Source organism: Phacochoerus africanus, chromosome 1 (genome assembly GCF_016906955.1).
Source record: "Phacochoerus africanus isolate WHEZ1 chromosome 1, ROS_Pafr_v1, whole genome shotgun sequence".
In the NCBI taxonomy this organism is placed as follows: Eukaryota; Metazoa; Chordata; class Mammalia; order Artiodactyla; family Suidae; genus Phacochoerus; species Phacochoerus africanus.
This window is the reverse complement of record NC_062544.1, coordinates 221,287,485-221,560,797: the sequence shown is the minus strand read 5'-3', so window position 1 is coordinate 221,560,797 and position 273,313 is coordinate 221,287,485. Positions and strand designations below refer to the sequence as shown.

General features: G+C 42.4%; 5 protein-coding genes and 2 pseudogenes across 17 annotated transcripts; 3 read left to right on the top strand and 4 right to left on the bottom strand.

The window, feature by feature from the left end:
- Nucleotides 1-21,086: 21,086 nt before the first annotated feature.
- On the top strand, nucleotides 21,087-129,659 carry ARHGAP31 (Rho GTPase activating protein 31). The gene is made up of 12 exons (XM_047791654.1): nucleotides 21,087-21,364; nucleotides 85,351-85,453; nucleotides 88,143-88,287; nucleotides 97,761-97,843; nucleotides 99,041-99,148; nucleotides 100,093-100,235; nucleotides 105,109-105,307; nucleotides 107,713-107,837; nucleotides 114,774-114,836; nucleotides 116,915-117,490; nucleotides 121,460-121,740; nucleotides 124,888-129,659. Exons 1-12 carry the CDS (start codon nucleotides 21,265-21,267, stop codon nucleotides 127,321-127,323), a joined length of 4,362 nt encoding a protein of 1,453 aa, XP_047647610.1. The 5' UTR covers nucleotides 21,087-21,264; the 3' UTR covers nucleotides 127,324-129,659.
- An 8,576-nt stretch (nucleotides 129,660-138,235) lies between these two features.
- TMEM39A (transmembrane protein 39A) lies at nucleotides 138,236-169,442 on the bottom strand. Of its 6 annotated transcripts, none has more exons than XM_047791607.1 (9): nucleotides 169,122-169,437; nucleotides 167,776-167,962; nucleotides 160,790-161,012; nucleotides 155,000-155,083; nucleotides 150,576-150,730; nucleotides 144,781-145,129; nucleotides 143,802-143,989; nucleotides 141,715-141,835; nucleotides 138,236-138,717 (listed from the first exon to the last, which is right to left on the bottom strand). In XM_047791607.1, the coding sequence occupies exons 2-9, from the start codon at nucleotides 167,886-167,888 to the stop codon at nucleotides 138,484-138,486; spliced, it is 1,467 nt and encodes a 488-aa protein (XP_047647563.1). In that variant the 5' UTR covers nucleotides 167,889-167,962; nucleotides 169,122-169,437; the 3' UTR covers nucleotides 138,236-138,483. The 6 variants fall into 6 exon arrangements, 5 of the variants coding, with proteins under 5 accessions (XP_047647563.1, XP_047647571.1, XP_047647600.1 ...); XM_047791615.1 differs by having other exon boundaries at nucleotides 144,781-144,919; XR_007136448.1 differs by lacking the exon at nucleotides 138,236-138,717 and adding an exon at nucleotides 142,684-142,901 and having other exon boundaries at nucleotides 141,726-141,835; nucleotides 169,122-169,442.
- A 3,816-nt stretch (nucleotides 169,443-173,258) lies between these two features.
- On the top strand, nucleotides 173,259-202,447 carry POGLUT1 (protein O-glucosyltransferase 1). Of its 3 annotated transcripts, XR_007136442.1 has the most exons (12): nucleotides 173,264-173,443; nucleotides 174,147-174,237; nucleotides 176,347-176,490; nucleotides 182,415-182,550; nucleotides 185,552-185,673; nucleotides 195,065-195,124; nucleotides 197,060-197,159; nucleotides 198,798-198,856; nucleotides 200,285-200,452; nucleotides 201,150-201,206; nucleotides 201,641-201,852; nucleotides 202,068-202,447. XR_007136442.1 is itself a non-coding variant. In XM_047791585.1 (11 exons), exons 1-11 carry the CDS (start codon nucleotides 173,359-173,361, stop codon nucleotides 201,795-201,797), a joined length of 1,179 nt encoding a protein of 392 aa, XP_047647541.1. In that variant the 5' UTR covers nucleotides 173,264-173,358; the 3' UTR covers nucleotides 201,798-202,447. The 3 variants fall into 3 exon arrangements, 2 of the variants coding, with proteins under 2 accessions (XP_047647554.1, XP_047647541.1); XM_047791585.1 differs by having other exon boundaries at nucleotides 201,641-202,447; XM_047791598.1 differs by lacking the exon at nucleotides 200,285-200,452 and having other exon boundaries at nucleotides 173,259-173,443; nucleotides 201,641-202,447.
- A 6,089-nt stretch (nucleotides 202,448-208,536) lies between these two features.
- On the top strand, nucleotides 208,537-236,048 carry TIMMDC1 (translocase of inner mitochondrial membrane domain containing 1). Of its 2 annotated transcripts, none has more exons than XM_047791551.1 (7): nucleotides 208,537-208,968; nucleotides 211,636-211,801; nucleotides 216,890-216,978; nucleotides 217,404-217,471; nucleotides 226,540-226,618; nucleotides 229,713-229,823; nucleotides 235,707-236,048. In XM_047791551.1, the coding sequence occupies exons 1-7, from the start codon at nucleotides 208,775-208,777 to the stop codon at nucleotides 235,849-235,851; spliced, it is 852 nt and encodes a 283-aa protein (XP_047647507.1). In that variant the 5' UTR covers nucleotides 208,537-208,774; the 3' UTR covers nucleotides 235,852-236,048. The 2 variants fall into 2 exon arrangements, with proteins under 2 accessions (XP_047647507.1, XP_047647516.1); XM_047791560.1 differs by lacking the exon at nucleotides 235,707-236,048 and adding an exon at nucleotides 230,907-231,011.
- On the bottom strand, nucleotides 221,903-222,430 carry LOC125137886 (60S ribosomal protein L37a-like; annotated as a pseudogene).
- On the bottom strand, nucleotides 233,917-234,796 carry LOC125133443 (deubiquitinase DESI2-like; annotated as a pseudogene).
- Nucleotides 236,049-239,126: 3,078 nt separating the features above from the next.
- On the bottom strand, nucleotides 239,127-272,653 carry CD80 (CD80 molecule). 5 transcript variants are annotated; one of them, XM_047791523.1, is made up of 7 exons: nucleotides 272,398-272,649; nucleotides 271,037-271,343; nucleotides 262,160-262,477; nucleotides 257,280-257,561; nucleotides 251,288-251,389; nucleotides 249,225-249,330; nucleotides 239,127-239,505 (listed from the first exon to the last, which is right to left on the bottom strand). In XM_047791523.1, exons 2-6 carry the CDS (start codon nucleotides 271,119-271,121, stop codon nucleotides 249,227-249,229), a joined length of 891 nt encoding a protein of 296 aa, XP_047647479.1. In that variant the 5' UTR covers nucleotides 271,122-271,343; nucleotides 272,398-272,649; the 3' UTR covers nucleotides 239,127-239,505; nucleotides 249,225-249,226. The 5 variants fall into 5 exon arrangements, with proteins under 5 accessions (XP_047647479.1, XP_047647469.1, XP_047647488.1 ...); XM_047791513.1 differs by having other exon boundaries at nucleotides 239,128-239,505; nucleotides 251,288-251,392; nucleotides 272,398-272,636; XM_047791532.1 differs by lacking the exon at nucleotides 239,127-239,505 and adding an exon at nucleotides 247,826-248,888 and having other exon boundaries at nucleotides 272,398-272,653.
- Nucleotides 272,654-273,313: the final 660 nt, after the last annotated feature.

Genomic DNA, 273,313 nt, shown 5'->3' with positions numbered 1-273,313 from the left:
AGCTCCAGGGGCCACACATAATCACAGTGGGCAGGGACTTCTTTTTGTGGCTCAGTGAAAACAAATCTGACTAGTAACCACGAGGATGCAGGTTGGGTCCCTGGCCTCCCTCGCTGGGTTAAGGATCCAGCATTGCCAAAGCTGTGGTGTAGATCATAGGCCAGCTGCTACAGTCTGATTTGGCCCCTAGCCTTTGAACTTCCATATGCCAGCAGATGCAGCCCTAAAAAGACAAAAAAAAGAAAAAGAAAGACAGTGGGCAGAATTAAGACCAAGAGATTTATACTCCCAAAGACATCAGACACTGGAATTGTCTGCTGCAGAATACAGGAGAGCTCTTTTTGAAAATTATTAAGGGGAAAAAAAAAAAAAAAGATTTCCCTAGGGGTTATTTACCAGTTACAAAGAGGATATATTATCCATTGGAGAAATCTGGCAGATACCACCTTAACCAAGTACTCAAAGTTAATTTCACCAAACTGATATCACTGTTACTGCATTCCTGCCAAAATGCATAATTGGAATTTAACCATGAGGAAACAGACAAGCCCAAATTAAGGGATATTCTACAAAACAACTGGTCTGTACACTTCAAAAATGTCAATGTCATGAAAGACAAGGAAAGATGAGGAATGTTTCAGATTAAAGGAGACTGAAGAGATTTGACATTTAAATTCCTGGAATGGGAAAAAAAAAATTGCCACAAAGTATATTCTTGAGACAATTGGGAATGGGTAGGTACAATGTGTTAAAAATAGCTTCAAAATATTTGACAGTCCTCTCACGGAGAAATAAGAATATTTTCCCCTCCCTTTAGTTCTGGGCTGGCCTGTGACCGCTTTGACACATGAAGGGGAGTGGAAATGAAGCTAGGCCAGTTCTAAGCCCAGCCTTTTAAAGGCAGTTTCTACTTCCTCTCCCACTTTTTTCCGTGTGTCAGAGCAGTCACAGGCCAGCCCAAATTTAAAGGCGGTGGGGGGGGGGGGGGGGTAATATAGTCCCATTTCTTAGTGAGAGGACTGTCAAAAAAGTCAGGGCTATTTTTAATCTCCCATGCTGTACATATTCATTTCCAATTGTCTCAATAATATAGCAACTTTTTTTCCAATCTAAAGCCACACAGAATTTCAGTGTCTGCTATGGGCTGAATTGAACTCCACACCCTCTAAATTCATATGTTAAAGCCCTAACTCCTAGTGCCTCAGAATGTGACTATATTTGGAAATTAGGCCTTTAAAGAGGCCCATAAATTAAAATAGGGTTGTTATGGTAGGCCCTAATCCAGTATGACCTATGTCTTAATAAAGAAGAGGAGATTAGGAGAGACAGGGAGACCACCATGCAAGGACACAGCTAGAAGGTGGCCACCTGCAAGCCAAGGAGAGAGACCTCAGAAGAAACCAAACCTGTGGACATCTTCATCTTGGACTTCTGGCCTCCAGAACTGGGAGGAAATAAATTTCTGTTGTTTAAGCCATCCAGTCTGGTATTTTGTTTTGGCAGCCTTAGGAAATTAATTCAGTCGCCTTTAATCCGAAATAGTTTCTCATCTGTCCTTGTCTTGCAAGACACTGACATTTTTGAAGTGTACAGTCCAGTTGTTTGTAGGATATTCCTTAATTTGGGCTTATCTGATTATTTCCTCATGGTTAAATTCCAATTATGTATTTTTGGCAGAAATATGATAAAGATGAGCTTATGTCCTTTGTGTATCCCCTCTGAGATGTGATGCCAATTTGTATTACTGGTGATCTCTAGAATAACTTTTTGTTGGAACCCTGAACTATGATGTAAGTAGCCCAGCTACCCTGAGGCCACCATACTATGAGAAAGTCCATGCGAAGCCATATGGAGAAACCAAGTGGAAAAAGAAAAAGAGGTGCCCAACATCCTCCCAAATGTTCCAACCACTAATCACTCAGGGATGCCCCCAGCTGAGGCATAATTATCATAAAGCAGAGATGAGCCCTCCCCACTGTGCCGTATCTGATTCCTGACCCACAGAATTGTGAGATATGATAGTACTACATTGTTGTTTTCAGCCTCTTAAGTTTTGGAGTCATTTGTTACAGAACAATAGATAATCAGAGCAAACCATATATTATATGATAATATTTTGTCAGTCTTAGGAGTTCCTGTTGTAGCTCAGCAGTAACAAACACAGAAAGGAACTCTGTGGTTGGATTCCAAATTTCTGTGGCTGTGATGTAGGCCAGAAGCTGTAGCTCTGATTCAACCCCTAGCCTGGGAACCTCCATATGCCGAGGGTGTGGCCCTAAAAAGCCAAAAATTTTAAAAAAAATTGTCAATCTTAAATTTCTTACATTTGATCCTTGTATTGTGATTATATAGGAGAACAAGTATATTCTTAAGAATTACTTCACAATGAAGTATTGTGACATCTGCAATTTCTTTCTAGCGGTTCAATTAAAATTTGTGTCTGTGATAGAGTGAGAGAGAGAGCCCACAAATGCGGCAAAATGTTAACAAGTGATCAATCTATACAGATGTTAACAAGTGATCAAAGTGTATAGAGATGTTCCTGATAATTATTACAACTTTTCTAAGCCTTGAAATGTTCTTAAAAGTTTAAATAAAATAGAAAGATTTAAATCTTAAATCTCAAAGTGGAAAAAACTATGACTAGGCTTTCCCCTTTGGCCAAGAAGAAGTAACAGAGACCAGACTTACCATTCCACCTGAAGCATCCATTTAAAAAAAGAAGAAGAAGAAAAGAAAAAATATATAAAACAACAATTTTCAAAATACTCTATATCAGGCAGCAAAGGACAATAATCCCTGAGAGACAGGAAACAAACAAGATGAGCCCTACAATTGCCCCAGCTTACTACTTTGAGAGAATTTTCAAGCAGGGCAGAGGGAAAGGAAAGAGCCTAGAAGATTCCCTGAGTTGATGAGATAGATCCTAGAGTCCAGGAAGACCAAAGCAGCCAGATTTCACAGGCCAGAATCGCAGAGAGACAGAATATTGGAGATCTGCAAAGAGTCTCAAGTATTTATGGTCAATGCAAGAACATGTGGGAACTGTCCTAAGCCAGAGAAAGAACCATCTATAAGGATTAGAGGGACTAGTTCCAGTCACTCACACTGTGCTGGAAATAGTGCCTATTTCCATCAGCCAGGCTGGAAAAAGCCACAATTCACAGGACACTGGGGAAGGTACTCGGGAAGGTCTTGCTCCATAATGGAGAAGAAGTAGCCCGACAATGAACACTGCTCCAGACCTTTCTACTATATAGTAAAAACAACACTAAAGGGACCAAACTATATTCAGATAACTTATATCCCCGAGAACAAAGTTCAAGATTTATAGATCTTTAAAAATATCTAGCACTGAATAAGATAAAATTACAGTGCATGAAATCCAAAAAAGATGACCAGGTATACAGAGACAAGAAAACACAACTGATAGGGGGCAGTCAAAAGCAGCTCAGAACTGACACAGGTGTTACGTTACAATTCACACAGAATATTAAGACAGTTATTTCAACTGCATTCCATATAATCAAAAGTTAGAGACATGGATGATATAAAGAAAAGCCCAAACTGAACTTGTAGAGATGAAAAGTAAAATGCATAACAACAATATCACATAAGCCAGAAGGTCTGGTGGAGCAGTGCTCACTGTAGGGCTACTATAAGAAATTGAAAAGTATTTTTTTTTTTGGCATTTTTTTTTTTTTTTTAGGGCCACACCCGGGGCATATGGAGCTTCCCAGGCGAGGGGTTGAATTGGAGCTGTAGCCACTGGCCTACCCCAGAGTCACAGCAACGCCAGATCCAAGCCACATCTGCGATCTACACCACAGCTCACAGCAACACCGGATTCTTAACCCACTGAGTGAGGTCAGGGTTCGAACCTGCAACCTCATGGTTCCTAGTCGGATTCATTTCTGCTGCTCCAGGATGGGAACTCCCAAAAAGTATTTTAAACTGAATGAAAATAAAAATACAGAGTTTGTAGGTGCCATTACTGCAGTGCTTAAGTGAAAACTCAGCGTGCTACTAAATGTCTGTATTAGAAAAGAAGAGGAGTTCCCATCGTGGCTCAGTGGTTAATGAATTATTAACGACCTGAAATGAGGTTTCAGGTTCGATCCCTGACCTCACTCAGTGGGTTAAGGATTGGTTGTTCCGTGAGCTGTGGTGTAGGTCGCTGACACAGCTCAGACCTGGCGTTGCTGTGGGTGTGGTGTAGGCCAATGGCTACAGTTCTAATTGGACCCCTAGCCTGGGAACTTCCATATGCCACGGGTGAGGCCCTAGAAAAGACAAAAAAAAAAAAGAGGAAGAAGAAATGTCTTAAATCAATGGTCTCGGCTTCTACCTAACGAAACTAGAAAACGAAGAGCAAATTAAGCAGAAAGTAAGCAGAGGAAAAAAATAATAAAAATCAAGGCAGAAATCAATGAAATAGAAAAGAAGAAAACAACTGAGAGAATCTAAGCAAAGGCTGGTTCTTTGAGAAGATCAATAAAATGGATTAAGCTCTGGCTAAACTAATCAGTAAAAGAAAAAAAAACACAAATTATCAACACCAGGAATCCAAGAGGTGACATCACCATATATTCTACAGGATAAAAAGAGATTATTATGAATAACTTTATGCCAATAAATTTCACAACTTAAAGTGGACAAATGCCTTGAAAGACATAAATTACTACAGCTCCAGGAGTAGAAATAGCTAGCCTAAACAGATCTGTACCTGTTAAAGCAACTGAAATTGTCCTTAAAAGCCTTCCTACACAGAAAACTCAAAGCCCGAATAGCTAGTGAATTATAGAAATTGCTAGCTAAGAGAAATAATACTGATTCTACACAGGATAAGAAACGATGCATTAATTCTACACAAATTAGTATTTATACAAATTCCAATTCTACACAAGGAAGGAATAATACAAATTTTACACAAGCTTTTTCAAAAATTTGGCATACTTCCCAACTTATTCTATGAGGCCACCATTACCCTATATACATGGAAGCAAAAATTCTTAACAAAATTTTAGCAAACTGAATCCAACAGTAAAAAAGGATAATAAAACATGACCAAGTGGGGTAGGTTTATCCTGAGAATGCAGGATTGCCTTAGGTTCAAAAATAGAATAGTAATTCACCATATTATCAAACCAAAGCAGAAAAACCATATAATCATCTCAATAGACGCAAAACCACACTTGACAAAATCCAATATCTACTACTGATAAAAAAAAATTCTTAGCAAAGTAGGAATATGAAGGAACATCCTCAACCAGATAAAAGACATTTACAAAAATCTGTAGCTAGCAACATGTTCAGTGATGAAAGATAATGCTTTCCCACTAAAATCATGAACAATACAGGGATGTCTTCTGTCACCACCTATATTCAACACTGTATGTAGATACAAAAACTCTAAACATAATTTTAACAGTCAAATTCAACAAAATATAAAAAGGATACTACAGGAGTTCCCACTGTGGCGTAATGTGATCCGAGACGTCTCTGCCACACCAGGACACAGGTTGAATCCTTAGCCTGGCACAGTGGGTTAAAGGATCTGGCCTTGCCACAGCTGCACTGTTGGTTGCAACTGTGGCTGGGATCTTATGCCTGGCCCAGGAACTCCATATGCTGAGGGGCAGCCAAAAAAAAAAAAAAAAGGATACTACATTGTAACGAAGTGGAATTCATCCCAGGAATGAAAAATCCATCACTGTAATTTAAGAATCAGTGTAATTCAGGAGTTCCCTGGTGACTCAGTGGGTTAAGGATCCTGCAGTTGTCAATCGCTGTCATCAGAACTTCTGCACTCCTTGGGCATGGCCAAAAAAGATCAATGTGATTCATCATATTAGCAAACTAAAAGGAAAAATCAGATAAAGCAATATTTCTAAAAAAGTAATAAACTAAATCCAGATTGTAAAGAGAGAAGAAAAACTTTTTCATAGATGATATGATTGTTTCTGTAAAAAAAGAGTTACTACAAAAATTAATGGAAAAAACTTCAAAGGTTAAGCATGGTATTTAAATTTACAATCATTGGAGTTCCCTTTGTGGCGCAGTGGTTAACGAATCCGACTAGGAACCATGAGGTTGCGGGTTCGGTCCCTGCCCTTGCTCAGTAGGTTAACCATCCAGTGTTGCCGTGAGCTGTGGTGTAGGTCACAGACACGACTTGGATCCCGCGTTGCTGTGGCTCTGGCGTAGGCCAGCAGCTACAGCTCCGATTCGACCCCTAGCCTGGGAACCTCCACATGCTGTGGGAGCGGCCCAAAGAAATAGCAAAAAGACAAAAAAAAATAAAATAAAATAAATAAATAAATAAATAAATAAATAAATAAATTTACAATCATAACCAAAAGATGAATGGGAAATATCATTAACAAAGCACATGAAGGTGAAAAGAATTGGAGAGATAGTTTCAATGAACTACATTTATTATCATTCACAGTTTGGGGTTAACAGAACTTGAATAAAGTATATAAATCAAGAAACAGTGACATAGAGTATATAATTATAGTGCTACCCATCAAAAGAATTAAAAACAGGAAGTTCCCATTGTGGCACACTGGGGACAAATCTGACTATCGTCTGGGAGGACTCGGGTTCCATCCCTGGCATCGCTCAGTGGGTTAAGGATCTGGTGTTGCTGTGAGTTGTGGTGTAGGTCACGGACACAGCTTGGATCCCTCATTGCTATGGCTGTGGCATAGGCAGGCAGCTGCAGCTCCAATTCAACCCCTAGCCTGGGAACCTCCATATGCTGCAGGTGTGGCCCTAAAAAGCAAAAAAAAAAAAAAAAAAGACAAATTGTTGAAAGCGGTTACCTTTGGATAGAGAGACATGGGGGTGAGGGAGAGATTTAAGGAATGAAGCAGAATACTTTTTTCTTTTTCCATGGAATACCATTCTGTAACTTTTGAATTTTTTAACAAAGTGTGTAGTTATTTTTATAAAAAATATTGCTTACCCAATTTTATCATTTTAGTTTTGTTTAATTTTAGGTGTAAGGCACATGAGGAAATTATAATGTATCTATTTTCAAAATTTTATGGTCTGAACTTTATGTTTTCCAGATAAATCTAAACCACTTCACAGCCTGTCTCCTCATGGTCTGATTTTCCAAAAAAAAAACACTAACCCATATCCAAAAATAACAGAAAGACAATTTAAATCTTTACTACAGTGTCATGAAAACATCAAAGGGGGATTCCACTTACAATACAGAATAAAACCTCTTAAAATCTTCTTTCCCTGACCCTCTCTCAACGTTTCACTTTGTGTAATAGCTACTCCCAAATCTTTCTCCTTTTCAAACTTCAGCAAAACACATCCCATGCTGACTATACTCTGCTTTGCTCCCCACTTCCCTCCCTTTTCTTTCTGGGCTTATTCTAAGTCTTTACTCCTTCAAATATAAATCAACCTTCCCCTAATGTCCATTTCATCTTTTACCAAAAGTGTCTTTCTTCTTAATCAGAGGAAACTGGCATTATGGTAATGTTATTTAAAATACTTCCTAGGAGTTCCCACTGTGGCTCAGCAGTGACAAACCTGACTGGTATCCATGAGGATGTGGGTTTGATCCCTGGTTTCGATCAGTGTGTTGCCGTAAGCTGTGGTGAAGGTTGCAGACATGGCTCAGATCTGGCAATTGCTTTGGCTATGGTATGGGCTGGCAGCTGCAGCTGCGATTCGACCCCTAGCCTGGGAACTTCCACATACCACACGAGCAGCCCTAAAAAGAAAAAAAAAAAAATTTGATGTACATTTTTTTCTAAAAGAAAACCAAATTCTCAGTTCCCAAAAATCTAACAAATGTTTGAGACATAGGCTGCTGGAATTTAGTTACAAAGCTATGTTTCCCTATTGTGAGCATCTTAAAAATAGAGGTGGGGCTTTAGTCATCTTTGTATTTGGGGAGCCAATGACAGGCTTCACACATAGTGATGCTTCACACCAAATGCACATTTTACTGTTGAATTGTAATTTGGAATAGCTTTTATGGGAGAGTATAGCGGAGAAGAATGGAAAGAAAGCTAGTATTTACTGAGTATCTATTATGGGACAGTCATTATGCCTACATTTCTGCCTTCTTCTTTTTCCTTTTTTTGTTTGCTTTTTGTTTGGGCCACACTAGAGGCACGTGTAAGTTCCCGGACCAAGGAGAAAACTTACACCTCAGCAGTAACTAGAGCCATAGCAGTGACAACACCAGATCCTTAACTCATTGAGCCTTAACTCATTCCGCCTTCTGTTAGATCAGTTATTCTCAAATAGGGCAAGAAAAGCAGATGTGAAGGAGTAAATGTAGCTTTAAAAAAAAAAAAGTTTTTTGTTGGGTTTTTTTTAACTTGAAGTATAGTTGATTTACAAGTTTGTGTTAGTTTCAGGTGGACAGTAGAGTGACTTGGTTATCCAAATATGTATGTGTCTATCTATATTAGTACATGTAGTTTGAAATAATTCTCCATTCGAGGCTATTATTCCCCACTGTGTGTGCAAGCACACACATCAGGAAACATTCTCATACTCCTGACACATGTAAATTAAAACACTTTTAAAAATAGTGATGTATCCAAAATAACTTTCAGCCTTTAAGTGTTGAGGGTGAGGGAGAAGGATTAAGAACCATCGATGGAATCTGTGTGTGTATGTGTGTTGTACGTGCACTGTAATGCATACACACTCAAAGATGCCCACTAGATGGCAAACCCACATCTCAAATGTTAATGATTAGTGAGCTGCCCCTTCTGGGCATTTTAATAATTCAAGCCAAATTGCTGTAAGGCCATGATATTATACATAGTTTAAAGAGTATGCAAATTAACTTGTGAGTATGTTTTCACAATTTCCAGGGATAGAGTCTATATTTATGTAGCTCCACAGAGTCTATGCTCTACTGTGACTTATTTTCCATGCAAAATAGAGTATTAATGCAGATAAATTAAATTCCCTTACTAGGTCATCTGATTTCCTTTTCAATCTTCAGAATGAACTAACTGGGAATTAAAGCAAGTGACACAGCCAGAATTTGACCCCAAGTAGCTTAACTCCAGAAACTAGGCATTAACCTGGTTGCAGCTCCACTCTTACAAAGGTGAGAGTGACGAGGAGCGATGCTGATGCCCTTCCCCTGAGTCTGACACTTGCCTCTGTCCCTCTCTTGACCCCCACATCTCTGCCAGACTTAGCTGACACAGCCTTGCTCCAAGTCCTTTAGCGACTTCTCACTGCAGGATCAACTCCGGACTAGCACAAGCAGCTAACACAAACTAGCCATGCCTCTCCCACCACCCAACCACGCAAACTTTCTTTCCACTCCCTGAATGAGTCCTGGTCTCACACATGTCTGTGTCTCTAGAAAAGCTATCCTTGTTATCCTGAAAATCCTCTCCCCTATTATCTATAGGAGCAATAGTCAGTCCTCAGGCATCCACCAAAGTCACCTCCTCTGAGATGTCCTGACTTAGCCAGGCAATCCACCCTCTGACTTCGAGGCTCCCATTATGACGTCTGTCTCCTGATACAGCAATTGCCAGTGTGCCTGGCCCTCTTGCCACAGAGTGAGCATTCCAGGAGGGCATGGAGGGAGTCTTTTCAGCTTTGTGTCCTCAGCACCAAATCCAGTATCTGGCATGTCAAGAATGCTCATTAAGGAGTTCCCAGAGTTCCCATCGTGGCTCAGTGGTTAACGAATCTGATTAGGAACCATGAGGTTTCAGGTTTGATCCCTGGCCTTGCTCAGTGGGTTAAGGATCCAGCGTTGCCGTGAGCTGTGATGTAGGTCACAGATGAATCTCGGATCTGGTGTTGCTATGGCTCTGGCGAAGGCCGGCAGCTACAGCTCTGATCAGACCCCTAGCCTGGGAATCTCCTCCATATGCTGCAGGTGCGGCCCTAGAAAATACCCGACCCCCCTGCAAAAAAAAGTTTCCCATCATGGTGAAGCGGAAATTAATCTGACTAGGAACCATGAAGTTTTGGGTTCGATCCCTGGCCTCACTCAGTGGATTAAGGATCCAGCATTGCTGTGAGCTGTGGTGTAGGTGACAGATGTGGCTTGAATCCTGAGTTGCTGTGGCTGTGGTGTAGGCCAGCAGCTGTAGCTCTGATTCGACCCCTAGCCTGGGAACCTCCAAGTGCCAAGGGTGTGGCCCCCAGCCCCGCCCCCCCAAAAAAACAAAAAACCAGAACACTCATTCAATTTGAATGGCTTGGAGTTCCCATCGTCGCTCAGCGGTAATAAACCCAACTAGTAACCATGAGGATGCAGGTTTGATCCCTAGTGGGTTAAGGATCTAGCATTGCCAAGAGCTGCAATGTAGTTTGTAGACACAGCTTGGATCTGGCATGGCTGTGGATGTGGCAGCTGTAACTCCCTTTCAACCTCTAGCCCTCGGAACTGCCATTTGCCTTCAGGTGCGCCCCTTTAAAAAAAAAAAATTGAATGGCTGCATAAATGAGTAAAGGCCGAGTGTAAACAGACTTTGAAGACTCTTAAAAATTCCAGCCTTTAGGAAGGTAATTCCTTCACGGACCCCTTGCAGAGGTGTGGGAAGGGATGGAAGAGCAAGGGGCTGGAGCAGCCCACTCAGTGAGGCCACAGGGCCATTACTGTGGCTCCATGGAAGTTCATTTTTCTGGTTCCCCAACAACAGCTTCAAAACATTATATCAGAAGGAGTCCCCTCAACCTCCCATATCCCACCCATCCTCTACAACCATGTGAGTCCCTTTCTACTTTTGTAGCTATTCTCCTTGACCTCCATTGGAGCACCTTACTGAAATGAGAATTCATTGTATAAAATAATGTTAGTCCCAGCTAGAGATACAGATATTTCCACCAAGAGACTTCTGAGTTAACCTAGACTCTTACCAATCTGATATTAGAGTAACAGATTCCAACAGCACTGAGGCTAGCATTGCTTCTTTACTATGTCGGCTGTGTTAGTTTCCTAAGGTGGCTGTAACAGAGTACCACAGACTGGGTGACTTCATTGTCTCACAGTCCTGGAGGCTAGAAGTCAAGATCTAAGTGATGGCAGGCCTGGTTTCGTCTAAGGGCTGTGAGGAAGAATCAGTTCTATGCCTCTCCCCTAGCTTCTGGTGGTTTCCTGCTGATCCTTGGCATGTGGATGCATCAGTCCAGTCTCTGCCTTTGTCTTCACATGTGCCTGTCTGTGTCCAAATGTCCCTCTGTTGTGAGGACACCTTTCATACTGCATGAGGGACTCATTTTTCTCCAGTTTGCTGGCATTCTAATTCATTATATCACAACCACCCTCCTTCCAAAGGAAGATCACATTCTGAGGTTCTGGAACCTAGAATTTCAACATGAATTTGGGGGGTGGGGAGATGAAGGGGATGTAATTCAAAGAAAACATTGACCATATTTTCTAAAGCAAAAAACAAGTACATATCCTTTGGCCTTCGTAGCACCCAGAGCATGTGGAAGTTCCCAGCCAGGGATGGAACCCACTCTGCAGTCACTGTGCCACAAGGGAAATTCCTAGGGAGGATATTTTGAGAGTAAATCCAGGCATGTTAATGTTAATCTGAAAGGTTTTTAAACACCATGATGTAGCTATCCATTTGAAAAAGTTCTTCTAAATACATAGGATTAGAGCAGGAACCTGTGGCTGCTTTAAATAATCAGGTCCCAGGACTTCCCACTGTGGCTCAGCAGAAACAAACTGGACTAGCATCCAAGAGGATGCAGGTTCGACCCCTGGCCCTGCTCAGTGGGTTAAGGATCCAGTGTTGCCAGGAGCCATGGTGTAGGTCACAGATGCAATGATCCCACATTGCTGTGGCTGTAGCATAGGCCTACAGCTGCAGCGCCGATTCAACCCCTATCCTGGGAACTTCCATTTGCTGCAGGTGAGGCCCTAAAAAGCAAAATAAATAAATAAATAATCATTCAATCAATCAATCAGATCCCATGAAATCTGAGAAGACTTCCCATGAAATCAAATTAATGTTAGATAAATAGATGATGGAGATACACACAAAGACACACACACACTTTATCTTGGAAAAAATACACAAGTAAATGAGATTTGTGTACATTTGACTAGGTCTTTTCAGGATCAGCGTGGAGAATGAAATAGTTGTGTACTAAGCATTGAAAAAAAGCAGAATGTTCAGTATAAGTTTTCTCAAGTATAATTTTTGTTACCAACTGGTACCATTTCCCCTCCAATGCCAACGCTCACAGCCTTGGAAACATATATACAAAAGGTACAATGAAAAACAATAAGAATATAATGTCCAACTTACAAAATGTTTACAATCTGGGGGATATAATTATATATTGAGAGTAACTTATATCTGAAACCTATTATCATCTCTGTCCTCAAATTTCCTTCTGCATACTGTGCTCTCAAGAGAGGAGGAAAAACAGGTCTGGGGACACCAGAGAGGTAAGAAAGTGCTGCTTCCCAAATGGCTCACAAAAGGCAATATATCTTCCGTGTTAGAAAACTATTTAACAAGAGGCAGTCTTACCCTTTCTGAAAATATTTCCAGGCTCTAAACACTTCAAGGTAAAATAAATCATCACAAACCATGTTGGAACTGGGAGAGATATATAAATAAATAGATGAAAAATAAACTTGAAGTCTTAAAAATGTGTTTTATATGGGACAAGGGACCAGGATGGGGAAATGGGGGGAAAATCCCAAGCAACTGTATAATGATGGAGGAAAAAGCAGTATTGCTCAGTGAGGAGATAAAAAAAATCGGCTTAGTTACAGGCCAAATGCTAGGCTACTTACTTATTAAATCCTCACAACAACCCTACAAGGTAGTTATTATCATCTTGATTCAACAGGTAGGGAAACTGAGGCTCAAAGAGATTAGTTTGTCCAACCAAGGCCATGGAGCCAGTAAGTGGCAGAAGCAGGCATGGAACCCAGGTCAGCCTTGGCCCACAGCCCAGGCACCCAGAGCTGGTGAGGGGCTTGTGGGGGGCTGGAAGCTTCTATCCAGTGCCTCTAGAACAGCCCCATCCAGAGAGGATGGGTAGGAACAGCAGGCATGTTGAGGAAGGCTGGAATAGACAGGAGGACCGTGCAGAGGTAGATTGCAGGGCATCAAGGCCTAACAACAACTGTGTATTGGGAAAACAATTTTGTTCAAGAGGGCTATTTATAGGGATGTTTTTCCTCAGTACTCCCTCCTCCCCCCATCTCCTCCCTTTTGTGTTAAAAGGCTCCTGGCAGATTGGTAAAGGGTTACAGGCAATGCACAGGAAACTCTGGAACACAATGAACGGGGCGGAGACAGATCCCCACCCACCTAAGAAAATCTCTTTCTCCAGTACTCAGAGACCCTGGGGGAGACAGATGGAGCTTGGAGCCACGTCTCTGCTCTTTTCATTGGCTTTATCAGAGCCAGAAAGAAGGCAGCTTTCCCAAGGGGTGTGGAATAGAGTAAAATGGGAAGCAGAAGCAGAATAAGAGGAAGCAAAATAAAACAAACAAGACACCAAGAAAAATGACATCAGATAGCCAAGTTATCCCCTATCCTGAGGACTCCCGCATTCTATGAGGAATCCAGCTTTTTTCTTCCCAAAGTCTCTGTGCAGTTTAGGGACTCCCAAGATACAAAATGGGAGTGACAGAGATGATCTGAAACTCACTGGCTGAGAGGGACCCCAAAGCCTATTGCTAGACCCTCAGGACAGACTCAGGTAGGCCTCAGGGGAGGGTAGGTGCTGCTGCTTCTGGCACCTCTGGTCATGGAACAGACGCCTCCATCGAAATGGATCCAAATTCAGACTTAGAAACTAAGGCCAGACCCTGCACGGATACCGATGTTGGTATAATAGCCATTCAATAGCACTTGACTCTCCCTCTGGCCTTGTGAAGTCTCTTCTCTTCCTTCTAGGAAGGAAGTTTCCCGCTGCTGTTTGGCAACGTCCAGTGCCAATGTGGAATGGGACAAGAGGGTCTTGTGCTGCCTGGTTTGCTCATCATTTCTGAAACACTGAAGATTCATTGAGTGCTACGCTGTGTATTATGGATCAAATGCGGCTGTGGTTTTTAAAGCACTCTGCAGGACCCAAAAGATCTCCAAACCTCCTGTTTTTGAACAACATTCAATGCAAAGAAATTATAACATAGCGAGAATATTAAAGGAGGAAACTTATTTCTCAAATAATTTCAAACACTGTGTGCAGAGGTCTCATCCAATCTCTAGTCCTAACCTCTCAACGTCTACCGAGTCCTGCATTTTACGCTAGCAAAGGGCTTTTCCTCCCTAAAGCACTGAAATGGCCCTTGACAGGTGTGTTTTATTTACCCTTCTCCAAAAAATAGCATTTACCCTCACCAGCCCTCAGTCTGATAAACTTGGGGTCATCTTGGACTTCACTCCCTCCCACATCTAATCTTTTCAATAAGAGTCTGAAGTTCTGAATTAGCAGGGCACCAATCAATGATATCTTATCAAAAGTTAGTAAGGCATCCTTTTTTGTAACCAAGTCTTTTTCTTTCTCATTATTTCCTCACCTGCCACCCTTTCTACTCCAAAATGCCATGAGTTAATGGGGAAACAACAGAATCGCACGTGCAGCTGGGAAAGTAAGGCTGTAAAGCTGTGTTTCCCAATGCTTTTTCATTTATATATGTATTTTTTACCCTGAGTGATACAGTTTTGCAACTCTAGGAACCGAATGGGAAATAAAATACACAGTGCTTCAGAGACCAAGAGAGAGAGAATAGCATTTGTAATGATAATGATGTCTGTCTTTCAACTTTTAAGCTGGGAGTAGGACCATTTAAAGCCTTCTGTTATCATCACCACACCTGCTTGCTCTTAGAAGCCTATTTAGAAACAAAAGTGACTTTCCTGGTTGCAGAGGTGATGGAGCAGTAGGAGGTCACATGCTACATTTCAGAATGTACCAACAGCAGGCTAGAGGTGACCCCTGCTTCTAGGATGGGGAGACTGATCCTGATTCTTGTACCTTCCCTCCCATGGAGTTGATCTCACCTCCACTCTGTTCTGTTTGATTACGGATTGGTAACGTGAACTTCCCTTAATTCTACTAAGGATGCTTATCCAGTCTCACTGGGACACTTAAAAGCAACAATTTGCATTATAACATACATCTGGGAACCGACAGCCTAGGGAACTACAATAGTGGAGTTTGGGATACATAAAGTTCTAGAAGCCTTTTTGCTCTAGCCATCCTCATCCTCTGCTGGCCTCAGACCCTCAGGGCACCAGTGGCTGGGCTCAGATGGGGCACAAGACCTCTCTCATGGAAGAGCCTCACCCAGTATATCAGCCTTCTAGGGATGCCATAACAAAATAACATAGAGCAGGTGACTTAAACAGCTGACCTTTATTTTCTCACAGTTCTGAAGGCTGAACATCTAAGATCAAAGCTTCTCCTGAGGGAGTTTCAGCTGTGGTGCAGCAGAAACGAATCTGACTAGTATCCATGAGGATTCGGGTTCAAGCCCTGGCCTTGCTCAATGGGTTAAGGATCCAGCGTTGCCATGAGCTGTGGTGTAGGTCGCAGACGCAGCTCTGATCCTGCGTTGCTGTGGCTCTGGCATAGGACAGCAGCTGTCATTTCAATTAGACCCCTAGCCTGGGAATTTCCATATGCTGTGGGAGCGGCCCTAAAAACAAAGCAAAAAAAAAAGAAAAGTTTCTCCTGAGGCCTCTCTCCTTACCTTGCAGATGGCGGCACCTTCTCACTGTGTCCTCACATGGTGTTTTCTCTGTGGTACACATCCCTGTTGTCACTCTGTGTCCTAAATGCTTCTCACAAGGACACCAGTCAGATTGGATTAGGGCCAAATCTAATAGCTTCATATTAACTTAACCCTGTCTTTAAAAGTCTTATTTCCAAATACAGTCAAATTCTGAGGGATTGGGGATTGGGGCTTCAACATATGAACGTGGAGTCAGGGTGAGGGTGCGGGCACAATTTGGCCCATCACACCCAACGATCAGTGACAACAGTGGTGTCTTAAAATTGGAAAAGAAGAAAAGAAGAGGGAGAGGAAATGAACCTAGCAGGAGGAGGAGCTAATCCTCATACCCCAGAATGAAGAATTCAGAACATCTTAACCACAGTCCATGGACAAGGAATCATGTGTGAGAATTTAACTGGGCATGAGCAGAGGAGGGAGAACTCTAAAGTTGTTGATTTGGGAGTTCCCTTCGTGGCTCAGTGGTTAATGAACACAACTAGGATCCGTGAGGATGTGGGTTTGATCCCTGGCCTCGCTCAGTGGGTTAAGGATCTGGCATTGCCATGAGCTGTGGTGTAGGTTGCAGATGTGGCTCAGATTTGGCATCGCTGTTCCTGTGGTGTAGGCAGGCAGCTGCAGCTCCAACTCACCCCTTAGCCTGGGGAGTTCCATATGCCCCGGGTGCAGCCCTAAAAAGCAAAATAAAAAATAAATGCTGATTTCTAATCTCTAGTCTTAGGGGCAAACTGGGTGGAAGAAAAGGCTAAATCATAGGTGACATCAAAATCTCCCAAGTCTGTTTATTTATAGCAGAGTAGATTGCTACCAGCCTTCATGACTAAAGGAAGCAGATGGCCCACGTTGACAAGCATCAGTCTTCACCAACTGAAGATAAATCACAGGCAAGGACAGAACCCTTCTGTAGGAGCTCCATGGGAGTGAAGTTCTTTTTGTACCATCATAATCTGCTAAAGACATAATTTATGTTATCACCAAATAGCTTAATTAGTCCTTCTGTTGACATTCCTACACCATCTCCACGTAACCTGCTTCCTGGGCAATCCTCAGCCCAACGGAAAAACCTATTGGAACCCAAACCTGACTTCCTGCCAGAGACCCAGGAAAAGGTATACATTTTAGACTAAGCAATGAGAAAAAGAAAAATGGGAAGAGAAAGAAAAATAGAAAGAGCATATATATGAGTTCTTTTGTGGCACAGCAGGTTAAGGATCCGGTGGTGTCACTGCTCCAGTTGCTGGTGTGGCGTGGGTTCAATCCTCGGAACGTCCACATGCTGCAGGTGGGGCCAAAAAAAACAGAAACAAACCAAAAAATCAAAAAACCAAGAGGGTGTCTAGAATAAGATTTTTTTTTGTCTTTTGTCTTTTTTGTTGTTGCTATTTCTTGGGCTGCTCCCGCGGCATATGGAGGTTCCCAGGCTAGGGGTTGAATTGGAGCTGTAGCCACTGGCCTACGCCGGAGCCACAGCAACGCGGGATCCGAGCCACGTCTGCAACCTACACCACAGCTCACGGCAACGCCGGATCGTTAACCCACTGAGCAAGGGCAGGGACCGAACCCGCAACCTCATGGTTCCTAGTCGGATTCGTTAACCACTGCGCCACGACGGGAACTCCTAGAATAAGATTTAAATTCAGCACCTATCACAGGGTTTACTCAGCAATGCGAGGGGGCAGGGAGCATTTGGGGAGAGACTCACTTTCTAGCTCCCTGGGTCAGGCTATTCCCATAGGGCTTCGTTATCTAGCTTGATAAACTGTGAGTTCTTCCCACCATGAGGAGATAATTGAGAACTATCAAGCAGAGACAAAAGAACCACAACATACACATTTCAAATAAGTTGTGTTCAGTCAGCCCAGGCATAATGGTCACCTTGTCCATTGTTCAGTATTACCTTGCCCCTGAACCCTAAACAACTTGAATCCAGCTTATCATGAAGCAGGAGTGGAAAGGCCTCGGGCTGTTCCAGAATAAAAATTCTATGATTGTGGAGTCCCTTTGGGGAATTCTTGGTAAAGCATAGAAGAATCTTCAGGCTGAATCACTCACTAGCTTTATAGTTCATCTGGGCAGTCCTGTTTTGTGACAGCCTACACTTGCTGGGTTTGATGGTGATTAAGGGGATCTGGTTCATAGCTAAGGTTATAATGTGAAGTGTGTTGAGAAATAGTTGTGAGTTACTGTTTTTTAGCTGGTCAACTTGTGAGACATACCATATTTAATAAAATGTTATATAATTAAAAAATAGTATTTGAATAAAGTCTGATGATTAGTTAGTATTATTATATTAATATAAATGTCCTACTTTCAATAATTGTACTCTGGTTATATAAGACATTAATACTTGGGAAAGCTGGTTGAAGGGTATATGGGAATTCTGATTATTTTCCTGCAAATTTTTTTTTCTTCTTTTAAATTTTTTTATTTTTCTGGTAAAATTTTTATAAGCTGAAATTATTTCAACATAAATAGTTAAAAGAATGTTTTTTAAACCTTTAGAAAGGTAATTCACAGTGCTTGACAACTTATCCATAATTTGTGCCTGGGGACCTTGACCCAGGAAAAGAGCAACCCTTCAGCCTCTCTCCTTTGCTGCCAAAATGATGAAATCCATTGTAGGTCAGATGAAATAATGAATACGAAAGTCTTTGTTACAGTAAACTCCTAAGCAAGAGTTAATAGTAATAATTATAGTCTCATATGGAGATGCTTCTCTATAAATAAAGGACGGAACAAGCCATTATATTAAATACCCTACCAAATGGTCCCCAAGTAGCTTTTAAGATGCTTAGAAACTGCTGTCCTGGCAGTAGGAAACAGGGAGTCATTGACAGGATTTTGAGCAAAGCAGGCATATAACAACAGCAATATTTTAGGAAGATTCAACAGGCCGTTAGGGCATAGGATGAAGTGGGAAAAGACTGGACTTACCAAATCCCACTAGGAGTTATTCTAATAATTCAGGAGTGAATGGTCCTCACTGAATGGGCCTGGAAGGAAGAAGCCCAGAGGAGAGGCATTTTGAAGGACTCATCCGTCTGGCCAGGCAGAACTAGGCTGGGGGTGGGGGCGGAAAGAGAGAAATGAGTCAGTGGTTACTTGAAGATGTCTCGCCAAGATGACTAGGGCAATGCTGGTGTCACTAAGAGACAGATGGCAAATAGAAGGAAGGAGAGACCATATACAGAGCTTGGGCCAAAAACTCCAGTGGCTCCAAAGGCCAGGCAGGGAAGGAGGGAAGGAGGGAAAACAGGAAGTAGAGCTGCAAAACTGGAGGACTCATCTCTCTAAAGAGGGTGGTACCACCATGGAGCTTCTACAACTCAGCATCAGAGGCCCTTGACACGTGGAAATGCACTTTCAGTGTCACCACATCTTCTATTTTTGTAAGAAAAGCTAGAAATCCAGATCTTTTAAGTTAAAAATGTTAACTCTTTAATGTTGGCAGTTAATATTTAAAATTTTAAATATTTAATACTTAAATATTTAAGGAGTTCCCATCGTGGCTCAGTGGAAACAAATCTGACTAGGATCCACGAGGACATGAGGATACAAGTTTGATCCCTGGCCTCACTCTGTGGGTAGGGGATCCAGCATTGCCATGAGTGAGCTGTGATGTAGGTCACAGACACAGCTTGGATCTGGCATTGCTGTGGCTGTAGCATAGGCCAGAGACTACAGCTCTGATTTGACACCTAGACCCATAGCCTGGGAACCTCCATATGCCATGGGTGCGGCCCTAAAAAGGCAAAAATTTTTTTTTTTAATATTTAAAATGGCAAACAAACCAAACACATCTGTGAGCCAGATTCAGCAGGCAAGCTATCAATTGTGAGTACTCACAAAGAGAGAAGGTCAAGGGTCAAAGTTCATACACTGTCTTGGTGATACATAGGGAGATAAGAGACTGTGTTGGGATTCAGTAACTAAAATACTATACTTAAAGCTTTTTCCAGCATTCTGAGCTCTATGACTGTCTCTACCCTTTAAGCCTATATATGGATTTGAATTTATACAGGAAGTTTAATCTAATCCTCAAATGGTGAAATCACCAGAATTTGAGTGCTTACTGTGTGCTGAGTACACAGAAGTCAAAGAATTTCAAATCTCACTGGAGAAAAAACATGCCCTCCTGAAAACTTGAGACAAATTATGAAATAACCTGAGAGACTGCTTTCTTCAGATTATGTTAGAATATCAGAGTCACCTTAAGTCCTGGTCCCCTCACTCCCACCCCCCGCATCACTTCCATTTAGCAAACTTTGTAGTAATGCCTGTGTGTGTGTGTGTGTGTGTGTGTGTGTGTGTGTGTGTGTGTGTGTGTGTGTAACTTGAATCTCTAATCAGAAATCTGATTTCCAGGGCAGTGGTTACAAAGTGGCAGCCTCCATCCCTCCCTCAGCTTTGGAGGGGACTTAGCTGGGTTGGGGGTACTGGGGCGCGGGAGAGTATAATGGGAGTGGCTGGCGAAAACTGCTCCCCGTTAGGTTTCTCCGCTGGAATCCCTGTCTTTGTTTCTGTCATTACTCTTAAAGTGTTTGTGTAGGAGCAGACAGGCACCGAAATAGAAAGTGTCAAAGAGATGATGACAATGAAGATAAAATACAAGGCAGGACTTTTTTTTTCAGTCCCACCTAGCCCCCTCCATCCAGAGTGCCAGCGCGCCTCCTCCCGCCGTCTTCAAAGAGCCGTCGATGGGGCAGGAAGCTGGTGGCTCGGGCTGTGGGTGCTCCTAGGAGAGCGGCGATTTCCTCCCGGGCGGGCCAGTTATCTCTAGAGTCACCGAGCAGCTCTGCGAAGAGCGCGTTCTCTCCCCAACCCCGTACTCCTCAACCCACCCACCTACTTCCTCCGGCTCCATACACACATGAGCACAGAGCTGCCAAAAATTTCCACCCTCCGCCCCCCTCCCTAGCTAACTTCCTTCCAGCATTTCCTGAGCTGGATGATCCTAGGATTTGTAAGACAGGAAAAAAAGGAAGGCGTGAGGGCGGGCGAGAGAGACAGGATGCTTGTTTTTCGTTCTACCAAAGCCGTCTGAAGGCAAGACAGCGCGCGCCGGGCAGAGGACCCACGCAGTCCCTGGGCCGTCTCCCCGCCCGCCGCCGGCTTCCCCGCGCCCTCGGCCACTCCCGGGCTTCGAGAAGACGGACCGGAGAGCTCGCCCTCCCTCCAAAGAGGAGGAAGACAACCGAAGACACCGCGGGAACCTGTGAAAGTCCCTGGGACTCCAAGTGAGGAAGTGACACTCCCAGCGAGCCGGCCCGCCGCTGCCAGCTCCGCACGGCCTGCGGCACCGCGGCCCTGGAGGAGCGCGCGGTGGATTTCAGGCTCCGCGCCCGCGCCGGGCTCAGCGCCCCGCGGGCTCCATGCGCTCTGCCCCGGGCCCAAACTCTTCCCGACGCCCATGCGGCCCCACAGCGCCGCGCCGCAGCCACTGATCTAACCCCCACCCCGGAGACCACCGTCGGCGCGGTGCCAAGCAGAGGGGAGGGGGAGACGGAGGGCAACCTCTTTGGGACTAACTCATGAAGAACAAGGGTGCCAAGCAGAAGCTGAAACGAAAGGGAGCCGCCAGCGCCTTTGGCTGTGACCTCACGGAGTATCTGGAAAGCTCAGGACAGGATGGTAAAGTGCCTTCGCCTACCCCCCTCCCCCCTTCTTTTTGTTTGAGAGAAAGAGGGACTCTCCGAGGGTGTGTTACATTCAATTCACAAGTTAATGTATTCCAGGCCTGTGCGCTCCTTCTACTTTTTTTTTTCTTTTTGAAGAACATACACAATTCTTGAGGTGCATAGCGCTGCCACCCCGAGGTGTAGAGGCTGTGTCAGTCCTTCCGTTTGTGTCACACAAGCCGTTAATGGGCGGTGCTGCTGCAAGTTTAAGCGGCTACCCCTGGGGACCTGGGGTGGGGGCTGGAGAGATCCCGATCCCCAACTTTGGATGTGGGAGAGGAGGGATGAGGACTGGACCTGTGGGATGGTATTCACTGGGCTTCTCTGGGTACATAATTATGACCGCCTTAGGTGTCCCTCCCGGCTTCTCCAGTTTCATCAGCTCACATCTTTTTTTATTAATGTGCTGGAAGGCAGGGGGTGCGGTGGATCCTGGCTGGGGGAGTGGTTGCACAAACATTTTCTGAATTTCTGAACTGATGCCAAATATATAGTACCTCCCTCCCTCCCCTTCCCAACCCCTCAGACCCTTTACCTCCTCTTGGCTTTCAGATTAGCGTTTGGTGTGTCAGACAAGAAGAGTGTTGTAAAAAGGTCAGAGGGCCTTGACTTGAAAATAGTTTAGGAGAGCGTTTCTTAAGGAGAGAATCTCTGCTTTCAAGGTCAGATTGGAAAAAAAAGCCGATCCTCCAGAGTAGAGACAATTTAAACATTTGTTAGGGGGAGGGCGAAAGAAAACAATCCAGAACACAATAACAGCATTTGAGGTTAGAAGTTTTTAATCATAGGAACGTTGGAGAAATTGAGCATTAAATGACTCCTTTTGTAAGGTTGACTGGCCCTGTACTTATCTGTGACAAAAAGGCCTTGTCTTCAGAAACTTCAGTGAGAGAGAAAAAAGTCTACTATATGGGCCTTGTGTTTATACATACATAGATACAAGAAAGGGGGGAAACTGAAGGGCTAACTATGCAGAATAATTCTGCCTCCAGGAAAATAATCTCAAAAACTATTTGATTAGCTCATATCAAATGTGCATCTCAAAAACAGAGCAATGCTTTTGTTTCTATTTCATTTTTTTCAAAGACTCAGCACCACCTAGTAATTTGCAGTGGTGTGATATTCCTGCGGAATTCTTGAGTTCAGAGTCTGCTGTGTCATTAGGACAAATAGCTTGGTATTTTACAGCTTGGGGGACCACACATTTCAAAACTGCCTCTTTTGCAACTGGGACACAGCAGAGTCAATTCATTTAATCCTCTCCAACAATCTGGAGAGGTAGATTTGAAATAACATCGCACGGGTTGAGTTTTTTTGAGTGTGAGAGAACGCCAAGTATGCAGCTTAACCATTACCCTCAGAAGTTCGCAATGAAATGTTTTCCTCCACCTGTTTTTGCAAAGGGGGGCCTTCAGGTTCACATCCAGGTTCACTTAATGAATGCTTGTGGATACCACCTCCTACCATGCAGGTGTTCTTCTGGGCCCTCACCCCAAAGTTTAGAGTTGCGTGGAGGTGCTTATCAATCCTGCCCCTTCTTACAATGTCACAGGTCATAGGATGAGCCAGCAATCCCAGGGTTCTGTAAAGACACTTCAAAGGCAGCCTTAGACAATCCCTCTTTCACCTGCTTTGTATTTTGGGTTTTCATATATGTTTCATTTGGAAAAAAAGAAAAAGAAAAGGGACTACTGCTGAAAGGGGAAAAAAATGGAAACCAGTACCCAGTGCTACCTACCCTGGGAAGGGAGGAGGCAGTGCAAAGAGGTAAACTGACTTGCCTTATATCGTCAGTCATGAAGGAGGCAGAGGGCTCTGGCCCACTAGGCTCCTTTCCCTTCCCTGGCTTCCTTGTCTAGGCCAACATTCTCCTCTAATGCTTTTTTTTTCTCCCCCTAAATTGAAAGCAGACAGTCCTGCCCCAGAATCAGCGAACTTTCAAGACTGACATACCTGAAGAAAGTTCAGCTTTGAAACAGAAGGAAATTGACCCACTTAATGATCCAGACACCGTTATTGTGCCACGTGGGAATTGGCGTGCACAATACCTAGCTTATATAAATGAGGGTAATTAGGATTTCTCTTTTTCCCACATTTAGAACTAGTCAGGCATTTTTCTCTTATTTTTGTTATAGTGTAGCATCAATAAGTAGTCAGTGCTAATGGTTTTCTCTAAAACACTGTGTCCTCATGAGCTTTCATGTGTCCTCCTCATGAGCTTTCTGGAACGTGTTGGTTAATAGGCAAGGCCTGGACTCTGTCCCCAGGGAGAAAAAGCTGACCTGGGCAGTGCCCCTTTGCCTGCCACCTGAAAGTTCAGCCCAGAATCCTGAGGGTGACAAGTCATCGTGGTAATAGGTTGTGGAATTCTGGGGAGGGCCTTATAAGACTGGTATTGTGGTTACTCAGCTTTGGAGGTCGGAGATAAGGTGACGGACTTGAGGAGAGACAGAGAAAAATGGATCCAGGTCTGGGAGCAGGAAGGGCAGAAGGAAAGGACAGAGATGTGGGGAAGCCAAAAGAACTGCTGAGTTTGGAGAGGGAGGGAAAGCCCTGAGCTGGGGTACAGAACAAAGCTGGTGACAGTTATCTGTGCTCAGCCCACCTGATTATGGGGAAGCAATACTCACTCCCCATGTGAGGACCGAGCACGGAGGACGAGTGTCATTCGCTTCTGCAATTTGCTGCAGCCAAGCCCTGCTACCTTCAGTTGGATAAGGCTGCTGAGGCAGGGTGTGTAGGTGACAAATAGATATTCAGCTTAAAGGAGACGTTGCTTGAGGCCAGTGTCATCCTTAATCTTTAGGAAGCTGATGAAAACCAGAAACCTTTCCCTTAGAAACACACACCAACACACACGCACAAATCATGTATACAGTTTCTGTGGGCATCCACACAGATGCCAAGTTCAGACCCTGCTGTTGATCATCCCCAGCTGCACATAGGGCTGATGTGAAGGGCCAATTTTCCTCTTTTTGCTTCTTTGACCGCTCTTCTCCAGCTGGTGAGATCACCCAAGAATGGCATGAAATTGCTCCTGGCCAACTTGGCCAGCCTTTCTTTCACTTCCCCTCTAGCACAGTGGCTGCTGCCCCAACCCCCAGCTCTCCCCTGGGAACCAGATAACTTTCTCTTCCTGTCTGGAATAGCGGGAGAAGATCATCCCTTCCTAGCTGCTGATGCTGAAAATAGTACCGTTTTCTTTGTCTTCTTTTTGACCACTGAGTATGAAGACCCTTGCTTGCAGAGCTATGTAATGAAAACCACATCATTGTGTCGCCTGCGGTTGGAAGACTGTGGGTGAAGCCCTGTGAGGCCAGAGTGCATCCATGAGCATTTCCTACCTCTCCCCTCTGAGCCGAGTGCTCTGGATCTTCCCACAGTGCTTGGAAATGCTGGGGCCAGGAGTCAAGAGACCAGAAAGAGAGCATTACAGGAAAGCTGTCTCTGCCTCCATGCTGGTCCCACTCTAAGGGCTGAGGACTTCCTCACCCTTCCCAACAATCTCAGCCTTTTGACTCACTCCCTGGTAAAAAGTGATCATTATTGGCATGGTAGTTTGCTTGATGGTGGCACATTAGGATCACCTGAGGAGCTTTAAAAAAGGCTGATCCTCAGGTCCCTTTTCAAACAATTAAGTCAGAATCAAGGAAGTTCCTTTCGTGGCTCAGCAGAAATGAATCCGACTCGTATCCATGAGGATGTGGGTTCGATCCCTGACCTCAGTGGGCTAAGGATCCAGTGTTGTTGCTGTGAGCTGTGGTGTAGGTCGCAGATGTGGCTCAGATCTGGCTTTGCTGTGACTGTGGTGTAGGCCAGCAGCTACAGCACTGATTCCATCCCTAGCCTGGGAACCTCCGTATGCCTCAGGTTCAGCCCTAAAAAGCCAAAAAAAAAAAAAAAAAGTCAGGATGTCTTGATGACCAGGCATGGGTATGTTTTAAAATCTTCCGAGATGATTCTGATATGTAGGCAGAGTTGAGAACCTCTGCTTATCATGATTATTCATAGATTATTTTCTCCCTAGATAAGCAGACTTGACTATTCAGAATGTACTGTCTGAATGTTTGATAAGGATATTATTCCTGAGGTTTTTTCTGTTTCTTAAAAGGTTGAAAAGAAATATGTGTGTGTGCATATTTGATTTGAGGGATTACAAAAGTTTCCTAACAAATAAATAAACACCCATTACAAAATAGAATTTTAAGCTTGAAGATAATAAGATGTCTCCAGGATTTCAAAGAACAATGATAAGGTAGTGAGAACTTTGAGATGTCACTTTTCTACATTTCTGAAGCTAACTCATTCTTTCACTTTATTTGTTCATTTCACAAATAGTCACTGGGCAAGAAGGAAGCAGGCACCCCAGACTCAAGAAATTTACAGTCTGAGGGATGTGAACTGAGTCCTGAAGTTAGCTGCCATAACCACAGGAGAAAATATGAAAGCTTTTATCTTCAATTAAATAGACAAGACACCTAAACATAAACAGGAGCTAAGTCTTAGCAAGGAAGGTGAATATTTTTCTGTTCCAGAGAAAATTTAACAATGATGGAGAACCAGGACAGAGGGATTCCCTTTGGCTTAGTTGTTTCCTCCCCAATGTCTTGCCTGGCACTTTCTCTACCTTTTTTTGTTTGTTTGTTTTGTTTTGTCTTTTTGCCTTTTCTAGGGCCGCTCTCGAGGCATATGGAAGTTCCCAGGCTAGGGGTCGAATAGGAGCTGTAGCCACCAGCCTATGCCAGCCACAGCCACAGCAACTTGGGATCCGAGCCGAGTCTGTGACCTACACCACAGCTCACGGCAATGCCAGATCCTTAACCCACTGAGCAAGGCCAGGGATCGAACCCACAACCTCATCGTTCTTAGTCGGATTTGTTAACCACCAAGCCATGACAGGAACTCCACCTAATTCTTATCCTTTGGGTCTCAGCAGCTTCTGGAAACTTTCCCTCACCCTCTTTAGTCAGCTACCTTCCCATTAGGAATTCTGGAAGCCTACTGCCTGGGATAGAATCCTGACTTTGCCTGTTCCCCGCTGAGTGACCCTGGAGCAAGTTACTTACCCCCTCTGGGTCTCAGTTTCCTCATTTGTGAAATGGGCCTAAGAGGACTGATGTGAAGAGAAATGAGTGACTGTGGGCAAAGCACTTGGCAGAGGCCATGCACAAGGTAAGGTCTAAATGTAGCTGTTGTTATCATAACACCCTGGACTTGCCCTGGCATAACCACATACTGTCCAGGACTGAATGAATGAGGGCTGCAATGAAACGACTAAATGATATGGTCGATGGGTTACTCACTCACCAAAGGGGACAGGAAGCTGACTGCTTGCCCCATTGGATGGAGGGTTCACACAGGGATTTCCCAGAGCCACTGGGAGAGCAGAATGTCAACCTGAAATTAAAAGACCTTAAAGAAAGATACCCAGCTACTCTTGGACCCACAGAGAACTGAAAGAGAAGTCGGGTCCTGGAGGTGGAGTTTGTGGAAACAGAACAGCCACCTCATAGGCTAGAGTTTAGAGTGGGAATCCCCGAATCTGGGCTCCCACAGTGAAACCAAAAGAACTAAAAAAGGACAATTAAGGCTTTAAACCTACAGCAAACTGATAGCATGAAGCCGAACTGCAACTTACTCTGTATGGTCTGGATATGGCAAACCCAAACTGAGGATGGAATCAGCCATTCCACCCACACACATCCCTCCCTCCTGCCCACTCTCTAGACCTCTGCCAAGAGCCCCTTGACCACAAGCATAACCTCGCCCTACCTCCACCCCTACCACCCCCACTGGCAGCCACCCAGATGCCTTCCTGCCTCAGGAGGCCCAGGCGTTGGGACTGCTAAGGAAGCCCTCGGCCCTGTCGCTCCAGACCCACCCTGGAGCCCAGCAGACCGTCTGCTGGGCCAGAGGGAAGCGTGGAAACTAGGAACATATCTTCCCACAGATGATGCTGTACATGGTGGATAAGCTCCCCATGCCACTAAAGCAGTTTTTTTTTTGTTTTTTTTTGTCTTTTTGTTATTTCTTTGGGCCGCTCCCATGGCATATGGAGGTTCCCAGGCTAGGGGTCTAATCGGAGCTGTAGCTGCCAGCCTACGCCAGAGCCACAGCACGCGCGGGATTCGAGCCGAGTCTGCAACCTACAGCACAGCTCACAGCAACGCCGGATCGTTAACCTACTGAGCAAGGGCAGGGACCAAACCCGCAACCTCATGGTTCCTAGTCGGATTCGTTAACCACTGTGCCACGACGGGAACTCCTAAAGCAGTTTTTGATGCACGTTCTTTTCTTTCCCCCCTTAATCCCGTAGGCCTCTGTGGGCTAGCCTGGAAACCTTTTTCTGTGGGAGTGGGAATGAGGGGAGAACACATCCTGAATTCCAGAAGCTGACTGACCAAGGCAGTTCTGAAGCACTTGCTGGGGACTGTTTGTCCCCAGGAATCAACACACTGCAGAAAGTTTCTGGGTTTTGTGGCAGAGGGTAGGAGAAGAGGACAGGGCTGAGAGGTCCAGGACTCAGTCTGGGAACGAGAAGTGCTCCCCAACTCCCCTTCCATTAGATATGGGGCTAAAAATTTCTGGAATAAAGTAGTGAAAGACCCTTCCCATTGGGACTACCCAGGGCTCATTTCCCCCAGGACAGGCTGGTCAGGGTGAGCTGCACCCCACCTCCTGCCTCTGGGCCTCAGGATGCTGAGTCCTTCTGTGTGGCTCCTTCATACCCAGGAACATGGGGCTATGTGCTCTTTTGATTTTCTATTGTGTTTTCTTTCTCTCTCATTGTTTGCCGTGTATTTAAGCCAAACTGGCATTTTCCCACTTATCATCATACTTCAAATTAATTTTCTTTTGGCTTATGGGCGCATGGCCCACCTGATTTTCTGAGCTGTTTCTATGCCCCAGCACAAATGCTACACTTCAGTTTATCTGGTTTTGGTGTTCCTTCCTCAAAGGGTTGGCCTTGCATCCTGATTGAGGTGGAGCCCCAGCTTATGGAACTTTAAAGAGTCTAGATACCACCCCCTGTCCCTCTAATCAGCAACCCCCCCCCCCCCCGCAAGGATGCAATTTTAGGTAAGGCTTAAAATAAAGAATCCCTGAGGAAACATGCTGACCTCAATTCAAAAGAGATTGCTAGATTTTCTGTAAGAGCAACTTCTGGTAGAGAAATGAGAACACTAGGCTGCAGGATGGCTAACAGGAGGAGGAGGAAGGGAAGGTCTCTCAGAAGGAGAGAAGGGACCCAGAAATGCAAGCTGAACCCCAGATCACACCTGCTTATTATTTTTATTTGTAGCGCTACAAACTGCATTGACTGCTTACTATATGCCAGTCACTCGATGCATACAAAGTAATGTTTTCAAAATCTGTAAGAATTGGGCATTTCCTCTCCTTTTCCAGATGAAAAAAAACTGAGATCTAAGAGGTTAAATCACTTGCCAAGATTATAGTGATAAGAGAGGCAGAATTTAAATCCAGATCTGTCTTACTCACAAGGCCAGTTTTAGGCACAATCTCCCAAAATAGCATATTTCATAATTTGGCATTTATGTTACAGTTTTGTTAAAAAAAAAAAAAAAAAAAGAGGGAGTTCCAGTTATGGCTCAATGGTAACAAACCACACTAGTATCCATGAGGACTCTGGTTAAATCCCTGGCCTTGCTCAGTGGGATAAGGATCTGGAGTTGCCATGAGCTGTGGCGTAGGTTGCAGACGAGGCTTGGATCCTGAGTTGTTGTGGCTGTGGTGTAGACCAGCAGCTGCAGCTCTAATTCGACCCCTAGCCTGGGAACTTTCATATGCTGCAGGTGTGGCCCTAAAAAAAACAAAAAAAAAAAAAACAAAAAAAGGAACAAACCTGCAAAAAGTGGCCTTTCTCCCTTCGAGTTATTCTCCCCCCAGCCTAGACCATGAATAGGAACAATAACAGCTAACGTTTGTATAGGGCTTCACCTTCTGCCAGGCGCTTTTCACACACACCTACTCTCACCCTACCTACCAGCTGTCAAGTCTAACCAGACCCCTACCTTTTCCTCCCAGGCCCCTCCCTGCCCACTGCAGCCACAATTCTCCTTTCTTCTTGGAACAGCCCTTGCCTTAGAGTCAGAGGCACCCAATTTGGTCTTCAGTCTACGTGGTTATTCTGTTTCTCACCGGCTTTGTGTTTGCAAGTGGACAGTGAGCTCTGCTGAAGGCTGGGTGGCCTTGGGCAGCTCACACAGATTGGATGGCTCACTGGCCTATCTGCAACCGATACACAGCAAGTGATTGATTGACCCTATTTCCTCCAGGAAGCCAGAGTTGGAGCCCTTCTAGGAAGCTCAGGACCTAGGACATTGCTGATGTGCTAGAGTATCAGAAATCCAAGATTGTTCAAGGTTCCCCAGGAGGGTGCATAGCTACTCCCAGATAGAAACTGACCCAGGCTTTGCACAGGGTGCCCCTGAAACACTGCCTTTTCCCAGTGCTTCACCAGTCACTCCTTGGTATGAACCACATTCTTGGCGGGGCCCCAGAACCAAAGTGAGTTTCTGGGATCGAGTCTCAGGCACTCTTTGTTCTAGTTCAAGCTTGGCTGATGCATACCAGGCCATGGTGCCACACCCATGGCCTGATGCTAGCCAAGAATGCTTCTGGGGGCCCCCTACCCCCAGAGGTAGAGGGATGAATGTCACCCTCCTGAAAAGCAACACATACCAGCTCTTACTGTTACAGATAGCATAAAACAGTTTGACATTTAAAATAGGAGTCTGGAAACCTATAAATAAATCTATAGCCTTTGTCAATTGAGCTAATATGTAAATATGCATGTTTCTTCTCCTGGTTCTTTTTGTGTTTATATTCAGAAACCACCTTGTATGGACTTTCAATTCAATGCAACAAATATTTAATGGGACTTTCATGTGCTAGACACTCTTGGGTTACAAAGATGCTCTGCAGTTGCTCTCAGCCTTTTAGGATGACGTAAGATGAGAACACAAAGTACTAAAAAGAATGAAATGAGGGCTCTGGGCAAGGTGCAAGCCAGGGATGTCGACATGCAAGGCAGCCGAGGGAAAGAGAACTATCAGAGTGGGTTGTTTGTAAGGGGGGGAAATTAATAAAACAATAAAGATCATCTGACTCGTGAGGAATGTCAGAGGTATGGTAAGATATGGTGGTTGGTTTCTACAGACAGGAAACCACATGGTTTTGCCTGATACTTGGAACTGGTCAAACCCTCTTGCACCCTGGGGGAGAAGACGTTTAAACTGTGGGAAAGGTAGTTGAGTGACTTGTAAATGTCCAGGCTTGTTGGGGGGTGGATCCTGGCTGGGGCGATGGAAGCTGTCTTTAGTGGCAGGAGAGTGATCCTACCCCCAGGAGAAGGCACTGGAGCTGATCATAACAAGGGTAGCAGTTGCCTTGACTCTGTCTGTGCCCTGCCCAAGAGCAAGGGGAAGGGGAGAATCTGTTAAAAGGTAAAACTTTTAAAAATGATGTTAACCAATCACCCTAATTATGTTTCTTGATTAAATCCAACAGTATGGCCTAAATGTGCAACCCCAACCTCTCCCCACTGTGTATGAAAAGTTCTGTTTTGCCCCCCGTGGTGTATATGAAGACCAACTCAGAGAGGTTAAGCAACTTGCAGAAGATCACACAGCTAGGAATTGAGAGAACCAGGACTCAAACCATGTCTGTCCAACATTAAATTCCCCCTCGGCAACCCCCACACCACAAAAGCTTTGTCTCCTCTGGACCCAGATAGCTGGAGTTATGCTGGCAGTAAATCAAGGTCTGATATCCAGCGCTCCATTTAACCATGCATTGCCAAGGTGATAAGTTCAGTAGGATTTAGCTAGACTTTAATAAAACCGCCAGCAATGGAGTACCCATCCCCAGTTTTTCAGAGTCAAACATTTAAGTTCCAAAGCAGGATTCTAAACAGAGCATGCCCTGTTACCATAAGTAGCCCCTTCTACCACTGCTTTCCCATCTGTTTCCTGCATGCTGAGTATTACTGGGAAACAATGATGTCAACTCTTCCATATAAATCTACACCTCCCTGCTGGTCCCTCCCCTACAATGCATATTTTTGTTCCTCTTTCTGGCTTTTGTCTTGCTGTTCTGTTCTTTAAGGACTCACGCTTTTTCGGCGTCAATTGTTGGCTTTCTTTTTAATAAGTTGTAGCTATTTAAGCTTCATTGTGGCTTTCAAAGTGCACATGCTTTCTTGAGTCCATATTTGGAAAATCCTTTGTTTGGCTAATTGCTAGAATATGGGCCTGGTGTTAATGGAGAGAAGCCATTTTGCTTTCTGGAAAAGCAAAGCTAGATGCAGGGCTCTGAATGCAGCTCCAAGCTGAGGACACAAACCCCACCTCAGGGGCTTCAGGGGCTGCAGTGTAGCTGTTTGTACCTTGGGCACAGAGCCTGCATCTGAAAATCAAGAAAATATACCCATCAAGGGCTGACTCGCATACAAAACTTGGTTTCTTCAGCCCCCGCCCCCCCTTCTTTTACTGCCCCTAAATACAACTTGGATTCAGAAAAGAAGGAGGGGGACTGTTCTGGGGACAGGTAGGAGGGGATCAAATGAGTTTTGAGTTTTGGGTCCAAGAATTCTGGACCTCTCTTTTTAAGCCTTTGGCAATGATACTCTACTGGGCAGAAGGATGACTAAAAACATCATGTTTACTTTAGAAATTTAATTTTATTTAAAATTTCAAAATTTACAAAATAGGGGTTAAATTTTAGTACACTATAAGGAGTATTAGAAATACTCCTTAAATTCCCTTTTGGACTCCTTGAAACAAAGTGGACAGAATTTCAGATGGGCATAGGTCCCATAGTGTCTGGATCTGTGGGGAACATGCAAGCCCACTAAATGAATTCCCCAGTTTATAGGGCTACACACTGTAAAGGGCCACTGCAAGTCAGCATTCTGAGGTCAGCCCCCAAGAGATTCTCCTCTTGTAGTTCTGTGAGGTGGGGGGGGCAGGAATCCACATCTTTATAAAGACAAGCTCCAGGTGACTGTCATATCTTCAGCCTACTGATCTCACTTTGACTAGCTTGTAAAAAGCAGCAGCTAACTGAAACCACATGATTTTTTGGTTGTTGTTATACTTTCTATATTGCCCCAAATTTGAACAGTGAACATGTAGTTTTACTATTTAAATTGAGGTGAAAAAAAATCCTTGGAAAGTATCATGGAATGGGGTGTCTTGATTCGCTGAATTTTTCATAAAGCCCTTTTGTTCCCATCCCTCTTTTTTAAAAAAAAGGAGCTTCGTAAAGTCTGTTGGTTTGCTTTCCTGCCTTAATAGATGCAGCTTAGTGAAATCAGCTATCCACTCTGAGAAGCGGTGCTTGCAGCAAGGTGGCTAGCACATGGCTTTTATGCTGCTAGTCTGCCTGGGTTTAAATCCTAGCTCTACCATATGCTAGCTTTGTGACCATGCACAAGCCACCGAACCTCTCTGTGCCTCAGCTTTCTCATCTATGAAGTGGGGATTGTGAGAATAATAGTGTCTACCACACAGGGTCCGCAGGAGGATTACATAAACTGGTGCACCGCCTGGAATTTAGTTAACCTTCCGCGAGTGTTAACTATGGCTCTTATTTCCTTGGTGATTGGAAATCTGTTTCAGCCTCATTACTCAGAATGTGGTTCCTGAGTAATGCTACAGATGGGGAAGTTGAGAACTAAGAACAGAATCCAAGGCTCCCATGTATCGCTAAGGGCTTCTTCTTTTTAAAAAAATTATCTTATGTACACATAATTATTTTCTTTGGTTGAATGTGTAAAAATGCTACTTTTAAGATTTTTATCTGCTGATAAATATTTCTGGGGTGGGAGTGTGGTAAACTTTCTAAGTTTTATATTGCTTTAGTAGTCAGCAAAAGGAAACAACCTAAAAACAAAACTGAAAAGAAAAAAAGTGAGGGTTATAGGTTATGGCAAGAGGCTATAAGCATAGCGACAGTCATCCGACCTTCTAGTTTCCATTTGTATTTCAGGAGAGTTATAAATCTGGAAAATGAGCCTGTTTTTATCATTGATGGAACAGTGGAAGGCCAGGGTTTTATCTGGCCTATGCGACATTTCACATATGCCTATTTCTTTGCTCCACAGTTGCATTTTGGCAGTTGACTGAATGAGGTGTATATCTGGCTCAATTTTAGGCTGTATGAGCAGAATCTTAGGCTGAAAGTGTATGATTGAGGGATCCACACTGCACTCTGTTCATTTCTCAGTGTTCCATTTGAAGTGCTCTGCTTATACACAGAGGTATATTTAGGAAGGTGATCAGAATGGTGAAGTCTGGACCTTCCCTACTCTCACCTCCAACAGCTGTCATGGTTTCCTAAATTGCCTCTTTCCTTGAGTAGAAAGAAAACAAGCTCCTTGAACCATTCTCTGATCATCTATGTGTTAGGTGTCTGCAAGGCTGGTTCCTCTTGGATACTTTCAGGAAGAATTCATTTCCTTGCCTTTTCCAGGTCCTAGAGGCTGTCTCCATCCTTGGGTTTATGGTCCTCATCACATGGCCTTTGCTCCCTCTGCTCCACCCTCACATGGCCTTCTGTCTGATCTCCTGCCTCTCTTCCTCTCTCTCTCTTTTTTTAAGGGCTGCACCTGCAGTATATGAAAGTTCTCAGGCTAGGGGCTGAATTGGGGCTGCAGCTGCCGGTCTACACCACAGCCACAGAAACACCAAATCTGTCTGCGACCTATACCGCAGCTTTCAGCAACGCTGGATCCTTAACCCACTGAGTGAGGCAAGGGGTTGAACCCGCATCCTCATGGACTAGTCTGGTTCGTTTCTGCTGAGCCACAATGGGAACTCCCTGCCTCTCTCTTATAAAGACCTTAGCACTATATCAAACAATCCAAAATAATCTCAAGATCCTTAGCTTGACCTCCTCCACAAAAGCCCCTGTAGCCATGTGAGGCAACATTTACAATTCCAGGAATAAGGGCACAAACTTCTTTGGAGCACCATTACTCAACCTACCACAGTCTTCCCCACACGCACATGGTTGCGTCATCAGATAATAAGGTGAACAAAGGGAACAGGATGGTGATTGTGGGAGGGGAAGAGATGATGGACATTGGCACTTACTCAGCACTCACCAGCACCAGGCCCAGGGTCAGCCAGGACACAGGGATGAACAGGCTTGCTCTGTCCCTGTAGGGGCTTCCAATGCCATGCAGGAGATGGACACATCCTCTTCTGTGTCCCACACGAATCACAAGAGGAAGTGGATGTTGTTAGTCCTGACTCAGAGGAGCTAGATCTTCTAAGATGAGTGGCACCTGAATCAGCTCTGCCTAAAGGGAAGCTAGTGCAGGCAGAGGGAACAACACAAGCCAAGGTGTCAAGGTGGAAACCGTATGGCAGGATCCATACTCTCCAGAGAGGAACAAGGAGCACAAGGTGGAAGCTGGAGCCAATTGCCTGCCTGGACGAGGCTCACAGGAGCAGATGGCTTCTTCAATGACCAGTTTCCATTGTTCAGAGAAGAAAAGAGTGATGAGGACAGATGTGCCTTTTTAAATTCCAGATTGAGAAAGGAAGAAGCCACATTTAAAGCAACTGTATTCTTTTTGCTGTTGTTGCTATTGAGAAAAAATTGGACCCCAGTCTGAGAATAAACCTCCTCCAGGTGGAGGAAAATTGAGGTGCCCGAACAGCTGTAACTCCAAGTTTCAGAGTTTATTTCAGCCATTTATTTTCCATCTTAGGAAATTTCATTTCTCTCTGTCCTGTGGATGAGAACCAGAGTGATGTTTAACCCTTCAAATCCAAGTTTATTTGAGGTGGAAAATGTAACATCCCTTCCCATCTGTCTGCCAGTCTCACTTCTACTCCATCCCATCTCTGTTTGCTCCCAAGTCATCCTTGTCATTCCCCCAATTTAGGAAACCACAGAGCAGGTGTCAGATCTGTCATTCTTGCCGGTTGTACACGCAGGTTCTCCCTTGAGCTTGTACCCCTCCCACCTTGGGATAGCTGGCCCCCACCCCAGAGCCGTGTCCTCCCCTACCCTCCTAGGCCCCCTTCTCAAAGGAGACCACAGGGTTCCTGGGAGATGGGCCTCCCTGCCCAGTGCCCGCCTCGCTCTTGCCAGATTCCAGAACTCTAAAAACTAAAAATACTTCAGCCTTTGCTTCTCCCAGGGGCAGGCACTGAAACTGGTTTTGCCCCTTGTGACCAAAAAGAGAGACCCAGAGGGGAGCGAGACTGGCTGGCAGGATGGTCAGCCGCTGCCTGAGGTGCCCCTCCCAGAACTATGTTCCCTGTAGGCAGTGGGCATCTCCATTCCTTCTTTGCCAAGTAACTCTTCTAGTGTGCACTGCCATCCCTTGGTTCCTGAGTGCTGAGTGGACTGGCAGGAGTCAGGGAGAAATGCAAATTTTTTTGGCCATACCCCTAGTACAGTCCGGGGCAGTTCCTGGGCCAGGGATAGAACCTGAGCCACCGCAGTGACAACGCCGGATCCTCAAACTGCTAAGCCACAAAAGAACTCCAGAAAAAATGCAGTTTTTTAATGAGGAATAAATATCTGCCGCAGACACAAGCCAGCCTCTTCTCTTGTAAAGTTAGAGACTAATTGTAAAAAAAAATTAAACAATACAGAGATTTATAAAGTACAAAGTCCCTTCTCACATCCTGGAAGTGCCATTCTTCAGTTCACAGTCTGGGCTGGATTCACCTAGGCCAGTTCTGTCTGGAGAACTTTCTCACGAAGGAAATGCACTCCATCTACATTGTCCCATAGGGCAGCCCCTGGCCCCATCCAGCTGCTAGAGCTTGACTGTGGCTAGTGCCACCCAGGACCTTAACTTTTAATTAATTTAAATTTACATACATGTGGCTCATGACTACTATATCAAATAGCACAGAGACCTTTCTCTGTGTACGTACAAAAAAATACACACATTGAATGATTTTGTTTTTTTTTCCACAGAGATAAAGTTACAACATACATATGTTTGGAAATACGCTGTTTTAAAAAACAGTAGATCTTGAAGAACTATCCATTTTTGTAATTATGGCTCAATCTCACTCTTCTTAGTCACTGCATGGAATTCTGCTGAGTGGATGGTTTTTAAAGCTAATTTTTGGGAATTCCCATTGTGGCTCAGCAGTAATGAACCCGACTAGTATCCATGAGGTCTCGGGTTTAATCCTTGCCCTCGCTCAGTGGGTTAAGGACCCAGCGTTGCCATGAGCTGTGGTGTAGGTCACAGACACAGCTCAAATCCTGTGTTGCTGTGGCTGTGGTGTAGGCCAGCATCTGTAGCTCCAATTCAACCCCTAGCCTGGGAACTTCCATATGCTTCAGGTGTGGCCCAAAAAAGACAAATACATAAACAAATAATAATGTTAATTTTATTTTTAAAATCAGGTATCACATTCCTGTTGTTCAAAATATAAAAGTATTTAAAGGGTATAGCAAAAAATCTCTCCTCATTCCTTTCCTCGGCCTCCCTGTTCCTCACCTGAGAAGCAACTGGTATTAATTTTCTTGGAAATCTTTCTATAAATATTCTGTGCATGTACAAGCAAATATATATATACTTTTTATAAGATACTGTAATTAACCATTTCTTCGTATAGAAACCTTTCTATTTTTACAAGTTGTTATAAGGGTTCTCTTAGTGTCTAAGTACTGATTGATTTAGTATTTATTGAATAGGTTGTATGGACCTTGCATCATTTTCACTGACAATTTCTATTATCTATAACTTTTGAATATTAATACTGCTTCCCTTTGCTTACGATGAGGGTAGAATTTCCTAGCTCACTTATTTCTCATTATACTTTGAATGTGTCTTCCAGTATTCCTGAGGGATGTTGGTGGGTCAGTCCATATTCCGTCAGTTTGGAGTCCAGGCCCCAGGTCAAGGCTGAGGCAGGGAGCAGGGAACAGTGAGATGCTGTTTGCTGACATATCTGTGGCATCTTGGTGGCTGTGCTCTGGTTATCTGAGCCAACCTGGCACAGGCCACAGAGACCCAGAAAGCATGGCAAAAGCAGATGAAACGGAGGTGACAGCCTTAATAGGAAAGTGTCCTAAAGTTGATCAGCTATATTTTTGCAGGAACTAAAGCCAGAGTATATCTTAAAATAGGATTGAAATTAGTTATGACCACAGATTCTTACAATGGGAGAAAGGAGACTGTTTTGATGAGAACTTATCACCATCATCCCTCACTAAACCCTCCTTCAATGGCTTCCTATTGCCCTCAAGACAAATGTCAACTCCATAGAAAAGAACAAGGTTACCAGCCATCACACTCAGACACCTGCATCTTCTGCAGCCTCAATGGACACCACCTCCCACCTGAGCAGATCCCCTGGCCACATTGTACTTCTTGTGGCTCCTCAAAACTGCTGTGCTGTTCCTTTTTTTGGCGGGGGGGGGGGGGGGGAGGCTGTACCTGCGGCATGTGTTGCTTCTCAGGCTAGGGGTCAAATCGGAGCTGCAGCTGTCGGCCTGCATCATAACCACAGCAACTCAGGATCCGAGCCACATCTGTGACCTACACCACAGCCCACAGAAACACTAGATCCTTAACCCACTGAGGGAAACCAGGGATGGAACCTGCAACCTCATGGTTCCTAGTCGGATTCGTTTTTGCTGCGCCATAATGGGAACTCCCTGCTGTGCTGTTTTTGTTCCAGGTGTTTGAACGTGCTCCACCCTCTGTGTAGAACCCTCACTTTATCTCTCTTATAAGCTCTATCTCAGTCTTGCCAACTCCAACCCATCTATTGGGTCTCAGCTTGGATGTCTCATCCTTTCCTGATCCCTCTGAGGAAGGGTCAGGGGTCCCTCCTATGTGCTCCCTTGCACCCTGTATGCCCCAGCACTGCTCTTACCACACTGCATGTACCACTCTCACCCCCACCTTCTCCCTGCCTCATTCTAGAGTCTAACTGACCCTGGATCAACACTGGGCGGTCAGGAACCACATCTCCTGGTTCATCATTTTATCACCAGCGCCTAGCATGATCCTTATAAATATGTATTGAAGGAATGGATGGATTCAGGGAAGGGCAGTGCTGTCTTGGGTCTGCGTGGCAGTGGAGTGGGGATGGAGGATGTGTCCTCCATGAGTATCTTGCCCACGTGTGTGCATCCATCATGTGTCTGTGTATCCATGTGGAGACTATGGAGGTGGAGGAGGAGTTGGTGAAGCTCTGGTGAAGCTTAGGGTTGAGTCTTCATTCAGCAAATTGTTGTCATCTGGTTTAGGGCAAGTCATCACACTGCCTGAATCTCAATTTCCTACTCTAAAAGACAGGAATGAGAATTAGATGAGATAATATATGCAAAGTGGCTTTTAAAATGGAAAGGAGGAGTTGCCATTGTGGTGCAGCGGAAACAAATCCGACCAGGAGCCATAAAGTTGAGGGTTTGATCCCTGGCCTTGCTCAGTGGGTTAAGGATCCATCATTGTCATGAACTGTGGTGTAGGTCGAAGACGCAGCTTGGATCCCACAGTGTTTCTCTGGCTATGGTATAGGCCAGCAGCTACAGCTCCGATTTGACCCCTAGCCTGGGAACCTCCATATGCCGTGGGTGTGGCCTTAAAAAAAAAAAAGCAAAAAATAAATACATAAATAAAATGGAAAGCAAATACCATAGTTAACTTGGAGTTTAGACACTGGTGCTGGGAAAGGGCTGAATGGCCTCAAAGGCTGTATTTCCTGATATGCTGGGAATCAGAGGCGTCCTTGCAGACACCACCCTCTGCTATATTGGAAGGAAATCAGAAGCACCGTTTCTCTTGCGTGACCCTCCCGCACACCCTCGTGCTTCCCCCAGCCCTGCCAGCTTCAACTGTCCGCTTACAGAAGAGGTTCTCCAGGACCTTTTAGTACATCATGCAGTGGGCAGCCAGGGCTCCTGTGGCACCCCATTCGCCCAGCACCAGGATCATCCTGTACTGAGGCAAACACAGAGATAAGTGAGCCAGAAGCTAATGTGTCATGTTCAAGCTGAAAGAATCTTAGGAAATCACTATCCAGACCTCTCATTTAACACACACAGAACCTGGGGCCCCAGAGAAGACAGTCGTTTGCCTGAAAAGATGCAGCTGGCTCAGTGATGTTTTTTGGCTGCTTATTGGTATTGGCCAGAAATCACAGGTTAGGATGTTTCTCAGAGCCACCCATTATCAGGGATCCCTGAAATATGGGGGAGAGCCTCAGATGATGATGACTTTAGGAGAGAAGGAGAATTGATAAGGTGATCGCAGAGCTTGAGGGTAATATCCATCCTTTATTATAGAGCTGGTTAAAAGGATGACATGTATGTACTGGCATGGAAAGATGCCCAATAGTACTTAAGTAGAGAACTTTACAAAACAGCATATAAAGTATACACAATTCCATTTTGGTAATAATATGTATTTAAAAATTCTGGAGGAATATGCATAAAACATTACTAATGGCTTTCTCTGGATGGATCCTTTTCTGTCTCTTCTGCATGCTTTGCTGTGTTGCAGTGTTGTCTGCATATTTTTTTAAATGATGAGCAGGTACAATATTTATACTTTGAAAAAACACTAAGGTGTTTTCATTTTTGTAAAAGCATACACATTCCCTAAATCACTCCAACTTTCTTTATTCTGATTTTATTTTCATCAGACATCTTTTGTCATCTGCAGCTTGCCCTCCTGTGTAAGGCCCTCATCTATACAGCGCCTAGACCCACTTGTGAATTCTTATAGGAAATGATGAAACTGCCATTTGAACTTACAAAGTCGTCCCCTCAGAACTTGGTTATAGAGAACAGATCACCCTCAGATGAACGTGCCACATTTAGGTTCTGATTCTGCCCAGAAGACAAAGCCCCCACCTGTGATGACTCCACAGAGGCCCAGCTTCTCCCATGAACAGACCCCTTGATGTTAGTCTTCCCTAAATATCAGCTGGACCCACGGTCCTTATGCTTGAGGTTCACGTAAAGCAGTCTTGGAAACTTTAGGCAGCACATCCCAGAATCTCTGTCATGGGGAGAGAGAGAGAAGGTTAGTTTGAGGTTGTGCAGAAGCATGGCTGGCTGGCCTCTCTGGCCACTGGCTGATGCTCTTGAGAGACTTGCACGATACCAGTGGAGTGTAAGATAATTTTTGTTTGTTTGCAAAAGTGAGGTCCAACCTATTAGGACAGAGAACCGGCCAAGATTGTAGTGGAGTGGGGGTTGGGAGTAACTAACCCTTAGATGGCACCTTACAAAGAGCTTACACCAAATCATCTCTTCTGTTCTTCACAGAATTATGAGTTAGAGGAAGCAGGTCATTATCATACCTACTGTACAATGAGGATACTGATGTTCCCCCAAGGACACAAAACTAGTAATGCCAAATCTGCGACCTTTACTTACCACTTACTGGGATGCAAGATTTATGTGGCAAACAGGTTTAAAGCTCTGGACTGGGAATCAGAAGACCTAGGTATTTGTTATGTGACCTTGTGGGATTCCCTTCATCTTTCTGAACTCAACTTCCTCATCTCTAAAATGGGGATAATAATACCTGTCCAGCTTGCCTCATGGAGTGGGGATCTGACAAGACAATGGGCATGAAAATAGTGTGCATTGAGAACAGTGAATTTCTAAAGCATTATGAAGTATGATTAATTTCCTGGTTGGTACTGAGGGATATGTGTTTGAGAGTAACTTTTGCCAAATGGAATTGTTATTTAAGATTGGATAAACTTAATATAGCCCACAACAATCCAATACTCCTCAGCCAGCTCCCTAGGAACCCAAACCTTCCATTTTCATACCCCCTGTCCTGCTTCGGGTAGATTCTCAGCTTTTAAGATAAGTAATCAGTTTTCCAGGAAAGAGAGGCATCCCTGACCAGCTGTCTCCTTGCCTGATTTTTTTGAGGGGTATTTAAGTACTTTAAATCTGTGCTATGCTTTTCCAGTTTTGTTTGTTTAATATTATGGCTGCGCCCATGGCATATGGAAGTTACTGGACCAAGGATCAAATCTGAGCCACAGCTGCAGCAACACTGCATCCTTTAGATCCAATGGGCTCAGCCAGGAATCAAACCCACACCTCCGCAATGACTGGGGCAGCTGCAGTCAGATTCTTCACCCACAGTAGGAACTCTTGTGCTTTGCTCTTCCTAGCAGGGGCCACTAGAGAGGCCTGGAGGGAGGGTTCTGGGGTCCCCCACCCTGCTTAAGATGTAACACTCTGCTTTCTTTAGTGCTCTTTCATGCTTCTGGGTGAAATTTATCTGAACAGAGAACTTCTGGCTTAACAACAACAAAAGTCTAAAACAAGTACTACATAAATCTGCAATTCAGCAAACTTTTTTTGTCTCATGGTCACCCACCCAGTCAACCATTTATCTCCCATGCCCTGCCTCCCCACCTCACTGAGATCTGTTACCCTTAAGTCTGCCCTGGATCCTTTCCTCCGGGCAGTCCAGGTGTTGTGTTTTGTCTTGTTTTCTCTGGGGAGAAGACATTTCACAGAGCCTGCAGAATACACATGTATAGTCAGTTCTTGGAGGGGGTGGAGGGAGTCAGCTCTGATATGTAATGTGTAGTTTTATGTTTTAGGTGATGTGAGAAGTTTCCGTTTTCAGTGGGAACAGTAAAGAAATGAGGCAGAGATGAAGGGCTGGCTTTAATGCCACTTCTCTAAATTTCTATGAATAGTTCTTGGCCTTTTTTGCCATTGAGGGTAGAAATATTTCTTATGTGAATACTGGCAACAGAGAATACTTTCTGGCACTTACAGATGCATTCCAATTAATGTTTGATCAAAGAGGAGAAAGAAGAAAAGAGAGGGAAAGAGAAAGGAAAGGGGATAGGAGGGAAGAATGGAATTGGAAGCTGGTACAGAAAAGTAATTAGAAAATTTTTTTTTTTTTTGTCTTTTTAGGGCCACACCCTCAGTATAAGGAGGTTCCCAGGTGAGGGGTCCAATCAGAGCTGTAGCCGCTGGCCTCTGCCAGAGTGACAGCAACACCAGATCTAAGCCACTTTTGCGACCTACACCACAGATCACGGCAACACTGGATCCTTAACCCACTGTGCGAGGCCGGGGATCCAACCTGCATCCTCATGGATGCTAGTTGGGTTCGTTAACCACTGAGCCATGATGAGAACTCCCAAACTTTAGAATTTTTAAAGAGACCAACCTAGGTTGAAGCCCTGCCTCTGCTACTAGTGATGTTTTGTGTGACATAAAGTAAGTACTCCGTATGTCACATGGAGTAACATATATATGTTATGTGAGGATAAAAATATTTACTTTATAGACCTCATAGGGATGTTGTGAATCAGTTGAAACCATGAGCAGGAAGGGGACTTTCAGATTTCAGTTAAGAGGCCACTGTTGTTCCCCAGCTGAAGGCTCTGTCATTTTTTTTTTTTTTTCACTGTTCTTTGAACAGATGGTTTGAAGGATTAGGGTCTTTCCCTCTTTCAATTTAATTTTGGAGCTTTGAAACTAAACCCAGCTGTTTCTACAGTTTTCAAATGCTAAGTCTCAATGGCTTTTCACCAGGTAAAATTTAGAATTGATATAAACTACGTCTATTGAAACTCTCAAATAATAGCTCTTGAGATAAGAATAATTTAAGATAAGACTGTTGACAGTGCGTTGTACTCTGATCTTTTAAAAAATATCTGATCATCTGAATTTTGCATTGAATATAATTCTTCCACTCTGTAAATGCAGGTCAGCTTGATTTTTCATGCTCACATTATTTAGAAAAATGAGATATTTCACTTGTCAACTAATTTGATCCAGTTTCACAGAGTCTAAAGAAATGACAGTTTCCTCTTTTCTTGGCTAATGTAGCAAATTTCCAAATGCTATAGACTACTTACATGTTTTATTTAGACTTCCTAAGACAGCTAGAACTTTTTTAATACTTGCATACTCCTGATTGAATACTGTAGACTTAGTCTCTCATTTATGATTTACTTTGAATTAAACATTCAAATATCTATCAAAAAATTTAAACACTAAGCTCAGCTAGTGTGGAATGTAGTAATAATTCAATGAGCAAATATTTCTGGGAAAAAAATTGAGAAGCGATGAAAACAAGCTAAACTACATTCCAGTATTCAATGGACATCCATCTCTTGGTCCAATGACATGCCCTTTTTTTTTTTTTTTTTTTTTTTTTTAACGTACAGGTCACATTGCTCCCCCCAAAATGCCTTTTCAAAATAAGCAATGCTGCTGATCTAGTCTATCTTGGGACTCTTTGTTAAAAAATCCTTCCCTTCTGCTGCCTTCTTTTGGGCAATACCAAACAAACATTAACAACTGTGGAACAGATGTTTCAACTGAAGAAGATTCCAAAGCTGGGTTCAAACATATTCCCCACAAGAACAAGACACCAACCACAGAGATTAATCTTCTGGTATGGATGTTATGAGATAAAAGCACTTTCTGGATTTCATCACATATTTTTATAAAACAATCTCTAGAGGGTTTTTTGCTTATTTGTTTGTTTTAGGACAGTGCCAGAAAGTTATCCCATTTTTGTGAACCCAAGTATCATACAAATGGTTAAATTTGGTGTTTGGATTTTAGGCGAAGTAATAGAAATGCTTTCTGCTACTATAATTTTTAAATAAGGTGATTTCTCTGCAGCTTTTTTGATGGAAGATAGTAGAAATAACTGCACACTGTAGCATAAGACTTTTTAGGATAAGTTCATTGCAGTTCATGAGTTGCAGGATATCAAGCAAACAGTTCCCATCTTCCATGTAGATACAAAGTCACATGAACCCAAACATCATGCTCCCAATTTCTTCATTTAACCAAGTATTTGTAGAAATCCTAGCATTGTCCTAGTGCTGAAATGTCCTATATCCTGGCTCTGGATAGCCTTTAATTTTAAAAGTCTGAAAAGAACCATGATTGACTCCTCCTGCCTCCCATAATATACTCCAGTGATTAGAAATAGAGTGATAAAGTTAGGGAGCCTGGAGGGTGATGATGGTGGGAAGGCTAGAGTGTTGTTAGGGGAAGGCAGTTAATCTACGAAGGTCCAGGAATTCCCATCGGGGCTCAGCAGAAACAAATCTGACTAGCATCCATGAGGACACAGGTTCGATCCCAAGCCTCGCTCAGTGGGTTAAGGATCCACCATTGCTGAGGCTGTGGTGTAGGCCAGCAGCTACAACTCCAATTTGACCCCTAGCCTGGGAACCTCCATACCTCCATATGTTGTGGGTACAGTCCTAAAGTAAAAAAGACAAAAAAAAAAATCTACAAAGGTCCAGGTTTTAGCCCTCAGATGAGTGGGTCCTCCCACCTCATGGTAGGGGGGCAGATATTAAATAGTTCACAAATGATGAGCTCGGCAAGAGAGGTGAGATCAACAGGGGATCTCCCCTGGCAGGGGAAGAATCAAGGGAGGGGAATTGGAATCACCAAGACATCATTTTGCCCAGACAGAGAGCGCTCTGTGTATGGTCTGGTAAATCCCATGTTCACCACCCAGGGAATCCTAGATTTCAAGACCAGAGCAAGAGCTTGGCCTTCTACCATAACATAGTTTCTCAACATAATTCCAGCTCCATCAGTTGTTTTCATACAGTATCTAGTGTTAGATTACTTGAAGGATACTGCTGTATTCTTCAGTCTGCCAGATCCTCAAACAAAACCAAAGGAAACCTGCTTGTATTAATTAGTGTATATTTTCACTGCTACTTAAGGATCTCAGGCTCACATAGCATGTAGATATGAAGCTTTCTTGGGTTTCTCCCATTCCCCTTTCCCGTAGAAAAGGAATGCAATAAGGGGCCGCTTCATTGTTAAGCATTTCCTGATCCAAAAATGAGCATAAATCATCTGCTGAGTTGAGATACAAAATACTGCCATCAACAGCCTTGAACCAAACTTGAACAGGCTGAGTGCATTTTGTACATGTAATCTTCATGATTAGAAAATATTCTCCTGATAAATACATTTATTGTGAAAGAAACTTTTCATGGTGCCATTACTTTACCATTTACTCCTTTATCTCCTTTCCTAAGCAATTATGTTTATGAATGTATTCTTTCCTTTGTTATTAAAAGTCCTTTTCCAATCTTGTTCCCTTCTGCCCTTGAATCAGCATGTTTTTGCTAATCAGGAATCAGCTGTGATTTCATCATTTTTTGTGTATTCGGACACTCAGGTTTGTCCTTCCTCTGGCCCACTGAAGGCATGCTCTTTCCTTTCATTAATGCCCATCTGCTTTAACTTCCACATACCTTTAAAATTATGGGAAATCTCTCAGTTAATGGAAGAATTGCTCAGGTGTCTCTTAGGTTCTTTCATCCAGACCTAGTGGTATCTTATTCAGCAGTGATTTCATTCATATATATATATATTGAATTATATATACATATATATAATACAGTTTCATAAAATATACATAATATATGTAAAGTTGTTTTTTTTTTTTTGTCTTTTCTAGGGCCACTCCCGCGGCATATGGAGGTTCCCAGGCAAGGGGTCTAATCAGAGCTGAAGCCACTGGCCTATGCCAGAGCCACAGCAACGGCGGATCTGAGCCGCATCTGCAACCTACACCACAGCTCACGGCAACGCCAGATCCTCAACCCACTGAGCAAGGCCAGGGATTGAACCAGCAACCTCATGGTTCCTAGTCGGATTCGTTAACCACTGAGCCACGACGGGAACTCCATATATATGTAAAGTTTTGAAATAAATTTTTCAGTATTTTAATTAATGATACATGCTTATCCTCATTGTATAGAAATTGGAAAACACATAGATGCATTAGAAAGAAAAAAGTGCTTGGGTTAATTCTACCCCACAAAGATATAATTTACTTCCAGGATTTTTTTTTTTCTACATATATCTTCCACATAATTGTGATTATACTGTATATATCTAATGTTGTGTCTCACTTTCTCCCTTAGCATTATAATCTACATCTTTATTCTCGTTATCAAACCCTACTTTTGACATTCCTTTAAGGCCCTGTAATATTTTATCATATAATTGTACCAGTTTATTTACCCCTCTCCATTACTGGATGTTTAGATTATGTTTTTTAATACTATAAAGAAGGCCACAGTGAATATTTTGAGGCATATGTCTCTTATGTTATAACATTTCTTTAAAAGAGATTTCCAGAAGTAAAATTACTGGATTGAAAGATGTATTATTAGTCAGGACTTTTTTTGGTTGGGAGTGAAGAAACTCAAACTACATGAGAAAAAAAGGAGCTGGTGGTTATGGATTCACATGTGCAAACCTGGGCAAAGGCAATGGGGTGGGGTTGGGGCTGCTGGCTTCAGGAAGCTAGGACCTGAGACTGGAATTGTAGCTTTCCGATTTTGGAATCAGAGATAAGGGAAAACAGAGATAAAGCAACTCAAATGCCTAACCCACACATCATCTTGCATCTTGTTTTTAGAGGCAAGATTTTGTTATGAACTTGTCTTGCTTGGTGGTTGAGCTTTTCACCCATCACTCCTCCTGTCGCCTTTTCTCCTTGCGAGCCGTCTGTGTCACTTGGCTGTCTCCCTCGTGCAGTCCAGGCAGCTCCTGAACCTCACACCCCCACCTTTGTCTCCACTTCCACGTCCCTCTCCAACCATCTCCCACCCCAGCAGCCCACCACAGTGCAGAGCAGCCAACGTGGAAAACAAAGGAATCTCTGAAGGAGAACCAGCTCATCCGGGAAAGACCCGCACAGAAGGGGAGGTGGGCGGGGTTTTCTTTCGCGCAACCCTTTCTTCACCCCGTTTCCCTCTTTGCCTGATCCTCTGTCATTTGCTTGCTGACCTGGATTCAGGCCAGACCGCACTGGGCTCCAAAGTCAGGGGTGAGACAAGCGGCCAGGTCCTGTGACCCCTTCCTCGCCCCCACCTCCCTCTGCCACTCACTGCCTCCTCCTCCTCCAATCCCCAGCCTCAACCCTGCACCCTTTCCCCCCACCCCACCGGCCAAATGGGGAGGCGCGGAATCTTGCCTAAGTTGCCCTTGGAGCAGCTCTCTGCCCCTTCTGGAAGGCATCTTTAGCTTTACTGACGTCAAGGCCACGTTCCCTCGGATCCCTCTCGGGGGAAAGAAAAAAAAAACAAAAAACAAAACAAAAAACCCACGAGGCTGGCTGGCTTCTCTGTTCCCTGTGCTTCGGCTTCCTCTCCGGCCGCTTCACCCACGGGTTTCTGATCCCCTTTTGGTGTTGGGAACCCGATCCCCTGCGGCTGCCGGGAAAGCCCTGCGCCCCCGCGCGCCTCCAGCCGCTTCCCCAAATGCCTGGGACTAGATTGAGTCACCCGTCGCCCCGCAGACCCCGAGGCACAGCCCGCACCACTCGCGCCCGCCCCTTTCCTGGGTGCGGGAATCCCCGAGCAACCAGAGGCCGTATTCACCCCCGCAGCTCGGCTCTGTACGGCCTCCGCAAAGGGTGGGGTCCTCACAGCCCAGGGCCGGGGTGCAGACCCGCACACCGGGCAGGAACGGAGGGAGGAGGGGCGCCCTGAACATCAAACATGAGTTTTTTGTTTGTTTGTTTTCTTACATCCAGGAAAAAGGGAAACCTGTCAGATAACAGGAAAGGAAGAAACAGAAAGGATACATTAGAACTTTAGAAAATTGTTTTAATTGCCTCATGGGACATACTATCATTAAGAGAGGGAAGCTGGTGGAAACACCAGTGGGGGCTAGCTCAGGGCCTGGCCATCTAGGGCGGGGCGGGGCGGGGTCCAGGCCTGGATCTCACCAGCTGGAGGGTCTTGGGCAGGTGGTCTGAGCTTCAGGGTCTCTGGCAAAATGGAGCGAATCTTTACCAGAAAATGTTTCTATCACTTTTGTGGCTCATATCCTTACCTTCAAAGACTTCGTTGTGAAAGTCTTCAGCTATAATGAGAGAATTCCTTTTCCTCTCCCCACCTTGCATTTCAGTTACATGCTAATGTAGGTTCAGACTCTTGATGCTGTTTCCATGTTTCCCCTCCTTCATCCTTGCCCTTCCCTCCAAGTGGGTCTCCCAAGAGGACAGAGCAGGTACATGCATGAGTGAAAAAGAAAAGTTGGCACCAGGGATGTTCTGCCACTGTGAGCATTCTTTCTACATGTACAATATGTGAGCTACCTGCCATCCCAGCTTTTTGACCAAGGGATGAAGTTCCCTGCAGGTCCAACATGGTAGAACTTTGATAACGCTATCTGCATTTATTCCGAGGCAAAATGACTGCTATAGAGCTTTCCTCTCTTCTTTCTTTCCACCTTTTTAGAACATGCCACCTTCTTTAGCCCCCAGCCATCTTCAGGATACTAAATATTCTCAGTTCACTTGAAATTCTCCTTGCTCAAATGCAGAGCCATAGGGAAAGTCAACATCATGTAATATATTTATCTGTATGTGTCATCGCAATTGTAAGAGTTCAGCTGTCCCTTCTTGAAAACAACAGTTGTTTATTCTGTAATTATGTTCTTTATAACTTTATTTATTTTGAATTGTCCATTCTTCTATGAAATAATAATGGTTTGCATTGTTTTTAGTTGATGTCCTCCCTCAGAAAATTTTTTAAAAATCAGTAAACCTGCGGGAGTCCTCCAAAATCTTTTAAAACTGGTTCATGAAATCCTGGGCATCATTATTCTGTTCAACATCTGGTTAACGCCAAGATGTTAGGGCTTTCTTGTTGCTCCTCCCAAGGGCATTTGATTCTATCAAAGCAACTGCCAGAAAGAACCTCAAAAAATTTCTAAGGAGAGATATGAGGAAAATATATTTGGGTAAAGAGGCCTTTCTACACTCTTGACAGCCAGCACTTGGTCTAGTGAAAGGCAGTGCAGTTGCATCTGTTCTTAACTTCCGGCATTTAGAAATTTCGTGACTTTCAATAGATCACTCCTTTTAGTAAAACAGAATGTATTTTGATTGTGCCAGGGTCTTTTGGTCTTTCGGTTTGGACAGTAGCAGAATGGCTAATGAAAATGCTATACTTTTCCTTAAAAGGTGAAAATTAGGTGAGCGATAAGCCGTACTCTTCAGTAGTGGCATGCTGTGGTCTTATGTTCTACCATCTTAAATTCCACTTCAGTGGCTAATATTTATTGAACACTCAGGGTGTTCGGTGCTAATCAAAACATTCTTAAGCTGCAGAATCACTGCCTTCTGGTAACTGATGGTACAGTGAGGTCTAACTGTTGAATTGCACCTACGCACATCCGTACAGACACTACACAGTGATATATGATCCCTTTTGGATACTAAGATAAAATTTTGCTAAAATTTTTTTTGCTTAGATTTGGGAAGTAGGGAAAAGGCGGCTTTTTAAGTTTGAAATTAACATGAGGACTACTGGCCAGCAAGCCATGCTAGCTCTCATGCACATTAGTACCCTGCTATTTAAAAAACACTTTCACACATGACCTTTGTTGATCTTCCCCAAGACCCTGTGACTCCATGAGGCAGACTGGAGAAGTATTGTTGCTCCCTCTTTACAGAGAAGGAATTTAAGCAGTTTGCCCAAGACCACATTACTGGGTAGGGAGTCTACTCATTGTTTGCCTCCTCCCACTGCCCTCCTGCCTCTTTCTGCTGTTATCTTCGCTCCTTAAGGCAAGCACAGGGCCCTTCCTTGAGCCAGAGGACAAAGGGTAGAGGAGGAGCCACTTCTCGTGCCACTTGCCTCAGAATCCTCCTCAAGAAAAAATGGCCAAGCCTGAGGGCAGGCTGTTTGACAGCCAGGGAAAAACAGTGGGGAGAGGACTTTGATGGAAACAGAGAAAAGCTACCAGTAATTCTCAAACTTTACAGCATATTAGAATCACCTGGGAAGTTTTAAAAACTCAATACCCAGCTCTCACCCCCCCATGCTGATTAAATCAGCATCTCTGAAGGTGGAACTAGACTTTGGTATTTTGAGAAGCTCCCCAGGGTTTTACTTTGTGCGGCCACATTTGAAAATATGTGACTTACAGCTGAGCCTGTAATGTGCACACCAATTGCTTGTGGATCTTGTGAAGATGTGGGTCCTGATCCAACGTGTTAGGGACATGGCTGGGATCGTCAGTGTCAAAAAATGAGACACATGAACACGGGGAGATCTCCACAAGGCTCTTTACTTCTGCAGAAGGGCGCAGGTACTCCAAAAAGCGCAAGCGCCCAACAAAGGACCCTCCCCTATTTATCCCTAATGCAGGTGGTTTACCTGCCCCCTTCCTATAGGTCAGGTCAGAGCGCACATTCTTCTTGGTTGGCTAATTTGAAACAAATTGTTACTGGGAGAAGAGGGAAAGGGGAGGGGTGGGGGGGGTCGCAGGAAGGCGAAACTGGAGCAAAATGGAGTAACTAAGATTTCCTTTGATAGAAAAGACATTATGTTACTTTCCACAGTTGGGTGGAGGGCGAGGCCTTCTGCTGTTTAGAGTCAGACAATCCAATGGTCAGGAAGAGCTCCATGGAGAAGGACAAGTTTGGGCTGAGCTTGGCAGGTTGCATAAGATCTAAAGCAGGAGTTCACATTGTGGCTCAATGGAAGCAGATCTTACTAGCATCCCCAAGGAAACAGGTTCGATCCTTGGCCTTGCTCAGTGGGTTAAGGATCCAGCGTTGCCATGAGATGTGGTGTAGGTCACAGATGAGGCTCAGGTCTTGCGTTGCTGTGGTTGTGGGGTAGGCTGCAGGCAGCTGTAGCTCCAATTCGACCTCTAGCCTGGGAACCTCCATATACCGTGCGTGTGGCTCTAAAAAAAAAAGAAAGAAAGAAAAAGGAAAAATAAAAGATCTAAATCAGAAGTGTGGAAAGAGCATTCTGGCCTGCATGGTGGACAATCAGAAGCCTGCAGGTAGAAGCATGCAAGGTATGCTTTGGGAGACAATGACTAGTCCAGTGTAACTAAAGAGAAGTTTTTCAGTGAACAAATCTACACAGTTTAGCCCTTGGCAGTTGACTGCCTATTGTTTTAGGTGCAGGTGTGTTCTTTCCTTTTCAAGATCCTGTACAGAGAACTGTATTTTACTTCTTTTTGTCGCATATGATGCTAAATACTCAGCAGGTGCCCAGAACATGACTAAAGGTTTGCATCTGGGCTTGCTGTTCCCTCTGCTTGGAATGTCCCTGCTCACTGGCTCACTTCCTCTGAGACTTTAAACTCAACTGTCACCTTCCTTAGTGGGCTCCTACTATTTAAACAATAGGTAAAAGGACTTAGCTGTTCTATTTAAATTGAAATATCCTCTTTTTTTACCCCTCCCCCAACACACACACACGTTTCTTCCTGCTCTATTTTTTACTCTAGTACAATCTAAAGAGAACCATCTAATATATATTTGGTTTATCTTGTATATATTTACTTTTTTAATCTTGCTTACTATATGTCTCCTCCACTAAAAGGCAGCTCCACAGGAGCAGAGAATTTTATCTGTGTTGTTCACTCCTGTTTCCCCAGTGCTTAGAATAATATTAGACACTCCACAAATATTTATTGAATGAATGAATGGACTGAATTGAATGCGTTTACAATGCCGTTGCCAACACAAGTAAATTCAACATCTGGGACAGAAGAAACCAAAGGAATTGATCTTGCTACTACTGTTCCATTTTAGGAGAAATGGTGACAGTATTTGGTCACTAGGTAGGGAAATTTGGAATGATGTGTTCACAAAGATAAATTGCCTTCCCTGAGAGATGAGAGATCTGCTTTAGAGGTCCTGTATTAGAAATCTAGGATTAAATGTTTGGCTGATCAAAAAGGTCAAGTATCTAAAAAAAATTTCTTAAGAATACCCCCTAAAACCATCAATTATTGATTTATTATTGAAGTATTTAAAAATAAAAATTAATTCACGTGAAAGGAAAAAGGCCAAAAAGTGTAATAGATTAAATGCAAATGAGATATTAGGAAGGAGAAATATGTAATCTGAGATATTTTTTGAGGGTGAATTTACTGGTGAATTAATTGTGGGGCTTAGGGGAGTTCCCATTGTTGCTCAGCAGTTAACAAATCAGACTAGTATCTATGAGGACACAGGTTCAATCCCTTGGCCTCACTCAGTGGGTTGAGGACCTGGTGTTGCCATGAGCTGTGGTGTAGTTCGCAGACAAGGCTTGGATCCAGAGTTGCTGAGGCTGTGGTGTAAGCTAGTGGCTACAGCTCCCAGTGGACCCCTGGGAACCTCCATGTGCCACGGGTACAGCCCTTGAAAGACAAAAAAAAAAAAAAGTGTGCTTGAGGGGTTAGAAGAGACTTTAAAGGTCATAGAGTCCTGATGCTTGCTTTTCCAGTGATGGTAAACTTCCTTCCTTCCTCACAAAGCAGACATCTCCATCTGTGAACAGTTCCACACATCAGAAACCCTTCCTTCTTTGAGCAGTTGGCAACATTCTTACGTAGTTTTACAAGTATATAGAACTAACTGCTCGCTACCACCACACTGGAGATGTTCTTCTGGACAGCATTGCAAAGTTGGAAGATATCTACTGTATCCCTTCTCCCCACCACCCCAACTCCTGCAAGTTGCTAAAATTCCAACTTTTTTCCAAGCCAAATAACCTCAGTTCCTCCATTCATCTGCACAGGACATTGTTTAGGGTCCACTTACCTTCAAGGACATCCTTTTTTGAACCTGGCCCTGCTCACTTATGCCCCTCTTTTACTGTGTTTTCCCAAGAGGTGATGTGCCAGATGTCAGTTGAGAAGTGCAGAGTGGTGTTTTCCCTCTTTCTAGACTGTATACCTCTAGTAATACAGCCTGAGAAATTGCAGTGTCCTTCGCAGCAACATTAGATTTTGAACCTCATTGCTCCCTGGGTGATATAAGCAGCAGGACAGTAAGTTGTGCCCTTGAAAATGAAAAAGCGATACTCAAGATTGAATACGCATTACATGGCAATAAAAATAATTATAGGAGTTCCTGTTGTGGCTCAGCAGAAACGAATCCTACTAGTATCCGTGAGGATGTGGGTTTGATCCCTGGCCTGGCTCAGTGGGTTGGGGATCCAGTGTTGCTGTCAGCTGCAATGTAGGTCACAGATGTAGCTGGGATCCCACATTGCTGTGGCTGTGGTGTAAGCCAGCAGCTACAGCCCTGATTTGACCCCTAGCCTGGGAACCTCCATGTGCCGAAGGTGCGTCCTTAAAAAAAAAAGCACAAATACTTGTGTGTGTGTGTTTTAATGGGTTAAAATTGAATGTGGCATTTGCTTATTACTTTCTCATCCATGATTATTATTATAAATATACAAGCTTTGGGGTCAGACAAGCTACCTCTGCCACTTCTTAGTTGTGCAGCCTTGACCTCTGAACCTCAATGTTCTCATTTAGTAAAGAGGATAATAAAACCCACATTCAAGGATGGTTGGGGAGAGGAAATGAAATCATATATGTAGTGTATGTAGATGTCTGTCATATAAAGAAGCTTGAAATGATAGCTCCTGGAAAAATAATAATCATTGTTATTATTCCAAGAAGTATCTATTGGACAATTAAATCACCCATGATGGGACTTCATGATATGATCACATAGCACCTCTGGTACCTTGGAAGGAACCTAGCAATCCAATGGCAAGAAAGTCTTGTCTGAGAACAGGAGCCCAGGGTGTGGAGTCCCCAAGGGCTACCCTGAACTAGGGATTTTAGGGGGTCCCTGCTATTTAAGTTCCTTTTAGAGCATGCTGGCAGATGGTCACCCAGCTCATCTTTCTCTACTGCTTAGTTTCTGGAGCCACATGTCAGCACAACCTGCTGGAGTCCCCTGGGGGTGGCCTAACCATGCCAGTGCGGTGCCCAAACCGCACACATGCGCCTTATGAACCCCACAGGCTCCCACACTTCCTGGGTTAAAATCCTCACAGCTAAAAGGAAACACACAAGTGGTCCTGAAGGGGAGCTGGAGACCTGAAGAGCTCATTGCGGTGCTCCTGTCCCGGCCGGGGACCTTTCTCTGTGGGCCTCCAGTAGCTCTGTTCCCTCTTTCCCATTCTTTCCCCTCCTTCTTGGCCAGGCCCAGAACCCAGCTATCCACACCCTCCTTCCAAGGAGCCTTCAGTGACAAACAAAGGCCCCTCTCAGGGCCTTGCCACCCCAACCAGCCGTAGCCAAGGTTACCATGGGGAACTTGGAAACCGGACTTGGCCGGCAAGAGAGGATGCCCTGCATGCCCGCTTGCCGGCCTGCTCATCCCACAGCGGCCAGTGAAAGGAATGACTGTTCTGAGACTGGCGTCTGCAGCGTCCCCACCGCAGTGTCCCCAACCCTCATCATGTGGGTCCCTGCTGGTGCTGAGAAACCGGTATAAACGAAGACCCCATCTGGGTAAATAGACAGAGGGAGTCACAGTGGAGAAGAGAATGAGGCTGTGTCGAAGGCGAGAGCCTTTTCCACTGTCCTCAGCAACTCCACCAGTTACTTCATAAAGCCAACTGGTGTGGTAGATATTTCCACTCTGTTGAATGATGTTTGCACTGATCTAATCGCCCCACTTAGAATCAGTCAGTATCGTAGTTCAGGCCTTCAGGAAAGGAGCAAACCAGGCTGAAAGGCAAGAGCTGCATGTTGGAGAAATGTAGGAGATGGGGTTTGTGTCTTTTCCCGCTTGCCTCTTCCTATCCAAAGTGGATGGAAACAGCAGTCACAGAGAACCCAGGGATCCCCCGTGGGTGGAACATGGCATGGCTAGTTCTACTGTCTGCAGACAGGGTGATGCCAGCAACTCAGCCTGCTGGCTTCATAGGAAAGACTCGCCGTCTTGTACTGCATGCCAGCGGCATGACTGTTCTGTGACCCGGGGGTGAGAACCCCGTGGTCTGTGTTGCAGCTGCCAAAAAAATGGGGCAGGGTGTGCCTTCCTTTGCTGGGATGAAAAGCAGGGCTCCCGGCCCCCAGTGCCTTTGCTGGGTTTTGGCATTGCTTTGCGATTTACAATGAGATTATTTTTTTTCCACCATCACATAGTAAACTGGTCTTGGAAGCAAGAAGCCTGGGCCCAGGCCTAACTTTCTGACAACCCTTAAAGCAAATTACCTCCCCTCTTGGAATCCCAGTTTCCTCATCTGTCAAAGGAGGAAGATGGAGAAGGTGCAGAGGTAGCTGGCAGATAGGACATAATGTGGTTCTTTGGGGAAAGACCTGGCCCTCTTTAAAACTCTTTATCTCTTACCCCGCAGCACTTAGGAGAAGCCATGACTAAATGAGCTTTGAAATACATTTAAATAGTCATAGATGTACATGATGCATAGAAATAGACCTAGGCCAATATATGTGTGATACATTCATAAGGTGTGTGCTTCTGAAAGCATCAGAAATCATTTCCACGGTCAAACTCTGGCCTCCCCAGGGCACTTTAGAGCTGCTCTGCTTATCAATGGTTCCTTCAGATCCGCCCCGCTGCACATTCCTCAGGAGGTGGCAGCGCTGGTGGTGGGAGTGGGGTTGTTTATAATTTTTCAGATTAAAATGTCATCGGGCGCTCCTCTGGAACTGCTGACATGTTTCAAATGTCCACTTCTGATGGTGTGCCCTTGCTCGAATGAGTTCAAGGAGTGCTTGGCTGAGACTTTAGGGTGCCCAGATCTCCTTTAGCCCCAGGGTCCCACACTAAATAATTGAACATTGTATGAGCACTGAATCACATGGCTGTAGCACTCCATGCTTGAGATGAGATTTTTAAAAATATATCATTTACATGGTTGTATTTGGAGGAAAAAGAGGATCAAAACTCACTCTTTAATCAGTTTCCTTCTATGTGTGTGTATACTATTTCTGCATAAATATGTTCTGAACTTTAGAACAATTTGAGAGAAAAGAATAAAAATGGAAGGGCTTAAGGAAAGTGATATAAACTATTTTTAGATTTTAAATTTGAAAATAATTTAACTTCTGGATAAAGCAGTAATAAACAGGGCTCTGACCCCAGGATGGATTTTGAGTGGGGAGGAGTTAGGGAAGTATGGCATCCTGGGAACTTGAGAAGATATTCTTTAATTCCTAACTGGAATGGAAATCATCAAAATATTCTGAATCTAGTAGCCAAAGGAAAACAGCTCTAACATATTCATTATTTCCTTTGGCTTTTAACATGTCTCCACAATCACCTCAATCAACCATTTTGGAAAATGTGAGATTTATAAAATATGATTTAGTAAGGACCAAAACATTGTAACAGGATTATAAGAAGCAGGGCTCTCTCTGTTAAGGACCATTTGACTCGGAAAGTCCCTCACAGGGCAGCTAACATCCACCCAGCCCAGGGCAGAAATCCTGGACCCCAGGGGTTGCCTGGGTGACGTTGCCCAGGTGAAGAGCTCTTCTTGATCCCAGTCCTTCCTGCGTTTGAGCCACACTATGCTTCTGTCATTTTGATCTCTGGATCCTAATTTGCTTTCCAGAGCCACAAAAAAATATATCTTCAGCTACTGCTGCATGAAACCCTTCACCTATTTGGAAACAGTTCTCACTTTGTCCTAAGACTTCCTTTTCCAGATTCAACCGCCGCCTCCCACCCCCCAGCTCTTTGAACCACTCTCCAAACGAGTTAGTGTTCAGGCCTCTGGACTCCTCCTCACCTTCCTCTGGTTGCCCTGTATTTTAAGATGGGCTTCCACAAGCTGCACCCAGAGTTCCAGATGTGGGATGTGGTCTAACTGGAGCAGACTACATGGCTCTCCCTTTCTCCCTTTCTCTGTCTCTGTCTCTGTCTCTCTCTCTCTGTCTCTGTCTCTCGCTCACTCTCTCTCTCTCTCTCTCTCTCACTCACTCTCTCTCTCTCTCTCTCTCACACACACACACACACACACACACACACACACACACACACACGTTCCAACCCCTATGTTTCCATTCACAAGGTCTGGAGTGAGTTAGCTTTTTTGGCAGCCTCATCTCACTGTTCACTCACACTGACTAGTAGCAGACAATTGCCATGGTCTTTGTCCCTGGCTTCCCGGTAGTTCAAGGCAGAGGTCAAGGTGCTTTCATGGTGGCAATGAGTCGCCTCTTCTGTGCCAGGCGCTATACTTGAAGTATGCTAGATGTTATTTAATTCAGCCCTCAGAGCAACTGGATTAGGTAGCTACTGCCAATTCCATTTTACAGGTGAGGGCACCCAGGGCTCGGGAGATTGAATAACTTGCCTGCAGTCATAGAGAAGCAGTCAGAACTGGCTTGGACAGGAGCCCAGGCTCGTCAGATTCCAGAGCCCACACATTTTCTATACCACTACGCTGCCTTGATCAAAAGTGCTGTTTGTTCCATCAGTTGGCAACATTGGACCAAAACAGATCAACTCATCATTCTGGTTCGAACCAGGAGTGTTTGTTGGAAAGAAAATGTTGTCCTTACTTCATCTAAAGGGGACTCCAAATTTCCATTAGTATTAATATTCTAGTATGGGCCTATCATCCCTTTATCTATCCCAACTTTGGGCAGAGACATTTATGTTTTCTGTTACATGTTTCTAGTTGTCAGTGAGGTTAGCAACTGCACTAACGTACTCAAGGAGTATTTCTTTAGTGTTTGAAGTTGCCCCACTTCTAATATCCTAGAATCTGTTCATGACATCTATCTTAGCAATATTATTTTCTAAATGTTCCTTTTCTGAGCTTCTTTCTATCGGCAATGCCAGATCCCTGACCCACTGAGAGAGGGCAGGGATCAACCCCGCATCCTCATGGGTCCTAGTTGGGTTCATTACCACTGAGCCACAACGGGAACTCCCTGAGCTGCTTTCCCTTTTTTTTTTTTTTTTGTCTTTTTCTAGAGCCACGCCCGCAGCATATGGAGGTTCCCAGGCTAGGGGTCTAATCGGAGCTGTAGCTGCCGGCCTACGCCAGAGCCACAGCTACGCCAGATCCGAGCTGTGTCTGTGACCTACACCACAGCTCATGGTAACACTGGATCCTTAACCCACTGAGCAAGGCCAGGGATCGAACCCTCAACCTTATGGTTCCTAGTCGGATTTGTTAACCACTGAGCCACAATAGGAACTCCTGAGCTTCTTTCTTAATACAAATTTTAAGTGTTTGTTTTAGAAAATACTGCCGCATTATATTGGAGCTATGTCTGGACTGTATTTGTATAGCACTCTGCAGTCTGTCATGCTTGCATCCCCATTCTCTCTGTTTACCTTCACAATTATTTCTTCATTGACAGTTGGGGAAAGTGAGACCAGGAGGTGCAGTGACTCATCTCAAGAATCAGAGTCACAAAGAAGCAGAACCAGGATAGAACCTGATTCTGATTCCCACCACATTATTCCTTTCTTTCCATTCAAGCTTGCCTCTTGATTCATAGGGCTTCCGATATTACATCTCATTTATGAGACAGCTAGTTTGTGAGAAGTCAGGACTCAGGTGAAACAGAAATAAGTTGTCAATTCTATTTATGGAAGGTGGCAAATTGACACAAACAGAGGAGGAGTTCCTATTGTGGCTCAGCGGTAATGAACCCGACCAGTATCCATGAGGATGCGGGTTCAATCCCTGGCCTCATTCAGTGGGTTAAGGATTCAGTGTGAGCTGTGGTGTAGATTGCAGATGCGGCTCAGATCCCATGTTGCTGTGGCTGTGGTGTAAGTAGGTGGCTGCAGCTCCATTCAACCCCTAGCCTGGGAACTTCCATATGCTTCAGGCGCTGCCCTAAAAAGATTAAAAAAAAAAAAAAAAGGTTTAAATGGCACTACCTACATTATATTTGGTCCTTGTTATCACCAGCAGTTTTCTCGGAGTCAGTGATCAAACCTGGCGCATGTGCGGCATCATGGCCGGTACAACCCGGATGTACCATAGACAGCTCCTCAAGCTCTTTAAAGATGAGGAAGTACGGAACCAGATGCCATGGGGCACTGATGCCCAGGCACCCCCCTCCTGTGCTCAACAAGACCCATCGCCCTTCCGGCACCTTGCTGACCTCCCTGACTGGTGTCCCTGACACTTTGTCTCCTGGCTCACCCTCACCTCCTGTTTGGCCCAATCTCCAGCCCCCACCCTGCCCTGTGACCTGGCTCCTTGGCAGGACTCCTGACTGACCAGACACTGCATGAGTGTCAGTTCCTTTGGCTGGGCTCCCTAATCCCTGCAAGCTCTCTTCCTGGCTTCAGACCCTCAACTCTGCTTCTGGAAATATCCAAACAGTAGCTCTCAGCTCCCTAGTGAGATGTTCTTGACAAAGGCCAGATTTTCCTATAATTAGGGAGCTGCAGCCTGAGGTCTGTGTGATCCCCTAAAGTCACCATTCCTGTGCCCTGCCAGCCAGCCATTTGCAGGTAAGGTGACCAAATAATTTATCATCCATATTGGAATAACTTAAGAGTGGAAGAGGGGAGTTCCTGTCGTGGCTCAGCGGTTAAGGAATCTGACTAGCATCCATGAGGATGCAGGTTCGATCCCTGGCCTTGCTTCATGGGTTAAGGATCTGGAGTTGCCGTGAGCTATGGTGTAGGTTGCAGACGGGCTCAGATCCTCCGTTGCTGTGGCTATGGCATAGGCCAGTGGCTACAGCTCTGATTTGACCCCAGACTGGGAACCTCCTTAAGCCATGTGCGTGGCCCTAAAAAGAAAAAAAGAATGGAAGGGGGCGCCATTAATAATTTCACCTGCACAACAGGTGAACAAGGGCCCCCCTGGCCAACGGGGACATATCCCAGGTTATAGTCAGGCTGACTCCCCCCTTAAAACAACATTACGCTTTTATTGCAGATGGGTTCTGTGCCAGGCCCCGCACCAGACACTTTACATGCCTGCCTATTCACTTAATTCTTATGATAATCCCTTGTGTGTGATGTTACCTTCATTTTACAGAGAGGGAAACTGAAGCTCAAAAAGGCTAAATAATTTGCTTGAGGTGATATTTAATAAGTGTGGATCCTAGCCTGACCTTAAAGACTTTCTTCTTAATTCCTCCCTTTGGGTCCTTACCAGTGTAATAATGGAATCAATAAAAATGGAACTTTGGCTGAGGGATGACAGAGTCAGCCCCCAAATTAAAAATGAGTTATGTTCCAGAGAAACATTTGTACCTTGAGTGCTTGGAATTTGCATTTTCTCATGAAAAAAAAAAAAGGTCTAAAATGATGGTCAGGCTCCAAGACCAACTAACAAAAGTCTATGTAGACTGTAATTTCATTGTGGTTTACTTCTCTATGTAATACTGAACTGGAATAGGAAGCAGAAACCATAAGTTTCTATCATAGTTACTTCACTTACTGGCTGTGTGATTTGAGACAAGTTTCTTAACCTCTGTGAGCCTCTGTTTTATCATCAAAATTGAGAAAATGTCTAGGAATTGTTCTAGGGGCTAGAAAATGTACAGCCTCCAAAACCCACAAGAATCACAGGAGACAATGTAGGTGAAAGTCCTTTAAAAATAGTACTTATAATACGATAAGGACTGACCACCACTTATGACACTGCCAGGGGGCAAGTCAGGTTTCCAAGAACCCTAACTCTGACCTTCAAAGTGGAGACAAGAATTCTTTAGAGCCAGGTTGAGTAGTGGGCAGGTCCAGGAGCCTCTGGGGAAATGTGTCTTCCTGAGGAGGAGCTGGTGGCACTGTGAGTGGAAGAAGAGGAATCCAGGAGGAAAGGGGGCTGGAGGAGAACACACAGGCTCCCACATGGTTTGGGGGCTCAGTCAGGAGAAGGGCTGTATGTGGTTGCCATGCTGCCTGGGGATCCAGATGCTGAGGAGCAGAGGCGTTGAGCCATGGCCAGGGGGTGAGAGGACCTCAGGGCCAGTCTCCAAAGCCAGGGGAACAGGGGCTCTTACTACTTTGGGGTTTGGAAATAGCAGCCAATGTTTATATCTATTGATTGTTCATGGTTCATCCGTCAAGGGTGCGTTGTGTTGGTCAACTGCACAGGGACTCTAGATCCTGGGATTGAGTTTAAAAACAGTGATTTCTGAGCAAAAAGTCTACAGAAGACTCACTTAACTATATAAAGGTTTATTTAATTTTTAACTGAATGTTTTCAAGGTCCATGCCTGTTGTAGCATGTACTAACTAGTACTTCATTCCTTTTTATTGTCAATACTATTCCTTTGTGTGGACGTGCCACCATGTATTTATCTATCCATCAGCTAATGGATGTTTGGATTGTTTCCACTTTTTTGGCTACCAGGAATAATGGTGCTGTGAACATTCATGTACAAGGTTTTGTGCAGATGTATGTTTTGATTTCTCTTGGGTATATATACTTTGGAGTAGAATTGCTGGGTCATGTGGTCATTCTACATTTGACATTTTGAGGGACTCTGAGTTTAATAATATATATGTAAAAAGTATGTAGTATGTTAATACATTGTTAATACTTATCCTTTAATAAACATTGTATTCTCCCTGGGTATTGCCTTGGAGACCTCCCACTTGTACAGCCATCCCCTTAAACATGCGGACTCAACTACAAGTGTTCATTTTAATAGTTCATATTGGTTTGAATAGTTTGAGCTTGTTTCAGGTGCAATTTGTGTCTCCCTCCCCCTGTGCATTTAAACAGTAGATGTCAAATAAACAACAATAGCACAATGATTGCAAATAGGAGGAAACAAAACTTAAGTCATTTGTATGAGCATGAGGTTTTTAATTGTGGTCAAAATTTTAAATACTGAAATAGAGTATAAACTGCAAGGTATAATGTTTTTGTTTCATAAGTGAAAATTTTAATTCATGCATGAAATATTTTATTGAATTTAAATATCTTTATATAGAAATATTATTTTCCTTTTCAAGTAAATTAGTTTAAGCTAAAGAACAAAGGAGGAGGGGGGAGTAAGTGGGATGGATAGGGAGTTTGGAATTGGTGGATGCAAACTGTTACATTTGGAATGGACGGGCAATTGGGTCCTACTGTACATCACAGGGAACTGTGTGTGATTGGGTCACTTTGCTGTACAACAGAAAGTGAAGAAACATTGTAAATCAACTATACTTTAATAAAAAAACAAAATTAAAAATTTTTAAAAATAAAACTGGAGAACAAAATAAGAAAATAGCAATAATAGCTATATTACTAATACAGGCTTATGACTGAAAATAATTTTCCATTATATAAAGGAAGATGGCATTAAAAATGATCTGTTCTTGGAGTTCTCTTCTGGCACAGTGGGTTAAGGATACAGCATTGTCACTGCAGTATCTTGGGTCACTGCTGTGGTGTGGGTTTGATCCCAGCCTGGGAATTTCCACGCAGGTGTGGCGAAAAAAAAAAAAAAAATGATCTGCTCTGGATATTCGACGTGCTGGATGTGACACACAAGATGACCAAGTTATTTAGGGACTGTTTCTTGGTGGAGTAAGCTTGAATTGGTGGAAGAAAATGGAAACAGATAAGCTTGGCAGTGTGGAAGGAATTCCTGGCTAAGTTCTAGGAATAGGGAAAGGGGCAGAGTCAAGAATTACCGGATATATCAAGAATGAATGAGATGGAAGTTTGGGGAGTTTGCAGAGAGGGTAAACCTAGGCCTGGGTCTTGAGTAGAAAGCCATTTGAGACTCTCAGACAAGAACTTTGTGAAGGAAAGCTTGAGGTCTATTACCTCAGGAGCAAGATGCAGTATGAATGGGGACAACAGAGGACCACAATCCAAAGGAGGGTTATAAGGCTGGTCAAGTAATTCAAGCATGAAGTAATGACATCCTCCTGTGGGTGGTGGTTACAGGAATGGAGAAGTAACAAATCAAAAGGTTCTTATAAAATCACCATAGGAAACATATTAATTTCTCCCTACATTGATCTATAGGATTCATGCATTTCGTTTCAAAATCCCAGCAAGGTTTTTTTTAAATAGACAAAGACAAGATTATTCTAAAATTTATATGGAATGACGTAGTCCCTAACACAGCAAGACAAATCTTGAAAAAGCAGAGGAAAATGGGAAGACAATAAGGCCTAGCACATAGCTATAGTATAAAGGGAGTGGGACATGAGCAAAGGGATAGACACAGAGACTAACAGAACAGAAGAGAGAACCCAGTAATAGCCCCACATGATTATACCCAACTGATTTTTGACAAAGGTGCAAAGGCAATGCAGAAAATGGTGCTGGAGCAATTGGATATCCACTGGCCAAAAAATGAGCCTCTATCTAAACCTTTCACAAAAGTTAGCTCAAAAAGGATCATGGACTTACACATAAAATGCAAAACTATGAAACTTTTGGGGAAAAAAAATCAACTCTTTGGGATCTGAGACTAGGCAAAGAGTTCTTAGGCGTCACACCAAAAGCAAGAGCCATGAAAGGTAAAAATCAACAAATTGGACCTCATCAAAATTTAAAACTTTTGATCTACAAAAGATCATAGTTAAGAAGTAAAAACAAGCTACAGGGGAGGAGAAAATATTTTCAAGTCATGTACCCAGCAAAGGATGAGTATATAGAATATATAAAGAACTTTCAAACTTTGGCAATTGAAAAAAAACCCCGAACAATCCAATTAGAATATATACCAGAGACATGAGCAGACATTTCATTGAAGAGGATGGACAGATGCATAAGCAGATGTGGTTCCGATCCCGAGTTGCTGTGGCTGTGGTGTAGGCCAGCAGCTGTAGCTCTGATTCGACCCCTAGCCTGGGAACCTCCATATGCACGGGGACAGCCCTAAAAAAAAAAGAAAAAGAAAAAAATTGATGAAAAAAGGGGAAAAAAAAAAGCACAGGAGAGGATCCAACCTTGTCACTGCTGTGGCTCTGGTTACTGCTGTGGTGCAGGTTCAATCCCTGGCCCAGGAACTTCCACATGCTATTGGAAGTTATTCTCATTTTATCATATAAATTCAGTACTCTAATGGTATCTCCAAATTTGGAACTCCACAAAGGTCTCCAGAGATATCTATCCCAAATGCGGCATATAATTCCAGTAGGATTTAGTGACTGCTTAACGTAGGGGTAACTCAAGTGTCTATAAAAACTGGCACCAGAGTTCCTGTCATGGCTCAGTGGAAATGAATCTGATTAAGAACCATAAGGTTTCGGGTTTGATCCCAGACCTCACTCAGGGGGTTAAGGATCCGGCACTGCCATGAGCTGTGGTGTAGGTCACAGACGAGGCTTGGATCTGGCGTGGCTGTGGCTGTGGCACAGGCTGGCAGCTGTAGCTCTGATTAGACCCCTAGCCTGGGTACCTCCATATGCTGCGAGTGCAGCCCTAAAAAAAAAAAATACAAAAGAAAAAAAAAAAACTGGTACCATTTGACCTCGTCAACAGGTGAATACCAACAGCTACGTGGACTGGACAGAGTCTGGGCCACTTACCAGCTATGTGATGTGACAAGGGACCTCTTTCTTGGATACTCAGTTTCCTCCTGTGGAAATGAGAATGATGATTCTCACCTTCAGGGTGTCATGAGGGTCAAATCAAAACCCACAGACATGAGGTATCCAGCCAAGTTCTCAGTGTAAGTGTGGGTGTTCTCACACACAAGCTAAGGCTGCAGTCTCCAGGAGAAGTTTAGGTGACTCTCTTTCTGCAGTTTAATTCTGTTGACCATATGGCCAAGAATATCTGAGACAACACCATATTTATTATTCTATCTTGCTCTTCTCTTAAGTATGCTAATGCTTTTCCAAGCACATATCTTGATTGAAAAACCCATCACTGGGAGTTCCCGTCGTGGTGCAGTGGTTAACGAATCCGACTAGGAACCATGAGGTTGCAGGTTCGGTCCCTGGCCTTGCTCAGTAGGTTAACGATCCGGCGTTGCCGTGAGCTGTGGTGTAGGTTGCAGATGCGACTCGGATCCCGCGTTGCTGTGGCTCTGGCATAGGCTGGCGGCTACAGCTCCGATTGGACCCCTAGCCTGGGAACCTCCATATGCCGCAGAAGCGGCCCAAAGAAATAGCAAAAAGACAAAAAAAAGAAAAAAGAAAAACCCATCACTGATGTTATGTAACAACCAGAAATCTGTGCACAAGACATTCCTGCTACCACTGAGGGGTCTCCCAGATGTGCTTTCATTTTCTAACATAAGACTTAGAAGTTCTAGGCACTCCTGGAATGTTGATCTAAACCATACCAGACTGCATATCACAGCTTCTACCCGACTAGGTCCCCACCACTTTTTTTTCTTATGATGATGGTTGTTTTACTTTTCTAGATGCATTGTCACATTCCTCAAAAGAAGGTCCCTCTAAGTTTCACAGCCTGATGTCCTATGACTCAGTGTGTGTGTGTGTGTGTGTGTGTAACAATGTGTGCTATGACTAAAAAGTGGTTCTATCCTAGGCCAGCAGCTTCAAGGATTTTTTTTTTTCTGTTAATAAGCCCTGTATCTTCATCCAGCTGTAACAATGCTCTGCTAAAAACAGACTGAGGTCATTCGTGTGTAAATGGAAACATACCAAGAAAAAAATTAATACCAAATGTACATCAAGATCAAAAGAAAAAATAAATTTCTCAATAGAATACTCAGAGCTATGCAGAGACCATTGGTTACTGCTGGTTCACATAAAATTGAAGGTCAGAGCATGTTTTAGTAAAGTTCTTAAAAAGGCAGTGACGAGCCAGAGGCTATGATTTGAGGATCCCACAAGGATGATTTCTCAAAAAGCCAGCCACCTCCTGAATTACACTGGGATTATGTTCCCCCCAAACACTGTAATAAATGCAAACTATAACTAGGAGCATCAAGGTCTGTGGAACTCTGGACCCACAAACAAAACATCCTCAAAACAAATACACCAAATATTGTAATGAGATTAGTAATCATGAAATACTTCATCACAAATTATACTCTGATGAATTTTCAAAATCAAAAATGTAGAGATACATCAGGACAAATCATTCTCCTGATGATCACTGTCCGGTGAGTCTACAGAGATAAGTGTGGCTCATCAGCTCTAGGTATGTTCATTTAGATATTCAGTCAAGCGTTCCTTGGGCAAATAGTGATTGAGCACTAAGTTAGTGCCAGGGTATATTCCAAAAACAACAACAACATAGCAGTAGGCCTTTTTTTTTTTGGCCTTGCCCACAGCATGCAGAAGTTCCCAGACCCGGAATCGAATCTGCACCACATCAGCGACCCAAGCTGCTGCAGTGATGATGTGGGAATTTTAACCCACTGCACCACAAGGGAACTCCAGTAGTAAGCTATTTAAGAGCAGGGTTCAGAGTCAGAGAGACTCATCTTAAATACTGGCTCCACCACCTGTACACCGAATGATGTTCAGCAAGGGAGTAAACTCTCAGCCCCTGATTTTTCATCTGTAAAGTGAGGGTAGTTGTACGTGCCTTAGAGGGTTGTATGGATTAAATTAAGTAATACCTAGGGGATACTAAGTCCTTAAAAAATATTCTAAGGAAAAAGGAGAAATGAGGGAGGCAGCCTTCCAAAAATTCATAGTTCCTAAACTCAGAAATACCTTAGTATTTTGCTCCATCCTTATCTAAGAGTGCTGCAAAAATGTCCTCACCCATCTTCACACTGGTACAATTAGAAACAGACTTGGTAGCCAGGGAGAAGGAACTTCTTGGTTCCTAAAAGGTGGGACCATGCAGAGGCAGTCTTAGAAGCCCCTGGGTGCTTCTGGACATCCAGATGCCTCTGGCCCAGAAAGGGGTCTGACGTCCTGACACATGCATACCTGGGACTGCCCCACTCCTCTCTCAGTTCCTCCTCCTGTTGGAGGGAGCTGAATCAGGTGTCTCATGGGTAGGCCTGATGTTGGTCAATAGGGTGAATAGGAGCCTGGGATGATTTGTGGGTGTGGCTTTATGAGGATGAAGCTTAAAGGGAACACTGCTGTAGGGGAAAGTACAGCAAGAGTAGGAGATGAACTCAGAAATAAGGTTGCAGAGGCGTTCCCGTCATGGCTCAGTGGAAACGAATCTGACTAGTATCCATGAGGACGCAGGTTCAATCCCTGGACTCACTCAGTGGGTTAAGGATCTGGCATTGCTGTGAGCTGTGGTGTAGGTCGAAGACACAGCTCAGATCCAGCGTTGCTGTGGCTGTGGTGTAAGCCAGCTGCTGCAGCTCTTGATTGGAGCCCTAGCCTCAGAACCTCCATATGCTACAGATGTGACCCTAAAAAGACAAAAAAAAAAAAGCTTACACAAAGGCCAAGTGTGGGTTAAAAAAAAAATTGTTTTCCTTTTCTTTCTTTTCTTTTTTTTTTTTTGCAGCGAACAATTAACTTAGTAGCTTTACATCTTGGTTTTGTGTGTGTGTGTGCTATTATTTCATTTTCTGTCTTAATAACCCAACAGAATAGAAGTCATTTCACAGTCCTGGGTTCGCAATGGAAGATACAAAATCCACTGGAATAAGCAGCTAACAATACCCTTTCCCAAGGCCCTAGAATTAAAGATTCTAAAATTTTGTTTAAAAAAAAAAAGAAGAAAGATGCCCTATTTAGCAAATAAACATACAAGACACTCTACTAAATTTGAATGTCAGGTAAATCGCAAATCATGTTTTAATATATGTCCCATGCAATACTAGGGACAAAGTTGCACTAATAAACGATTCGTTGTTTATCTGAAATTCAGATTTAACCAGATGGTCTGTATTTTCTCTGGCAACTCAGAAGGGGACTTAGGAGAATATCCTTCACTTTCCTCTGCTTCTGTCTGGGACCAGATAGATAGCAGCATCTCTGGACAGGCCACCAATCTGCTGTTGTGCAGGTGCAACCTAGTATAGGCCTTGGCCCAATCCATTTGACAGCACATGGAGTCAGAATCTTCACCTTGCAGGGCCTGGTGAGGGTTCAAGGGGTCCAGAGAGGAGTGAAACAGCCCTGGCAGGAAAGCTCCATTCACCCAGGAGGACCTGGGCCTGTGGCTCCCGGGCTGCTCCATCCTGCATGTGGAGCCGATCCTCCCAGTCAGGTGCCCCATCTCCCCAACCAGCTCAGGCTTGCTTTGCTCTGTGTCCCCAGGCCACACCTGCCACACTGCTCCGAGTGCACCCTCCAAGCCTGCTATTCCATCTCTCTTCGGGGAAGTTAAGCCATCGCAAACCCACACCCTCCCTCTTTAAACAGAAATCAGGGAGTTTTAAAAACAATAAACAAACCCCTCCTCTGAGGGGGAGGATCAGCTACTTAACTTTTGTAAGAAGAGAAAGCAAAGGTATAGAAGAGGAAAGACAGCCTCTGGCAGTCGACTCCCTTTCCTCTCTCTCCAGAAAGATATCATTAAACCCAACTGACTCTGCCTGGAGTCGTTTGGAGAATGAACAAGAAAGGGCTCTTCCTGACATTTTTGTTCTACCCACAATTTAACTGCATGTAATTGAGCTAACTGGACTGTAAGCTGAGGTCATGGGCAGCATCTTTTAAGTATAAGACACTTCTTTGAACCCCCCAAATCTGGCACTGTGTTTTACACATGCAGATGCAGTAAACATACTTAATTTGACTTGACTGCTAAGGGTATGCTGAGGCTTAAATACCCTAAATTACTCCTGACACCAAAGTGTTAGTCTGGGCCAGGGAGAGGCCTATCAGGCTCTTAAACCCTAATCCTCAAAACTGGAAAGAAAGGAAATCCTAATCACTTTTCTTTTTTTTTTTTTTTTTTGTCTTTTTGCTATTTCTTTGGGCCGCTCCCACGGCATATGGAGGTTCCCAGGCTAGAGGATGAATCAGAGCTGTAGCCACCTGCCTACGCCAGAGCCATAGCAACGCAAGATCCGAGCCGTGTCTGCAATCTACACCACAGCTCACGGCAATGCCGGATCGTTAACCCACTGAGCAAGGGCAGGGACCGAACCTGCAATCTCATGGTTCCTAGTTGGATTTGTTAACCACTGCGCCACGACGGGAACTCCCCTAATCACTTTTCAACACTCCCGTACCCTTTTCTCAGTCTCCTTCTAACTCTAAGGTTTTACCGCTATCCAGCTGAGTGACCTTGGATAAGTCCCCAAACTTCCTAGAGCCTCAGGTTCCTGGCAGGCAGGTTCAACCAGATGATCTTAAGGTCCCTTCCAGCTCTGACCTTCCAAAGTTCCAGGCTTCCCATTGACCAACCGGTGGAAAGCAGGAATGGAGTATGGAGCAGAGGGAGATGGGATGGCTGGGAAGGAGAAAATAAGTGCAGAGTTAGAAAGGAAAAAAGGGAGTTCCCGTCGTGGCGCAGTGGTTAACGAATCCGACTAGGAACCATGAGGTTGCGGGTTCGATCCCTGCGCTTGCTCAGTGGGTTAACGATCCGGCATTGCCGTGAGCTGTGGTGTAGGTTGCAGACGCGGCTCGGATCCCGCGTTGCTGTGGCTCTGGCGCAGGCCAGTGGCCACAGCTCCGATTTGACCCCTAGCCTGGGAACCTCCATATGCCGAGGGAGTGGCCCAAGAAATAGCAAAAAGACAAAAAAAAAGAAAAAAAAGAAAGGAAAAAAGCCCTGGGACCACTGTGTGCTTGACATCCAGTCTGATCCTTGCTAGGAAAATGTCATCTCGCCATGGCCTGCATAAGGTCCAGCTGATGCTCACACACCTGGCCCAGCCTTTCTCTTCATCATCTGTACAAGCGTGTGCTCTGCCTTGTTCTGTGTGCTGCTTGAGGACAGTTACTAGACTGAAAGCTGAGATCATGGGTGGCTCTTATAAGCTGGGTCAGAGACATAGCTTGTCTTGGAATTTATGGGATAGAAAAGAAGCAGATGGTTAGGGAGTTCCTTTCGTAGCTCAGCAGTAATGAACCCCACTAGCATCCATGAGGACTCGGGTTCAATCCCTGGCCACTCTCAGTGGGCTAAGGATCCAGCATTGCCATGAGCTGTGGTGTAGGTCAAAGGCGTATGTCGGATCCGGTGTGGCCGTGACTGTGGCTGTGGCCTGCAGCTGAAGCTCCAATTCAACCCCTAGCCTGGGAACTTCCATATGCCAAGGGTGAGGCCCTAAAAGAAAAAAAAAAAGAAAACAAGCAGACGTACAAAAACAAAATCTACTCAATCAGGTGTGAATTGTGTTGTACAGGTTACTCTAAGACTATGTAAAAAGAACTCATTCCTTTTGGGCATCAGGGATGGCTTCCCAGAGGAGGTGACCTGGAGGTGAGTCACCCTGTTCCTGGCTTGTCTCCTAGAAGTTTTCCCTGCCTTTAGATTCTCCTCACTGTACTGATACTCACAGATCTTTTAAAACACCAATTTCTTGCCATTATTTTCTTCGTGGAAGGTTTACAGTGGCTTCTTTGTGTGCAAGTTTGGGTAGAGGATCCATCTCCATTCTAGGCTGTAACTCCCAGCATGGGCTCTGGTGCCTAGAAAACCCTGGGGGTATCCCTGACTCCTTTCCTGACCCCTTCTGTGTACCCAAGAAAAGGGATCAGAATCCAAACCTTTACATTTAAAAGCTGCCCATTCTTAGGCTACCCTTGTATCGGATCTGACCACTGGCATTTTCTATAGCAAAAAGCAACCAACAGAAAGTTCCAGTTCTGAGGCTGTAAAGGAAAAGGTGAGGAGAACAAAAGTTAAAAGTTAAAATCGTAGAGAGCTGTTTGATACCTGACTGGTCTAACTCTAGAAATAATGGTGTCTATGTGGTAAACTAGCATTTTCTTTACTAGTTATCTATGTTCTTTTCTCTCTCTCTCTCTCTTTTTTTTTTTTTTTCCACACCCAAGGCACATGGGAGTCCCTGGGGCCCGAGACTGAATCTGACCCACAACTGTGGCATTGCGTGATCCTTTAACCCATTGCGGCAGGCCGGGAATGGAACCCGCACATCTGTAGTGATCCAAGCGTCTGCAGTCAGATTCTTAACCCACTGGGCCACAGTGGGAACGCTAGTTATCTACATTCTTTGGATGTTATTTATCATTGCCTCCTCCTCTAAGAAAGTGCCCGGAAATTTGGCAGTAAGCCTTTGTGCCATTTTCATCATTTAGCCTTAGTCCTAAACGTGTCTGGTGAGTCTCACTTCTAAAGACAGAACGAGACGCGGGTTCTAATGGTGGTGAGTAAGGAGAGGAGTGACCAGGTTCTAGGGATTACAGTATCTGGCCTCTAAATGAAGCTGGTTCTTTGTAGGAGACATTCAGAGAATATTGAGTAAATCATGGGCTGCAGAATCTCAGGATAATACCATCCCTCGTTGTTTTAACAAACTGCAGATCGCTACCAATTTTGCCTGATTTTACGTAAAGGTTAATACACTCCCGGAGTTCCCATCCTGGCGCAGCAGTAAAGAATCCGACTAGGAACCATGAGGTTGTGGGTTCGATCCCTGGCCTTGCTCAGTGGGTTAAGGTCCGGCGTTGCCATGAGCTGTGGTGTGGGTTGCAGACGTGGCTCAGATCCAGCGTGGCTATGGCTAGTAGCTGCAGCTCTGACTGGAGCCCTAGCCTGGGAACCTCTCCACATGCCACAGGTGCGGCCCTAAAAAGGAAAGAAAAGAAAATACACTTCCTGTAAAGGTAAAGGCATGGTCCCTGCAAAAGCTTGTCTTTTGCGGGGGATGTCAGACATTTAGAGAGAAAGTTGAAGAAGGGAGGAGTGTTAGTCTCCAAAATACATCCTCTCCCTCAACTATGTTCCCGGAGGCCCCAAAGCAGAAAGTCTTAGAAATCAAACTATCTTGACTTGCATCATAAAATAGTGTCCAGAATTCTAGATGATACAGCAGAGCTTTGGTGCCCTGCTCTTGTCCATTTATTCTATTTGAGGTTACAGGGAAGGCTCTACAGAAGTGTTCTGAGGGACGCTGGGGCATCTGGGTGGGGGCGCATCTCAGTCAGAGGGAGGAAAGTGCAAAGGCCTGGGGAGTGGGGTGCAGGGAACAGTGGGGGAGGTTAATGTGACTGGAGAGGGTAGTGTTGGGGGAGGGGTCACCAAGAACAGAGTGTGCCCTGCTGGCTGTGCTTCTCACTCTTCCCTCTTCGCTAGGGACAAACACAATCACATCTCTGTCTTTTTTTTTTTTTTTCTTTTTAGGGCCACACTAGCAGCATATGGAAGTTCCCAGGCTAGGGGTCTAATCGGAGCTGTAGCCACCAGCCTATGCCACAGCCACAGCAACACCACATCTGAGCCTCTTCTGCATCCTACACCACAGCTCAGGGCAACACCGGATCCTCAACCCACTGAGTGAGGCCAGGAATCGAACCTACAACCTCATGGTTCCTAGTTCGTTTCCGCTACACCACAAAGGGAACTCCTCACATCTCTATCTTTGAAAGCACATTCTGACAGCCAGCAGGGAGATGGATTGAGGAGACTCCTAGTCCTAAAAATCCCAGCAATGTCACCTCTTTGCCACCTCCCTAACCCCTTCATGTTCACTCGCTCCAAGCGCTCCTGCCAAAATCTTTAAATAAACTTTTAAGAGAGGATCTCTTTCACAGTTTCCCCAGAAGTGAGAGCTTCCCCATGCTTTGGGCACAGCCCCCAAAATAAAGAAATAAAACTTTTTCTACTTGCAGTACTTGTATAATAAGAAAAAGAAGAGCTGTTAAATAAGACAAATTTAATGAGCATCCAGTATTTGCAATCACTGAACAACTTCATGGAAGAAATGTGTTGCCCCAAAAGGGTTACATATGCAGGGAAGTGCCGTTGTTTTCAGCAGGAAAGAGAGGCCTTGTAACAACAGGAAGCTCTGGGAGGCCGAGGTACCCAGGCTTCCAAGCAAAGCGGTTCTGGAAACAATGGCTGCCTGTGGCTCAGGAATATTGGGCAGGAAATGAAAGGATGCTGGGAGGGGGCTGTGCAGGGAGGAGCCGATAAGCACTACCTGGCTGTTCTTCGCTTAGGCTAGCAGGCCAACGATGAAGTTGTTTTTTCTAAATGTTCCCTATCTTTCATTCGCAAAATACAGAAAGGAAAAGAACCCACGGTGCCATAGGTCTGGAAACCATTAGGAAGCTGAGCCTCCTGGGAAACCAGAAGGTACAATAAGCAAGAGAAGGTATTTCTCGCTCTCAGGGCATGGTCCCGTCGGTCTGGGGGACCTTCAGATGAACTCCGCACCATTTCAAGCCAAGTCCCTGGAGGACTTCAGCCTGTATAATAATAAAAATAGCGCTGAGGTTAATAGGAGTCCAGCCATACCAAAGGAGATACGTGTAAACCTCCCGAGATTGAAGTTTATATTTATTTAACACAAATTTCTGTTCATATGGGTGAGGCAAGTTAGGCAGTCATTAACAATACAAATAAGAAACAAAAACAAACAGACCCACGGACATAGAAAACAAATTGTGGTTACCAAAGGGGAGAGGTGGGGGGAGGGATGAATTAGGAGTTTGGGATTAATATATACAGACTACTGTACTTAAAAATAGATGACCAACAAGGACCTGCTGTATAGTTCAGGGAAATCTACTCAATATTCTGTAGTAACCTATATGGGAAAAGAGTCTGAGAAAGAATATGTATATATATAAAGACTATATATACAAAGAATATATATAAATATATATAATGTTATATACACAGTTATACAAATATGTAAAAGATATATATGTGTGTGTGTATAACTGAATCACTGTGTTATACACCTGAAACTAACACAACATTATAAGTCAACCGTACTTAAAAACAAAATCCATGCAGATGGGTCAGTGGGCGGGGAACAAAACCAAAACTAACAAAAAAATAACACTAATGGTTTGCCCTAGAACAAGTAGGAGTGAGGACCTGAAGGCTGTAGGTAGAAGTCAGGTCTGCCTTCCTAATTTCTAGTCTATCTGCTCCCCAGCTTCATCCAGGAAGTTCACAGGTCACAGGATATTAGACCTGGAAGGAACATAGCAATCATCTAGATCCAGAACTTGAACCCAGTGCAGATGAAAGTCTGAGGCTGGGAGTAGCTGTTTTTTGCTCAAGGACGTAGAACTGGTTCCTGTTGCTTTAACTGCTGTGTTCCCAGCACCTAAGACCTGAGAGATGCCTGGGGGGGCAATTCAAAGAGAACAGTTACTCTCCTCAAAGGTCTCCAATCTAGTACCTGGAGTCAGGACTAGAACCCAGGTTTCTTAATTCATGTCCTCCTCTCTCATCAAGTTGCTCTTAGACATGTCACCTCCACTTTCTGGTGCTTTCTGGTCTGTGCCTGGGTTCCCCTGGTGTGGAGGTTATGCCTATACAAAGTACTGGAAAGAACATGGACTTGAATTCAGACAGACTTATCATTGCACCCCAGCTTTGCCACTAGAGGTTTGGACAAGCTATCCAACCTTATCTTAGTTTTCCATCTTTAAAACAGGAATAGTAAAGTCTATATCTCAGAATTGTGAGACTTAAATGAATAATGATCATTAAGCATGAAACCTCACCTGGCATTTGGTTAGTGCATCTCATGACCACCTACTAAGGTGTGCAAAAAAAAAAAAAAAAATGTGTCCTCGACACACTCAGACAAGAAAAAAATTCACATTGTTCTCATTCTTAAGATGATTGTTGTTAGTGAAGCATACAATTCAAGGAACTGGTTGCATTTCCCTGTTTCTCTCTCATTAACCTGCGAAAAACCATCCCTTCTCCTTCTGGGACTCTCTCTGGAGGCAGATGTAGCCATCCTCTTTATCCATTGCTGCAGGAGAGCCTCCATCCATAGCACCTCAAGGAGCAGGTGGCAAGAAAGAGAGGGGCAGCTAGTCTAGGAAATAAAATCTTGATCAGTTGACCCAAGCTGACTATGGTCTTTGTGAAGTTAAATTGAGGATTTGAACAATTTTTTGGCACTGAGAAGGAAACTGAAGCTCACAGCTGGACCTGGGAGTGTTCTGGGACATGACTGAAGGATCTTTCTGGCAGCCACAAGCAGCCTTCCGAAGTGAGTGATGTCTGCCCCACAACTCCCCTGAGAATCAAATCAGACAGTAGGAAGGAGGAGCCGAAAAAGTCTACATAAATTAGGCAAAGCCTAGCAGCATCCATTTTCAGCAAGGGACAAAATGGACATTCTCTCAGCAAAGAGGAAATTTCTGCACAGCTCCTGTGCACAAGGTTAACAGGACCAGCTTCTAAGGCCAAGGCCGTGGGGGGGTGGGGGCAGGGTGCAGGGGAGCTCTCCTTAGGTTTGTTCTTGGTGTAGCCTCATCACACCCCACTGGTTTTCTCTACTGGGGCTCCACCCTTCCTCGTGGTCACAAGCATCCCCTCCCCCAAACCAAAAGCACACCCCAGAGGCCCCTGTGACAGTCCCCCCCAGGCTGTTTCCACTTGCTCATTAACTGGTGATGTTTCACTGCCCACAACCAGCCTTTCATTTCTGAATCAGAAAGGCACTTGCCTTCCTCAAAGAAATTTTAGGATGTAGCTGAAAGAGTGAGCCGTCCCACGAACCCCGTTCATCCTCCACACTGACCCTGATGGGACACTGTTTTTTTTTTTTCTTGTTGGAGTGATATGATTGTGGCAAGTCTTTTCCTTCATATTATCAACACCCCACCACCACCACCTTTCTCAATGGTCTGGTCCCTTGAAGGGAAGAATTCCAGGGTTACCCCTGCTGCCTGGTTTGAATAATGAATGTGTTGGAGTAGGGGAGCTTTATCATAGTGTTTTACAAAGATCTATCTGGCAGTGCCCCCAATTTACCTGAATTTACCTCCTCTTTCACCGGACTAGGCTAGTCAGCATTCCTGGAATTCACCACATTATTTCATGTCTTCCCACCTGGTTTATACCATTCCCTGCTCCAGCTCCATCCGAAAGTGGGTGATGTTTATTTACAAAGTGCTTATTATGCACCAGAAGCTTACCTGAGTTTTCTGCATGTATCACCATTAATGTTGCATCGTGTTGTATCATATTATACATAGCACCTCAAATCACCCCTAGGAACCAGTGTCAGAGTTCTTATTGCATAGCCTCATATGTCTTTTTTTAAGTTTTTTTGAAGGATAGTTGATTTTCATAGGTCCTTCTTTATCCACTGATCTCACCACATCGTGAGGCCCTGGGGTGAGGGTCCTGCCTCAGCCCTCTCTGAGGTCTCTTTTGTATTGTCATATTGTCAGCTCTGTAATGCACACAATTTCCTGTTCTTTTTCAACACTTGAGAGCTCTGCCTGACTTCCCCGTCATTGTGTAATCTTTTTAGAACTTCTATCAAATTTTTGTGCCTCTCGAGGACCCTTAACATATTTTGCTTGATCTTTTCATACTAGCCAAGTTACTTAATACCTATGAGCTTCAGTTTCCTCATTTATAAAACAAGGGTAAATACCTTCCTCAGAAAGTGGTTGTGAGGATTGCATTGGGGACAAATAATGCATGAAAGTGTAGACCTCTGGAGCTGGCCCATAGTTACGTGCACAGTAATTGTTCTTGGCTTCTTGAGGGCAAAGGTCTTATTCACCTTGTTGGCCCTTGGGCTGTATAGATCCTCAGTACATCTGTTTTGATAGGAGAATCATTGTCATTCAGAGGGAGTGGGTGTATTGATAGCAGAGACTTAAGGGCTCAGCTGGGATGGGTCCAGGTATGAACCAAAGGAAGACCTGGGCACTTCTCCAGGAAAGAGCAGATTTGACTTGGCATCTGAGACCCTGGAAGTGAGGAGGGGAGGACACTTCGGGATGCAGTCTGCCATCAGGAGCCTTGCCCAGCAGTGGAGCAGAGCTAGTCTATGGCCACACCAGGCCAGCAGGTTAGGCAGACAAATACTTCTACCTCACAGAGTCACTAGAAAGGACTTCAGCAAACATATAAAAATTGCCTTGGGGAAAGGTGGGGGGAGGGATAAATTAGGAGCTTGGGATTAACATATACACACTACTATATATAAATAGATAATCCACAAAGACCTACTGGATAGCACAGGGAACTCTATTCAATATTCTATAATCACCTATATGGAAAAAGAATCTGAAAAAGAATGGATGTATGTATATGTATAACTGAATCATTTTGCTGTACACCTGAAACCAACATAACGTTGTAAATTGATTACATTCCAATATAAAATAAAAATTAAATTAAAAAAAGAAATTGCATCACTCACTTTAGAAGGTCCTCTGGAAACTTGTTTGTTTATTTATTTATTTTTTTAATTTTTTGTCTGTGCAAGTGGCATGTTCAAGTTTCTGGACCAGGGAATTAATCCATGCCACAGCCGTGACACAAGCTGCTGCAGTGACAACACCGGATGCTTAACCTGCTGTGCCACAGTACTCCAAAACTTTTGGCTCCACCTGCGGCATATGGACATTCTAAGGCCAGGGATCAAATCTGAGCTGTGACCTAGTCAGAAAATTCAGAAAAGCAAAATTAAGACTATAGAAAAGCAAAAACATGCCATTAACTTTTCAGTATTTGTCTTTTTTATCATTTAGGGTATTGGGAAGGGCGGTATAAAAGGGAGACAGTCACTCTCCTCTTCATTTTTGTGTATTTTCTACTCTTTTTCCTCCAGTTTTATTGACATATAATTAACATACTTCACTGTATAAGTTTAAGGTGTATAGCATAATGGTCTGACATATATTGTGAAGTGATTTCCATAATAAGTTTAGTTAGCATCTATCAACTCATATAGATACAATAAAAAGAGAAAGAAAAAAATTTCTTTGTAATGAGAACTCAGGATTTACTCTCTTAGCAATTTTCACATCTAATGTATAACAGTAACTATAATCATCATGCTGTATATTATTGCTCTAGTACTTTATCTTGTAACCAAAAGTTTGTAACTTTTGACTGCTTTTCTCCAGTTCCTGCTCCCCACCTCTCCCATCCCCACCTCTGGTAACCAAAAATCTGATCTCTTTTTCTATGAATTTCAATTTTTTTTTAATTCAACCTGTAGTGAAGTCGTACAGTATTTGTCTTTGTCTGACTTATTTCATTTAGCATAGTGCCTTAAGTTCCATCTGTCTTGTTGAAAATGGCAGGATTTCCTTATTTTTTATGGCTGACTATTATTCATTTGTATACCAATGCCACAATTTCTTTACCAACTCATCTGTTGATGGACACGTGTTATTTCTGTGTCTTGACTGTTGTAAATAATGTTGCTATGTACATGGAGGTGCAGATATCTTTTCAAGTTAGTGGTTTTGTTTCTTTTGTATATATTCCCAGATGTGTAATTGCTGATCATAGAGCAGTTTTATTTTAAATTCTTCAAGGATCCATATTGTTTTACATAGTGGCTACACCAGATTATAATCCCACTAACAGTGTACAAGGGTTCCCTTTTTTCCACATCCTCACCCAGCATTTGTTATCTCTTAACTTTCTGATGATCTAACAGGCATGAGGTGATATCTCATTGTGGTTTTGATTTGTATTTTCCTGATGACAAGTGATGTTGAACATCTTTGTATGTACCTGTTGGTCCTTTGTTTATCTTCTTTGGAAAGAATCTATTCAGATCTTTTGCCCATTTTTAAATTGGATTATTTGTTTTTTTCCTAATGGGTTGAATGAATTCTTTATATATTTTGGATATTAACCCTCTTATCAGATACATGGTTTGCAAATATTTTTTCCCATTCCATAGGTTGTCTTTTCACTTTGTTGATTGTTTCTTTTGCTGTGCAGAAGCCTTTTTGTTGATATAGTCCTGCCTGTTTGTTTTTTATTTTGTTGTAATCATTGCCAAGACCCATGTCAAGGATTTTTTTCCTATGCCTTCATCTAGGAGTTCCATGGTCATATTTAAGTCTTTAATCCATTTCAAGTTAATAATTATGAGAGTATATGATACAGATTTGGTTTTATTCTTTTATGTGTGAATATTCAATTTTCCCAGCACCAGTTTTCCAGACTGCCTTTTCTCCATTGGGAATTCCTGGCTTCCTTATCAAATACGATTGACTACATATTCTTGGGTTTATATCTGGACTCTTGATTTTTTTTTTTCTGGCCATACTCACAGCATGCATAAGTTCCCCATCCAGGAATCAAACCTGTGCCACAGCAGGTATCAGAGTGATAGCAGTCCTTAACCCCTTGTGCCACAAGGGAACTCCTGGGCTCTTGATTTTTTTTCATTGCTCTCTTTGTCTGGATTGGTTTGTTTGTCTGTCTTTTTAGGGCCAAACCCATGGCATATGGAAGTTCCTAGGCTAGGGGTCAAATTGGAATTGTAGCTGCTGGCCTGCACCACAGCCACAGCAACTCAGGATCTGAGCTACATCTGTGACCTACATCACAGCTTAAGGCAATGCCAAATCCTTAACCCACTGATCGAGGCCAGGGATTGAACCTGCATTCTCATGGATACTAGTTAGCTTCATTTCTGCTGAGCCACGACGGGAACTCCTCTATCTGTTTTTATGCAAGTACCATACTGTTTTGTTTACTGTAGCTCTATAGTATGGCTTGAAGTCAGGAAGTGTTTTTCATTTTTCTTTTCTTAATGTATATTGCTTCTATAACTTTTTCAAAAGAAATTTAAAAATAGGTGTTTAACTACTAGGTGTTGAACCCCTAAAAGCCATCACCATCATAAAGCAGGAACTGCAGAGGTGGAATTTCAGGCATTTGGATAGTCTGGAGCAAGGCACCAAACAGCTTTCCTTAAGTAGTGCCTCCATATGTGGCCACCAATTCATGGGACCTGCCCTCCTGAACAGGAGGGTTTGAGTCAGGCAGGTGTAGGTTGGGGCTTTTTCTATTCCTCCTCAGTGTGGTACCATGAAAAAAGCATGGACTTTGGAGTCATGCAGGTTTGGATCCCAACTCTGGCATTTACTAGCTGTGTGTTGTTGAGCAACTTACCTAACCTCTCTGAGAATCAGCTTTCACATTCTCAAAATGGGGACTTTTACCTCTTTCATGGGTTGGCTATAATTATAGAATAGAGAATGCTGTTAAAAGAGGGGAAAAAAAGCACCTCATGTGTTGCCTGAGACATAGAAAGTGTTTTCTTTGAAAGACCCAGATCTCCATGGAGCACTGAAATCCCATATGGAAAGTGATGACCAATCTCCTGTTCAGCAAGACGTTTCAAGTGGTTGTGTTTTCAAGGCTATTCTAGATGAATGCGATAGTACTGTCCTCAGTGTCCCTAAAGAGCTCACGGCATAATGATGGAGATGATATAAACACCTAGCACCTAGTGCTAGATAAGAGCAGGTTTGCAATGAGTATTTGTTGAATTGGATTTTTTAATTAAAAAATTTGGGGTAAAGTTAATACATTCTTATAGTTCAAAATTCAAAAATATAAAAGAGTATATAATGAGGAGCCTGCCTTTCACTCATATCTCGGCCCAAGCTTCACCATTCCTTTTCCTGTAGGCAACTAAATTTATCACTTTCCTTTCTTTTCTTTTTTTCCCTTTCCTTTTTTCAGCTGCACCTGTGGCATATGGAAGTTTCCAGACCAGGGATAGACTCTGAGCCCAGAACTGCGACCTACACCACAGCTGCAGCAACCTTAACCCACTGTGCCTGGCTGGGGATCCAACTGGTAGCTCCACAGGGACAAGCCAGATCATTAACTCACTGCCCCACTGCAGGAACTCTTGGTTACCACCTTCTTATGCATCCTTCCATAGATGTTTAATGCATATACAAGGGAATTTATAGCTGTTCTTTTATTCTCTCTTTAAAAAAAAACAAAAAACAAATGCTAGCATATTATTACACTGGTCTGCACCTCATTCGTTTTGCTTAACAGTATATGTTGGAGACCATTGTATATCAGTTCATGAGTTCTGAACTCAGAGAGGGGGTGAAATTTGAACAGTATGAGACCTTAACAAAAATCCAGAATGGGGAGGGAGGAGTGCCATATTTCCCTAGAGCACAAATGCACTTCGTTCAGTGAAAGAAGGCAGCTGCCATGACCACATAACTGACCAAATAAAACTGTGCTCGTTCCAGTTTCCATCTCCAGATCTGATCAGATCCTGGCCACATGGGCAACTGGGGCAGCTTAGCAGACATTACTTCTGAGGGATGCAGAGAAAATTTGACTGCTGGTCTTTTCTGCCCTTAAACCCTCAAAGAAGTTAGGAATTGAGGGAAAAATGAACCCCCATGTTATTTATAAATAGAAAATGTCTTTTGGTACCAGGTTGGAGTAAATGAACCAATGAACTTTAAAATGTTTCATAATATGTAAATTGTAAATCAAAGGAGAAGTTTTCTTTTCCATTAGAGACCACATCAAGATTTATTTTTTGCTCAGATTAAAATTTAACGTTTAAGATCGCTGATCCAGGGAAAACAAAACAAAAGAGGGACTTAGAGAACCATCAGTGCAACAATCCAAAGAAGTTATAATGTTATATCATAATCAGCAACTGTGTGTACCTCTGTAGGAGGAGACTTGAAGTTCTTTGGGTCTATGATAAATCCCACAGAACTAGCTCTGTGACTCCGACCTCCAGCAGCACTACTTCCCATGCCTAAATACACAATGGAAGCTTTCTTTCCATCTATAAATACTCAGCTATTTTGTATCTAGCCTCTATCCTGTCCAGAATCCTAGAGTGTCCCCTATTTAGTTGGACCCCAGGGACAATAGCCTGAAGAATTCTGACCTTTGAGACTAAACTCTTAACATCACCAGCCAGTATTACCTTTAGAGCCTGGCTACCGTAAGTGTGGGCTGCAGACTAGCCGTATCTGTATCACCTGGGAACTTGTTAAAAATGCAAATTCTTGACCCCCACTCTCCCATTGGAACTGCATGTTGATAAGACTGCAGGGCTTTACATCCACATGAAAGTAGGAGAAGCTCTGCTCCAGACCAGTGGTTCTTGAACTTCAGCCTCAGAATCACCTGGAAGCAGCTGCTGCTACTGGAACTCATCTGGGGACCACAATTTGAGAACCACTGGTCTGGGTCCAGAGCTGGGTGATTACAGAGATCAAGTGACTCTTTTCCCATTTACTGCATATGATGGAGAATTCCCATGTCTTCCATCTTGGCCAAAGATGAGACTACAGGAAAGCTAACACTTCTCTGGGACTGGGACCATGGCCTTTTCCCTTAGGTTGTTTTAATATTACCTCCTGTTTAAACAGAGCTGTGGACGAGAGGTTCTAGGGCCTTTGTACCAAAGCCAGAGTAAATTTATGGCAGAGGCTCCATCCGGAAGTGTGTTTCCCGCACCTTTAAAGCAAATGGAGTCTGAGGTGCTACAGCTGAGAGCCACGGTCCTGGGAGGTCACTCTCTGAGGACAGGGTAGGACAGATGAGTGACCCTGCACTGCCCCGTGTGTGGAGTGTTCTTTATAAAGTCTCTTTATAAAGTCTCTTTGAGGCAGAGGCTTTTCTTTGAGTCCCTCTTGGGAATGCGCCAAGCTCTTAAGGCCACCTGTGCCCTGGGCAGCACAACAGCCATATACCCTGGTATAGATGCACATTTCAAAATGCATCAAGATCAAACATAGTTCCAGAACTGCTAACAAAATCCGTACACTGATTTGGGTCTTGCTGCCTTTGTATTATGAAGGTATGCCTCAATGCATAGAAAAGAGACCTCGGGCAAGCAAACTTACCTTCAAATAGAAACAGTGAACTAGAGAACACAAAAGCCATTCTGGAGAGTTCCTGGAGAGTGGGTTAAAGATCTGGCCTCATCACTGCAGGGGCCCACGTCGCAACCGTGGCACAGGTTTAATCCCTGGCCTGGGAACTTCCATATGCCATGGGCATGGACAAAAAAAAAAAAAAACATTCTGAATAGTGGAGGTGAGTATTGACTGCTAAAAGCTTGGTCAACTCTACCCCAATAGTCCATCAGATGGGAGGTGGCAAATTGTTTTCGCGGAGCTTGCATCTCACAGATTTTAATTTTACATCCTAGAAGAGCTTTCAATAGAAATAATAATGGTCATTGTAGAATGCTTATTATATAGCAGTGTCTGTGCTAAGTGTTTGCAGGTATTAACTTCAATCCTAGCTATGAAATTAATATCATGTTATCCTCATCTTACAGATGTGGAAACTAAGAAACAGAAGTATTGTACATTTTGCCCAAGGTTGCAAAGGCAGCTCAGTGTCCAAAGCTGTGTTCCCAACCATAGCCACATGTGGCAGGTGATAGCACAATAGCTTGGTGTGGTGGAGAAAGAGTCAACCTATTGTGCACAACAGGGATTTTTCTTTAAACAAAACAACTTTTTAAAGCATTGGAGCACTGTTTGCTTATTTATTTATTAAATTTATTTAGAGGCATGAGGGTGGGAGACAAGAATCTCACTACAAAGCATATTTTATAAATCAGATCGAAGCATAGATCTTCTGGTTGAAGCCAGGCGGGAGTTCTGGACCCATGTCCACTCTCACATCCCCCCCTCCACCACACCCTGCTCCTACCCTGAATTCATTCACAGGGAGTAGTTCCACCTCTGTGGTCTCTGGCCTCAGTATTTCCAATCCCAAGTCCACTCCCTGCCCTCTGTCCACCTCAGCTAACTAAGAATCCTCTCACGATTTGGTCATGTAATACAGAGGCAAAATAGGGATGTGTCCTAGAGGGGAACAACTCTGGGGATTCACAGCCTTTGAGAGGTGGAATATTTTAATTATGATGAATTTTATGCAGTAAAATGATAGTAGTTGAAGGAAATGATGGGGGAGTTGTTCAGAGTATTGTAGTGGAGAATCCAGGAAGAGTGTTGAGTCTGAACCCCTAGTGTCCACCCATGTAAAGGTCCAGTCCAGGTTGGAATTGTGTGCAGGTATGATCATGTGCATTGAGCATTAACGGACTGGCATTTGTCTAGTTTAAGGCATTAACAGACTGGGTATATTTTGGGGGAATGAGCATGGTGCTAACCCAAGCCCCAGTTCATGGAGTTCCTATACCACCTCTATGCCTGAAGGCTTCAGCCCCAAGGCTTTGGTAGTTCCATACCATCCACTACACTCTCACAGAAGGACCTCAGATGGATCTGTCCAAGGACCAGTGTATGAGGTGACTTGCCACTCTCTCCATGCCATCCAAAAGGCCTATGTTTGCCATTCTGGGTCGCTGAGCTGGCTGAGCTCATCAGGGTCAGCCCTGAGAAGAGAACAGCATAGCCAGACTCTTCTATCCAGGCACTGGACTTCTGGAGTGGTAGGAATTCAAGAGGCCGTGTTGGTCCCTTTTATATGGCCCATTCAATCAATGACTGGTTTGACCCATTTGGTGGTGGTGTGGTGAGGGGTGGTTCTCACATTAAAAAAAAAAAAAAAAAAAAAGCACTTTAGGAGTTCCCAGTGGCATCTCTGGAGCACTGGGTCACAGGTTCAATCCCCAGCCCGGCACATTGAGGTAAGGCTCTGGCTTCTCAGTGGGGTGCCGCTGTGGCTTGGGTCTGATCCCTGGCTCAGGAATTCCATATGCCTCGGGGTAGCCAAAAATAAAAAAATAAAAATAAAATAAACAACTTTAACCTTTAAATCACCTTTAACAATCTGGCAGATATTCTCCCAGTCATTTTTTCCTTTGCAATTTTTTTAAACATAGCTGAATTCACAATGTCGATTTGATTTTGTGCCTTGTTTTTTCTCTTATCTACCTATATCATGAGCGTTTTTCCATGTGTTAATTACTTTTCATAAGCAACAAGTACTCTTGAGTGAGGTAAGTAAATTTACCTGCCCCTAGGCACCAATTCTCTAATCTGATCATACAGCAGTCACCTGTGTTTTAAAAACACAGACTGTTGGGCCCCACCTGCATAATTTCTGATTCTTGGGTTTGGAGTGGGACCTGGGAATTTGCATTCCCAACATGTTCCCAGGAGATGCTGATGCTGCTGGTCAGGAGGCCACACTGGGAAAACCAGTGAAACCAGGAGATGGAGTTGTGAGATTTCCAAGGTCACTGCTGGTTTCAAATCTAAGTGTTTGCATATTTTTCAAATTCTTAAAAAAAAAAAAAAAAACCTAATTCTTAAAACACTTGAGTTTTCTAAACTTTAACAAAGCCCTATGTTTTTTTTTTAAATACCAAAGAACATCATCTACCACTTACAAGTAATTGTTTCCACTTGTAACTTGTATGTGTTCCATGCTCATTTCTCTTTGAAGTTACCTGAATTTTTAACAGGCTATCTTTAAAAGACAGTCAGACTTACATCAAATACTTCATTGTTTTTTCTTTTCCTTTACATAGTTCCATATGTATTGAAGAGCTGTGCAGAATTTATAGAGACTCATGGCATCGTGGATGGAATTTATCGGCTTTCGGGAGTCACCTCAAACATACAACGGCTAAGGTAAGCCAAAGAATAAGCCCCCAAAGAATTCTTCCAGGATCCTTCTCCTGTCCACACTTCTATCTGCAGATGTTGGGAGTATTAAAAACTGAAGGGATTGAGGGAAGGATGGCAGGGCAGAAGATCAAGTGCTGATGTTTTCAGATGCCTAACTGTTCTTAATCTAATCAGGAAGCTCCCCAGTCTGATGTAATTCTTTCCAACATAAGCTCCTGAGGGCTTTTAATCTGTTTGTCTTGCACCAGATTTATCCTTCTTGGGTGGATTCAATTGAACTCAAATGATTTAAATTACAAGTTGGGAAAAATGATTTATTATTATTCACTTGCCTACTCAAAGCTTGGTATCACCTGAATACCAAGCTTACATGGTATTCAGAAGTTGGAGATCAACGTGACTTTTTCTACTGGCACACAGTCAACATTTGATATTTCATATGATTGAGAAGTCAGAAGTTCTTTAACTGATGCCTATGTTTTAAAAATTATTGGAAGTTCACTTGTAGAGCAGTGAGTTAAGGATCTGGCATTGCAGCAGCTGTGGCACAGGTTGAAACTGTGTCACAGGTTCGATCCCTGGCCCAGGAACTTCTACATGCGTGGTCAAAAAAAAAAGAAATTATTCATAGAGGAACTATTTCCAATTTATGGATTTATCATAAATAGTTGTATAATGTATCCTAGAATTTTTTTGGAAGAAATTTCTATCACATTAAATTAAGAGGCCAAATCTTCATACAAAACACAGATATGTGTGTATTTTATATGTATTATATATATAGAATAAAAGGAATATATGTATTTAGTGTATATATAGAATATATACATTATGTATAAAATATATACCATTTGTGACTGAAACAATAGGTTTAGGTATTTTGAATATTGTTCTTTAATACCACAAGTACATAATTTATTGTTATTTTAATATACTTATTATACATTTAGCTATAATGTAGCCTTTTAAGACAATAAAACATTCTTGTTACAAGATTACTATACCTCTCCCCCTCAAATCCCAGTTGTCATGAAGCTATACCAAAGGAACAAAACATTATTTTCACTCCTGGAGAAGTGATAGCTGTTAAAAAGAAAAAAAAAAAAAACTGGTTTATGGCAACCTTAGATTTTAACAGATCTGTGTATGTGCTTATAAAATTTCACTAATTTACTTATGTGACATTTTTCTGAGTTTCAACAGCTAGCATTTTTAATGGTATACTCCTAGCTCTGAAATAATACTACACGGTAGCTGGTATCATGGAAGGACACTTGGACAATGGCCAATTCTTTTTCATTTAAGGATTGACCTTAGCCTTGACAAGGGAAATTTTTGGCTAACAAAATGAATAAGCTCTAGATTGTTTTTGTTCTGCTCTTGTAAAAAAAACACATGCCTATAAATTTATGAGGCCATTGCATGGCTTTCTTTTCAAGGCCTCACTCAGTTCCTTTCAGGTTCTGGCAGTATCAGGGATTTCCCTTCCCTTTATTAAAGGGGCAGAACCAGACTCCAAGAGAATGGGCAGCCAGCTGTTTCAAGATGCTGCCTCCCAGAGTCTGGTTGACTTTGTCACTACTTGTTTGGCCAAATGAAGACTCTCAAGAAACCTAATCTCTCTTTGGTATTAAAGCTCAGATGTATCATCTTTTGAATAGATTTTTAACTCATAAGTGTATATTATTTGAGGTAATATATTCATGTAAACTTATTAGGAAATATTTTTTAAATTAGAAACAAGGCCTAGGAGTTCCTGTGGCTCAGTTGTAACAAACCTGACTAGTATCCATTAGGATGCAGGTTTGATCCCTGGCCTCGCTCAATGGGCCATTACCATGAGCTGTGGTGTAGATCACAAATGTGGCTCAGATACAGCATTGCTGTGGCTGTGGTGTAGATCACAAATGTGGCTCAGATACAGCATTGCTGTGGCTGTGCTCAATGGGCATTACCATGAGCTGTGGTGTAGATCACAAATGTGGCTCAGATACAGCATTGCTGTGGCTGTGGTTAGGCCAGCAGCTGCAGCTCTGATTCGACGCCCTAGCCAGGAAACGTCCATATGCCATGGTTGTGGCCCTAAAAAGACAAAAAAAAAAAAAAAAGACAAGGCCTAGAATGTGACAATGTGCCCAAACACCCCACTATAGATTGTTGAAGAAAATATTCATAAAGCTCATCTGTCCTGGGGGAGTCACTATCAGGCAGCCTAGATGTTTCCATTCAGCATCAAAGAGAGAGTTGATTGAAGTTCTCAAACCTTGGGTTTAAGTCTCCAGATAAAACAAGTCTGCTGACATGAACATGTGGATATAAATGATAACAATCCGACTCACTCTGGTTTTGGCCTCTCCTCCAAGAAAGAGAAGTTCATTTAAAACAATATTTTGGAAAAACTGAAATCTTGACAGGGTTTTTGGAAAAAAAATTTTATTTCCCCACTGTTCATAATTGAGAATATAGACATAATGTCATGAGAAATCCATTTGTAAATGGGATTATATCTTTCTAATGACAGCAGCTTCTGAATCTGGAAGACTGAATCTTAAAGTGGAAATCTTCCTATAGATTCCTTGTGACTTGGTCAGATCAGCAGTTTAGGGTATTTTTACCCCCTAAGCAGCCAAGTAGCTGCTGACATGAAACACATGTTCCTGGGATTGTTATGTCTCCGTCTGTGTTGTTTCAGGCAAGAGTTCGGCTCAGATCAATGTCCAAATCTGACAAGGGAAGTGTACCTCCAGGACATCCACTGTGTGGGCTCCCTCTGCAAGCTCTACTTTCGGGAGCTGCCCAACCCGCTCCTGACGTATGAGCTCTATGAGAAATTCACGGTGAGTGTGTGGATTTCCATTTCCATTACTGGGCGGGACGCGTGGATGGGCCAAGGAAAGTTTTAGCAGTAAATCGCAATACTCACCAGATGGTTGCCATTATCTTGGTGATGGAAATAGGATGGTATAGTGAGGAAAGTAGGGTAGTGGGAGCGTTTGCTAAATTGTTCCTTTCTTTGATTTTCAGAATCATGTGTGTTTGAAGAACTGGGTTAGGAGTTCCCCCATGACTTAGAGGGTTATGGATTTGGCATTGTCACTGTTGTGACTCTGGTTACAGTTGTGGTACAGTTTCAATCCCTGGCCCAGGAGTTCCTGCAGCAAAAAAAAAAAAAAAAAAAAAAAAGAGCTAAGTTAGGTCAGTTCCATATTTATGTAAGCAAATGTGCAAATGTGCATTGTTACATAGAAAACTAAGAACCAGGAAATGAAATGACTGGCCCAAGGTCACTCTGTCCCCAAGCAGGACAGGAACCTGAGGCTCCAGATGCTACCCCCACAACTAATTCATTTCAGACTATTCCTTTTGTTTCTTGTTGGGGTTGGGTAAAGAGGTGGGCAGATAAAGAAGGGAGAGAGAACACGCAAGAGTAGTCAGAAATCCAGGGAAAGGGAGTTCCCGTTGTGGCGCAATGGAAATAAATCCGACTAGTATCCATGAGGATGAGGGTTCGATCCCTGGACTCTCTCAGTGAGTTAAGGATCTGGTGTTGCTGTGAGCTGTGGTGTAGGTTGAAGATGCAGCTTGGATCTGGCATTGCTGTGGCTGTAGCATAGGCCGGCAGCTACAGCTCCGATGGGACTCCTAGGGAACTTCCATATGCTGAAGGTGTGGCCCTAGAAATCAAAAAGAAAAGAAAGAAAGAAAAAAAAATCTAGAAAGAGAAAAGATTCTGGGAAAAGCATTCAAGAGGGAGTACAGGATAGGCCAGTGAGCTGGGTTGGTGAAAGAGGATGGATGAGCAAGAACAGAACACCTAAATAGCAGCTGCATGGTTACCAAAGGAAGAGGAGAAAGCAGAATAAATGAGATAGCATTAAAAATAGGGCTTGAACACTCTATACAATAGCCAAGACATGGAAACAACCTAAATGCCCATTGACAGAGGAGTGGATAAAGATGTGGTACATATACACAATGGAATATTAGCCATTAAAAGGAAAGAAATAACGGCATTTGCAGCAACATCATGCTAAGTGAAGTTAGTCAGACAATGAGACACCGTCATCAAATGCTATCACTTACATGTGAAATCTAAAACAAGGACACAATGAACTTGTTTGCAGAACAGATACTGACTCACAGACTTTGAAAAACTTATGGTTTCCAAGGAGACAGGTTGGGGGGTGGGGGGATGCACTGAGGGTCTGGGATGGAAATGCTATAAAATTTGGTTGTGATGATCATTGTACAACTATAAATGTAATAAAATTCATTGAGTAATAAAAAAAGAATGAAAATATTTTTAAAAATAGGGCTTGAAAAAAATAGAGCTTGAGCATTTGGCTGCAGGGGTGGAGGTACTGAGTAGGTGAAGAGTTGGGTTGAAGTTTAGACTCAGCTTGAAGGAGGAGGAGATGAGAAGAAGGAGAGGGAGATGAGAGTGTTTGCAAACAAGTGATTGAAATAACTGACTATAGAATTTTGTCTGAATAAGAAGAGAAATGGGGCATAAGACAGGTGAAAAAGTAGATCAATGGATTATTCCTCTCAGTGAGGTCAGTAGACTGTTGGAATAGGGAGGTCAGAGGGGGTGTTTGAAATTAAAATTATGAAGGAGTTAAGGACCAAACCTAGGCACTAACCAAAGGAGTAAATCTTTCTCATGGCTCCTGTAGTTGGCCTGTTTTGAGTATATAAATGTTCTTCAATTTGAAATTATGTAGGAACAAATGAGTGCTTCTTAAAAATTGAGTGTGGATCACCTGAAATATCACATCCGCGCATATCTGCTATTAATATTTCAGGAGACATCCTTACAGATGTATCTGTCTCTGTCTTTCCCTTTCTTTCTCCCCACTTTTGCTCCTCAATACTATGTACTGATATGTTGCAATGCTGTTAATTCAACAATGTGACCATCTTTCCATGAGAAAGACACTACTTTTGCAGAGTAGTCTCTCATATCCACGTTTTGTTTTGGTTTTTTTTTTTTTTTTGCTTTTTCAGGCTGCACCTGTGCCATAGTGAAGTTCCCAGGCCAGAGGTCAAAATGGAGCTACAGCTGCTGGCCTACACCACAGCTACAGCAATGAGGGATCCAAGCCTAGTCTAAGATCTACACCACAGCTCGCGGCAACACCTGATTCTTTTTTTTTTTTTTTTTTGTCTTTTTGCTATTTCTTTGGGCCGCTCCCACAGCATATAGAGGTTCTCAGGCTAGGGGTCGAATTGGAGCTGTAGCCACTGGCCTACGCCAGAGCCCCAGCAACGAGGGATCCAAGCCGTGTCTGCAACCTACACCACAGCTCACAGCAACGCCGGATCTTTAACCCACTGAGCAAGGGCAGGGACCGAACCCACAACCTCATGGTTCCTAGTCGGATTCGTTAACCACTGCGCCACGATGGGAACTCCAACACCGGATTCTTAACCTACTCAGAGAGGCCAAGGATTGAGCCTGCATCCTCATGAACACTAGTCAGATTTGTTTCTGATGAGCCACAACAGGAACTCCCAAGGCTTTTTGTTTCTTAACACTTTGCCTTTATAAATAGAAGTATAGTATAAACATGTTTGTACATATATCTTTATACTTTTGTTTATATCCTTAAGGGAAAAAAACCACAGAAGTAGATTTATTGAGCAAAAAGTTCTTATTTTAAAATTTTGTCAGGAGTTCCCATCATGGCTCAGAGGTACAAATCCAACTAGTATCCATGAGGCTGTGGGTTCAATCTGTGGCCCTGCTGCATGGGTTAAGGATCCAACATTGCTGTGAGCTGTGGTGTAGGTCACAGATGTGGCTCAGATCTGTGGCTGTGGCATAGGCCAGCAGCTGTAGCTCTGATTCGACCCCTAGCCTGGGAACTTCCATATGCTGCAGGTATAGCCCTAAAAAGACAAAAAAATAAAATAAAAAATAAAATAAAATAAAATAACATAAAATAACATAAAATAAAATTTTGTCACATGTTGCCAAATTGTTCTCCAGAGAGACAAGAATGCCCTTTTTCCTGCAGCCTTGCCAACACTGGTTACTTTCAGTCTGTTAAAGTGTTTGCCAATTTCAATCAACCAAAAATGTATCTTATTGTTTTAATTTGTGCCTATGATTTTATTGTTTGTTTTATATATAGTTTTAATCTTCTTATCAGTGTGGTAGTTTCATCCTTGAGTAAGACTAGAATGTCATCATGTTAAACAATTGATTGAGTCTAATTTATTTTAACTATATTTGATTCTGTGATAGTTGGGGGTTGATGGGATTTCTTGCCTAGAAACTTCAGAAACTTCTTTTTTTTTATCTTTTTTTGTTTTGTTTTGTCTTTTTAGGGCCGAACATGTGGCATATGGAGGTTCCCAGGCTAGGGGTTGAATCAGAGCTGTAGCCACTGGCCTACACCACAGCTCACAGCAATGCTGCATCCTTAAGCCACTGATGGAGGCCAGGGATCGAACCTGCAACCTCATGGTTCCTAGTCAGATCGTTTCTGCTGTGCCATGAGAGGAACTCCCAGAAATACAAAAAAAAATTAGTGTAATGATAATGATATCTACCACTTATTGGGTGCTTAGTATATGATAAATTTATTGCAAATATTATTTCATTCAATCCTCAAAATTACTCTATGAAGTAGGTTTTATATCTCTTTTAGATAGGTAAATTGAAGCTCAGAGTGACTCTTGCTGGTGTTGTAGAGCTAGTAAATGGAAGTGAAGATTTAATACTCTTACAACTACTACCCTTTTATTTCTGCCTTTTTAGGGCCACACCCACAGCATATGTTCCCAGGCTAGGGGTTGAATTGGAGCTGTGGCTGCTGGCCTACAGCACAGCCACAGCAACGCAGAATCTGAGCCACCTCTGCCACCTACACCGCAGCTCATGACAACACCGGATCCTTAAACCACTAAGCAAGGCCAGGGATTGAACCTGCATCCTCATGGATGCTAGTCATATTCGTTTCTGCTGAGCCATGATGGGAATTCCTTCACTATTTTAAAATGGACTTAATAGGAGTTCCCGTCATGGCACAGTGGAAACAATTCCAACCAGGAATGATGAGGTTGCGGGTTCAATCCCTGGTCTTGCTTGGTGGGTTAAGGATCTGGCATTGCAGTGAGCTGTGGTATAGGTTGCAGCCATGGCTCGGATCCTACATTGCTGTGCCTGTGGTGTAGGCTGGGAGCTGTAGCTCCAATTGGACCCCTAGCCTGGGAACCTCCATATGCTGCTGGTGTGGCCCCAAAAAGCAAATAAATAAATAAATAAATAAAATAGACTAACAGCTCTTAAATAGGCTCATGTATTTAATAACTTAATATGAAATAAAGAAATCATCCTAAACAAATGAACAAAAAATTCAATAAATAGTATCGGAAAATTGGCTAGCTATCAGGAAAGGGGAAAGTCAAGTTACATTTTTACCATTTAGCAGATTTCAGGCTGAAGACTGGCCTTCTAAGAATAAAAGCAAACAACTAAGAATGAAATTTAACAACTAAACTACATACAGATTATCCTTTCTATATTAAAAAATACATTAACAAAATTAAAAAGCAAATGACCAACTGTGGAAAACATTTACAATAAAGATAACAGGAAATTAACATTATTTAATTATATACAACTCCTATCTATCAATAAAAAGTAAAACACACAGGAGTTCTCATCATGGCTCAGTGGTTAACGAATTCGACTGGGAACCATGAGGTTGCAGGTTTGATCCCTGGCCTTGCTCAGTGGGTTAAGGATCCGATGTTGCTGTGAGCTGTGGTGTAGGTTGCAGACACAGCTCGGATCTGGCATGGCTATGGCTGTGGCATAGGCCAGCGGCTACAGCTCCGATTCAACTCCTAGCCTGGAAACCTCCATATGCTGCAGGTGTTGCCCTAAAAAGACAAAAAAAATAAAATAAAATAAAAAAGTAAAACACACATAGCACCCTTCTAAACAAATGAGCAAAAAACCTCAACAGACAATTTTTAGATGAAATATAATTATTTAAAATGTATGGGAAGTTCCCTTGTAGCACAGTGAGTTAAGGATCCGGCATTGCCACTGCAGCAGCTCGGGTTGCCACTGTGGCACAGGTTTGATCCCTAGCCTAAGAACTTCCACATGCCTTGGGCATGGCCAAATCAATCAATCAATAAATAACTGTGTATTAGAAAAATATTTTTACATATTAAACACTTTTTTAATGTTAGTGTTTCATGCTGATGAGCCTGTTGTGACACTGGTTCTTTCATGGCTTTCTATTGATAGTGTAAATTGGTAATTCTAAAGTCATTTGAAATTATCAAGAATCCTTAAATGCTCATTTTTTTAATATAGTAACTCTATTTCTAGGATTTCATTTTAAGATAATCAGATTGCATATGAATGATTGATTTAGAAATACTTCCCTGCTACATTACAATTACAAAATTGGGGGAGTCTTACATGTCTAACAGTAAGGGATGGGTTAAATAAATGATAATGAATCTATTGGTTTCAATCCTGTGTAGCCATGGAAAGTCATATTTCTGAAGTCTATATGCTGGCCACAATATAATGTTAAATGGAGAAAAGCAGTACATGCAACTAAATAGGAAATTGCACCAATGTTTGTATTTGGTGCTGTGAAGCCTGGGCAAATCGCTTCTTTTATGCCTCACATGGGAGTAGGTTAATAGTAGTTATGCCTGGGTGGTAGGATAGCAAATGATTTTTATTTCCTTCAGATTTCACATTTTAACGTTGAGTACATATATATTAGTTTCATGTGGCTGCTGTAACAAATTACTGCAAACTTTACTGCTTAAACAACAAAGTTATGCTCTTATAGTTCTAGAGTCTAGATGTCTGAAATCAGTTTCCCTGGGCTGAAATCAAGGTGTCAGCAGGGCCATGCTCCCTGCAGAAACTCTAGAGAAAAGGTGTTCCTTGCCTCCTCCAGCCTCAGGTGGCTGCTGGCACCCTTTGGCTTGTGGCCACATTACTCCCGTCTCTGACTCCGTGGTCACACTGCCTTCTCCTCTTTTGTTTGTATCAAATAGCCCTCTGCCTCTCTCTTTTAAGGATACCTGTGATTGGATTTAGGGCCCACCTGAATAATTCACGAGACTCTCCTCATCTCAAAAGCCTTAATCACGCCTGTAAAGACCCTTTTTCCAAATACGGTAAAATTTCCAGGTTCTAGAAATTGGGACCTGATCTCTTTGGGAATAACAATTCAGCCTACTATCCTACATTTTAATTTTTATCAGGAAAAAAAAATTTATCTCAGGAAAAATTCAATTTGGGTCAGATTGATTCAGCTAAAATTATTACACCCAAGATACAAAAAAGTGGCTTACGTAAGGGCTTTAAGGAAGGTATTGAGGTATTAAATTTTATGTTGAAATCATGTCTTTATGTTTCAGTCTCCCTCATTAAACTGTAAGCTTACTGAGGACAGAAACAGTGTTAATTTTATTCATTATTGTGCTTCCTTTCTCTGCTCTCCAGCTACAGGGGAATGTGACTGTCACCTTGTCAACATTTGCTAGTAGGTTGGCTGACCTACACACATCATTTGAAGGGTCACTGGAGATGGGTCACTGGTGTGTGGCAACAGGCAGAGCTGATGGGCTTTGGGCTCAAGGTGGCTGCCAAGGGGGCAGTGACCAGCTGTCCTGGTGTGCCAGGGACTCCCCCACTTTTAGCTCTGAAAAGCCCTGTGTCCTAGAAACTCAATCTCGGGCAAACCAGGCTCCTTGGTCACCCTACCAGGAGCGCAAAGTTGAGGGGAGCTGCCTCAGCAAAGCTGGTGTTCCTCAGGGTGGAGGTAGGGTCCTTGCATGGTACTGTCCTGGAAGTGTGGTCAAAATGGGGATGTTGGGCATTTTCAAATGCAAAGCAAAACATGGACTCATTCATTTGTTTCATTCAACCAAGGTCTATTGATCACCTACTATGTATATCAGGCAGGCACATTTCCAAGGGATAGGAATTTAATGGTAAGCAAGACAGATAAAATCCTAGCTGTCATGAAACTTATACTGTAATGAAGGAAATAGATGATAAATATAAAGTATAGCTCTATAATGCGACCTGTTGATAAGTACTGTGAAGAAAATGCAAGGCAAAGGGCAGGGAATGATGGGAACTGCTTTTTTTTTGGTAGGATAGTCAAAGATCACTCTCTGAGGTGATATTTGAACAGAGACAAGGATGAAGCGAGGGAACAAAGTGTGCAAATACCTGGTGGAAGAGGGTGCCAAGAAGAAATAGCAGGTGCAAAGGCCCTAGTCAAGGGCATGCTGAACATGCCTGAGAGAACACATAGAGGCCAGCCTGGCCCATGGGGAGCAGCCAGGAGGAAATGATAGGAGACAGGCAGTTTGCAGATGAGCCATGTCACGTAGTCATGCTTGCCACCATGGGTGTGACAGACGGGTAGCTACAACTGTCTGGAAGACAACAGTGCTTATCTCTGGAGACTGATGGCCTGCAGTTGGAGGGAAAGCTAATTTTCTTCTCGGTATTCCTTTGACTGTGTTGCATTTTAAAAGTCATGTGCATGGATTACTTTTTAATCTAATAGCTTAAAATAATTAAAAATGAAAAAGTAGATTTATAATAATTTTAAAATAATTAATACAAAATAAAGGGTAAAAACCGAGTTGTGCCTGGAGTGCAGTTGGAAAGGAGAGCCACAGGTTGTTTGTCCGTCCTCGTGATGGAGCTGCCTAGACTGCAGGACTTGAGCTACAGGGGCTGAGGCAGTGTCAGGTAAACAGAGGAAACAAGAGCCTGGACCCCAGAGTCCAGCCTTCGCCAGACTCCTCAAAGGGAAGGAAGCTGGTCTTACTGATACTAATTGGAAGAGAACAAATATTCAACCTAGGTCTTTTAAGATTTAACCATTAGCAAGATTGGCTTGGTATATGTACACTATTATATATGGAATGGATGGTCAACAGGGACCTGCTGTGTGGCACAGGAAACTCTACCCAATATTCGGTGATAATCTATATGGGAAAAGAATCTGGAAAAGAATCTGAAAAAGAATAGTTGTGTGTATACGTATAACTGAATCACTTTGTTGTGCAGCAGAAATTATCACAACATTGTAAATCAGCTATACTTCCATAAAACTTTAAAAAAATGAAACAAATAAAGGATTGGCTTAGCCAACGTTGAATGAAATTCTCTTTCAGGCCAAAAATTGGGGTAGGCAAATTTTCCACTCCCGTCCCTTAATTCCCCAGCGACGAGTTCTGCTCTTCTAATAGGGGAATATAAAGAGAGCGAAAAATAGCTTTGCAGTGAGCCGACCTCTCCGGGAGAAAAATGAAGATCTAGAGAGCTTGCAAATAGGATTGGGGTGTGATGGGGAGAGGCTGTGAATAATGAAATAAACACCAGTCCCAAGTGGAACTGCAGGCATCAGGGGTGAGCCTGCCCAGCCTCTTGGAACAAAGATGACTAACAGCTTCCTAAAATGTTAAAGGAACTTTCCATGAGGGCTATTAAATTGATCTACACCTTTATTCCCCAGACACATTTTTATAAAGTAGGGGAAGAGCAGGAGGCTTGGGGCAGGGGTGTATGTGAAGCTTTGCCACGCTCATCCTAGTTTTGCAGAGGAAGAGAAGCCTCCTCTGCTCCCCCTGTGCCAGATAGACTGTGGGAGGGTCCATGCCACTTTCCTCCACCCCTCCTTCCTCTGGAGCTCTCTTCCTTCACTCGCCTTATGAGGCTCTCCCAGCCTTGGGAGAACAAGGTCATTAGATCTCAGAGGCAAAGCTCTTATCCTGCTGAGAGGGCACGTCCTTAGGTCTTCCCTTCTTCCTAGCATCAACATCAGGCTGCGGAGGGCCGGGGGGTGGGGGGTGGTTGGGGGGGGGAGGGTGTCAAGGAATAGCCTCAGGCTGGGTAGGGAGGGGCTGTTTACACCCCAAAAGACAGCTGGCTGAGTAAAAGTGGGGCCACCCTGTCATCTCCATCTCACTCCATCTCCCTGTCTCTGTTTCTCCCCGTGGGAGTCTCTGTGACTCTGCTACACAGGACACACCCCAGATTCCACCTATTCTTTACCAGATACCTACTTACCCACCATCTGAGGTTGCACAGAGACCCCGTGTGCCATACTATTATGCGCTTCCCATCATGAACCCTCAAATTTTAGCCGTTTTTCCTAGAAGATCATGCCTGTTGGAAGGTTGACCTCTAGCCATGGTTGGGAGGCTGGAGTACCAGGAACCTGTATGAAACCCGCAGACACAGGTGGGTGGCCACCTTCTGGAGCACTCACCGGGCTGCTGCATTTCCTCTCCGCAGGAGGCGGTGTCTCATTGCCCAGAAGAAGGCCAATTGGCCCGAATCCAAAATGTTATCCAGGAGCTCCCCCCATCCCATTACAGGTAAGAATCCTTGGTGGAAACAACTCAGCCTCTCAATGTGATGTAATACCATAGACACAAGCTGGCAGCATAAGAGGGAACAAATCAGTGGACAGTGACCTTCCCGGGGCATTTTGAGGTGAGCGAACAGGTCACTTTATCAGAGTGAGTTGATGCCTGACTAGAGACATTGGCGGAAAAGGGCAGCCCATGTCCAAGTTACTTTCGGGACACCCCTCAGAGCCCCACAAGAAATCATTCTGATCACACAAGCCAGCCTCAAAGAGATATTCTAGATTCTTACTCAAGTTCACAGCATAACTGAATCTATGGAAAGCAAGATGGTTTTTAAATAGGGTTTGAGTGTTGCTCTTGGGCATTTGGTTGACCAGTCTCTACATGCTCATCAGTGTTACCCCTTACATCCTCCCATCCTTTCATTTCATACTCACAGTTTTACCCTAAATTGTACCACCTTTCCCACTGTTCTCTAAGCCTGCCCATGTTTTTGCTTCTGGGGGCCACATGCACAGCATATGGAAATTCCCAGGCCAGGGGCCGAATCAGAGCTGCAGCTGCTGGCCTATGCCACAGCCACAGCAATGTCAGATCCCCAACCCACTAAGGATCCACTGAGGATGCCAGGGATCGAACCCGAATTTTCATGGATGCTAGTTGGATTCTTTTCCGCTGAGCCACAAGGGAACTTCCTGCCCGTCTTTTACAAGGGGGCAAATTTTGATGTGGAACAAGAAAGAACTTCCCAGCGGTAATAGACATCATTCACCCATGAAGTGAACTCCCTAACGAGCACCAAGGTACCTGCAGCTAGAAGAATTACAGTGGGAGCTGAGATGAGCTTTCAGACAGCGTGGTGGAGATGCTGCCTGGTGAAGGAGGCACAGGCTCCAGTGCTGTGAGTCCCAGTTCTGTCCCTGGCTGGTGCCTCAAGGGCCTCAGCTGATTTCTATTGTGATGGTCTCTTCCCCACCCACAGCTAGCACATCCAGAGCCAAGAAAATCACTCCTCATCCATCTTGACATCTTCTTGATAGTCCTCCAAAATTCATGAGATAGAAACATTCAGAGTCTCTTAAATTCAAACTTAGATATTATCTCCAGATGTCAGGCTTCACACAGGCTCTGATGTTTCTTACTTTGTTTTTTGTTTGTTTCTTTGGATTTTGGTCGGTTGGTTTTTTAAATGAACCATTACAGGACCTTGGAATACCTGATTCGACACCTGGCCCACATCGCCTCCTTCAGCAGCAAGACCAACATGCATGCCAGGAACCTGGCCCTGGTGTGGGCGCCAAATCTCCTCAGGTAACCACCAACCCCTGACCTTCTCACCACCCCAGTCCCCAGTTCAAACAAAGACTAGATTCTTCAAAAGTGAAACACCTTGAAGACAAACCTTTGGCTTAGTGGTTATTTGGCACACATGGGAATTCAAGGTGATTTTTTTTTTTTGGTCTTTTTTTGCCATTTCTAGGGCGGTTCCTGTGCATATGGAGGTTCCCAGGCTAGGGGTCGAATCAGAGCTGTAGCCGCTGGCCTACGCCAGAGCCACAACAATGCCAGATCCAAGCCACGTCTGCCACCTACATCACAGCTCACAGCACGGGATCCTTAACCCACTGAGCAAGGCCAGGGATCAAACCCGCAACCTCATGGTTCCTAGTCAGATTCGTTAACCACTGGGCCACGACGGGAACTCCTCAAGGTGATTTTTAAATAGCCTTTAACTGCTAATCTTGGAAATTCTGGAACCCAGAGGTATTTTCTGGCTGCAACTGAGATGTGGCCAATGTTATGGGTCTATATTATAATTTCCTGAAAAGGACTTTCTTGGTCATTGGGGCTCCTTGGCTTTTGTTGGTTTTGGTGGGTTCCCAGCTGACCATAACCTGAATGAACTGCTTCATATAACTCCCTAAATAATGACCTGCCCTTAGAATAATTGGGTTGAGGTGGAAGGGGATGCTCTAAAGAAAAAAAAAAAATCAGTTCCTGTATATCACTAATAGAGTGTTTGCAGTCTGGCAGTGGATAATTCCTGGCAACCCTTTGCATTATGTCCAGTGTGTTGGGCTTCACAGCCTTTGAAAAGTCCCTTTAATGTATCTTAAATATTTAAAATACTCTACAGATTAAAAAACTGTAGTCCTTAAGGAGTTGGGGTTTATACAAAAGGCCTGCTGACTCCCCCTTAGACTTCAGGTGGTAGCACAGACTCATTCACTGAATGTGTTTCTTTCATGGTTCAGGTCCAAAGAAATTGAAGCCACTGGTTGCAATGGAGATGCAGCCTTCCTTGCAGTCCGGGTTCAGCAGGTGGTGATTGAATTCATACTGAATCATGTAGATCAAATCTTTAACAACGGCTCACCTGGGTCTCTGGATAACGATGGTATGGCTCTTCCTGGCATACACCATGCCCGCCCACCCTCCTTCCTTGCCTTAGTCACAGGGCCCCAGAGTAAGTTAGGGTGGGCTGGATTCTAGTTCCAATTGTCAGCTCTGTGTGTGTGTGTGTGTGTGTGTGTGTGTGCTGACTACACTGCATGTCAGTGTCTGGGGATTGTTCATTCTTATAAGTGTACCTATGCAGCACAAGTGTGATGTGTTTTCTTGTGGCTGTAGCATGTTTCTGACAAGTTGCAGACATGGCCTATCCCATGAATGTGGTGAACTCAATAGCATTCAGATTTGAATGAGGTGTGGTTTTTTGGTTGTGTTGTGTTTTTTTTTGGCTATGCCCGCAGCATGTGAAATTTCCCTGGTCACGGATCAAACTTGAGCCACAGCAGTGACAACGACAGATCCTTAACCACTAGGACCCCAAGGAACTCCTTAGTGAGTTCTCTTTTTTGTCTTTTTTTAGGGGTGCACCTGAAGCATTTGGAGGTTCCCAGGCTAGGGTTCGAATTGGAGCCATAGATGCTGGCCTACACCACAGCCATAGCAACATCAGATCCGAACTGAGTCTGTGACCTACACCACAGCTCACGGCATCTCCGGATCCTTAACCAACTGAGTGAGGTCAGGGATTGAACCTGCATCCTCATGGATGCGTAGTCAGATTCATTTCCACTGAGCCACAACGGGAACTCCCTTAGTGAGTTCTTAAACTCATCCTATTATTATATCTAGAGGCACTGGTGATATTCTTATCTTTAATTATTAAATTTCGTCTTTACTTTCAGTATGATATTTCAGAAGTCTTTTTTTTTTGCTTTGTAGAGCCACACTTGTGGCATATGGAAGTTCCCAGACTAGGGGTCCAATCAGAGCTGCTGCTGCCAGCCTACACCATACCCACTGCAATGCCAGATTTGAGCCGTATCCAAGACCTATGCCACAAATTGTGGCAATGCAGGATCCTTAACCCACTGAGTGAGGCCAGGGATCAAACTCCATCCTCATGGATACTAGTCGGGTTGTTAACCCCCTGAGCCACAGCAGGAACTCCCCAGAAGTCTTAAGTGAATGAGTCAAGAGGCGTTCTGCTCATACTCACATGTATATTCAGAATGCCTTCTCTTCCTAAGAATTTATTGAGTGCTTACTTTGTTCTGCCCTGCACTAGGCACTAGGCATACAACAATGAGTGTGTGGTTGTGTGCCTGTGGGCGTGTACTAGCTGGCACTGAAACCCGAAGTAGCCATAATGTGAGAAAAATACAGCTATTTCAGGCTGGAGGTAGTGAGATGAAAGATGTGATGTTTTAGTCCTTGCAATAACATAGTTAACCCTAAGGATGAATTCGTTTATGCACCTTGAACTCATATGAGCCTAATTTGTAAAAATAAAAAATTCAGCTGTCAAGGAGCCTGGTTAACTGCCATTTGTTTAAGAGTGGTTTTCCAACATTAGTGTATGTCACATAACCTGGACACAGATCACTAGACTTCATCCCCAGAGTTTCTGATTCAGCATGTCTGTGTGCTGCTGAAAATTTTCTTTTTTTTTTCTTTTTTTTTTGCCTTTTCTAGGGCCACTCCCACAGCATATGGAGGTTCCCAGGCTAGGGGTCTAATCAGAGCTGTAGCCGCTGGCCTATACCAGAGCCACAGCAACCCAGGATCCGAGCCGCGTCTGCAACCTACAGCACAGCTCACAGCAACGCCGGATCCTTAACCCACTGAGCGAGGCCAGGATCGAACCTGCAACCTCATGGTTCCTAGTTGGATTCATTAACCACTGAGCCAGGATGGGAACTCCAAAGGGGGTTTTCTTTTTGTTTTTTGTCTTTTCTAGGGCCGCACCCATGGCATATGGAGGTTCCCAGGCTAGGAGTCCAATTGGAGCTGCAGCCTCCAGCCTACATCTCAGCTCTCGGCAATGCCAGATCCTTAACCCACTGAACGAGGCCAGGGATCGAATCTGCAACCTTGTCGTTCGTAGTCAGATTCTTTAACCACTGAGCCACGATGGGAACTCCTGAAAATTTTATTTCTAACAAGTTTCCCGGTGATGCTGCTGCAGCTGGTCAGGGTCCACACTTGGAGAACCCGTAATGTGGGAGGGAGAACCAAATCTGCAAGATATTTGTGTTAGCTGATCAAAGTGTTCTTTTCCAGTTCAGCTAAAATACTTGGGAAAGTCAATTAGCCATCAGAGTATTCAACTGAAATTAATCTCAAATTTCGATTTCTTGTATAATTGTTTCCACCCCTATCCTGTCCTCTGTGTGGTTTATGATCTTTCTTTAAAAAAATTTTTTTGAGTTAGAATTCACATACCATAAAATTCACTGCTTTAATCATTTTAAAGTGTACATTTCAGTGGTTTTTAGTGTATTCACAGAATTGTGCAGCCACCACCACTATCTAATTCCAGAATATTTTCATCATTCCAAAAAAGAAACCCCACACCCATTAAACAGTCAGTCCATGTCTTTCCCTCCCCCAGACTCTGGCAACCATTAATCTGCCTTCTGTTTCTGTGTATTTGCCTCTTCTGCACATTTCATATAAGTGGAATCATATAACATGTGGTCTTTGGTGACTGACTCCTTTCACTTAGCATATGTTTTCATGTGTTAGCATTTCATTTTTTTATGGCTGGATAATATTCTATTGTATGGATATACCACATTTTATCCATTCACCAGTTGATGGACAATTGGATTGTTTCTATTTTTGGGTTGTCGTGAATAATTAATATTGCTGTGAACATTCATGTATAGGTTTTCATGTGAACGTGTTTTTAATACTCTTGGCTTTATGCCTAGGAGTGGCTGATATTTCTTTTATCTTTAACTCTCCCATTACAGATGTATTTTTTATGGTAGCTATATAAATCCTTTCTGAAAGTAAATGAGAAATAATATACATTCATTCACTCATCATTTTGAGGCAACCAACAATTTAGTGGGGACTTATTCTGTGCCCAGACCTTTGGCAGGCACTCCACATACATCATCTCATTGACTTATCACAACAACTGTCATAAAGTTGTTATCAACCTTATTTTATACATTAAGAACCAGAGAACCAGAAAAGCTTAGTAACTGCCCAGAGCCACAAGCTGGTCACTGGTAGGCAGAACATTGAACCTAAATCTTCCAGCCTGTGCTGTTTTCCTTACCTTGTGCTTCCTCTGTAAGGAAAAACGATAAATAAACCATTGTGAAGAATTAATGACTTTGGGGAAATGTTCTTCTTGACAGCAAATTCCATTCGTAACTGTTAGTGTTAAGGATGTTCCTAATTCCAACCTGGAAATGCCTGTTCCCTTTATGACCATTGCCTGAATCAGCTTGTATCCTACATATTGAAATCCAGTTTCCTCATGAGCCTTTAACTCTTGATTGCCTCCAATTTTTACCATTCAGTGCATTTAAATATTCTTGTTGTGAATTTTTATTGACTTTGGTCCCATACTTAATGTTTACACAAAAGGGAATAAGCCATACCCTCTGGAATTTGAGATTTAGAAAAAGGGTTCTATTTTAAATTGAAAAGATCTTAGAAGTTATAGAATCCAACACCTTTAATTGATAAATGAGAGCAATGAGGCCAGAGAGACTGGGATATACCCAAGGTTTATTAAGCCATAAATATGTATTGAGCACCTCCTGTGTGGTTCTGGGCACTGTTCAGATGCTGGGGATACATCAGTGCTCCAAACGGCAAAGGCCCTGCCCTGCAGAGAGCTATGGCCTGGTTGGAAAGACAAACAATAAATGAGTTTTCAAATAAATACATTATCGGAGTTCCCATTGTGGCTCAGTGTTTTAACGAACCTGACGAATAGCCATTAGGATACAGGTTCAATCCCTGGGCTCTGCTCAGTGGATTAAGGATCCAGTGTTGCCATGAGCTGTGGTGTAGGCCAGCAGCTGCAGCTCCGTTTCGAACCCTAGCCTGGGAATGTCCATATGCCTAGGGTGCAGCCCTAAAAAGATTAATTAGTTAATTAATTAATTATCACTTCAAAGACAATAAATGCTGTGAAGGAAGTACAGCAGGGTAATGCAATGGTCAGTGACTTGGGGTATAATTTTGGTACAGAGTGGACATGGTCTCTGAGGAAGTGATCTTTGACCTGAGGCCTGAACAACGAAGGGATCCAGCCATATGAGGATCTGGGGGACGAATGTTCCAAACATGGAGACCTGGTTGTGTAAGAGCTCTGAGGTGGAAAGGAGCTCACTGCCTTGTAGAAAGTCAGCCCTTGTAGCGAGAGGCAACACAGCCTCCAAAGTGGGCGCCCCACCCTAGGAGGTGCCAAAGACCAAAGCACCAATGTACGGCTGTTGGAAGAGACTGTTAGAATTTTTTTTCCATTGGTTTTATTATATACTTTGTAATTTCTCTGGTGTTGTGTGTTTTCTATTACACATAACACAAATAGAGTGGTATATAGTCTCTTGGTGTACCATAGCTGAGTGCGGCTACCTCTGTGGCTCAGCACACATTCCCACCTAACCAAAGCACTAGGCAGTTTCCAGGAGTAAATACCCACTGCTATTACTTAGGCCCACAGTACATGCTCAATATGCTTTTTGTGTGAATGAGTGGATGAATGAATGGTCCATCTCTGAAAAGCATAGGAAGTGCCCGCTACCTTTGGAAGCGCCTGTGTGCCCTCTGGCCGGTCTGGCCAGGACGGCTGTCATATTCTTGTGGGCAGCCTTTGTCCCAGACCCCACCATGCCCAAGAGAAGCCCCTGACAGGAAGTCAGGAATAGAGGGGCTATGGATGGGGGTTCTGGCTGGACCTGGAACATAGGCCTCCTTCCATGAACTCTATGGGATCTTCTCCCCCTTTACAGAAAACCGGCCCATCATGAAGAGCCTGACCTTGCCAGCCCTCTCGCTGCCCATGAAGTTGGTGAGTCTGGAGGAAGCTCAGGCCCGGAGCCTGGCCACTAACCATCCTGCTCGGAAGGAAAGAAGAGAGAATAGCCTGCCTGAGATTGTCCCTCCCATGGGCACCCTCTTCCACACTGTCCTTGAGTTACCAGACAACAAGTAAGTGGCCTACTTTCAATTTCTGGGAGATATGTGGATGGTGGGGGATAAAGGAAGAAGTGATAGGGTTTCTGGGCTGTGATGGCAGCATGGACAGGGTGTGTGGCCTGCGTTGGAGTGTAACGAAGCCTCCCAGAAGAGAAGGGAGCTGTCTCCATAACAGTCACTGATGCCTTCACTCACTGCCCCAAAGTCATCAAGACCTTCATCTCCCACTAGAGACCCCCCCACCCCCGTACCATGGTGGAGGTAGGGCTCATAGGTGTTAAGAATCATAATTAAAATCCCTTAATCCTTAGTTTAGGCAAAAATAGGCTTGGCATTTTCAAGAGGAAATTTGCTAAAAACAAAAACTTGACCCACTCCTCTGTGGGACATGACACAAGGCACAGAGATGGATAGAAGACAAGGTGACAGAGAGCGCCACTCTGAGAGCTCTGAACACGTGGCACTTGGGGACATGCATCCCTGCTTCTGTTCCTCTTCTCTTACCTGTCAGAGTCCTTCCTTCCTCCTTTCTCCTTCTCACTGCCTCTGTTGTAACCCTGGTCTGCATACACCCCTCTTCCCCTCCTCCCTCCCCATCCCAACCCACTGTGAAAAGGAGGCAGTGACTGAAGCAGGAGTCCTAAATTCTAGGCAGATAGTAGGTGGAAGGGCTGATCAGCAATCTTTTCACTGAAGAGTGTCATCCTGCTGTTTGGTCCGTGAAAGGGGGTGTGGAAACAGACCCCTTATCAGAGTCTTCCCCATGGTGGCGTGTCTGGTTCCCTCTCGGGAGGGAGAAAGGGCACTGCCACATTGCACAGCTGTAGGGGCACCTGCCACACTGCATGCTCTGGGAAAGGCACCTGGAACTCACCTGGTGAGATACCCCTCCATTTCCTGGAGTGCAGGGATGGCGCTCTCTCAATACTGAGCCCCACTGCTCCTCCCATTAAATCCCTGGAGAACAAGACTTCCAGGGATCAGGGAGAAGAGTCCCTCGGAAGGACCATCAAGTGCATTTTCTCTGAGCTTTCATCTACATCCGGGGTGCACTATCCCTCAAGGTATTCGATCTTGTAAAATCCACCCAAGGCCAAGGGCTTGAAAACATCAGACCAGATCCTAAAGAAACCACTAAATACTGCAGATCTATCTCAGAGGAATCGTGAAAACATGCTGGGCTTGAGATCTGGATGTTCTGTGAGAACCCTGCATTTGTGGTACCTACAAGTTGCAGTTTCATCCCAAACTTTATGAAGTCTGATGGCTGGGTGAGCCAGAGCCAGACAAGGCCATTGTGGTGACCTCTGGTGGCACCAGGCCCTCTGGGCCCAATCTAGCACTCAACCCTGCCTCATCAGGGAAATGAGAGACAAAGCCAGAAAAACAGTGACTGCCCTCTGCCTTTCTCTGCAATGACCGCTGACCACACCCAGCAGCCTATAACTCTCCGAGGCCAGGCTTTCTTCCATGCAGCTTTCTTACCCACCCCCTTTTCAGTCCAAAAAGGCCTTCACCAGCCCTCTCCTCCCCTATGAAGTCCCAGCAGTGTGGCAGCAGTGCAGGGAGCATAACAGGACTGAGGTCTCTGGCTTTCACTGTTTGCTCCTGTAAGGGCTAGGTGTCTTTGAAAACCAGGGACTAAAGTACTTCCCAGAATTCCTACTGGAATTCTCAGAACTGTGGTAGTCTGTGATCTCTGAGTCTCCCACTGACCCCTGCCTCTGTTAGCCCTCACCCTGCCTGTAATAGAACATCTTTGCCCCTTCCTCTGGGGAATATGGTCCTTCATGCTGATTCACCAGTGGCATCCCCAGACAGGGTGAGCATCAGGCTCAACTTGGATTTTAGAAAGGAATTTCTTTCTTTCTTTTTTTTTTTTTTTGTCTTTTGTCTTTTCAGGGCCTCACCTTCGGCATATGGAGGTTCCCAGATTAGGGGTCGAATTACAGCTTCCAGCCTACACCACAGCCACAGCAATGCCAGATCTGAGCCACATCTGCAACCTACATCACAGCTCATGGCAATGCCAGATCCTTAACCCACTGAGCAGGGCCAGGGATCCAACACGCAACCTCATGGTTCCTAGTCAGATTCCTTTCCGCTGCGCCACCACGGGAACTCCTAGAGAGAAATTTCTTTCCTTGTCAGAGCTGTTCATAACTAAGAACATGTTTGGAGTGTTCCTTCTCAATTTAAAAGTCCCATTGATGGTGTTCCCTTGTAGTGCAGAGGCCTTCACTGTTTACTGCTTGAGGTTGCTGCTGTGGCACAGGTTTGATCCCTGGCCCAGGAAACTTCCGCATGTCAAAGATACAGACCAAAAAAAAAAAAAAAAAAAGAAAAAAACAAACAAAAAACCAGTCCCATTGAGATGGCCAGTTACCAAATTAACCCCTATGGTTTGGCTCTTTTAGAAGAAAGCTCTCCAGTAAGTCAAAGAAATGGAAATCAATATTTAACCTGGGACGTTCTGGATCAGACTCCAAATCAAAGCTGAGCAGAAATGGGAGTGTATTTGTGAGAGGACAGAGGCTCTCAGGTAAGAATCAACAGCAGTTATGTTTATAAGATATATACATATGTACATTTTTTTTTTTTGGCTGCACCTGTGGCATATGGAATCAGACTCAAGTTGTAGTTGCAACCTACGCCAGGATCCTGCTATACCATAAAGGAATTTCCCTATTATTTTTTTCAGTTCTGTTTCTTAAGTCTTTGGTTTGATTACATCAAACTCACTAACCCTGAAAGAGTAATTTATAAATTTACTAAAGAGTCTTTTTGGTTTTTTAAAAGAGTTTTTTTGTTTTTTGTTTTTTTGTCTTTTTGTCTTCTTACGGCCGCACCCATGGCATATGGGGGTTCCCAGGCTAGGGGTTGAATTGGAGCTGCAGCTGCCAGCCTACGCCACAGCCATAGATAGCAACGTGGGGTCCAAGCCGCGTCTGCAACCTACACCACAGCTCATAGCAATGCTGTGAACGAGGCCAGGGTTCCTAGTCGGATTTGTTTCCGCTGCACCACAATGGGAACTCCATAAAATAATTTTAAATTTACAAAAATACACACAGAGAACCCATATACCTTCACACAGTTCCCCAAAATGTTAACATATTGATAACTGTAATACAATGATCAAAACCATAAAATGAATGTTGATATAATACTATTAAATAATTTACAGACCTTAATTATATTTGGCCAGTTGTTCTACTAATGTCCTTTGTCCGGCCTAGGATCCAATCCAGGAACCCGCATGGCATTTAGATGTCATGCCTCCTTAATCCTCCAACCTAGGACAGTTGCTCAGTCTTTCTGACCATAACACTTTGGAAGCGTTTTGTTCATTTATTTTGCAGACTCTACCTCAGTTTGGAGTTGTCTGATGTTTCCTCATGGTTAGATTCAGGTTATGTATTCTGTGCTGACTCAGTGCATCGTGGTGGGGAGTGGGCAGGGCATGTGAGGTCACTGTTTTAGCCTTGGTGTTGTTAACTTTGATCACTTGGTTAAAGTGTCATCTACAAGGTTGGTCCCTGTAAAGTTACCGTTTTTTCCTCTGCAATTACTAAGTTATCTTGTGGGAGATAGTTTCAGACTATGCAAATGCCCTTTTTTCCCCTGGTAGTTTCATCCATGAATTTGAACATCCATCAGTGGTTCTTGCCTGCAACAGTTATTTCTGTGGTGTTTGCCAAGTGATCATTTTCCATTCCATCATTCCTTCTACACTTATTCATTGAACTCTGTTGTGTGAAAGATCTGTTCCTTTCCCCCCAGGATCAAGGTCATGATTTTTAAACAGGTTGCTGCCCTGTGGGAATGATATCTGAGTAGTAAATAGGAATTGATACAGGAGGGAACCACTATATAATAGGGAATATAACCAATCCTGCTGAATGTGGTGTCAGAAACAGAAGCCAAAAAAAATGTATCATAATGACCTTGAGGTTATAGATTGAAAGCATGATTTTTTACAAATGAGGCAGGGAGTTCCCGTCGTGGCGCAGTGGTTAACGAATTCAACTAGGAACCAGGAGGTTGCGGGTTCGGTCCCTACCCTTGCTCAGTGGGTTAACGATCCGGCATTGCCGTGAGCTGTGGTGTAGGTTGCAGATGCGGCTCGGATCCCGCGTTGCTATGGCTCTGGCGTAGGCCAGTGGCTACAGCTCCGATTCGACCCCTAGCCTGGGAACCTCCATATGCCGCGGGAGCGGCCCAAGACATAGCTAAAAAGACAAAAAAAAAAAAAAAAATGAGGCAGTAGGGGAGTTCCTGTTGTGGCACAGCAGAAACGAATCTGACTAGTATCCATAAAGATGAGTGTTCAATCCCTGGCCTCGCTCAGTGGGTTGGGGATCTAGCATTGCTGTGAGCTTCGGTATAGGGCACAGATATGGCTCAGATTCTGCATTGCTGTGGCTGTGACATAGGCTGGTGGCTGTAGTTCCAATTCGACCCCTAGTCTAGGAATTTCCATATGCCATGGGTGAGGCCCTAAAAAAGAATGAGGCAGTAGTTATGAAGAGAAGTAGTAAAAGGTAAATGTACAAATGCAATGAGCAAATATTGACTGAATCCTAGTTTTTTTAAAAAAAGGACTACAGAAGATAATTTGGGGACAAATAGATTGGATTTTGGATGATATGTAGGAATAGTAAATTTTCATAATGTGCTGATGGTTCTTAGGAGACATATACTAAAGTTGAAGTATTTAAGGATGAATTGTCAAAGTACTAAAATTCACTTTCAAATGATACAGCAAAACATAGGTACATAGGTAGAAATAGATAAAGTGAACCTTTGGCAAAATGTCAATCTAGGTGGTAGGTTTAGAGGTCTTCAACTTTTCTGAATATTTGACATTCTTAATAATAAAGATTTGGGGGAAAAAAAACTAATGCCTATAGGAGAAAATGAGATAATATTTTTAAAAGCCTTACTCAACCCCTATGACAATTGTATACCAAGGATCATAAAGCAGAGATATTAGAAATCGTATTTGCCTATTGGAATAATGAGGGATGTCACAGGGTATAGCAGTTACAGAAATTTGGGCTGTAAATAATAGCAAACCAAACTCAATTAGCTTATGCAATGAGGGAATTTATTGGAACAGCCAGATGTAGGGAGGCTTCAGGGGTGGTTTAATACAGTGGCTCTGTCTCCTTTTTCCCAAGTTTTCCCAAGCTATGCCCTTTTTGGTGAATCAGCTTTATCCCCAGCCTGGCTTCCTTTGCTGCAACAAAGTGGTTATAGTAGTTCTAGGCTTTGTCTTTGACTATCACTATGTCCAGAGGGAGAAAGAACATCATTTCTGGTAGTTTGCTCTTAAGGGCAGGGACCCTTCTTTCCCAGAAAGTCCCAGAAAGCCCCATTAAGTGTCTGTCCACCTCCCCCTGCTCCAGTATCAGCCTTTGAAGAGTCACATAGATCAATCACTATGGCCAAGGGAGTGCCTTGTGCTGATGGGCTTAGGCCTGGGTTCCTGAGCCAACCCTGCTGTGAGGAACGGGATTACAGTCAGATGCCTCCAGGAAGCACAAGGGCTCTATGAGAAGGGGGAAGGGAAATGGATTCTGGGGGGGCATCTGTAATATTCATTATGTGGGGAAACATGTCTTTCACAAAATGGAAAGATAGCCCAGGTGAAGAGGGCAGGTCGCTATAGGTATGATAGATCAGATACAAATCAGAAATTAGGATCCTCCAAGGAGAATTTAAAAGGAGGAGTACCTGGCAAGAAACTCCTGTTCTAAGAATAGATTTGCTGAAGCACATCAGAGAGAACTGCAGTTACAGAATCGGTGGCACAATGAAAGAGGTTCGCCAAGAAACGAAAAGTTGAAACAATAGAACAAAACAAGTGAGTAAAAATAGAATAAATGATTTGCTTTGATCTTGACTTAGGAAGATTTCCACCCCAAGTAGTTTTCAAAAGGAAGAAGCCTGAGGTGCTGGGTCAAATGGTGGTAAACTCACAGAATGCACAGGATATCTGTGGCCAGACCTCTCAGCTCAGCGGCACCTCAGAATCACCCACAGTGTGGTTCACACCCACAGCAGCTCTGCCTCAGGAGTGCTCTGGTGAAGTCAGAGTATCAGTTTTAAAAGCTCCCCCAGGGAATTCTGATATGCAGCGGGGGTTAAAAACCACTGGTCTCATATCTCATGTACAAGCTAATCAGATCATCCAACTGGCTGAATTTTGATGGAACTCAGGGGTGATAAAGAACTATCAGTGTCAATATAAGTGGCTCTCTGTGGCCTTACTATTGCCTGAGTGGCCACTTTTCACCAGAATAGGGTTGCTGGAACCCTAGAAACTAAAGACTGAGGGGCAGAGGGAACCTTATGGCCATAATTCACCAGCATGGTCACTGTAAGTGGCACATGGGCTTGCTATTTGTTGAAACACGCATGTGAAAAAAGGAAGTCGGTGCGTTAATATATTTAAATCTTAAAAAAAAAAAACCCTCCATAATGAAGAGCATTTAAAAGCCTGGAGTTCCCATTTTGGTTCAGTGGCTTAACAACTTGACACAGTGTCTGTAGGATGCAGGTTTCAATCCCTGGCCTCACTCAGTGGGTTAAGGATCCTGCCTTGCTGCAAGCTGTGGCATAGATAGCAGATGTGGCTTGGATCCCGTGTTGCTGTGGCTGTGGCATAGGCCTGCTGATGCAGCTCCAGCTCCGATTCAGCTCCTGGCCTTCCACATGCCACGGGTATGACTGTAAACAGAAAAAAAAAATTGATTCACCATCAACAGTATTGGGGGGTTGGGGAGCAAGGGGGGAGGCAGCTGAAAGAAAAAAGGGAGAACTAAGAGTTCCAGTTGTGGCTCAGGTGAAGGGATATTTCATGTTTAGAAAATGGAACAGAAATAGGAAATACTAAAGGTAAGAAAGACTTGGGTATTGACTAAATCGAGATCCGTAAACTTTGAAGTCTCCCAGAGACTCGTGTACTGGAATTTGTATGTTATCAAACAGAAAGATTCTAGGGAACCCTCCAAAGTGAACTCCTTTGAGCAGGGAAATAAAACCACAGAGATGATCTAAAAGAGTAACCTCGGAGTTCCTGTTGTGGCACAGCGGAAAGGAATCTCACTAGGAACCACAAGGTTGCTAGTTTGATCCCTGGCCTCACTCAGTGGGTTGGGGATCTGGTGTTACCGTGAGCTGTGTGTAGGTCGCAGACGTGGCTCGGATCTGATGTTGCTGTGATTGGGGTGTAAGCCAAGAGCTGTAGCTCCGACTCGACCCCTAGCCTGGGAACTTCCATATGCCGTGGGTGAGGCCCTAAAGACCAATAAATAAATAAGTAAATAAATAAGAGGAGCCTCAAGGACTCAGAGAAAACTGGTGGATGCATTTCCATGAGGCCAAGATCTCAGACAGGAAAATGTAACCTAAATACAGTTAGCCCTCCATCTCCACAAATGCAGAATCCATGGTTAGGGAAAGCCGGCTGTAGTACATACACCATTTTATATAAGGATCTTGAGCATCTGTGGATTTTGGTATCCGTGTAGGTCCTGGAACCAATCCCCCACGAGTACAAAGGGACACCCATATAGTCACAAGCCAAGGAGCCCTGAGTGCTTACTCTCCAGAAAAGGAGCCAGGGAATTCCTGGGGGCTATTCCCAAAAGCAGCTGCTGTGGCCACCAGGGCTGCCAGGGCCACCAGGAGCTGGTGAATACTGATGACCCTGCAGGCAGAACTATGGTCCATCCTCCTCGACATTTAGGGTCACCTGTTCTCTACCCCTAAAGGCTGATACAGGAAACCCAGAGGAAGTCCAGAAATGCAGCTCCTGGAAAACAAAGGCAGAATCTCCTCTCAGAATATATGAATGAAGGGATGCTGGCCAGGCTGTTTTAGAAGTCAGTCTGTATGTTTGTGGGAATAGTAGATCTTCTAAGGATGGGAATTCTGGCTTACATATGGAAGGAGGTGGAAGGTGATCCTGTCATTGTCAGGGCTTTGGATGAATATTGCTGTGTCCTTCCATAGCCTAGTGGGCCCCAGGAGCCCCAAGACAGGGAGGCAAAGGGGCTGATTGAGAGCCTCTCAGAAGGAGCAGGGCGTGGAGAAAGAAAGAAAAAATGGGGAACTGGGAGTTCTCATTGTGGCTCAGTGGTCATGAACCTAACTGGTATCCATGAGGATCCCTGGTGTCACTCAGGGGGTTAAGGACCCAGCATTGTTGTGAGCTCTGGTGCAGGTCGCAAACGTGGCTCAGATCTGGCGTGGCTGTGGCCTAGGCTGGTGGCTGCAGCTCTGATTCAACCCCTAGCCTGGGAACCTCCATATGTCACAGGTGTGGCCCTAAAAAAGAAAAAAAGAAAAAGAAAAGAATAATGGGGGCACTTTAAAAGAGGGCCAAAACAAGTGTGAGTTAGGGCCCAATGTTAGGGTCCAATGTGAGTTAGAGCCAATTAACTCAGTGCTTCTTTTAGAACCATCTCCTAGGTTCCCCCTTGTTGCTGAACTCTAGTTTATCCTGAATAACATCAACAGCAATAAACATAGTTACTTCTTCTTGAGCATTTACTCAATCTAGGTTAACTTAATCCTCACCACAGCCTACCTTCCAACCAAGTTGGCTTCCTGAAAAGACATGATGTTTGTGAAAGTGCCTAATCCTGTGCCTGGAATAATAACATTGTATTTATTAAACCACACTCCTCTGAAAACCTGCTTAGGTGGCTTACAAAGATGCCTAGAACCTGCCAGGCACATAGCAGGTGCTCAAAAAAGGTTTGGTTGGGATCTGCTGCAGAGTGAGGTTGGTGGGTGAGAGCCTTGAGGGAGCAACCAGTGTGAAGACCTCAAGGAGCAGAGCTGCCTGTGGGAGGAAGGTGAATCCTGGGATAGAGAGAGAAAAGTCCGCCTGGGCCCTCTCACCTGTCATACCAAATTCCCCAGTGTTGAGAGATGTAGCTGCAGCCAAGAACACTGCTTTCTGGCCAGCCAAATAGGAGGGGCTGCCTGGAGCTCCATGGATTCTACCCTGTAGATGAATCTTTGAATCTTTTCTGTACAATAAAATTGAACTCAGGACTCCTCATTTGCTAATAGCCATGTGACAAAATTGCAGTTTATCTTTATCTGTAAAATGTTAATAAACCTTTGATCTATAAATGACACACACACACACACACACACACACACACACACACACATATATTTTTGGCTATGTCCACAGCATGCAGAAGCTCCTGGGCCAGGGATTGAACCCTCGCCAAGCAATGACCCGATAAATACCCTATTTTCATGAGGGCAGTCCCTTCAGGAAAGTAGGAACATCTAAAGTGGAATGGGGAATGTTTTCCAAAGGGGAAAAGTAGAAACACTTGAAAAACTTTCCTAAAGAAATTTCTCTTTTGTACTTATGGCTTGAACTATTGTTCTAAACACTTCCTCCTAACGTGCATTCACCAGGAATATTTTTTTCTTTTGTCTGTAGTGGAAAAGGCTACTATCCGACCAGCCAAAAGCATGGACTCGCTGTGCTCAGTGCCCGTGGAAGGTGAGATTTTTAGAGTTGGAGGCGGGACTGGGGATTACAACGTGGAGACCAGAGACAGGCGCTCCCACACCAGACTCACTTTCATGAACCACAGAACCTGCTCACCTCCTGTCATGGTCACGCACAATCCCCCAAGCCAAATCCCTCCCTGACCCCTCCTGAACATCAGGGGTTCACCTAGCCCTGGCAATAGCCCCTCCCTGAGGTCTCTTTCTCCAGCCTTCCGCCAACCACAGCTGGAGATGGCAGCCTCTTTACATTCAAACCCTAACGAGGTAAAATATCGCTACCTGAAAACTAAAGCAGAAGAGGCTCCCCCTGGGGCATAGAGCTGTGAATTTAAGTGTTTCCATGGGGAATTAGCTTCATTTGTGTTTGTCAGGTCATGATTTTGAGTTGGTAGATCCACTCCTCATTCATCAATAAACCTTCATGGGTGGGCACCAGCCTGGCATGAGCTGATCATTGCTTGTTGGAGTAGATGTGTGTATAGTGCTTGCCAGGTGCACCTCACCATGTCGGTTCTTACAGCTCCAGCCTTAAGGGCTGTCTTGTCTGTGGCCCTCGCTGCTGTTTTTGTTAAGCAGCCAATGAGCACTGCTACAACTTATAAGACATGGGGAGAGTTCCCCTCGTGGTGCAGTGGTTAACGAATCCGACTAGGAACCATGAGGTTGCGGGTTCGGTCCCTGCCCTTGCTCAGTGGGTTAACGATCCGGCGTTGCCGTGAGCTGTGGTGTAGGTTGCTCGGATCCCAAGTTGCTGTGGCTTTGGCGTAGGCCGGTGGCTACAGCTCCGATTCGACCCCTAGCCTGGGAACCTCCATATGCTGCGGGAGCAGCCCAAGAAATGGCAAAAAGACAAAAAAAAAAAAAAAAAAAAGACATGGGGCATCCCTAACAGCAGACTATTTAAAATCCCTCATATTTATCCCACGACTTTCTAGTTCCTTTAATACAGGATATTTTTTTCCTTGATAAATGAGGCAGCCTGAAACAATGCAGGAAAATCTTCAGGACAACTTCCAAAAAATAATTCTAAACTTGTAGAAGATTCAGTGAGGTCTTTTTAAAGCTAACTCGTTCTTCTTAACATTTTCTCACCTTTATATTCACCAATGTGCTTGGTTTTGAAACCTCACAGGGGCAGACCTTGCCCAGTTTTGCAAGATTTAATATTTCAGAAGCTAGGTCACCACTTCTGTGGGCATTGGGCAGGTTATCTAGTCTCTCAAGCTTCAGTTTCCTCATGTGTTAAGAGATAATGACACTTCTACAGAATGGGCCAAGAACTTTAAACCTAATGTTACCCAAGGCATAGACCTTCATGCCTAGTTGGGAATTATTTTCCAGATCCCCAGCAATTCAGTCATAGTCTCTTCAGCTTATTTATTTCCCATGCAGATTTTTCTCTTCTTTGCCTACACTTCTAAGTCAGTCAGGAACTCACTCCTCATAACTGGGCTTTCTAATATTTAGTTAATTTACATTTCTAGTTTCTCATCCTCTGAATCAGCAGGAGGAAGCCTGGAAAAAGGCGGAAAGGTCTAGCTGAGAACAGCATTTATTTCCTTGCTAGGAAATCAAACCCCTGTTTGGGTCCATCTGCCAGAGAAGACTTAAAACAAGAAGTTCAAAAGTTTGAAAATGAAACATGATTCTGTTATTTCAGCCCATTTGTCTTCTTCATTTTGAGCAAACATCTTCCTACCATCTCTCATTGTCTTTTAATTTTTTCTCGATCTACATTTAATATTAAGCTTGGTGGATGGCTGCCCTGTTTAGCAATTTTAGCAGGGACTTTCTTTTGGAAACTGCTCTACCCACAAAGCTTAAAACAAATATGTATGATTCAACAGCAAATGAGGGCATCATAACAGAATTCTGTGCACATAAGAAGATGCTTCCTCTTGTCAACCAGATGTTATATTTATTAGCACGGCTGTGCCCTAATTAGCATGCTGTGTGCCTTTCCAAGATTCAAGTCTTGTGAATATTGTGAATTCAGGTATTCTTACCAGAAGGCTGTGAGGTGTGTGTGCCCAGGCTGCTAACCATGTTTGTTTGCTTTTTCACCAGGGAAAGAAACCAAAGGAAATTTCAATCGAACAGTCACCACTGGTGGATTTTTCATTCCAGCAGTGAAAATGCATTCAACTAGCACTGGCAGCTCGTGTGACCTCAGCAAGCAGGAGGGCGAATGGGGCCAGGAGGGGATGCCAGCGGGGGCGGAGGGGGGCTTTGATGTGAGCAATGACCGAAGTCAGATGCAGGGCTCTCAGGCCCGGCCGCCACCGGAGCAGCTGAAGGTATTCCGGCCCATCGAGGATCCCGAGAGTGAGCAAACAGCCCCGAAGATGCTGGGTATGTTCTACACCTCAAACGACAGCCCCAGCAAATCTGTCTTTACCAGCAGCCTCTTCCAGATGGAGCCCTCTCCCCGTCACCAGCGCAAGGCCCTGAACATCTCCAAGCCCTTTGCTGTGTCCGTGCCGCTCCGTGTGTCGGCCGTTATCAGCACCAACAGCACCCCGTGCAGAACACCTCCAAAGGAGCTACAGTCCCTTTCCAGCCTAGAAGAGTTTTCTTTCCAGGGCTCAGATAGTGGAGACTGGCCTGAAGAAGAAAAGCCACTGGGAGCTGAGACTTCTACAGGTGAGGCAGGGGAGAGGGTGTCTTTCCATTGCAAGAGAGAAAAGCCAGAGTTAAACTTACTTAAGCAGAGTTTGTAAGACAATGTGGTGAAGTGGTTAAGACTGCCTGGGTACCAAGTCCAGGCTCAGCCATTGGCTGGACAGTCTTCAGCAAGTTAGTATAACCACTCCATGCCTCAGCCTCTTGATCTGTAAAATGGGAATAATGTTAATGATCACATCTTTCTCATAAGTCTCTTGGGAATATTAAATTAGTTAATTCAGGTTTAAGGCTCTCAGCACAAGGTCTAATACATAGTAAGTACTCAAAAAATGTTACTTTACACATTACTATTATTTTATTTCCTCACGTAGTGAGAAGGCAGGAGGGAAAGCTCAAAGAATGAAATGCAGAGCTGGAATTGGGGATTCAACTCTTCCAGTCTCAATCTCTCCATCCGTCCCACTTTTCTACTTAACAGCTGTAGAGAATGTGGCTAGAACCCTAGCAACGAGAAAGAACATCTTTCTCCCAGTCTTCTTATATTAAATAAAGGGAGGACTCTGATTGGGCCTGTTCGGGTCACATGCCCAGCCTTGGACCAATCACTGGTGCCAGACTAATAAGCTTGAGTCTCTGGGTGGTCCCTGGAGTGAGAACCAACAACTTGAGCCACACAAAGGGGAAGTAATGAGAACCTCTGAAGAAAGGAAGGCTGATACACAAACCAATGAATGCTCATTGTGGTTTAAGAATATTTCTGTTTCAGAGTTCTTGCTGTGGTGCAGCAGGATCTCTGCAGCCCCAGGACACAGGTTGATCCCCAATCAGAACAGTGGGTTAAAGGATCTGGTTGCTGCTGCCATATGGGTTGCAACTGTGACTGGGATCTGATCCCTGGCCCAGGAACTCCATATGCTGCAGGGTGGCCAATAAAGAAAAAAGAAAAGAAAAGAAACGAAAAAGAAAAAAGAAAGAAAAGAGAAAGAAAGGGAAAAAGAAAAAAATGAAAATTTAGGAAAAAAAGAATATTCTTATTTCCATTACTGTTAGCTAACTTTTTTGGCTCACCTATCATGGTATCAGGCACTGTCCTAAGTGTTCTCCATGTATTATCTCATTTCTCCTCATACCTACCATGGGTAGTTACTATTATCTCCATTCGCTTAGAGAGGAATCTGTTAACGTGAGGGAGGACTCCTAGTAAGGAAGTGTAAAAGCCAGGATTTGAATCCAGATTTTAAAAAATCCACGTTTTTAAGCACTCTGCCCTTCTCCCTCACATGCTTGCTATGGGCTGTGGACTTAATAGATTGTTAAGGCACGATCCCTTCCCCCAGCAAGCTCACAAACTAGGAAGGGAAACTGAAACTCTGCACCCACCCTGTGCACAGGGTCAACATGTGGAAGTAGCCTATTCAGGCTTTTTGAATGAGGGAGAGGATAGGTACCCAAAGTATCATGACAGGGGTGTGCAGAAGGGACTTCAAGGACATCAAAAAGAAGCAGCAGAGTTCCCACTGTGGCTTAGCAGGTTATGAACCCAACATAATGTCTGTGAGGATGCGTGTTCAATCCCTGGCCTCAGTGGATTCAGGATCCTGCGTTGCTGCAAGCTGTGGCGTAGGCCAGAAGCTGCAGCTCTGATTTTCTTTCTTTTGTCCAGTAGCAATAAGTAAAAGAAAAAGATCTAAAGACAATTTTCCAGGTTACTTGATTCATATTTTTAATTACTCTGCTCAAGCCCATTCTTTTGCTTTTGGCCAAACTAGGCGAAATTCCACGGTACCCCCAAAAGTAAGAGATCTCAGGGAAGTACTGCACTACAACTAAAGTGTTGACCGTTAGATTATTGTTCACGCTAAATGAAAAGAAAAAGGATCATAATAATGATTCAATCAATCATAATAAAGAAAAAAAAAATGGTAACCTGATGGCATGGTACCGCCCGGGTGTTAACAGTGGGTGCTGGGGTAAGTGGAAGGAAGGAGACTGTGGACTGGGGAGGCTCCAAAGGAGATGTTATTAGGTGTATGCCTTGAAGAATGAGTTAGATTCGAGCCTCAGAAAGGACCAGAGCAGAGGAGTGTAAGGCCTGTCAGGGGCAGTGTGTCTGCTCTGTGTCTCACAGGTGAGCAGTAGGAGAAGAGCGGATGTGTGGCTGCTCCAGCATGAGGAGGGCTTGGAACAGGACAGTGAGTGATCTGAGCAAGCTCACATTTAGTGCAGGCCCTTCCTCCACTTTCACTTTAAAAGTCCACAGTCATGGTCACAGTCAACGAATGGAAGACCTTGAGCTTTGCAAAAAAGAGATACTCCCACACAGCCAACTAGAGGAGATCTTAGTAAATTAGGGGGAAAAAAAAATAAGTTAAAAAAAATTACTGATGGAGTTCCTGTCATGGCACAGCGGAAACGAATCTGACCAGGAACCATGAGGTTGCGGGTTTGATCCCTGGCCTCGCTCAGTGGGCTAAGGATCTGGTGTTGCCATGAGCTGTGGTGTAGGTCACAGATGCAGCTGGGATCTGGTGTTGCTGCAGCTGTGGTGTAGGCCAGCAAACTGTAGCTCTGATTAGACCCCTCGCCTGAGAACCTCCATATGCCTCAGGTGCCACCCTAAAAAAAAAGGCAAAAGCAAAAAAAAAAAAAACCGACTGATGCATTACCCTTCTACCCAAAGGTTTCACTTCCAATAATTTATCCTAAATAAGTAGCTGCACAAATACAAATATGGGATTATTTGTCATAGCAAAAGACAGGAAGCAATCCAAATGTCCATCTTTAGGAGATGGATTGATGCACTAAGCTGCATCTGCACAATTGAGCCCATAGCTTTGTAGGCCCTGCACCATTTCCTCAAACTCCTGTGCCCCTGTGGGGGACGGTTTCTTTGCCCACAGAAGGCATCCTATCTCAAGTATCTGCCTTGTGTTTTTAGTTTTCTGCCTTGGAGCTTTTTCTTTTAAGATTTTTTTTCCTTATGACATTTTCTTCCTCCTGCACTGTGGAAACAACCTTATACAGTTACCTAAGACCTTTTTCACGCAAGGCAGTAGGGGTCAAATGTGGGGTCTTCCTCCCTCTCTACTGTCTTGGTAAATGTTTCAGATCAGAGCTTGATCACTTTAGATATAAAGATATATCCAAATTGGGAGTTCCCGTCATGGCTCAGTGGTTAACGAATCCGACTAGGAACCACGAAGTTGCGGGTTCAATCCCTGGCCTTGCTCAGTGGGTTAAGGTTGCCGTGAGCTGTGGTGTGGGTTGCAGACATGGCTCAGATCCCACATTGCTGTGGCTCTGGTGTAGGGTGGCGGCTGCAGCTCTGATTGGACCCCTAGCCTGGGAACCTCCATATGCCGTGGAGCAGCCCTAGAAAAGACAAAAAGACAAAAAATATATATATATATATATCCAAATTGATGTGTAGATCATCCCTGGGAAGAGTCACAAGGAAGCTGCAGTCATAATCATAATACATCTTTGCAGCTTGGTGTAAATAAAAGATTTCTTAGGCAACAAGCAAAAGACTCGATTAGATCAGGGTTTCTCAGCCTCAACAGTGTTGACAGTTTGGACTGGGTAATTCTTTGTCTTGTGCTTTGGAGTATATTTAGAAGCATTCCTGGCTTCCACTCCCTAGACGCTGGTAGCCACTCCCCCCACCCGGCTGTGACAACCAAAATTGTCTCCAGACATTGCCAAGTGTCCCCTGGAGAGGGGAGGAGAAAATAGTCCCCAGGTGGGAACCACTGGACTAGATAATTTGCCAGATCCTTCTCATCTCCGACAGTCTAAGACTCAGGGATCTGAGAACAGACCAGGAGAGAAGGGTAGGAGGGAAGGGTAAAGAATGTGAGGGAGCAGTGAGCTGGGAGAATGCCCTCCATCCTTGTGAAGAAGAACTAGTCCAGGACAATGACTACTGGGACTGACCTCTCTTGACATGGAGTCTCCGTCATCTGATAACTCTCATCCTCATTGCAGCATCTGTACCTAAGAAGACGGCTCTTGAGAACAGCAAGCCAGGACCAGATGCAGTGAGAACAGTGGAATGTAGCAAAGGCCTTCCCCTGGAGCTGGGTGCCCAACTGGAGGAGGAGAAAGCCTCAGAAGGCTCCCTAGGCTCTCACCATGCAGGTGAACTGGAGAAGCTGGATGCAGAGAAGGCAGCAGCAGAGGAGGATGAAGCGCCTGGCCAGGTGGAATCCAGTGCTCTGCAGGAGAACCCCAGGGCCAGAGCTGAAGCAGTGCTTCTCCATGAGATGGTAAGGTGGCCTCACTGCCTTGTCCAGCCAGTAGGGTCCTCTTTTTCCTAAGGGCTCTTGGCACATTTTAAAGTTTTTGGTTGCTGTTGCTTGTTTGAAGAGCCAGTTTCCATCAAAGGGACTTCAGGGCATAGCCTTCTGGTCAGATCTGGGTTTTTTGTGGTGAAGTTTTCAGGGATCCTGTGGTGATAGGAAGGAACCATGCACCTCAGATTCCCTAGGACAGACTCAACTCCAAATATTTCTGACCTGAAATCACCATAAACCAGTAACATGTCCTGGGAACGTAAGGCCATTCAATCCTTGAAGCAGCACAAAACCTGACTGTCATGCCCCGGTCCCAAACATGATGAGCATTCATGGGGGCAGCTCTCTTCTCTCAGATATCCTGAACAGACAGTTGCCTATGCTTGCTTGTGAAATCTTCTGTAAGATTTCCAGGATTGATTCCTTTCTCCTGTGGCTTCTGGAGAACTGAAAACATGATGCCAGAGCATACTAAACCTTTTCCACTTTTTAGAACTAGGATTTGCCAAGACTTCAGGGGGGCGGTATCCTTGCTTAAGATGAAGCTGTGAGGAGGTTTTCTAGGGACATCCAGGAAGGGGTCTTGCATTTGGGAAACAGCTCTTTGACCCAGAGGAGTTGCCAGAGGGGAAAAGGAAATTCTTTGCCTTTTAACTTGTTTCCAGGAACTTGGTCTCTGGGACATGCACAAAAGTCATATGGACTAGAGTTAGAGCAGTGCTGGGACACCACAGTGGCCCTGGGAGAGCTGACTAAGGGTTCCTGTAAGATGTGTTTGTATTTGTAGAAGGAGAATGATGCAAAGATTATTGTGGGCTTTGAATTCTGGGAGGGATCGAGTATGATGACATTGCTTTGAGAAGCAGATAAAGTTAATGCTAGGAGAACCAGGCTGGATTCATGGGAACAAGTAAAGGCATCCATTCATTCATTCATTCATTTATAAACATGTATGAAACACCTGCTTTGTGTCGGACCTTCTGCTGAGCACTGAGATCACTGCAGTGTACAAGATGGTCACCGTCCCTGCCTTCTTGGAGCTGACAGCTTAGGAGGTGAAAGATCATTAAACAAGTCTTTTCTAGGCTGATATGGAAGTAGGGGTTCTATGGGAGCATGTAGGAGGGGGGCCCACCCTAGTCAGAGGGAGGAGGGGGCTCAGAAGGGTCAGGGAAGTCTTCTCTGAAGAACAGATATTTAGGTGGAGAACTCAGCTAGGAGAAAGGGGCAGGGAGAAGAGTAGAAAGGGAGACACTCCCAGGCAGAAAGAGTAAGAGGGGCCATGAATCTGAGATAAGGAACAAGGCTAGAGAATGGGAACATGGACTAGAGCAAGTGAGGCTCAGAGTGAAGCAGGAGCCACGTCAGGCAGGGATGCTTGGAAGGGATTTGGAGCTTAACCTAAGGACAATGGAAACTTCTAATCTGTACAGAATATTATCTTTTAAAAAATAATTCTATTCTATGAGGAGAATAGCTTGGAGAAGGGCAAGAGAGGAGGTGGAGATGCCACTTAGAAGGCTAGTCTTTAGCAGACCAGATGAGGAAAAGATGGTGGTTTAGACTAGGGTGTGGGCACTGAGGATAGAAATGGAAGACTTTAAGAGCTATGTGAACAGCCAAGTAGGACTTGGTGAAGGACTGGATAAGGAGTAAGGAAGAATCGAGGACACCTGATCTAAACAAAACATGCACTACGGTCCACTTACTGAAATGGCAGAGTGAGTGGGGTGGAGGGAAGTTTCAATGTTGACTTATTCATCTAAATGTAGTGTTTCTTAGCAAGAGATCAATCATGTAGGTGCTGCAGAGAGTAAAGAGATGCCTCTGCCCTGAAGGAGGGCACAGTCGAGTAGGCGAAAGAGAAGTGTACACAGATAAATGCAAAAGGGGAATCAGATCTCAAAAATGCCCCTGCTCTCTAACGAAGTAATCCTATTCCTGGAGAGTTATCAGAAAGAAATAAGTCAAAAGAAAACAATGAATCCGTTTTTAATTCACAGACCCTTATTTTGAAATTATTCGCAGTATACCAGGCATCTTTTGGCCTTGAGGAATCAAAGACAGATGAACACAGTTCCTGATTAAGGAACTCACAGTCTGTTGGGAGAGGCAAGACTGGCATCCAGTTAACTGAAATATGAAATGACGTGTGATCAAAGCCAGGAGAGAAGTGATGGCAGGCTGGTAGCAGGTTAGACCTCTCAAGAAGGCCCTCCCCACCCTCACCCCCCACATCCCTCCCCCACGCCAGGAGAGAAATGCCTCCCCAAACAACTTCTCCTTGAGACAGAATAAGGCTTTCAGACGAGAAAGGAAAGGAACTGAAATTTGCTTCCCTGGCCCTGACCAGGCCTCCCTTCATCCCTTTCCTGTCTACAGCTTTGGGCTTTGTGTAGGGAAAGGGAGGAGCCAAGGACAAAGAAAAGCTGGACTTGAGGTGAGACAAGAACAGCAAACAAGATGCAGGAGGAGGCACCCATCACATTATCGGCGGTTATTGTGGGTAGTAGGAGTGTTGCATTTTGCTATTTTTCATTCTTCTTTCTTTTAATATGCATTAAATCTTTTTCCCATATGGAGTATGTATTTCTTTGGTTATAAGGGGGGAGCTATATTTATCTATTTGGAAAGCAGGTGTCAGGGCAAGAGTTAACATTTTCATTCTACTGGGAGGATCTCATTCTTGTGAGCCATCGGGTCAGCCTAAGGTTATATGAGATCAGAGATTGGTTTGCTTTATAAGATAGCAGTACACAAAGATTCCATGCTTATGTTCTGAAGTAGATTGAATTGGATTAGAATCCTGAGCTGCTACTGTGTGACTTGGGTAAATTGTTTAATCTGTTTCAACATAAATCTCATCTCTAAAACGGGAGTAATTCCAGTAGTATTTATCTTTTAGGGTTCTTGGGAAAGTTAAGAAAATACAGTTAAACATGTTATGGCACATGCTAAGCATGAATAAATATCCACAGTTATTATTAATGCTTCTTCCTTTGTATGCGAGGGGGTGTGGCTGGGCACTGTTCCAGTCCCTTCACTCTCCCTGGGAAATAGTCTACATGTCAGCACCAAGAGTCTTTGGTTCTAAGTAATCAGTTTCTTGATATTTTTTAGGATGAAGACGATCTGGCCAATGTCCTGATATGGCCTGAGATACAACAGGAGCTGAAAATTATTGAATCTGAGGAGGAACTCTCCTCGTTGCCACCACCAGCTCTTAAGATCAGCCCAACTCAGCCTATTCTCGAATCTAGTCCCGTGCCTTTGGCTTCCCCAGAGTCTCCCAGGAGCTTACCTTGTGGCTCTGCCCCAGCTCCAATCTCGGCCCCTCTGGAGGAGTGCACTAAGAATCCAACCAATCAGAGCACACAAGGAATCTCTGCAGCAGCCAATAGAGAAAGGCTAGAGACAACCAGCATCCTCCAGAGATGCGAGCTGGAGAAGGGCCTGCGCCCAGACCCTGCCAGCCTGACTCCTCTGGAAATAGTTACATTTGAGATGGCTTCTCCACAAGCAAAGATGGAGGGGGGAGGCCCAGGGAATCTGTCTCCTTTGCTCCCGCCTTCTCCTCCCCCTCCAACTCCTATGGAGGAGGCACCTCTAGTCCAGCTATTGATGGGTAGCCCTGAGAGAGAAGACTCATCTGAGAATTTGAGAACAAATCCATATACAGACCAGCAGAAGTCCAAAGGCAGCCCTGGGATCCCCAATCTCTGTCAGGAAGAGGAGGCCTCTCCAGAACAGAATGAAAAGCAAAATTCAAAGATTGCTGCTCCTGAGGGTAAAGGCTCTAGCTATCCAAGCCCAACCAGGGAGGCTGAGATTTCTGTACAAGGAGAAGGGGATGTAACCCACTCAGTACAGGAGCCCTCAGACTGTGATGAAGACGACACTGTGACAGACATTGCCCAGAATGGCCTGGAGATGGTGGAGCCCTGGGAGGAGCCCCAGTGGGTGACAAGTCCCCTGCACTCCCCTACCCTGAAAGATGTGCAGGAGGCACAGATGCAGGGCTCCCAGGGCCACCGATTGGAGAAGAGGCTTTCCCACAGGCCCAGCCTTCGCCAGAGCCATTCTCTAGACAGCAAAATCATGGTTAAGAGCCAGTGGACTCTTGAGGGTCCCTCCTCCAGCAGTTGTGATAATCTTGAAGCAGAGAGGAATTCCGAACCTCTGCAGCCCTTGGCACCCAGCAGAGATGTTACTGGATGGGATGAGAAAGCTGTGAGATCCTTTCAAGAGTTCTCTGGCCTGAAAAGGACAGAGGATCCTCCCAACCAGAAGGGACCAGGTGGTTTGCCGCCCAAACCAGCAGAAACCAGCCCTGTCAGCCTAGTAGAGGGAGAGGAACTGGGGCCACACCTGGGGCACCGCAACCCTCAGCTTGAGCAAGACAGTGTTCCTGGGTTGGAGAGCAGCAGGGAGTATTCTCCTGGTGTGCAGGACAGCATCTCACCTGGAGAGCATCCCCCAAAGTTAGTGCTGAAGAGCACTGAATGTGGGCCCCCAAAGGGGAAAAATAGGCCTTCTTCTCTCAACTTGGACTCTGCCGTTCCTATCACTGACCTATTCCGGTTTGAGAATGTGGCCTCCTTTGGTTCACCTGAAATGCAGTTCTCTGAGCCAGGAGACCCAGAGGTCACGTGGATGACCCCATCGCACTGTAAAGTAGACCCCTGGAGGGTGTACTCCCAAGAGTCTCAGGACCTGGACATTGTCACTCATGCCCTGACAGGCCGCCGTAACTCAGCTCCTGTGAGTGTGTCAGCTGTGAGAACCTCCTTCATGGTCAAAATGTGCCAGGCGAGGGCTGTCCCGGTCATCCCACCCAAAATTCAGTACACCCAGATCCCACAGCCCCTGCCCTCCCAGAGCTCAGAGGAGAGTGGAGCTCAGCCTCTTGAGAGGAGCCAAGAGGAACCCGGCTCAACTGGTGGGACCTCTCAGAAACGTGCCAAAGATGATTCTCTCTCCTCCTTGGAAAGCCCCCAGGAAGAGAAACCAAAGCAAGATACAGGACCCCTCGAGTCCTCACCTCTGGACTCCACCACACCTCACATGTGCGAGGGACCTGCTCTTTCTCCAGAACCAGATTTGCCCAACCTGCTCTCCTCCCAGGATGCAGTTGTGCAATGTCGAAAGCGCACATCAGAAACAGAGCCATCCGGAGACAACCTTCTTTCTTCAAAAATCGAGCGCCCATCAGGGAGTTCTAAGCCTTTCCACAGGTCGAGACCAGGAAGACCTCAGAGCCTAATCTTATTCAGTCCTCCTTTCCCCATCATGGACCACCCACCCACCTCATCTACAGGGACAGATTCCAAGGTCCTGCTGTCCCCTATCAGAAGTCCCACTCAGACAATTTCCCCTGGGCTTCTTTGTGGAGAGTTGGCAGAAAACACATGGGTCACACCAGAAGGGGTTACACTTAGGAATAAAATGACCATCCCTAAGAATGGCCAGAGACTAGAGACCTCAACCAGCTGTTTTTACCAGCCCCAGCGGAGATCAGTGATTCTGGATGCAAGAAGTGGGAGGCAAATAGAATGACAGCAGCTCACCTGCTGGTGTCTGAAAAAAAAAATTCATGATTCATCTGGAAGTTATTATAGGGGCAACTTGCCTTTTTCCAGGCAGAGGTTATCCAAGTTTGGTCTTATTTGGGCCTCTTCTCTTTCTTCTGCCTTTTGACCATGTATTAATTAGGCCGTTTGCCAGAAGAGAGGTCAAGTAAAGGACCAAAAGATGAAACACAAATAAGCCTATATGAGCAGGCAGGGAAAGGTCAGGTGAGGGAAAAGGATGAGATGCTGGCCTCCAGTGATACCTGGGGCTTATGAGTTGCGTCATTCCCCCAGTGCCATGATCTACTACCATTGAGAGCTGGATGTGGTAATCTATTTCGAAAGAGAGAAATCCTATGCCTGTGTTGGAAAATGTTGCTATTAAGGTTTGAAGACCTCCTATTTACTTCATGCTTTTTAATGCTCTCTAAAGTATGTGTTCTTTTAGACCAGTTTTCTGATAAGCTTTGTAAAAGCATACTATCCAGGATAGAAGCAGATTTGGAAATGCAAACTAACATACACTTAGATATCCAGTGGGTGAATTTACCCAGGCTCTTTCCCTGAACTCCCTGCTGACCCGTCCCAGATGGCACCATGTACCAGCATAGAAAATCAGAATCTCTACTCTGAGACTGGCACAACCCAAGAAGACCTTCTGGCTCTGGCTTTTATTAATTTGGGACTCTTCCATTGTCCTGCCCTTTGCTTTATAAATCCGGTAGCCAGAGAGGATAGGAGCTGAGCTAAGGGTTACCTCACTTAAATGTGCTCAATCTTCACTTAGGTATGCAGCTGTGAACTGATCTGCTCTCCTTCTAACATCAGAGTTCAAGGACAGGATGTCATCGTAGAGAAAAGCCTCATATTTAGGCAGAACTATATACTCCAGACTTGAAGTGTTTGAAATCAGTGGGGTATTAGCAGAAAACATCTCTAGCTCAGCTTCACGCTCCATTCACACTAAGCTGGGACCAGAGTACAGGAGAAGATAAGGAGGGAGCCTTACCATTAGAGGAAAGAGCCCTTGCAGGGTGGCCATCACTCCTTCTTGGTGAGAGCTGCCTTTCTTGAAAATGTATTTCGTTTTAGCCAGGGGCTGCCTTCCTTCCTCCCCCGCCCTCCATTGCTCAAGAGCAGACTTGAAGCTCGCCTCTCCCTTCCTTAATCCCCTTTCATCCACCACCCACGCCAGGCACTCAGACCTGCTCTTCTTTTATCTATATGCAAGCAGATGCAATAAACCAATTTGGTTTTATTTCAGTTATTTAGAACTTCAGATGGTTCTTTTCAGCTGGAGAGAGGAAGGAGAAGTAACACAACTTGTTGGCAGATTTTTGGTGCTCTTCCAAAAAGGGCTTCACAGAAGCCCTTCTCAAGGCAAAACCGATCCAGGTATCAACACTTTCAAACTTTCTAAGATAACTGTCTTGTTTGAGAAACAGAAAGACAGGATCTATTTTTAGCCCCTAATGTGCCTCTTCTGAGGTTCAAGGCTGGCTAAACTGTCCAAAAGCTCAGTCACTGCAGAAATTTCTTGAAGGGCTAGCAGTTAACTCTGGGCAGATCTCACAACCAGGGCTGATGCTGGGCTGGGTAAGGGCTGAACTGAAGTTACCTCCTCCAGTGAGAAATTAGAAGGTGATGCCCTACAACCGATACGTATTCCTCTCTCCCTTCTTCCCTGATAAGCCTTGTAAAGTTTTGAAATTTTGTCCTGTACCATTTAAGCCAGTGTCTATGGCAGAAACAATTGGCAGGCCAGCTGATGAGTTCTGCTTTCAGATGGCACTGAGATGAGTGAGCAAGGGAAGAGTTAATAGGCCTTTGGTCAGTGTTTTTTGCATTCTCATTTGATGAGCAAGACATTGGACCAACAGCCAATGAGATGTAAACCCATAAGAAAAGTCCTAGGGTATAGAGTTTTTCCCTCTATGGAAGCAAGGTGAAAAAATATAGTGGTGCCAGATGAGGAAGGCTGCTTTCGGGAGCTTTGAAAAGTACATTCCTGCCTTATCAGCAAATGTGGCAGATAGGCTTTAAGTCAATCTCAGTACACTGTGTTGTCTATGCTTTGATAAAGACAGTGTTCCAGTGAGAATGTGAGAGAGGAAGGGAACCGCACTTTGCTTCACCATCATAACTCTGAGCCGAGTAATGAAATATTTAAACTATTTTATGATTATTTTAAATTTTTGTTTGTAACACTTAGAGGGTATATTTTTATTTGGGGATAGACTAAGAAGCCACCATTTACATAAACAAGTGAGTTGAACTTGAGGCGCCTGTGTAGATTTATTAAATGGCTGCCATGTTCCTTGACTCTGCCATCTTTCATTCGTAGCATCATCTTCAGGAGTGTGTGTGTGTGTGTGTGTGTGTGTGTGTGTGTGGATGTCATCATGAGATGAAAACTGTCTGGAGATAATTCCTACTCTGAGTTTTCCCAGATGATCAACCCAGAAGGCCTTGGAAGCTGACTCACCTTCTTGGTCAGTGTCCTGCTGCTAAAGTGTGGACCCTATTCGTAAACTTCCTGTGAGCTGGGGCTAGCCTGGCAGTGGTGAAATTCCATTGCATGACAAGGAAAACATTACATTTTTCCTCCAAAATTGATCCCCTCAAATCTCCTGAGATTGCCTATTTGGCCATCCACTTGGGATTGAAAAATGAACTCCCTGAGAATGGCTGGATGGGAATCAGGCTGCCTGTTTCCATCGAGGGTAAGGAGAAAGGAGGTGCTGCTTTTTACAGGAGGTTCCACATGGTGCCCTAGGGCTACAGAATCATCTTCTCAAAGGCTGCCTTCAAATCAACTATCAGTCCTCAGAATGGGGGTGCCTAATTTTAAATGTTGAAGTACAATGTATGCATATTCTAATATTTCTTTCAGTGTTAACGGTTGCTTAAGAAGATAATAATCTATATTTATTGGCAAGCTTTCTTTTTTTTCCTTTTTTGCCAAAATGTACCAGGTAGAGGGAATTTGGTCTTTATTCTCTAGTTCAAATGGAATATGAAGAGGCCTGACCAAAAACCTGATCAAGACACTATTGGCCTAATCTAAGCCCTAAAATTCAAAATATTGGCCAACTCAAAATTCTGGATTATGGGGAGATTAAAAATGTAAACATCCTCCTCAATAGACAGTATTTATCAAGAACTTAGAGACACTGCACTTGGGTACCTTAGAACTCTGAAGTTTTTGAAGAGTCTAATGAAAAAGGAGAGCGGGATGGCAGCAAATGAAACAGCCTATAAGCAACCAGGAGCAAGATTTAGAACCATTAAGTTGCCAAATCACAGCAGAGAGGTAAAACAGGTAGCAACTTAGCATCTATTAATATGATTGCTGATAGTGTTCAAGTTACCCACTGACTTTAATCAAATTAAACACAATTAAAAATCCAGTAGAAGGTGCTAGAAAGACATTCAGGTTTTGAGAATTTTGGTTTGGTCACTTAAAAAATCAGAGAGTGGTAACTAAGAATAAATAGTTCTGAGGTTTCCCGTGGCCTTTTGGTTTGGTTGTGAAGTCCTGTTGGATCTCTGCAGATGAGCCAGGTAATATCAAGTTTCCATACTCCTTGAGAGGGGGTTTTAGACACCATCATCACAAAATGGGTTAACTCCTGCTGATGATGAAGTCAAGGTAAATTGTTACTTTCATGTCTACTATTTAGCACATGATAATTGCACTTGGCTAAAGTTGAGTGGGATAGTCATTTGTCTACACAAGACCTTGTCTTCTGCCTGAAGAGCTACTGGGAGACATAAGATTCGTTTGTCCGGGATTGGAATCAGAGACGTTCAGGGTGGGTCCAATTCTCTCCAGGATTGATTAGGGCCACATTCTATCACAGATTGTCCTATATGAGGACAACAGACTCTTGTTGCTAGGAGTATGATTTACGGCATTTCCAGCAGGAAGGTCAGTTTCAAAATGTGGAGTGACAAAGAAACTTTGTCAACACCTCTCCTAGCAAAGTTGAGCCTGTAGAGGGAGCAGGCACCTTTCCAGGCATGGAGAGGAATAGATGGAAGAAGGGTGACTGCATAAGATCAGGGTCAGCCTAGAAAGTGTGTAAAATTGGAGCCACCACTGATTGATTGGGATACAGTATATCATGTAGTAGCATTGAAGTTCATGAATAACACAGGAATCAATTCTATGAGGATGGAGGATGTAGTTAGGTATAAGAAATCCATGAAGTACATAGCCATGTGTTTTACTGGGTGAATCACAATGCTTTGCATTAACTTAATGCCATAGTACTTCCTGGCTTATATTACCGCAAGGTAAAGCACTTTCTCAAAGGGATCTATTAGAAAGCTACATGATTTCAGCTGTTTGTTGACCTTGACAAAATATGTTTCCAAAGATATAATCAAAATGTTTTTCTATTGATTAAAAAAGCATAAATATTAAACCTATCCATAGAGACATTTAAGTGTAAAAACAGATTGTATGCTTTAAAATGTACTCTAATAAATGATATGAAATATAATGCTCATGATGGCACTATGAACTAGAGGACACGGGGGTCATCAAAACCAATAATAGGAAAAGTGGATTATATGTATTCAGTCTCATTGTTCTAGTTTGTTCTGTTTGATGTCATTTTTTATTTCCTCCAGGTTTGCTTCAGCAAAGCTTTCTTGTTCTTGTTACATCTTAATAACTGTCAAATATTTGCAACTTCTCTCTTACTGTTGCAATCAAACATCTCACCCAAGATACCCAGTATAAATCAATGGATATTATACTGAAAAATGAGAAGGAGTTGTGGAGTTCCTGTCATGGTTCAGCGAAAACTAATCCAACTAGTACCCATGAAGACACAGGTTCAATCCCTGGCCTCGCTCAGTGGGTTAAGGATCCAGTGTTGCAGTGAGCTGTGGTGTAGGTCACAAATGTGGCTTGGATCTGCCATTGCTGTGGTTGTGGTGTAGGCCAGTGGCTATAGCTCCAGTTCAACCCCTAGCCTGGGAACTTGCATATGCCTCTGGTGCGGCCCTTTAAAAAAAAAAAAAAAAAAAAAAGCTACTGCTTCTCAAAACTCCACAGCTTAAGGCATATTACAGGTCTATCTGCAGAGATGTGAATTCAGTTTTTCTACTACTTGAATTAATCAGGGAGGACTAATTTTTTAGTGATTATGTTAATGGTGCTCTGTGGGGGGAGGAGTGGGGGGGGGCATAAGTTTGCTATCCTGGCATATATTATCACAGAAGGGGTTGGGTGGGGGGCGCCATGAGGTGCTCAATGAGTGGAAATGACAGGCCCTAGGAAAAACAATCATATGAAATAGGCTCACAACCTGGTGATATTTGCAGTGAAAAATAGTTACCAAAGGGATAAAAATACCAGCATTTTGGCAATATTCTATTTAGAACTTTACATTACTCAGGCTTGCTCCTGCTCCTTCATTACTGCCCTAAATGTTTTTTTCTCCTATATACTCCCAGATCCCAACATTGTTTCTCTCCAGAGTGAGCCCACCACCCCTACCACCCCCTAAACTGGCAACACACAGTTCCCCTCACTCATCTTTCCTGAGGACTCTAGTTCCTCCAGAGTCCTTCCCTCCTTACAACCTCTCCACTGAATATTGCCACCATTTCTTACTTCAATAAAACCTGACACTCACATAAGGACACTTCTTCCCCTGTCCATTTTTCCCACGTGACACAGACGGCAAAAAGCCCAGAAACCAGTTATCCATTTCCTCACTCCTGCTTCTCCACGTTTCTTCCTATCTCATATAAAAATCTCTTACTACTTAAATTTATGACAGCCAGCTATTTTAATTTTTCCATTACTTGTGGCCATGAAGTAGTTCGTTTCCCAGATTTCCCAGTCTTTGCTACCAGGCTCCCTGTTTCTTCCCTACCTCGTGTCCCACCATCATCCTGGATTCTCAGGACTTCAGTGTTCCTGAGGAAACTTTACCCAACACCTTTGCTTCAGTTGCTTAGAGCTTTTGCTTCTACTCAACTTCAACCATTTGCTTCCAGGGTTATACACCAGGCAGTCTCACAACCCAGAATAATGTGATCCTAAACTCCCATATCCCTTTCTTGGAACACCTGTATTCCTTCTACTTGCTCAAGATGACTGATGCCTACCACCCCAGCTCTTTCCGATGGACGGTACCCTCACCGGACTTCATTCCTCCATAGCCTTTCCAGACCCCAAGGCGCATCATCTCAGCTATTCTCAGCAGCACTACTGACTCCCTTGACTACTAGTCCTCCTGCCACACCTGCTTGGCAAACCTCCAAACCAGGACCAGGACTCCTACTACCCATCTTTTCTACCCTTTAACTGTGTCTAGACTAGAGAAAATCATACAACCAAGATGAAAGCCTTTGGAAATTTATGGTTTGCCACCTCAGTAGTGGCCTCATTCCCAAAACTCCCAAAGGTTACTCCCTTCCCCAGATAGACCACTCCTTCTAAAAAAAATTAGCTTGCTTCACAAGTTTAGGCTGCCAGATGTTTCCTCCCCCTCCCATTGTCACCTTCCCTTATTCATGTATGTGTATACCTAAACCTCTTTTGAGCTCAGAGGAAATGCTATTATTCCTCTTCTCAAGGGCTCCCAAGCACCCTTCCTTCTAAGTCACTACTCCAAGCCAGCTGCAACCTGACCTCCACTCTCATTGCTCCATTAAATTTCTCTTGCTAAAGTTACCAATGGTCTAATAACCAAAGTCAACAGTCAATTCTGTTCCTTGACTTCTTACACTATTAATCATTTCTATCTTGAAACTTTTTTTTTTCTTTTCAGGGCTGCACCCACAGCATATGGGGGTTCCCAGGCTAGGGGTCCAATAGGAGCTACAGTTGCTGGCCCACACCACAGCCCCAGCCACACAGGATCCGAGCCGCGTCTGTGACCTACACCACAGCTCACGGCAACACCAGATCCGTAACCCACTGAGCAAGGCCAGGAATCGAACCTGAAACTTCAGGTTCCTAGTTGGATTCGCTTCCGTTGCGCCACAGTGGGAACTCCCCTCTCTTGAAACTCTTAATTCACCTCATCTCTTTACCATTTCCTTAGTGTTATTCACTTGAAAGCTTCTTCTTCCTCTACCCTTAAATGTTGTTATTCATCAGAATTGTCCTTCCTTCTTTTCACTCCATACACTTTGCCTGCATTATCTTATCCATGTCTGTGGCTTATCACCCAGTGGTGGCACCCCACCCCGACTCCCATTTTCTCTTACATGGACTTTTCTTTTTTTTTTTTTTTTTCAGCCACAGCACACAGCAACTTGATATGGGACCTCAGTTCCCAGGCCAGGGATCAAACACAGACCACAGAGGTGCAAGTGCCAAATCCTAACCTCTAGACCACCAGGGGACTCCCTTACATAGACTTTTAAAATCATTGGCTAATTGGTCTCCCTGCTCTAACTTATACCCCCTTGTTCTCCAAACCTATCCTACACAAAGTGACCTACAACAGTGGTTCTCATCAAAATCACCTGGAGAGTATGTTCAAATGGACTTCTACAATCTATCCAGAGTTTCTGAATCAGTATACTGTTGGGTTAGGGATCGAAATTTTCCATTTCTAATAGGTTCCCAGTTAGGTGATGCTGATGTTGCTGGTCCAGAGATTACACTGCCAGAACCATTGACCTGAAAACTTTTGGGGTCCTAAGTCCTCAGTTTAAAATCTTTCACTAGATGTTTTCTATCTACAAAAGTTCCCAGCCTTCTGTCCACTTAATTACCTGAAGTGCTTGTGAAACATGCATATTACTGGCTTCATCCTGAAGATTCTAACTTAGTAGATCTGAGGCAGTACCCAAGGATCACTCCTTTGACAATCTGTGACCTACCTGATATTAAAAATCCAAACCACTTAATGTCAAATTCAAGTCTCTCTGTAACCTATTTAGCTCTTTAGCATTATTGAGCTATTAGTTAAAAATCAGTGCAAATCCATGTGAATTTTTGTAATATTCTGTTCACACCACATGAGCCCACCCTCCCTCCCTCATCTCAGTGGTAAACCAGTCTTCTTTTAAAATGCATCATGTGTGTTACTGATGCAGTGAAGCCTTCCTTGACACTGCAGCTTCCAAACAACCTTGATCACTCTTTTCTGTATCAACTCTGCCTCCTGAGTATTCCTTGACTGAACACCTTTGTGTTATGACTATTAATTTACTTGCCTGCCTTCTAGTTAATGTACTCTGAACATCAGTATCTCTGGCATTCAGTGTATCTGGCACATAGTAATTGCTCAGTAGATGTAAACAACGGAGGTGGTGTGGAGGTAACTGATAGGGAGGGAAGGGAAAGAAGTTTAAAGAATATAACATGAAACTGGAGTAAACAGGATATTGAGGAACACTTCCATTATGCTAATGCTTGTGAGCTACCTTACACTACTCTGACACGCTTATTCACCTTAGGCCACCCAGACTGGTCAAGCATCCTCTTTCCTTCTCCAGTATCCCAAGTTCACCTAACCTATCTTTTGCTATACCATTTTACACACACCATTTCCCAATATTTAACAGTTACAAAAAAGGCCACTACTTAATTAGTATGCACTTCTTCCCATCACTCAACAAAGATAGTGTCCTTTCTTTCACACGATTCCTACTTAATAGCATGAACATTCTCTCCTGTGTTGCATCTGAATGTAGCACCTACCAAGGTCAACGGACCTGGGTAGGAGCATGATAAACTGAAAGGTTTATCTCCCCGATGCTGTCATATCTGGAAGGAGAAAGGGGGCACTTTGCACTTCCGTTAGCCAAAGTTAATTTATGTTTATTATATTCACTCATTTGTGTGGCCAGGCTGTCATCTGGTCTTCCTGTGCTATTTCTTTATAGAATATGGCCAAGACAGGTCAAAAAAGAAGGGGGAATGTCAGTTTACACGACTAATTGATTATCTCCAGTCAGTTATCTGGGCTACTTTTCAATGACAGAACCAGACTGGGGACCACTGTGATGAGACATCTTGTGCCCAGGCCACCCATTTTGCTTTCAGCAGTCAAGTAATCTCATTAAAATGTTTGTTAGTCTAAACAAGTGCATCTTTAAGATCTTAACGAAAGACTATTGAGATGGCAGCTTTGCCACCCTAACTCACTCCAAGAACCACCATATTTAGGCTGAACCATTTTACAAAAAACCACCAACACACTGGTTATCTTGCTATTTCCCCAATATACTAACATTGTTCCCACCTGAGGGCACTCACTGCCTTTGCTGATGCTATAACATGGAATTCTCCCCAAAGCTATTTTTAAATGGTTCAGTCTTGCTTCATCTGGTCTTTGCTCAAAAAAAAAAAAAAAAAAATCTTCTCCTCAAAGATGCCTTCTAGCAATGCCATTCCTATACTTTCTATTTCCTTGCTCTGATTTAGTTTCTATCCTTACCACACTTATCATTACTACCAGGAGACATTATATTTATACTTATGGCACATTTTGCGGCTCCTAATCCCTACATTGTAAGCTCTATAAGGTAGGGCTTTTGCTTTTCTTAATCACTGCTACATTCCTAATGCCTAATATAGTGCCTGGTGGTCAATACATATTTGTTAAAGGACTGAACAGACTCAGACTGAATGCCAAATAATGTAACTTAAAAAAAAAGTGTATCAAACAATTTCAGGAAACAATGGTTAAACAGAGCAGTCACCTTGAACAGCTGTATACATACCTACTCCTCATAATGCTGCCTTTGCTGAAAACCTGTTGGGAACTCTTCTGCAAGAATTGTTTTCAGGAAGTCGTTGTGGCTCAGCAGTAACAAGCCAAACTAGGATCCATGAGGAAGGTTGGAAGTTTCACTCAGTGGGTTAAGGATCCCGGTTGCTGTGAGCTGTGGTGTAGGTCATAGACTTGGCTTGGATCCGTGTGGCTATGGCTGTGGAGCAGGCCGGCAGCTGTAGCTCCGATTCAACCCCTAGCCTGGGAACCTCTATATGCCATGGGTGCAACCCTAAAAAGCAAAAATTTAAAAAGAAAATTGTTTTCAGAGCCAGCTTATGAATTACATGATTTTTCTTTTTTACTTCATAAGCCATATTGTGTTTCACCAAAAGCCTCACAGTGTAAAAATGCCAAAGTGAGCATAGAAAACACATAAGAATGTATTTCAGGCTCTCAAGATAGGCCTCAGAAGTTTAAATGACTAGTGACATCAACAGACTAAGCTTATCACCTCTCAAGAACATGGAATGAAAAGGGTTAATGCTCACAGACATGAAGGTTCTGGAGTATGAAATTAAAACACACACACAGCAAACTGAGGACAAAAGGTAACTCCTCATATTTCACTTCTGCTCACAAATCCACACATGGGTTGCTACTAGGCGGCACCATTCTTCCAGGTACTTGGGATCTTCAACCTGCCCATACCCCAACCTGACCATACCCCAGGGGATCTGCTCCCACTGATCCACTCACACATCAGTTCCTTCTGAGTGTGGGCCCTATTTTGTCCTTAGGTATTATTTCAAAGAGCCAACAATAAAAGGAAAATCTTTACAGGCAAAAGTGAAAGAACAGGGAAAGTGACATCAACATCCTGTTTCAGGATAGTAACTTACGCAAAAGTACATTTAAACGTCATTGGGCAGAGAGAAATGCTTCTATCTAGATGGCAACAAAGAGAACCCCACCAGGACCAAAACCCACTCTTCCTCCATGCATTCCAATACTATCTGCCAGTCAGAGAAAAAGACAGTGAGTGCTGTCAGGCAATTCCACTGATCTCCCTTTCTGGAGCAATAAGGCCAACTGAGGACTAAAGATAATGAGAAGGACTGGAAGGAAAGCAGACATACAAAAAGTACTCTGACAAGTGATATATGAGATGTGTTCATAAATGAATGAGTTATTCCAGAGCCATACAAACAAATCAATCTCTTTACTGGAGAGGCATTCCTCTCCTCTGTGTATCATTCAAATATACTAACACATGAAAGATCACATCACCTTGTTTATGGATACATTTAATATCCCTTGCCCTTCCCACCTTTCAAAACATAATAGTATACAAAATATAAAATATCTTAAATATTTATAAAAATCGCAAGAAAAAATAGAACGTATGAAAATATTTTTATCTGAGTTCTCCCTCATTGTTGAGAGGCAGCTTAGTTTGCCTTGAGTTCGTAACTGTTGAGTGGATAGGAGTATGCCCTGCCTAATACTATTCTGTCCCGGAGGAGCTTAAATAAAACATAGTAGTTGCAAAAGAGGATGAGAGCCATGGAAAGTGTGTGGTTCCACTTCTCCGACCGCAGCAAGGAATAGAGCTGGTAGAAGACAACACTGCCTTCAATAAGGATAAGCAGATTTAACAGCCTTAATGGACGATGAAACAGGAACTGTAAGGAAGTTAAAAAGCAAAATGTTATTTCATAGAAAAGACTGCAGTTATTCTCACATTTTTTTCCTAAAATCTTTTCATATTTACAGGCTCTTACTTGCACTAACAAGTAGATCTGCTTATTGACTATTGGTCAGGCTATTTCCTGCTATAGAGACCCAAACCCTTTTCTTTTCTTTCATTATTTTCAAGGAATAATGAGATACATTTTTTTTTTTTTTTTTTGGCTGCAAACGTGGCATATAGAAGTTCCCGGGCCAGGAATTGAACCCACACCACAGCGGTGACCCAAGCCACTGCAGTGACAATGCCAGATCCTTAGTCTGCTGCACCACAGAAGAACTCCAAGAAAAAATGAAATACATTTTTATTTCAATGTGTCTGAGATGTGAAAAGGGATTATATCCAAAAGAACTTTGCCTCTAAAGATTTTTCCTAGATTCTATTTTAGGTATGTACTTTATTTCAGATAACCAAAAGTATATTTATTTATCTAAGATGAAGGACCAAATAGGAAATATTTTAGATTTTACAAGGCAAAAGGAATATTATGTAGGTAACTCATAACCTCTTAAAATGTAACCAATTAAAAAGTAAACATCACTGTTTGCTTGTGGGCTGGTCTAAGACATAAACACCTACACTAGACAAGTCTGGAGGGAGTGGAGGTGTGATGTGATTTGAAATAAAGTAATTTCTTATTTTTATCTAAAACCGTTATCCACCATGCTATTTGTTTTGCTTTGTTTGTTTTTCTGGATATTGAGAACTAAGATACACAAAGACAGAACAATGTGGAAGGAAAAATTAGTCATTTGGCTAAAAACAGTTCACTGTTTTCATTCCTACCAAATCCTTCACTCTAAGTTAGAGGCTAAATCCTGATTCACTAATAACAATGTATTATGAATAAAAAGACAGAGGTCATAGGTTGCAAACTGTGGCAATGGTAGTATACCAGTTCTAAAACAACTAATTCAGACTTGAGAGCTCAAAACTGAGAATAAAGCCAAATCATTATGACAGCTAATGATTAAAAGTAGCCAGGTTCTCAGAATCCTTCTGCAGAAGGAAGAAATGTTTAACCTGAGTTTTATTACATGATATCCAGAAATATCATGTATAAAACTGGCTCAGATTTAACGTTCTTAAAAAACAAACCAACCAAAAAAACCAGGCAATTTCAGATTCCATGGCAATTATAACAGTTATAATTAAATGTGTAGGTTAAGCTGTAAACTGAATGAGTAGAAATGTGAAGACAGGCTTTAAATTCTAACAGATATAGATAACAGACACATTTTAAGCGAGTGTTCTCAAAGTTCAGTGTACTTAAGAATCATTTCCAAAAAAGCAGACACTGCAAATTCCTAGGTTCCGTCAGAGATTCTAAATGACCCAACCACCACTTGGAGAAGCACTGATTTACCTGTTTGGTCACATAAAATCAGTAATAAGTTAATTTTCCCTAATCTTTCTTCTACGGATTCCACCTGATTCTTCAGCTATCCAACAACACCAGCAAGGAAAATACTTGTTTTTCAAGCAGAACATTTTAATAAAGTCTCTGGTTACTAGAGGTTTCCAACAGAAGTCATTACAGCCTATAGAATTCAGCTAACTGAATTAAATATATGGTTTAGAAACCAAATGCTTATGTAGTTATAACTTAAGTCCACGCCTCCATCTTCAGGCAATCCCACAGGAGTCTAGGAGATGACTGTAGTTTCCTCATTCAAAGGCCTTTCACCTTGCCCCACCTTCCCCTACCTTGGTATTTATAAGCATCCTGCATGATGCAAGCTCACAGTATTTAATTAAAAGGCCTTTTAGCAGCAAACACCTGCAGAACCAAAAAGTCCAAGTACCCTCATAAGGAACTGGGAGGGGTGGGTAGAGGGCTGGGAGGGACAAAGAGATTCAAGTATTAAATAAATAGATAAACGGATATATATAGGTAAGTATCTTCAATTCTTTTTCAGAATATGACCTCCATTCAAAGACAATGCACTGTACTATGGGCGTTTTTACTAAAAACAGTCCCCTGCATGTAACTTCTTTTCCCCACTCCCATTAATCAACTGGCTTTTCTCTTATAAGTAAATACTTCTGCCTCCTAGAACAAGAATTTCTGGAAAACTGAATAGAACATAACCCAAGGCATAAATTGAAATGGGAGAGAAGCTGGGTTTGGGGGGTGTCTATTCCTTTTTCCTTTTAAACTTTTAAGCCTTTTCTCCTTTTAATCCAAGAAAAGGTAAAAAGGCTAGAGATCATGCCATTTGCCTACTTTTTTTTCCCTTGCTTTTAGGGCCGCATCTGTGGCATACAGAGGAGTTCCCAGGCTAGGAGGCAAATCAGAGCTACAGCTGCTGGCCTATGCCACAGCACAGCCACACCAGATCTGAGCCACAATTGTGACCTATATCACAGCTCATGGCAACACTGGATCCTTAACCCACTAAGCAGATCCAGGGATTGAACCCATATCTTCATGGATACTAGTTGGATTTGTTACCACTGAACCACAACGGGAACTCCCCATCTGCCTACTCTTGAAGGGGAAATCAAGGTATTTTCAGATGATATATATGGCAAATACCAAAAAATTAAAACTATCAATTACTATATTAAATACTACTTAAGGATACATGGAAACAAGTATATCACCAAACCAAACTATTACAAATAAAAGTTTTAAGATGAAAAGGGAATGTCTTAAATAATTGTGAACTTGTTTTAAGTAATACTAGACTTAATGAATTCCAATATAACTAGAGAAACCCCCAAGCTATTTATGCTGAGATACTGGTGTTTCACCTTCAATCTGCCTTTGAGAAGATATTTACAAAGGACAGAGGCCATTATAGTATTAAAATAATTACTATTAATTTCTTAAGACGTGCTACACGCTGTACTGTGTTAGATGCTTACACACAGAGTTGCCTCCTAACACCCTCAAGCTTATGTTTGAAAAGAAATAAGCGGTACTTGCATAAAAGCGAGCATGGGATACGTCTGAAGGCACCGCCACGTTGTAAGGCCCCATGGCTCTATATAAGCATCTGCTGTGTCGCACCAGCACCCCTTGAGGCCATATTGTATTTTCTGACCAACTAAAGGAGAAAGAAATTCAATGTTAGCGTGCTGACAATTACAATAAGATAGCGTCTGGCAAAGCCAGTTATATTTCTATGGAAAGGATTAAGTATTCAAGGCTTCATCTGCCTGAATTCTGAAAATACAGTAATTCCAAGGTTAAATGGAAGAAGTTAGGAAGGATTTATTATAAGTGCATTGCTCTATAGGAGAAAGAAACTGAAAAGTTAACTGGTGTCAAAGAACTTAAGAGGCTTAGGAGAATGAGCAGAAATATATGTGTAAGTAAGGCATCTATGAGCCAGAAAATCAGGTATAAGCAGGTGAACTGTCACCTCAATCCCAAGTGAGCAGAGTCTATTGGTGGAAATGCTAGAGGGAACAAACAAGAAGAAAAAGTGGATGGCAATAATAGCAGAGAAATTATCACATTATCAAACTAGCATGACATCAGAATTACATCCCCAAAAGCTACAGAAAATCTGTTTATTACACAATTCAAATGCTTCATATATATGAGAAGCTAAACAGAAGAACACAGAGACACACAAGTACCGACACACAGACTTCTCTTTTTACCGCTTTCTTGGTTTATTTTTACAGAGGTTTCTCTAGGAAAAAGAAGTTACGGAAGAAGCTTCATTCTTTCCAGCACCAATGTAATGGAGTTGGGGTGGGGATGGGGATCTTCAGGTTAAGCTTTTTAAAAAAATCTAAGTTAATTCATCTCATCTTGATTTTCGAAAGGTTAGTTTCCTAGGGTAAGAACTGGGACAGCATTTTAGATATGTTAAAGAAAAAAAACTTCTAGCACCCTGAAGCTTTCCAGTTCAGAAAATGTTCCGTCGGCCTTGCTCACACTTACCAGCATTAAAGTGATGATACACCTCATGGCCATGTGCCATCAGGAGCCTGAAGATGTACAGTACTAGTACTGTGGATTGTATTTTCAATTTTTATTGAAATTTGTCCTTTGCCCACAGTCGGGTTTCTTTTCAGCCTGGCCCAATCTCTCAGTTCCTGGACTTGAAGGCCTGTGCTAATCTGTATCAGACATCAAGGCAGATAATTGAAGGGAGCACTCTGAGGGGGAGAGGGGAAGGGAATGTCACCTCAATCTGTCCCACTTAATTAGGAAAGAATTCCTAGGTGATGAAATTTGTGAAATGTTCAACTTATAATGGGGAGGAAGATGAAGATGGTCCAGGTCTGAGAGAAAGATATGATGAAGGGCTCAGAAGCAAGATAATAAAAGAGTTCTAAAGTCAGTCATTTTGGACCATAGGGACCATGCAGAGAAATGACTGACAGGAGGACACAATGAGACAATGAGAGGAATACTCAGAAAGAACTCAATTAGGGAGTTTTCATTTAAATATAGGAAAAGTGAGGCAACACTCATTAGTGAGTTTAGGAAGAAAAGAAAAACACAATTAAAAACGCAATGTAAACACTAACAAAAAAAATTTTTTTTAACCAAAAAAAAAAAAGAAAGAAAGAAAGAAAAGAAAAATGCAGGCTAGAAAAATTTACATTTATTAGAAAGAAAAGATGAGAGAAGCAAATTCCAGCTGCCTAAATACAAGACAATTAGCTACCAACTATTTAGCTGTGGCAATGAAGATGAGGAGATGAATCTTAACAGTCTTCTGAAGAGAATTAAAAATATATCATGACTCTGAATTTGGGCAAAGGGTTAGGACTGAAAGAAAACTCCAAGATTATACTTGGGAAACAAATTACACATTCTAGAGTGAATGGGCAGTTGAAAGGTAGGAGGCATTTAAGGAGGGATTGGGGATGGTGGTGGAAATGAGTTAATGTCCCCTGCGTTCAGTTTAGAGTGATGACAAGCATCCATGTAGAACAAAAACTAAAAATTAAATGTTCAAAGCCAAGAATAAAAATGACATAGAAAGCAAATAAACATGACCAGCAGCATGTAAAAGGGTGTTACGTAGTTTTATCCTCTAACCTACTTACATATGCTGTGGAGCGTTGCTGTAGGACCCATGTTCAAGCTTCTGCCACTTGCCCAGGTGAGCAGCTGATTTATGTAGCAAATCACAGTATTTGGATGGCAGCAGTTGTGTGGTGAGCATGACAAAGGCATTGATCCACACCATAATGAGATGCTCACATGACCATCGCATGTCATAGTACTGGGTACTCTGGAAGAGATCAGAGGAGAGAGAAATGATCCAGGTACTGGAGAGCAAGAAGTCAGGGACGGGTGCGTGTACATACGCCCTGCAGACAAATGCCATACTGAGTCACATATGCATTTGTTGTCCTGCTGTCCGTGCAGAAAGATCAAGAGCAGAGTCCTCCAAAATCCATCAACCTGACTTTCTGGCTGTATGAGTTAGGGGTGGGAGGGAGAGGCAATTATACTTTAAGTGCTTCCTTTCTAGAAGAAGTGAATGTTCTCTGTGAATGACAACTCCGGCTGCAGATGTGCTCCTCAATGGGTGAAGAAGGGCACTAAAATGACCCAAAAGATTTTGGGCCCAAGAGACATCCAGATCATTTTTCTTTTCTACTAAAGTAAATTAAAGTTTAAATAAAGGTTAAACTCAAGGAACCTGCTGATAACCATGTTAAGATCAACCATGGAAGGCTGAACTACTGAAATTTTGGTCCTCTTAAGCTACCACATACTGATTCTATTTTAAGTTACAAGTTTATTCTCCCCAGAAACTGGGGGGGGAGAGGGGGGGAACTAAAAGAGAAAAAGAAAGAAGAGGAAAAAAAAAAAAGAGGAGACCACCACGGGTGTTATCACAGATACAGAAATATCTATCCACCAACCAGGTATTAGTGCACTCCAGATGCAGCCGAACTCCACCATCCAGGCTGCCAAAGGGGAGACAGAGAAAAGGGGGATTAAATAAGAAATACCCAGTTTACGTCATTCACACACAAATCTAGGAAGTACATAAAAAAGCAAATAACCACTTACCTTGACAAAACACAGGGGGAGAAATGCAACATAGTAGGCACTGAAGAGGGAGTTGAAGAGAACTTCCTTGATTCTATGGTTGAAATCTGCTTTCAGACATTCTACTTCATTTCGAATGAGGTCTGGAGACAGGGGGCAGCTGTGGGTGGGGATGGGTGTGGCATTATTAAACTGTTCTTTTAGAGACTCCAGCAGTAAGGAGAGGAAGTCTTTGGATTTGGCCAAGCCACCCACAGTCGAGGCACTTTCCTCTACCGCCTGGTGCTGAACCACATAGTTATAGTCTGTTAGAAGAAGATGAGCTCTACTATCTTGGTGGAAACAGCAGAGAGGAACATAAACACCAAACCTGTAGAAAAAAAGGGAGTATGAAAAGGAGAACACAGATGCCACCTAAGATCAGATCTTATAACTATGTTAGTAAAATAGTCATGATTCATCAGAGTGAACATAATACAACTGGGACTTTGCTGATGCTAAACTCATTCTCTGGGAAGCTTTTTAATTTCTTCCCACAAAGGCAATATATATTCATTGTAGAATAGGAGACTACAGAAAATCACAATGACAATAGAAGTTACCTAGAAACAATCACTTTTTATAATTTTTACAACTGGGTGCACAAACTTTATACTTTTTCTTTTACAAGTTCTTAAAGAGTATAAAGTGCTTTGTACACTGCTGTTTTAACTTTGGGTATGTTATGTATGCATGTATGTACTGACATTTTCTCATGTCATTAAATATTTCTCCGTAATAATTCTAAAGGGTACTATAGTATTCTCATATAGCTATACCATAATTTACCCATTTCTTTTCAGAAACTTGGGCTGTTTCTCACTTTCCACGACCATAAATGCCAATGGGATAAGTACTTTCCAGCACAGACCTTTGTGTACATCTGGCAATTTCTGAATGGCCTGTGCTTCACTTCAAGTTTTCTCTTCTTAATGAGGGGGGATGCCCTATCTTCCCACCACATCACCCACCACACTCCCACAGGCACTGTTAGTTCCTCTTTCCTGGTTATTTTTCTCTACTGATCTTACCACTCTCTATATATTTTACATGATAATTAGGGTTTTTTTTGTTGTGTTGTTTTGTTTTTCCCTCAGTCTATCTTCCCCTCACTACAAGGTAAGAACCAGACTTTTTAGTCTGCTTATTAGTTCACTTCTATATCCTTAATGCCTAGAATAGTGGCTGAACTATACTAGGCACTAAATAAATACTGGACGGATTAATGAAAACAATTCTTGAAGTACGATAAATAAATTTCTGCAGGTATAATTACTTATCTAAAGGACTGAAAGTTTGGGACTTTTCATAGCTTTTTATTGTTGCTCCAACCTTTGGTTCCTTAAAAAATTTTTAAATACTTCCCCAAGCCCTTAGTAAGTAACTTCCACATTGTAATAGCTATGTATTGTAAATAAAATTATTATTTCACTGACATAAATTTAGATATTAAGAATAGCAGATAAAATGGTATCTGATTTAGTTATAAATTTTACTTAAAAATCAAGAAACTTGTTCATAGTTTTCTATAGGGAGGAAAAGGATGAGATTATTACTAAGTAAGAGGATCCTTAGCAGCAGCTCTGGAATCCACTGTGAAAGTGCCCTGGAGTAGGAGGATTGGAGGGGGTAAATGCAGAAGTATCAGGCAGAACTTACACATGTGTAAAACTGAGAGCCAGAGAAGGCTGTAAGTTCAACACTGCACACATTGCACTTGTAGGGGGTGGGGGTGAGAGAATGGGGGTGTGTGCATTTCTTTACCCTTACCAGTAGTCTCACCCACTGTTAGGTACCTGCACAGCCCTCATTCCACAGGTGAGGTGACCCTACTCAATCTACATACTGGGCTCAACAATGTGATCCATTTTGGCCAATGGAATATTAGCAGATACGCTATGATTGGAAGCTTGAAATGGGCTTGCACACTGAGGCTTGCTTGCTCTCTTGCCACTCTGTCAATTTCTTGGGACCATGTCCAGGCTAGCCTGCCAAAACATGAGAGATCTGTGAAGCAGAGCTTAGTGTTGTCCTAGTTGCCTAGACTGACAGCCAATTAATCTCACATAAGTGACTGAACCTAGCTAAGATCAGGAGACCCTCCTGACTTCCAGCTGACCCCAACACAAGCACAGTAAATACATAGTGTGGTATGCTTCCATGGCTCAACAGGTAACTGATTCAGGGTAGCATCAAAGATGTAGAGTATGGAGAGCTTTGTAAGGTAAAGAAAATGATTCATTAAAGAATTATAAAGAGGGTCAGTAACATGATTCAACTTCCATTCTGAAAATCATTCTAGCTACAATGAAAAACAGGATGGAAGAGGATGAGAATGGATTACTAGAAGACCAGATGAGTATTTAGAATATAACAGAGACTATGGAGAGCAGTGGACAGATTCTAGATAGATGTTAGAGCTACAACTGTTAGTCTTTGGACTAATTTACCTTAAACTGAAAAGCTATTTGAGAATCAAATTTAAAAAAAAAAAAGAGTTCCCGTTGTGGTGCAACGGAAACAATCCGACTAGGAACCATGAGGTTGCGGTTCAATCCCTGGCCTCGCTCAGTGGGTTAAGGATCTGGCGTTGCTGTGAGCTGTGGTATAGGTCACAGATGTGGCTCAGATCCCAAGCTGCTGTGGCTGTGGTATAGGCCAGTGGCTTTGGCTCTGATTAGACCCCTAGTCTGGGAACCTCCATATCCCACAAGTGCAGCCCTGAAAAAGACAAAAAGAAAAAAAAAAAGGAGGCAGAAAAGAGTCCCCTTTCTAACCTATGAATAAACAAGAAAATAAGCATGTAATTACAGACACTGCCAATTTTTTTTTTTTTCGGTCACCTCTTTGGCATATGGAAGTTCCCGGGCCAGGGATCAAATCCGAGCCAAAGCTTCTATCTACGTCATGACTGCAGCAATGCCAGTTCCTTAACCCACTGCACAAGGCCGGGGATTGAACAGAACCTCCACATAGACAAGCTGGATCATTAACCCACTGCACCACAGCAGTAACTCCCATTGCCTAGTATTTTAAATTTCTCATACTTTGTTTTTAAATTGAAGTTAAATAAAAGTTAGATTATAGAGTTCCCGTTGTGGCTCAGTGGTAATAAACCCCTAGGATCCATGAGGATGCGAGAGTTTGATCCCTGGCCTCACTCAGTGGGTTAAGGATCTGGCATTGCCATGAGCTGTGATGCAGGTCATAGATGCAGCTCGCATCCAGAGTTGCTGTGGCTGTGGTGTAGACTAGCAGCTGCAGCTCTGATTCAACCCCTAGCCTGTGAACTTCCATATGCCTCAGGTGTGGCTCTGAAAAGCAAAAGAAAAAAGTGAGATTATTTTTTAAAGAAGATAAAATATATTTAGACATAAAATTAGTTTAAATTGCTTGCTTATTTCATTGTTTTACAGAGGTATAGAGCACCTCCAAGAGTACGATTCTTCACATATCTAAATAGAAATAAAAAAGTTCTCCAGGAGTTCCCGTCGTGGCGCAGTGGTTAACAAATCCGACTAGGAACCATGAGGTTGGGGGTTCGGTCCCTGCCCTTGCTCAGTGGGTTAACGATCCGGCGTTGCCGTGAGCTGTGGTGTAGGTTGCAGACGCGGCACGGATCCCACGTTGCTGTGGCTCTGGCGTAGGCCAGTGGCTACGGCTCCGATTTGACCCCTAGCCTAGGAACCTCCATATGCTGCGGGATTGGCCCAAGAAACAGCAAAAAGACAAAAAAAAAAAAAAAAAGTTCTCCAGCCTTTTTGATGATGGTAATCCTCTTCAGTCTGGCCAAAATATTCCTTGATAATTAGCCTTTGAAATTAGATATGGTTAATACCTTCTAAATGAGCCAACCAGCTATTGTTGGTAAACAGAATAACTAAACCATTTGTTTCTAACAGTTGAAATAGTAATCTAGAAATACAGAAATAACTGATATAAAATATCTATCTTATAAGAAGTCTAAATCATGAAAAATGTTTACAATGTAGAAAATTCCCTCTGTTTGAATTGTTGATGAGTGTTGATGAGTGTCTCAAGTAACTGTTTAAGCAATATATATTTTTTTTCATTTTTGTCTTTTTAGAGCTGCACCTGTGGTATATGGAAGTTACCAGGCTAGGGGTCGAATCAGAACTATACAGCTGCCAGCCTACGCCACAGCCATGCCAGATCTGAGCCACGTCTGAGACCTATACCACAGGTCATACCAACGCCAGATCCTTAACGTACTGAGCGAGGCCAGGGATGGAACCCGTGTCCTCATGGATACTAGTCAGGATCTTTACTGCGGGAACTCCAGCAATATCATTAGAATCTAACAGAGTACAACCAATACAAAGATTCTTCCTGCCTTTATTTTATACTGTGACTATCATATAAATTCATGCTTACACTTCAGTACCATAAATGGTATAAAACAATGACTCTCAAACTTGAGCATGAGAATCATCTGGAGGGCTTGTCAGAAGACAAATTGTTGGGCCCTACTTTCTAGTTTCTGTTTCAGTTTGACATAGATTCTGAGGATTTCTATTTCTAACAAATTTCAAAGTGACACTGATGCTTCTGTTCAGGGAACCATGTTTTAAGAACTACTGAATTTAGACTGATGGTTAAGACAAGGGCTCTGGAATTAAAAAGACTTGAGTCTTTCTCATTAATTGTCTAACCATGGGAAAGTTTTTTAATCACTTAATCTGTCTTTACCTGTGGCAAAGACTGCTAATTGCCAATAGCTACTATTCCCTGTTCTTCCTTAGCAACAGAATTTTTGGTTGAGATACAACTGCCCTGCTAAAGACTTAAATTTCTAGTCTCCCTTGCACTCTGTCTTTCTAGGGAAGGTGACACAAATAGACAGCAGAAGCCTGGGTCCTGACACCATGGAGCTGCAACAACTATCCAAGATAATTTACACATGGACTGTATAGGAGAGAGGAATACACTTCTAACTTTTTAAAGCCACTGGTACTTTGGATTTATTATAGTAGAGTACATATACTATCACCTGGGTTATTGTGATATTTATAAGCACCACCTAGCCCAGCACTTAACACATAAGAGCTTAATAAATGATAGCTATTAACATCTAATGAAGGTTTTAGCCAAATGTATACAAGTTAAAACTATGCAAAATTATTTAAGCTAATATGTACAATAATATACCACTATACAACCATCAGAAATGCTAAAATTTTTTAAATGGAAAACATCAAATGCTGGCAAAAAAGTCAAACAACCAGACTTACAGAATTGTTGAGAGGATAAAATGATACCATTTCTTTGAAGAAAAGTCTAGAGGCTAGAAAAGTCTAAAGGTAAATATCCTCCACTGGTAAGAAAGCCATACCTCTCAGGGATAATCTTAGTTTATGTCTATTATCTCAACTGTATCCCATTTCAGAAAATGAATTATATGGTCACTTTACCCACTGATTTTTCCAATTTTCTGAACACTCAATTTATATTTGAATAACTTCATTTTCCACCCTTTTATGTCATTTTCATGACTCGGTTTTTTTTTTCTTTTCTTTTTTGGCTGCACCTGCAGCAGATCGAAGTTCCTGGGCCAGCGACTGAATCCGACTGAGCTGGAACTGCAGCCTACACTAACACCCACAGCAATGCCAGATTCTTAACCCATCGCACGGGGCCAGGGATTGAACCAGCACCTCCACAAAGACAAGCCAGATCGTTAACCCACTGCACCATAGCAGGAGCTCCCCAAATAATTTAAGACTCAACTAATAGAATAGTAAAACTGGAGTACTCACGGGTAGCCAAGGAAAAGGAGATTGAGGACTGAATGGCTTCGAAAGAGATTGACGAGGGTCCAACAAAGTACCCATCCACACAAAGTAAGTAGCACCAAGCGAGCTGATATCAGAACCATGTAGTGAATCATTGATGCTGCACCCGCCTTAGTGGCCTGTAAGTTTGGAAGCACCAAAAAGAAGTTTACAAATGACCTTATTCAAACCAAATGTGACTCAAATAAGAGCTCTGTAGATTTAGTGGAAGGTAAACTGTGAAGATGCAGACCTCTCCAGGCAGTTAGTTGTTTCTGCCTTGTATTCCCATAGTGCCTCACACAGACTTCCTGTAAATTATGATATTGTTTATTTATACTGGGCATCTTCAAAGTATGTTCTGTGAACCACACTCATCTGAGGCTACTTAGTAAACATGCAAATTCCTACTGACTCTCATCACCAAATACAGGGAATAAAATCACAAGTCAAGGAACCTATATTTTAACAAACTTCCAGGTAATTTAAATATACATAAAGATAGTGAGCCACTAATTGATCTGACTCCAGACTACACTGAAATGGCCTTATCAGCAGCAAGAGCATTTCTATTTTTCTTTGAATCTTCCCCCCATCTGTTTGCTGAATGTTTAATAAATCACTGAAACTTCAAAAATATATTCAGATCTTCTGTGACAAATCCCTATATAAATGTTTCTTTTTTGACTTTTGCAAACATGGAAATAATGCATGATCCTCACTTCACATCACAGCTATTCAAATATTCTTCTTTAATCCCAGATCTTTAAAACGGATTAAATACAGTAAGAAAACATACTTGTCTAAATATGAAGCTCTGCAATGTCATTTTCTTTCAAAATGAACTAGGAAGAGGAGAATGAGCAAAATGCAGCGGAAAATGACAGATTCCTATAATCTCTAAAATAGCAGTGTCAGAATCTAGAAAAAGAATTCTATGGAGTCAATAACAATAAGGAATTTTTCAGGTCCCTCCTATCCCAGGCTAGGTGTTCAATCAAAGCTACAGCTGCCAGCCACAGCAACAGCAACACAAGATCTGTGCCACGTCTGTGACCTATACCGCAGCTATGGCAATGCTGGATCCTTAACCCACTGAGCGAGGCCAGGGATCAAACCCAAAACCCCATGGTTCCTAGTCGGATTCATTTCCACTGTCCATGACAGGAACTCCCTATATATCCATTTCTTAACTCACCCAACATACTATATAGCATATATAATATATATGCAATATATGCTATTTATGTAATTGTTTATAAATGCAAAAAAAAAAAAAGTTGAATTAATACTACCGCTTGAGCCTCAAACTGTGAAGTAGGCTCAAGCTATTCTCAGCCATAGCAGGGCAAATAGTTGCCTAATACCTAACTCGTGTGTCAAAGCCAAGGGAAAGCATTTAAACCACTGGAATAACTCCACTGCTTCCATTCACAAATGTTCAGGGCTAGGAATAAAAAAAGGCTGCTTCTGCCCAATGTCACCAAAGCAGTAGAGCCTGAATCTGTTTATTCATCATTTTTGCCTTACTCCAAAGCCCAGGATCTTAACCAATGTGCTATCTATGTGTGACTATATCTATGTATCACTATATCTATGTATGACCATTTATGTGTGACAGATATTAGACCACGTCCTGAGGAACACAGCAGTAACCAAGATAAATAATAAATATCTCTCTGTCTTTATCAGGCTGCCCAACCAAGAAAGACAAATACAAACTTAAATTTACACAAATAATTATCTTTACACTTGCAATGAGTGCTATAGGAAAAGAGAAGGCTGCCATGGAGGGTAAATAACAGGAGACTCTAACCTAGGAAAGGTTTCCTGAGGAAGTGCTATTTCAGCTGAGCTCTAAAAGAGAAGCAAGAATTAGCCAGGTAAGAAGTAGAAAAATATTCTTAACACTATATTAAGTAAGAAGTACAAGATACAAAACTGTATATAGATAATGTCCCAAACAGCCAGACAATCTACAGATAATATCCTAAAGATACTTATTTTCCCTCTATATGCATATAAAGATTAGAAGGAACCATACCAAAATGTAGTTCCCTCAATGAGAAAAAAAATATTTTAAAAATAAAATTAAAAAAAATTTTTTGGCTTTATATTTTAGTGTTTTCCAATTTTTTTTTTTTTCCAAAAAAAGTACCACTTTTCTATTGAGAAAAACAGCTTTTTACAGTGTGGCCTATGGTTGGTGAAAGAATGGCTGAATTACTTTTGGTCTTGTGAAGCAAGTAGTGATGCAGAATTGGCCTGGAAGTGAATAAATATTCTATCTAGTTGGAGAGGTATTCGCCCCAGAAAACTATTTAGCATTCTCAATTATCTCCAGCCTCTCCTTAAAAATGATTGCTCTTTCTCGGGATAGGGATTCTTTCTGTAGTATAAGTAAAAAGGCGGCAAACATTTTAACAGAAGGAAGGAAAGATGATTTAAGATCCATCTAATTTAAACATTTTAGGAAAAGAATCACTATATAGCTCTTATTTTAAATGTCTGAATAGTAATATAATCACATTGCTTAAAATACAAAATGTATAACTGTTTATAGTAAAGTTTCTCTCCTACTGGTCCTGTCTCCCAGCCATCATCTAGGCAGCCTGTTACGAATATGTATATCCTTCTAGAGATAATTTATTCATATATAAGCAAATATAATTTGTTCCTTATTTTAAACATGGTTCTGTAATTTGCTTTTTTCACTTACTATCTCAAAAGTCCGTACATGAAGACATTTTCATCTTTTCAAATGGCTACATACTATTCCACTATGTAGATATACCATAATTTATTTTAACATTCCCTTTCTGGAGTTCCTGTCGTGGCTCAGTGGTTAACGAATCCGACTAGGAACCATGAGGTTGCAGTTCGATCCCTGGCCTTGCTCAGTGGGTTGGGGGTTGGGAATCCAGCATTGCCGAGAGCTGTGGTGTAGGTCACAGATGCGGCTCCCATCCTGAGTTGCTGTGGCTGTGGCTGTGGCCGGCAGCTACAGCACCGATTCGACCCCTAGCCTGGGAATCTCCATATACTGTGGGAGCAGCCTTAGAAAAGGCAAAAAGACAAAAAGACAAAAAAAAAAATTCCCTTTCTCATAGATTAAGGTAAAAATTTAAGCCTTGGACCAAAAATATTTAAATTTAGTTTAAATATTCTGTTACAGGAGTTCCCGTCGTGGCGCAGTGGTTAATGAATCCGACTAGGAACCATGAGGTTGCGGGTTCGATCCCTGCCCTTGCTCAGTGGGTTAACGATCCCGCGTTGCTGTGGCTCTGGCCTAGGCTGGCAGCTACAGCTCCGATTAGACCCTTAGCCTGGGAACCTCCATATGCATGGGAGCGGCCCAAGAAATGGCAAAAAGACAAAAAAAAAAAAAGTTGACTCTAAATTATCTGTGGCTATAGCAACTATTTGTTCAAAATTTTACAGAGAATTATAAACTCTAAGATTAAAATTGTTAGCCACATTAGCTAAGTTAACATTTTTACTTTGTAATCATTTATGGGGTGCAAGATAAAATCTTAAAAGAAAACACATTTACCCTCCTCACCGGAATTTACAAATATAAAAAATGATACTCATAGCCATTTCATAAAAAGATATTAATGTCCCAATTCTTTTCTCTACTGCCCATTAAACTTACGTTCTAACTTTCAAGATTAGCTCTATGCAAATTTGGATGCTGACATTTTAAAATTCTAAGCTTTAATAAACTCAAATGTTTCTTTGCTAGCAACACCATAAATGGTATATAAATAATTTCAAGTGTGTGTCACTGGGAACAATGTTTTCAATGCAACTGTTTACTTACATACAACTCTTCTTACCAATAGTTACCTAAAATCTATCCTATTTTTACTGTAACTATCAAAATTAGAAAGCTTGCACTGGAGAAGTCAGAAGCTAGAAATAAGTTTGAGTTTATCACACTTGAATTTTATTTTAATTAATTAATTAATTTATGTCTTTTTGCCTTTTCTAGGGCCACTCCTGCAGCATATGGAGGTTCCCAGGCTAGGGGTCAAATCAGAGCTGTAGCCATTGGCCTACGCCACAGCCACAGCAACTCAGGATCCAAGCCTCATCTGCAACCTACACCACAGCTCACGACAACACCGGATCGTTAACCCACTGAGCAAGGCCAGGGATCGAACCTGCAACCTCAGGTTCCTAGTCAGATTCGTTAACCACTGAGCCTCGACGGGAACTCCATCACACTTGAATTTTAAATAAATTATAAGAAAATCTTTTAAAAAGAACTAGCACAATTCATGTGAGAGTAAAGAAATTTATAACTGCATTCAAATTATACTTGGACATTTCACATTTTCAACTTGTACCCATTCTAGCAACTAATTATAACTACAAGTGATAGAATATAGTGAATGAGCTGTTACCTCTGAGATGAGGGCCCATACAAGCCTCCTTGCAAGCATCACTGTGATGAATGCTGCCAGGTGGTAATCAATGAGATGAAAATTCTGTAAGAGAAACAAACAACTGTAACAGAAAGAAATAAGTATATCAAAAGATCTTCTTATATCACCTTATATTTACAGACCACAAAAATATGAGCGTCCTTGAAGAGACTACCTACCTTCTACTTCTTTCATGACAAACTGCTTTTACTTTTCAAACACTATTTTAAGCTATCTGGAATGTATTCTTCTCTTTTTTGAAAGTTTACTGTATTGAAAGGAAAAGATTACAGCTTTGGGTTAACAAGTGATAACCTATATAATTATGGCACAGATAATTCATCTAAAATGTTATATTTAGAAGTTCTCATCATGGCTCAGCAGTAATGAACCCAACCTGTATCCACGAGGACGCAGGTTCAATCCCTGGACTCACTCAGTGGGTTAAAGATCTGGCGTTGCTGCAAGCTGTGGTGTTGTAGGTTGCAGACGCAGCTTGGATCCTGAGTTGCTGTGGCTACAGTGCAGACCAGCAGCTGTAGCTCCAATTCGACCCTAGTCTGGGAACTTCATACGCCACAGGTGCAGCCCTGAAAAGACAAAAATAATAAATAAATTACTTTAATTAAATGTCATATTTACAATGAATGTCAAACTTAAACTCCTTGTCTTCAGGAGTTACTATTGGTCTATCTACAAAAGCTTATATTAATCCAACTGGGCATCTACTAACCTAAATTTCCTACCCACTGACATCAACTACATTCAGTCTTTCTTCTTGATTTAGAAATGTGTTATGTTTAACCTCTTCTTCCTATAAAATTATAGCATTACCTAGATGCTATGTATGGTTCCTTCTAGTTCTAAGTCTGTATATATGACTTGTGATAATAATCAAAATGAAAAGTTGGAGTTCCCATCATGGCGCAGTGGAAACGAATCCAACTAGGAACCATGAGGTTGGGGGTTCGAACCCTGGCCTCGATCAGTGGTGAGAGGATCTGGCGTTGCCATGAGCTGTGATGTAGGTCGCAGACACGGCTCAGATCCCCCGTTGCTGTGGCTGTGTAGGCTGGCAGCTGTAGCTCCAATTCAACCCCTAGCCTGGGAACCTCCATATGCTGCAGGTCAGTCCTAAAGAGGAAAAAAAAAAAAAAAGGAAAGAAAAGTCATTAGCAACAAACAAAATCAGCATGTACTTTCATTCTGATGGTCAAAAGGCCTATAAATTTCCACAGTCCTCCTCCCAGAATTTCTCAATTAACTCATTCAATAAATATGAACTTGCACCCACAATGTGTCACACAGTCTTCCGGATACTAAAGATACAATGCTGAAGAATGACAGACAAGGTTCCTACTCTCCTGGATCTCACTTTTCACTGTAGTATGAGAGAAAAGAGATGGCTGAGATTACTAGTTATCTCTTCTGCCATCACAAAATTTAACTGAGCATTGACTCCTAGCTGACTAAAAGGTTCATTTCGCAGGCTCTCTTGCAAAAACTACTTACAGCTAAGGGATATGAGGGAAAGTGATGTATATGACTTCCAAGCCATGCCCTTAAAGACAGGAGTGGTCTCTTTCTCCTTTCCTCCTTCCTGCCAGTCACATGTGATGATATGAGCTAGAGCAGCTACTCTGGACCATGGTGTTAGAAGGAAGCACACTGGGAGCGGCAGAGCAAGAGATACAAAGAGTTGCCATGCTGGCCTTATATCATCTATCTAATTTTTATTTAATAGGTAAATAAGCTTCTGTTCTGTTTAAAAAAAAAAAAAAAACCTTGTTATAGCCGCTAAATTCACATCTTTAATATATTGCTCAAGGGGGAAGGGCAATGACAATAAACAAGCTAACATGCAAAAGCATTTCAAATAGATAGGCTGCTGATAAGAAATAAAATAGTGATAACAACTGCAAAGGGGGGCTCAGAACAAATTTAAAGTGATGATTAGGGACGCTATCTCTAAGAAAGTGACTTTTGGGCTGGCAGCTGAATGACAAAATGCACCAGCCATGACAAGATCTGGGAACAGAGAGCTCCAGGCAGAAGAAAATGTATCACACAGGCTCTAAGGCAGGAAAATATCTGCCAAGGATGTCTGAAAATCAGCAAGAAGGCTGGAATGAGGTAATGAACAATTAAAGATTGAGTTTGTGTATTTTTTCCTAAGGGGAAGTCACAGGAGTATTTTAGGCAAAGGGTGCCATGATTCTATTTGTATTTTAAAATTATTGATTACTATGTGTAGAATATATTGTACTGGGACAAGATCACTTAAGCAGCTTTTAATTCAGGTGAGAAAAGATGATGGACTGAACAGGGTCAGTGTAATGGAGATGGAGTGGCCATTTGGGAAATACGTTTTTTTCTTTTTTCTTTTTGGCCGCCCCACAGAGGGGGCCAGGGATCAGAGCCAATGTCACAGCTGTGGCAATGCTGGATCCCTAACTCACTGTGCGGGGCTGGGGATTGAACCTGCATCCCAGTGCTCTAGAGACGCCACTGATCCCGTTGTGCACAGCTGGAACTCCTTGGGATACATTTTAAAGGTAGCACAGTCAGAATGTCAAAAAAATGGCTTACCACCCCTCAGACCATTTTCTCTTTGAATTCTAGTAATTATTTATCCCTTCTTAGTTTTGAGACTCCTCCTTGCTCATCCCACTTCTCCAAAATAATGCAAGCAAATTCACTACACACCCTAGCTGATGTCTAGGGGTCTTATTTATGTATCATCAGTCTACCTAAGACATTTTTTACACCAAAAAATTTAAGTGCCTAATGTATCTTATTGTTAAGCAAATTTTGGTATATTCTAAATCACTGAAAACTAGGACTCTATTTGTGATTAACTCTTCATAAGCCAGAATATTTGAAAAAAAAAACAAACAAACAATATTTGATTGATCAGAGCCCTTCACTCATGAATATTCTGAATAACTTTACTATATTACTTCTAGCTTTTATGTTTTTTAGGGTTAAGACTCACTCAGCTAATTGCTTAATATCTGGACTAATACTTAAACATATTCAGATGCCCACATTTTCTTTTTGATAATTATTAAGATCTCAAAATGTAAAAAGAAAAACCTAATAAACAAATCTGACATATTTCTGAGTCAGGCATGCATAACAGAAGAAAAGTTAAAAGAGACAAGCTACTAGTTGAGATATAAATCCCTTCTAGAGCATCCCAGTCAATTTTAGATCCATGGGCTAAAATCTTTTTTTTTTTTTTCCTACTTTTTAGGGCCACACCTGAAGCATATGGAAGTTTTCAGGCTAGGGGTCCAGGCTACACCCCAGCCATAAAGCAGGATCTAAGCCATATCTGCAACCTACACCAGATCTTTAACCCACTGATCGAGGCCAGTGATCAACCGGCCTTCTCATGGATATTAGTCAGGTTCATTACCTGTGAGCCACAATGGGAACTCCCAGTTTCATAATCTCTAGGTCTCACGTTTCTCATTTATAAAGTGGGAGTCATACATATAGCAGCACCTTACTGGTTTTTAGAATGAGTAAATGAGATAATACTTGCAAAGAACATAGTAAATATTTTAGGAAGTATTTGCCAATGTCGTTATTATAAAACTACATAGCTGGAAAAAGACTTAAAGATCATCTAATCCAACCTTCTCATTTTTTTAACACCACGGCCAAAGAAAGATGCATGAAGTAGGGCTCCTACACTCTATGAACTCATAATCCAGGTATGAAAAAAAATACTATTAAAAAAAAACATACAATCTGGTACTAAATCATTATAATTCTTAAATAAAGAAAACTAAAATTGGAGTTCCCGCTGAGGCACAGTGGGTTAATGACCTGGCTTATCTCTGTGGAGGTGCCAGTTCAAACCGTGGCCCAGTGCAGTGGATTAAGGATCTGACATTGCTGCACTGTGGCATAGGTGGCATCTCCAGTGCAGATTCAATCCTGAGAACTTCCACATGCTGTTGGGGTGACCAAAAAAGAAAAAAAAGAAAGTAAAATTTTTTTCACTTGATATTAAGTAGAGAGACAGTCAATATGGAAAGAAAATTATTTTTTTTTTTTTAGAGCCGCACCGGTGGGATATGGAGGTTCCCAGGCTAGGGGTCTGATCGGAGCTACAGCTGCCGGCTTACACCACAGCCACAGCAACACCAGATCCAAGCCGCGTCTGCAGCCCACACCACAGCTCACTGCAACGCTGGATCCTCACCCCACTGAGCAAGGCCAGGGGTCAAACCCGCAACCTCATGGTTCCTAGTCGGATTCGTTTCCACTGCATCACGATGGGAACTCCAGAAAATTCTTAATATTTTAGGAAAAACAACCAAGTGATACAAATATTTAAAGTAAAAATGTTCACTCCCTGCTCAGACTATCTTGAAGATTTTGGTCCATATTGCCTTTCTATGTTCACCAAGTCAGCATGGTTTTCTAAACATTTTAAGTCACAGACATACAATCTACCTAGGACAAGAGTCTTCTTTCTCTTAGATTATATCTCCATTACCCAAATCCAAATCCACCATTGCCAACCACTTACCTACAAGGTCACCTGACTAGAAGCCTGAACTATTATTTTACATTTTATATACCTAACTATGAAGAACCCTCTCTGCATCAAGATTACCACAGCTCTCCTAAGTAACTGAAAAGAGGGCAGAAGAAACCTACAATATATTTTGATGTACTTTAACAGAGTTCTTGACTCCACTTTATTTTTGTAACAGAACCCAATTTAGGGTAACAATGAACCTAGCTAAGGGTCTATATTGTCTAACCTCACTTACAGTTAGGAGTGGACACATGTGAAAATGATGTGAGCCTGAGCCATAAGAAATTCTCCTTTATATTTCCCTAGGTTCTTTCCCCTTTGTGGCAAATAGGGACAGACCACAGACATCTTAGAGCTCACATGCTGGAAAATGGCAGTTTCCATGGTCCCCTAATGGAAGTGTGTTCTCTTGCCAACCAGGACAACTGCCTCAAACTGTTACATGTTTAAAGCATTATACAATTTGGGATTTATTTGTTATAGAAGCTATCATTATCCTAATACAGCCATAAAAAGGCTAACGTTGGAATTCCCATTGTGGCTCAGTGATAATGAACCTGACTAGTATCCATGAGGATGCAGGTTTGATCCCTAGCCTCAATCATTAGGTTAAGGATCCAGCGTTGCCATGAGAAATGATATAGGTCGCAGATGCAGCTTGGATCCCTAGCCTCAATCATTAGGTTAAGGATCCAGCGTTGCCATGAGAAATGATATAGGTCGCAGATGCAGCTTGGATCCCACCTTGCTGGGCTGTGGTGTAGGCCAACAACTGCAGTTTCAATTCGACCCCTAGCCTGGGAACTTCCATATGCCATGGGTGCAACCCTAAAAAGACCAAAAGATAAACAAATAAATAAAAAATAAAATTTTTAGAAAGGCTAAAGTTTCTGGAATATAATCATATTTGCACCTTAAACTTCCAACAAATTTAACATAATGTGGAGAAAGCTCAATGTCAAAACCCTTCTGTTCTAATAAATTACTTAAATGTTTTCTGTATTTTCATTTATATTTTCCCTACTCCTGGCTACAAACCAAAGCCAGATATTTAACAATCTTATGACATTATATTCTGAAAGTTATCTGTGGTTTAACAGAAAAACATTTTATTCAAAGACAAATTAAGAAAAATACTTTCCACATATAAGTTTTCCAACTAGTTTCTTGGCTAAGTAACATGAAGAACTTAAATGACTATTAAGACTTACCAGTGAAGTACAAGAGGCAGGATGATTATAAGGATACCACCACACTGTTTTATAGATGTTGATGTACTGAATGAACAGAGCAACCAGCAAGTAGATGAAAAAGAGAAATTCAAAGAGCAGGCTCCCATCCACAGGCAAATCAGGAATTTGGCAATGACGAACAGGACCTGGTGTGATTAAGGCTGTGATAGGTGGAACCGGAAGGCCAATAGCACTACCATTCCTGAAAAGAGAAAACCTATTGTTAACTCCAGTAGTGATAACTTTCAGTGTCAAAGAGCATAAAGGGGTCCTTCCTTCTTCACCTACCCTTTACCTGCTGGCCTTTCCCAAGACTCTATTCTAGGACCTTCTGCTCTTGGCTTCTCCTTCTACACACACTCTCTCATCCAAAACATGGTGATAAATGCTGTTTTAGATCCAGTTATCAAGCTATCTAATGGACATCTTTGTATTCCTCCTCCTATAGCCCTGACCCTAGTTCATGGGCCTTGCTCAGTGGGTTAAGGATCTGCATTGCCACGGAGGTTGCAGACCTGGCTCAGATCTGGCGTGGCTGTGGCGTAGGCCAGCAGCTACAGCTCCAATTCAACCCCTAGCCTGGGAACCTCCATATGCCATGATGTGGCCCTAAAAAGACAAAAAAAATAAAATAACAAAATAAAATTAGGATGACGGTGGATATAAAATTTCCCATTTTTATATGCCTGGGAGTAATTAGAGATCTAAGGGTCTACTATTGCTTACAAAACTACGAAAAGAGGCTTGTTTTGGCTACTTCCAAAGACGATTCTTGAGAAGAAACAATATTAGTGTTACCATTCTACTCTAAAATTTCCAAATATAGAATTCTAGCATTAGTATGTGACATTTATAGGACTTTGAGTGACTCATGGGAATATGAACTCTGCTCATTCTGAACTGTTAAGAATACCATGGCACAAACTCAGAAGAGTTAGAAGGGAAGAACAGGAATGGGGGAGGGTTGGGAAAATTATAAAAGTTTCTTCCCCTCATTCTCAGAGTACACTACAATACAGCAAGCTTACCAAGGGGTAGGTCATGATCTACCTTTGGGTCTCAAAACCTTATTGGCTCAATCATAAACCAATCATTAATACACCACACCTTCTGATCTGTTCTGAAAGATGGGCCACAGCACTGCACAGCTCCAGGAGGTGTCATTTACATAGACTATAACATAAAAGATGCCATCTAGAGTTTGTTTGAATTGGTGGACTTGAACGAACAGAATTAATGCCAGCAGCCATTCTATTTCCTCCCTCCATTTTATAAGCTATAGAAATAAAAAATCCCAATGAGAAGCCTCTACGTTAGAAAAAAACTAAACATTCTCTAGAAAAATAAAAATTCTTATTCATCTTCAGTCAAAATACATGCTAAATTATTTGTTATTATTTAAAGACTAAAAAGGTTTGCATAGAATTTTCCTAAGTAAAGCAGATTAATGTGCTTCTACCATTAACAAAGTTAACAATACGCTGAGCTTCATTCAAAACAAAGTACAAAAGATCTATATTTGAGATGTTCCATACTCCCTTGGCTATAACACTTCAAGCCAGAAGACAAAGAGACAAACATCAAATGAAGTGATCTAGGGCACCAATGGGAAAGAGAAAAGTATTCATATAAGCTCAAAGCTAGAGAGGGGATATGACCAAAGATCTTAACTGCCCCCCCCAAAAAAAGAGCTAAAATAAACAGACTTGGTCAATACAGCTCAGAAAATTAATTAATCTCAGAGGTATTATTCAAGAAAAATGTTTGAGTTACTATGTGGGATAGTCCTAGTTCCAGATTTTCCACTAACCAGTTGTGAGCTTTGAGAAAGTAACTTATATCCCTGAGCTTCAGTTTCTTCATCTGTAACACAAGGGTTTGAAAAGATTCTCTTTCTTTGTCTCAGTCTTTTTTCTTTTTTTTGGTAGCACCTGCAGCATGTGGAAGTTCCCAGGCCAGGGACTGAACCTGTGCTACAGCTACCACCTGCGCCACAGTTGCAGCAATGCCAGATCCTTAACTCACTGCACCTCAAGAAAATTTCCAGAAAAGACTCTCTTCAAAGAACTCTTATTAATGCTAACACTGAATATTCTCTTTCAAACTATGCTAGAAGTCCCCTAGGCTTGATGATTCTCTAGGACGGGGCATATAGTTGTTTTTACAGCTATGATTTATTACGGCAAAAGGATACAAACCAAAATCAACAGATAGAAAAGGTACTGGGCAAGGAGTTCCTGTGTGGCTCAGCAGTAATGAACCCAACTAGTATCCATGAGGACATGGGTTCGATTCCCTGATGTGGGTGAAGGATCTTGTGTTGCCATAAGCTGCGATGTAGGTCAAAGATGTGGCTCAGATCTGGCATTGCAGTGGCTGTGACTAGGGTGGTAGCTGTGGCTCCAATTAGATCCCTAGCCTGGGAACTTCCATATGTGGAGGGTCATCCCTAAACAAACAAACAAACAAAAAATGCACCAGGCAAAATCTGGAGAAAACCAGATGCAAACTTCCCGAAGTCCTTTCTTAGTGGAGTTATATAGCATGCATTTAACTCCCTCAGCAACCATTTATGACAACACGTGTGAAATGCTATCTACCAGAGAGGTTCATTAGAGACTGAACATGCAAGGTTTTCACTGGAAGCTAGCCATGTAAATACTCTATCACTACCAAAATTCCAGGCTCCCAAAAGGAAAGCAAGTGTTCAGCATAATGACCCTTAGGCCTGCCTACAAGGCTGGCATCTTAGCCCTTGACTGGTTAACAGTTCCCTCTGCTGATACAAAAGTTTCCCTAAATAATAAGAGTGACTCACTGTGCCTAAACTATTTGTGCAAACAATATGGATTATGCTGAACCCTGCTTTGTCCTTATACATAAGGTTTGTGTGCAGGAAACAGTTAATATGCAGGCCTAAGACTGGCTTTTATGGAGCCATCAAGCAACAGATTTTAGGTAAGTAAATGGATAAAGAAAGAAAAATTTAAAGGAATAAAAAATAACTAAAAGGGACAGAGAAAGCAGTGATCATTTGGACATGCTCAAGTGATATTACATGCATAAGTACATGCAAGAACAACAACAAAAAATAACTCTTAGTCTTCTCAAATAAGATTTTCTCTCAACTAAAGTCTCTCTAGAAAACTCAAAAATTCACAGTTTATCTTCCCTCTTTAGCAGGCAATCTAAGCACACAGTCCCTACTCAAGAACAAATCCCTACTCTCCACAGGTGGAAAGCAGGACAGGGAACTATGCATTTCAATCTGATTGTGACGCCAAACTAGTTTTTTTGACATTCTCAAGTTTAACTTCAAGCCATAAACAACTAACAAAGAGGGGAAATGCTCTTTCTCAGCTATCTATGTCTTTCAGAGTCAAAGCATATAATCCAAAATTACATCACATTTAAGCAATTATCTATTTCTCTCTTCAATACTCTACAGACACTCCCAAAGTAAGTCCTCCAAGTATGGACACTTTCTTTATACTCTTTCTTCCTAAAACTATATTCTAGGCTATCTTAGCACTGATTTTATCCTTACTTTTATTGTTTGTTTTGTCTTTTAGGGCTACACCTATAGCTCATGGAAGTTCCCAGGGTAGGGGTCACATGAGAGCTGCAGCTGTCGGCCTACACCACAGTCACACCAATGCCAGATCCAAGCCATGTCTGCAACCTACATCACAGCTCACAGCAATGCCAGATCCTTAACCCACTGAATGAGGCCAGGGATCGAATCCATGCCTTCATGGATCCTAGTCAGGCTCATTACCACTGAACCACAATGGGAACTCCCTATCCATACTTTTTATGCTCTTTTCCTAGGTCTTATAAAACAACCTATTCTAGGTGGCTTCTTTCCTATTAAAACACAAACACAAAACTGTCTGTCTTCTTCTAAAACAATCCCTCTAGGTAAAAATGTTACAAAAGGAGTTCCCGTCGTGGCGCAGTGGTTAACGAATCCGACTAGGAACCATGAGGTTGCGGGTTCGGTCCCTGCCCTTGCTCAGTGGGTTAACGATCCGGCGTTGCCTTGAGCTGTGGTGTAGGTTGCAGACACGGCTCGGATCCCGCGTTGCTGTGGCTCTGGCGTAGGCCGGTGGCTACAGCTCCGCTTCAACCCCTAGCCTGGGAACCTCCATATGCCACGGGAGCGGCCCAAGAAATAGCAACAACAACAACAACAACAATAACAACAAAAAGACAAAAAAAAAAAAAGACAAAAGACAAAAAAAAGTCACAAAAGACTCCTTCAATAATACTTCGGTGACTTTTCAAACCATGAGCAACTGTGATCTTTCATTTTATTCTAATCTGTTGAAAAATAAGTTCTTCTTCCCACCACCCCAATTAATTGCTAAAGAAACATATGTTAAAGGAGGAAGTTGGTAGAGATCAAGGTAACCATGACTAACCTTTGAAAGCCAGGATAGAAAAGCTATAAGGAGACAGATCACATGACCAGAGCTAAACCCACTTAAGAGCAGAGCTATTTTCCAAATGTTCCTAGTTCTTCCCAGCATTCTATCTACAGACTTTAAGTGCACGCATAACCATTGAGAATGTGGTTTTCAACTCTTTTTAAATAGAACACTTCATTTCCTCTCCTGAAAGATATTTTACATAGGATCCCAATATTTAAAACACATAAGGAGAAAAAGTTAGTCTGATTAAGAGAAGACTAGGAAATCTGAAGCTTAGACTACTAGGCCTGAATGACTTTTCCTCCCTTCTATGTGCTATAATAGCAGCCCGAGACACTGAGAAGGGATTCCATGGGACAGGGTGAAAACATAATTGTCTAGGAAAATCCTTAAGACCAAAGTAAAAAAAAATGAACAAAGAACTGCTGGAATTAATATCAAGGAAGACTTAAAATGTTTTAGCTAGCTAGAATCCTAGCTGGGCAAAGCTATGACTGTCTACTGCAGTTGGAAAGTACTGAATCACTAATTTGATAGCACATATTAGTAAAATTAAAGCATGTACTTGAAACAGGAAACATCCTTCACATTTTTTTTTCAAAAGCAGTTTCACATATTCTCATTTTTCTTTTCCTTTTTTGCTTTTTAGAGCCACAACTGCGGCATATGGAAGTTCCCAGGCTAGGGGTTGAATCAGAACGGCAGCTGCTGGTCTATGCCACAGCCACAGCTATGCCATATACAAGCCACATCTGCAACCTACACTACAGCTCACAGCAATGCTGGATCCTTAACCCACTGAGAGAGGCCAGGGATGGAACCCAATTCCTCATTGATACCAGTCAGGTTCATTACCACTAAGCCACAATGGGAACTCCCATTTTTATTTTTCTTTATTTTAAAAAATAAAAGAATACATGTGTTATTTGTAGAAATTTTGGAAAATTCAGAATAAAGTTTTTAAAAGTGACTGCATTTATTACTTCATTTATTTTCAAGCAGCAAGTATTTATGAGTCAGAAAGAATTACCTTTTTTTTTTTGTCTTTTTGCCATTTCTTGGGCTGCTCCCGCAGCATATGGAAGTTCGCAGGCCAGGGGTCAAATCGGAGCTGTAGCCACTGGCCTATGCCAGAGCCACAGCAACGCAGGATCCGAGCCATGTCTGCGACCTACACCACAGCTCATGGTAATGCGGGATCCTCAACGCACTGAGCAAGGCCAAGGATCGAACCCGCAACCTCATGGTTCCTAGTCGGATTCGTTAACCACTGAGCCACAATGGGAACTCCAAAATTACCATTTTTAAAGTGAGGAAATCCAAAGAACAGGAGTGTAAAATATTACTCTAGAATAAATTAAAAGTACTCCATATATATATACATAAATACAAAATTTGGATTGAAAATTAGTATAATGAGAATCAGAGACTGGAAAAACCCTTTCAAACTGGAGTTTGAGGGAGAGTCTCACTAAAATGACAAGATCAGAACTGATTCTGAAGATTAAGTAGAGTCTGGAGTGGAAGTCAGAAAGAAAAAGAGAAGGGCAGGCCAGGAAGAGAGAAATGCATAAATAACATCAGGAGGGCCTGAAAAGACAGGACTAGTACTGACTGATGGCTGTGAAAATGAGAATCCAGGCCAGGGAAAACTCTATTCAGGAAGGAAGCAGAAAGAAAATTATCTTGACCAAACAATCCAGTAAAAGCCATCTCTTTCCACTACATGATCAAACCTCCTGATAAAGTTATCCTGGATAAGATAACTTTTGAAAATTAGGAACAGACATAAATTTCCATTAAGATGATCAAATTCAGGAGTTCCTGTCATGACGCAGCAGAAAGGAATCCAACTAGTATCCATGAGGCTGCAAGTTCAATCCCTGGCCTCACTCAGTGGGTTGGGGATCCCCACGTTGCCATGAGCTGTGGTGTAGGTCTCAGACGTGGCTTGGATCCCATGTTGCTATAGCTGTGATATAGGCTGGCAGCTATAGCTCTGATTTGACCCCTAGCCTGGGAACATCCATATGCCGTGGATGTGGCCCTGAAAAACAAAAAAACAGATGATCAAATTCTTTATTTTCATACATGACACCAATCTTAAAATGTTTAGGCTATAGCTGATAGTTTATTCATTTCAATTTTTTGAACAAAATAATTTTTAAGACCCTTGATAAAATGACATAATTTTAGAATCTCATGTTAACTGTCAGTTTTAATCTGCCCTCCAAAAAAGAATGCTAGTAAGTAAACCATCTTGTACTTTAATTCATTTCTCCCTTCTTTTAATAGCTAAAAAAAGGTGATGCTAGAATGTGGATTATCAGCCATAAGTAAGAAATGACCTGTTCAACTTTCTACCTCCAAAGTATTCTGAAATACTCAGCTTTCAGTCTTCAAGGTCAAGATTTATACTTGTGTCGAAAAATAATCTTGATAAGCAAATATCTGAACAGCATGATGACTTCCATGTTAGTCTTACTGATCATAGGATACTACAAATTATGCATAGTCTTAATTCCTCTTTACCTGTTTCTTAGGCCTGTTCCATTGCCACAGCCCCCACCAACCAAAGTCTGTAAAGAAGGTAAAGCTGAACGGCTTAGCTGCTGCCGACTAGGGCCCCTCCTTCCACCGGGCATGTCCGGGAACCAGTCTGCTTCCAGTGCCACCTGTAGTTGCAACCCAGGTTAATGGTTGTCAGCCTGTTTCAACACTGAACAAAAAGAGACATTTAAATATCAGTTTACTATTGTTAAAGTAGGCAATGTAACAAAACAACCAGAAAAACTGAGTAAGCAAATCTTGTAAAACCAGATTGTCAAACAAATACTACTAATGTCTATTACCAACTTATTCTAATGAAAGAACTACTCAGATTCCAATGGCTCAGAGCCTAAGTTCAAACCTAAGCTCTGTTCAGCATTAGGGAAGTCACAATTTGTATCTTCTGTAATTTGACTTGTTTCACACGGAAGATATTACAATCAAGTAGAAGTTTACAAAAAACACCACACATATACATTTCCAATTCATATGCACTATTTTGCAGTAAGCTTTGTGAAATACAGAAGAATCAGCACTGTCCAAAATGTAAGGTTTTGTTACCAAGGGGATCTGGATTCTGAGATCAGTTGTCACATATTATCAGTCTTTGAGGTATTTAACCCCTGAGTTTCTTCATTAGGAAAAAAAAAGGCGTTCCTTGTCCTACAGAGGTTGCTGTCAGGACTGACAAAGATGGGTGAAAGTACCTCAGAAGATCTTTTAAGTCTTTAAATGTAAAGCTGTTCAAGTGGTATCTCCATATGTTAGAATGAAAATACTGAAAAAAGTTCAAGAAGATGCCCACTCCAGAAAACTGATGTAAATCATCTAAAAATTACTGAAACTGCAGGATTAAAAGACCAGTAATACATAAAGACCCTAACTGAAAAGAAACTGTGCTTTCAACTTTCTATAGCAAATATAGATACCAAAACTGTTTCCTAAACAATACAATTTAAAAACTGAAGAAGGACATCGTGGAAAATCCCTTGTTTTCAAACGTTATAGTAGAATCCTATGTTTCCTCTTCCAAACAGCCTTCGGCTGCAGACTAACAAACGCCAGGTGCGACAAAGTTTTCAAACCGTTGGATGGAGGGGCTGCTGGTCTTTGCTCAATTAACGTGCAAAGGAAATAAAAGTGCGGGACAAAAAATTGGGGCAGAAGAGAGGCAAGAGGATCAGGTGAGGGCGGGGGGCGGCAAGAGACCACAAACTTCAACAGACTGGCCCTTAACAGGGGGCCACAAAGCGGTCCCCGCTGCGCAACCCGGAGGGCCGAAGCAGGCCCAGGACAATCGGACAGCGCAACAGCTCGGTAATACTCACGCATGAAGAAGGCCCAGCCAGTGGGGCGGGATCCCTGGGAAGAGGCGGCTGCTTTGCAGGCTAGACCCCAAGCAAGAGAACACCCTGCCCACGTAGAGGAGCTCCAAACCAGCTGCTTGTTTGCAGGCCGTCCGCTCCAGGAGAGTCGAAGAAGGGTGTCCAGGCTTCGGGCTGCCAGACCCAGACTCCGAGTCAATGCCAGAGTCAGAGCCAGAGCTAAAGCCAGAAGTAGAGCCCGGCCCCGTCAGCAACCATCCTCAGCCTCCATTACCGCGGAGCTGAGCAGACGTGGCAGCGCACAGCGATGACGTCAGCTTCGCGACGGACAGCCGCCCCAGCAGCGAGTTGGCCCCCGGAACTGCACCGGAGCCAGGGGAGCGAGCACTCCACCTCCCCGGGCGTGCACCTGCGCAGTGAGACTCGCCTTTTCTGCGGGGCTCGCGGTCCCGCCTTGCTCGCCTGTGCTGGCCCACGTATTTCCTTCCCAGACCTCAGTCACCAAGCCCTAGGAAGCTAGGGGTCCTTCCTGTTATCTCAGCCTCCGAGTAACAACCGTGTTCAAGTTTATTGCCCCCGTTTTATTGGGGGATGTTGGGAGACTTTAACTGCTAAAGTAAAGGAGCCGAAGACGCCAAGTCGTGCTTAAGCAACCAACCGTGCGCGTATTGTATATTAAAAAAAGGGCTAGATGCTGGAGTTGCAAAAGTGAAGATCACAAAGAGTTCACAGTCTAGTGGAAAAAACAAGACACCAGGAAAACACAGTAGTTAAAATTTATCATAATAAATGCAACTTTAAAAGCACACCCAAGGTTCAGAGATGACATGCAAGACAGGGTAATAATCTCTGTGGAATATAGTGCTCCCAATACCAAGAAAATCTTCACAGAGCTTGGGGTTTAAAGCCAAGACTGCAAGAATGAATAGGCAGTTCATGGGAGAATAATTTAGTAAAGGAAGTGGCAGATTAAAAAGGTAAGAAAGTGAGCGACATCATGCGGAATTCAGAAACTGTCAGTAATCTGATGTTAGAAGAAGAGTAAGAGTGTCAAGAGGAGCACTTGAATCTTGCTCTGCAGATTTTAAGCACATAGGGAAAGCCCTTTATGTCCAGTATATGATTAGTTAACCTTCATTGAGAGGTTTGTTTGGTGCCAGACACTAGACTGGTAGCTTTACATATTTCATTTAAATCTCATAACGTTTTGGTATTATTCTTATTTTACAGAGAAAACTAAAGGTAAGAAAAAATAATTTGCTGATACCCAGTTAATATAACCCAGCTAATCAGTGACAGAACCAAATTTTAGAGCCAGAATAACCAATATCAAAACCACTAAAGCTAGTGATATTTCTAAATATTCTTTTTCCCCCATGTATGCTTTTTTTTGGGGGGGGGGGCCACATCCCTGACAGATGGAAGTTCCCAGGCTAGGGGCCCAATCAGAGCTAGAACTGCAGGTCTACACCACAGCCATAGCAACTAGAGATCGGAGCCTTGTCTGCAACCTACACCACAGCTCATGGCAACTCCAGACCTCTTGGTTCCTAGTTGGATTCCTTTCTGCTGTGCCACGACTACAGGAACTATGCCCCAAGCATTCTTAAACTTTAATTCATGCAACATAGATCACCATATATTTTCATTGTATTCACCTGTAGGCTTATGGTACATTTCTTTTCATATTTGCTCTGTTAATTCCTTGCTAGCTTGCTACATTGAAACTCTGTTGATTTTCTCTTGGTTCACCAGCATTCATCTTTCATTGAGGAATTATTTATTTAGTGCCTATTGTGTACCAGGCATTGTATTAATGAGTAAGACAGCAGATATGTCCCTGTCCTCCTGGGGCTTATATTCTAATGAAAGAAACATGTATTTAATATCAATGAAATAATTACAGGTTGTAAGTATTATGAAGGAGATATAGGGATAAGGTGAAAAATAAAGGTGCTATTTTGAAGGGAATCTGTCGGAGGAAATGACATTTCAGAAAAAACTGGAATATGGGGAAGGAACCAGAAATGCCAAGATGGGAGAGAAAAGTAATCTGCATAGAAAACAAACTTATGCAGAGATTGTAAGGTAGGCTAGAGCTTGGCATGTGTGAGAAACAATGCAAAGCTGTACAGTTAGATCACAGTATGAAATGAATTTGAAGAGACAAACAGAAGCTTGAACATGGAGGGTCTTTTAAACTATACTGTTTGCATTTTTTTTTTTTTTGTCTTTTTGCCATTTCTTGGGCCGCTCCCGCGGCATGTGGAGGTTCCCAGGCTAGGGGTCCAATCGGAGCTGTAGCCACCGGCCTATACCAGAGCCACAGCAACACGGGATCTGAGCCGCGTCTGCGACCTACACCACAGCTCAAGGCAACGCCGAATTCTTAACCCACTGAGCAAGGGCAGGGACCGAACCCGCAACCTCATGGTTCCTAGTCGGGTTCGTTAACCACTGCACCACGACGGGAACTCCTGTTTGCATTTTAAATTAGTGGCTGGCCTAGGACCTAGAAATCTGTGGGTTTCTTAAGCCCCAGAAGAATTCTAGCACCCATTCACATATAGGAACCACTGGAGTAAAACACCTCACCTCTTAAGGAAATGAAACAAGTATTGTTTAGATTCAGGTGCAGCTTATTCCTCCTGTGTATAGGGCTCACTTACCTCCCAATCTCTCACTGCAAAGATAAACATTGTAAATTTGCAGAAAACACTGATTTATTTTCATTTCAAAGACATTATAACACAAAATGATTTCTGTTTTGTTTTGATCACAGAAAGCAATAATTATGGAAATAAGCTATTTTATTGGAGTTTTTATAATTGTTCTCCAGTATATTCATTTTAAAGTAACTTTGAAAGTAAAGGTTATTGTGTTTAATCTATGTAGTACACAGTCTTATGTGCTTTTGATGAAACATTCATTTGAACTATTGTACACCTTTCTGGAAGTAGAAAAAATTGATGTAAGTTTCATTTGGATTCCTGAAGAAGCCTTTTAAGATGCAGTGTTAATGATTCATTTTCTCCTCTTGCTTACTCACGTAGAATGAGTTACATAGCCCATTCCTAGCTAATCAACATTATTTTACCTTCCAACGTTCCTTAAGATGTATCCTAAATCCTCCACTACCATCAGCCTAGGTTCTACTCCCATGTGCAAATTATGGCTGCTCCCCTTTTCCAGCATCTCCAGCATTCTCCTTTTCTTCAGCCTGGAATGCACCCTTCCTGCCCCCTTTCTTCAGATTTCCAGTTCAAATTGATCTTTCCGTCTGCTGAAACCAGTAGCATTTAGATACTGCCTTAAGTTGTAAATTATCTCTAGGGAAGCCATATTTTTCTTCTGGCTAGTTCTAAACTTCGGGGCACCAGATCTCATCTTGTACTTCCACGTTTTTCCACAGAGCCTAGAGTGTCACTATGCACATTTTACACAATGGATACATACTTCTATTTGTATGATCACTATATATATATATATCTACACTTTTCTTTATATACCATATAGAGCTATATACATACACTGTATGGTATGTTGCCCATTGTTTTGTTTTGTTTTTCCAAGTCACCCAAACACTTATAAATCGTTATTACAAAGAGATGTGTGCTATATATTGTCTGCAACCTTTTGGGCTCTAATAGTGCTGTAGACATTCAGGGGTTCAACAAATCTATACTATTTAATAAGAACCAGTTTGAGGTTGTGGAAGGAACTTCTAGCCTAAAATTTGCCACTTAAAGGCGAATCTGTGGGCGGAAAATGGTATCCTCTCTGACCTTCAGTTTTGGGGCTGTGAGACTGTGTTCAAGATGTTATAAAATGTAACGAACAAATATTAGACATTTTACCGGGGAGGAGGGGCGTACCATTTATTCATTCGCTCCTAGGATCCGATTTTATCTGAGGGCGAGCGAGCTGGGGCGGAGGGTCGGGGAGAGGATTTCACTCTTCGCAAAGATGCAGCTCTGAACATATAAAGCTCGGCTTTCAACAGACGAGTAGGACAATCGCATCCCGCCGCACCGCACTAGGCGTTGGTTAACTCCCCGGGGAGGTCCCAGCTTCCCCGCTCCGCCTTCGCAGGGAACCCGTACCCGGAGGCTGAGCAGCGAGCAGCAGCCTCTGCGTTGGGCGGCTCTCCACCCACGTGGTGCGGCTCCACGGCCATCTTTGTGCGGGGCTGCGCTTCCGCCGGCGCAGCGGCGGGGCCTCCGCAGTGGGTCGGCTGGCGATGGAGCGGTGGGCGCTCTCACATCTTCGGTTGTGGCTGCTGTTGCTCCTCTTGCTCCCGGTGCCGGGCCGCCAAAAGGAGTCAGGTGCGCTCTGGGCGGCGCCGAGCCCGCCGCTGGGGCTCAGGGTCTGGCCCGGTGCCGAAGCGCTCTCCCGCTCCCCTCGCTCCCGGTGCGGCTGGCGCCCGGCTTCTGCTGTGGTCGCGGTGGCGCAGAGCTGGGCAGGGAGGCACCCGGGCGCCTCGGAGCGGAGAGAGAGTGCGTCTGGGTGTCTAGCGCGGCTTCTGCCCAGGACCCTGGAGAGTAACCCATCCTCTGGAATTCGGAGTGATAGCTGGGAGGAGAGGGTATGCCCCTGTTCCTCCACAGCGAGTGTCACCCACACTGGGCTACCTTGTAGCTCCCTAACACACACTGGGGGATAACTTGTGTGTGTGTTCAAAGGGAGGGTTAATGCCTGTGGCTTTTAATCAACCCCCTTTATGAGGCTCAGTTTGATTAGTAAAAGGTGAGAATCCATGTCACCAGCTTATCCATAACCTAGGTGCCAAGAATTAAGCTTGGAAATTTTCCCATTTCTTGTATACCTGGCAGCCTGAGTAGAGGAGCAGACCTGACCTGAGTGCTGGAGAGCTATAGAATGAATCCTTTCTGGAGGTTCATTTCACCAGTGGGATGGAAAAGGGGTGTCTACAAGTTTGGGCCTTCTTTTGGTTCTGCCTGTGTGCTGCAAGTGAATAAGAGTGCTCAGGGATGTTTTGTTAACCTTCATTTACTTCACTTTTTGAAGGTTCGAAATGGAAAGTACTTATTGACCAAATTAACAGAGCTTTGGAAAATTATGAACCATGTTCAAGTCAAAGCTGCAGCTGCTACCATGGGTGAGTTCTTTTCTTTGATGTGTCTTAGAGTATTTAGATCTTGTCAGGATGAAATGCCCTAAGATCCCAGAAAGACCTTAGTTGCTGTCAGAGAGCCAAGCATGCTTTGAGAGCAGACAGATGTTTTGAGGGTCCCTGAGGTGGTTTTCACATTTCTAGGGAATAAAAATGCCCTGGGATGGGAGAGGCCAAAGTGGTCTTAGCATTGCTTGTTAACTCCCTGTAGGAGTTAGCACATGTATTTGTCTGCCTTCCCCACTGAACCAAAAGCTTCTTGAGGCCAAGGCCTCTGTCTTATATTCACTGTTGTATTCCTGGTGCTGGCTCTCAGTAAGTACTTAACTAAATATTGTTGAAGGAATGAATGTATATTTGAATGAATTAAATCATATGTTTCCTGTTGGCTGTATATTTTTTCATATATACACATGGTATAAAATTTATAAAGTTCAAAAGGGCATTTACAAAAGTGAAAAGTAAGTTTTCTCCAACTCCTGGCTCATGCTATTTACTTGCCCCGGAGGTAACCATTGTTACTAGTTTTTTTAATATTCCCTCCAGAAATCAAAATGTACCTTAAAATTAGGAGTTCCCATCATGGCACAGTGGTTAACAAATCCGACTAGGAACCATGAGGTTGCGGGTTCGGTCCCTGCCCTTGCTCAGTGGGTTAACGATCCAGCGTTGCCTTGAGCTGTGGTGTAGGTTGCAGACTCAGCTCGAATCCCGCGCGTGCTGTGGCTCTAGCGTAGGCAGGTGGCTACAGCTCCGATTTGACCCCTAGCCTGGGAACCTCCATATGCCGTGGGAGCGGCCCAAAAAAATAGCAAAAAGACAAAAAAAAAATTAATGCTTTTATTGTTACAGTAAGTGTTGTCTTCTTATTTTTTTACATTTTTTATTTCCCCAATACAATTTTTTTTTCTTCTGTACAGCATGATGACCCAACTACACATACATATATACATTCTTTTTTCTCACATTATCATGCGCCATCATAAGTGACTAGACATAGTTCCCAGTGCTACACAGCAGGATCTCATTGCTAATCCATTCCAAAGGCAATAGTTTGCATCTATTAACCCCAATCCACCCCACTCCCTCCCCACCTATGACTGTTTTTAAGGTATGTAAATTAGAGCTGGAGTGTAGTGTGGTAAACAGATTCCTTTAAAATCAGCCTTGGGTACTAGTCCCAGATCCCAGCACCAGATCCAAACCACTTAACTCCTCTAGGTGTCAGATTTTTCATCAGCTAAATAACAGGGCCCTTTAAGCCCTCCCTCTGATTCCTCAAAAAATTCACCTGATATGTATACTTGCTGAAAACTTATTATGTACTGAACTTTAAAAGGGATACAAAAGAGTGTACTTTCTGATTATTCCTGTTAGTTGTACATAATGCTGGAGGATGTGGGGGTGGTAGGAGCCAAACAGTCTAGAACATGGGAATCAGAGAGTGTCAGACTATAAGGCATAGACCATACCTTCTGTGGGGTTCAGAGGAGAGGAGGTCAGTGGGACTGCAGTGACTGGGAGGATATGGGTGTAGCATGAGTAGTGAAGGTAGAGTATGCATCAGGCAAGGGAGGGGCAATCCAGATGGAAGGAGGAAGAGATTTTTCTTTCTTTCTTTTTTTTTTTTTTTGGTCTTTTTGCCTTTTCTGGGGCCGCTCCCACCGCATATGGAGCTTCCCAGGCTAGGGGTCTAATCGAAGCTGTAGCTGCCAGCTTTCGCCACAGCCACAGCAACACCAGATGCAAGTCACGTCTGTGACCTACAGCACAGCTCACAGCAACGCTGGATCCTTAACCCACTGAGCGAGGCCAGGGATTGAACCCCAACCTCATGGTTCCTAGTCAGATTTGTTAACCGCTGCACCATGATGGGAACTCTGGAAGAGATATTTTCTTGCTTTTTCTTTTTTGTGGCTTTGTTGTTGTTGGTATTTTAGATCACCTGTGACGCTTGTCTGGGGAGAAGTTGCTCGTTCTCGTGCTCTCTTCTTTCCCTTAGCTTACTGTGTTCTCTAATACCAATCCTAAACCCATGGGTAGGAAGCAGGGTCTCTGGGCCTGTTTTCTTTGACAATTCCCATTCTTTCCCAGTGTCATAGAAGAAGATCTGACTCCTTTCCGAGGAGGTATCTCCAGGAAGATGATGGCGGAGGTAGTCAGACGGAAACTAGGGACCCACTATCAGATCATTAAGAACAGATTATACCGAGAAAGTGACTGCATGTTCCCCTCAAGGTAAGAATTATAAGGTCTATTTTTTGACCTTATTTCATATGGGCTTAACTTGATACTGTTTCTTATAGAGAATCTAATTAAAGGAATTCACAAGTGAACCCTCCCTCATGTTTCGTAAGGACTACAAAAGAATGATAAGCTCTTCTCCTTGCCTGGGAATTTTTCTTGCCAACCTCTGTTCTATATCAAAGCCTGTCTCCTCTCTCTTTATAAGGCTTGGGTACATTGCTGGTTGCAATGGCTGTGGCTCTGCCCCTTCTCCACCTTCCCTAGGTATAGTAGCTGCAGGACACGGGCTGATGAAACCTAGCATGAATGAACTGGTCTGAAGGAGGAGGAAAAGTATCGATTGATTGTCTGTCAGGGGCCAACTCTTGTGCTAGATACCAGGTATTCAAAGAAAGGTGGTGGAAGGCAGGAGGAATAACTGGGGCTACTGTTTAACACAGGCTGTGTTAGCTAGGACTTTAGGTATGAGAGTTGAGGTTACATATCAGTCAGTTGAGGGCTGACCTGGACCAGGGAGGGTCACAGACTGAAAGTTGGCTTTGGGCAGCATTGTGTACAACAAATGATAAACCTTTTTTTTTTTTTTCCTCCTCTTTTTTGGCCTCACTATGGCACACAGAGTTCCTGGGCCAGAGATCAGATCCGAGCTGCAGTTGTGACCTGTGTTGCAGCTGCAGCAATGCTGGATCCTTTAACCTACCGTGCCTAGCTGGGAATCAAACCTGTGTCCCAGTGCTCCAAAGGCACGGCCAATCCTGTTGTGCCACAATGGGAACTCCTAAACCTTCTTTTTAGGAGTCTTTTTTTTTTTTTTTTTTTTGCTATTTCTTTGGGCCACTTCTGCGGCATGTGGAGGTTCCCAGGCTAGGGGTCTGATCGGAGCTGTAGCCACCGGCCTACACCAGAGCCACAGCAACGCAGGATCCGAGCCGCATCTGCAACCTACACCACAGCTCACGGCAACGCCGGATCCTTAACCCACTGAGCAAGGGCAGGGACCGAACCCGCAACCTCATGGTTCCTAGTCGGATTCGTTAACCACTGCGCCACGACGGGAACTCCTTAGGAGTCTTTTTTAAAAAACTCAAATCTTTTTTTTTTTTGTCTTTTTAGGGCCACACCCATGACATTTTGTGTATATTCCCCGGTTAGGGGTAGAATCAGAGCTATGGATGCCAGTCTACACCACAGCCACAGCAATGACAAATCTGAGCCATGTCTGTGACCCATACCATAGCTCACGGCATCGCCAGATTCTTAACCTGCTGAGTGAGGCCAGGGATCGAACTGTGTCCTCATGGATACTAGTCAGATTCGTTTCTGTTAAGCCATGGTGGGAACTCCTAGGTCTAGATACTTTTAATTCACCCAGTTTGAGAAATATCTCTGATATTTATAACATTCAGGAGTTCCCGTCGTGGCTCAGTGGATAATGAATCCGACTAGGGACCATGAGGTTGCGGGTTAGATCCCTGGCGTTGCTCAGTGGGTTAAGGATCTGGCAGTGCCGTGAGCTATGGTGTAGGCTGGCGGCTATAGCTCCGATTAGACCCCTAGCCTGGGAACCGCCATATGCTGCAGGAGCGGCCCTAGAAAAGGCAAAAAGACAAAAAAAAAAAAAGAAAAGAAAAAAAAATTCAGTCCTGAACAAAATAAAATATAAACTCAGCATTTCAAAGATAAGCTGAGAGATTTTGCTGAGAAACCGTAACACAGTCTCATTAACACTGGAGACACATCAATTCAAAGATGGAGGATAGGAGTTCCCATTGTGGCACAGTGGAAACGAATCCAACTAGTATTCATGAGGATACCAGTTTAATCCCTGCCCTTGCTCAGTGGGTTAAGGATCCGACATTGCCGTGAGCTGTGGTGTATGTTGAAGAGGTGGCTCAGGTCTGGCATTGCTGTAGCTGTGGTGTAGGCCAACAGCTATAGCTCTGATTCTACCCCTAGCCTGGAAGCATCCATATGCCTCAGGTGTGGCCTTAAATTAAAAAAAAAAAAAGAGAGAATATTGGTATTTTTAAAATAATAGCTCTAGGAAGTTCCTTGGTGGCTCAGCAGATTAAGGCTTGAGCATTGTCACTGCTGTGGCTCAGGTTTGATCCCTGGCCCAGAAACTAATGCATACCACGAGTACCACCAAAAAATAAATAAAAATAGCTTTAGTGAAGTATGGTTGACATAAACTGTACATATTTAAAGTGTACAATTTGAGGCACAGCCAAAAAAAGTATGCAATTTGATAAGTTTTGATGTGTGTGTGTATATGTATGTTTATACCAAGATAATGAACTTATCTCTCACTACCGAAAGTTACCTTGTACCTCTTTTCGGTTCTTCTCTCTCCCCCTTCTTCTCTCTCCCCCTCCCTGCCATGCCTTCCTCCCACCCCCTCTCCTCAGGCATCCACTGATCTGCTTTCTCTTATTACAAATTATTGCCTACAGTTTTATAAAGCTAGATGTGAAAGTCAATAACAAATATTTTAGCTGTTACATATAAATGTATTGCAATAATACATTTTTTAACTTGTTAACTAGTTTTTTTTTTTTTTTAGTATCAAAGGAATGTTACATGCACATGGTAATATATCTGGATAACTCAAAAGTATGTATAATAAAAAGCAAGTTTCTCTGTCACTGTAGACCTCCCAGACTAGCTCCTAAGTCCTCCACTCAAAAGACAACTACAAGGTTTTTGTATATTCTGCCAGAAATAGTTTCTGTGTATACAGTTATCTAGCTTCATCAACAAACAAGAACATGCTCTATCTTCTGTTCTGCAACTTACTTTTCTTTTTCATGTAACAGTAGATTTTGAAATTGTTTCTTAGGAGTACATAGAGAACTTTCATGGCTGCATAAAAATCCATTGTATGAATTTCTTTATTCAGTCCTTTATCAATGGACACTTGAATTATTCCCTACCACTCCTCTTTGATTTTTTTTTTTTTTCCGCTTTTCAGGGCTACACCTGAGGCGTATGGAGGTTCCCAGGCTAGGGGTACAATCAGAGCTACAGCTGCTGGCCTTCGCCACAGCCACAGCAACACAGGACCCAAGCCATGTCTGTGACCTATACCACAGCTCACTGAAATGCCAGATCCTTAACCCACTGAGCAAGGCCAGGGATCAAACCCAAAACCTCATGGTTCTTAGATTCGTTTCCGCTGTGCCACAACGGGAACTCCCTCCCCTTTGATTTTTAACTACTGTAAACTGCTGCAGTGAACATCCTTGAACTTAGACCTTTGAGCACTCACGTAAATATATCTGCAATCTAAAATTAATAGGCCAGGAGTTCCCGTCGTGGCGCAGTGGTTAACGAATCCGACTAGGAACCATGAGGTTGTGGGTTTGATCCCTGCCCTTGCTCAGTGGGTTAACGATCTGGCGTTGCCGTGAGCTGTGGTGTAGGTTGCAGATGCGGCTCGGATCCCGCGTTGCTGTGGCTCTGGCGTGGGCCGGTGGCTACAGCTCCGATTTGACCCCTAGCCTGGGAACCTCCATATGCCGCGGGAGCGGCCCAAAGAAATAGCAAAAAGACAAAAAAAAAATTAATAGGCCAATTAATGTATTTCTAAAATCTTTTTGGAGTTCCCATTGTGGCTCAGCAGGGCAAGAAACTGACATAGTGTCTGTGAGGATATGGGTTAGACCCTTGACCTCAATCAGTGGGTTAAGGATCCAGTGTTGCCATAAGCTGCAGTGTAGATTGCATATGCAGCTGGGATCTTGAACTGCTGTGGCTTTGATGTAGGCAGCAGCTGCAGCTCTGATTCAACCCCCTGGCCTGAGAACTTCCATATGCCACGGGTGTGGCCATAAAAAGAAAAAAAATTTTTTTTTTTTTTTTGCTGCACCCACAGCATGTGGAAGTTCCTGGGCTAGGGATGGAACATGCACCACAGTAACGACCCAAGCTGCTGCAGTGACAATGCCAGATCCTTAACCCTGTGCCACAAGGGAACTACAACTAAAATCTTGATAAATAGAAGAAAATTATCCACTGAAGAGGTGGTGCCTATTTACACTTTCACCACCGTTATATCATGTGCTGAGAGTAGGCCTCACACCCTCTCCAACACTACGTATTATCAGCCTGTTTGGTCTTTGACAGTCTGGTGAAAACTGGCATCTAGCTTAACTAGATTTTTTTTCTTTCTTTTTTTTTTTTTGTCTTTTTGTTATTTCTTTGGGCCGCTCCCGCGGCACATGGAGGTTCCCAGGCTAGGGGTCCAATCGGAGCTGTAGCAGCCAGCCTACACCACAGCCACAGCAACGAGGGATCCAAGCTGTGTCTGCGACCTACACCACAACTCACGGCAATGCCAGATCCTTGACCCACTGAGCAAAGCCAGGGATCGAACCCACAATCTCATGGTTCCTTGTCAGATTCATTAACCACTGAGCCACGACGGGAACTCCTATTCTCCCTTTTTTTAGTAGTAGGAATGATTAAATTCTAGTCTCTTAGCAAGTTTGATGATTAATACCATATTATTTATGTTCACTATGCTGTGCATTAGATCCCTAGGGCTTATTTACTACTCACTGTAAATTTGTACATTTAAACAACATTTGTCCTGTCCCCCCATTCCCCAGCCTCTGGTAACCAACATTTTATTCTCTGTTTTTTGCAAGTTTGGCTTTTTTTTTTTTGTCTCTTGTAGGGCCACACCCAAGGCATATGGAGGTTCCCAGGCTAGGGGTCTAATCGGAGCTGTTTCTGCTGGCTTACACCAGAGCCACCGCAATGCCAGATCCAAGCCGTGTCTGCGACCTATACCACAGCTCCTGGCAACGCCGGATCCTTAACCCACTGAATGAGGCCAGGAATTGAACCTGCAGCTCATGGTTCCTAGTCAGATTCGTTTCCGCTGTGCCTTGACGGGAACTCCCAAGTTTGGCTTTTTTGACATTTCTTTATTAGTAATACAGTTGACCATCTTTTCTTATTTTATGAACCATTAATATTTGTTGCTGCTATTGCCCTATACACAAATCAGTATTTTATTTAAAAAAAATTTTTTTACTATAGTCAATTTACAATGTTCTGTCAATTTCTGCTATACAGCAGAGTGACCCATTTATACATATATACACATTTCTTTTCTCACATTATCCTGCATCATGTTCCATCACAAGTGTAGATCAGTATTTTAAATTAGTCATTTCCATGCTGCCAGAAAATTTCGATCAGGCCTTGGAATGTTGCTCCCAGTATAGTTTGGTCAGGACCTCAAAGAATGGGGCAGAAAAGCTAGATGTCAGTGTGTCCTCTCTTTCTTTCCAGAAACCCTCTGATGGTTCCCAGCCAGTCTGTTCCAGAAAGCTGTATTACAATCTTCGTGGTTATGTATATAAAACTGTTTGTCTAGCTTGCAAAACTGATTTTGATAGTGTTCAATATTCAGGTTGAAGGTAATGAAAGGTTTCCTATCTTTCCTCATAAACTGAGTTTTTGTTGTGCTAGAAATAAAAATAGTGTCTGTGTGAGAAGCAGAGCGCAAGGGACACAGTTAGAAAATCAGCTTTTTCAGTTCCTATCAAAATTTGTGCCTTGCTCACTAATTAAGGAGCAAATAAAGAAATACTGGGAATGAAAAAAAGGAGGGGAAGAGGTAGGGGTAGCAGTACCATGCCCTTCAAACTTAGGATGATCTAGATGGAAAATCGTATTAAGTATTGGGAACTAGAACAGCTTAGCCAGAAAAGATGACTTGCACAGTGTAAAAGAATGGAGTACTCCTTTCCGGAGCATTGCTCTCAAGAGACTTTGCAGGAAGCTAATGATCCAAAAAGACAAGTCTTTTCTTACTTTGCCCTATTTTGAACGTGTCACTGGGGACCTGCCTTGTCCTAGAGCAGGCACTCCTCTGGTGAAGTTGTGGTATTTCTGGTTGACAGGTGTAGTGGTGTCGAACACTTTATTTTGGAAGTTATGGGGCGCCTCCCTGACATGGAGATGGTGATCAATGTACGAGATTATCCTCAGGTTCCTAAATGGATGGAGCCTGCCATTCCAGTCTTCTCCTTCAGTAAGGTAAGTACAGGAAGAGCCATACGAGGGGATGGAGCGTGGTCCTGTAGCAGATAAGCAAGAGATGACTATCCTGTGGCAGATCCTGATGCCTCACAGTGAGGATGAGGTCTGAGGTCTAGGAGTGGGTCTGTGTCCCTGTTAGCCTCACAGTCATTGAACAATAAGACTAGGAGCTGGTTGAGGACCCATAAGTAACATGAGTAAGATTGCTCAAGTGTCTATAGGACTAGGGATGGAGGGTAGGGAATGAAAGAGGATTGAAGAAACTATAGGACATTGGAGGTAGGGTTCAGAAATCCTACAGTGCATGGGAGAGAGTGGCCCAAGCAAGCTCATGGAAAAAAAAGAAAAAGAAGAAAAAAAAAAGAGTTCCTATTGTGTCTCAGCAGGTTAAGGATCCGACATTGTCTCTGTGAGGATGCAAGTTCAATCCCTGGCCTTGCTCAGTGGGTTAAGCATCTGACATTGCAGTAAGCTGCAGCACAACTCAGATCTGGTATTGCTGTGGCTGTGGTGGAGGCCTCAGCTGCAGCTCTGATTTGGTCCCCAGCCAGGGAACTTCCATATGCTGCAGGTGCAACTGTGGAAAAAAAAAAAAAAGAAGGAAAAAAGAAAAGAAATCTCATGGGCTTTGAATTAGGGAACACCCACATTCAAAAATTGGAGTTCTCACTGTGGTGTAACAGGAGTGATGGTGCCTCTGCAGTGCCAGGATGGCAAGTTTGATCTCCAGCCTAGAACAATGGATCCCTCATTGCCGCAGTTGTGGTGTAGGTTACAACTGAAGCTTAGATTTGATCCATGGCCTAGGAACTCCATATTGGGGTGGTGGGGAGGCAAGAAAGAAAAAAACATTTGCTGAGCTCCTACGATGTGTATATAGCTATTGTATTGGGTATCATCTGTCCTGCCACTGTATCCCAGGGTCCTAGCAGGGAGAACAGTGAGACTGAAGGTGCCAGATAACTCCTTACAGTTGGCACCCAAGCAGTGCATTGAGGGGATAGGCTTGGGATACCAGAAAGGGGGTCTAGTTATAGAGGGAGAGGAATCCTGGGGACCCTTGTGGGCTTGGAAAACTTGGGGCAATTAGTATGTTAGTGCTCAGGTTCCTGCAAATGATGTATTAGCAAGGCTGGGTCTTCATTCCTTAGACACTAAATATGGAAGCCTTTGAGGGCAGGGATGGGGGAGGCTAGAAGGGAGTAGGTAGAAGATTTTATGGGAGAAGAATGGATTTAGGAACACCCTGTGGACTTTGAGAAAACAAACTCCATTTCTTATTCGGTTTCTCCAAAGCAGAGCGATTTTATGCCCACTTTTTGTTCATCACAGTTCACTTTCTCTCTAGACTTGTTTATTTCCTGTGTTGCAAGTGGGCTGAGGCCACATTTGTATTGCATTTCTCATGGTTTAGCCTCATTTCTCAAAAGTGCTTGGTCCTGTTTGTCATGAAACTTTCCCAGAAGAACAGACAGAGGCTCCCATGTAAGTCAGTAAGGACTTCGTGGTTTGTTGTTCATCTGTGTTTTTTTCTGTGGATAATAAAGTATGACCCTCAGTGTGCTAACTTTCCTTTCATCTTTACTTCTCCCCCCCCCCCCTTTTTTTTTGTAGAACAAGTGACTCCCAGTTCCCAAGGGAGGGATTTATATTAGTTTGTCAACATTATAATAATTATGCAGCTTCTATTGAGCAGCTGTTATGTCTGAGGTACCTGATATATCTCATACCACTTTTTAATAATAATTAAAATAATAATTGAAAGAAAGCAAACATATTATATATGTAATGCCAGTGGAAGAAACAGTAGATTTAGAGGTTTATCAGTGATCAGAATTCTAACAGAAGTAACCATAAAAAGGGAACAAATGGTTTCAAACTTTTTTCAAGAGATATAGGATAACATCCCTTCCCCAGCTCTGCCCATTGTCACCTTTGACCCTGATCAAAAAAAGAAGAATAAAGAGTTCCTGCCGAGGCTCAGTGGTAACAAACCCAACTAGTATCCATGAGGATGCCGGATTGATCCCTAGCCTTGCTCGGAGATCCAGCATTGCCATGAGCTGTGGTGTAGGTCACAGACATGGTTCAGATCCCCTGTTGCTGTGGCTGTGGCTATGGCGTAGGCTGGCAGCTGCAGCTCTGATTTGACTCCTAGCCTGGGAACTTCCACATGCTGCAGGTGTGGCCGTAAAATGAAAAAAAAAAAAAAAAAAAAAAAAGAATAACCAAAATATAATCCAGAATTTATCGACCAACCAATGTGAGCTCAGCAGTACCAAAGTATTAAGTAATAACAACACTTTAGTGTTTTCTGTGTGTTAGACACTTTTCTAAGCTTTCTAACTCATTAATATTCAAAACTTCCTAACTCATTTAATATTCAAAACTTCCTAACTCATTTAATATTCAAAACAAGTCTATTTGGTAGATAATATTACTATTTCTCCCACTACAAAGGTAAGGAAACTGAGGCATAGAAAGATTAAGTTACTTACCTTGATTTGGAAAGAGGTGGAGTCAGATGATCTTTCTCAAGAACCCACACTCTTAACCATTGCACTGTATTTCCTAATTCTGTTCTCAAAAGACCCATCTAGGAAATAACCAAGAACTGGTAAGACAGTATATACTCCAAGTGTAATAGCAGTTAAAAGATCAGAGAGCTATGTGATCATTCATAATTGAGTATATTTCCTTAAACTAAAAACCCCAACAATGTATGTCTTCTAAAAAAACATAAGTTAAAAGTTGACCTTTAATGTGGTTTCATATTTTGAGATGCAGTGAGCCCATGAATTTTAACCCATGGTCTTTTTTTTTTTTTTTAATGCCTTTTAGCATCTAGAGTCTAGACTTTGCAGACTAGGGAAAATGTATTTTTGGCACTGTAACAGTGGGCAAGGCCTTGTCCAGATTCTGTGGCATGAATGAAGTCTACTGTTTATTCCTCTGCTCCCAGACTGATTTAGAATAACCTCTCTGTTTTCTGTTGAAGACATCAGAGTACCATGACATCATGTATCCTGCTTGGACATTTTGGGAAGGAGGACCCGCTGTTTGGCCGATTTATCCTACAGGTCTTGGACGCTGGGACCTCTTCAGAGAAGATCTGCTAAAGTAAGTTTATTTGTCCCTCTTTGTGGGTCATCTAGAAATAAATAGTAGAATACCAATAATTATTCCCTTTAAAATATCTTTTAAGCTAAAAATAAAAGACAAAAAACTGTATAGCAGGAACAATTTTGCATGTGTATAAAAATATTTACAAGTCCCTAAACAAAGAGCAAATGAACCTAAAGTGTCAGCAGTGCTTCTGCGGGAGGAATTTTGGAAGGCTTTTCTTCTTTACATTTTTCCATACATTTAGGATTTTCTAAATAAGAGTGAATTATTTAATTTCATAATTAGGAAAAATGGATGACCATTTTGAGGAGAAGGATAGAAAATTACTTGGAGGAACATAAATTTACTTTGTAATTAAGAGCTAAGAGAACAGTTTGGAGATACCTTAGAAATCTATACATAGAACTTCCATATGACCCTGCAATCCCACTCTTGGGCATCTCTCTGGACAAAACTCTACTCAAAAGAGACACGTGCACCCGCATGTTCATTGCAGCACTATTCACAATAGCCAGGACATGGAAACAACCCAAATGTCCATCGACAGATGATTGGATTCAGAAGATGTGGTATATATACACAATGGAATACTACTCAGCCATAAAAAAGAATGACATAATGCCATTTGCAGCAACATGGATGGAACTAGAGAATCTCATACTGAGTGAAATGAGCCAGAAAGACAAAGACAAATACCATATGATATCTCTTATAACTGGAATCTAATATCCAGCACAAATGAACATCTCCTCAGAAAAGAAAATCATGGACTTGGAGAAAAGACTTGTGGCTGCCTGATGGGAAGGGGAGGGAGTGGGAGGGATCGGGAGCTTGGTCTTATCAGACACAACTTAGAATAGATATACAAGGAGATCCTGCTTAATAGCATTGAGAACTTTGTCTAGATACTCATGTTGCAACAGAACAAAGGGTGGGGGAAAAAATGTAATTGTAATATATACATGTAAGGATAACCTGACCCCCTTGCTGTACAGTGGGAAAATAAAAAACTAAAAAAAAAAAAAAAAGAGCTAAGGGAGTTCCCACTGTGGTACACCTGACCGAAGTGGTTCAGGTCATTGCAGCGGTGCTGGTTAGATCCCTGGCCCATTGCAGTCAGTTAAAGGATCCAATGTTGTCCCAGCATAGGTCACAGCTGTGGCTTGGATTCAACCCCTGGCCTGGACACTTCCATATGTCATGGATGCAGCCATTAAAAAAAGAAAAAGCTAAGTCCTTTGGGCAGGGATAGGGTAAGCATAAATGCCCCATAGCTATCTCAAGTACAAGCTTATTCCAGATCCTCTCTGATTCATGATTGCAACCTGCCTTGGCCTGTTAACATCCTGCCATCAGCAGAATTTAGATTGTCTGGGTCACCAAACTATAGGTATTTCTTCCCTAAATACATTTTACATTAATGATTCAAACAGTGTTGGTACCTAATTAGCAAACTTCCAGAAACACTCTTAGGAATAGGGGAAGCGATAATTTAATTTTATTTCTACAAGTATCTATCACTTACACCAAGTGTGGCTGGAGGTTTAAATGGGATAAAGAAAACCTCACTTCGGAGTTCCTGTCGTGGCTCAGTGGTTAATGAATTTGAGGAACCATGAGGTTGTGGGTGCGATCCATGGCCTTGCTCAGTGGGTTAAGGATCCAGCGTTGCCATGAGCTGTGGTGTAGGTTGCAGACGTGGCTCAGATCCCACGTTGCTGTGGCTCTGACATAGGCCAGCAGCTACAGCTCCGATTAGACTCCAGCCTGGGAACCTCCATATGCCTTAGGAGCGGCCCTAGAAAAGGCAAAAAAAGAAAAAAAAGAAAAGAAAATCTCACTTCTCTGAAGGAACACATAGGCTGCAGTCCTCAGTGGAAGCTAGAGCCACTGGGCAAAAAAAGAAGTCTGTTGTTTAGAAGGTATAAGTGGGAAATTAATCTTCCTTTTTTTTTTGTCTTTCGTCTTTTTAGGGCTACACCCACGGCATATGGAGGTTCCCAGGCTAGGGGTCTAATCGGAGCTACAGCTGCCGGCCTGTACCACAGCTCGCAGTAATGCCAGATCCTTAACCCACTGAGCAAGGTCAGGGATTGAACCCGCAACCTCATGATTCCTAGTTGGATTTGTTTCTGCTGCGCCATGACGGGAACTCTGAAAATTAATGTTTTAAGAGAAATTGGTCTCTTACTTCTTAGAACTGGAACTGGAAATTGTTTTTGTCCACTTTGTTAGGGAATAAAGGCCCAGAGAGGTTAAGGGACTTGGTCAAGATCAGGAACCAATTGAAGCCTGAAGTCCAGGTTTTCAAATTCATTATCCTTTCCATTTGACTAGTTAACATTATCTGTGTTCTCCAGACATTGAGGATGTCATTTCTTATTTAGCTCTTCATTTTTTTTCCCTGCTTTTTAGGGCTGCATTCACAGCATATGGAAGTTCCCAAACAAGGGGTTGGAAGTTCCCAGGCTACACCACAGTCACAGCAACTCGGGCTTCAAGCTACGTCTGTGACCTGCACCACAGCTCATGGCGTATGCTGGATCCCCTACCCACTGAGGAAGGCCAGGGAGCAAACCTGCATCCTCATGGAAACTAGTCGGATTTGTTTCTGTTGCACCGAAACAGGAACTCCCAGTTCTTCATTTTGAACATATGTTTTTTGTATTGTTTTGTTTTATTTTGTTTTTTGTCTTTTTGCCTTTTCTAGGGCTGCACCAGCAGCATATGGAGGTTCCCAGGCTAGGGGTCTAATTGGAGCTGTAGCCGCTGGCCTATGCCAGAGATGCAGCAACACAGGTTTCCGAGCCTCGTCTGCGACCTATACCACAGCTCACAGCAACGCCGGATCCTTAACCCACTGAGAAAAGCCAGGGATTGAACCCAAAACCTCATGGTTCCTAGTCGGATTCATTAACCACTGAGCCATGACGGGAACTCCAGCTTTTACAATCTTTTAAAACAACTTTTTTCTTTTTTTTAGGGCTGCATGTGTGGCATATGGAAGTTCCCAGGCTAGGGGTTAAATTAGAGCTGTAGCTGCCGGCCTACACCCTAGCCACAGCAATGCAGGATTCAAGCCATGTCTGCAACCTACACCATAGCTCACAGCAATGCCAGATACTTACCCCACTGAGCAAAGCCAGGGATCGAACCCACATCCTCATGGATTCTAGTTGGGTTCATTACTGTTGAGCCACAATGGCAACTCCCCAAAACAACTTTTTTCTGATTATGAAACGTACACATGCTCATAGAAATTTATGAATATGTCTAAACTAAGCAACTTTTCCCCCCACCTATCAGTATGTTTTAGAAATCTTTCAATGTCAGTACATATGAAGTGACCTCAGTAGCATGATATTCCATCTGATAATAATTTACTTCATTGTGTCCTTTAATGGACATTAGGTTGCATGTGTAGTATATGCATAATTTCTTGTTTTCTGGACTATTGGAGACTATGTTGCATTCCTTATGACTTTATACCCCTTAAAGCTTTCATGCGTATTTCCTAAGAGCAAGAACAGGAATATTATGGGTTTTTTTTTTTTTTGCTTTTTTTAAGGACCACACTCGTAGCATATGGAAGTTCCCAGGCTAGGGGTCTAATCAGAGCGACAGCTGCCGGCCTATACCACAGCCACAGCAACATGAGATCTGAGCCATATCTTCAACCCACGCCACAGCTCATGGCGACACTGGATCCTTAACCCACCGAGCAAGGCCAGGGATCAAACCTGCAACCTCATGGTTCCTAGTCAGATTCATTTTCGCTGCACCACGACAGGAACTCCAAGAATATTATGTTTTATAACCACATTTCAATTATCAAATACAAGAAATAATATTAGTTTAACACTTACTTGTCCCAATACTGTCCCAGAAGGCACATTCCCCTTTTAGTACAGAAGCTAGTCCAGCATCGAGTGTTGTATTTAGTCCTTATGTCTCTTTAATTTCCCTAATCTGCAATAGCTCTTTAGGCTCTTTCTCTTTTGTGATATTGATTTGTTGAAGAATACAGGCCACTTTTTTTTTTTTCCCTGTCTTTTTAGGGCTGAATCTACAGCATATGGAGATTCTTAGCCTAGGGGTCTAATTGGAGCTACAGCTGCTGGCCTACGCCACAGCCACTCCAGATCCTAGCCACATCTGCAACCTACACCACAGCTCATGGCAGCACCAGATCCTTAACCCACTGAGCAAGGCCAGGGATTGAACCTGTGTCCTCATGGATACTAGTCAGATTCATTTCCCCTGAGCCACAATGGGAACTCCATACAGGCCACTTTTTAAATAGAATGTTCTTTAGCTTGGTTTTATCTATTTCTTCATGATTAGATTCAGCTTATGCATTGCTGGCTCAAATACTTACCTGAGTGATTTTGTGTTCATCTTCCTCTCATTAGAGATATTAATTTTGATCACCTAGTCAAGGTGTTCTACCAGGTTCCTCCACTGTGTAGTTACTGTTTTACACCTTGTAAACTAGGGAGATAGAATATGTTTTAAAAATCTAATCTTAGGTGAATACATTTTCCCTTTGATAACATCCCATTTTATTTTTCAATTGCATTTATTCATGATTGTAGAATTGCAATTTTATTTTTTAGAGTCCTCCATTCAGAATCTCTAGCCCCATGATTTCATTTCTTTTTTAATGTTCTGTCAATTTCTGCTCTACAGCAAAGTGACCCAGTATGATTTCAATTCTTACTTTGAAACTTTAATAATCTGCTAGTTATCTGCATTGATGTCTGCCTGACATTTTTCTGTTTTTATAATCTTCTGGGAGTTTGTCCCCATTTTCACTCTGTAGAAGAATTCATTGTCCCTGTAGATTTGAAGAATTCACTCTACTGTCAGTGGAGAGTTGGAGTTATAAAAGAGGTCTGGGGTGGGACCAAGTTGTGGTGGTCACTGTTGGTGCTTACCTGGAGACAAAAGTCCTAACATGAGTGTTTTGAAAGGTAGGTAGGTGGGTAGGAAGAATGAGAGAGAGGGAAAACAGATGATACTTGGACCAAGTCTGTGTATGTTAAATACAGCTGTCCCAGGGACTAAAGTAATTTATATTCAAAATCTCAGTATAAACTGATGCATTTTTCTCTTGGGTAGTTTGGCAGTGTATATCTAGATGTAAAATGTGTTTATCCTTGACCTAGCCATTTTACTTCTAGAATTTATCCTGAGAAGTTAGACAAGTGTGCAAAGATGTGTATATAAGGACATTCATTACAGTGCTATTTCCTTTTTTTTTTCTGTTTGAGAAATATGTTTTTTTTTATAGATGATTTACAATGTTGTGCCAATTTCTGCTATACAGCAAAGTGACTCAGATACACACACACACACACACACACACACACACACATTCTTTTTTATATTCCTTTCCATCATGGTCTATCCCAGGAGATTGGATGTAGTTCTCTGTGCTGTACAGTAGGACCTTGTTGCTTATCCATTCTAAATGTAATAGTTTGCAACCTCTAACCCCAGCCTTCCAGTCCATCCTTCCTCTCCCTCCCCTTTGGCAAGCACAAGTCTGTTTCCTATGTTTGTAAGTCTGTTTCTGTTCTGTAGATAGGTACACTTGTGCCATATTTTAGATGCCACAAATAAGTGATATCATATGGTATTTGTCTTTCTGACTTAACTTCACTTAGCATGATAATCTCTAGTTGCATGCATGTTGCTATGAATGGCATTATTTCATTCTTTTTATGGCTGAGTAGTATTCCATCTTATATATGCACCACATTGTCTTAATCTATTCATTGGTCGATAGACATTTAGGTTGTTTCTATATCTTTGCTGTTGTGAGTAGTGCTGCTATGAACACAGGGATGCATGTATTTTTTTGAATTGCAGTTTTGTCTAGATATATTCCCAGAAATGGGATTGCTGCATCATATGGTAATTCTATTTTTTTTTTCTTTTTAGGGCTATATCTGTGGCATATGAAGGCTCCAAGGCTAGGGGTAGAAAAGGAGCTGTAGCTGCCAGCCTACACCATAGCCACAGCAACTCCTTCATCACAGCTCACAGCAGTGTCGGATCCTTAACCCATTGGGTGAGGCCAGGGATTGAACCTGTGTCCTCATGGATGCTAGTCAGATTTGTTTTCTCTGTGCCACACGGGAGCTCCATATTTTCAGTTTTCTTGAGAACCTCCATACTGTTTTCCATAGTGGTTACACCAACTTACATTCCAACCAGCAGTCTTCCCTTTTCCTCACATCTTCTCCAGCACTTGTTATTTTTAGACTTTTTTTTTTTAACTTTTTTTTTTAGGTTATGCCTGTGGCATGCAAAAGTTCCTGTGTCAGATATGGAACCCATGACACAGTGGTAACCAGAGCCACAGCAGTGGTAACACCAGATACTTAACCTGCTGAGCCACCAGGAAACTCCTGTAGACTTTTTTAATGATGGCCATTCTGACCAGTGTGAGGTGGTACCTCACATGGTTTTGATTTGCGTTTCTCTAATAATTAGCGATGTTGAGCATTTGTTCATGTGCCTACTGGCCATCACTACAATGTTGTTTATTTTTGTTTTGTTTTGTTTTGTTTTGTATTGTTTTTGTTTGTCTTTTTGCTATTTCTTTGGGCCGCTCCCATGGCATATGGAGGTTCCCAGGCTAGGGGTCGAATCGGAGCTGCAGCCACTGGCCTACGCCAGAGCCACAGCAACGCAGGATCCGAGCCGTGTCTGCAACCTACACCACAGCTCACGGCAACGCCGGATGGTCAACCCACTGAGCAAGGGCAGGGACCGAACCCGCAACCTCATGGTTCCTAGTCGGATTCATTAACCACTGCGCCACGACGGGAACTCCCAATGTTGTTTCTTAAAGCAAAAAGTTTAGACTACCTAAAATCCCACCATTAAGGGATGAGGTGAATTACAACATGGCTTTAAAAATGGAGGTGTTCCCGTCGTGGCGCAGTGGAAACAAATCCAGCTAGGAACCATGAGGTTTTGGGTTTGATCCCTGGCCTTGCTTAGTGGGTTAAGGATCCAGCGTTGCCGAAGCTGTGGTGTAGGCCGGCAGCTGTCACTCCAATTAGACCTCTAGCCTAGGAACCTCCATATGCTGCAGGTGCATCCCAAAAAAGCAAAAATTAAATTAAATTAAATTAAATGGAATATTGTGCATGAATGGAAAGTAAAGATAGCATAAGTCTTAAGAACAGGGACTCTGGGATTAAACTCTAGCTCTTATTAGCTGTGTGACTCTGGGCAAATCGCTTAGCTTCTCGAGGGCCTCAACTGTAAATTAGGGATAATAAAACCTACCTTGTAAGGTTGTGAGAATGAGTGTGTATGTATGTGTGTGTGTGTATAACCTAGAACAGTGCCTGAAACACATAGGTATTGGCTCTAATTATTATCTATAAATATGTTCTAATAAGAATGTTACCTAACAGCATGCATGGTATGATCTCTGTTATTTAGAGCAAGGTTTCTGTCTTGGTACTATTAAGGTTTCTACCTGGGGCTAGATTATTCTTTTTGTAGGTGCTGTCCTATGCACTGTAGGACGTTTTGCAGTATCTCTGGCCTTTACTCACTAACTGCCAGTAGCAGTCCCCCAGTAGTGACTATCAAACATGTACATGGCCAAATATCCCTGGGTGGAGAGCCACAAAATCACCCCTAATTGAGAATCACTGATATGGGGAGATAATTGGAAAGAAATTCTTCAATGAAATATTAAATTGTTAAAAGTGATTATCTCTGGGTGGAGAGATTTCCAGTTGATTTTTTTGCTATTATTTTATGCATTTCCATTAGAATTTTATATAATGAGCATATATAATTTTTTCAATAAAAATAAAACAAACAAGGGAGTTCCCATCGTGGCTCAGCAGTTAACAAACCTGACTAGCATCCATGAGGACATGGGTTTGATCCCTGGTCTCACTCAGTGGGTTAAGGATCTGGCGTTGCTATGACTGTGGTGCAGGCCAGCAGCTACAGCTCCAATTGGACCCCTAGCCTGGGAACCTCCATGCTAGGGGTCCTCCTAAAAGACCAAAAAATAAAAATAAAAAATAAAAAATAAAATAAAAAAACCCCCAGTGCTATAGTGTATGTATTTTGGTGGGAAAAAAGAAATAGTTGGACTGGAGAATCAGGTAAAGATAATCAAGAATTTAGGCCAGCAAGAAAGGACTAAAAGATAAGCCAGGAAAATATGGAGCAGTGGTCTCACTTAAGAGAAATGAGTAGGAGTTCCCGTCGTGGCGCAGTGGTTAACGAATCCGACTAGGAACCATGGGGTTGGGGGTTCGGTCCCTGCCCTTGCTCAGTGGGTTAACGATCCGGCGTTGCCGTGAGCTGTGGTGTAGGTTGCAGACGCGGCACGGATCCCGCGTTGCTGTGGCTCTGGCGTAGGCCGGTGGCTGCAGCTCCGATTCGACCCCTAGCCTGGGGACCTCCATGTGCCGTGGGAGCAGCCCAAGAAATAGCAAAAAGACAAAAAAAAAAAAAGGGAAATGAGTAAATGTTACACTATCTGTATCTGGAAAGTATCACTACCTGAGAAGTTTTTGTCCTAAGTTTCTCCATTATAGCAAATAGCTCACCAATCCCTCATTAACTCCAGTTCAGTCCAATCCCCTCCTGTTTTCAGAAAAAGACGCTGCTCGAACTTCTGCTCAGGGTCCTATGAAATAAATTAAGAATGATGTGTCTCTGATCTAGCAGCGTCAGCAAGGAAAGCTGGCCGTGATAATGGGCACTGAGACCTGAGTTTCAGGGACTTTGTGTTTATGAAGCACTTAGTACAGTCTCAAGAATAACAGGGTGCTTCACAAAGTCAGACTAAATCTGATATTACCTTCTATGCATCTAAAACATGAAGTCAGGAAGTGATTTATTTCCTTGTCCTTAATTCAGTTGCTGATGTTTTCTGCAGTTATCTTTGCCTATTTTTATCAGTAGACTCTACTTAAAGTGGGGAAGAAATCCTTATTGTACTGAATTAAATAGCCTAAACATGTCTTTTTTTATTTTATTTTTATTTTTATTAGTCAATAAATGTATTACATTTATAGTTGTACAATGATCATCACAATCCAATTTTATAGGATTTCCATCCCACTAAAGATGTCTTTTAGTTTGGGGAACTTTTCCGTCAATGTTGTTAACTTACTAACTGAACAGTGGATTGGCAGATCTTGCTAGCTAGCATCTCCAGAGGAATGAGGTAATAACGGAAGGGAACATGATGTGATTTAGAGTTTTCCTTTTGAGTAGTCTAGATGGGACTTATTTAAAAATGTAAAGCTCTTGACTAATCTTCAGAAATGGTTCAAACACCTCCTTATATAGTTAAGGAAAAAACATAGAAACTAATAAAATCTATTTTTAGGTCAGCAGCCCAATGGCCATGGGAAAAGAAAAACTCCACAGCGTATTTCCGAGGATCAAGGTGACTATACTTTCTGACATTTTCCAAATATAATCTTCCAGCTAATATATAAAATATAAGTAATTTTGTGGGTGTGAGGAACTCTACTTCAAAGAGAAAACTAAGATAACCAAGAAATCTGTAGAATCACAGAATTTAAGTAGACTCACAGAATTTTAGACTAGGAGTTCCCGTCGTAGCGCAGTGGTTAACAAATCTGACTGGGAACCATGAGGTTGCAGGTTTGATCCCTGGCCTTGCTCAGTGGATTAAGGATCTGGCGTTGCTGTGAGCTGTGGCGCAGACTGCAGACTCGGCTCGGGTCCCGCATTGCCGTAGCTCTGGCGTAGGCTGGTGGCTACAGCTCTCTCTGATTAGACCCCTAGCCTGGGAACCTCCATATGCCGGGGAGCAGCCATAGAAAAAGCAAAAAGACAAAAAAAAAAAAGAATTTTAGACTAGAGAAGAATTCAGATTATTTGCCAAAATCACTCTTAGTTGAAAGGAAACTCAAAGAAGTAAATTTCGTCCGTCTAGTCATTCAGCATATATTTACAAAGTGCCATAGTGTGATGGGCTCTGAGTATATAATGTTGAACAGAGCAATGAGTTGTCCTCTTGCCTGAGAGATTACAGTTTCCTGGAAAGAGCTTATGCCCACAGTCACTCTGCAAGTTAGTGGCAGAGCAGGAACCATCACCAACTCTTCTGACAGTGGTGGAAGCACAGACTGAAACTGGTGAAAATGGAGAGGGAAGCAGGGAAGAAAGAGAGGAAGAGGGGAAGGGAAAGGACCTTGTCTGCGTTGTTCAGCTCCACATCCCCAGGGCCAAGAACAGTACTTGCCATGTTAGATGCATAAGCAATACCTGATGGACAGATGAATACAAAAGACCCTGAGAAAGGTGAAGAGTTTGCAGTTTTCAGAGTTCCTGTTGTGGCTCAGTGGTTAATGAACCCGACTAGTATCCATGAGGATGCAGGTTCGATCCCTGGCCTCGCTCAGTGGGTTAAGGATCTGGTGTTACTGTGAGCTGCGGTGCAGGTCGCAGGCATGGCTTGGATCCTATGTTGCTAGGGCTGTGGCATAGGTCAGCAGCTGTAGCTGCGATTTGACCCCTAGCCTGGGAACTTCCATATGCCTTGGGTGCAGCCCTAAAAAGACAAAAGACAAAAAAAAAAGTTCTGCAATTTTCTCTTTGCATCCTTATTGGAGGTCACCCCTCTCTTCCCTTGGGCAGTGGATATCAGGGTACAGATGGGCCCAATAACCACTGCTTACAGTTACTTATCAACCTGATTCTCAGATTTTCAGATCACAGATTCTTAACGTGGGTTCCATGGACTTCACAAGTTTTAGGACTTCCTTGAAATTATATGGGTATATGTGCAGTTTTCTAGAAAGGGGGTCCACAGTTCTCATTAAATTCTCAGGAGGCCCATGACCCCTCAAATGACAAGATCATGTGCTACTAGGATCATAACTAGGACTTTTTCTACATATAGTTTTCAGGTGTTTGAGCCCTTTAGTTTTCTTTTTAATTTCAATATTATACTGGACTTTATGGAGCACACACAACAAAGGTATGGAGCAATTTTGGTAAGTGCTGATTACCTGGTCACACAGCTATGAGTACCAGTAATTAGAGGCTACATGAACCTTCTAAAAGGGAAATCACTCTCTGGGATGTGGCTGTAGTAACCATAACAACATAATCCTAAAGACTAGATGCAAGCAAAGAAGGGCCAACTATTCCTCATCCCTGATGGGTAAAGTGAGGAACAGGCAAGGACCACCTGGATGCTGTAGGATCCAGTATCCGCCCTGCTCTGCACCAGTGAGTTTTCCATGTGTGTAGTCATTGCATTGGGTCTGATTATTACTTACCTTTCAGAGTAAGGGAACGGTATTATGGTTCAGGGCACATAGTTTTATGTCCTATGTTTCTTTTGTAGGACAAGTCCAGAACGAGATCCTCTCATTCTTCTATCTCGGAAAAATCCGAAGCTTGTTGATGCAGAGTACACCAAAAATCAGGCCTGGAAATCTATGCAAGTAATCACCAGTCATCTGAATAGAACTACAGCAGTGAACATTCTCCCTCAAAGAACATTGCCTCCTGGGTAGAATTTCAGATTAGGTTTCCTCTTGGTGGTGGGGTGAATGTAGAGAAAGTTCCATGGACTAAAATTAGTATATATGTAAATTATACTTTTTCAAACTCAGATTGCTTTTCTGGACCATATTATGACTCATATTTTACACAGTTTTAAAGGTTTAAACCAGGGGTCACAAACTTGTTATATAAAGGGCCAGATGGCAAATATTTAAGGCTTTGTGGATCCTGCAGTCTGGGTTGTAGTTACTCAGCTCTGCCAATGCCACATGAAAGCTGCATAGACAGTATCACAATGAATGAATGTGGCTTTGTTCCAATAAAACTTTATTTATGGGAGTTCCCATTGTGGCTCAGTGGTAATGAACATAAAGAGTAACCATGAGGATAAGAGTTCAATCCCTGGCCTTACTCAGTGGGCTAAGGATCTGGCGTTGCCTTAAGCTGTGGTGTAGGTCGCAGATGTGGCTTGGATTCTGAGTTGCTACGGCTGTGGCGCAGGCCAGCAGCTGCAACTCCGATTTGACCCCTTGCCTGGGAACCTCCATATGTCATGGGTAGGGCCCTAAAAAAGATTAAAAATAATAAGTAAATAAAATAAAATAAAAATCTGAAAAAAGGTAAGCACTCAGCACAGCAAATATTATGGGAGGCTGCGAAAGCAAACAAGACCTGTTCCCTTCATCAGTTTACCTTTTGCTAAGGTGGCTGGAATGTGATTGGGAGTCTCAAACTGAGGCCCCCGGGGATTGCAGTGGTGAGCAGGAGAGAGTGCTGAAGGGGACTAGGAGCTTGGTTTGCCAAATCTTTTTTTTTCCCAAGAAAAGTTAGAAATGTGGGGTTTTATAAGAAATATTCTACCACCTATAAGTGTTGGCAATGGCTTGAATTTTTGTTGTTGTTGTGTTCTTTTTTTTGGGGGGGGGGTGCCTACACCCTCACCATATGGAAGTTCCCAGGCTAGGAGTTGAATTGGAGCTACAGCTGCTGGCCTACACCACAGCCACAGCAATGCCAGATCTGAGCCATGTCTGTGACTTACACTGCAGCTCACAGGAGCACTGGATCCTTAACCCACTGAGGGATGGAACCCATGTCCTCACGGATACTAGTTGGGTTCGTTACCACTGAGCCATAACAGGAACTCCCTCAAATATTATTTTTAAATACTTTGTGAGCTTAACAAAATGTTTGTGTGGTTTACACCTCTAAGCCCACCAAGCACCCTTTGTAACCTCTTGCGTAGTATGACTGACACAGAGGGACATGTCTGCAGGCTATGACCTTTGAGTTCAGAGGAGCAATCCGCATGGCCTGAGGGGAGCTTAAACTCTAAAATCAGACAGATCCAGGTTAAAACCTGAGCTCTTCTACTTGGGGCCATACAACCCATCACAAGTCTCCAGATTTCTCAAAGCCTTGGCTCCTTCATCTGTAAGATGGGATAATCATACCTCCCAATGTTTATTGAGACTTAAATGAGGTCATGTTGATGAAACGTTTAGCGATGCTTATTGCACAGTGGTCTTCAATAAATGTTCCTACTGCCAGTACTAACACTCCTTTTTTACTGAAAGGATACCTTGGGAAAGCCAGCTGCCAAGGATGTCCATCTTGTGGATCACTGCAAATACAAGTAAGACTTCCAGGACTCCTGCCTCTCCTGGTTTCCCTATTGCTTTTGGAATAACTTCACTTTGGGTGAGAACTTTAACACTAGGGCCCAGCTAGGGCTTGTGAAAGTCACATTAATCTATTTAGCTGTTATTTACTGAGAGTCTGCTGGGCACAAGTTTCTGGCCTGGGTTCTGTGGGAACTGCAGAGACAAGAAACGTGGTCCCTGCTTCCACAGAGCTTGTGTACTGTAATCAGAAGAATGGGATTTCCTCCTTTTACACCCCACCCACCAAGAGCTGAAGTTAGAACAAGTATTTATTTGGTCAGTAAAAACAGTTTAATGTTTAGTTTGATGTTCAGTTTAACATTCAGCGTTCAACATGAATAAGTCATTTCTGGAGTTCCCGTCGTGGTACAGTGGTTAACAAAAAAACGCAAAAAACAAACAAACAAACAAAAAAACCCAAAAACATGAATAAATCATTCGTAACTAAAATATTGTATTTATTTATTTATTTATTATTTATTTATTTAGTCTTTTTGCCTTTTCTAGGGCCGCACCTGCGGCATATGGAGGTTCCCAGGCTAGGGGTCTAATTGGAGCTGTAGCCGCCAGCCTACACCAGAGCCACTGCAACGTGGGATTTGAGCGCGTCTTCGACTTACACCACAGCTCGTGGCAATACCGGATCCTTAACCCACTGAGCAAAGCCAGGGATCGAGTCCACAACCTCATGGTTCCTACACGGATTCGTTAACCACTGCGCAACGACAGGTACTCCTAAAATATTATATTTAAATGCCAAGACTAAGACAGGTAAAACCAGGTCAGGAGGAGGGTAGTGGGGAAATTCAGAGAGATGAATGCTGATTACACTGCACAGTAGGAACTGTAGGGTAGACACAACTCTGGTTGGAGACAGGGCTCCATGCATAAATAATGCTGAAAAGAAAATGTTCTTTTCTAAGATAGCTTTTTTCCAAGGGGCATTTCTTTGAAGATTGATTAGGTTGTCTTCTTTAGACTTCAGAAGAAGGAACAGAGCATGCCTTTGACCAGATGGGGTACCCTATGGGAAAAATAGGGCTTTGGAGGGCCATGATATGCTAGAGACTTGAGGCTGAGAAAAACCTGTAGCAAAGGGTGAGATATTGTTTCAATTCTTGTATCCACTGTACCAGCACCCAGGTGCCTTATCTGTCTCTGCCTGGAGAAAGTATCCCTTTTTTCTCCTTCTCCTTGGCATCCCTAGGAACACCCTTTACCCTCAAAAGCAAGGAGTTTATAGAAACATCACAGGGACATGCTGATGTGTCTTTGAAAACCAGAGACAAAAGGGGAAGGAGAGGGGGATCATAAAAGGAGAGAAGGAGAAGAGGAAATAAGAAAAATATTTGTGGCAGCAGGCATACAGTATCAAGTATATTTTGCTCTTTCTTTTCCAGGTATCTGTTTAATTTTCGGGGTGTAGCTGCAAGTTTCCGGTTCAAACACCTCTTTCTGTGTGGTTCACTTGTTTTCCATGTTGGTAATGAGTGGCTGGAATTCTTCTATCCACAGCTGAAGCCATGGGTTCACTATATCCCAGTCAAAACAGATCTCTCCAATGTCCAGTAAGCAACTGTTTGCCATGCAGTTTCTGATGACTCCCATGGTCTGCCTCCAAGTCCCCACCCAACAAACACATTCACTCCTGATGACTTTTTCTACTGAAAACTTTTTTTTTTTTTTTTTGCTTATTTGGTTCTCAAAGACAGTATTGCATTATTATCCAACAAGGCTGAGTGGGGATTTAATTTTTAAAAGTGCTCTAATGCTGATTCAAATGTAGCATTCAGATAGTATGCAGTGAAAAAGCTCAAATCTTCTAAAGACTAAAGATGGGAATATTTAGTTGTATTATGTTGTCAAAGGGACATTCAGATAGAGCATGAGGATTGACCTCAGTGAAGCCAAGGCAAATTTCCTTTCCTGATGGGAGGAGCTAGGAAGAGGTGTGGAAAGGGGCCAGAAATGAAGGCCCAGAGCATTTTTCTTCACTAATAGATATTTGATGTGTTTCACTGAACATTTCTCTGTTTTCTCAAATATGTTCCAAAACTACAACAGGTTGCCTTTGGCCTTATGTGTGGGCTGTTTGTTGTTATTGTTATTTTGTTCCTGAGAGGAGCCAATATCTTTGCTTTAAAAAAGAAATAATCCACCATCTACATATTAAGAGATTAACTATAGATCTCAATCTATGATTTTTGACTTAGCACTACTGAGCTTGGTCTGTATTTCAAAGCCTGATAATTCTTTCCATTTTAGGGAGCTGTTGCAGTTTGTAAAAGCAAATGATGATATAGCTCAAGAAATTGCTGAAAGGTAAGCCCTGTTCATTTTTTTTTCCACTTTGTTTTATCATCCCCATTTTGTCCGAGCTGAATGTTGTTACCATAGTGATACCTGCATTTCATCCTCATTATACAGAGATAATCAGAATCAAGGGTGTCCTGGGGGAAGACGCACATTCACATACGTCCCAAGCCCATCCTTTATAGAGTTAGATTGAAATATTTGAAGTAATCAAAATACTCTTTCTGAGGATTGACTGTTTAAATATTTATTTTTAAGGAAAAATTGTGTGTTGCCACATGCATGTGTATGGATACAATGGCTATTGAGTTGGTTTGGAGGATCAAAGAGTTAATTGATATAAGGTATTCTGAACAGTGCTTGACACAAAGTAAGCACCCAATGTAAGCTACTAGTATTATTAAATGCCATGCTTTAACTGTTCTTGTTAATCTTGTCTCTAGGGGAAGCCAGTTTATTCTGAACCACTTGCAGATGGATGATATCACCTGTTACTGGGAGAACCTGTTGACTGAATACTCTAAATTCCTATCTTATAATGTAACAAGAAGGAAAGGCTATGATCAGATTATTCCCAAAATTTTGAAAACTGAACTCTAGTCGTCATCATCCAGCCATGATCCTCTCTATGGTAGCAGATCTCAGATATCCTGTGGTGAGAAGCTTACTCTAAGTGTGGCACCTATACCTTGGATACTGTTACCAAGCCAAATATCTGGTTTTCTCTTATCATGCTGCACACAGAGCAACTTTTGGGAAGGATGCAAAATGTGTATAATACAGATATGAAGCAGCTCAACTCTGGCTGAATTAGGAACAGAAATCATGAGGGGTGGGTTTTGAACCCGATTCTGCCTTTCATTTTTCTAGGACCAATCACAGCTTGTGCCTCAGGTCATCCACATGTGTCTGTCCATCACTGCGAAACTGACTATGTCCATGGGATGATGCCCTTTGTCCCATCGTTTGGAGGAGAAAGTCAATCATTTGGAACTAGTACAACTCGTCACTGCAATTCTGCCGTTATTCCACGCTTGATCTCTATCGCTTAATTTTAATGTCGAAAGCCCTTTAGGGCTTGTGAAAAATACTTGGGGATTATTTCCTGAAAGGTCTAAGGAAGCAGTAGTTGAACCATGCAATGATGTAGAGTTTCTTTTTTGTAAAATCATCAATTCTTTGGTACTCAGGAGGCTTCTATAAAGCAACGTAGATAGGGACCAATTACATGAGCAATTATTGCAATTGGATTTCAATTTCCTTTTTGTGCCTTCACACCCTTCTTTATATGCGCTTTCAAAAAAAAAAAAAAAAAAAGGCGGGAGTTCCCATTGTGGCGCAACAGAAATGAATCTGACTAGGAAACCATGAGGTTGCCGGTTCGATCCCTGGCCTTGATCAGTGGGTTAAGGATCCATCATTGCCATGAGCTGTGGTGTAGGTTGCAGAAGCAGCGTGGATCCTGCATTGCTGTGGCTGTGGTGTAGGCTGGCAGCTATAGCTCCAAACCACCCCTAGCCTGGAAAACTCCATATGTCACAGGTATGGCCCTAAAAAGCAAAAAAAAATTTAAAAAAATTAAAAAGGCAAAAATCTCTTAATTTAGGAATTAATCCTTACTCTATAAAGGAACTGTGCATAAAACAGCAACTCTTTCTCATTCTTCACATACCCTTAATATTTTTCCTCCTTGAACTGGCAGCAGCCCACACTTGCAGGGATCTCAAGGAGTCTTCATGTGTGAAACGCTATTAAGTTGTGTTAAGAGCATTCAACTTTAGCACTTGTTTATATAGGAAATATTTGTTTTAGTGCACATCCATGTGGAGTGATTCATTTTCCCTTTTTGAAAAAGACATTTTGTTAGTAGTTTAATCTCTTCAGGATGCTCTATCTAACATATTTGAAAATGAAGAAAAAATTTAGATTAATACCCATATAATCTGATGACTCAAACTTTCCTTACTCAAACTTTCCTTAGGCCCACACTTTCCACAGAGAAATCAACTCTTTTATTTTGCCTCTTAAGAATTGTTTGGTATTAACAGTTTTCAAAATTAGTAAATGTGTGATTCAGTCATCTAAGATCAGAGACTTTATTCCATTTGTGAAAAATGTCTTTGGCCTTTTAATCTCCCCTTTCACAAAATTTTAGGCCTGTGTACTTTCTTAGAGGACCTCTGGTAATCTCATTGCGTAGAATAAGGAAGATATTTAAAGTTGGGTTTTTTGTTTCTGAGTATTAAAAACTCATGGGGACTGTGTCCTTAGGTGCTATAAGTCTGGCGATAAGCACTCCAGATTTCTGAATTGTACTGTGGTTTTGCCTTATCAGCAGGAGACCCTAGTAGATATTATCATTCTATTTTAACTTTCTTCTCACTAAACTAGGAGCAAAATTTTCTGTTCTTTGGATTAGGAACTCAAGCTACATTTTCCTGGGACTGTTTCCCACTTTCCTTCAAGTTCCAGCTTAAGCATCATCTTCTCTCAGAATCCCTGTTTTCATTCCTCTAGGCAGTTAGAGGCTATCATAATACTTTGCTCATGCCTGTATCATATGATATCATATTGCACTATAGCTAACTGATTTTTTATCATACTCTTCTTTGAGCTTTCTTATGGGTGGGAATCATGTTTTACTTATCCTGATTTTTTCCATTATCCATCACAGTGCCTCACACAGAAGGATGTTGGAAGGATGGATGCATGGATGGATGGATGAATGGATAAGTGGATGGGTGGATGGATGGAGACAGTAGACTTAGGTAAATCTTATTTACAGATTGCCTAGCCATTGGCTTCAAGGGGGCCAGCACAAGACTGTAAGAATTGGATCAATGCAAATTCTCACCTACCCTTTTAAGAGTCGATAAGGGCATCTTTGTATTTAGATACAGTGAATGTTATTCAGATCTTACACTTCTCTGTTTACCTCAGTGTAGATGGTATGAGGATGGTGTGTAACAATATGTAAAATGTATGGTTTTGAAAATAATTTTTATCTCCATAACTTTTGGAAGTTGTTGTTGTTGTTATTAATCTTAGCCTGGTCCCAAACTTGCCCTTTCCTCCTCAAAGAGCTAAAAACCACACTTTTCTTTAAGGAAAGAGAATAACTGAGTTTATTTGAATGAAGTGGGATACTTGGTTAACACAAGTAATACTTTTCTTTTATTTGAGGAGTATCATCTGTGTGATGTTGTCAGTGTGCCATCTTATTCTACTGTTATGTCAGGTTCTCCTAGTTGGAAAGAATAGAAACCACTTCTAGCTGATTTAAGCAGAAGAACTTTTTATAAGGACATAAGGGCATCTCAGAGCAGGTAGATGGGTAGAAAGCAAAGCAACCCTAGGAATCTCACAAGAGTTTGGATTGTCTCTAGAGTGCTGCTGTGTGCAGTTCCAGAGACTGCTGGGCTCTCTCAGCCCAAGATTTCCAAGAGAAAAGAATTTAATGGGCTTCTTTGGGTTGCTTCTGAAGAGGATAGTTCCCTACTCTTCACCCCTGCACTGATTATGAACAAGAGCACAGACAGCTAAGTAAAAACCCATTTTCTTTTTTTCTTTTTTCTTTTTAGGGCTGCACCAGCTGCATATGGAGGTTCCCAGGCTAGGGGTCAGATTGGAGCTCTAGCTGCCGGCCTATGCCACAGCCACAGCAATGCAGGATCCGAGCCGCATCTGCACAACTTACACCACAGCTGGATCCTTAACCCACTGAGCAAGGCCAGGGATCGACCTACATCCTCATGGATGCTAGTCAGATACCACTAAGCCATGATGGGAACTCCCAAAAACCCATTTTCTTGTGCAACAAAAGATGCCTTCACTTAAGCATCCTACTGAACCTTACTATATTCAGAGGTAAAATATTGCGGGTGAAGAAGAGGGACACAATTATAAATTACTCATTTAATATATATCAAATACTTCTTGAGCATCTACTGTGCACAGACAGTGGGAGATAAGAAACGTTTCTAACAGGCTCCCTAGCATGAAGGATCTCTCTAGTTAAGATAAAGTAGAAGTTCCCATTGTGGCTCAGTGGGTTAAGAACCCAAAATAGTGTCCATGAGGATGTGTTTTCGATCCTTGGCTTTGTTCATTGGGTTAAGGATCCGGTATTGCCACAGCTACAGTGTAGGTTGCAGCTGTGGCTCAGATCCAGCACTGCTGTGGCTGTGGCATAGACAGGCAGCTGTAGCCCAATTCAACCCCAAGCCCAGGAACTTCATATGTCACAGATACGGCTGTAAAAAGAAAAAGAGAAAGATGATAAACTACAAAATGAGAGGCTTCATAGGCAGAAGGTTGATTAAGGTGATATGAGGCCTTAATCATAAGGCCAATTTTTCATAAAGATAATATAGATTTAAAGTTTAGAGAAAGAAGAAATTTCTACCTGGTGTAGATGGAAACTTCATAGAGGTAAAAACTGAGTTACACTCAGGGATGGGTAAATGAAGTGGTCCTTAGAGTTCTCAAAATTCATTCCCTCCACCTGTGGTAACAGTTTATGTCATATATAATAATAAAATGTAATATATATATAGCAAGGGCAGTATCTGGTGAACCTAGCAGGGAAAGGGAACCTTCTGACACCTGGGAGAAAATTCATGATGAAGGAAGAAGCTGTTGGGTTCTATGAGCAGAACTCAGTAAAAGGTCTGAAACTAGAATGATGGTGGTTCCAGATACAGTGTGGTGACTGCCTTGAAATTTTTCCCTGATGCCTTTACTCTGGTGGCAAATGCACATCTTGGGGAGGAGCAAGGTGTGTGTGAAACAGGGTGATCCAAGTGAACTGTATAACATCTTTTGGCTTAGTGTTGCTCTGAGACCTTTCAAAAAAGCAGACCACAGAGGAAGGAGAGTATTTCCAGAGTGGTAAAGGAAGATAAGCTGCAGGTGCTTGGCACAGGACAGTGGAAGGGTGACAGAAAAGTAGTTTGAAGAGCCGAGATGGAAAAGCAGTTAACTGTGTGAGCAGGGCCTAGGTTCTGGGGACTTCTTGAACTACCAGATGGCAAAGAGAACCTTAAAAGTGAGGCTTCAGGGAGTTCCTACTGTGGCACAGTGGGTTAAGAATCCAACTGCAGCATCTCAGTTTACTTTGGAAGCACAGGTTCAGTCCTCGGCCTGGTGCAGTGGGTTAAGGATCCAGTGTTGCAGCAGCTGCAGCACAGGCCACAGTTGCGGCTTGGATTTAGTCCCTAGCCTGGGAACTTACATATGCTGTGGGTGTGACATAAAATTTAAAAAAAAAAAAAAAAAAAAAAAGGTTTCAGTTACCCAAAAGAGAAGGGAGCTATGGAGTTAATAAAATTTGTCTGTTATTATATCCTCATTTGTATCTACAAGGTAGAGAATTTGGGACATTTGACTTGTATATGAATGATTTCATATCTGCCCAACACTCCCATCCTCCAATTCAAAGTCCTTCTCATCCCAGAATGATTCTGATGTCATCTCAAGCATTTAGATTTTCCACATGAAGACTAGAGAGCCTGCACAGCCATTTCCTTGGGCTTTCAGACCTAAAGATTTTAGTCTGGTGCCTACCTCTGCCTATATGGGATAAACGGCAACCTGGAGCCAGAGCCAGGAGTCAGGGGATCTGAATTTTTCATTCGACAACCTATGTGCCAGTCATGGTAGGTACTGGAGACACAGATGAATAAACATAGTCTCTTGACCTCAAAGTTAGTCTATTGAGACACATAGCAAAGAGGAAATCATGATGCAATGTAGTAAATGCTCTGATGGGAACTGAATCTAATCCTCTCTCCCAGACACTAGAGAGCTCTTCCTGGCACTGTGACTAGAGTAACTCAGCTAGTCACTCTATCAGTCACTTCTCTGGACCGTATCTAGAGAATTCCAGCTATCAAATTCTGGAATTCTCTTTACTGTATCCTACTAAAGATTGTAATTATTTTGAATTATTCCTAGAAAGAAATAAATGATGGGTAGGAATTGGCAAAGACAATGTGTATGATTCCTAGCAAAGATCAGATGAAATTACACAAATCAGGAGTTCCCTTCATGTCTCAGGGGTTAACGGACCCAATTAGGATCCATGAGGATGTGGTTCTACCCCTGGCCTGGCTCAGTGTTGGTGATCCTGCATTGCCCTGCCTTGTAGTGTAGGTCGAAGACCTGGCTCGGATCCTTCGTTGCAGTGGCTGTGGCTTAGGCCAGCAGCTGTAGCTTGGATTTGACCCCTAGTCTGGGAACTAACATATGCTGCAGATGCAGCCCTAAAAAAAGGCAAAAAAAAAAAAAGAAACCACACAAATCAGTTTGAAAATACTTCACATGAGAGCCGTCTTGTTTTTGTTGTTGTTTTTGGCCGAGGTGGCATATGGGGTTCCAGGGCTGGGGATCAGATCCGAGTACCTAAACCATAGCTAAGGAACCAGGCAGGGATAGAACCAGCCTCCCAAGTGCTGTCAAGACACCGCGGATCCTGTTGTGCCACAGTGGGAATTCCTTCATAAGCATGCATTTTAATAAAATTATACTTTGAAGCATATGATAGTAGAGGCTGTAGTGACGGGAAATTATTGCTGGACTACCAAGCAAACATCTGAGAGAAAGTGTCCTGCCTTTTAAGAAAGAGTAGTTATATGAACCAAGGTGAATAAAACCCATCTTGTGAAGCCCTGAACCGATTCTTCTACATAAAAATGTTCTGGAAATCTGGGTGTAACTGGCAACAAGACCCCTCTTAAAAGCCTCCTAACTTTCTGAAATCGAGAATAGACCTCGCCCAACCTCAGAGGTTTCCCGAGCTATGACAGGATGGGTTGGGCTTGTAGTTCTGCAAACTGCCTTCCCCTTTCTGTACCCCATTTGTATTGAACACTGCACTTTCTTCATCTACATTCCTGCTTTTTAAAATAAGCCAACTTCAAACTATTGCATTTGGAGTAGATAAGCAATGAGATCCTGCTATATAGCACAGGGAACTATATCGAGTCACTTGTGATGGAACATCATAGAGGATGTGAGAAAAAGCCTATGTATGACTGGGTAATTATGCTTTACACTAGAAATTGTCAGAACACTGTAAATCAACTATAATGGAAAAATAAAAAATACATAAAAAATAAAATACGCTAACCTACTTCAGCTCGTGACCCGGTCTGGTTGCCTGAAAACTGCCCCACACTGTTTCCCTGGCGCAGGAGGCGGGGGCCACACGGTGCAGAGCGCTGTTACTCGTCGCCAGCTCACTTCCGGCGAGCCAGCTTGCCACCTCTAGGATCCGTCTCACCTCAAACCGGAAGTGCTTTCTGCTCCGGCTCCGCCCTCGCCCAGCCCAGTAGCCTTTGCCCTGGTTGGGGCGGGACTTCCTGTCTCGTGTGTCGAAGGGCTTCCAGAGTGAGGTTGTCTGGGAGTGCAGGTCTGTCACGGTGTGTGGCTGCCGCTACGGCCGCGAATTTGCTAGAGCGTAGTGTACCAGTATTCGTCACTTATTCTTGCAGTTATCCTCGCTCTTCTCCCACGGCGCCTCCCGGAGACCTTGGGGCCCTGAGCGCCCAAGCTGTCCGGCAGGTTCTGAGGAGACCATGGAGGTGCGGCCGCCGGCGCCAAGGAGCTTGCTCTGCAGGGCGCTGAATCCTTTCCCTCGGGTCTTTGCTGCCGGAGCTGTGGCCACCGATTCCAAGGCTCTTGCGGAGGACCTTAAGCTGCCTTCCTACGTCCCGGAAGCCCGATACCCGGAATCCGGATGGGACCGACTCCGGGAGCTGTTTGTCAAAGAGTAAAAGTGCCTACGGTCTGTGGGGAGGGGCTACGAAGGAGGTGACCTGAAACCTGGGTCATCAGGGATGAAGGACCCCAGGGTGGTGTGATTTATTTTTAAACGGAATTTTGGGTTCTAGTGCTTGTACTCCAAGCTTGTATCCTAACATAGCGGCTAGGTGGTTCTTATGATTGACAGGCCGGTTTTCAGGTGGTAAAGGTGAGCCTCATTGAATGTCAGAGCTTTTAGGGATATTTAGGGAGTAGAGTCTTAGTGTAATTACCTCGATTTTACAGATTAGAAGAATTGGGCCAAGGTACTTGGTGACGCGAGAACCCACATCTGCAGGACTGCAATATTCCTTTTCTTATATAACTTGATCCCAAATTTTGATAGTTTATGACCAATAGCCCTCCTCCCCGGCGCAAAAATGGAAGTTCAGAGATAGCAGAAAGAGTTGTAAAATTTTTATTCTGCTAAGTAAGGAATATATAAAAAAATAATAGTAACTATTGTCTCATCATTTTATAAAGAAATTAGCTGGATTCACAAATAAGGATGTTTCAGAATAAAAGAAATAACCCTTTAAATTGAATTAACTTTAATGGAAAACTCACGATAATTAATTTCATCAATTTTTCGTTCATCAATTAGTGGTAAAAAGTTTGCCCTTTTATGAAGTACTTTACTATATACTATACTGTGTTATCAACATTGGTTAAATTAATATCGAAGCTTTATTACGTTGCTGAGATAGTTCAGGCAGGGGAGCTGGTGGAATTGTATTACTTTATTTAGGTTTCATCGTCTTTGTTTTAAAGATAAGCCGCCCTTCTTGTTGGTCCTTCCAAAATTTATTTGAGATATTTGTGAAGGAGCCTATATAGTATATAACAGAAGAGGGTTATTTTGATCAGCTTTATAAAACCACAGAATGTTGGAGCTGAAAGAAATGTGAAAGATAATTTAGTTTAACTTTCATTCTCCCCACTAAGTCATGCATAAGGAAACCAATGTTCAGAGTGATTGTGATCTGGCCACAAGTCTCTTAGCAGTGGATGACACGAACCAGAACCACAATCCCATTGGTCCTTTTCATCACTGTGCCCCATTTCTTCACCATTCATTTAGCTGTTAGGATTAATCATGTAATTTCTTACAGCCTCAATTGATAAAATGGAAAAAAGTATCACCTATGTCATAGAATTTTTCAGAGGATGGAAAAGAGAAAAGCATATGCATTTCCCAACTTGTTAAATCTAAAGCTCTTTTATATTTTCTCCTTTCTGGGTTCTACCAGTTTTTAATGTAAATGATGTTTTTTATCTTATTCGTTATAAAAGTTAAAATATAAAGTTCATCTTGTGTCTCAGTGGTTAACGAATTTGACTAGCATCCATGAGGATGTAGATTCAATCCCTGGCCTTGCTCAGTGGGTTAAGCATCTAGTGTTGCTGTGAGCTGTGGTGTAGGTCACAGACGTGGCTCATATGTGGCGTGGCTGTGGCGTAGGCTGGCAGCTGTAGCTCTGACTTGACCCCCAGCCCGGGAACCTCCATATGTGGCAGGTGTGGCCCTAAAAAGCAAATAAATAAATAAATATAAAAGTAAAATATATATATATATATAAAGTTCATATTATAGCAGTTTTTCTTATTGATGTAAGAATTAGTTTCCTAACATTTTATTTAGTGATCCCTTTTATGTACGCAAGAACTATAAAAACTCACTGATTACATGATTTCAGAAATGTTGTTACTGGCTGTTAGAATTAGATAAACACTTGTACAGCCTCTGAAGAAAGCAAGTTAGTAATGTAAAAAATTACCATTTAGTGGTTTACTTACATGTGAAGGCCATTATTTATAGGAAATTAACACTTAAAAAATTAGCTATTTGTTAGCGCAATTTCCAGAGGGTATAGTGGAAGCTCCAGTATGGGTTCTAGTTCCTTAATGGATTGAATGAAGTGGTAGCTTTTCCATGTTATTTTATGTTGGTTTGTGCTGCCCACTGCATAGTGAGATTTCTCATTCGATGCTTTTTAATAGTACAAGCCCATCTGAGTATTACATAAAAATTATTCAGAAAGGTAAAGTTTTGACTCTTTTTTTTTACATCTAGGAATTCATTCTTACATACATTGTCCTAAAACCTCGTTAGTTTGTGTAATTGCCAAAGGTATCTAAAAATTCAAAAAAGGAAATGTGTTTTCCTTCATTCAGTTCACAGATTCTTTCTGTTTCCAGGGATATAGTAGAGTTCTAACAGTCGTCAAAATCACCTTAAAGAAAAAATTGTATTGCAGTATAATGTGCACCTATAAAAATGCACAAGTATATTTACATAAGTATACCTACCTATGACTTTTTACAAACTAAACATAGCTGTGTATCCAGCTGGAAGAGACTTAATTACACCCAGTAGCTCCCCCTTGTGTCCCTTCCTTGTCACTGCCTTCTCAAGAATATCCGCTAGCTTAATTTCTAAAAGCATGAATTAGTTTGGATTGAGATTTGAGCCACTTGTAATATAATTATTTAATTCATCAAAGGATTTAACTGGTTCTGCCCATCATGAAAAATGTGGTCCTGTTAGCACTTGGGATAATTCTGATCATACTGTTTTTTGGAGAGCAGTATCCATAAACTAATCCCAAACAACATTATCTTTTTGATGTTTTAGTGAACAGCAGAGAACTTCAAAAGAACTTCAGGATATATACAAGGCGGCAATTTCAGCAGGCATCATTGGCTGGGCATATGGGGGGATACCAGCTTTTATTCATGCTAAACAGCACTACATTGAGCAGAGCCAAGCAGAAGTGTACCATAACCGGTTTGATGCTGTGGTATGTACCAGTGTTCTAATAGTGTTTGAGGGCACACCAATTTAGCTTTTCACTTAAACTTAATCATCTAGTGTGGTCGTAAGGTTGGGAGAGTGTAAGAAACAAAGTCCATACTTAGCAATGGAAGTACTAATGCTGAAATCTATACACAAACTTTGTCAAACCACCTTTTGTTTGTTTGTTTTTGTTTTTAAGGCCGCACCTGAGGCATATGGAGTTTCCCAGTCTAGGGATCCAGTTGGAGCTGCAGCTGCTGGCCTGGCACCACAGCCACAGCAACATCAGATCCAAGCTGTGTCTGCGACCTACATCACAGCTTACAGCAATGCTGGATCCTTAACCTAATGAGCGAGGCCAGGGACCAAACCTGCAACTTCATTGTTCCTAGTCAGTTCGTTTCCACTGTGCCATGATGGAAACTCCTCAAACCACTTTTATTACCTTCAGAATGGATAACTACCATATCTCTGCTTTCTGAAATGTATTTCTAATCCCCTGCTAAATCATCAAGGCTTACCTATAGCATATTAATTACCCTATTCACAAAGCTTCCATGCACTATACTGGCTCACACTAAAACAGTAATTAGAGTGTTACAGTTTTTAGAGTACTAACTTATGTGTTATATCCTAGATCTATACATCAGTTCTGTTTTATTAGTGAGGAAGTTACAGCTCAGAATTTTTTTTTTTTTTCTTTTTAGGGCCGCACCTGTGGCATATGAAGTTCCCAGGCTAGAGGTCAAATTGGAGCTACAGCTATTGCCCTATGCCACAGCCATAGACAGCAACGCAGGATCTGAGCCACATCTGTTACCTATACCACAGCTCATGGCAATGCCGGGTCCTTAACTCACTGAGTGAGGCCAGGGATTGAACCTGCATTCTCATGGACACTAGTTAGATTTGTTTCCACAGAACTACAGTGGGAACTCCCAGATATTTTCATGTTTTGAGGGTTTTTTTTTTTTTTTAATTGTAAATTTGCAGAAGTCGTACCAGTGTCCCTCATTCAAGGAGGATCGGTTCCAGGACTGGCGCAGATACCAAAATCCACAAATGCTCAAGTCCCTTTTATAAAAAAGCATATGCTCCCCAGTCCATGGGTCCACATCCTCAGGATCCAAATCTGAGAATGTGGAGGGCAAACTATGCAAAGTATTCCTGTATACCTTTCAGTCAAATTCCCCAAATGTTAATATTTTTCCACATTTGCTTTCTCATTCTCTCTCTGCATAAGATACACTTTTTTTTTTTTTGTGAGCTGCTTGGAAGTAACTAGTAAATATGATGAGTGCTTCAGCATGTATTTCCTAAAAACAAGGACATTTTCTTCTATAACCATAATATAATTATGCTGAGCTGAACATTAGTATTGATAGAGTACTATTATCTATGAACTTTACATAAATGTTGCTAGTTGCCCCACTAATATATATATATATATATATATTTGTTTTTTTGTTTTTAGGCCTGCACATAAGGCATATGGAGGTTCCCAGGCTAGGGGTCGAATCAGAGTTACAGCTGCTGGCCACCGCCATGGCAATTCAGGATCTGAGCCGCATCTGCGACCTACACCTCAGCTTATGGCAGCTCGGGATCCTTAACCCACTGACCAAGGCCAGGGATTGAACCTGCAACCTCATGGTTCCTAGTCGGATTTGTTTCCACTGTGCCACGACAGGAACTCCTAATATAATTTATTTTAAAAGTAAATAAGTCATTAGAGTTCCCTTGTGGCACAGCAGGTTAAGGATCCAGTGTTATCACTGCTGTAGGATGAATTCGATCCCTGGCCCAGGAACTTCCGAATGTCTTGGGCGCAGCCCCCCCGCCCACCTCCCCAGAAGAAAAGTAAATACATCACTAAAAAGTTTTTTTCCTGGTCCAAGATCTAATACTGGATCAGGTGTTGAACTTGCCTGTCATGCTTTTCTAATCAGTCTCCTTTAATCCGGAAAATTTTTTCTGTTGTTTTTTGGTTTTCATGACCTTGATATTTTTTAAGACTATAGGCCATTTATTTTGTAGACTGTCCCTCAGTTTGTATGTTTGATGTTTTCTTGTGTTTAGATTTCACCTATGTGTTTTTGCAGAATACCCTAGAATTGATGTTGTATCCTTCTCAATAAAAACCACAAGATGTAGATATCTATTTGTCCTTCTACTGGTGATGCTTACTTACTTTATTTATTTATTTTTGTCTTTTTGCCTACTTTCTTGAGCCATTCCCAGAGCATATGGAGGCTCCCAGGCTAGGGGTCCAATCGGAGCTGTGGCCACTGGCCTACACCAGAGCCACAGCAACTCGGGATCCGAGCCAAGTCTGCGACCTACACCACAGCTCGAGGCAACGCCGGATCCTTAACCCACTGAGCGAGGCCAGAGATTGAACCCGCAACCTCATGGTTCCTAGGCAGATTTTGTTAACCACTGAGCCACGACAGGAACTCCAGTGCTTACGTTATTTAAAAAAAAAATTTTTTTTAGGACCGCACTTGTGGCATATGGAAGTTCCCAGGCTAGGGGTCGAATCTGTGCTGTGGTCCCCCCCCACCTATGCCACAGCCACAGCAACGCTGGATCTGAGCTGCATCTGCAACCTACACCACAACTCACGGCAACGCTGGATCCTTAACCCACTGAGTGCGACAAGTGATGGAACCTGAGTCCTCATGGATGCTATATGGGTTCTTTACTGCTGATCCGCCATAGGAACTCCCTGGCGATGCTTAGACACTTAGTTAAAATGGTCCCTGCCAGGTTTATCCACTGTAAAATTACTATTTTTTCCTTTTGCAATTAATAAATATCTTATGAATACTTATTAGGTACTTTGATAGTATGCAAAACCTGTTTTTCATCAAATGTCTATCTACTTGTAGCATTCAGTGCTGATTCTTTCCTGAAGTAGTTATTACTGTGGTGGTTGCCAAATGGCCATTTTCTAATTCCATCATTCCATCTATATTTATGGTTAGTATTCTGCTATAAGAAAGAGCTTTGGGAGTTCCCGTTGTGGCGCAGTGGTTAACGAATCCGACTAGGAACCATGAGGTTGCGGGTTTGGTCCCTGCCCTTGCTCAGTGGGTTAACAATCCGGCGTTGCCGTGAGCTGTGGTGTAGGTTGCAGACGCGGCTCGGATCCTGTGTTGCTGTGGCTCTGGCATAGGCCAGCGGCTACAGCTCTGATTTGACCCCTAGCCTGGGAACCTCCATGTGCCGCGGAAGCGGCCCAAGGAATAGCAAAAAGACAAAAAACAAACAAACAAACCAAAAAAAAAAAAAAAAAGAAAGAGCTTTGACTTCCCCTCTATGTTTATCTGTTCATTTATTTATAATTTATGTATTTAATGTAGATTCATGGATTCTTACTTTATTCTGTAGTTTTATTTATTTTTTTATTTTTTTGTCTTTTCTAGGGTCGCACCTGCCGCACATGAAGGTTCCCAGGCTGGGGTGTAATCGGATCTGTAGCCCCTGGCCTATGCCAGAGCCACAGCAACACGGGATCCGAGCCTCGTCTGCAACCTACACCACAGCTCACAGCAACGCCAGATCCTTAACCCACTGAGCAAGGCCAGGGATTGAACCCGCAACCTCATGGTTCCTAGTCAGATTTGTTAACCACCAAGCCATGACGGGAACTCCTCCTATCCTGTAGTTTTAAAATCTATTATATCATCATTTATTTTCATACTCAAATTGACCTAGATTTGGATTCTTGGAGCCCCTTCAGGCTAGCTCCTTTGTCCTTTTGATGTGTCCTCATTATTCTTTGAGCATTCCTTTTCTTTTTGGCACAGCAGCGTGTTTTGGCTCATAGTTTACTTTTTAAGTACCAGCCCTGGAATAAGCCCATTTCACCAAGAAACCATAGTTTCTTTTAACACAATATTTAAAAGCCAAGCTGTGGTGCTAGGTATGCTCATTGTAACTGGGATACCATGGCTTCTAGGCCCTAGGCAGATAGAGTTAGGAAATGTGTGTGTGATTTATATACACATTCATGTACATGTCTGTTATCTGCTTATTTATTAAAAGCCATGATTTCTCACCAGTACCTCAGAGAGGTTCTGACTTGCCTAGTATAATATAGTTGTTAAGACTCACTTAGGGCTTCTGTCAGATTCTTTAAAAATCTAGGCTTTACCCTCATGATATTATTCCAGACTTACTTCATGGTGGTCTAGTGAAAATGGGCTGTAGAAGCAGACAACCTATCTTCTAGTTCTCACTATTCTTTATTGGCTAAGTGTTCTTGGTTAGAAACTTCATCTCTGTGCTTCAGTTAAAACAAAAACACCTGCTTGAAAAAAATATTGTAAAATTAAATGAGGTAACATGTTAACAACTTTTATATAGAAGGTAGTCATTAAACATTAACATTGATCAAGTATTTTTATCTATGGACTTTATGTGAAATTTATGTAAATTTTGCTAGTTGTCCCACTAGTTTTTTTCTTCCTCTCTTCCTTTCCTGCACGTCTGATTACTTTAATTCTTACCCTTCACTATTTTCTCAGTTCTTCTATTTTGTGTTTTTTTCCCCCACAATTTCCTGAAAAACATGTCTAATACTGATTTTATGTCTGTCATGTTGTTGTCGTATAGTTTCTTAGTTGATACTTAATTTTTGGATTACTTGCTTGACACTGGCAATTCTTAGTTCCCTTTCCATCTTCTGATAGCATAGGATGCATGTGACATTTTTACTTGTTTTAATACTTAACAAATGCTACATCTAGAGATTTTCTATTGTTTCTAAATCTTTAGTGGTCCCTACCTAATCCATAGCTGACATTCCTTCACCAGCATATGGAGGTTCCCAGGCTAGAGGTCCAGTCAGAGCTGTAGCTGCCAGTCTACGCCACAGCAACTCAGGATCTGAGCCTCATCTGCGACCTCCACCATGACTCACAGCAACACCAGATCCTTAACCAACTGAGTGAGGCCAGGGATAGAACTTCACGGATACTAGTCAGGTTCACTAACCACTGAGCCACGATGGGAACTCCACCACAGTTTTTGAATAAGGAAAATGTCAAGGTGTCTCAGAACCTCACAGCCTTTTTATTAACTTTAGCAATCTGCACATCGTGCTGCCACGAGAGGCTTCATCCGGTATGGCTGGCGCTGGAGTTGGAGAACAACCCTGTTTGTGACTATATTCAAGTAAGTTCTCTGAATTGTGATGAAGGGTCTTGGGTATTCTTTGAGGAACATGTGTTTTGAGCAAGTGGAATTATAAAAACTGAATGCCCATATAAAAGTGATTCATAGTAACTTTTTCTCAAGAACTATTATCTATTTATGTAAAAGATTGGTCCAGTTAAAGTTTTGCATCTATGCGTGAAGGTCTACTAAATAGTTATCAAAATAGATACAGGGTTGCTAAGTAAGAGGAATTTTCCAGAACTCTTCTTTATGCTCTATTGCTAATTGGCATTTTATAGCAATCTAAAACACACTAAAGGATCCTAGATTAGCACCAGGGATAGTAGGCTCTTCTATGTATCACTTTAGTGAAAGTTACAGTTAAAAAGTTAAATTAGATGTGCTTTAAATTATATGTTTGCCTCCTTCTCCCTTCTTCTCAGCACAGTGAATACTGGTCTAAATGTGTACCGAAATAAAAATGCCCTAAGCCATTTTGTCATTGCAGGAGGTAAGACATTTTTGTTCTTATTTATTTATTTATTGTCTTTGCTATCTCTTGGGCCGCTCTCGCGGCATATGGAGGTTCCCAGGCTAGGGGTCGAATTGGAGCTGTAGCCACCGGCCTACGCCACAGCCACAGCAGTGCGGGATCTGAGCCGCGTCTGCAACCTACACCGCAGCCCACGGCAATGCCAGATCGTTAACCCACTGAGCAAGGACAGGGATCGAATCCACAACCTCATGGTTCCTAGTCGGATTCGTTAACCACTGCACCACGACGGGAACTCCCTGTTCTCATTTATATTCTTTGGTCTCAAATACGGTCTAGGAGATTTGTAAGGACTTATAAATCATGGCTGTTGAATTCTTTGGTTGTGTCCTTATCACATCTCATTCAAAATTCATGCAAAATGTATCAAAAACATTGTAGTTTATCCTTGGTATACTTCGTGAACAAAACAGGAAATTGTCTTTGTCTTCATTGAGTTTTATGTAATTTGGATGGGAAATAACCAGGTTGCTATGATAGAAAGTAACAAATAGATGGAGCAATGAGATCTAATGTGGACAGGGTGATCAGAAAAGCCTTTTTAAGGAAGTGACATTTAAGCTGATACCCGAAGAATGGGAAGGAGCAAGCAGTGCAGAGAAGAGTAGCCTAAGCAGGGGGAACGTTAAGTGTGAAGGCTCTTAAAGGCAGGATAATAGGACTGGAACATGGTGAAACGAAGAGAAGAGTGGCTTGACTTTGGTGAGATGAGGTAGAAAGGAGCCTGATATTTTTCATGGTAAGAGATTGAATTTTATTTATTTATTTATATTTTTGACTGCACCCATGGCATATAGAAGTTCCTGGACCAGGGATCAAACTCATGCCACAGCAATGACCCAGGGCCCTCTGGGTAGTGGCAATGTCAGATACTTAATCTGCTATGCCACCAGAATTCCAAGAGATTAGGTTTTATTTCAAAACTCTCTGGGTAGATATGCCCTCTTTAGAAGAAACATTGAAAAAAAAAAAGTATTGAACAGTTCTAGTACAAATCCAGTACATTTCCAGAAATGCAAATGAAGTTAACTGCCAAATATACATACATTCTCACCTACAAAAGCGTGCTTAGGAGTTCCTCTTGTGGCATAGTGGGTTAAGGATCCACCATTGCTGCAGCTGTATGTAGGCTGCGGATGTGGCTCAGATTCGATCCCTGGCCTGGGGAACTTCTCTATGCCATGGGTGCAGCCAAAAAAGGGTGGGGAGAGCATATATTTCCTGCACATTTTTTAAATTTAATTTAATTTTTAATTTAATTTAATTTCAAGCTTATAGAAAGTTGCAAAAATAAAAGTAATGCAGAAAACACCCTTTGGTACAGAGATTTAGCTATTGTCAACATTTTAGCGCATTTGCTTATCACTTGGGCTCTATTTGGGTTGCACTCTCTTTCTCTATACACACACAGGCAAACAAATATACATAATTTGAACTTAACATTTCACTGAAAACTTTAAAAATATAAAAACTAGAAATATGCATTAATAGCATTGAAACAGCTAGAACTTGCTCCGTTTTAACTTGTGAACATTTTTACATGGTTATTCTGTAGGTTTAAGTGCCTGTATCCAAACCTCTTGTCTTTCTACCCACACTTGCATATTTGCTCCTGTTATATGTTCTCTGTTTTATACCCTGTTAAATTCCCAAACTGGAAACATGTAATGGTGTGGTTCTGCCCTTTATTTCTCCTTTTCAAACTTCTGGTCCTATCAGTTTTATCCCTTAAATATGTGTGGACTCTTTCACCTCCTTTTTGTTCCCACTGCTACTATAAGGTCTTCCCTGTTTCTAATCTTGGTTTGCTTCACCTCTACTGTTATCTTACTTTTCTGAAATATGAATATGATTATAATACTTTTCAGGTTCTTCCATTGTTTACCATCATTCTAATGTCAATTCTTGACCTGACCCCCATGCACTGCTCTTGCCCAAGCCTGATGAATCTACTTGGATTTCTCAAATCCAACATATTCTTTTTTTTTTTTTTTTTTCCCTTCCTTTCTATGGCCGCACCTGTGCCATATGGAAATTTCCTGGTGAGGGGTCAAATCAGAGCAACAGGCCTACACCCCAGCCATAGCAACACCAGATCCAAGTCACATTTGCAACCTGTGCCACAGCTTGTGGCAATGCCAGATCCTTAACCCACTGAGTGAGGCCAGGGATCGAACCCGCATCCTGAACCCATTGGGAATTCCAACCCAGCGTCTTGATTTACACGTATTGGAACCCATTTTCCCACTCCCACAACTAATTTCATTCAGCTCTTTATTCTGTCAAGGCTCAGCTTATCTGTCAGCTTTAGCTTCTCTAGAGTTCACCTAGCCCCCATTTTCCTATCTTAGGTGCCTTTCTCCTGTGTTCTCATAATCTACTATAATCAGTTTTATCAAAGCACTTATAACTCTGAGGTGTGGCTGTTTACTTGTTTTGCTTCCCCACAAGATGACTTATTTGAATTCAGAGAGAAATTTGCCTTTTATTTCACAACAATTTGACATATAACAGGATAGAATAAAAGTTTCTCGATTGAAAATAAATATTAGTACAATAAAAATAGAGAAAGAACAGAAATAGACTCACAGACATGGAGAATGGACCTGTGGTTGCCAAAGGGGAAAGGGAGGGAGTGGGATGGAGTGGGAGTTTGGGATTAGTAGATGCAAACTATTATATTTAGAACGGATAAGCAGTGAGGCCCTGCTGTATAGCACAGGGAGCTATATCCAATCACTTGTGATAAAACATGATGAAAGATAATATGAGAAAAAGAGTGTGTGTGTGTGTGTGTGTGTGTGTGTGTGTGTATATATATATATGACTCAGTCACTTTGCTGTACAGCAGAAATTGACAGAACATTGTAAATCAACTATACCTTAATAAAAAAATTAAAAAGGATAGAAAAATATATCTGATATATACATATTTATTTATTTTTTGCCACCCTGCAGCATTTGGAGTTCCTGGTTCCAGGGCCAGGGATCAGACCCAAGCTGCATTTGGTGACCAATGCTGCAGCTGCAGCAGTGTGGATCCTTAACCTACTGTGCTGGGCCAGGGATTGAACCTGTGTCCCACTCCTCCTGCAACACTGCTGATCCTGTTGCACCGCAATGAAAACTCCACAATATATATTTTTATCTCAAACCAGCAACCAACAAAATTAATGGTAGGAGTTCTCCTGTTGCTCAGCAGGTTAAAGATCCAGTGTTGTCTGTGCAGTGGCTTGGATCACTGCTGAATAAACAAAATTAATGGTTTAACATTAAAGTAATTTATCCTGAAGTCAGAATCAGGTATGAGTGTCTTCCTTCACCATTATTATTTGGCATTGATCTAGCCACTCATAAAAGTATATTCAATATCTAGAATACCTTAGTAAGGAGCTTGCAGATCCTCTCCCCAAAAAGTAACAATAAAACTGGACAGGGGTTCCCTGGTTGCTTAATGGTTAAGTATTTAGTGTTGTTAGTGCTGGCTCTTGGGTTCAATCCCAGGCCCAGGAACTTCCACATGCCATGGGCATGGCCAAAAAAAAATCTGGACAAAATTATCAAAAACAATCATTTAGAGATTGTGGAAATTGACCAAGGTACATAATAAACTGATAAGCATGTATTGAAGAATTCCTACTGAATTTCAGTAAGAACAATGGGAGTTTTTCGTGTTTCAGCCTGCGGCTGCTCCCACCTTCTAACCCACATCTCCATGATGTAGAAGTTCCACAAGGGCAGGGAGCCTGGGAGAACCAACTGTTCTGCTGTTTGAGGTGGCTGACTTGATTTGGAGTAGAGCATAGAAAATTCCATCCCTAGGGATGTTGCTAAAAACAATGGAAACAATTAGGGAAGGACAGCTAACCAGAGGGTTTTGGTTTGTTTTTTTTGTTTGTTTGTTTGTTTTTTTTGTCTTTTTGCTATTTCTTTGAGCCGCTCCCGCGGCATATGGAGGTTCCCAGGCTAGGGGTCGAATTGGAGCTGTAGCCACTGGCCTACGCCAGAGCCACAGCAACTCGGGATCCGAGCCGCGTCTGCAACCTACACCACAGCTCACGGCAACGCCGGATCCTTAACCCACTGAGCAAGGGCAGGGACCGAACCCGCAACCTCATGGTTCCTAGTCGGATTCGTTAACCACTGCGCCACAACGGGAACTCCCAAACCAGAGGTTTTGATATTATTTGAGGCAAGCAATAGACTGGCGGTTGAGGCAGAATATTAATAGGAATATCCAGGGAATAAGAAAGCCAAAGAGGGCTTTAGTAAGATGCTGCTAATCCCCAGAACTCTGGGAAGTTAACCCATGTATTTGAACACACTCAGGAGAGATTGGTAAGGCCTCTAGCAAACTACTTATCTTTTTTGTTGTTGTTGTTACATAAATTAACCCATTTATCATAGGCTAGCAAAGTTTCCATTGGTGGTGCTTCTATAGTTCCTTCAATTCCTTGAGTCTTCTGATGGCTGACTTTACTGTGATGGCAGAAGTGGTGTAGGTTCAGGTACCACCAGCTACCATTTTCATGCAGGAGCCACAGTGCCAGATGCCCATAGCTTGTCTCTTCATCTTGGTTTTGCCACAGAAGAAGCAAGTATACTTGGCTTGCTGGCTGATTTTAATTTTTTTCACCATTTTCCTGAGGGAAGCACCATAATGGGTCCCATATTTACTCATGATTCCGACCTTCTTGTGCCTTTGACCACTTTGCCACAAACTTGGATCAAGCCTAGAGAGCCAAACTACTTATCTTTGGTTAATTGTGAGGCCTCATAAACACAAAGTGAAAGCCAGAAAGGATTCATAAACTGCCTTAACCTCAAGTGCATTCTTCAAGCCACAGACCAATCTATTGACAGAGGGTGGCAGCCTTACTGGCTTAAGATATTTAAGCCCAAGCTCTGACAAATCATTGGCTAACTACTAAGCTGGTGTAAAAAATAAAACTTAAGCAGAGACATCAATGGCTGCACTCTGCACTCACGTGCATACACACACACACACACACTCTGACTCCAGGAAAATTGGAGAATTGGTCCAGGCAAATCACTATATAAACAAGAACCACAGCCATGCCCCTGAGTGAGGGGGATGTTCCAATTCCAGGGTTGCTGTAATTTATTACCTAAAATGCCCAGTTTTCAAAAACAAAAAAAAGTCACATGATATGCAACAACAGGTGACTAAAAAAAAAAGCAGTCATTTGGCTATGTGTCTGACAGAGACCATTTATTGTACATAGCAGGCAAAAGATTTCAAGCCATTTTAAGAGAATTAAGTAAATGTGATGACAGTTACTCATCCAATGGAAAATATCAATAAAGATAGAAATTATTTTAAAGAATTAAAAAACTGGAGTTGATAAATACAATAATGGAAGTTAAAAATTCACTGGATAGAAGGTATTCACTACCTTGAGATAGCATAAGAGAATCATTGAGCTTGAAGATAGATCAATATAGATTATCTTTTATGAAGGACATAATTTTTAAAAATGAAAACAAATGAACAGAACCTCAGAGGTCTATGGGACACAATTAAGTATGCTAACACATGTAATGCGGATAAAAAAAAGAAAATGGAAGAAAAAGTATTTTAAGAAATTATGGCCACAAACTTCCCAAAATTGATGAAAAATAAGCTACACATCTAAGAATCTCAACAAACTCCAAGAAGAATAAATGAAGGGAGTCACACCTGGACATGTAATAGCTACACTGTTGAAAGAGAGAAAAGTCACGAAAGCAGCAAGAAAAACAAAAACAAAACCAAAAAAACCAGCTCTTACAGGAAGACCCCATAAAATTAACAGCTGATGTCTCATCAGAATGATGGAAAGCCTGAAGGCAGTGAAATGGCAAAGTGCTGAAAAGAATTGTCAGCCAGTAATTCTATATCTAGCAAACCTTCCTACAAAAATAAAGACATTGGCAGATGAACAAAGAAAGAGAATTTGTTGCTAGCGGACCTGCCTTACAAAAATGCTAGAAGTTCTTTAGGCTGAAAGGAAATGATAATCAGATGGTAACTTGACTCTACATAAAGGGCATAAATAAAGATAATTATACAAGTATTATTGAAGGCAGTATAAATGCATATTCTCTTAACTGATCTAAAAGACAGTTAAATAGCAATAAAACCGAACTGTTGGACATAAAACTTTTAAAGCTATATATTACTTTAATAGCACAAAAGAGAGGGATGGAATGGACTTACATTGGAGCAATGAAATGACACCAAATAGTAACTTGGCTCCACAGGAAAAATAAAAAGTACTAGAGATGGTAAATAAGTGGGTTAATATAAAAGACTTTGTAGTGAGTTCCCGTCACAGCTCAGCAGGTTACAAACCTGACTAGTATCCATGAGGATACGGGTTTGATTCCTGGCCTCATTCAGTGGGTTAGGGATCTGGCATTGCCATGAACTGTGGTGTAGGTCACAGATGGTGGCTCAGATCTGGCATTGCTGTCCTGTGGTGTAAGCCATGAGGACATCCATATGCCATGGGTGTGGCCCTAAAAAGCAAAAAAAAAAAAAAAAAGTTTGTAAATCTATTTTCTCTTTCTTAACTGTTTTTTTCCCTTAACATCATTAAAATATATATAGTTGTGTAAAATAACATACTGTTTTTAAAATATATACATAATGTAAATGACAGTAATAGCAGAAAGATGGGAATAGTGTTCCTACATTTTACTGGAATTAAATTAGTACTAATCTGAAGTAGACTATGTTTTTTTTTTTTTTTTGGCTGCGCCCTCATCATGAAAAAATTCCCAGGCCAAGGATCAAAGCTGCCCAACAGCTGTAACTAGAGCCACAGCAGTGACAATGCCAGGTTCTTAAACTGCTGAGCTACAAGGGAACTCCAAGAAAGTGACTTTTAAAAGTAGTAACAAGTAACCATGTCAAAAAGGAATTAGGTAAGATATGTAGAAAATGAATAGCATAATAGCATATCTAAAGCCATCAATAATAACATTAAAATATGAATGGATTTAGCATTCTAATCAGTAGTGACTGTCCAACTGTATTTTAAAGAAAGAGCCAACTGGATGCTGTCTACAAAAGACATTTTTTAGGTTTAAAGGAATAAGTTGAGTTCCTTGGTGGTGTAGTGGGTTAAGGATCTGGCACTGTCACTGTTGTGGCTTAGGTCACTGCTGTGGTGCAGATTTTGCATGCCATGGGTGCAGCCAAAAACAAACAAACAAACAAAAAAAAAACATAAACCAAAAGCAAGTAAGTTGAAAATAAAAAAGATGGAAAAAGAAATACTATGCAAACTGTAGGAAAAGGAGCTTGAGTGACTATACTAGTACCAGACAAAATAGACTCTAATACAGAAGTACTAGAGATAAAGAAGGGTATTTTATAATGTTAAAAGAGAATAGACAACTCAATTATAGTAATTGGAGACTTTAATGCTCTACTTTTAATAATGGATAGAACAACTAGAGGGAAAATCAACAAGGATATGGAAGATGTGAAAAACATCAACCTATGTGATGTAATAACATCTCTAGAACATTCTACCCAGCAAAAGTGGAATTCTCATTCTTTTCCAGTGCACAGGGGACATTCCCTAAGTGAGACCATATGCAAGGCTGTAAAATGAGCCTTCATAAATTTAAGAGGATTGATGTCACGCAAAGTATATTCTTAATGGAATTAAACTAGAAAAAACTGAGGGGAAGTTCACAAACACTTGGAAATTAAGCAACATATTCGTAAACCCATAAACCAAAGAGGAATCACAAGGTAGATTTAAAATATTTTGAGCTGAATGAAAATGAAAGCATATCATATTAAAATTTATGAGGTACAGTCAAATTAAAAGAAGAAAAGATCTCGGAGTTCCCATGGTGGCTCAGCGAAGACAAATCTGACTAGTAACCAAGAGGACACAGGTTCGATCCCTGGCCTTGCTCAGTGGGTTAAGGATCCAGACCTGGCGTTGCCATGAGCTGTGGTGTAGGGTGCAGATGCAGCTCAGATCCTGCATTGCTATGGCTGTGGTGTAGGCCAGAGGCTACAGCTCTGATTCCACCCCTAGCCTGGAAACCTCCATATGTGTGAGTGCAGCCCTAAAAATACCAAAAAAGGAAGAAAGAAAGATTAACCTCAAATATTAATTTTTAAAAATGTTACCACCTGAAGTAGTATTAGTTGTGTTGTGCATAGTTAAAGAGGAAATGAATGGACCTCTTGGATGTGCAATCTTAGTGGGAAGGAAAGCAGACCCATGCTCTGGCCAACAGATGGCGTTGTAGCCCAGCTGCCCTCCTGCAGGTCTGCTTCTGTTTAGCAGCACAGATAGGGTGAGGCTGAGGGAAGGGATAAACTGCAGGGGCTAGTGAAGGTTTTTTGTTATTTGGGAAGAGCTTTCCTTAAAGTAGGAAGAAATGAAAGAGATAGAAGTCAAGAGATAGCATATTTTTAAGACAAGGTTGGCAAAAATGAAGCATAATGAGAAGAGGTTGAGTCCATAGAACAGATAGAACAATTCTGTTTTTCTTTTTTTAAATTTTATTTATTTATTTTTTTGCCATTTCTTGGGCCACTGCTGCGGCATGTGGAGGTTCCCAGGCTAGGGGTTGAATGGGAGCTGTAGCCGCCAGCCTACACCAGAGCCACAGCAACGTGGGATCCGAGCTGTGTCTCCAACCTACACCACAGCTAATGGCAATGCCGGATCCTTAACCACTGAGCAAGGCCAGGGATTGAACCCGCAACCTCATGGTTCCTAGTCGGATTCGTTAACCACTGAGCCGGGACGGGGAACTCCAGAACAATTCTGTTTTTAAAAGGAAAGTTTTTTCCTCTGATTTCAGAGTGGATGAGAAGCTAGTTATATTGGTATTTTAGATTCAGGAAATCTAGGTTGTAGTGGTATATTAATGTTGGATTTAGAAAGCTTACTTAGAGATTTATGTCCTTTTTATAGGAGGAACATTTGTAAATGGAACTCTGGTATTTAAAGATTCAACTTGCCTTTTGTTTGTTTCTTTTAAAATAGCTGTCACAGGAAGTCTTTTTAGAATAAACTTAGGCCTACATGGCCTGGTAGCTGGTGGCCTAATTGGAGCCTTACTAGGGTAAGTGTTAATGTGGTTTGATTCTAAATTAACAAAACTTTCATTAATGCCTTGACTGTTAAAAATCAACCATTTCTAAATAACAGATTTAATCCTTAGAGCCTATTAAAGGTCTCTAGTCTTGTATTGGCAGTAGCTTTGACTGCCCAATTCTGATTCTACCTCAATTGTTGATTTTACTTCTAGTTTTCATCAGGTAAAAACTGTTTAAATAACTATAAATGTCACAAACACCTGAAACTATTTGAGGTTTGAACAAAGGAACTTATAAGGAGCAAGAAAAAGGAATAAGAAACAATTAATGAGCACATTCTATAAAAAATTGAAGGTTAGGTTTTGTTTAGTTGATAAATTTTAAGAATTTTCCAACTTTGAAAAATTTCAAACCTATAGAAAAGTTGAATGAATTAATACATTAATACATTGAACACCTATATACCCTTCACTTAGATTCACCAATTGTTTACATTTTTCTATATTTGTTTTCTGTCTCTCTGTATATGTGTGGGATGTGGCATATTTCTTTTTCTTTCTCTTTTTTTCTTTTTGGATAAACCATTTGAACCATTTAAGACCTTATAACTCTTCAGCCTTAAGCACATCAGCTTTTATCTCCCAGGATGAATACATTCTCCACTGATATCACAGTATATTTATCACAATAAATAACATAGCATTGATTCAATACTATCTAAGATAGGGTCCATAGGGTTCATATTCAAAACCCCTCAGTTATTATAATAATACCATGTATAATTATTTTAATATATGGGTCACTTTGCTGTACAGCAGAAATTGACAGAACATTGTAAATCAACTGTAATAAATTTAAAAGATAAAATATCTGGGATCTATTATTGCATTTCATTGTCATGTCTCTTTTAGATTCCTTTAAGCTAGAACAGTTCTACTGCCTTCCCCCCACCCCAGAATGTTTCTCAGTTTTGTTTGATTATTTCCTCATGATTAGTTTTAGTTTTAATGTTTTCATCAGGAATACAGTAAGGTGAGTTTGTGTCCTTTTTACTATATTGCATCGAGACATTTTGCTGCTCATTGTAAGTGATGTTAACTTGGTGTATTAGTTTTCTTTTGTGTAGCAAATTACTACACACTCAGAAGCTTGAAACACCACCCATTTATCACTTTTCTTTGGGTCAGAACTCTGGGCAGGCTTAAATGGGTTCTCTGCTTATTATTTTACAAGGCCAAAATCAAGGTTTTGACTAGGCAGGTTCTTACCTAGAGACTCTGTGGGAAGAATTTGTTTCCATAAAATTCAGGTTGTTGACAGAACCCTTGTGGCTGTAAGTCTGAAGTCCCCTTCTCCTGGCTGCCTATTAGCCAGGCACCACTCTGTTTCCAGAGGCATCCACATCCCCTCTCACAGGGCCCGCTCCAGCAACCAGCATCCTGAACCCTTCTCATACTTTGAATCTCTCTGATGTCCATTCTGCCACCAATTGGAGAAAATTCTGCTTTTAAATGGTTCACCCAGATCATCTTTTTGATTGGCTCACATTCAAGGGATCACTAACCTTAACGGGCATAATATCTCATCTTATTCATAGTTGAGAAATTAGGGCAAGAAATTTGGGGGAGCCATTTTAGAATTCTGCGTACCACATTTGGTATCTGCTAAATTTCTCCATTGCAGAGGTATCTTTTTTCCTTTGTGGTAATAAGTCTTCTGCGGGGTGAGACTCTTTGAATAGCCCACTCTCAAGCTATCTTTCTTGTGGTTTTTAATGGCCCATTGATGATCCCTGCTGTAATCAGTTATTATAAAGGTGGTTGCAAAACATTGATTTGCTAGTTCTGTCATTTCTTCTGTTTTTATTATTAGTTGGCATTCACCTGATAGAAGAGTTCTCCTTTACCCTCCCCTTTTCTACCTCCTTTTCAGGAGGAAACACTGTAATTTTATGTATCCCTTTTTAAATTAAAAAATTGTTTTAAAATTCAGCATGTTATAATATATTGATAAGGTTATTTTTGTTGTTAATATTACCAGCTTGGTTTGAATGGAAAAAATGTTGAAATTAGCCACAAAAATATTTTTTATTGTGGTTAAAAAAATAAACATGTAACATAAAAATTACCATTTTAACCACTTTTCCATGTTATTGTTCAGTAGTGTTAACTATAGTCACGTTGTGTGACAGATCTCTAGAACTTTTTCATCTTGCAAGACTGAAACTCTGTACTGACTAGACACTAATTCTCCCTTCTCCCACCCTTCAGCCTTTGGCAACCACATTTCTATTTTCTGTTTCTGTGATTTTGACTAGTGAGGTACTTCATACGAGTGGAATCATTATAATATTGGTCCTTTTGTAACTGACCTATTTTGCTTAGCATAATGCCCTTGAGGTTTATCCATGTTGTAGCGTGACAGGATCTCCCTTTTTAGGGCTGCACATTTTCATTATCCATTCATCATCGATGAACATTTCCACCTAGCAAAAATAATTTTTAAAATGTGCTTACAATTTAAATTGTGATCAGAGGGAATTTACATTACATAAGAGTCAAAAATTCATTTTCTTTGAAGATGTGAATCAAACCATCTTCATTATTGTAATAATTGTTATCTGAATCAATTTCTCAAGGGGTAACTATTGGTATTTTAGGTGAGATGTTTGTGCCAGACACTTGAATTTTAGGACATTTGGCAGCTCCACCCCCAAAAGCCAGTAGCATCCTTCCCCCAACCCATAAATGCCCTCCACCTTTCTTGCCCCTTAAGGGGGTCTGGTACTTTTCCTGGTATTAATTTCATTTCTGAGAAACCTTCATTACAAAACTACTTTCTAGAACTTATCATAAATATATTTTTTCCCAGTTTATCATTCATAGTAAAAACCAGCCAATTTATAGACCTGTTGTTTTTATACCAGATAATTTTAGGAACTTGCAATGATTGCTTTTCATATTTTTTTTATTTGACAAGGACGCTTTAATTGTCCAGTGTTCCTGTACGTGTCAGTGAACAAGTGGTTCCATTGGTGTCGCTCGTTCCTTAGCAGGGACATTCACATGTTTCATGGTCTAAAGGCTCTTTTTCCTTGCACCTCCTCCACCTCCCCCTCAGCACTCCTATAGGAAGCCTGTTGATGGCAATTCAGAAGTACTGTGGTGAGACGGTTCAGGAAAGAAAAGAGAAGGATCGAAAAGCACTCCAGGAGCTGAAACTGGAAGAGCGGTAAGGAGCACATTGAGTCCGGGGGTCTGGCTTTCCTATCCTTGGGCAGTGGTGTTCTCAAAAACTAAGTACTCTCAAATTGCTGCTAAATTCAGAGAAGAGTTTCTTTTTACTGAGTCCTTCAACTTGTACCCTACTTGATCCTTTCATCTTTTTAATTAGGGGAGTGGAAAAATGAGAGATACTAATTGAGAATCTTTCCTTAGATACATTATTTTTTCTTTTAAGGGCCACACCTGGGACATATTGAAGTTCCCAGTCTAGGGGTAGAATCAGAGCTTTAGCTGCCGGCCTGCACCACAGCCACGGCAACTCGAGATCTGAGCCACAACTGCAACCTACACCACAGCTCATGGCAATGCCAGATCCTTAACCCACTGAGTGAGGCCAGGGATTGAACTTACATCCTCATGGATACTAGTTGGATTCATTTCTGCTGTTCTACGTTAGATACGTTTGTTTTTTTTAAGATAGATGTTGTAAATTTCATTAGGTCACTTTTTTTTTCTTTTCCTGTGTTTTTGACTGCATAGGAAATTACCTAAAGGAAATGCACAGCAATGAGTGAGCTTTATTTGACTTTTTTTTTTTTTTTTGTCTTTTTAGGGCCGCACCCATGGCCTATGGAGGTTCCCAGGCTACGGGTCTAATCAGAGCTGTAGCTGCCAGCCTACACCACAGCCTCAGCAACATCAGATCCGAGCCGCATCTGCAACCTACACTGCAGCTTACGGCAACTCGGAATCCTTAACCCACTGAGCGAGGCCAGGGATCGAAGCCGCAACCTCATGGTTCCTAGTCAGATTCGTTTCTACTTTGCCATGACGGGAACTCCCTATTTGACTTTTTTAAAAAGATGATATCATCACTTACGCATATGTCTATGAACAATACGGAGCATGTTAGACCTCCACATTCAAAGATTCGACTTCTTGCTGTGGATACATAGGCATTAGGTAGATATAGTGGCTTTTCATGGACTGGATGCCACTGAGAGGGATGCAAACTGTCACCTGTTCCTCTAGTTACTCCCTGGGGTCCAGTAAGAGCAAACCTCATGCACATTCTTTATAATCATAATAGGCTGCCATCTAGCACTTTGGCACAAATGATTCGCAGTGGTTCTGCTTCTTGGCCACTAAGATGACATCTGCTGCTGCTGCTGCTGCTGCTTTGGCAGTTGAGTAGGTAAATAGTCTTCTTTTTCCCATGTCTTTACTTGAAACTTCCATTTGCGCTAAACACATACACACATGCACATACATGGAAATTGTTTGTTTTGTTTTGTTTTGCTTTTTAGGGCTACACTTGCAGCATATGGAAGTTCCCAGGCCAGTGGTTGAATCGGAGCTAGAGCTGCAGGCCTGTGCCACAGCAACAGCAACACAGCATCCAAGCCACATCTGCGACCTACACCACAGCTCATGGCAACACCGGATTCTTAACCCACTAAGCCAGGCTGCAGATCAGACCCGCATCCTCATGGATCCTAGTCGGGTTTGTTACCACTGAGTCATGATGGGAACTCCCTGGAAATTCTTAATATCTGTAGATCTGCTGTCCAAGGACTTAGATGCTATAGGAGAAAAAGCATTGGTTTTGGAGCCAATGAAACCTTGAAAACAAAGCTTAAATCCCAGCTAGACTACTAATGAAATCTATGACCATAGATGTTTTCCTTAACTTCAAGCCCTCAGTATTCTCAGCTGTTCTAAGGGCAGAATCACACCACAGTGTTTGACGTATGTTTGTTTCCTTCCTTCCTCTTCTCAATAGTAAGAGAATGAATGAGATATGCCGCTCCCTAGGTTCCAGGATAAACACTTAAAATTCTGAATGCCAGCATAAAACTTGGTATTATGGAGAATTAAAAGCATAAAAGCATTAGCTTATTTCTAGTTCTTTAGGTGTCATAAGAGACTTCTTTTTTTCAAAAGGAGGCTTTGAGAAAGGAGATGGAAAGGTAAGGAAAGTAAATCATTATGTGACTCTAATACTAAGAAGTTATAGAAGAATTAACATTTGGAAATATATGAACAAATAATAATTGTATTCCACACATAAAGGAAACCAGGAGAAAAAATAGAGAAACTGGTCAGTTATTTAGTGATGGAAAACCTCAAGAATGGGTAAAAACAATAATAGGAATTAGAGAAATGAAAATATTTTGGCAGAATGAAATAGTGTCAAAAGTATATAGGTTATTTTTATATATGTGTATATATATAATGAAATAGTGTCAAAAGTATATAGGAGATATATATATATATATATATATAGTTCGTTTGTTTGGTTTTGCTTTTTATGGCCACACTCGTGGCATGTGGTGTTTCCAAGGCTAGGGGTCGAATTGGAGCTGTAGCTGACAGCCTACACCACAGCCACAGCAACACCAGATCCTTAACCCACTGAACGAGGCCAAGGATCAAAGCTGCAACCTCATGGTTCCTAGTCGGATTTGTTTCCGCTGAGCCATGATGGGAACTCCTATATTGTATTTCTTTTTCTTTTTCTTTTTCTTTTTCTTTTTTTGAGTGGCTTCATTTTCCTCAGGTCAAACCCGAAGTTCATTTTCCCTACAAACAGGGTGTGCTTAATTTGATAAAAATCAATCAAAATCAGCTTACGGGAAAGTTAAAAAATGTAGTTTACTGTAAGATATGGATCCTTACAAAGAGCAGCAGCAAACAACCCAACGTAGAAGTTTAAATAAAAGTAGATGACTTTAAAACCAATAACATCTGTAAAGCTAAAGTCACTGCTTTGGGTAATTTATACACTGCATCTAAAATTCTATGTAGGGCATTGATTCTTAAGGTAGAAACATTGAATTTGACATGTGATGACTTGGCTCTTACATCCAAAGTTCAAACTGGGAGTAGAGTTGAGCAGACAGGTTTCCTACTATCTGTGAGGACTTATCTGTGGTGACAGTTTCATTCTTAGAGTTGGTTATGTAAGAGACAGACATTAGAGAGAACAGAAAAAGATGAACTGTAAGACATGTATGTGTGATTTTTCCAACAAGAGGTCAATGAGACGAGGCTTTCTATTAATTAGGAGGTGAAACTACTGTAAGAAACTAACCAGTTCCAACATACTCTTTCTGATATGGTGCATAAAATGTTTACAGTATCAAAGTATTGACTTTCTGGAGCATGTTCCTTAAAGACTCTAGTTTTCAAGGTGCAGTAGAAAAGGTAACCTGGATAGTTAAAAGCAGTTGAATGTCAACACATCCTGCTTACTCAGAAGGCTACCACTTAGGATTGTCCTATGCCATGAAGAAAATCCTGTGCGGAGAGATCAATAGGTATTAAGATGAAAATGAAGCCCCCCCCAACCCATGTGCAGAAACATTATCTGTTACTAGCGAGAATACCTTTAACAAAACACATCTACTTACAGAATTAGAGGCATTAAAGCCAGATTGACACCAGTGTGCCACCTCGCATGGGTGGATGGATATTTGGGGTGAAATCAACAGCTGGGTGGGAACCTCAGGAGATGTGCTGCCCAGAGTGGAGTTGGGCGGAAGAGGAACTCAGCCTGGGGTGGGGCCCCTCTCACTGGGATCACAGTCCCAAGCCCTCAGGGCTCAGGGTTGTGTGTGCTCCTTCACTTCTGTGCATCCTGGTGCCAAAATATTAACACAAACCTAAAGACAGCCATTAAGCAGGTGATGGTGACTATAACTGTGTGAGTACCTCTTTGTGTGCCTATCATTTATGCCATATCTCAGGCGGTTGTAAGAAGTGTACAAAGATGACCTACCTCATTTTTTTTTTTTTTGGTCTTTTTGCCATTTCTTGGGCCGCTTCAGCGGCATATGGAGGTTCCCAGGCTAGGGGTCTAATCGGAGCTACAGCTGCCAGCCTATGCCAGAGCCACAGCAACGCAGGATGCGAGCCGAGTCTGCGACCTCCACCACAACTCATGCAACGCCAGATCCTTAACCCACTGAGCAAGGCCAGGGATCGAACCCGCAACCTCATGGTTCCTAGTCAGATTCATTAACCACCGCACAACGACGGGAACTCCACCTACCTCATTTTTGAAGACATGAAGATTTTCTTCTTTCATGGTGGCAGGAAGTCCATGCGAGATTTGTAAACCGTGATACAAAATACTGTAAACATAAATTAGCAGAGCTTACATAAAACAGAAGGAAATCCAGGTTTACAAGTAGATAAAAAAAGCAGAGGGCAGCTTCATACAGAATTCTGCACCAAGTGATTTTTTTTTTTTTTTTTTACAAGTATAATCCTGAGCTGAAAAACTGGGATTTGGGGGAAAGCCATCTTTGCATATAAAATATCCAAAGGGCATTTATTCATTGACTTTTTCTCTAATGATATTCAACTGCCAGGGACAGTTCTGAACATGTGACTTTGGAGACATTTAGAGTTTGATGTGGTTCCCCGGGCCTGGAGCCTGCTGCAGTGCTACCCATGGAGGTGGAGGCTGCCGTATCCTCTGCCTCCTCCAGTTCTCCCTGGAGCTCCTTGCTGACTCTAGACTGCAGGACTGCGGGAGTGAGCCACTCCTTTGGGAGGCATCTCTGGAGAAAGGGTATGCAGGAGCTGAAGTAGGCGAGTGGATTGATCCAGCGAGGAATCTCTTTCCCACAAAGAATCACTGATAAAGGCGAAGAAAAATGATTGCATTTTTATGCATCAAATGATAGGCATTGCCTTTGTATTCTTTTCCCAATTCTTCTACAGTTTTTTCTATATCATCTTCTAGGAAGTTAGTGCTCCCCCAAACAACAGCTTCTTTAAATTTAAATGCTTCTCCTAGTTCAGAAGCGTGTCCTGGGGGGAATTTCAAATATTCCAGAAAAGGGGAATAAGCAAATTCTCTGCCACATATTTCAATTTCTGAATGAAAACCTCCAATTCCGATGGATGAGGTGTGTTCATTCATCCAGTACGAGTCTACACGTTGAGCACCACTAATTGGTTAGCCCCCATCTTCCCAGCGGCCGCAGCCTCCTCGCCCTCCAGCTCTTCTGTCTCCAACCCCCAAGGGTGCTTCAGGGGGCGGGAGCCAGGTACCAAGCACACAGCCCATCCCACAGCAGCTGGCAGGGGAGCATACAGAAGCTGGTTGCTCCTGGCACTGTGAACAGAACCCCATATATATTGTATTTATGAGGAGAGTTAATAACCTTTTATATGTCTGCTTCTTTGCTTGAAAATAACTACAGTATAGAAAAAGTAAGAATCTAAAAAATTGCATTAGGAGAAAACAGCACACTGGCTATAGAAGTGTGCAAGAAGAATTGGTAAAATCTGGTTATAAAGAGGTGTGAGAAAGTCAGAGGTTACCCTGACAATCACTTAAAGGAGGACACATACTTGATTTGGAAAAAGAACTCATCTGTTACTTGGAAATTATATTTTAACTCCTAGAAAATATACATCTCAATGTTGTCTTATCTGACTTTTCTGTACTGAGATTACCAGTGTTATATAACCTTCGTCCCTGTCCTACAAGGTCTGTCAACAGAGTTTAACAGAGTGATGGGGGTTTTACATCCTTCCTGGGTCCAAAGGGCAAGAGGACAGTCTAGTTTCAAAGCTCACATCTTAGCCCAGGGTACTTCTGCAACTGCGTGCCACCCCTGCAGAAATTCTGGAGTATCTTAAGAATCAGAGCTTCTGCCCCAGCAATGTCCGTTTTGGTAATGAGAGAATTCTACTTGGCTTGTAAGTGGAACAGGTTAGGAGAGAGAAGAAAGTAATTGTATTTGAAGTGCAAGGGTCAGTGTTTGCTCAGGAGCTGTAAGGGAGAATAAGACACAATACTATCTTTTTAAAAAAGTCTAAGAACCAAAAAAAAAGGAACAATATTTGATATATTCTTATTCTTTGATTATAGGAAAGCCAGACTACAATTTACTGAGCTCCTCCCTGAAGAAATTGAAAGCAGTTTACAGAAAAATCAATCCAAGGATGATGCTATGAAAATTGAAACACTGCTGAATCTTCCTAGAAACCCTTCATCAACAAATAAACAAGACTAGGATTGAAAATGGTCTGGACTCACTGGAGAGTTGAAGGGAGCTATGTGTTACCATGTCCATTGAATGGTGGTTGGTTGGGCTGCTGACAAATGTAAGCACTGGCATCTGTAGTGGCAGTGACTTATCTTTTAAAAAAAACAAACAAGAATTGGGCTATTCTTAGTTTACTCATCCATAAATTTAAACACATACGTGTATCTATATTGATTGATCAATTTAAATATCTTTTCCCTCAATACTACAGCAGTAAATTTAGAATTTCCCTAAAGATTAAAATTGAATTCTACGGATTAAAAATTGACATTTGTAGGTTACTGTAGGGATCACTAGGAAGAGGGGAGAAAAGAACCAAGTAAGGCAAATGGTCTCTGAAGCCCTGGGTTCCTGGAAACAGTAAGTGCCAGACGTGTAGTAGTGCTTGGTTTTTTTGTTTTGTTTTCTTTTAGGGCCTCACCTGCGGCATATGGAAGTTCCCAGGCTAGGTGTCAAATCGGAGCTACAGTTGTGCCACAGCATCAGCCACAGCAATGCCAGATCTGAGCCATATCTTCGACCTACACTGCAGCTTGGGGCAGTGCTGGATCCGTAACCCACTGAGCAAGGCCAGGGATTGAACCTGTATCCTCATTGACGCTATGTTGGGCTCTTAACCTGTTGAGTCACAATGGCAACTCCTGGTTTTGTTTCAGTAAAAATCAAAGATGGTTCCCATGCCATTTGAAATAAAACTTAACAAAAAAGGAAGTGGCTAGGCCAGACCTTATTTCCTCTCTCAGTATTGCTGACAAAGTATCTCTGCTGTATATGCAAGAGTTACTGAGATTAATAGATACTTAGTCTCTGCACTCCAGGAGCTTGCTGCCTGAGAAGGAAAAGGAAGTTGCCCTGCAGATTGTAACTTTTACTAAATGAGGGGGTGGGGGGGATGAAGTGTACTGAGGGGTAAAAACTGCTTGTGCTTTGTTTGAGGGTTAAACTTAGTGAAAATGCTGTTGCCCACATGAGCAGCGTTTGAAGTTCCCGTATGGTGCAGCAGGTTTGGGATCCGTTATTGCCGCAGCTATAGTGCAGGCCACAACATCAGCACAGGTTTGATCCCTGGCCTGGGAACTTCCACATGTTGAAGGTGCAGCCAAAAGAAAAAAGTCAAAAGTCTTTCACGTGATCAGTATTTGTGAAGCAGCCTAGAGTATTGGCTAAAACTGGAGGCTCTGGAGGCAGGGCACTGGCTTGCAATCTTAGCCCTGTGTCTTTGCATCCATGTGACCTATAGCACAGCCATTTTACTTTAGGTCTGGAGTTTTCTCTTCTGTCAAATGAAACAGTATCTACCCCAGAATGGGTATTAAATGTGTAGAGCATAACACAATGCTGTGGCATACAGGACGTTATCTAATAGCAGATATTAGCAGTTAAATTGTATGAGAACCTGGAGTTCCCTTTGTGGCTTGGTGGTTACAAATCCAACTAGTATCCATGAGGATGCGGGTTTGATCCCTGGCCTTGCTCAGTGGATTAAGGATCTGCTGTGTAGGTTGCAGATATAGCTCGGATCTAGTGTCGCTGTGGCTGTGGCATAGGCCAGCAGCTGCAGCTCCAGTTCAACACCTAGCCTGGGAACTTGCATATGCTACAGATGCAGCCCTAAAAAGAAAAAAAAGGGGGGAGAGATATGAGAACATCTGCACCAATGTATTTTCACCACGATTTACATATTCTTGCCACACTCCAAAAAGCATGCTTTTCTTAATCATCCCATTCATAAATTGCTGACAAATTGGCAGTTAGTCTGTTTATTTTATTCATACCCCCATACAGGTTAAATCTTTAAACTAGAAATTATAAATTATCAGATGGTTGGTTTTAAAATAATTTTATTCATATCACAAAAATATCAAAATAATAGAAGTAAAATAATTTTGAAAGTAGTACTAATACATTTATTAAATGTAATAAGTAATAATTTAATTTATTGTTTAAAGTACAAATAAGCTGTCTCTTGGGTTTGTCTCTTGTTTTGTGGTTAATTACTTCTTAAGGTCTCCTTTTGATCATGTCCAAGGATTATGAATCTTAACTAAATGCAGCAATTCCTGTTTGTTGTTGTTGTTGTTGTTATGGTTGTTTCCTTACCTTACACTCTTGTCAGTCTACTACCCATATTTTCTTCAGTAACTTTGTTCTGTGAGGAACTATTTAAACCTCTGTTCTTTAGACTATATAGCATAATCTGGTCCCTTTTTAGCTGTCAAAATTAAACATTTTAAATCCAGCCACATTTGAGAAACTTGGTCAACTCTTGCTGTCCAACTCTAGATTTTCAAATGAGAATGTCTAGTTGCCCCAGCTTAAGTGAGATTCACTTAGAGAAAGAGGAGTCATGAGTTAAGTAACATAAGAACAGTAGTTGGCCACTTCTTTCTTTTCAATTCTCTGCTGATGTCAGAACGATCCAAAAATACCAAGGAGGAAAAGCCACTTTAGGGATCTAAAGAAGCCTTGTGGAAGCTCTTTTTCATTACCTTAAGCAGTTTCTTCTAAAGACAGCTTAATCTTTAGTACATACACAGTAAAACCTATCTCATTTTAACTGAGAACATCCTCATAAATATTTTATAAATGTGATTAAAGTAAAGCTATTTAAGGAAATTATCAGTCCAATGTGAACCAATAGAATGTTAACCCACTGAGCAAGGCCAGGGATTGAACCCTCATCCTTGTGAATACTAGTTGGGTTCTTAACCCACTGAGCCACAACAGGAACTCCAGAATGTGCATCTTTAACCCACACTAACCACCCTCTCCAACCCAGCTATTGCTTTGGAGTGTATAAGTCATTGGCATTACATATCAGAGGAAATTAGTTTTGGATAGCTCTACTTCCTCCTGAACCTGGTAGAGAAGATTGATACTGGATAAACTGTTTCCAGAAGCACTTTAACTGTGTGTGTGCGTGTGTGTGTGTGTGTACACATACCAGTTAATAGCACAGAGCTAGATAGATGAAGGAAAAGAGTACCAGAGCCAGGAAAATCTGGGTTCTAGCCTTGGCCTTTACAATTCAGGTCACCTCCCAGAATTTCAGTACCCTGTCATTGGTAAGACTAGTATTCATGGAGTTCCCATTGTGGCTCAAGGGGTTAAGAACCCCACATAGTGTCAATGAGAAGGCAGATTTGATCCCTGGCCTTGCTCAGTGTGTTAAGGATCCGGTGTTGTTACAAGCTCTGCCATAGGTTGCAGATACCAGCCCTGATCTAGTGTTGCTTTGGCTGTGGCTGTGGTGGCAACTGCAGCTCCAATTCTACCCCTAGCCTGAGAGCTTACATACACTACAGGTGTGGCCATAAAAAAGGAAAAAAAGGACTAGTATTCACTAATGTTTCCTCCAGGCCTACAGAATTCTGTGTTTCCATAGTTCCTATTGTGGCTCACTGGGTTAAGGAAAAAAAAAAAAAAAGGCCTGTGTTTACAAATCCTTGGTCAGCATCACTAGAGCTAACTTCTGTCCCCACCATACTCCTCCAGTCACTTTCTGCAAAGCCGCTGGAATGAGAGGCTCCTTGCAAACAGATACATGATACATGAAGGGCAAGGTGGGATAACCCTGGCCATCTCAGGAAGCTCCAAGAAGAGGTCAGTCTCAGGCGGGACCTGCAGAAAACATTTAAAAATTTTACATTTTTTTTTTACTGCAAAGTTATTCCCAGCTTGAGGTAACATTGTAGATGTTAATCTTGATGACTAAACAACATAAAGGCAAGTCTAAATTGTGAGAGAATTTAGGACAAATCTGACAGTTTTTACCACATGAAATAGCAGGTAAATAGTAACTACCATCTGTCACCAACCAACCAAACATTATCGATCAAGGCACTCATTCATCTATGTGTGGGGTAAACAAAGGCTTGTTGAGCATGCTTGGTCTTAATAAGCCAATGATTTGGTGAAGAACATAAGACATGGCACATGAAAATAAACCCAGGGTGGACAGTGATGTGCTGGAAATAGCACTGTTCCAGCATTCAGAGGCAGAACTGCTTGAATTGGACAAGATGGCCACAGAAGGCTTGTGTAGGAGACTGAGTTCGTGGCTTCATTAGGAAGTATCAGCTAACTAAGCAGAAGTCTTTGAAGATAATCAGGGAAATGCTAGGTAATTGCAGAACTGAGGGGAGCATCCTGGAAAGGGCATTGTAAGAAATAAGCAAGAAGCTGAAATGAAAAGAAAACAGGATAGGAAGCTGAGAGGCTGTTGTGGGGAAGTACATATAAGCTGCTATGGTATCCTAAAAGGAACCTGAGCTTGATGTCCAGTTTGGGTCCTGGTTTTGCTCCTTCCCTGTCTGACCTTAGGCAGATCACTCAACCTCTGGAAGCACTGGGTTTCTCTCCCATAAAATGGAGATATTGCTCATAGAGATTTTTACAAAATGAAATGAAATAATGCTTTTGTAAAAAACATAACCTGTTGGGAGTTCCCATCATGGCTCAGTGGTTAACGAATCTGACTAGGAACCATGAGGTTGCGGGTTCGATCCCTGCCCTTGCTCAGTGGGTTAAGGATCCGGCGTTGCCATGAGCTGTGGTGTAGGTCACAGCTCAGATCCGGCTCAGATCCCATGTTGCTGTGGTTCTGGTGTAGGCTGGTGGCTGCAGCTCTGATTGGACCCCTAGCCTGGGAATCTCCATATGCCATGGGAGCATCCCAAGAGATAGTAAAAAGACAAAAAACAAAAACAAAAAAATAAAAATAATAACCTGTTATATTTGTCTCATTTTATTTTAAAGAAATTCTGCAGACCCTCGTTTTTTAATGTAGATGTTACTTTAACCTTCACAAGTCAAAACTGAACTGTTTACAGAGACTACACCACCCTGGATCTTCTATCAGTCTCTTGGATTCTAATGTCCCAATGTTTTCTTTTACCTGAAAAGACCTGGGACATTTAGGATAATGTAAAATTGATGTAAGTTAATAGTGTGACTCACAAAAGCTGATGCTGTGTTAGGATTCCTTAACAGAAAGAACATATCAGATCCTGGGTAGTAATTACCCTATTGTATGCAGAATCAGATTAAATCTAGTCTTGGGCACCATTTATAGACGTCTAATGTGTTCACATGGAACAGTTTCTGGAAAACTGCCATGTGAAGAACAATTGAAACAACAATATATTTAGACTGAAGAGGTCACCTGGAATGTGGAAAGTTAGAAGTTTTGAAGCTTTTCCTCTAGACACTGAAGTCTCTTTATTCAATGAATTTTATTATATTTATAGTTGTACAAGCATCATCACAACTTAATTTTTATCATTTCCATCTCAACCCGTCTACTTCCCCCACCCCCTGTCCCCTTTGATAACCATAAGTTTTTCAGTCTTACTGTTTCTGTTCTGCAAATAAGTTCATTTGTATCCTTTTTTTTAGAGTCCACATATAAGTGATACCATATGATGTGTGTCTCTCACTGTCTAACTTCACTTAGTATGATAATTTTTATGTCCACCAATGTTTCTGAGAATGCCATTATTTCATTCTTTATTATGGCTGAGTAATATTCCATTGTGTATATATATATATATAATATATATATATATTATATATATATATACACACACCACATCTTTATGCATTCCTCTGTTGATGGACATTTAAGTTGCTTCCATGTCTCGGCTATTGTTTGTAGTGCTGTAATGAACGTGGGAGTACATGTATCTTTTTGAGTCATGATTTTTCTCTGGATAGATGCTCAGGAGTGGGATTGCTGGATTGTATGATTTTATTTTTAGTTTTTTGAGGAACCTCCATACTGTTTTCCATTGTGGTTGCACCATTGTACATTCCCACCAACAGTGTAATCGGGTTCACTTTTCTCTGCATCCTCTCCAGCATTTACTGTTTGTAGACTTTTGGATGATGGCCGTTCTGGCTGGTGTAAGGTGGCACCTCATAGTAGTTTTGATTTGCATTTCTCTAATAATTAGTGATGTTGAGCATCTTTTCATGTGTTTTTTGGCCATCTCTATGTCTTTTTTGGAGAAATGTCTGTTTAGATCTTTGGGCCGTTTTTTGATAGGGTTGTTTGTTTTTTGATATTGAGCTGTGGGAGGTGTTTATATATTTTGGAGATTAATCCCTTGTCAGTTGCTTCATTTGCAAATATTTTCTCCCATCCTGTGGATTGTCTTTTCATTTTGCATATGCAAAAACTTTTAAGTTTAATTAGGTCTCATTTGTTTTTATTTTCATTACTCTAGGAGGTGGATCTGAGAAGATGTTGCTGTGGTTTATGTCAGAGAGTGTTGAGCCTATGTTTTCCTCTAATAGTTTTATAGTATCTGGTCTTACATTTAGATCTTTAATACATTTTGAGTTTGTTTTGTGTATGCTGTTAAGAGACTGTTCTAATTTTATTCTTTTACATGTAGCTGTCCAGTTTTCCCAGGACCCCTTTTTGAAGATCCTGTCTTTCCTCCATGGTATATTCTTGCCTCCTTTGTCATAGATTAATTGACCATAGATGCTTGGGTTTATTTCTGGGCTTTCTATCCTCTCCCATTGATCTATGTTTCTGTGCCACTGCCATACTCTTTTGATGACTAGAGCTTAGCAGTATAGTCTGAAGTCAGGGAGCCTGATTCCTTCAGCTCCATTTTTCTTTTTCAGGATTGCTTTAGCTATTTCAGGTCTTTTGTGTCCCATACCAATCTTAAAATATTTTGTTCTAGTTCTGTGGGGGGAAAAAAGCCATTGGTAATTTGATGGGGATTGCATTGAATGTGTAGATCACCTTGGGTAGTATAGTCATTTTGACAATATTTATTCTTCTAACCCAAGAGCATGGTATATCTTTCCATCTATTTGTGTCATCTTTGATATCTTTCACCAGTGGAGGGTTTTTATCAGGCTAGTTTTCAGAGTACAGGTCTTTTGTCTCTTTAGGTAGGTTTATTCTTGGGTGTTTTATTATTTTGATGTGATGGTAAGTGAGAAAATTTCCTTAATTCTCTTTCCGATCTTTCATTGTTAGTATATAGATTTCTGTGTATTAATTTTGTATCCTTCAACTTTACCAAATTCATTGATGAGTTCTTTTTTTTTTGCCATTTCTTGGGCCGCTCCTGTGGCTTATGGAGGTTCCTAGGCTAGGGGTCGAATCAGAGCTGTAGCCACCAGCAATGCAGCAATGCAGGATCTGAGCCGCGTCTACAACCTACACCACAGCTCATGGCAATGCCGGATCCTTAAACCACTGAGCAAAGCCAGGGATCGAACCCGCAACCTCATGGTTCCTAGTCAGATTCATTAACCACTGAGCCACGATGGAAACTCTCTCATTGATGAGTTCTAACAGTTTTCTGTCTTTAAGGAACATCTTTAGGATTTCCTAGGTATGGTGTCATGTCATCTGCAAACAGTGATAGTTTTACTTCTTTCTTTCCAATTTGGATTCCTTTTATTTCCTTTTCTTCTCTGATTGCCGTGGCTAGGACTTCCAAAACTATGTTGAATAGAAGTGGTGAGAGCAGACATCCTTGTCTTATTCCTTTTTTTTTTCTTTTTTTTTTCTTTTCAGAGCCACACCTGTGGCCTACGGAAGTTCCCAGGCTAGGGATCAAATTGTAGCTGCAACTGCCAGTCTATACCACAGCCACAGCAACACAGGATATGAGCCGCTTCTGCAACCTATGCCCCAGCTCACAGCAATGCTGGATCCTTAACCACTGAGCAAGGCCAGGGACTGAACCTGCATCCTCGTGGATATTAGGTTCGTTTTCACAGAGCCACAATAGGAACTCCCATTCTTGTCTTATTCCTGATCTTAGTGGGAATTCGTTCAGCTTGTCACTGTTAAGAATGATGTTAGCTGTGGACTTGTCATATATGGCCTTTATTATGTTGAGGTAGGTTCCCCCTATGTCCACTTTCTGGAGGGTTTTTATTAGAAATGGGTGTTGGATTTTGTCAAAAGCTTTTTCTGCATCTATTGAGAGGATCATATGGTTTTTATTCTTCAGTTTGTTAATATGGTGTATCACACCAATTGATTTGTGGATATGATATCCTTACACCCCTGGGATAAATTCCACTTGATCATGGTGTATGATCCTTTTAATATATTGCTGGATTTGGTTTGCTAGTATTTTGTTGAGGATTTTTGCATCTGTGTTCATCAATGATATTGGCCTGTAATTTTCATTTTTTGTGGTATCTTTGTCTGGTTTTGGTATCAGGGTGATGATGGTCTCATAGAATGAGTTTTGGAGTGTTTCTTCCTCTGCAGTTTTTTGGAATAGTTTCAGAAGGATAGGTGTTAGCTCTTATCTAACTTTGATGGAATTTGCCTCTGAAACCATCTGGTCCTGGACTTTTGTTTTTTGGAAGTTTTTAAATCACAGTTTCCATTTCAGTACTTGTGATTGGCCCATTCATCTTTTCTCTTTCTTCCTGGTTTAATCTTGGAAGATTGTACCTTTCTAAGAAATTGTCTGTTTCTTCTAGGTTGTCCATTTTATTGGTATATGTTTGCTTGCAGTAGTCTCTTATGATCCTTAGTATTTCTGTGATGTCCTGATTGTAAATCCTCCTTTTTCATTTCTAATTTTATTGATTTGAGTTCTCTTTTTTTCTTGGTGAGTGTGGCTAAAGATTTATCCATTTTGTTGATCTTTTCAAAGAAGCAGCTTTTAGTTTCATTGATCTTTTCCATGGCTTTCTTTGTTTCTATTTCATTGATTTCTGCTGTGATCTTTATGATTTCTTTTCTCCTGCTAACTTTGGGTTTTGTTTGTTCTTTCTCTAGTTGCCTTAGGTGTAAAGTTAGGTTGTTTGAGATTTTTCTGGTTTCCTGAAGTTGGCTTGTATTAGTCTAAACTTCCCTCCTATTTATTTATTTTTTTGTCTTTTTAGGGCCGCACCTGCGGCATATGGAGGTTCCCAGGCTAGGGGCCGAATTGGAGGTGTAGCCACTGGCCTGTGCCACAGTCCACAGAAACATCAGATCCAAGCCACATCTTGGAACTACATCACAGCTCACAGCAATGCCAGATCCTTAACCCACGGAGCGAGGCCAAGGATCGAACCTTCATCCTCATGGATGCTAGTCAGATTCATTTCTGCTGAGCCATGATGGGAACTCCTAAACTTCCCTCTTAGGACTGCATTTGCTGCATCCCATAGGTTTTGGATTGTTGTGTCTTTGTTGTCATTTGCTTCTAGTTATTTTTTACTTTCCTCTTTAATTTATTCAGTGATCCATTGGTTTAGTAGCATGTTGTTTAGTCTCCACATTTTTGTGTGTTTTGCAGTTTTTCTCCTTGTTATTGATTTCTAGTCTTATAGCATTGTGGTCAGAAAAGATGCTTGATATGATTTCAGGGTTTTTTTTAATTTATCAAGACTTTATTTGTGGTCCAGTATCTGACCTATCCTAGAGAATGTTTCATATGCTGCTTTTATATAGAATATCCTATAAAATAACTACTAAGTCCATCTGGCCTAATGCATCATTTAAGGCCTGTGTTTCTTTGCTGATTTCCTGTCTGGATGATCTGTCCATTGCTGTAAGTGGGATGTTTAAATCCCCCACTATTATTGTGTCACTGTTGATTTCTCCTTTTAAGGCAATTAGCAGTTGCCTTATACATTGAGGTGCTCTATGTTGGGTGCATATATATTTACAGTTGTTACGTCTTGTTCTTGGATTGATCTTTTGATCATTATGTAATATCCTTCTTTGTCTCTTGTAGCATTCTTTAAGTTCTATTTTGTCTGATATGAGTATTGCTACTGCAGCCTTCTTTTGTTTTCCATTTGCATGGAATATCTTCTTCCATCTGCTCACGAAATTTCAGTTTGTATGTGTCCTTAGAACCAAAGTGGGTCTTTTGAAGACAGCATATATATGTGTCTTGTTTTTGTATCCATTCATCCAGTCTGTGTCTTTTGGTTGGAGCACTTAGTCCATTTACATTTAAGGTAATTATTGAGATGTATGTTCTTATTGCCATATTGTTAATTGTTTTGGATTTCTTTTTGTTGGTCTTTTTTCTACCCATCTTGTTCTCTTTTCTTGTGGTTTGATGACTGTCTTTAGTGTTGTGTTTAGATTGCTTTTTCTTATTTGTCTGTGTGTCTATTGTAGATTTTTGGTTATGAGGTTTTGATATTGGAGTCTGTATATATACAAGATTATTTTAAGTTTCTGGTCTCTTAATTGCAAATGCATCTCCAGGATCCTGCATTTGTACTCTTGTCTTCTCACGATTTCTGGTTTTGGTAGTATATTTGTGCGTGGATGATCTCCTACCTTTATGATATGTTTACCTTTACTGGTAAGCCTTATCATTTGTAATTTTCTTATTTCTAGTTGTGGCCCTTTATTTTCCACCTAGAGAAGTTGTTTTAGTATTTGTTGTAAAGCTGGTTTAGTGATGCTGAATTGTCTTCACTTTTGCTTGCCCGTAAAGCTTTTGATTTCTCCTTCAAATCTGAATCAGAGCCTTACTGGGTAGAGCATTCTTGGTTGGAGGTTTTTTCCTTTCATATACTTTAAGTATATCATGCCGCTCCCTTCTGGCCTGCAGAGTTTCTGCTGAAAAATCAGCTAGTGACCTTATCAGAGTTCCCCTGTATGTTATTTGTTGCTTTTCTCTGGCTACTTTCAATATTGTCTCTTTGTCTTTAATTTTGGTCAGTTTGATTAATGTGTCTTGGGGTGTTCCTCCTTGGGTTATTTTATATGGTAATCATTGAGCTTCCTGGATTTGAGTGAGTGAGTCCTTTCCCATATTAGGGAGGTTTTTGGCTGTTAATCTCTTCAAATATTTTCTCTGGCCCTTTCTCTCTCTCTCTTCTCCTTCTGTCACCCCTAAAATGTGGATGTTGTTCTATTTAAAGTTGTCCCTGAGTTCTCTTAGACTGTTTTCATTTCTTTTTTCTTCTGTTCCACGTCAGTGATTCTAAACAGTCTGTCTTCCACCTGGCTTATTCATTCTTCTGCCTCCTGGATTCTGCTATTGGTTCCTTCTAGTGAATTTTTTATTTCATTTATTGTATTTTGCATCTCTGTTTGCTTAATCTTTAAGTCTTCTATTTCTTTGTTCAGAGTTTCTTAAAATTTATCGACCTTTGCCTCCTGCTTTTTTCCAAGATCTTGAATTATAGTTACTATCATTTCTCTAAAGTCTCTTCCATGGATGTTGTTAATCTCCAGATCACTTAGCTGTTTTTCTGGGGGGTTTTCTTATTCTTTCATCTAGGACATAGTTATCTGCCTTTTCATTTATATATATCTTTGTGTGGTCACCTTTTTTGCAAGCTATAGGGTTATAGACTCTCTTGCTTCTGATGTCTGCCCCCTTGTTGTAGAAGTTGATTTGGGGGTTTCTTTTTTCTTTTTTTTTTTTAATTTTCCCACTGTACAGCAAGGGGGTCAGGTTATCCTTACATGTATACATTACAATTACATTTTTCCCCCAGTCTTTCTTCTGTTGCAACATGAGTATCTAGACAAAGTTCTCAATGCTATTCAGCAGGATTTCCTTGTAAATCTAAATTGTGTCTGATAAGCCCAAGCGCCCGATCCCTCCCACTCCCTCCCCCTCCCAACAGGCAGCCACAAGTCTCTTCTCCAAGTCCATGATTTTCTTTTCTGAGGAGATGTTCATTTGTGCTGGATATTAGATTCCAGTTATAAGTGATATCATATGGTATTTGTCTTTGTCTTTCTGGCTCATTTCACTCAGTATGAGATTCTCTAGCTCCATCCATGTTGCTGCAAATGGCATTATGTCATTCTTTTTTATGGCTGAGTAGTATTCCATTGTGTATATATACCACCTCTTCCGAATCCAATCATCTGTCGGTGAACATTTGGGTTGTTTCCATGTCTTGGCTATTGTGAATAGTGCTGCAATGAACATGCGGGTGCACGTGTCTCTTTTAAGTAGAGTTTTGTCCGGATAGATGCCCAAGAGTGGGATTGCGGGGTCATATGGAAGCTCTATGTATAGATTTCTAAGGTATCTCCAAACTGTTCTCCATAGTGGCTGAGTTTACATGCTGATTTGGGGGTTTCTTACAAGATTCCTGATGGGAGGCCCTGGTGCCTGCCCACTGGTAGGTGTAACTGATCCTTTTCCCTCTGGTGGGTGGGGTTTTGTTTCTGGGTGTGATTATAGGTGGCTAAATGCCTGGGAGGACTTTAGACAGCCTGTTTGCTGATGGGAGGGACTGTGTTCCCAACCTGTTTGTTTTTTGGCCTGGGGCTTCTCAGCACTGATGGGTAGGGCCAGATTTTTCCAAAATCATCTCATCCAGGGGAGATCACGATGATGATTGTTCCAGAGACCTCTGCCTCCAATGTCCTTCCCCCATGGTATTTTCCCAGATGATCCTCCAAGAACCACAGGCAGGTCTTACCCAGATTCCTATGGAGTCTCTGCTTTGCCCTAGGACCCAGTGCACTCAAACACCTGTGTGTGTCCTCCAAGGGTGTAGTCTCTGTTCCCCCCAGTCCTGTGGAGCTCCTGGGCACAAGCCCTGCTGGCCTTCAACACCAACTGCCCGGGGGCTCCTCCTCCAAATGCCAGACCTTCAGGTGTAGGAACCTGAGTGGGGCTCAGAATTCTCACTACTGTGATAGTCATTTTCCAATCTCTGGGTTGCCAACCCAGTGGGTATGAGATTGCTTATATCATGAAAGCACCCCTCCTACCATCTTGATGTGGCTTCTTATTTGTCTCTGGGTGTAGGATATCTTTTTTGGTAGTTTGCAGTCTATTTTGTTGTTCAGCAGTTGGTTGTAATTTTGGTGTTTTTGTGCGAGAAGGTGAGCTTAAGTCCTTCTATTCCACCATCTGAATCTTGTCTCTTCTTCTGAGTTTTTAAGTGGGAAAATGACATGGAGAAGTAATTCTTTAGGAAGTTGGTCTGTGATTGGGTCAATAGAATGACTCTTAGTAAGAGGCAGACAGGACAATGAGATGTTAACTGAATTAGTATGGAGTGACCCCAGTCTGTGTCCATCGGTGCTGAGGGATACAGGGGAAAAGGAATAATCAGAATAAGGAGTTAGTTCATGTAGTACAGTACATTTGTAAGATACTGAAAGACACTGAGTTGATCAATAAGAGGGGGACATTTCAGGATGGCAGGATGGCACAGCAAAGGAAGAGGTTACAAAAGCAAGTTTTATGTGGGGAGAAAGGGGAGAAGTGCCAGCCATCTCCTTTGAGTACTTGGAATGAGGATTTTGAGGAGTTAGTAGTAGGTAAAAAATTTGGTACTGAAAGGAGAAAAACCCTGTACTCATGAGCCACAATATCTCACACATCCCACATTGGTAGAGAAGAGCAAAAGGAGATTACCTCTAGGTGCCTGGTCCTTCCACAGATCCTGTGTAGATTGGGGAGATCCTTTCCGTTTCCATGCTCTCCGTATTCCTCCTCCTTCTCTGTCTTGGAGCAGCAGGTCCTTGAAGATAAGCATAAGCATTAAAAATCTAGATAGGGGAGTTCCGTCGTGGCTCAGTGGTTAATGAATCTGACTAGGAACCATGAGGTTGTGGGTTCCATCCCTGGCCTTGCTCAGTGGGTTAAGGATCCAGCATTTCCATGAGCTGTGGTATAGGTTGCAGATGCAGCTCGGATCTCACGTTGCTGTGGCTGTGGCATAGGCTGGTGGCTACAGCTCTGATTAGACCCCTAGCCTGGGAACCTCCATACACCATGGGAGCAGCTCTAGAAAAGACAAAAAAAAAATCTAGATAGGTAACTTTTGCCCATGTGTTTCAGCAAAACTTCATCTGGCTTAGAACTAGAGCAGTAGTTCTCAACCAGGGGTGATTTCTACCATCACCATCACCACCCCCATGGGCAATACTTTAAGCCATCTTTGGTTGTCACAACTAGAGCAAGAGGTATTATTGGCATATAGTGAGTAGAGGTCAGGGATGCTGCTAAACATCCTACAATGCACAGAACAGCACCCTAAAACAGTTATCCAGCCCCCAAAGTCAGGTACTAAGGATGAAAAATGCTGAACTATAGGGGTCAGGATGGGCAGCTTATTAGAAATATCCTTGAGCCCACCAGATCTCTTTATCCTAGCTGTGTGTGGGTTGTTCATAATACAGAGTTTCTTTTTTTCTTTTTAAGGGTCTCACCTGCAGCATATGAAAGTTCCCAGGCTAGGGGTCAAAATAGAGCTGCAGATGCCAGCCTATGCTACAGCAACACGGGATCTGAGCCACGTCTCTGACCTACACTGAAGCTCACAGCAACGCAAGATCCTTAACCCACTGAGCGAGGCCAGGGATCAAACCTGCATCCTCATGGATACTAGTCAGGTTTGTTACTGTTGAGACAATGGGAACTCTACAAAAAATTTCTAATGACTTCCTCAAGCTCTGATATTGGGAAAGAAGGGCAAATCAGCAGATGTTGGTCTTCGAATTTTCTTTGCTTAGTATATATGGTTTCTACTCCAAGAAAAGTTGGTGTTCCTTCATTTTGATTATATCCTTAGCACTGGCCTAGCAGTTCCTCTTTATTTAATTACTACGACTGAGGGTAGTATATGTGTAAGGCCAAAAAATTTAATTCATTGGGAAAAAATACTCTAGATATCCCTTCTTTCCTCATCCACTCCTTATCTTTTATCCAAAAATAAATTCTGGGAGTTCCCATTGTAGCTCAGTGGTAATGAACCTGACTAGTATCCATGAGGATGCCTGTTTGATCCCTGGCCTTGCTCAGTGGGTTAAGGATATGGTGTTGCAGTGACCTGTGGTGTAGATTACAGATGTAGCTTGGATCAGGAATTTCTGTGACTCTGGCAAAGGCTGGCAGCTGCAGCTCTTATTCAACCCCCTAGCCTGGGAACCTCTATATAATACAGGTGTGGCCCTAAAAAGCAAAAAAAAAAAAAAAAATCTGAAGAATTGAGAATTGGTAAAATCACCTGTGACTATGTAGTTGCTTACATCTCTTATCAGTGGATCTTCTCCAAGAAAATGATTCTTGCCCCCAAATCTTGTCATTCTGCATTTCCTCCAATTCCACATCAAAAATTAGAACATCACTTTATATAAAATATGTTTTCAGTTTAGTTAGCAAGCCTCCAGTGTCTCCAAGAAAATACTATACAGCTAGGGGGAAAATGAAAAGACTAAACTAGAATGTGTCTTGAGGGCAGATGATTTCTCATCTATGTAACCCAGTGCCTAGTGAAGTGCCAGGCACATAGTAGGTGTCCAAGAAATATCTGTTCAGTGAATGAACAGAACATGCTGAGACAAGTGAAACACTAAAGTTTCCATCGATTTACTTCAAAAATGAGAATAAAATAGGCTAAAACCTTGGAGAGATGCTGACTGCTACTTTTAGAGATCGGGAAATTGAGACTGTTACAATGGTACAATATTACTTACTGCAGAGCCGGTATATTAGTATTATTGCAATCCCACATGTTGAGACTGACATAATAATGGTCAAGAGCAGGAACTGATTAGCAGAAGAGGTTTCTCGTTTAGCTGCTAAGGGAAAAGAATAGTGTCAGCTTTTGTGTGTTTCCAACTGCCTGATATCCATTCTATGCCCTTTATATTGACACAACTGTAAAGCTTTTTCACTTCTTTGCCTGGTCAGCCCTCCAAAATGCAGCTTCTAGTTTTCTTGCCTAATTCTTCAGACACATACTTGTGGGCAACTAATACCAGGTGTCAGATATTGGATGTGAAAAAGAGAATTTGAATTTTTACATTTACTACATTAAGTTCACATAAAAGAAAATATTCTCAGGAGATACTTTAAAAGTTGTCTTTGTATCTCGTTTCTATAGCTGATATTAATATGTATCACTAGTAATAGTTGATGCTGTGTTCTAGATAAACCTTATTTTTCCTTCCAGCCTGTCTTTCCTTCTCCCTTTTAAGATGTCTTCTTAAAACACACACACACACACACACACACACACACACCTCATACACCCTCATAGTAGCTGCCTAAAGCTACAGCAGCCACTTTGCATTCATTTTCAGATACACATTTTTTTGCCATCCAGCCTACAGCTTTTGGAAGAATCCTACTCAGGAGTAGCAGCAACACCATTTATTCTTCAAACCCTTTGAGGAACAGTTAGCAACAACATTGGGAGAAAGGCAGTGACACAAAAGGAATATTAGCAGCTCATCCTCTTTTTTTTGCGGGGGAGGGGTCAACTTTTTAAAAATAATTTTTTCTTGAAGTATAACTGATTTACAATGTTGTGTTAATTTCTGCTGTACAGCAAAGTGACTCAGTTATACACATATATACAGTCTTTCTTTTCTTTTCTTTTTTTAAACAAGTGGCCGCACCTGTGGCATATGGAAGTTCCCAGGCTAGGGGTCGAGCCACAGCCACTGTAGAAGCAACGCCGAGTAGTTATGTTGTGAGCCACACAGGAAGTCCTATACATTCTTTCTTATATTCTTTTCCATTATGGTTTATCCCAAGATACTCAATATAGTTCCTTGTGCTATGCAGTAGGGACTTACTGTTTATCCATTCTGTATGTAACAGTTTGCATCTACTAACCCCAAACTCTCAATATATCCCTCTCTCCTCCTCCCTTGTCAAGTACAGTCTGTTGTCTATGTGAGTCTATTTCTGTTTCATAGATATATGCATTTGTGCCACATTTTAGATTCCACATATAGGTGATATCATATGGTATTTGTCTTACTCTTTCTGACTTAATTTCAGTTAGTATGAGAATATCTAGTTGCATCCATGTTGCTGCAAATGGCATTATTTCATTCTTTTTTATGGTTGAGTAGTTTTTTAAGGTTGTTTTTTTTTTTGGCTGAGTATGATATATATATATGTATATAATATCAATCCATTCATATATATGTCCATCTATATATCAATCTTAATCCACTCATATATATATCATATCTTAATCCATTCATCTGCCTATGGACGTTTAGTTTGTTTCCATGTCTTGACTATTGTGAATAGTGCTGCTGTGAACATAAGGGTGCCTGTATCTTTTTGAATTATAGTTTCATATGGATATATGCCCAGGAGTGGGATTGCTGGGTCATATGGTAGTTCTATATTTAGTTTTCTGAGGAATGTCCATACTGTTTTCCATAGTGGTTGTACCAGTTGACATTCCCACCAACAGTGTAGGAGCGTTTCCTTGTCTCCACACGCCCTCCAACATTTGTTATTTGTAGACTTATTAATAATAGCCATTCTGACAGGAGTGAGGTGGTATCTCATTGTAGTTTTGCTTTGCATTTCTCTAATAATTAGCAAGTTGGCAGCTCATCCTCTTCCGATTTCTTGAGAATCACTTACAAGTACATATTGAACATTTACTAAAGTACTGTTGCTCATTTTTCTCATTACAAGTCTTGTGGATAAATTTTGGTCTTTAGCTTTTTGGACTTCTCATCAACATTTGGCTCAGTGGACACTTTTCCTCCTGGGACTTCTATGACACCAAATTCTTCTGTTTGTTTTGACTCAGTTTTTTTTTTTTTTTTTGTAGGCCTTTGTTTCTCTTCTTGTTCTTTAAATATCGTCTCCCATGGTTCTGTCCATGGTCTCATTATCCTCTCAATGGCCCTGGTAATCATGGTGATCTCATTTACACCCAAGGTTGGAAACAACAGCTAATTTCTAAATCTGTTTATCATATTTCTGATCTCATTTCTGAGCTCCAAATTAGTATTTTTAGCTGCCAACTAGATGGTTGGATCCCAGCATCTCCACTTGATTAAAATTGAACTCAGTATGTGTATTCTTTCCAAAGCATATCTCCTATTTGTATTCTCCCATTTCAGTGAATGGCAGCACCATCAGTGACCCAAATTAAAGTGAAGGCTTCCCTTTGTTCTTGCTGCCCAGTATCTCCCACTGGCTCTCTGTTCTATATTGAGAATATCTCTGCAACCAATTCCTTTTCTCCAGATCTCTTGTGGCAACTGCCTTAGTTAAGGTTTTTCTTAACTCCCACCTGGTAGCCTCCATACTAGGCTCTTTGCCTCTGGTTTTCTAGGCTCTGATAATTCTTCCACATTCTGCCACAGTAATTATTATAAAAACGCACATTTGACCATAGAACACCTACTGCTTGGTGACTAGGGAAAGTTGTTTTTTAATATTCTCTAAAATACCAGATTGCATGGGGACATCAAGTGATTACCAGGGTTGGCCTTTGCAGACCAGAATGACACCCAAAATAACAAAGAAGCTCTTGCTATTATCCTGGGAGTATAGACGTTTCACAGGTTCCAACTCCTGACTTCCTCTCAGAGGCCAGTCCTCATCCATCCTCAAGCCTCAATCAGCCTAGAAAGAAGGTATGTGTTTAGGGGAAAGAAGGAGGAACCACACTCTGTTATAATGCCAATTAGGAACCTAGTAATGTACCACAGGACAGCCATATGTGCACATCTAGCTCTTTAGCCTGAGTAGGACTCCCTGATTCATCCCTTCTCCACACACACACACACACACACACACACACACACACCTTCCAGTACATCAAGGGTTAACAAATTGGGTAGGTCTAGGCTAAAAGAACCATAGACCCGATATTTAATTAATAAATTTGGGGTTAAGAGTAGGTATTTAGGAGTTCCCGTCGTGGCGCAGTGGTTAACGAATCCGACTAGGAACCATGAGGTTGCGGGTTTGGTCCCTGCCCTTGCTCAGTGGGTTAACGATCCCGGCGTTGCTGTGAGCTGTGGTGTAGGTTGCAGACGCGGCTCGGATCCCGCGTTGCTGTGGCTCTGGCGTAGGCCGGTGGCTACAGCTCCGATTGGACCCCTAGCCTGGGAACCTCCATATGCCGCGGGAGCGGCCCAAGAAATAGCAAAAAGACAAAAAAAAAAAAAAAGAGTAGGTATTTATATACAGTAAAGCTTTACTCACATTGACTTACAACATTTCTATGAACTATACACCTAATTTACATTTGCTTATGCAGTCAGCCCTTGGCCTCCCACAAATGCATTATTTGCTTTTGACTCTAAATGACACCTATAGTCCTATTAATGAGACTTGAAGTATTTAAAGCTCTTTAACCATATAGCACCTACCAAGATGCTTGGTATGTGATATCTACTTAATGAAAGACTGAATGAAAGAAGGAATGATTAAACACATACTATTGATCATCTCCATTAGTCATTGTGAATATAGACCAAATAGGGCAAAGAGGTAATATTTGAATTATACTGAAAAGGGATACTGTTTATTCTTATCATGAAGTAAAAATTGAGAGAAGGCATAATAGGTAAAAGACAATAAAGCTGGGCAGTCTAAATCATCCCTAAATACTAGCTTCATTCTTTTATTTAAAAGACCACATTCTGTTTCCTATAAGTTAACAAACCATAGTGCACAGTAAACCTGGTCTACTACCCATTTTTTAAATAACGTTTTGTTGGAACACATGTAACTTCATTTGTGTCTTGTCTATGGCTTCTTTCATGCTGTAACAGCAGAACTGAGTTGTTTCCAGAGATCATATGACCTGTAAAGACCAAGGTCTTTATTATCTGGCCCTTCCTGAAAATTTTTGTCAACCCTTTTCCTAGAATATCATATGTATTCATATTCCAAATATAAATAATGTCTAAAATAAAATATAATTAAAGCTGTTCTTACTATTGTGTATACTACTCTCTACCTTATGGTAAGTAGAAAATTGGTTAAATAATGATATATCAATAAAGTGACAATGTTGAATCAATAAAACTATCTTTACTATATGATTCAAACTTCAATTTTTTTAGGGCCATTCCTATGGCATATGGAAGTTTCCAGGCTAGGGGTCGAATTGGAGCTGCAGCTGCCAGCCTCCACCATAGCCATAACAACACAGCATCTGAGCCACATCTGCGACCTACACAGCAGCTCACGGCAACACCGGATCCTTAACTCACCGAGTGAGGCCAGGGATAGAACCTGCATCCTCATGGATACTAGTCAGGTTCGTAACCCACTTAGCCATAACAGGAACTCCCTCAAACTTCATTTTTATAAGATTTTTAGAATACATTAAAAGATGAGTTTGGACTGTTAATAAAATCATGTCAAAATTTGGTTTATATTTGAACTTATTTTCCCTCAAATTTTATCTACCTACTGAGAAAAATAAAGAATCCACTCAAGATGAAAAAATCTAGAGTAAATCATTCACTAGGATGAACTACTAGGCCTCTACTACAAGCCAAGAGGAAAATGTAAAATATGCAATACATAACATATTACACTCGATTTTATTTTTTTTACTATGCAGCCACAAAGTATATATTTATAAGTGGGGCTGGGGGGAAGGGAGAGGCCTGGTGGTCTTCCGTATATAATCAGCTGAACAAGTTAGAAAAAAATGTATTTCAAGTAACTGAGTTCTTCTCTAATAACCCATTACAAGTTTAATATGCATAAATTTATTTATTTATTTATTTATTTATTTATTTTAGGGCTGTACCCGTGGTATATGAAGGTTCCTATGCTAGGGGTTGAAACAGAGCTACAGCTGCCAACCTACCCCACAGCTCACGGCAACGCCAGATCCTTAACCATGGAGCAAGGCCAGGGATCAAACCTGCAACCTCATGGTTACTAGTTGGATTTGTTTCTGCTGTGCCACAGTGGGAACTCCTTAATATGCATAAATTCATATAAGCCCAACTTTTTTCATTTTCAGATGATTTTACCTCTTGGGCAAAGAAAATTCTATAAGTTTACTATATGTGGGGTAAAATATTTAGTCATGGTATTTGGTCAAAAATTACCACTTTTTTTAGGCATTGTCTTCAAGTAGTTTGTTGTTTACCTTCTTTACTTGTCTTGTTTCTGAACGGGCCAGTAGTTCTTAAAAGGCACATTCACCCACAAAAGACAATGTTTTGACATCATGGGACAACGGGGAGAGGGCCCCCAAAATGAAAGTGCCAAGGACCAGAGAGCAAGTCTAAAGGACAAATTTTAGTGCTTTCAATAACAATATTGTTACAACTTCCTAAGATGATTTGATGGCTAATATTTATTTGGATGTGCCCACAGCATGTGTAAATTCCTGAGGCAGGAATCGAACCCGCGCCAAAGCAGCAACCCAAGCTGTATAGCAGTGACACCAGATCCTTAACCCACTGCACCTGGGTTAAGGATCTGGAACTCCCTGAATGTCTAAATTTTAGAATATTCATCAAAGGAAATTCGTCTAGTAACATTATGTTGAACCTTGTACCGTGACCTTAATAAGTCACAGTAACACTGTATTATCATTTTATTTGCATGTCTAAAAATACTGCAGAAAGTACTGAGTTGATATACACAGTTCTGAAATGTATCTGGCTGAGTAATTTTCTTTTTAGTTTCTCCACACCAGAAACTCCTTGGGATAACATCACTTACATTTTTGCCAGTTGAAGGTCTGTGACACTGTTAAGCCTCCATACTTGACAAGACACATGAAGCTGTGGTTGCCTGTCACATTGAAATCCAGTTCACTGCTAATCATGTAGAGCTCAGTTTCAGGATCTTGGGAAAGCGTCGTGTTGGTAGCATTTAATTCTTCTCCATTTTCCAACCAGGAGAGGTGAGGCTCTGGAAAACCTCCAGAGGTTGAGCACCTTATCCTTTTGATGTTAGGAGATGGATTTCCAAGGGCAGTAATACTAGGCACAGGGAAGTCAGCTGAAGAAAGAACAAGGATATAAGTACATATCATTACATATTTGTCAGTGTGTGTTCATATTTTTAATACCAAGCTTTAATAATCATAAAATATAATTTGCAACTTCCCATAATTCATTAACAGTTACATATAATCCAAAAATATAGTTTCCTATGCTATAAGTTGGACTGTGTTGTTTATCCATTCTATATATAATAGCTTGTATCTGCTAACCCCAAACTCCCAATCCCCTCCCCCTTGGCAGCCACAAGTCTGTTCTCTACATGTTTTAGATTCTACATATAAGTGCTGTCATGTATTTGTTTTTCTCTTTCATTTCACTTAGTAATTCTCCATCACTTTTGATGGAGGTAGGAGGGCACTTATTAAAGGAAGAAGTGGGTTCATGTGAATAAATATTGACATAGTATTTGCATTTGTAAGAGGTGAAGAAAAAAATAATAGACATTTATTGAGCTCTTAAAGTTTGTTAGGACATTATCTCATTTCATCTTTACAACAACCTAGAGGCCGTAGATCAAAAGAGGTCAAATATCAGTAATTTCATATGATTTAACCTCATACGATGTCCATTTTATAAAAAATCAAATTGAGGTCTGGAGAAATCACAACCAATAAGTGACAGAACTTGAATTCAAGTTTTTCTGATACCAGAGCCTTCCCTTCCCTGCCTTTTCCTTTCCGTTTCCTTCCTTTCTTTTACTTTTTTCTTTCCATCCTTCCTAATACCTGAGGAATATCTGCTCTATTTTATGTATTCGTTTATTAATTCATACTATGCTAAACACTTGGGAACCCACCCTCCAACTTGAGAACCAGAACATTGACAGTAACTTAGGTAAATCTACTTGTGCGGTCTTAATTTTGCCATCTCCCTACTTCTTGAACCTGAGGTAACACTAAAGTTTATTTAGCATTACTGTGCTTTTTCCAAAGTAGTCTTTAATCATATAAACCATATGCACTTCTGTCCAAATTGTATATTATTGAGCCTGTAATCTCAACCACTGTACTTTACTGATTCCCTTGCTATTCTGATGTGCCTTACGAGGACAGGGAGGCCTTCCTGATCTTCCTCCAGGGTATTTGAGGCACTCTTTCACTTGTGTATTTGACCCCCAATAAGATACCCCAAGCAAAGCATGATGAAATGACTGCAGAGAACACAGGAAACCACTCCCCTCACTGCTTCCTTACTTATTGTTAGGCTTAAAGAATTTTTACTTCTTAGCATGAATGTGGAGAACCAGTTCCTCCCATACTTCCTCTCATATAGTTAGTTTCCAGAATTCAGAGTCTCACAGAGAGGAGTAGTATGGCATAGTGGTCATCAAGGGCAGGTTTTAAAACCAGTTTTACCTTTTAATCCTGGACCAATTACTTAACGACTTTCAGTTTTAGTTTGCTCATCTGTAAGATGAGGATAATAATACCTGCCTCCCAACATTCTAAGAATTACATGACATCATTAATATAAATCACATAGAACAGAGCCTGACACACAGGACGTTAGTTAATAGACTCATGTGGGTCTTAAATTTGTCCTCCCTTAGATGAGTTCCCTCATTTAAATCAAGTTTTTAGGTGAAAGCTTCCGGGACTGCCTGGTGGCAGCATGAGTAATTGTGATAGGAGAAGTTAGGGCAAGTGATAACTGCCAAGAAAAGGAAAAACCTGGATTTGGTTGGGGATAGAGTCACCTTTCTTTTTTGAATCAACCTTGTTCCTAAATTAAGTTTGACATTTTCCTTGACATTTTTAGTTGACATTATTATTTCCTACTCCTTTAATTTATCCTATAAGATCAAATCATTATACTTGCAGCTGACATCAAAAATATTCACTTTGTTGGAGTTCCTGTTGTGGCTCAGTGGGTTAAGAACCTGACTAGTATCCATGAGGATGTGGGTTTGATCTCTGGCCTCACTCAGTGTGTTAAGGATCCAGTGTTGCTGCAAGCTGCTGTGTGGCTCAGATCTGGCATTGCTGTGGATGTGGCTTAGGCCAGCAGCTGCAGCTTCGATTCAACCCCTAGCCTGGGAATTTCCATATGCAGTGGGTACGGACCTAAAAAGAAAAAAAAAAAAAAAGAATATTCTTTGTTTCTTACAACATCAGTAAGTCATAACTTGGAATAACAAACCCAAGGAACTCATATCCTAATTATGATTCATGTTCATTTCTGTGCTCCACTTTTCCAAGAAACATTTAATCACATGAATGCCACTAATGGAGTCCCCACTGTGGTGCAATGGGTTAAGAATCCGACTTCCGAGACTCCTGTCACTGTGGAGGCACAGGGTTCAATCCCCAACCCAGCACAGTGGGTTAAAGGATCCTATGTTGCCGCAGCTGTGACATAGGTCACAACTGCGGCTCAGATTCGATCCCTGCTCCGGGAACTTCCATATGCCACGAGTGCAGCCATAAAACATTAATTTAAAAAATAAAAATAAATTTGGGAGTTCCTACTGTGGCACAGCAGGATTGAGGATTTCTCTGCAGTGATTCAAGCCCCTGCAAGGGCATGGGTTTTATCACTGGTATTTCCATAAATACACGGCCAAAAAGAGAGCAAAAATCAAACAAAAAAAGAATGCCACTAATACCAGGGATTGTACTAAAAATATTTTCAAGGTCTGGCTGGGCTTAGAACCGCTTAAGCTCTGTCTCATATCCCTTCTATAAGGTGATCTGCTTACAGTATCAGCTCCTAAGCCCTTGCAAGTCTGTGAACCATCAAAGAATCACTCCTTTGTATTTCATTTTAATCAATGAACTCGAATTTTCACCACTGTTAATGGGTAGGTTAAGAATATCTTATTAGGATATGAAAGGGTACACATGTTTCACACAGGTAAAAATCTTCTAACCTAGTTAATCTGTTAACTAGTGTAGCTAGTTTCTCAAATGTGCTGCTTCATGGAGGTTTTCTTCCATTGATGTTATGCTGCTATAATATCACTTAGCAGTCTTAGGCAGATGTAGAGAAACCCATCTAGCCCATTTAGCCTGAGACTTTCCCATGTTAGCATTGAAAACCTCATGTTTGTGGAAACCCCTCCACCCTTAGCAGAATCGGACAATTGATCACTTTGGCCAAATGAGAGACTGTTTCTCAAACTAAGATCCTCAGCAGTAGCAGGCATCACCAGGGAGCTTGTTAGAATTTGAATTTGCACTTTAACAAGATCCACAAGTCATAGGCACCCTATCATTTGGGAAGTGCTATTCTAATTGGAAAAACCAGAATTGGTTCTGGATCTAGTTAAGCAAGCAAAGTTGCCCTTTTTGTCTTCCCTTACCTGATTTTGGTGCCCCACCCCACTTTTTGAGGGCCTCAGTACTCCCATGTAGCCCCTTTAGCTGTCCTTGGTCTCCCTCTATAATCTGCTACTAGGGCCTCCCCTCCCTGAAACTCTGCCTCTTCTCCCTCTTCAATTTTCTTTTTTATATTTCTATCAAAATGTCCATGTCCTGAGTCTACTTCTCCCTGGATATGCTGTTGGGGGACTACCTATCTAACGTATTTAACTAATACAGGCTAATATGTCTGTGGTGCCATCTCCCCTAGGAAACACATTTTCATCTCTCACAAGAAATCCTGTAGGGGAGAAATGCTGAAACTAGGAGAGGATTCTTGGAATGGATGCTGTTCAGAATTTTGGAGAAGGCAGGCTTCTCAGAGCCCCTCACATCCCACCACCACATAATCATCTGCTCTCTCCACGGGTAGGGAACACACAGAGTGAAGTTTAAGATAATTCCATGTAGCTTTGGCTTACCACCTAAATTTTGGGTATGATCTGGATGTTACAGCTAAAGACTCAACATAGCTGAAGACCAAAGCAGGGAAAAACAATGACGAATTCACTAAGGATCCACTTAAGTTAACTGTTATTAAGGTTTATTATCTTTTGTTAAAAGGATTGGTTTCCACTAAAGGCTTTAAGTGCCCAAGAAGAAAAAGAAATGTGTTTAAATTCCAGGTATGAGGGAATGACCCAGGGCAGCCATTTCTCAACAAGGGCTTAGGCTATATCAGTATTCTGTAGAAGTATCACCTGTGATTAAGTCAAGCCTTCTTCCTACCCTGCCCATCACAGTTCTCCAACATCTAACTTTGTGGGAATGACCATTAGATGAGAGCTTCAAATATGTAATAAATATAATAGTACAAAGGCCATAGTAATAACCATTCAAATACTATTTGAAAAATATTTATGCCTGCATTGCTCTTATGCCTTCCAACATACTTAACAAGAAAATATTACTGGATCAAGTACAGTTAATAGTACAGCTACATCAAACCAAATGTGTCACTTTATGATTCAGAAGGCACTTCAGATCATTTTAGTGCCCCAAGATGACTGAATTTTCATCAACTTGAATTTTCAAACTGCAAGAAATGCAACTAATGGATATTTCCTGGACATCCTGAGAAAACAGTGTTTATAATAAAACTAGAGACTCAACCCTAGGAAATGAAATGAGATACAATCCTCTTTGGTAAAATTCCTGCTTAAATCAATATGAGTATATCCTTAAGGGCATCAAGATTCTGCCAGCTTATTATAAATCAGAAAGTCCCACTGACCTTTGACCATTAACTTCACCGAAGTCAGGTGCTCCAGCTTGTAAGACCCTCTCTCCCGCTTCTGAACAACACAGGTGTAGGTGCCATTGTCTGACAGGCGCAGAGCCAGGATCACAATGCAGAGGTTATTGGTGACGTCAGTGAAGGTGCGGTTCTCATACTTGGGCCACACCTTCACTTTTCCAGACATGACAGCCAGCACCATTTCATTATCCTTTTGCCAGTATATTCGGACTCCAGTCAGTTCTTCAGTGGATATGTTGTAATCACAGGATAGCACTGCTATTTCTTTCACTGTTTTGGTCACCTGAACGATGCCTATGGAGAGGCAAACAGAACAAAATTTTAAACCTATTAAATATAGATGCCTGCACAAGCAGGAACTCAGATTTGGCAGTAACATAATTTGGAGTTTTATATCTAGTAACTAAGCAGGATCAGAGTGTTCAGGTTTTTTAATCCCCAGTGCTTTTTCCTTCCATTTAAAAAACTGTAGTTAGAAAACATAAACTTTACCATCTTAACCCTTTTTAAACGTACAGCTCAGTAGGGCAAGTATATTTACATTTGTTGTGCAACAGAGCTCCAGAACTTTTCCATCTTGTGAATCTGCAACTCTGTATGCATTAGACAATTCCCCTTTCCCCCCGCTCCAGCCTCTAGTAACTACCACTCGACTTCCTCTTTCTACAAATTTTACTGTTTTGAATACCAAATATAAGTGGAATCATGCAATATTTGTCTTTTTGTGACTGGCTTATTCCACTCGGCATAATGCCCTCAAGGTTCCTCCTTGTTTTGCATGTGTCAGAATTTCTTTCCTTCTTAAGGAGTGATAATGACGATAATGACTGATATTCCGTTTATCTGTCCATGGACAATAAGGGAGTAGACACACTAGTCCCCAAAGAAGGACTTTAGTCCTAGTATATGAGTACCAATTATGGGTTTGATGATGCTCTCAGTCCCACTGGGATAGGGAAGTCAGAGTTAAGGAATGTGAAAATTTGCAGGAATTTCCTTGACCATTCATTTCGGTGGCCTTATTTTATAGATGAGGAAATTACACCCAGGAAAAGAAACTGTCCCAGTTTTACAGAGAATTTTTGGGGCCACTCTCCTTGTTTACTAGTTTCCCCAGTTCTAGGCCCCAAACTAGGATAAGTAAGTTCTAGGATAAGTAAGCCAGCACTGCCTGCCCCTATTTGGGTCCCATCACTGAATTCTTTTGCTTTGAGAAACAATCCTTTTCCTTCCAAGCCTGGCTTGATCCCATGACACCAGGCTGAAATAACTCTCCTCAATTCTCAGCTGACAGGGCCCAAGTTATCCCTCTGGACCATTCCTTCTCTCGCTAGCTGTCCTAAATGGATGGCTATCCTGTCTTCAGCTCTCTTGGCTATCTGCAATCCATGCAACAGGTTACCCTACAACCTAGTTTTGCTAGATGCTCCTTATTTAAAACATTTGCCCACTTCCTATCAGCATATAGCAGAAATATTAACATTTCAGCCTCCAAACTCCATCTCTTTATTAGCTCCTAAGCACTCCTCAGCAGCACCAAAGTCTCTGTCAGACTTTTTTTTTCTTTTTCTTTCTGATTTTTGGGTTTAGAAGGCATGGTAATTTTTCCTATGCTTTGCTTGACCTAAAAGCAGAGTCTCTCTAAAGCCCAAGCATTTTCACTGCTGGCCACCCTCCACACTCCCCAGTGCTGCCATGCTGCATCTTCCCTTCTGGATCCTCCAGAGCCCCCCTACAGAACCCCTGGAGAGGCCCATGTCTCACTAGGATAGGGATCTCATTTTCAGGCCCTCTCCTTGGACAGCAGGATCACAGACACTAAAATCTCTCCATCTCACCAGCCCCTCTTCCAGCCTCCTTCAAACTGGATGTGGCCCCACCACACCATTTAGGAAGAGAGTTTTGTGATGGTGGGTATTTTCACAGCAGTGTGAAGTACTCAGAGTGATCTAAGGTGCTTCTTTCTGCAGTTGTGCTGAATGTTGCCAGCCTAGATTTAGGGAATATAACTGAAAACTGAAAAGGGGGAAATAAATGAAAAGATATACTTGAGGGAAGCATACAATAGCTAACAAATTCCCTTTAAAAAGAGAAGTGACAGAGTTCCCATCGTGGCTCAGTGGGTAACGAATCCAGCTAGGAACCATGAGGTTGCAGGTTCGATCCCTGGCCTTGCTCAGTGGGTTAAGGATCCGGCATTGCCGTGAGCTGTGGTGTAGGTTGGAGACGTGACTCAGATACCGAGTTGCTGTGGCTTTGGCATAGGCCAGCGGCTACAGCTCTGATTACACCCCAGCCTGGGAACCTTCATGTGCCACGGAAGCAGCCCTAGAAATGGCAAAAAGGCAAAAAAAAAAAAAAAAAAAAAAAGATAAAAAGAGAAATGAGGAGTTCCTATCCTGGCTCAACAGAAATGAACCTAACTAGTATCCATGAGGACTCAGGTTCAATCCCTGGCCCTGCTCAGTGGGTTAAGGACCTGGCACTGCCCTGAGCTGGGGTGTAGGTCACAGACATGGCTCAGATCTGGCATTGCTGTGATTATGGTGTAGGCTGGCAGCTGTAGCTCCAGTTTGACCCATGGCCTGGGAATTTCCATGTGCCACACCTGCAGCTCTTAAAAAAAAAAGAGTGAGACAATGAAAGCAGAATGATATATATGCAGAAGGTGAATGGACTATGGATTCCTATTGACTTGGGTTCTCATCCCAGCTCAGCCACTTACCAATTAACCTGTTTCCTCATCTGTAAAAGCAGTACAATGCCTGCCTCTCAGGATCATTATAAAATTACATTCAAATTAAATGATATCAATGGAAAGTCCTTACTACATGGCAGGTCTTCCATAAGAGTTTCCCTTCCTCTCTCTTCCTCCTTTGACTCATATCCTCTGGTCACTTTCACGTCACTCAAGGGTTATGTCAGACATGTAGAATGCTGCTCTTGCTATAGGCCAGACAGACCCATGGCAGAAAGCAGATTACTCATCTGCAGTCCTAAATAACAGGGTCTTCCCTATGCTCTCTTTGTTCTCACTCAAAAAGAATCCAGAATTTCTAACTGATTTTGACATGTGATAATATTAGCAAAAAGAAATCTTAATTGAAAGTGAGTTAATTTCAATGATGGTTCTCAAGGAGTTTTTGTCCAGCCAGCTGAGAAGCGTGGGTGTTTCTCTAAAGGTCAACAGCAAACCATCAATGGACTCTTCAATGTTCCTATGTGAGATCCCCTCACCAAAAGCTGGTGCTGAGGAAGAACCAGACTGAAAAGAGGAACCAAAAATCTTCTGGGCAATTCCCGCTAGGACCTGGCTTCCATGCTCAGGGACTCTGCTACATGCAGTTACAAGAAAACAGTTTTGTTTACTTCAGTGGTTCTGGACGGGAACATCAGGTCTCAGCGTTAATGCCTCAATAGTTTGCTTTGCCCTTTTACAGTCGGGCCTAGCACCTAGCTAACAAAGTGGGCTGAGGTTTCTACGAGGGAATACAGGTAAAACCTTACATGGTACCAGGCCCACAACAGGGACCATCCTCTACCCCAGACATCCACCCAGCCACATCTCTTGCTTCTTCAGAGAAGGTGTCCCTTTGTGGTAAAGCCTTCTCTGACTCTCCCTAACCAGTACCATCCTCCCTGACCTCATCCATCCTGCCATTTGTTAGTCCCTTGCCCTGATTTATTTCTCTTCAAGCTTGTCTCCAGCTGCCATATATCTGTTGTAGTCACTTTGGGGGCCATGAGAAAAGAGCCTTATCTGTTTTGTTTGTTGCCACACCTGCAGAACCTACAATAGGCCCTGGCCCGTAGTAGGTGCTCCGTAAATATTTGTTGATTTCCTGACTAGGCCTTAGGAGATGAGATCTGATTCCACCTGCTGTGTATTAGAATCAAAACCTTTAACAAGTTGATTAACGTCCTTGAGCCTCAGGTATCATTTCTGCCAAATGGGCATAAAACTATCTCTCTGATTTATCCCGCATAATTACTATGGGATTATATGACACCCAGATGTAGCGTTTTGTTTATGGTAAAATGCTATGCAGATTTTTTACACGGGCAGAAACGAAGGCGACCCTGCTCATCTCTCATGCGTATGTGCAAGCTGCCCCACCCGCACAACACTCTGGGCACACCTCACAGTGTAAGTCCCCAGCCCCTGACTTTCCTGACCCCTTTGCCAGCTTCCTGCCCTGACCACTTCAACTCCCCCCCCAATAACCACCCCCCAGGAGAGGGGGCTTTTGCCAACAACTGTAGAGTCTCCCCTAGCCCCTGCAAACTGGAGGAGGCAATGTGAACACAGTGGCCTGGCCACAGCAACCCTCCCCTGCCCCCACAGAGCTGAACCTCAGCAGAGGCCAGCAGGGCAGCACCACCACTTCTCATAAAAAAGAATCAGGGATACTCAGCAGCTCATATGACTGTGTGCTGTGATGTAAGTTATCTCACTGAGGACTTAGGCATGCTTTTTAAACAAAGGTTTTTCCTGATTCTAAAAGAAACGCATACTAAATTTAGAATGAAGAATACAGAAAAACCTAAAATTCATCTATAATCCCACGGCCTGAATATTTACTGCTAAGGGTCTGTGTGACCTTTAACACAATGGAAGTGACCTTTTTGGATCCTTCTATGTGCTTTTGATTAAGTGAACAGCATCCACAGGGTTTGTGTGGGCCCTGGACTCAAGGAGGTAGAGGTTTGTGCTCTCCAGTAGCTGACTTATTTAAGACTTGTCACCTGATTTTTACATTGCTCCCAACTTTCTCTTCCCCATGGACCCAGCCTATATACTCTATAAATCTAATCCTTACTTTTGTGTGTCTCTCTAAACAATTTATGTTTAAAATGCTCGAGGACTTGAACAGCTGATATCACAGTAGTCGGAGCAAGAACAGCGGCTTTTGGAACGCCCAGGCCAGCAGCATTCAGACAGAACATGACAGTGGGGAAGAGGCTGTGTTTACAGCGGCTCTCTGAGGGCACTCTTTTCCTCTAGCTCCATGTTCTTCATGCCACAGACTCACAGGCCAACATCTTTCCTGTATCCTTTCTTTACCTACTCCTATCAAAGGCCACTCCCCTCCCTTTAGAACCATGTCTCCCTGAAAGGACCCCACCTCTGAGGAAAAGTTACCTATGTCAGACCCTCAGCCTGACAGCCATCAGTTTCTGGAGCACATGGGTCCAGGGTTTCTGTTTCTAAGACAAAATTAGAAGTGGAGAGAAGACCAACAAGTCTTCCCTGTGCCGGAAAGAGAAGTCTTCTATCCTGGGCAGCAGTGGCTGGGGACAGGTGGAAGTGCAGCTTCCCTATGCAAGGGAGGAGAGGAGGGGTAGTGTGTAAATCCCCTGCTCTCCAACAAAATCCTCCATGACCTTACTCCACAGTGTGAGTCCCCAGCCCCTGACCTTATCTCGCACAGACCATGCACAGTTCACATCTGCAGTCTGATCTGGCAAATCCTCTCTAGGCCCACATCATACACACTCTCCCACCCATCCATCTCCCCCCAACTCCATTCTTTTCATCAAAGCTATCATCAAGTACTGCATGCTACTGAAATAGCCTCCTGATAGTTTTGGCACAATCACTCTGGCTGCCCTGCAAGCTACTCTTCATGCTTCAGCATTTTAAAAAAAATGTTATTTAGAGCCTTACCACTATGGACATTAGCATCACTCGGGGCCCTTAGGCCCCTCTCCAGACCCTCCCCAGACCCACCTGCATATATATATGAGACTTATTTTTTTTAGAGCAGTTTTAGCTTCACAGCAAAACAAATGTGAAGTACAGAATACCTGCATGCCTCCTCCCTTCCATGTGCACAGCCTCCTCCCCAGCAATATCCCGCACCAGAGTGGTATGTTTCTGACAATTGATAAACCTACACTGACACTTCATCACCTAAAGTCCACAGTTTACATTAGAGGCTGCTCTTGGCACTGTATGTTCTATGGGTTTTAATGTATAAATGACAAATGTATAATGACATGTATCCCCATTACAGTATCATACAGAATATTTTTTCTGCTCTAAAAAGCCCCTGGGCTAGAAACTGGTTTCTAACAAGGCTTCCAGGTGATTGGCACATATAATTCAAGTGTGAGCAGCACTGGTAAAGACCATGTCACTCCCCCGCTTCTGTGGCTTTCCAGTGCCTCCAAATAACATTCAAGTCCCTGGCCTTCAAGCCCAATGGAGTCTGATCCCTGCCTCCACGTTGCCCAACGCTGCCCACCTTCACTTCCTTGTTCCTCCGTATCCCTCACAAGTAGCACCTTCCACTTTCACCCAGCCCATTCTCATCACTCTCCCCCCTGGCAAGGAAACACAATATTTCTTGGTCACAAGAAATACAACTTTCATTTGAATGATTAATTAATCTTCACCTTTTTTTCTGATGACCAGAAATTCCATGAAGGCAAAAGCCAAGTCAGTTTTGCTCACAACATGTCCCCAGGGCCAAGAAAAGTATTTTATACATTGGAGATACTCAGTGTTTGTTGAATTCATAAATGATTAAACAAAAGAGTGAGCCTTGGAGTTCCCGTCATGGCGCAGTGGTTAACGAATCCGACTAGGAACCATGAGGTTGCGGGTTTTTTATCCCTGCCCTTGCTCAGTGGGTTAACGATCCAGCGTTGTCGTGAGCTGTGGTGTAGGTTGCAGACGCGGCTCGGATCCCGCGTTGCTGTGGCTCTGGCGTAGGCCGGTGGCTACAGCTCCGATTAGACCCCTAGCCTGGGAATCTCCATATGCTGCGGGAGCGGCCCAAGAAATGGCAAAAAGACAAAAAAAAAAAAAAAGAGTGAACCTTTTCCCCCGACTCATCTTTATTTTTGTGCGTTTGTCCATGCTACTGCTCTGCCCAGAATTCTGTTCCCATCCCCATTCTCCACCATAAAGCCTGCCCAGCTGCCCCAGCCCACATTCTTCCCTCCTTTCCCAGGTCTAGAGTGTTTACAGTCAGGGCCAAGCACTTCACTGCTCCGCGCTTGCTTGAGGGGGTTAGTTTTGCCTTCTCCAACTAATGCTCAAATCTCTCTAAGGGCATGAATTCCAGGCTCAGCTCTTAAGGCCCAGTTGGTACACAGTAGGTGTTCAGACAAAAGAAACTCATTGATTCCTTTGTAGCCTCAGGATAGCAAGAATAAAATCTGGAAGTAGCTATAGAACAGGATGGTTTCCTAAATATTTTTCTTTAGCACAAAGTTCATTTTCTTCTGAGCTTATTTGTCATTTGCCTCTAATTTTTCTGATATAATTGCTAAAGCCTTGGTTTTAGTTTTCTTTTTAATTTTCTCTCTTTTTTATTTTTCTCCCTCTGTGACACAGACACACACCACACAGTCCACACATTTCTAGGAAGCCTGTACATTTCCCTCTAAATCATTGTAAATTTATCTAGACTCCCCAGAAAACCCTACATTGGGAGTGCTGCTCCCTCCCCAACTTTCCAGAAGAAAATTCTGTTGAAATACAACTATGAAATATATACAAAATCTGATGTGTAAATTATGAAATGTGAGTCACGATTCAGTTGGTTCAGCAACAGTGTTAAATAGCAAGTTTTACAGCTCAGAACAGAAAATATACAACTACCAGCATCACAGTCTTCTCTTCCCTGCTCTGCCTTCCCTCAGACATCGATCAGTCACCAATGATGGCTGCTGAGCAGATGCTTTTTAAATAGGCAGCGCTTAGGACAAGGCCCTTTGATATTCAGCTCTTTGCAGACCAGGAGACTGTGCTGAAGGCAGAGCCTTCTCTTTATTTTGAGGAAAGCAAGTGGTAGACTGCTCAGCAGAAAGCAGAACTTTTGTTCCGATTATTTAAAAAAAATCAGAGCTATTTGGTCAGCAGGATCAGCACTGACCTTCCCAACAGCCCTTCAAGTTCCTCACCTGAACTGGAATGAAAGCCTCCAGAATTGAGAAACATCCTTTGTAAGACACACCTGAAATACCTATGTAGTAATTTTAAAATAACTCAAAATATGATTTGTGCTGAATTTGATACCGCGACACATCAGATGCTGGTGTTAACAAGGGGCATTAGCCCCTAAATCATAAAAATAAATATTAAATTTTTAATACTAAGAAGATTATGTGTCACAGCTACTTTGTTTTCCCCCTCAAATTGGGAAAGAAGGTCATCATTTTCCAGTTTTAGGAGCAGAAGACTTTAGCTATCTCATTCCATTGAAATATAATTTGAGAACCAGAGCCCAACGCCAGTGCCCTTAGCAGGTCACAAAATGTAAATGAGCATCGAGTGTTCGAAGAAGAGATCACAGCTCTCAGTTGTCCTTCTGAATCAGCTTTACAGTTTTGTTAAGATAACATTGCCCCATCTTTTCTTTTTCTTTATTTTTTATTATTATTATTTTTAAAAAATCTTTTTAGGGCCGCACCCACGGCATATAGAGGTTCCCAGGCTAGGGGTCTAATCAGAGCTACAGCTGCTGGCCTATGCCACAGCCACAGCAACGCCAGATCCAAGCCCTGTCTGCGACCTACACCACAGTTCACGGCACCGCCAGATTGAACCCACAGCCTCATGGTTCCTAGTCAGATTCATTTCCGCTGTGCCACGACGGGAACTCTGCCCCATCTTTTCTTTAAGGTCTGAGTCTTTGAGCTAACTTGGCCACTGACTTGCTGTTGATAAGGGCAGGTCCTTGAACCTCTCTAAACTTGTTTTCTCATCCCTAAAGTGAACTGAAATACCCTGAAGGTCCCTTCTCTCTCACAGGGTGACAGACGGGGACATCGTAGAGACTCCACCTCCTTTCTCTAAACCCTGAAGCAGTGGATTCACTCAAGTTCCTGGAAGTCACTTACCTGAACAGAAGTCAAAAAGACCAACCAGCACCAAGAGCTGAAAGAGCTTGGGTAATGGTGTTCCCCACTTCAGTGTGTGACACATGGCTTCTGCTTGATGAGGATGGAAAACAGAAGTAACCAATTTCAAGCCAAATGAGACAGGGCACCTCACAGCTTATACCAGGCAGGGGCAGAAGATGATTCAATTGCCACACACCGAGGGTTCTCCCGTGATGGTTGCAAAAACACACCAGGGAGAGGGAGGATGGTGTACCTGGGTGTCCGAACTCCTGATTATAAAAGATTGTAGATTTATTTTCACAACCTAAAAAGGAAAAAAAAAAAATAGAAGTCACCTAGAAGGAAGGTTGGCCTACCATGTGTTGTAAAACTTCTTAGTTGCCTGCCTGCAATGAGTCAGGGATCTGAATCTGTGCAACCTCTAAATCAGAGCACAATCTTGGGGCAGGGGGTGGGTGGGAAGCAAAAGTTGGTGGGAATTCTGGGGAAGTGACGCTGCCTTGTGCGTGTTCCAAGAACCACAGCTCTCCCACCGCTGGATGGGATGATGAAGACTGTCAGAAACACGGAGAACTGTAAGGGCCCTAGATATCAGCAAGTCAACCCATGAAAGCTCGGACCCTCTTCAGAACTGAGAAACACAGAGCACCAACGAGGGTATATTTTTGTCTAAGGCAGTGCTTAAGTCATGAAACTACTTCTTTCTTAATATATTAACATAGAAATACAAGTATCTCTGTTTTTAAATGCTTCTACACAAAGAATATGTCTTAAAGGGGCAGAGGATCTCAATCAACAGAGAAGCTTCGGTAAAAAGGGAAGAGAAAAATACTGAAAACTGCTTATTTATATTACGTACTATAAGGTGAGAAAGCTGTTTGTTTTGTTTTGTTTTTGGTAAACATATGAAACTTCAGAAATAAAAATAAAAGCTGTGCTCCAATGTGATCCTCTCAGATTGCCACCACAGATGGAATGCAATGCTACCCAGAAGATGTTTGCTACTGCTCTTTGGGAACCACCCCAGAGCAAGTTTTCCAGCCACACTGGCTTGTTCTATCAGCCACATGGCATTCTAATCAGGATTAGCTTGAATTCACTGATTCACCAGAATTTTACTGGTTTGGAAAACTCAAAATTCAGCCTACAAAATTAATATTTGCTACCATCTAGAAAATTTTAAATAATGAGTCATAACTCCAATGATGATTGTCTATAAATTTTGGAATAACAAACCCCCGGAAGGCCCTTTGGGGGGAAGGTAAGAGTGATAGTATGTTAGTTTAAAAAGCAGTCAAATTGTTGCTAACTTGTTCTACCAAGCTATCCCATATTCAGATAATAGTAAATGTACTTACTTGCTGAAGAATAATTCCTCCTTTTCTCTCGTCTTAAAACTAGAAAGATGAGGCCCCACTTCTGAGATGTTCTTTCCTTGCTGTCTCCAAAATAATGGCAAGTTACTCAGCTTTTCTTTGGGTGATATTTCACAGAGGTGGCATTTCCCCTTCCAACTTCCTTTTACTTGATGAAGAACGCTAACGCTCAGAAATAACTTAAACCAGGGGATGAGCAGAGTGCTGTGTGCAATTTGAGGAGTCTCCCTCTGCTGGCCTCTTTTGTCAGTACCTCAAATCACACAGCAGCCCTCCCTCAGCATCTTAAGGGAAGAGGGCCTGGGGGGCCTAGGAGAGAGGGTAAAAATGTACCCCAGTGGGAGGGCCCGGCCCATCAACTTTGGTGGCATGGGCTGGCTGTTTCCGTGCTGGTCTGAAGTTTTGTTTTAGCACCCAGAATAACCCCTCCCTAGTTACAGTCATGCCACTGCAGGAGGGGCCCTCCATCTCATGTGTAGTGGGCACTTTGGGGACAGTGCTCAGCTCACAAGGCCACCCTTACCTACACTCCCCCACCACCACCTTCACAGAGTGGACTCCTGGCAGCCCTGTTGGACAGCATACCCCAGTCACCCCACCCCAGTGGAGCAACACTCTGGTGGGCACAGTGACAGAACCAAGGGGTGGGATGAGGAATATTTTAGTCCTCCTCCACAATTTCCAGCCAGCCTTCTGCTCCTATGAATTCTGGAGCACTTCATGGGTCAGTGGGCAACACTTGCTGCTCCAGTGGATCTCTCTTGCAATGGTGGAAACCTTGTCTGGGCCTGCATCTTTCAGTTTGCTGCTGGCCCTGGGGCTTCTCTGCTGCCTTAGCATGAGATCACCTTGGAAATCCTACACTCAAGCAGGTATAACTTGGAAATATGGGGGACTT

Coding starts and splice junctions, on each gene's coding strand:
- ARHGAP31 (XM_047791654.1), top strand. CDS start 21,265: ATGAAGAACAAGGGTGCCAAGCAGAAGCTGAAACGAAAGGGAGCCGCC. Junction 88,288..97,760: donor AGCTCTATGAGAAATTCACG/GTGAGTGTGTGG, acceptor TCCTCTCCGCAG/GAGGCGGTGTCTCATTGCCC. Junction 99,149..100,092: donor TGGGCGCCAAATCTCCTCAG/GTAACCACCAAC, acceptor TTCATGGTTCAG/GTCCAAAGAAATTGAAGCCA.
- TIMMDC1 (XM_047791551.1), top strand. CDS start 208,775: ATGGAGGTGCGGCCGCCGGCGCCAAGGAGCTTGCTCTGCAGGGCGCTG. Junction 216,979..217,403: donor CTGTTTGTGACTATATTCAA/GTAAGTTCTCTG, acceptor CCTTCTTCTCAG/CACAGTGAATACTGGTCTAA. Junction 226,619..229,712: donor CTAATTGGAGCCTTACTAGG/GTAAGTGTTAAT, acceptor CCTCCCCCTCAG/CACTCCTATAGGAAGCCTGT.
- TMEM39A (XM_047791607.1), bottom strand. CDS start 167,888: ATGCCCGGTGGAAGGAGGGGCCCTAGTCGGCAGCAGCTAAGCCGTTCA. Junction 161,013..167,775: donor GGAACAGGCCTAAGAAACAG/GTAAAGAGGAAT, acceptor TTCTCTTTTCAG/GAATGGTAGTGCTATTGGCC. Junction 145,130..150,575: donor CTCCTTTTCCTTGGCTACCC/GTGAGTACTCCA, acceptor TTTTTTCTACAG/GTTTGGTGTTTATGTTCCTC.
- POGLUT1 (XM_047791585.1), top strand. CDS start 173,359: ATGGAGCGGTGGGCGCTCTCACATCTTCGGTTGTGGCTGCTGTTGCTC. Junction 197,160..198,797: donor AGGCCTGGAAATCTATGCAA/GTAATCACCAGT, acceptor TTTTACTGAAAG/GATACCTTGGGAAAGCCAGC. Junction 201,207..201,640: donor GCTCAAGAAATTGCTGAAAG/GTAAGCCCTGTT, acceptor TCTTGTCTCTAG/GGGAAGCCAGTTTATTCTGA.
- CD80 (XM_047791519.1), bottom strand. CDS start 271,121: ATGTGTCACACACTGAAGTGGGGAACACCATTACCCAAGCTCTTTCAG. Junction 262,478..271,036: donor TCTTTTTGACTTCTGTTCAG/GTAAGTGACTTC, acceptor GCCTCTCCATAG/GCATCGTTCAGGTGACCAAA. Junction 257,562..262,159: donor GGTGAAGTTAATGGTCAAAG/GTCAGTGGGACT, acceptor TTCTTTCTTCAG/CTGACTTCCCTGTGCCTAGT.